Here is a 256,365-nt window from a genome sequence, read left to right on the forward strand (position 1 = left end):
AGTCTCTCCCAAGCCGAGACTCGAACCTACGACAACTGGCTTGTTAGGCTAGCATCGTACCTCGAGACCAGCTGGGAGGCTTTTATTATTAACTTAAAATTTAACTTTTTATTAATAAACTTTATTTTAAATCTCATTTTTGCTAAGGATTTTTTCCTTTCCCGGTTCCCGGGAAATGAGATTTTTCATTCCCGTTTCCCGGGAAACCTATTCTCGGGAATATTGCAAACCCTAGATAGGTATGTGCTAAACTGTTATCAAAATTAGTCGTAAGAGGGAACGTGGTAATAAAGTCAAAGAGCACCACTCATATTAAAAATCATGTAAACTTTTAAATGTGTTCCGCGCGAGATACTATCACCAAACTTCCACTAAACGAAAGGCTCTGGACTCAGGAAAGATTTGGTAAAGGTTCCATTTGCATGTATTTGCATGCAAGTCGATGACAAGCGGCTAAAGATGCTTACTTTTTCGCTTGAATTTTATGTTTTCTGCGTAGTTTCTTAGAAGGGTTGTGGTACATTCAGCTCAAATTATTAATTTGTTCTCAAACATTTGTCTATATTTGAATTTTCATATTTGGTGTTGAAATACGGGAGGTTTCTGAGACAATATCAAATTTGTTTGAGGTTTTTCCAATGACAGAAAAGTCAAACTTTGATCGCTTTGAAGGCTCACTTAACACAACCCGATTGAGCTTAAATTTTGCATAGGGACTTTTTTCGAGAAGGCAAAACTTTTGGAAACTGCCACATTTTAAAACTCAATGGTCAAACTTTTCCCTATATTCTATTGGCACCCTATTATGTATGCATGATAATGGAAATACCAGAAAATTGAAGCAAGTTGGATGATGAAAGTCCCAAAAATGGTTGTTATAGTCAAAACACACCTGATTCTGTCGATTTTAGTCTTCAGTTTCCAAGAACAGTATTGCACAAAAATGTATAATCCCGTGCCTTGCCGTTATAGCGCATACTTTTCGGCCATAGGTGTCATAGGGAACTATGTCAAAGTTTTCGTGCTTCGTGTGGCAGCATCTTAATGGATATTTCTATCAACAATAACATTCAAATCGAGCATGTATGTTAGAATAAGCTTCGTCATAAACATACTTCATATAGATCTTCCATTCAGCCTTCACGTTCAACGTCGCTTAAAATGATTAGGCGACATCCGTAACGCAAAATTGAATTACGTTACGCAAAAAATCTCATAAAAATTACGTAACACAGTAGAAGAAATTTCTCAACAAAAAGACGCTCGTCCAGAGATTTTTTGTTACGTAACACTGATCTTCCCTTCCCTAAATGCTAAACTGGTGCGTTTTGTATAGTTTGCTCCTAAATGTAAATTTTAACTGAAGCGATGATAACTGATCTGATAAAAAACATTAGTTTTCACACCTCCTCCCCTCCTCGCAGAAAAAAATACGCACGACTATGTTAAAGAAAAAAAATCAATAATAAAATCACTCGAATCGTCGACGGTTGTGAGGTGGCACGATCCTCACACAATCAACCTAAACTGGTGTGGATTCAATCCTTAACAACCCCAGAGGATTCCTGAGGCAAAAAGTTCTTGGGATCGCGCCTTCCATCGCATGAGGACACTGGTCCGTTAGTCAACGGATCGTTAGTCCTGGGTGTAATCGTCTCCCTAGGCCTCGTTAAATAACGAAATAAATAAAATCACTAGATAATGGTTCACAGTCCTTAGTCCACATATAATCGTAAGTGAAATATTGGATGTCCTCACATAGAGCTCGTATACAAATACCCAGCCGTAGGCTGTGTATTTTTCAGTATTTATATACGAGCTTTACATGAATTTCCCTATTTTTTTTCTCATATCATTTATTTGACACGGCACAAATACAATTTAATGTTTAACGGCGCTAATTATATCTGAAGACTTAAAATCTTAAAGCAATATTTTTATCCTCGCTGCCGACTACGAGCTGAAATTAGGTCTATCTTAAAACTAGGATGTATTTTTCAATCACTGTTTTGTAGTTTGATGATCGTCTGATGCTCTTCGAATGGCCATGAATATGCAGCATGTATGGATTTGTTCTGCTGAGCCACGATGTCATGAGCTGGAAGAGGGGCTTGTAATTCTCGGGTCCTGAAGGTATTGTGCGGGGGCTAGTTGCTGGTTATGGTTCGTTGTTGTTGTTCGCTGGTGTTCAAGTGGCCTATGGTATGTGCCGCTGAGCCGAGATATCACTGAAAGCCTCGGGTTCTCTGGTCCTGGTGAATTCGTGTGGGGTGCAGTTGTTGATTCCAAAACCTCTGCTTAAGGTGCAAACGTGTTCTTGTCGTTTTGTTGGGTGTAGACGGAGGGGAACGGGACTAGACTGGGGCATGGATGGGTTTTAGGAAAATGTATATAAGGGTCATGTAGGGTATGTCACGGCTCGCCAAGACATCACGAGCAGGAACAGCTGGCCGTCTACCTCCGGCCTGAAGGGAAGCTACTAATTTAGACCTGGCGTCACGGTGAACAGGGCATGACCAAACATCGTGCTCTATGTCGTGATAACCTTCACCACAGGCACAGATACCGCTTTCTCCGAGCCCAATACGACGGAGATGCGCATCAAATCTATAGTGATTGGACATAAGCCGAGACATCACGCAAATGAAATCTCGACCTACATCCAACCCCTTGAACCACGGATTCGTCGATACCTTGGGTATAATGGAATGTAACCACCTTCCCAGTTTCCCTCTGATCCAAGAATTTTGCCAACTGATGATCGTATTTTGACGTACAAATGCAAAAAATTCATTAAAAGCAATTGGTCTTTCATAAATTTCACCGTTTGTAGCGCCCACCTTAGCCAAAGAGTCCGCTTTCTCATTGCCCGGTATCGAGCAGTGAGAAGGGACCCACGCTAAGGTAATCTGAGTAGATTTTTCGGATAATGCACTCAGATGTTCCCGTATTTTCCCCAGGAAATACGGAGAGTGCTTAACATCTTTCATCGATCGGAGAGCCTCAATGGAACTGAGACTGTCCGTAAAGATGAAATAATGGTCCGTGGGCATTTTTTCGATAACCCCTAGGGTGTACTGAATTGTAGCTAATTCTGCGACGTAAACAGAAGCAGGATTATCGAGCTTATGGGAGACGGTTAAATTGTTATTGAAAATACCGAAGCCAGTGGACCCATCAAGAAGTGATCCGTCAGTGTAGTACATATTGTCGCAGTTGATGTTTCGATATTTATTGGAGAAAATTTTAGGGATCTGTTGCACGCGTAAATGATCCGGGATTCCACGAGTTTTCTCTATCATGGATGTATCGAAAAACACAGTAGAATCAGAAGTATTTAATAACTTGACACGATTTGGAATACTCGGAGAAGGGTTAATATTTTGTGACATGTGTTTGAAATAAAATGTCATAAAACGGGTTTGAGAATTGAGTTCGATTAACCTTTCAAAATTTTCAATCACAGGACGGTTCAAGACCTCACATTTGATAAGAATACGAGAAGACAGACTCCAGAAGCGGTTTTTCAATGGTAGAACTCCAGCTAAGACCTCCAAACTCATCGTATGGGTCGATTGCATGCAACCTAAGGCGATACGCAAACAACGATATTGTATTCGCTCCAGTTTGATCAAATGTGTGTTTGCTGCGGAGCGGAAGCAGAAACACCCGTACTCAATTACCGACAATATGGTTGTTTGGTAAAGCCTTATAAGGTCTCCCGGGTGTGCTTTCCACAATGATCCGGCTATTGTACGAAGAAAATTCACTCTTTGTTGGCTTTTTTTCATCAGATACCTAATGTGACAACCCCAGGTGCCTTTAGAGTCGAACCAGACACCAAGATACTTGTGTACCAAAACCTGAGAAATCGTTTTACTCATTAATTGTGTTTGAAGCTGAGCAGGTTCATGCTTCCTAGAAAAAACTACTATCTCAGTCTTCTCCGCAGAGAATTCGATTCCTAGCTGTAGAGCCCAAGCAGAAAAATTGTCCAAGGTATCTTGCAATGGTCCTTGCAAATCGGCAGCTTTGGCTCCTGTAACAGAAACCACGCTGTCGTCTGCAAGTTGTCTTATCGTGCATTAATTTGCCAGACATTCGTCGATGTCATTTACATAAAAATTGTAAAGAAGGGGGCTTAAACATGAGCCCTGGGGAAAACCCATGTAGCTGATTCGAAAAGTTGCCAAATCGCCATGCGTAAAATGCATGTGCTTTTCGAACAACAAATTGTGCAAAAAATTGTTCAAAATTGAAGAAAATCCTTGTCGGTGAAGTTTGCCCGAAAGAATGTCAAAAGAAACGGAATCAAAAGCCCCCTTAATGTCCAAGAACGCAGACGCCATTTGTTCTTTGCGAGCATACGCCAGCTGGATATCTGTTGAAAGCAACGCAAGACAATCATTCGTCCCTTTGGCACGGCGGAAACCAAATTGAGTATTTGACAGTAGACCATTTGATTCGACCCAATGATCTAAACGACGGAGTATCATTTTTTCCATCAATTTCCGGATACAGGATAGCATTGCAATCGGCCTATAGGAGTTGTGATCAGAGGCTGGTTTTCCCGGTTTTTGGATGGCGATCGCCCTCACTTGCCTCCAATCCTGCGGTACAATATTTTGCTCCAGGAACTTGGCATTGCCGGGTAGATTCTTCAACAAGTTGAATTTGATTCTATCTAACCCAGGTGCGTTATTGTTACAGGACAGGAGGGCAATTGAAAATTCTGCCATTGTAAAAGGTGATTCTATCGCGTCGTGGCCCGGAGACGCATCGCGAACAAAGTTTTGCGCAGGAACAGAGTCCGGACATACTTTCCTGGCAAAATCAAATATCCACCTTCTTGAAGACTCTTCGCTTTCGTTGACCGTTACGCGATTCCGCATTCTTCGGGCTGTGTTCCAAAGAGAGCTCATCGATGTCTCCCTCGACGTCTCGTTCACTAACCGACGCCAATATTCGCGTTTCTTTGCTTTAGCCAAGCTTTTAAGCTTAGTATCAAGCTCCGAATACCGTATATAGTCGCCAGGTATACCTTTCTTCTGATAGGCCAAAAACGCGTCGGATCTTTGCGTGTAGACATCGGATCACTCTTGGTCCCACCACGGAGTGGGAGGCCGTTCTTTGATCGTTACGCCGGGATATTTCTTCGTTTGGGCTTGCAACGCGGCGTCGAGAATCAAGCCCGCGAAGAGGTTGTATTCTTCAAGTGGTGGATGGTGTTGAATCGACTCGACAGCTTCTGAAACCATTTCCTCGTATAACTTCCAATCAACATTCCGTGTGAGGTCATACGGAAAGTCAATTGGCCGCATGCGAGTTGACCCGTTGGTAATTGAAATAAGAATTGGCAAATGGTCGCTACCGTGAGGATCGAGGATTACCTTCCATGTGCAATCCAACCGTAGCGACGTCGAACATAAAGAGAGATCCGAAGCGCTTGAGCGCGCTGGAGGTTTCGGGACACGTGTCACTTCACCGTTGTTTAGAATAGTCATGTCGAAGTTATCGAAAAGGTTATAAATTAAAGAGGTGCGGTTATCATTAGAAGGGGAACCCCAAGCCACGCCATGAGTGTTAAAGTCTCCCAAAATCAAGCGTGGCGAGGGAAGAAGTTCTATTAAATCAAAGAGCAGCCGTTGCCCAACCTGTGCTCTGGGAGGAATATATATTGAGGCAATACAAAGCTCTTTACCTTGTATTGTCATTTGACATGCGACAGCTTCGATGCCTGGAATCGAGGGGAGGTTAATACGATAGAAAGAATAGCACTTCTTAATCCCTGGAAGTACTCCTCCATATGGGGTGTCTCGATCAAGGCGAATAATATAAAAATCATGGAAGTTTAGATCAGTATTCGAAGTTAGCCAAGTTTCACAAAGGGAAAATGCATCGCATTTGTTTTTATTTATCAAAACTTTAAACGAATCAATTTTTGGTAAAATACTTCTACAATTCCACTGTAAGACAGAGATAGAATCCTTCACATAAGCAGATGAATTAAGCATCGAAGGATACGATCGCTGCAAGGAGGGGCCATTGAGCAGTCAACTGCTTCAAAAATGTTCTAACTGTTGGGAGGAATGCCGTAAGAAATCTTTTATTGGATCGGGTACATTGAAAGTTCCAAAAATCCAGTCCACAATGTCAGAAAATTTCACCAGTCCAGCATTTGATTTTTCAACTGGATGTGCAAAAGGAACAACTGGGGTTTTAGATGTTCCAGGAAGTGCTGGGAACTCCTTCTGGGACTTTAAATTTGCAAGCCCAGGAGGGGTTTGCTTCGGTTTTTCCGCTGCACTTTTAGGTTTGTTTGTACCAATCATTTCACTTTGGGAAATCTTAGGACCTTTTCGGGGAAGTTTAGGAGAGGGAATATTTTTCCTCTTTCTAGACTCCCCAGGATTGGCATAAGATGTTCCCGCTGGTGAATCGTCAGAATCGGTTTCATCAGAGGACAACAGATCAAAGGGGTTCGAAGTAACGGGAGAAGTGGTTACGGTCTTCTTCAGCATGTCAGCGTAGGAACGCTTTGAACGCTCTTTGAGAGACCGTTTTATTTTATCCCTGCGCTGCATGTACACCGCACATGTCGAGAGCTCATGCAGATTTTCTCCGCAGTGAATACACTTTACAGCGTTAACACTGCAAGAATCTTCCGCATGAGTCTCCCCACACTTGCCACAACGTGCCTTATTGCAGCAGTAGGCGGCTGTATGGCCTAACTGCTTGCAATGAGTGCAGTTCATGACGCGGGGAACGTATAGCCTCACAGGGAGACGAACCCGGTGGATCGAGATGTGGCTTGGTAGTGCAGACCCGGCGAACGTAACTCGAAACGAGTCTGACGGAGTGTAAACTTTTTTGTCACCGACGATCGATACCGACCGCAATTGCTTGCAGTCGAGCACCTTCACATCGGGACATGTGTTGTTTTTAAAGCACCCTTCAGCACTTTTCAATATACACTCGACGGACAGACTCGAAGCGGTCACGACAACGTCGATCTCCACATCTCTAGCGGGTCCATAGACACGGTATTCCCGTGTAAAAAGCTTGGAGCAAGCTATATCGTTGGCCTTTTTAAGGTCATTGACCACGACACGGAGCTTGTTCGGCCTGATTTTTAAAATTTCAGTCACAGCTTTAAAGTGTGACGTCAGGTCTTTCGAAATCTGTAGAATGTTTAAAGATTTCGATTTCGGCCCCGCTTTAGGCCTGAGGTAAACTGCCATCGGAAGACTCGATCCATCTGGATACAATCTGAAACGTGGGGGAGCTGAGGAATTAATATTAGGAGAGGGGGCAGGAGGGACAGGGTCGAGAGGATTCGAGGATGGCGGTGCGAGAGGTGGGGGGTCTACATCCATCGCGCTAAACCTAGCGCGCCGATGGGACAGACAAGAAGCACGTACCTTCCTTTCTTTTTCTCCTTCGTGTTGGAGTGCACTGCACTCACCACCAAAACGTTCGACAGCAGGCAGCTACAAAGCGACACAGTAACACAAAGGCGCTTGACCTTGCGATACAGCAATCTAGACAAAAGACACCGGTCAAAAAATGCCGCCACTTGCACACACGTATTGAAATTTATCGGAGCGATTTCGAAGCACAACCGATGCTGATGCGTGTTCGGCACAGAATGAAATTTCCCTATTGTTTACTATTGTTTTGTTGGCAGTAGAAATAATAAATTCCAGAATACGATTTTAAGGTCTCATACAAACGCAAACGGACAAAAAATTTAGTTGGTGTCGTCAAACACAGGTTTTGCAACTTCGCCAGCCACGGTTACTTCTGTTGGTCCACATGGGAAAAAGGCGGAAAGAGCGAACCGTTCCATATTTTTCCAGCCGATCGGTCAGGTTATTGTGCAACAGTAAAATTACACGCGAACGAACGGTGTGGCTGTTCTGGCAGCGGCAGCCAAAATAAGAAGCCATATGAAAACATAACCACAAACAGCATTTCCAGAGGTCCACCAGCCATGCGCGCCCGGTTGTACCCAGTAGCACAGTACAAAGTTAATGAACTGCTATGTTGCTATTTGCTGTTTTCCACCGTAGCGTACCGGGATACGGCTACCCATTTCCACGGTTCGATCAAATTTGCGACGAACAACAAACCAAACGGACTGTGAAATGCAATATGGACCCGAAGTAGCAAGTAAACGTTTTTCGGTTCTTGGTGGCGGTAGGAAGAAACAGTGTGAAATGATTTACATTTTTCTTTGGTTTTTTTTCGCTATTCAATCACGCGCTATGATTTGAGGCGGTAAATGAGAGTCAGCAATTCCTAATTACAGGACCAATGATTGATTTGTTATGGTTGGAGTGTTACTGTTTTGGCTATTGTTTAACTGTTTGGTTAACTTTCACGGATGAATTGGTGAATTATTTTATGCAAATTCGTCTGCGAGAATATTGTGAGTATAGTAACATCGAGAATTTGCATACTTGAAATATCAAAACACAAAATCCTGACGTAGTTTAGGAAACAGCCGAAGTTTACTGTGAAACTTTTTTCCAGCTTTATTCAAAACGACAAGTATCGAAAAGAAAGCAAGTAAGGTTTCATTTATTCTTGTTCAACAGCATTCCAACGAAAAGGAATTCGCTGTATCTATTTTAAATTCGCTTTTAATCATCCCATTCAATATTTTTCAATGAAGCGCTATATTCCGATTGTTCGAACAACCTAGATCAAGTCATTAGAAGCGGCACTAGATCATCGCAGTACCTACCCGGGCGTTTGTAGCTGAGTGGTTGGCGCGGTGCAGACATGATGCATATAGTGGTAACTGTCTTGTTTTTCTTCGCACGCCTTCTTTCTCCGCAGTTATTTGCGAGTCCCGCGCGTATAGGTACATTCTGCTGGCTTCTGCGGGCGCGCAATGCACAGACATCCCGTGGTTGCTGGCGCAGGTTTCAAGTTCATTCCGTGTTTGGAACTCGCTCGAGACGGTCGCGTATCGCATCACGGTATTCCCGCCCGAAACGGATTTTGGCGTGATTTACTTGGTTCGGTAATTTGATTTTGTGTCGAAAAGTGTAACTCAGTGTCGGTTGTGATCCGCTGGAAGTACACAGACGCGATTAGTCTTAAGTGTTGAAACTGCTTTGGATCTGGGACAGACTGTTGCTGGCAGGTGCACTGGAGTTTTACCTGATTAAGATAGTAGCTCGGAGTGGAAGAAAGTGCTTCTGCGCGGTGACTGTTTTGGTTTTGTTTTGTTTCACGAGACACATAAAAGTGGTATTATTTCGGTCTTTCGGAGTGCGTTCGCAGTCGGAATGCTGGATAGCTTGGGAGCTTTGCTGAAATTTGTGAACTGAACTAAGTGCAGGATATGCTTTGGTAGATCGATTATATGTAACGACTAGCAGACTAAATAGGTTTACGCTTTTGTTCGCTGAAAATTGTATCGGACAAGTTGGTGGGAAGCGGCCGGGAAAACTGCACTGATGCCACTGCCGAACAGGTTGCGCGTAGAAAGTAAACCTGCTTTAGCACACACGTTGCTCTAAATCGATAGAAAAACGAGTCGAATAATGAATAAAGTAGGTGCCCGGTGCAATCATCATCTAGAGGGGCGGTACACTAATTGCTTTCACTGGCAATAGAGTGATTTTGTTGCGAAGATCGTATTTTTAGTACGGTTTCGTCAATCAAGGGCACACTTAGGTGGTAAAAAATGATGTTTTGACAGCCGGACCCATGCTGAGAGCAATACTGTGGTCAAACAAACAGTTCAATCAAGACGGTCTTCTTTTTTTCTGCTTATTATCGATTATTATTTTGTTGGCCCAACTGATCGGTTACAGGAAGTAAATTAATACGCTTTCAAATAATTTATCGACAAACAACATCCGATAACAATCAATCTTCAATTTGAACTCTTTTCCTGCATTTTAGTCAAACCGAGGGAAGCAAAAACAACTTAATGAACATCAAAACATTAATTGTAACCATTTCTCATGACAATTCACTTGTTGGGACTAGAAAATTTTGTCGAATTTTTCGTAAATATATTTCATCACTAATTATTCGTTAATTGTTTTATAAAAAACTTTTGCACCGTTAAAACAACTTGTTGGTTTCCATGAAATACTTTGTTCTGACATGCAACTACATCCTAACTTTTTTAATTGGGGTACATATATCTTTTAAGTGAAAATGAATTTGTCACGAATGTTACATCAGAGTTCAAACGATAATAACTGGTTAAACAAATAAAGGATTGCAATTATCTAAACGTCATTGGATAAATAAAATGTAGAACAATTTTTTGACATAATAGTAGTCATCATTGATTTACTTCTTAACAATGACAATCTTTTTCAGTGGAAGAAAATTCTCTAGCTTGTTTATACCTCAAGAAGGTGCATCTGCTGTGAAAATTTCATCAAATTCGATGCAATGTTTTTAAATTTATGTCTGTTTAAAACAATTTTGATCTAAATTTCAAATGACAATAACAACTTGAAAACTTACTCAAATTCAATAAAAATTGGAAAATCAACTTTCCGAGTGAAACTTTTGATGTTTTTAATACTTATTTGAAAAAAATAGACATCACGATTTTTAGTGATCCGTTTTACGAATTCTGACCCATATTTCAATTAAAAATGAAATTTTCTTTTATTATTTTGGTAAAAATTATCCTCTCAAAAAGTTTACTGATAGATGAAAGTAAGTCAATAAATTGGATTTGGAATTATTTCATAGCTGTACAGAACATAATAGAAAATTACACTAGTTGACAAGAAGAAAAAGAAAATTGCTCTATGGCTCAAACTGGAAAAAGATTATAGCTTTTTAACCATTTTTGTGAATTGTGGTACACCTAGAAAATTCAGAAGTGCATCAAAAGACCACAAAGTAATTGTTCGCCGGACTCGTCACTTCTACGTTTGCTTACGGGGAAACTAATTTAAGCCTCTGAAGAAGGTTGCTAGGGGCACCAGCAGGAATGGTTAGAAAGCTATGATCTTTCATTTTTTTCCAGTTGAGCTCCATGGCAAAACCTGTGTTAGCCAGTTTAATTCACAAACCTTGCAAATTTTTTAAATTTGTGATCTAGAAAACTTTTAAATCAGTTTGAAATTAATATTGTTGATAAACATAATTTTCATCCCTGAACACATAATTCAAATTGAAATTTTTGGACTGTCTAAAAGAGATTTTGTTCATAGCCATTTGCTTCCAATATCCTAAAAAAAGAATTTTGTATCAAACGATTACATTCTTTTCGATTTGAATGGAATTTTCAGTATGTCTTAGGTGTAAAAAAATTGCGCTGAGCTATGATAGTTCAATTTTTTTTTGGAAAGAGTTAAAGTCATGTGAAAAGTAAGGATAGTACTGGTGCCCTAGAGCTCAAATTGGAAAAAAATGAAACATTATAGCTTTTAAACCATTCCTGTGAATTTTGGCGCCTCTAGCATTGATAAATTTTCTAGAGACTCAAATGAGTTTTCCCGTGGGTAAAAGTGTGAGCGATGACATCGGCGACCAATTACACGACGATTTTTTAAGGTACCGTCTGCCAGGGTGAGATTGTGCCAAAAAAGGACACGTTTTTGTTTCTTAGCTTGTAATGCACACATTTAGGCAATAAGTTTGATCCAAATCACGTCAATGCACACTTAAATGTTTAGATAACGACTGCCGCAAATATGATCAAGTCACAATAAACTCAAAATTTTGCTAAAATTGAATGAACTATGGCCTAATCTTACCCCTTCTATGGGGTGAGATTGTGCCAAAAACAAAAATTTGAATTTATTACCTGTTTAATTAACATTAGTGTATCTACGAATAATTCGCATGAATAACATGATAAAACAGTAAGTATAGGGACGACCATAAACAACATGGACTATTAAGGGGCTGTAGGGGGTTGACCAGAAATTACGTTTCATATGAATTATAGAAAAATGTATGACTGGATCAAATTAATATCTTGAGTAACCAGTTATGAGAACGTGGCTCATGGACAGTCTCTAAACACATAGTGGCGTCTCAGGTAGCTTAGAAAGGGAAAACGTTAGGACATAAAACCTGAGAAGACTTGTCGTTTCAATTATTATGTGTCTTTGACCACTGTATATTCCATTGGAGATCTCAAAACTGCTGGAAATGGGTACGTTCCCTCCTTCCTTGCTTTAAAAGTCATCAGTTTATATAGAATAGGTATTAAAAATTTTGTTACATTCCATAAGTAATTTCAGTCATTGTAAATTTCCATCTAATAGTTGTTAGCTTACTGTTCTCAAGCATTTAGTCATTATTTCAAATAATACCATAGCTAGACAACATACCCTATGTAAACAATGCAAGTGTTTTGGTGTATACTGATATAATTTTGTCGTGAATGTGAATTCCGCACACTGTACTGTTCATTATAGCTTGGCACAATCTCACCCCAAAAGGGCTCGAAAAGAGTACAGTTTGGAAAAACATTTTGTTCTGAGCCATCACAGGTTTAGTGCATAATATTTCCTCAACACATTGGAGACGACATCCTAACTTACCATCTGAGCAGTAACTTGATGTAATTTCTTGATCGGGTTGGTTTGCATGGGACATTTTTTGGTAACGTTATTTGCGCGTATTTTTCAGCCTGTACTTTGGAACATTATTTAAGTAAAACAGTTCACTAATATTATCTATATTCTATTTCAAGTTGTGAATAAATATGTCATGTTTCATACAGTATTGGGTTTGAGGCATTAGGTTCTAGAAATCTCAAGTAATTTAACATACAAACATTTCCCGTTTTGGCTCAATCTCACCCCGGCAGACGGTACTTCTACATTTATTCATTTATTAGGGATACCGATATTCACAGGAATGGTCAAAAAGCTATGATTATCTTAGGTCAACTTTTTTGAGCTTTGGGGTAATTTTTTTCACTTTTAGCCTTCGTCGAAAGGAGTATCAATTACTTTCAATTTGCAATCAAAAGATTTCAAATCGGTCGAACGACTCAAAGGTTACAAATTTTTAAAAAAAGATTGTATATTTTTGCCCAACCCTAATTCAAAAAGGAGCATCCTGAGGACCAAATAAAAAAATACGGCCTTAAAGTTTTTCGAAAAATAACAAGTTTACTAATGTTGAGCATGATCTGAACAAAAAAAAACTGTGAACAACATTCCGGCTATCAGAATGAGTTGAGCATCCCAAAAGACCTGTAGGTTTTTTCCGACTTTTGTTCAGAGTCACTGTGGGATGGGACAATTTCTGTAGAATATGTCGGCTGAAAAAGGACTTCCCATGTGAGCGTTCCTATGCAAGTTTCAGTGACTTTGGTAGTATGAGACCGAGCGTTGTCATACTGTAGACTCACTTTTCGAGCTTCTGCTCGTATTGTAGCCATTTCGCGTTTAATCGCATTAATTAATTAATTAATTAAATTGATACCATTCTTTAGTGATCGTTTTGTTCGATTTCAACTGCTCATAGAAAATAACACCGACTTGGTCCTACCAAATACACAGCGACAGCATTACCTTATCAGCGTGTAGATTTAGCCGAGCTGATGAGGTAAAAGAATGATCGAGCAGTCCCCATGACTTTTTTTCTCAAAGTTTCTGTAGTGAATTCATTTTCTAAGACCGTCACAATGCAATGAAGAAAACCCTTCCTTTTTGCCACTGGAGCAGTTGTTCACACGGGAAGTTCCTTGCTTTTCAATCATTCCCAAAGCATGCAATGGCTTGAGAATGGCTGAGCGGGTAACTCCTAATACTAAAACAAGCTGTTCCTGCATTTGGCTTGAATCATCATTAACCCATTCCCGTCGGAGAGAAATAAAATTTTACTTCGAAAAATGATCTTCAAACTGTTATTATTAAGCACTCACATGCACAATTGACACAACCTGTAGATTGTTCGGTTCTCTACCCGTTCAATATATCAAGTATATTCGATAAGCTGTAGTCCAAGTTTAGATGTGTGATGCCATACGGCATTACTCGCAGGGAATGGGTCAAACAATTCCTCTAATTCAGCGTCTCCGAAGGCTATTGGCTTTCTTTTACGCGGACAGTCGTCAACATCGAAATATTACCGTGTTTAAAGCGACGGAATCAATCACGACACGTTGTTTCAACGAAAGCAGCATTTCCGTAATCCTATTTAAACTCTCGATGCGGTTCAGCCGCTATTTTTTATTGAAACTAGAAAAGAAACACATCCCGCAATCATTGATAGGCGATGAACATTCGATCTTTTTAAGCGTGTGAATCAACTTCGTCTCCCTGTCGATTGTGACAATTATCGTACGATACCAGTCCGAGCGGATGAATTTGGAGATCCGTTGAGATAATTTGTCCACGCTCAGAAATTGAATTTTCCAATAGCTCTACAAACCGATGACTCACTCTTCGCTTATCGAAGCGAAGTTTGAATTCAAAAGAGAAGAATCACGAGACGATAATTATCGGAAGAGAGAAATGATTGCGATAAGTTGAACAATTATCCCCCTTTCTATTTGTGTTGCAGGTGTTAACAGTAAAATAGATAATAAAAATTTTCATCATTTAACAAAATGTTGCTTGCTATTGTCATAGAACAACTCTATGTACCTTTGCTAGTCAGTTTTATTTGCATCGAAGATTTGTTCACTGATGGTTGACCGATGTCGAAAAAATTGGGATTAAACATGCAAAAATTTGCAAACATTTTGGGAAAAAATGCATGTGCCAATTTAAATAGATTTGAAAAAAAATTGCAAGATAAGGAAAAATAGCAACAATTATTTTCAAATTTTAAGAAAGCGTCCACGGACTCTCAAAATCTGTATTTCACAGACGAATCTTTGAATCTGGTATCTCTGATTTTTACTGCCTTTTGGTTGGTTGACGATTCAATTTTATTATTAATATTTTTATCGGCAAACTCGCACTCGCAAGATGATTCAATCCATAGATTTTCATTTTACGGCTCGATCGGATCAGAAGACGATAATAAATGACCGATTGGAGCAGATAAGAAAATCGAAACAGTGTATGAGCAAGCGAAGATTAACTCGCATACAGCTAACAGGCTATGAAGTTCATGGAGTATTCTTTCGATGATTTATTTGACACATCAATTCTCTTCTCGAGAGACGATACAAAACATCGCGTATTATGCCTACGCCTGATCAGAATGCAATAGGGTTTTCCATGAGAATTCTATGCTACGATTTCGACATCCTTGCCTCCAGCAAATGACGATTATTTAGCACAAAATCACTTGCCATATATATTTTCTGCAGACAAAAAAGGCCGTGTCTATAGAAGACACAAAAAATACTCCATACGGTCGATGTCTGTAGAAAACACAGAAAATATTCACGAATCTCAAAAAAAAAAATCGCTGCACTTACCAGCATTGGAAACAAACGAGTATCTTGTAGCTTTTACTACTAAAAGGCACGCGTTGAAAATGCAAGTGATTGTTTATATGCTAGAAGAGCTTTCAGAAGATTACTGAATATCACAAATAAAAAGATTTCGATAGCTCCCGCTACAAAGCTTCGCGCGATGTTTTAGTGCATTTTTAATTGTACATATTTTCTGCAAAAAAAATTGGTCTTTCAAAAAAAATGCCACAACGATTTCAATCCAACCCCTCTTTCCCTCTTGTCACAAAACGATCATACATCTCGAACACCCATTAATTCTACGACATTTAAGTATGCTGGAGGCACCTAATTTCACAAGAATGGTTAAAAAGTTATAATCTTTTTGGGGCAACTATTTTGCGCTTTAGGGTAGCATATTTTTCGCTTTTGTCGACCAAGAAAGTTGATTTTCATTGAAAATTGATATTTAATTCAATAAGTGGGTAATTATTTGAGTTTTAAGGTTAAATTGAATATTATTTAAGTTTTAAACTCTAACACAAATAGTATATAACAAGGTTGTATATTCAAAATTATCAATACGTCTTATTTGTTGGATTGAACCTTTATGCACAGACCTACAGATATATGACTATGAACATATTTTCAATAGAATCATCGTTCAGATGATACCAGTACATTACGTTATCAACACTAGCACCATTTGCTACCGCGTTTGCGCCGCGTCATGTATTTCGACATCAGCGCTAGCGTACGTGCATGTGTCAAAGTGAGAACTACAAAATATGTATGTGAGATTGCATGACAGCGCTCCAGACGGTGTTGTCGCCCGATCACTGTAATTCGAATTAGGTTCCAGTGTTACGTCTGTTAGTCTGTGCTTTATTTTTTTTTGTTTCCGAGCTGTTTGCTCAAACAGTAAAATCATCACTTAACAAGCTGAAGGCGCATAATGCTGTTGAACCGTTTTACGCAAAATTAATATTAAGCAGAGACTGTTAGTGTCAGTAGGATCGTACCGCTAGCCCCGCAATTGTCCTGTACACTTAACAGTTGGCTGCGAAGTCTGTGTATAATAAACACAAGGTCGAGTTCCAAATTCGGAATGTAGCACCAAGGCCCGGGTAATAGTAGCAGAAAGTTCCTGGAATTAAAAGCAGAAAAAATATCTCTTCAAGATTAGAGTATGACACAGCACTTGCGTTGAAAAAAGGGGAAATGTTTTTGCAAGATTTACCTAAGAAGGAAATAGTCATTTATTCGAGCTTTTTTATTGAAACATAAAGAAAATATAATATTGTCAGTACTTTCAATTGTAATGTCATGTGGCAAGAGGTATAACAACATTTATATCTCGAAAGCGAAAGAAAAACTTCAACAAAGCTTCTAAAACTTTATAAATCTTCTTTTTCATTTATGCAAACATTCTTTCATTGAATCAATAATATCATTACCCATTTTAATGGAGCTACATACAATAAGTCCGAATAGGGTTAAATATTTAGCATTACAGTGCGTTAGAAAACTCTACTTTCAACGACGAAGTATCAATTTTCTCGTGTTAATAATTAACAACACAAAAAACCTTCCCCATAAAACACTGAATGCAATTCGGCTCATAAAAAGATACGAGCATCAATGAATCAATTAATTGAACCTTATACACTGTCGTCTTTCACTCTTCTAGCAGGCCAAAAACGGCCTACTTATTTTAACGTCAATCATTAAGGGGTGCCGCCGAAGCTTGATCTGATCAATCGGAACTAGGTTTCTGCTTTCAGCACGATCACTAACCTGAATCGACGGCCGACGGACGGTTCGCCGGTATGCAGCGAGTTTACGACGTTTAATCGCTCGATGGTACTGATTTTCGCGAAAAGATCTGCTAACAGGCGGCCCGGACTCGTGAGCCACCCGGCTACAACACAGCCGTGGAAAATTGAGTGTAAACTCTTCTGTGATCGTGAAATGCCCTTGCTATGGGGCAGCGAAAAACCAGTTCGCCCGTTGTGCGGAAAAATTGATGCCAAGCCGGGTATGACTGCAATTGTGTCGCCCCGGCTGGTGGTGTGGAGGCTACCTCGATCGAGGTGTGGGATAACGGGAGGTGGCGGCATGACTGTTTTCACTAATAATTCTCTTCAAATGTCGCGTGATTCAAATGCGGAGGGTTTCTGATGAATTGATTGACTCATTTTTCGGTGTGTTTTTGTTGTTGCTGCCGTAACGAAGAGTAGATTGTTTAGAAAGTGTCTTCAAAGCAGTCTCTACACAGTGATGAACACTTGACGGTTGCCGAAATCAAGATCAATCTTTGAAGGTCGATGTGCTTACAGTGCGTACTGTGTGCGGTGAAATATGAAATGTTTTTTTTTTTGAAGGGAAAGTAACTAAATGTACATCTTGATTTCTCGTTTTTAGATAGTGAGTGATGAAAACCTTTCCGCTTTTATAATTGCATTTAAACAAACGCTTTGAGTTACTTTACCTACAAATGGCGTACGTTTAAAAAGGAGTGTGGGTTCTTCATTAAAGTGGTCCTAATAACCACTTCATATCAATCGACTATTTTCTTGTCATTTATTACTCTTCTGTTTTTACTACCGTTTTCTTCTATGGATGCTGAAGTTGAAAGTGAGAAGCACATTGTGCGATGGTTTTTGTTGATGCTGCTCGAGCATTGTTTATTCGCTGATGGTTAAAACAGTATACGAGGCTGGTTGGTATGTAATCTTGAGCCTGAGAAGTATGAATTTTCAAGTGTCGTGAAATATATACTTTTTGCATACGATCGCGGGAAATTGCCGTTTCTCGGTGGTGTGCGAAGTTTAACCTCATCAGAGTACAATTGAGTTTTAAGTCGGCGTGTGATTGATCGGTGAGGTTTTTTTATACGCCCACTGTGAGCCGGTGAACTTTAATAGGTAAACAAACTCTGAAGTGAGGGATGTCATGCTAATTCAACCAACCGTTTGTTGCACTCCTGTAGATTTCGGTGGAACTTTCAGAGTTCGATGGCATTGTGGATTCGAGAAATTATTTTTGTACACTGAAGAACTTAGAATCCCAAAGGAATCTTCGATTGGCTGACACTAAGGCACCTTCATTGGCATGGAGTTTTTGAAGCAATGAAATCAAAATTTTGTTCAAACTTTCGTTCTTGTATACATCTTGATTGATAGCCAAACCACTGGGCTCGAACCATGATTTCGACGAAAAGAATGAAGTCCTGTTTTGTCCAATACTTTGGCCGGCCTTCCACTGCCTTCGAAGGGAGCTTGAGCAATGCTTCTTGTTTCAACATCATTTTGAACAGAACTCAGCATGCATAAACAAAACAAAAAATTAAAAGGTAACATCATTGAAACTTTACTCTAAAAATATCATTAAACACAAATTTTATACTCTGAAAAATTTGTTTAAAAGTCCATAAAGTAATTGATTTTCTCGATTTTATCAGGTTGATTGTTAACCCAAATAAGAACAAAAATTCTAAACAAAAGTGGAAGATTGATAAACGAAACAACAGATGCAAGACAACAACCAAGATCCACAAAAAATCAAAACAATGGTCACAGTGGTCCAAATCTTACTAAAAAACTAACTTACTAACTAACTGTTAGTTGTAACGCTAAACTTTGTGGATTTTCTATTGAATTCAAATTATTTCGGAGGCCATTAAGTTCAAGCCAAAAATAACTTGTGTCTCTGATATTGTGTTGATTATCTCTGATATTCATTAATTATTTCTTCAAGTTTTGTTTTCTGGCTTTTCTTCATGTTTTTCAGTCTTTATGTAACTCGAAGAAACTGCCCATTCATAAAGATTAAGAAGAGAATTATATTTTTGAGCACGCCATTCGCCATGATCTAGCTATGATTCAAAATAAAAAAGTTATTCAACCATTAACGGTTTTTCAAGGGTTAGTTTAGTTTCAAATTACTCAGCCGTACGCAAAAATACGCAGAAAACTTTATCTGTTCTGAAAGCACTTTTACTTTTAAAATAATATAAAACCATTTGTCTAATAAAGTCTTTTCGAATGTTTCAATGAAAAAAATTTTTTGCATGGAAATTCTAACTTTATCTAATAACTTTGTTATTTCTAAATATATCGTTTTACAATCTTCAGCAAAAATAGAAATCCAATAAAATCGCGTAATTTTTTAGAAGGTCATAAAAATATAGAAAATCATGGTAAAGAGTTAGAATGAAAAATATGAATTTTTGGTCAAAGTTCAACATATTACGTCATCTATAGTCAATCAAAAGTCGTATTAAAAATATATACGAAATATAAGAGTAGAAATAGAAACTATGTAACTGAATTTTTCTCTTCTTAATGATGTGAAGCGATTCTGCTAAGACGCTCGTATTTTTTCCAATTTTTCCGAGTTATTTAAACTTTTTTCGTCTTTTTTCTCCCGCGACTCAACAGAGAATTTTTTAAAAATTATCAACAGTTTATATAAACCTTCCCTACAACAGTCGCTTATAAGAATTCCAGAAGCTTTATAAACTCTACAAGGAAATTTGAAACAACCGCTGAAGAAGACAGCAAAGATGAAAATTAACTGTGACTAAAAATTCATATTTTTTATTATAACTCTTTCCCAAGTTTTTCTATATTTTAATGACCTTCTAAAAAATTACGCGATTTTATTGGATTTATATTTTTGCTGGAGATTGTGAAACGGTATATTTGGAAATAACAAAGTTATTTGATAAAGTTAGAATTTTCATGCAAAAGTTTTTTTTCATTGAAACAATCGAAAAGACTCTATTAGACAAATGATTTTATATTCTATTTGAAGTAGAATAGACATGCTTTCAGAACATCAAAAATTATCTGCGTATTTTTGCGTACGGCTGAGTAATTTGAAATTAAACTAACCCTTGAAAAACCGTTAATGGTTGGATAACTTTTTTTATTTTGAATCATAGCTAGATCAAATGTTCAGCAAAAATGTGTATTTCTGTTTGGCTAATAATTTTGTAGAAGGTATAAAATATGTTGAAAATCCAGGAAAAAAGTTATATTTAAAGTTATGATTTGAGTGAACTTTGCATGTAAAACTTTTTATATCTTTTTAACATAAGAGATAGGAATCCAACACCTTCGACAAAGTTGCTAGTAAAACCATTTTCCACAACTTTTTCGAAGACACTAGCTGTCTATCTCACTGTCCTGAAAAAATAAATTTTCCATATCACTTCTAGGTGAATTAATCACTAAATCGTACATTCTAAAAGAAATACAATAAAATACATAGAAACTTTTCCGAATAAAGTATATCACTAAAATCAAATTTGGAGACGCTATTAATTTTTCGCACGAAATCAGCAAAATAAAACACTGTGCATTGCTTTACTCCAGCCCATTGTAGACTGGTCGACTCTTCTATTTTGTAAAGTCGCGTAACTAGATGCAAAGGACGTGTTATCGAAAGTTCCCTCAATATCAAGAGAAGCGCAGACCGTTGTCTCTTTGTATGTTAGTGATTTCTCGATCTGCGTCACTAATCAGTGTAGAGCAGATTCTCGTCTCGTCCCTGACGGATTGGTCTCAATAACCATCTTTACCGGGCTGTCGTCCGACATCCTTACGACATGCCAAGCCCACCGCAACCTGCCAATCTTAGCAGTGTGGATGGCTCCCCAAGCAGCCCCTGCAGTTCCTGGTTCATTCGCCTTTCCCATGTTCACCGAAGATGGTACGCAACACCTCCGCTCGAAGACCGCAAGGGCGCGTTGGTCCTCCACAAGCATAGTCCACATCTCAGGCCCGTAGACTACCGGTCTGATTAGCGTTTTGTAGATGGTTGATATAGTGCGGCGAGGAATTCTACTCGATCGGAGCTTCCTCCGAAAACCAAAATATGACTTGAACTCGAGGTGGGAGGTTAGCACTGTCTTCTCGTGAACCCCTTCCCTTCTTTTCATGTACTTCCTCTACGATGCATTGATGACCAGTTCAATCCGTTGGGCTTCGGCCTTTAGTCCGATGTACGTATCCGACATCTTCACAAAGGTTCGAGCCACAATATCTATATCGTCAGCGAAGCCAAGCCGACTTTTGGAATGTCTTGCTACTCGTGTTAATCCCCGCCCTTCTAATGCCACCTTCCAGGGCAACAGTGGGCACAAGAGGCCATCACCTTGCCTTAAAACTTTTCAGGTTTTGAAGGGGCTCGAGAGCAGTGGTGGGCACCATTCCGCTAATTCGCTAATTCGCTAATTAGCGACGCTAAAATTCAGTTAGCGATTTAGCGATTTCGCCAATTTTTGAGCTGGTTAGCGAAACTGTTAGCGTCGCTAAAATTTTGGCCTTCGAAACGCTAATCGCTAATTCGCTAAATTTTGTAGAGAAGCGACAATAGAAATATTTAGAAAAACTGTGAATTGCTGATGGCGTACGTAAATTGCTTCGAAAGATGAACATACTTTACTGCGAAAGTTACTTTTGTCAGTTTTTTTACCCTAGAATGGAGTTCCAGTTATCGTACAAGCCACAGGAGCATTTTGAAGAACAAGCACAAGGTCTAGATTGAATTTTCGGCACACCAAGAACTTTGGTAAATTGCAATGCGCTTGAAATTATGACAACTTTGGTTTTACTTTGTTCGATTCAGATAACAATTGAATTTTTATGAAAACATTCCTAAGAGTATCTATTTTCAATGCAAGCTAATTAACTTTTGTTATTCTTGTTTTTACAAAATTAAATATGAGTACCGTTTCGTGAACCTCTTACTGTAAATAGCTTTAAAAAGTAATTGTTTTCGTTTGTTTAACCAAAACAGATCAAAGTGGTCCAAATCTTACAAAACACTCGTATAATATAGCGATATGACTATTTACATATTAAAAAGTTAGCGATTGGCGATTAGCGAAAGTTCCGCTAATGTGGGTTTAGCGTTTAGCGTTTAGCGATTATCGAGCTTAATTTTCCGGTTAGCGACTTAGCGATTAGCGTCGCTAAATTTTCGGTTAGCGGTGCCCACCACTGATGACTATATTCGTTGTTACTTATTTTCTAACATGTTTTGTGTGTTACTTGGAATAGTCCATATCTCAGGCCCGTAGACTACCGGTCTGATTAGCGTTTTGTAGATGGTTGATATAGTGCGGCGAGGAATTCTACTCGATCGGAGCTTCCTCCGAAAACCAAAGTATGAAGTTCTCTGCTAGTATCGTTGTCGGCAGTTCCGGCAGTGAGCCGTACCACCTCGATTTCATCACCACCAACTTGAACTCGAGGTGGGAGGTTAGCACTGTCTTCTCGTGAACCCCTTCCCTTCTTTTCATGTACTTCCTCTACGATGCATTGATGACCAGTTCAATCCGTTGGGCTTCGGCCTCTAGTCCGATGTACGTATCCGACATCTTCACAAAGGTTCGAGCCACAATATCTATATCGTCAGCGAAGCCAAGCCGACTTTTGGAATATCTTGCCACTCGTGTTAATCCCGGCTCTTCTAATGCCACCTTCCAGGGCAACAGTGAGCACAAGAGGCCATCACCTTGCCTTAAAACTCTTCGGGTTTTGAAGGGGCTCGAGAGCAGTGGTGGGCACCATTCCGCTAATTCGCTAATTAGCGACGCTAAAATTCAGTTAGCGATTTCGCTAATATTTGAGCAGGTTAGCGATACTGTTAGTTGTTGTTAACTGTTGTATCGCTAATTCGCTAAATTTTGTAGAGAAGCGACAATAGAAATATTTAGGAAAACTGTGAATTGCTGATGGCGTACGTAAATTGCTTCGAAAGATGAACATACTTTACTGCGAAAGTTACTTTTGTCAGTTTTTTTACCCTAGAATGGAGTTCCAGTTATCGTACAAGCCACAGGAGCATTTTGAAAAACAAGCACAAGGTCTAGATTGAATTTTCGGCACACCAAGAACTTTGGTAAATTGCAATGCGCTTGAAATTATGACAACTTTGGTTTTACTTTTTCGATTCAGATAACAATTGAATTTTTAGGAAAACATTCCTAAGAGTATCTTTTTTAAATGCAAGCTAATTAACTTTTGTTATTCTTGTTTTTACAAAATCAAATATGAGTACCGTTTCGTGAACCTCTTACTGTAAATAGCTTTAAAAAGTAATTGTTTTCGTTTGTTTAACCAAAACAGATCAAAGTGGTCCAAATCTTACAAAACACGAGCAATAAATATAGCGATATGACTATTTACATATTAAAAAGTTAGCGATTAGCGAAAGTTCCGCTAATGTGGGTTTAGCGTTTAGCGTTCAGCGATTATCGAGCTTAATTTTCCGGTTAGCGACTTAGCGATTAGCGTCGCTAAATTTTCGGTTAGCGGTGCCCACCACTGCTCGAGAGTGCTTCCGATACTTGAACTACACACATCACTCGATCCATCGTCGCTTTGACCAACCGCGTTAGTTTGTTCGCAAATCCGTATTCGTGCATAACTTGCCGAACCGCGAATATCTGATCCGTAGTGGCGCGGGCACTCATGAATCCCGCTTGGTAGTGCCCCACGAACTGCTTCGCAAATAATGATAGTCGACAGCAGAGTATTTGGGAGAGTACCTTGTAGGCGGCGTTCAGCAGAGTGATTGCCCGGTAATTGCAGTACTCCAGTTTGTCGCCCTTTTTGTAGATGGGGCATACAATACCTACTCCTCCGGTACTCGTTCTTCCTCCCAAATCTTAACAATGATCCAGTGCATGGCTCTAACCAGTGTTTCTCAACCGTATTTCAACAGCTCGCTGGGGAATTGGTCTACTCCAGCAGCTTTTTTGTTTTTCAGCCGGCCAATCTCCTCCTCCACCTCCAGAAGATCGGGGGCTGAAATTCTATTGTCATCTGTTCGTGCACCAAGATCGATAGCCATACCGCCCTCGCACTCTACTGCATCGCCGTTTAGATGCTCGTCGAAGTGCTGCTTCCACCTTTCGATCACTTGACACTCGTCTGTAAGGAGGTTTCCGTCTGAGCTCCTGCGTATTTCGGCTTGCGGCACGGGAGCTGTTCAGCTTCTCGTAGAACTTCCGTGTGTCGTTAGCTTGGTACAGCACTTTCATCGCTACGCGATCTCGGTCCTCTTGCTAGCGCTTCTTGCTTCGGAGGACTGAGTATTGGCTGTTCCGTGGCTGTCGGTATCATTCGTACGGTGTTGCAGCATTCTCACCCGTGCTGCGTTCTTCTCTTCGACTAACTGTTTGCACTCGCCGTCAAACCAGTCATTTCTGTGATTCGGAGCTCTTGTACCTAGTAGCGCCACAGCAGTGCTACCTATGGCGGATCGGATGCTCCCCCAGCCATCTTCAAGAGTAGCTGTGTCCAGCTGCTTTTCCGTAGGTACGCTTGGGGACCATCGTGCCAGCTCTGTTTACTTGTGTGTTGAGTCCCACGCTGACACCAGGACGTTGAACAGCCGCTTCTCACATAAAGATCAGACGCTGTTTTGAGCCGCACCATCTTGGTGAACAGACACTCGGGTTGGCGAAGCATTTCCTCTCCCGCCAATGATCGCGACGCACCTTCTCACTAAGCTATTGTCAGATGACAACATTGCCCAGGCAACAACAACCAGTTGTGTCCAAGTTTCAACAGGCAGTCTAGTGTAATCATATGACTTGTGGAGGTGTGAAATAGGAACTTGTGAAGGCCGGAGCTATGTTTGACGCTCGTTCCAGGTTGTCAACTCACCATTAGAAGCTTCTGCAGCTCAGCGTTATATTTTGCGAGGGATGCTCTATAGCAGTTGTTTCCAACCAGGGGTCCGCGGCCGGCGAGGGGGCCGCGAAATTCTTAGTAAATTTGACGAGTAACTAAAATCTGTTTTCACATATCTCTGTGAAAACATTTTTTCAATTCTTCTGCGTATCAGGACCAAGACGTGAAACAAATTAGACTTGAAGGACGATATGAAACTGAAAGACGCAGCCTCGTATTGCAAAACCTATACATGAAATTCTTTTGGGAGACAGCGAAGCTTTTTGTGTTTGGTAAAAGGGGCCGCGTAGCCAAAAAGGTTGGGAACCACTGCTCTATAGGCTTCCCAGTTAGACGTAATTTTGGCCCTGTTGAACAAGCGTCTAGCTTCCCAACGAAGGTTGCTAAGACTTTCGTTCCACCAGGGCATATCACGGCAGACTGCCCGTTTTGGTAATGCTCAGTTTAACTGGAACAGTTCAACTGGAGTTCGAATATTTTTGTGACAGGATGTTCTCGAGATGACCAAATGGTCCCTCCTTAAAAAATCTCAATTGGTTTTCTTTGGATTCCTGAAGCGTTCTACTCTCAAACGGGTACCCTTGGCGTCAAATTTAATGTGTCTATAGTCTAATAAACTGGGTTCATCTGAGACATGCCAGTTTTTGACTTTAGGGCTTTGCGGAGGCAAATACCATCTCTTGTGTGCCGTCACTTACACTTACGCTTACTCCTCTTACGATTTTTCGGCGGAACCTTTTTCGCTATGGTGGGAGTGCATCGTGCAGGTGGTAGCGGGGCACTCCCTGAGGAAGTCTCCGAACATACGTTTTTTGTCTTTGCACAACAGCTTTTCGCGTCTGTGTTAGAGGACTTTCTGCTAACCTGTCGCATGCCTGCTTTGTCGTACAGTACTTGTAGTTCAGCAGGGAGCTCTGTCCCGCTATGTGGCTAGCAGGCTGTTGGTCCAGCTCCATCATAAGTTCGACAGTGTTTCCAGTAACGCTGCGATGGCATTCTCGCCATGCACGTGTGAAGAAACCGTCGATCTGATTTTGGAGTAAACGAAGGATTCTCTCATTTGTGGTGCGCAAGTACATTATGAATTTTTGGTCCTTCGACAGATCCTTGATGCGAGGGACACGAAGGTGTGCTCCCTCCCACGGTTTGAGAGAAGACATCGTAGTCTCCAGCCATCTGACTGTGCGTTGTCGACATAATCAAGTTGTAGGATACCGTTATTTAGTCGGCAATTCCTAAACATGGACTTGCTGGCAGGTAATTCCTGGTCCGCAATGCAGTCCAGAATGGCGTCGCGAATAGTTTTTAACTGTCCAGCGGTAAGTAGAAATGAAGTGATCGAGAGGCTTGTGGCCTCCAGCATTTCTCTATAGGATACCCCTGACGTTTGTCGCGGTGCAGATGGCTTCTCGCGTGCCAGGTCTCGAGGCTTTTTGCTCATAGTGCTCTTGACGCATGTGTTTGGCGAAGCCGTCTCAGTCAACCGCTATCTCTTGTTTGCGACCTGACGTGAGCGGTCAGTGACCCAGGCTTTGCAGTTTTTTCAAACGCCGCCGTTGCGATTGGAGGTGCCGTTTGACAGCAGCATGAGGTGACTTAGGCTTCCTCTTGTCATTCGACTGTGTCCCCGATTCGGGAAGACTGTCCGTCGGGCTCTCCTTTTTCCCGCTGGGCGGTAGCTTAACGCAGAATGTTACAATACTGAAGGGCGTCAGGTATTCCACAGCTTCCATTTGTATCTCTCGGCACGGGTCGCATTACACCTTAGCCGTTAGCCGTTAGGGTTTATCCATTGATTTTTTACGAAACAGCCATGGTTGAAAGCTTTTACAATCATCCTCCTTTCCAGGGGCATTGAACCCTCCAATTCTCAATGATAAAAGTCTATTCGTACAGGCCAAACTAAACTGAAGAGAACCGTCACAGGCGGAGTTAATCTAAATCAGGTATCCGGATAATTCCAATGATAGAGAACAACGTTTTTCTACAAAATTGCTTGAAATTAACGGGGCTCATTTCAGAACAATTTTGTTTTCTGTCTATAAATATTTAAAAGTTAGACACTTGATTTCATGGAAAACACTTGACATTTGATTTCATGGTCACATCAATTTTTGATAATTTTTAAATAAGCGCTTCATCATATGAGCAAGATCGCGCCAAATGACCTATGGTCGAATATCGACCATTTTTGAATCGAATGAAACTTTGCACACGTATTTGGCTTAGCAAACTGAGCATTTTTCACAGGTGGAGAGATTTTTCACACCCATGAGTTACATTCTAAAAGGGCGTATGCCTTTTGGTATAGGTTTTAATCGAAGCATTGTAGCCAAGAAACCGTTGGTTGTATAGAAAAACTGTCTGAGAATGAGTTGTAGCGAATCGAAAATGAATCATAAAAAAAATATACACTGTACAAAAAAAAATTTTTTTTTGACCAAACAAAATTAAAAATAAACATTAAATTTCAATTTTCAAAAAATAGAAAATTTTTTTTTTATTTTTTTTTTAAAGAAACTTGACGTTAATACGCAACTTTAAAAAAAAGTCCAGGATGGAGAAATAAAAATAATTTTTTATGATAGATTAATTTTTTGATGAAAATTCTTATTCAAACATTTTTCAAAATATTTGTATTCTGATGATTTTAAAAGATGCAGAGAGGCATTTTGAATCAAAAAAGCTCTTGGTAGTAAACATTCTAAAGGCATTGGTTTTTATAATTATTTAGGAAAATACACGTTTTTCTTAATTTGTCCATGGTTCTCCAGCAAAAACCATACGTTCATTGAAATGCTTGATCAAAAATATGCAATTCATTCTTTGACAACAAAACGATTGGATTAATAACTCAAGCGCTAAACCTTAGCCTACATACACGTTCCCCCTTGCCGAATGTTTTATAAAAAACCTAAATTAATCCACCTAGCGGTCAGACCCAGCCTTTCTCAAGCAAACTTTTATTTGTTTAAATAGATTTACATAAACGCTTCAATCCTTACTTTACTTTACTTTTTTGGCTAACGGACCGTTCACCGGTCTAGGGCCGAACGAATTAGAGATGTCCAGCTCCAACGCTTCAATCCAATAAATGTATATTCACTCTTCAGGTTCTAAAATATTGATGTTGTAATCTATACATATAAAAATGTAGTCCGGTCTGTCTGTCTGCTTGATTCATATAGGGTCGAAAACTACCGAACCGATCGACATAAAAAATTTGTATGTGGTGGTTTTTGGTCCCGATAAAGGTTCCTATGATAGTTTGAGACCTTTCCCTCTTCTGGAAAGGAGGGGTCCTATACAAATGAAACATACATTTCTGCACAACTCAAACCAAGCAAATGAAACCGAATTTGGCATGTGGATGTTTTAAAGGGTAATAAATAGTCCATAATGGTTCGACGCCCCTCCCTCTTATGGAAGCACATGTTTCTGCACAAATTTCTGCACATCTCGCGAACTAATCAATTAAATGTAACCATATTTGGCAGGTGAATGTTCTTAGTGGTAACAAATATGTTCCATAATCGGCCTCAGGCAACATATTGGATTGTAAGCTTGCAAATTCCGGTTTCTGAAAAACAGCGAAAAATGGCCGATTTCCACCCAATATAATGATATCCGGATAAAGAAAGATACACAGTAGCTAAATTCGACCATTTACCATTTTGAATTCTAAGATGCCGACTTGCGGTTTCGGAAAAACAGCGACAAACGACCAAATACCACCCAATATGAGTATTTTCGGAATCGTTATGATGCACTGGAGCAACAAATCGACTTCAGACACCATTATGAATTGTAGGATGGCAACTTGTGGTTTTTGGAAAACAGCCAAAAAATGGCCGATTTCCGTCTAACATCTAGGATCTAGAATGATACACAGCAGCTGAAATCGACCACAGACACCGTATTGGATTATACGTTGGCGACTTCCGGTTCCTGGGAAACAGCGGAAAATGATCGAATTACATCCAATATGGGTGTTTCTTCAACCAGAATGACGCTCAAAGGCCAGAAATTATCTTGTATACCATTTTGAAATCCAAGATGGCGACTTCCAGTTTGTGAAAAACAGCCTAAAATAACTATGTACCATCCAATATAAGTATCTTTGGAACCAGAATGATGCAATGAGCTAACAATTGACCTCAGGCACCATTTTGAATCGCTAAATGGCAACTTATAGGAAACAGTCGAAAATGACCAAATAATACTCAACATGGATATTTCCGTAATCGAGATGATGCATAGAAACCAAACATGACCCTTGACACCATTTTGGATTTAAAGACGACCACTGTTAGTTTTTGGAAAACAACCAAAATAACTAAATACCGAATACCACCCAATATGAATATACTCAGAATAAGAGCGATGTACAGAAGCCAAAGAGAGATGACTCGTTCGTATGACACTAGTTATGTTCAAATAAGTCATGTAATCTTTGAAATAATATACTTTCGTTGTTTTATTCACAATTTAATACATAACGGTGGCTAAAGTTCAATTATAATCAAATGAAATGGGAACGTACAGGGCAGCCAAACTTTGAAACCACGTGTTCAATCATAATTCATCAGTTAACCCTTAACTAGCCCGCTCATCTGATAATAATATTGATCAAATCTGTTGTGTAGTTTCTGAGATAATGAAGTTTCGTGATTTTCACATTTTGGTACTTTACAGACGAAGTTACAGTCCGATTACAGTAAAATTCAATAGGGTGTTACAAGGCAGCTAGACTTATTAGTTGACACTAATTTTGTGGAAATCGGGTCAGCCATCTCTGAGAACAGTGAGTGAGTTCAAGTAGTCTTCGGAATATGTTCCTTTTCATAGCTGGATTTCATATTTTTAAACACAACAGGCAAAGTAATAGTCTGATTGCAAAACAAATCAATAGGATCTTATGGGGCAACTAGGCCTTCCATTTGACACTGATTTTATGAAAATCGGTTCAGTCATCTCTGAGAAACATGAGTGAGATTAAGCAGTCTTCAAAACACGTTTCTTGTCATAACTTTTGAACCACAAGTTCAATCTTTATGAAATTCAAAAATTAAGGGTATTTCAGGTAGCCCGTTTATTTGAAATCAATTTTGTTCAAATCGGTTGTGTAGTTTTTGAGATAGTGATGTTTCATGATTTTTACATTTTGATACATAACCTCTAAACTAAAAATCCGATTACAATGAAATTTGATAGGGTCTTATGGGACAACGAGACCTTTCATTTGCAATTAATTTCATGAGAATCGGTCCAGCCGTCTCTGAGAAAAGTGAGTGAGAATAAAAATCTGCACATACACACACACATACACACACACACACACACACATACAGAAAATGCTCAGCTCGTCGAGCTGAGTCGAGTGATATATGCCATTCGGCCCTTTGGAGCACTTTTATACTTTCGGTTTTGCAAGTGATTGCTATACCTTTCTAGGAGAAAGGCAAAAAATATGTTTGTCGTGCAACACTACCTACTTGTTTACTAATAATAACTGTTTGTAAAGTACGCAACCAATAACTACTGGGTTACCTATAATATCTGTTTTTGTATATAAATACGATTGCACTACTCCAGATGTGTTAGTAACAGTTTGCATTTGGTCGATTAAATTTTCGCGTATTTCCAGGTGATTTGAAATGATTTTGCTCATATACAACAACTTTGTAAAAAAAAGTTTTTCTTTAGATTATTGTTATAGAGCTCTAGATCCAAACTTCCCCCTTAATCCAGAGTTAGCAATATTAGGTCGTCTTTGGGCGTTTTTAGAGCTTTCCAGAGAGTCGTTATCTTAGATTGGCAAATCATGTTCTAGTCTCAAGATGTCAACTTGCTGCCTCCGGACATAACCAATGACCATTATCAATTATATCCCTTCTCTCTTTATGATCAGCTTTTTTGTACCGGATACACGTATGCTAGGTTTGGTGAAAATCGATTCAGGCATTTCAGAGCTACGGTGGAACATTGATGTGATTTGGAATTTTCTCCTGCAAATTTTGATTGATTAGGAAAATAGAATCGAAATCACAGCGCCTTAAAAATGTTCAGCATGTTAATGCTTTGAAATCGATTAACTCAAGGTTTTTCTAGAAATGATTTAGTTATTTAAACTCAACTCAAAACTCATTTCACGGAAGAATGCCAGAATTGCTCTTGTCACCTTTACGAAATCAAGACAATTGAACGGTGTTTGAATAAAATAACGTTTTAAAATACACTTTCGTAGTAAGGCTTGTTTGTGAGTTGAGGTAATTTATGCACGTCATCAGCAATTCCTATTTCCCCCCTCTGCAAATTCAGAGCATTATCAAATAGCGTTACGAACGCTGCTAACAGTTCCACTAACCAACTCATAAATTAACGAGATCGTTTATTCTATAACAGAAAATTAGCGGTACTAACTGGCGAATTAACTGAGTGCCGCTCACATTTTAGAGCACAGTATTTAAAATGTTATTGACAACTTTTCCCCCCAAAATGTTCAATATTCTTATAATCCAGAGTATGCAAGAAGCCATCTAACTTACAAAGTTCCACTGCTGATAGAGTGCCGCCATGTCCGCAGACGAGCTTGCATGACGATCAATTGTTCATGAGTTTCCAAACGGAATTTCTCTTTTTAATATCTTTACACAAGTACAACAAGCTCCATTTATCTCGTACACTTCCACCTTCAATTTCAATCGGAAGCTCAGTATTGGCATTCTCAGCAGAAACCGAAAGTGTGTCCCGTGCTCTGAAAGTGCCTCCCGCAACAACAAGCAGCAAATCCACAACGGTTGTAATTGAGGTTATGCTCGCAACCGTACACCTTTCTCTACGTGAATTGTAACGGGCAACGGCGCGCTCGCGACCAGTTTCGATTCGCAACGCAACTAGTTACGGTGCAAGATGCGAAGAAAAGAAGTGCAACGGCAGCGAATGAAAAAAAAAACCTATGGCAGAACCGGCAATGGAAATGCAGTTCAAACAACCGGTAGGTCCAGCCGGAGAACACATGCATGCGTACGCTTATGGGTGTTCAGTCTGCACATTTCTGTGGGTTTTCCTCCCGCTGTGAAAACACACCTGTCGTCAGCTAATTTTCCTCCATCTTGCGGTAATGCTGTACTGCGGGGAGTCGCGACAAACTAGCTTCCCGTAGCATGCCAACTTTCTCGCAGTTGCGCATATTATTTGCATTATGGTCGTAGCAATTAAATCCGATAGGGTGATGTGGCATACCGTCATTGATGAGCCACGAAGAGGCATCGGACGATCGCAAAACACGGTGGTGAAAAAAGCGCGAAAACCTAATTTGCCCAGTTTGATTTGGTGTAAGAAAGCATTGTCTGTCGAGTGAAGTTTTCGTCGTTCTGTTTGACGCTAATTGACTTATAATTGATTGTAGCGTTGAACGAAACTGACAAGAGAAATCAGATTTTGGTCATTAGGTTGTACATTTTTTTCAACGTAGAAAAGTTGCATACTTGGTTGAAATTGGTTAAATAAACATTCATCAGAAGAAAACGTAACATTATCGATGTAGCAGCTTCTTTCGTGAAGGGCCAAAAAGCTGCCAATGATCACTGATTGATTTATTCCTTCAACCAGGGAGTGTTTCCCCTGGCCGGGTAGCGTGAGCTATTACGCAATTAGCAACCCTACGATTAAAACTGCTGCACAGTGGCGCAATTACAGGCCATAGACTCCGAATGGAGCAATTTGCAAATAGCGTATGAAGTTTAATTTTCGTAATCCGGCTTTGCCAGCCGGCGAATTGCGATTATGCACGACCCAGTTTTTCGGGCAAGAAACAGAAGGAAATCGAGCCTCATCTCTGCTGCCGGCGGGAAACTCCCGTTGGCCTTCGGCCAGGCAGTAATTATAGTCTGTTCAAATCTGTTGCACTGCAGCAGTTGCGAATCCGAAAAAAAACAGGTACTAAACAGTAGTGTAGTTTAAATCAATAACCCAAGTAAAAGGTGTTTTTTTTTTCTTCTAAACATTCGTATCCATTATTGCTAATCGATCGTCCACCGCGGTCCCGCTGGTTGACGACTGTGGCGCACTGATTGACGTTATTCGTAGCCTCCGAACTCGCTTCCTGCCAGTTGAAGTAAAAGCCAAAATAGCGCTCTGACAGCGAACAACCCGAGAGACCGCCATTAGGCGCAATTATCACAGCAACTGGAGCCTATAATACATGGAAAGAACTTTTGTGCTTGCGGTGAATTGTTTTTTTTTGCGTACTGCTCCCTTACGTTCGTGAACCTACAAAAGAACCAAAACAGAGAAGGAACTCATTTCCCCCCTCCCCCAGATTGGGTGGAAAACCAGACAGTATGTTATCTGCTAATATTTGTGTTTCTTTTCCGTCCCCGTTGCTCTGCGGGTATTGTGTTTGTTTGAACAGCTGAAACGAAGAGCTACAGCCAAGCCAGCAAATAATCTTTTATATTTAGTTGATGAGCAAGTGACAGGAGAGCGGCGTTTATTCCAGCGTGCATGCTGATAGTGAAACTGAAAATGAAACTGTTTAGCAACAGGTTTGCGGCGCGAAGATGCACTCAACTTATGGCGGTTGCCTTCGTAATGGTAAGTGAAAAGTTTAGCATTGTAGTTCTATATTGGGAGGTGTAATTTCATTTTATTTCTCCGGGTTAGGCTGGGAGACTTCGATGCCTGTAGTAGTGAGGAACCTCGATTCGCCTGACAATTGGTAGGATGATGTTATATTCCATAGCGTGTTTGATACGGAGCCCCTCGATTTCCCTCTGACTGGTTTTGAGACGAATATTGATTACTTTTCCTCTAATAGAAAATGAATTAATTGTGAACAAATAATGGCGAACTTAAGAAATACGTCATTTTCGAACCAAATAATTATATCAAATAATTAAATGTCATATTTTAAAGTTGAAGTTTTCAAGGCTGTAACCGACCGATTAGTCTAAAATAAATTTTTCCTAATATTTATCACGATTTTAGTAAATATTAATGACCCTATCACGATCAACAAATGATTTTCCAGCAGCCATAAAAAACTCTATTTCCGATACTGAACCCAATGACGATGCGAAAAGTGATGCTTTATCCGTTAGGTACCTACTAGCATTTAAATTTTTTAACCTACTTTGTAATGCTGAATACAATTGCATGCATTTGACTACAATGGAGTCCTTCTTTTCAAGTCCACCGGCGATCAATGTCGATCATTGAGATCACTTAATTCGAACCCAGTGGCGTAGCGTGACCGGGTGACACTTCGGGGCGGGAAATTTGGGTGTCACTCTCACCAGGTTGCTGTGATATCATCTTGTAACTAAAAATGGGGTCCTACACCCAACGCAAACGGGGAATATTTTATTACTTTTGGGCAATTTTTTATTACTTTTTGTGTCTTATGACTGCGCATTATACACAAAAAGTAACAAACAAAAAGTAATAAAAATTATGTCGGCCACACGCTTGTATGTGTTTCTGCAGGAGAACATACAGCCAAGCACCGCAATGCATGTGTTGGCAAGACTTCACTCGCTGCATTTGTATTGATGCAACGATCTGGTTCATTTTTGTCTCCCTTCATCAACACATAATCAGAATCTCAACCGTCAACCTCAAATGTCCAATTAGAAACACTTTCGTTTCGTCCCCCAGTGTTTACTTGAAATGGAAATATGTAATACTGTCTGACCAGAGTTGCCAAAGTTGCGAATATTGTTCTGGATGGGCACGAGTTTTGTATATTCAAACAGGTCCAAATGAGTTTCCATGAACCAATGATTATGTGCTGTAAATAGCTTGCAAGAAAGCGAATGTTTTTTTTTTCTCTAACGCAGTTTACAGATCGTGATGTCATTTTAAGGCGCATTTCAAGTCTTTGAAATCATCAACGTTTGCATACTCTATGACGGGGAAAATGTTGCTTGGCAGCTCTTGTCATATTTTTTCGCTACTCCGTATGCATACAACAAGCGAACTAATACACGCCCACCGGATGAATTGGAGATTGAAAAAACTTGTAACATGTGCAACTTATGCGACGGTGTGTGATTTTTTTTTGACTTGAGGTGGAAAGGGAGCATTTTTCGACAGAAAAAACGTTGCATGTGGTTGAAACGACCATTATTAGATAGTCGTACTCTCATAACATGTGCTAAATATATGACAGTATGTGTTGTTACTTGACTGGGGAAGAATTTTGTTGCTTTTTAAGTAATGGATTTGTTACCTAAAAGGTAATTTTGCGCTATTGCTTCTAAAGTAATAAGGAAAAGTTTTGCGTGTAAAGTTTTAAACGGCTTTCAGATTTTTATATATCAGCTGGAAAAGTGAAATTTTTTGAGCAAAACGTGATTTTAAAAAAATGTTTATCGTTTTCCTTCGATTTTTAAATGAAGGATAAAAAACTGCTCGAAATGCCTTAAATGACAGTTCTCTCATATACCCTACATGGGCGAAACGTCATCTAAGACCTTTCGAGCAGTTTTTCTATTTTTCATTTTAAAATCGAAGGAAAACGATTAACATTTTTTAAAAATCACGTTTTGCTCAGAAAACGCGGCTTTTTCAAATGATATATAAAAACTGGTATAGCTTTAGGACCCAATTGTGAGAGCTAGCACGTCCGTTTTCAATTGGGTTGTTTAGCTATTCACGGATTTCTGATTTTTATATATCAGCTAAAAGAGTGTAATTTTCTGAGCAAAACGTGATGTTTTTAAATTTTATATCATTGTCCTCCGATTTTTAAATGAAGAATAAAAATCGCTCTAAATCGCTACAATGACAGTTGGTATATGGGCGAACTGTCATTGTAGCGATTTCGAGCAGATGTCAAGCAGTTTAGAATCGTGATTTAAAAACTGATGGACAACGTTAGAAAATTTTTGAAAATCAAGGTTTGCTTAGAAAAAGCAACTCTTTTAGATGATATGAAAAACTGATACAGCTAAACAACCAAATTGCACTTAATCTATCAATTTTTGAAAAATTGGTTGAGATTATACTCTTAGGAGCAAATTTATATAATTTTCGAAGGTTTCACCGCGACCTCCACCTAATTGATAATTATTCCCACGGATGTCACGCTTTTGAAGGTGACACGTATGAAAATTTCCCTCACGGGTGTGACCCCCTAGAGGGTGACACTGGGGGCGGACCGCCCCCCCGCACCCCCCCCCCCCCCTACGCCAGTGCTCGAACCGCAGGAAGAAACTTTGAGGGGAAAAACGTCACTCGTCAGCATGATGTTAGGCAGCTGAAGGAGAATTGGGGTCTAAACATTATTTTCGAACATGCATGACAGTATCGCTCTCACAAACGCAAAAAATATAAACAAAATATATGAACGATAACGGCAGAAATAGAATACTTTACTGCGTAGTTTTCATTGTAAATTTCTTTGATTTCAAAGCTAAACATACACAGAAAAAAATTCTGAATATTACACGTCACGTAAAATATTCTCTTACCACGGTTTTGTTTGAAAATTACGTGCAATATCATTTAATTTTGTATGGAATGTTTTGAAATTTTCTATCATAAGCGAGGTAATTCTTTACATGCGATTCAACATAAAGTTTTCTTACTGTGTACACTTTCAGTGTCAATCATCCTTATTACTTAATAAATCCTTTCACATTAACATTCAATTTGTATTCAATTGGAGCTCTGGTCCATACTGGATCGGGCGTGCACAAATCTGTATCTGTATCTCCGATCATTGTCCACGCCCTTAGAGAACACCCAATCTAATTAGCGTTTTGTAGAGATTGCACACAAACTCGTCGACTATGTTGATTACGTGTGTGGGAGTTCGTATGCATGGCATTTCTGGAGGATCTGCCGTATGGTAAAGATTCGGATCGTCATAGACCGTCCTTCCACGGTGCCGGCCTGATGGCTGTCCAAAAATCTGTTAGCTAGCAGTGAGAGTTAGCGGAAGATGATTTGGGAAAGCACTTTGTAGGCTGCATTCAGGACGGTGATAGCAATTTGGTGCCTTTCTAAGAGATAGTGTTTATAATCTCATTTTTCCATTCCTCCGGTAGTGGTTCTGTATCCCAAATTCTTGCAATCAGCCGGTGCAAAAAGGTGGCCAGCTTTTTCGGGCCCATCTTTATAAGCTCCGCTCCGAGGCTATCCTTCCGTTTTTCAGCTGCTTGATGGCATCCTTAACTTAGGCTAACGTTGGGACTGGCATATCTTCTACATTTGTCGCACGGAGGAGATCGCTTTCTCTGCCACCATGGTCCTCTGCATGGGCGCCTTTTAGGTGTTCGTCGAAGTGCTGCTTCCACCTTGCGGTCATCTCAGGATGGTCCATCTGAATACTACCATCTATATCCCGGCACATTTCAGCTCGCGCCACAAAGCCTTTGCGGGATGCGTTGAGTTACTGGTAGAACTTTGCGTTCTCTGAAAATGATGCAGCTGTTCCAGCTCTGCATACTCCTCCTACTCCAAACAGCGCTTTTTCATCCGGAATTTTTTTCATCTGGGGCATCTGTTTCTGTCTGTGTCTTTCTAGATTCTGATGAGTGACACTACGCACCTTAGCCGCCCGCGCAGCGTACTCTTCATCCACAACCCTCCTACATTCGTCGTCGAGTCACTTTTTTCGTTGTGTTCGTCCCACATGCCCGATGACGTTCTCCGCTACGCTGTTGATGGCTGTTTTGATGTTTTGTTCTAAAAGTCCTCGGAAGGAAGTTCCTCCGCTGGTCCTCTTCCGGCAGCGCAATTTCGTGCGAAAACTCGAAGTTTTCGGCGAAGTTAGACTATTTGAGTCGTGCGAGATCTAAGCGAGTGGGCGTCGATACCGAATTTTGTTTACAACGGAGAATTTTGGGCACATCTTAACCATCACCAGGTAGTGGTCCGTGTCGTAGTTAGCACTCCTGTGTGTTTCTGTCTGAATTGATGACCTTCAGGTGTATTTGTGTAGAAAATTGTGCTGGAAGCATACTGCACGCTGCACACGGCCTTGTTCTTGGAGGCGGCAAAGTTGATAAGTCTTAGACCCATTTCGTTGGCCAGCTGGTGCGCGCTGAACCTTCCAATCACCGGTTTGTATTTCTCCCCATGGCCAACCTGAGCGTTGAAATCCTCGATGACGATCTTGATATCATGTTATGGGCAGTGGTCGTATTCACGCTTCAACTGGGCGTAGAATTCATGCTTCTGCTTGTCGTCTTCGGTACTTCCGAGGTGCAATTTTATGATGCTGATGTTGAAGAACCGGCCTTTGATTCTCAACCTGCACCTTCGAGGGCTGATTGGTCACCACCCAATCACTCGTTTCTGCATCTCGCCCATCACTATAAAAGCTGTTCCCAGCTCATGTGTCTTGCCGCAGCTCTGGTAGAAGGCATGACCATCCTGGAGCGTACGTACCATGGAGCCACCTGAATTTCTATACTCCGATGAGCACTTGTGTGCTCCCTTGGAAATTGACAGACCGGCAGTTCCACGTCCCAAGTTAGGTCCACGGGGGATGCAATTCTCTCCGTCACCAGAACGGCTGAGGTTGCAATCCAACGCAAAAGAAGGGGCATTCGTTACTGCGCGATCGTCACGCTCGACGTGAAGAACGCGTTTAACAGTGCCAGCTGGGACTCCATAGCCTTAGCGCTACAGAGTCTCAGAGTGCCGACGCCGCTGTACAAGATTCTGGGTAACTACTTTCAGAATCGAGTGCTAGTGTATAACACAAACGAGGGTCAGAAAAGCGTCCCAGTTACCGCAGGTGTACCGCAAGGTTCCGTCCTGGGTCCGGTACTGTGGAATGCCATGTAAGACGGCGTGTTAAAACTAACACTCCCTCCAGGGGTGGTGATCGTGGGCGTCGCCGACGACATAACTCTTGAGGTCTATGGCGAGTCAATTAGAGAGGTAGAGTTGAAGGCCGCGCTATCCATACGCGTAGTGGAAGACTGGATGCACTCCAGGAAACTGGAGCTAGCGCACCATAAGACTGAAGTTATTGTTGTAAATAACAGAAAGTTGGAGCAGGAGGCATCGATCAGTGCTGGTGCATGCACTATCGCCACAAAACGCTCCCTGAGGCTTCTGGGGGTTATGATCGACGACAAGCTCACGTTCGGGAGCCACGTCGATTATACCTGCAAGAAAGCTTCCATGGCTGTGGCGGCGCTATCTCGCATGATGGCAAACAGCTCGGCGGTCCGTAGCAGCAGGCGCCAAGTCCTTGCTAGCGTGACTACGTCTATACTCAGGTATGGAGGACCAGTGTGGTCCAAGGTATTGAGTACCTCGTGCCATCGCGGCAAACTCGAGAGTACGTACAGGCTATTGTGCCTAAGGGTCGCGTGCGCAAACCGAACAGTGTCGTATGAGGCGGTTTGCGTCTTGGCTGGCATGGTGCCCATCAGCATCATCGTCAAAGAGGATGTAGAGTGCTTCGACCAACGCGACACGAGGGGTATACGCAACACCATACGGTCATCTTCAATGGCCAGGTGACAGCGGGAGTGGTCCAACACTACGAAAGGTAGATGGACACACCGACTCATTCCAGAGTTAGCATGCTGGATTTATAGGCGCCATGGGGAAGTAACCTTCCATCTGACACAGATCCTGTTAGGCCATGGCTGCTTTAGGCAGTACCTACATAGGTTCGGGTACGCCGAGTCCCCTATGTGCCCCGCATGTGTTCTTCACATGTCCGCGTTTCGAGCGGATAAGGTACGAAATGCTGGAAATAAGTGGGACGGACACCACGCCAGAGAACATCGTGCGTAGGATATGCAAGAATAGGGAAATCTGGGATGCGGTCATCGAGGCTACATCGCAGATCGTTAGTATTCTGCAGGGCACCAATCGACGGGAAACCATCGATGTGCCCCAGTTAGTTAACGGTTAACTAACTGGCCTGTATGGGCTGCTCTGCTACCCATAGAGGTAAGTGCAAAAAGCACGACTGGCCCTCTCCCTGAAGTAATGCCTAACGGCGGTCCCGGGGAGACCAAGGGCTTTAGCTGTTCAGCTTAAGGTTGCTCAGCATGAGTAAAAGCAGACGTCCCGAGTTTCCAATCGTTAGTCCGTTTTCATCGTGTGGGTCTGTGCTGATTGTTCCAGTCCGAATGCCTGCGTATCTCGTGCATTACTTGTGACCTGCACACCAACCCCCTGTTTCGGCCGCTCCTAACCTGGAGGACAGACGCAGTTTTGAGCCGCTCCTAACATGGAGGATAGACGCTCGAAAACTCTGAGGAGCCCTTCTTCCTTGTCAGCATACGACGAAATTCCCATCTTCTCTTGATTTCTTGTATCCCAGCTTGCACCGCGTGGAGGTTGGGATGGGAGTAGCTGGATAAGGGGCTGAGGACCATATGTGGGGTTTATTTTAGTCATGTAGGTGCACTTGGTATCGATGGTACGCCTCACCCAGCCGTTAACCTGGCCTGTAAATTTGTTCTAAACGCATACTACAAAAATATAGGAATACAGAAATTTTTCGTATTTTTCACATTGATTATCTTTCAAAATAATCGGTTCCTAACATTAAAAACTTGGCTGGTATTTACCATACTTATATATTATCAGGTTAAATCGAACATTCAAATGTAAAACATTTATTACATTTATTACAACGCAATCTACTTTCTTACCAAGGTACTCCCCTCATTTGATATATGCTTAAGAGACACATGATGGTCTCTAGGTACGATGCTGGCCTAACAAACCAGTCGTCGTAGGTTAGAGCCTCGGATCGGGAGAGACTGTTAGTGTCAGTAGGATCGTAACGCTAACCCTCCAATCCCCAATTGTCCTGTACACTAAACAGTCGGCTGCGAAGTCTGTGTATAAATAAACAGAAGGCCAAGTTCCGAATCGAAATGTAGCACCCCAAGGCATCTATCCTTGTGAGAAAGAGCACAACAGTTTACAGTTTACAGTTCCGATTTCGCTTTGGTGATTTTTCTAAGCTATTCAGATACACACGTAGTAGCGAAACTCATCTCAAGCAAGTGCGTCACTTTGCCCACCGATACGAGAGCAGTTTTTTTTTGCAGTGAAAGATATTATCCTAAAAAAACAATATCGCACGCTTAGCCTTGGAGCTAATAGCGGTCTCGATCAACTAGATTAGTTGAGAGAACTCGTTATCGATATTGTTTTTGGTACATTTTGCATGTGTAGGATAAGTACAACGATACACCGTGCCCCAGTGCTGAGTTGAGAAAATTTCAAGCTCGAAAAGATCCTCGACTCGATCGGGAATCGAATCCGATATCACAACCGTGTGGGAGAGCTAGCCGACCGACATCGCTAACCACAGAGTCACGGGGACCACATAAAGAGATATTATCCTACACGCTAGTGATTCTCTGAGAAGAATTGACAAGCCTGCTTTCATTAATCGTAAGGATAGGCGCCAACTTCGGGGGAGGGCAAGGCACTTTTTGACCCCTTCCCCAAAATTTTTCCCGAGGGACAACGTATCGTTTTGCTCCCTGAATAATTCTAGAAAGTTGGGGTCTCTTTTTTAGTTTTTTTGGAAAGTTTAATTTGTTACTTTCAAACTTCACAGCCCACACACCATTTTGCAAAATTGTGGTCAAGACAATGCATTTCTAAAATCAGGCAAATAAGATTTTTTGGAAGTTCTTTTGCCCCTCAATAAGTCCATGAAGTCGGCGCCAATAATCGTAAGCGTTTGAAGTGCTCACGTTATTTGCTATGGGATTAAAATGTTAAAATGGGATTATTCGAAGGTGACAACCGGTTCTTTAGGGAGCAAATGGTAATCAAAAATCGTAAGTGTCCTTGATCTATTCCGTGAAAGTTAAAATATCTGAATGGGATAAGGTTGAAATGTATTTTTGGTTGAATAACAATGATTATGCTCCCCGCGTCGAACACTCGACAGAAACGGACGTGCAAAGTGGTCGTTCTATTACAATCCGGTCCGTGTGTACGAATAGCCAAACAAAAGAGTGTATTATTCGCGCTAAAGGCCAACTAGATTGTGAGTTGTGTCGATACGTTCTGTACCCGGCTCACAACTTTGGCTGTATTGGTGCAAAATACCAGCTGCAGTTTTGATCTGTGCACCGTGAATAGATCTTTTTAATCCAAGCCCATCAGTTGACAGTCGAGTCCGTGTCGCTGTGCTGAGTGATCTCACACCCGGCTCACTGCTGGTGGCTGTATTGGTGCTGCTGTACTGGTGCTGCTGGCTGCTTTGGGTGCAGCTTCGAACGATCGGACAACCACTGCTGGAAAGAAGAAGTAAAGAGGTACGTGTTCTTGTCGGCGCTAGTGCGCTAGTGCGCTACATTTAGCGCAATGGATATAGATCCCTCGCCTCCCGTGCCACCATCCCCGAACCCCCCTGACCCTGACCCTTCAGTTACCCCCTCCCCTGTTCATTCTCCAGTCCCCCCTCGCCCCAGGCTTTACCCGGACGGATCTCAACAGGGCAGCTATACTGTTTATTTTCGTCCAAAGGCAGGAGTGAATTCAAAGCGTTTAAACATACTGCAAATTGCTAAAGACCTGACGAAGGGGTACAAGGCCGTGACCGAAATTTCCAAGGTCCGACCTAACAAGCTCCGTGTCGTGGTCAGTGATCTGGCACAGGCCAATGCTATCGCTTGCTCTGAGCTCTTCACACGCGAGTATCGCGTTTACATACCCGCACGAGACGTGGAGATCGACGGTGTCATAACCGATTCGAGTCTGTCTGTCGAGTGTATCCTAAAAAGCGCAACCGGTTGCTTCAAAAATACCGAAACACAGGCGAAGATTTTGGATTGTAAGCAATTGCGGTCCATGTCTCTCGTCGGCGGTAAAAAAGTTTACACTCCGTCAGACTCGTTTCGCGTTACGTTTGCCGGATCTGCACTCCCTAGCCACGTCTCGATCGACCGGGTTCGTCTGCCTGTGCGATTGTATGTACCCCGTGTTATGAATTGCACCAATTGCAAGCAGTTAGGCCACACAGCCGCCTACTGCTGCAATAAGGCACGATGTAGCAAGTGTGGGGAGACTCATGCGGAAGATTCTTGCAGTGTTAATGCTGAAAAATGTATTCACTGTGGGGAAAACCAGCATGAGCTCTCCACATGCCCGGTGTACATGCAGCGCAGAGATAAAATCAAGCGGTCACTTAAGGAGCGTTCAAAGCGTTCTTACGCTGAGATGCTGAAGAAGACCGTGACCACTTCTACCATAACATCGAACCCCTTTGATCTGTTGCCCTCTGATGAAACCGATTCTGACGATTCATCAGCGGGAACATCTTATGCCAATCCTGGGGAGTCTAGGAAGAGGAAAAATGTTTCTTCTCCTAAGCTTCCCCGTAAAGGTCCTAAGATTTCCCAAAGTGTAATGAAAAGTACGAACAAACCAAACAGTGCTGCGGAAAAACCGAAGCAAACTCCTCCTGGGCTTGCAAATTTAAAGTCCCAGAAGGAGTTCCCAGCACTGCCAGGAACATCTAAAACCCCAGTTGTTCCTTTTGCACATCCAGTTGATGAAACAAACTCTGGATTAGTGAAATTTTCTGACATTGTGGACTGGATTTTTGAAAATTTCAATGTACCCGATCCAATTAAAATTTTTCTTACAGCATTCCTCCCAACAGTTAGATCATTTTTGAAGCAGTTGACTGCCCAATGGCCCCTCCTTGCAGCGATTGTATCCTTCGATGCCTAATTCAACTGCGTATATGAAGGATTCTATCTCTGTCTTACAGTGGAATTGTAGAAGTATTTTACTAAAAATTGATTCGTTTAAAGTTTTGATAAATAAAAACAAATGCGATGCATTTTCCCTTTGTGAAACTTGGCTTACTTCAAATATTGATCTCAACTTCCATGATTTTAATATTATTCGCCTTGATCGAGACACCCCATATGGAGAAGTACTTTTAGGGATTAAAAAGTGCTATTCTTTCTATCGTATTAACCTCCCCCCCCTAGTTGTCGCATGTCAAATGACAATACAAGGTAAAGAGCTTTGTATTGCCTCAATATATATTCCTCCCAGAGCACAGGTTGGGCAACGACTGCTCTTTGATTTAATAGAACTTCTTCCCTCGCCACGTTTGATTTTGGGAGACTTCAACTCTCATGGCGTGGCTTGGGGTTCCCCATACAATGATAACCGCTCCTCTTTAATCTATAACCTTTGCGATGACTTCGACATGACTATTTTAAACAACGGTGAAATGACACGTATCCCGAAACCTCCAGCGCGCCCAAACGCTTTGGATCTATCCTTATGTTCGACGTCGCTACGGTTGGATTGCACATGGAAGGTAATCCTTGATCCTCACGGTAGCGACCATTTGCCTATTCTTATTTCAATTAATAACGGGTCAACTCGCATGCGACCAATTGACATTCCGTATGACCTCACACGGAATGTCGATTGGAAGTTATACGAGGAAATGATTTCAAAAGCGGTCGAGTCGATTCAACATCATCCACCACTTGAAGAATACAACCTCCTCGCGGGCTTGATTCTCGACGCCGCGTTGCAAGCCCAAACAAAGAAATATCCCGGCGTAACGATCAAAGAACGGCCTCCCACTCCGTGGTGGGACCAAGAGTGCTCCGATGTCTACACGCAAAGATCCGACGCGTATCTGACCTTCCGGGATACAGACGATGCCGACGACTTTAAACGTTATTCGGAGCTTGATACCAAGATTGCAATGCTATCCTGTATCCGGAAATTGATGGAAAAAATGATACTCCGTCGTTTAGACCATTGGGTCGAATCAAATGGTCTACTATCAGATACTCAATTTGGCTTCCGCCGTGCCAAAGGGACGAATGATTGTCTTGCGTTGCTTTCAACAGATATTCAGCTGGCGTATGCTCGCAAAGAACAAATGGCGTCTGTGTTCTTGGACATTAAGGGGGCTTTTGATTCCGTTTCTATTGACATTCTTTCGGGTAAACTTCACCGACAAGGATTTTCTCCAATTTTGAACAATTTTTTGCACAATTTGTTGTCCGAAAAGCACATGCATTTTACGCACGGCGATTTGGCAACTTTTCGCATTAGCTACATGGGTCTTCCCCAGGGCTCATGTTTAAGCCCCCTTCTTTACAACTTTTATGTAAATGACATCGACGAATGTCTGGCAAACTCATGCACGATAAGACAACTTGCAGACGACAGTGTAATCTCTGTTACAGGAGCCAAAGCTGCCGATTTGCAAGGACCATTGCAAGATACCTTGGACAATTTGTCTGCTTGGGCTTTACAGCTAGGTATCGAATTCTCTCCGGAGAAGACTGAGATAGTAGTTTTTTCTAGGAAGCATGAACCTGCTCAGCTTCAAACACAATTAATGGGTAAAACGATTTCTCAGGTTTTGGTACACAAATATCTTGGTGTCTGGTTCGACTCTAAAGGCACCTGGGGTTGTCACGTGAGGTATCTGATGAAAAAATGTCAACAAAGAGTGAATTTTCTTCGTACAATAACCGGACAATGGTGGGGAGCCCACCCAGGAGACCTTATAAGGCTTTACCAAACAACGATATTGTCTGTTATTGAATACGGGTGTTTCTGCTTCCGCTCCGCAGCAAACACACATTTGATCAAACTGGAGCGAATACAATATCGTTGTTTGCGTATCGCCTTAGGTTGCATGCAGTCGACCCATACGATGAGTTTGGAGGTCTTAGCTGGAGTACTACCATTGAAAAACCGCTTCTGGAGCCTGTCTTCTCGTATTCTTATCAAATGTGAGGTCTTAAACCGTCCCGTGATTGAAAATTTTGAAAGGTTAATCGAACTTAATTCTCAAACCCGTTTTATGACATTGTATTTCAATCACATGTCCCAAAATATTAACCCTTCTTCGAATATTCCAAATCGTGTCGACTTATCAAATACTTCTGATTCTACTGTGTTTTTCGATACATCCATGATAGAAGAAACTCGTGGAATCCCGGATCATTTACGCGTGCAGCAGATCCCCAAAATTTTTTCCAATAAATATCGAAACATCAACTGCGACAATATGTACTACACTGACGGATCACTTCTTGATGGGTCCACTGGCTTCGGTATCTTCAATAACAATTTAACCGTCTCCCATAAGCTCGATAATCCTGCTTCTGTTTACGTCGCAGAATTAGCTGCAATTCAGTACACCCTAGGGATTATCGAAAAAATGCCCACGGACCATTATTTCATCTTTACGGACAGTCTCAGTTCCATTGAGGCTCTCCGATCGATGAAAGATGTTAAGCACTCTCCGTATTTCCTGGGGAAAATACGGGAACATCTGAGTGCTTTATCCGAAAAATCTACTCAGATTACCTTAGCGTGGGTCCCTTCTCACTGCTCGATACCGGGTAATGAGAAAGCGGACTTTTTGGCTAAGGTGGACGCAACAAACGGTGATATTTATGAAAGACCAATTGCCTTTAATGAATTTTTCGCATTTGTACGTCAGAATACGATCATCAGTTGGCAAAATTCTTGGACCAAGGGGGAACTGGGAAGGTGGTTACATTCCATAATCCCCAAGGTATCGACGAACCCGTGGTTCAAGGGGTTGGATGTAGGTCGGAATTTCATTTGCGTGATGTCCCGGCGTATGTCCAATCACTATAGATTTGACGCGCATCTCCGTCGTGTTGGGCTCGGGGAGAGAGGTATCTGTGCCTGTGGTGAAGGTTATCACGACATAGAGCACGTTGTTTGGTCATGCCCTGTACACCGTGACGCCAGGTCTAGATTAGTAGCTTCCCTGCAGGCCGAAGGTAGGCAGCCGGCTGTTCCTGTTCGTGATGTCTTGGCGAGCCGTGACCTATCCTACATGTCCCTTATATACGTTTTCCTGAAATCCATCCACGCCCCAGTTTAGTCCTATCCCCTTCCACCTACATCCAACCAAACGACAAGAACACGTTAAGACCCCGGATCCGGAAACAGCAACTAGACCCGCACGATACTCTCAGGCCCCGAGGGAGACAACCCAATATGCCAGTCCGTAATATCTTGGCCCAGCAGCGGAACATATTCAATATGCTGCTTACCTATGGCGATGGAAAACCATCAAACAACAAATCAGTGCTTTTCATGCAAAACATTCTAGCTTAAGTTAGATTTAGTTTCAGCTCGTAGTCGGCAGCGAGGATAAAAAATTTGCTTTTAGTTATTAAGATACTTTAGAAAGTAAGCTACCAGATATAATTGGCGCCGTTAAACATTGAATTGTATTTGTGCCGTGTCAAATAAACTATAGATGAGGAAAAAAAAAATGATTATGCTAAGTTTCAAATAAAGTGAATTGTTCATGTAAACAACAAAACTACAATTCAAGACGAGATAAGTTATATTCAGTTTCTAATTGAATCAAAAACAGTAGAGTGAATCAAGCTAAACCCGGCTGACAATACATACGAACGTACGAAGCTATTGAATATCATATGTATTATTCTATCAAACATGCCGTTGAAACAGTTTTTTTCCGAAATCTTTTCAATGTAAAGTTAGTGAAATTGTTTAATATTGGCTGTTGCCAGGAGTTTTTAGACGCACATTGAAGGTCGTCGTAACGACTGTTCTATCAAAACGAACTTTTTTTTGAAAAATATCGCAGAAGAGAATGACAGCCAAACATTTAGACTGTGAAGTTGCTTCGTTAACAATTTCTTTATTTTGAGGGTCCTTGTGGTTTCTAAGACTGTGATGAGCTCTCGATATAATAGAGTGTTAATTATTAGCACATCTATACACGCTGCCGCAATTGAAAACAAATGGCGTCACGCCTTTGCCGCTGATAATTTAAATTGCGCATACACCTAGTGAAATCCGTTTAATATATTTTAAAACTAGTCTATTTTAAATTATTGAATTACCGACTGAGAAAAAACTAAATTACCCACTCGTTAATAAGAAAAATCCTATCATTAAGATAGTGTCAAGGTCTTAATCGTTCTCGTTGACAGCTTTCCTGTACAATTTACAATCACACTAATCATGCTATTTAATTCACTCAAAATGGCATTGTCTTCTTTGAAACGAACAAATGTGATGCTATCTATCAGTACCTTAGAATCTAAAAATGCATCAAATAATTCACATCAATTGTGCTGTGAACAATAGTGTTCTAGTTTTCTCTAACAAGCTAAAGTGCTACCGTGCCATTCTTGATGCTCCAGCTAACTAGCCAGCGCTAAGTGCATAACCTATAAATCATCTACAACATAATCAGCCTTTTAGCAAACTGAATGATGTCACCTGCGACGTGAGTGGGAACGGTCCTGTTTTTTCTTTCTTTTTCCCTTATGCGCATGTAACCGCGATGCTTTAATGACAAGCTTTAAGCGCTACAACGCTCCGTTTTATTTCCGTTAAGTAAATTGGCAGTGTTTGATAGTCGCACTCTAAGCATCCAACCAACCAACGGCTGAATGTGCATAACGTGCAGTTGCATTCGTACTCGTACAGATTTGTCGAGCGGAAATCCGCCGTGGTGCAGAAATTGCCAACTGCTTTCGGGTTGGTTGATCGATTTCAAGACCTTCGAAGGGCTTACGCAACAGTGGCACTACACTGCACTGCAGCAGCGAACAATGTATTAAATAAGAGCATTTAGCCTAGATAGTAACGTATCGTTTCATGCAGTAGTCAACTATTCACATATCATTGTCTAAACATCTCATAAAAGTTCATTCCCATCGAAGGCTTCTCTGCTTATCCAAACGATCACTGCAATCATGCAATTAAGCAGTAAACATCTAATATCATGGGCAGAAAAATACACTAATTAAAGGAAATCTCAATGCCACGGTCGTAGTTGGTTAGATGGAAAGAACAGCAATTGCAATTCCTTATGCAAAGCCTTATATTTCCCCATTCAGGTGAAACTGATCCAGAGGCACGCAAGGTAACTAGCACAGAAATTTCACTCTCACTAACCGCTAGCGGCATGTACCAGCAGCTTCCACCCCCTCCACCCCTTCCAGATCTGTTTTCATTTGGCCTCCTTCAGCAATCGTTTTTTTCTTTTGGCTAGAGCGCCCACTTGATCCGATGAAGAAGAAAAAATCAATGCATTCGAAGCATGCTCGAGCGAAAGAAAAATCGAACCTCCCATTCCCGATTTCAAAACGAACAGAAGTAGTGTATTCTCAGCTGAAAATCATAATTACAACTCACAGCGGTTCAGCTCCGCCGGTGCGGGCAAACGAGTAAATTTTTTCTCGAAATTGCTGGAGTGGTGCCGTCGATTAATATAGCCCGGTATTCGATACCACCTGAGCGATATAAGATATCGCGTTGCATGTTTTATTAGGTCGAATGCTTCCTTCTCTTCCGATCCGACCAGAACCGGCGAGCTGCGGCTAATTTTTAATTAATGTTTATCTTCGATTGCGAGCCAACAGAGGAACAGAGAGTGCCTAGGTACAGCTAGCTGAAGTTTTTGCTTCTCGTAACAGCATTCGGAACTGTAACGAGCGTCAGCAGTGGGAAGAACGAGAATTAAACGCGAATAGTGCGAACAGTATGCCAGATTAATTTATTATAGCTATTTTGAAAATTGTTGTTCCAGCATGTAATCATGCTTATGATCGCCGGTCGTGTTCTGCGCATTGATTTTGTTTAAACTGCAATTAAATTATATAGGTGTTGGCACAGGAAATTTTCGCAACCCATCTTATCCAGGTTTTTCTCTGGTGCGCTATATTTGTTAATGCAATATTGATAGAATTTTTCACTTAAACTTTTAAATTTACTGTTGAACCGAATTTCACTTCTGCTCGCCATCGAAATGGAGTTTTTTGGAACCGGTAATGAATCGGATAACGCACCTGAAATCCGCTAAAGTACATAGGGGCCATCCACATACCACGTGGACAGATTTTTAACGATTTTGACCCCCCCCCCCCTGGGACAACTGCCCATTGAAAATTACATTAGACAAACCCCCCCCCCCCCAAAGCTGTCCACGTGGTATGTGGATGATGTCACCATATATGTTTTTGAGCGAAATGCGCAACTTTCATGTCGATAATCGATAAGAGACTGCTTCTTGGACAAAATTCCCGAAACAGATTTTTTTCACAATTTTTCATATTTGTTACTGATTCCGCTTTTGAAATGTGCTTTGATACATTGTTTTTTTTTTCTAAAGTTACCGTTGAAATCGTCGTTGTTTGAGTGAATGTTTAACCTTTATTGGATTGAACCATTTTTTCGAGTTGAATTTGATAATTTAAACCTATCAACGTTTACGGTCGACATTTTTTGAAATACATACGAGCAATGAAGAAGAACAAAAATCGAAGTAAAGAGAGTTGAAGTAAACATTGCACCGACATTCAGCAATACATGCAATATTTTAGGATATCGTAACAAAATATAATTTCAAGTGTAATGAAGATTACAACTTTTTACTAGAAATCGATCGCGGAAAACATGCTGTGGATCATAAAGTTACTTACCCGTTCTGCAATTTACAGTTGATGCGAGGCGAAATTCGCGAGTTTACTATTTAAATGTAGTGATTACCGATTGGACCTGCGTTGGGCACACGCAGAAATGTCAACTATTCACAAACCCGGTGTATGAGTAAAAATAGGCCATTCGAATCATTCGATTCCGATGAATAGAAACCGTTTGCGACTTTGTTCACAAAATTTTGAAATATCTATAGTTTTTCTAAATTGAACCAAATTTACCAAAATTGATCACACATTCTTTTAATGAATAGTAACACCTTATGATTTTTCAACCCATTTTCAGCTTTCACAAACTCTAATCGAGCCTAGATTTAGTAGAAACATTGAAATAAGTTTTGATTCGTGTAAAAATTCTGAAAATTTGGAGCTTACGGTATTTTTTTTTTTACTTTCCGGAAACTTCGTACAAATTTATCACTTCCATTAATTTTGAATAAAACATCACAGACATTTACTAGAGATTCAAGAATTTTAGATATTTTTTGACAAATTTTGAGAGAAATTTTGTTCAGTTTCGAAAAAAACGGAATTTCGCCTTACCGATACGATAAGGCTACATCCATAAATTACGTAACCAAGGCCAGTTTGCATTTTTGCATTTTTGTTCTCGATTTCAGCAGATTTTTTCAATTATGACTGAAATATTGAATATTAAGCAGCATTTCCGGTGACAAATTACATTATCATGAACAGAACTGTCATTCGAAGCGAAGCAGATTTGAAATTCGAACGATACTGTGATGATGTGTCTGACAACATTCATGGCGAATTTTTTCAACTTTTCTCGGTGCTCTGATAAATTTTCAATTTTCTTTCTCTTTACTGTTGAGTTTCTCGGAGATTAGTCGCGTGACTTTTCAAAAGGACCTAAGTAACAATGAGAGATTCTCTCCTTTCTCACTTTGATTCATTGATTACACCGTTATTACAAAAGTTTTCAACGACCTCTTGCCACAAATCGAAAGATTACAACATTGCCTAGCTTACTATACAAAAAGTATCATGGAGAAAGCAAAAATAACTTAGTAATTAATCAAAGAGAAAGTAAACAAAGAGAGTCTCTCAATGTTACTTAAGTTCTTTTGAAAAGTTACGCGAGATTTTATGTGATAAATTAAATATTATTGATTGTGTACTTAGATCCGTCTTAAGAAAGGTTGATTTTAGTTGGTACCTAAATGGTAACCGGTTGTGGCTAATCAAGCTGTAGCTCAGGGTCAGAGCATGACAAAACAATTTTTGATTGACAATCGTCAGGCTATAGTGACACTGCTAACCGTCACTTTATATTGAAAATCATTTGTTTGCTTCTCGAGCATTTTATGGGACAAACTACTCGAATACTTTTGAATTGACTTTGATAGCTGAAGGCTCGAAAAGGAAACCCCTTGGCACGCGGCACGCGACAGCGATAAGAGATGCAGATTTTTGTTGATTCGCAAACTTTCATTACTTTATGCAGACTTTTGTCTAAGTCTCCTTATATTTGCGAAGACTTTCTCAAAACGTGTGCAGATTCTTGCAAACTTTTGCCTGCGCGAGTGAAATTTTTTCGAATCACGGATTGAGTTTTTAAGATTTTCCTGGTTTTTCGAGCAGTTGGAAAACCTAAAAACGTAAATTCCAAACAGTAGAAATGATCGCGGGACTTTTTTCAAGTACCACATCTACTACACGGCGATAACGTTTGCATTAAGAAAATTGACTTTTTAGGGATGATTATAATAAAAACTAAGACATATAACGACAGAGTTTGATAAATTTCCCATGAAAGGCTTACTTGAAAAAAAAAGTTCTACTCCCTTGCGAGCGGCCTTCCGGCAGGTAACCGGAACATTCACCATGGCGGACGGAAACAGTATGTTTTTTAATTTTTTCTTCGTTTTATTTATCAATTTCTCCTCAGTGCTCGCGACGAAATTATTTGAGTATATGTTTCGCTTCAGGTTTGCCCAGAAATCCTCTATGGGACGCAGCTGGGGGACGTTGGACGGGTTCGCCGACTTGAGCACCACATCGATATTTAGCCGCTCCATCTCCCTCTTGTGGTCCCCGTGGTTCTGGGGTTAGCGATGTCGGTCGGCTAGCTCTCCCACACGGTTGTGATATCGGGTTCGATTCCCGATCAGGTTGTGAGAGGATCTTTTCGAGCTGGAATTTTTTTTTTTTTTATTTTTTTCGCGTTTTCTCCACATATCCGCTAACCACGCTGGTGGCCTGGGCTCGCTTCCCAACGCCTATATAGGTGCCGATGGTTGTAGGGTAATATGATCTACTCACAACTAACCCAACTGGTCTACTCATTATTTACTAATATTATAAAAAAAACCTAAATTAATCCACCTAGCGGTCAGAGTAAGCCCTATCCAATCTTTTGTTTTTAAAAATAGATTTACATGAACGCTTCAATCTAATAAATATATACTCCTTAGGTTCTAAAATATTGATGTTGTAATTATAAAATATGAAATTTGAAAGAATGTTAGTGCTTAAGAAATAGCGAAATAAAAGAAATGACTCTTAATTTCGAACAATTTATTCGCGAGCGATACCGGGGACATTCAAATAGTACGATACCACATTTAATCTCTGCCATCTCTGAGAAAATCGAGTGAGATTAGGAGACCGTTACATACATACACACACACACACATACACACACATACACACACATACACGCACACCCATACAGAAAATGCTCAGCTCGTTGAACTGAGTCGAGTGATATACGACATTCGGGCCTTTTGAGCACGTTTATACCTTTAGTTTTTGCAGTGATTGCTATACCTTTCTAGGAGAAAGGCAAAAAATGAAATAATAGAAATGACTTTCAATTTCAACTTCAATCCCGAGCAAGGCCGCAAACATTGAAATAGTACAATATCAAATTTAAGCGAGGCCACATATTTTGATCGTAGCTATAGTTTTAAACAGTCTGCGGGTTACGTTTCTTTCTATAACTTTCAAACCACATGTTTAAACATTATGAAATTCATTGTTTAAGGGTTTAAAAGGCTATTATTTTGAATTCAACTATGTTCATAGCTTCTGAGATACAAGAGCGTTTTTCACATTTTGACGCAGCGCCAAAACTAAAAGTTTGATTACATTGAAATTCAATAGCGGCAAATAGACCCTTCTTTTGACACCAAGATAGAAAGAATCGGTCAGACCATCTCTGATAAAAGTGAGTGCGAAAAAAAGTACACACGTACACAGCCATACACAAACATATACACCTATACATGCATACATGCAGAAAATGCTCGATTCGTCGAACTGAGACGAGTAGTATATGACATTCGGCCATTTGGATCACTTGTCTACCTTTTAATTAGCCAGTGATCGTTAGGAGAAAGTCGATATGTTTACTTTCATTATGTGATTTCACATTTTTATGAACAACGGACAAAGTTGCAATCCGATTACAATAAAATTCAATAGCAACCTATAAGGCAACTACGTTATTCAAAATAACGTTATTCAAAAGCTAAGGGTTTTGGAGACAGCCCGATCATTTGAAACCAGTTTTATTGCAATCGGTCATGTGGTTTCTGAGATATTGATGTTTCGTGATTTTTACGTTTTGATACATAACCTCTAAACTAAAAATCCGATTACAATGAAATTCAATAGCAACCTATGGCGCAACTGGACCTTTCATTTGCAATTAATTCTATGAAAATCGGTCCAGCCATCTCTGAGAAAAGTGAGTGAGAAAAAAAAGTTGCACATACACACACACATACACACATACATACATACATACAGAAAATGCTCACCAACTCTCTCAAGGTGAGCAAGGCACCGGGACCGGATGGTATCCCTAACCTGGCAATCAGGCTGGCGATAAAAACGGCCCCCGGGCTGTTCCGAGTAGTCATGCAGAGGTGCCTGGATGACTGTCTCTTTCTGCCGAAGGCTGGGAAACCACCAGGTGACCCATCGGCATATAGGCCTATCTGCCTGCTAGACACGGCGGGCAAGGTGCTTAAGAGGATTATCCTCAACAGACTGGTGAGGTACACAGAGGGTGTAAACGGTCTGGCAAGCAACCAGTTCGGCTTCCGGAAGGGCAGGTCCACGCTGGATGCCATCGCCTCCGTCACCAAGATGGCGGAGATAGCAATCCAGCGCAAGAGAAGGGGAATACGTTATTGCGCAATCGTCACGCTTGACGTGAAGAATGCGTTCAATAGCGCCAGTTGGGACTCCATTGCGCTCGCGCTCAGGAGCATCCAAGTACCGGTGTCGCTGTACAAGATTCTGGAAAATTACTTCCAGAATCGAGTACTGGTTTACAACACAGAGGAGGGTCAGAAGTGCGTTCCAATCACCGCAGGGGTTCCGCAAGGTTCCATCCTGGGTCCGGTGTTGTGGAACGTCATGTATGACGGGGTGTTGAAACTAAAGTTTCCTGTAGGGGTTGTGATAGTCGGCTTTGCAGACGACATAACGCTAGAGGTTTACGGCGAGTCGATCAAAGATGTCGAGTTGACGGCTGCGCATTGCATAAGGAAGGTCGAGGACTGGATGCGCTCTAGGAAACTGGAGCTCGTGCACCATAAGACGGAGGTCACGGTTGTGAACAACCGTAAATCGGAGCAACAGGCGGTGGTCAGAGTCGGAGACTGCACCATCACCTCAAAGCGATCGTTTAAGCTCTTGGGGGTTATGGTCGACGACAAGCTCACGTTCGGAAGTCACGTCGACTATGCCTGTAAGAGGGCCTCATCGGTTATTGCAGCACTATCTCGTATGATGTCCAACAGCTCAGCGGTCTATGGCAGTAAGCGAAGACTTCTTGCCAGCGTGGTTTCGTCCATACTAAGGTATGGTGGGCCAGTATGGTCCAGAGCGCTAGGTACTAACAGTTACCGCGGTAAACTGGAAAGTACCTGCAGGCTCATGTGCCTACGAGTTGTGAGTGCGTATCGTACGGTGTCATACGATGCAATCTGTGTCTTGTCCGGCATGATGCCTATCAGCATCGCCATCAAGGAGGACAGAGAGTGTTACGACCAACGTGACACAAGGGGCATACGAGGCACCAGAAGGTCATTCTCGATGCTCCGTTGGCAGAGGGAATGGTCTAATTCCACAAAGGGCAGATGGACGCACCGACTTATACCGGAGATATACGGCTGGGTCGGGAGGCGACATGGCGAGGTGAACTTCCACCTGACACAGATCCTGTCAGGCCATGGTTGCTTCAGGCAATATCTGCACAGGTTCGGGCACGCTGGGTCCCCCATGTGTCCCGAGTGCGTGGAAGAGGAGGAGACTGCAGAGCATGTCTTCTTCGTATGCCCCCGTTTCGTAAGAGCGCGGAGCAACATGATGGCTATGAGCGGGCCTGGCACAACTCCGGAAAATCTTGTCCGGAGGATGTGCGACGACCCGGACATCTGGAACGCGGCCTGTGCGGCCGCCTCCCAGATTGTCCTGGAGCTACAACGTGTGTGGCGGGTCAATCACCAACACGCCAGTGGTAGCTAACTACCAGTCTCCAGGTAGTTAGCTAGGAGGTTATAAGAGTGAAAAGGGTGCATCACGCACAAAAGCCACTTCCCGACGTAATACTCAACCGTCGTTCCGGGAAGAACAGGGCTGGAGACTGGAGGGGTTTTAGTGGGTCGGGACAGGGATCAGTAGGTGTCTGGGGGAGTGTAACTACCACAGCATCTCTCCCCTAGTCTCATCCCCACACCCTGAGTTCTCTTGTCAGGTGTCTGTTTGCAGATTTCCCCGCCACCTTTGAAAAAAAAAAATGCTCAGTTCGTCGAAAGGGGTCGAGTGGTATATGACATTCGGCCATTGGGACCACTTTTATACCTTTGGTTTTTCCAGTGATTGCTATACCTTTCTAGGAGAAAGGCAAAAAGAAAGCAAATTGAAGCTGTCTACGAAATGGATAGAACACAACGACAGAGAGAAAAACCTGTCTACCGATTAGTTGCCGGTGTCAACACGATACTCTTAAGTAGCTTCGAATAGTCATCGACGGGAACAGGAGAGAAGTTTGAAGCTTGAAAGGGCCGAAAATGCTTGAGGTGGGAGGAAGCGGTTGCAATTACCAGATCATCTTCAGAGTACGGCCTGAGGACTGCAGTGGTAGGAAAGATTCATATGCCCTATCTATAAAAAGGGACATAGACACGACTATAGAAACTATCGATGCATAACCCTTCTCGATTCCGCATACAGAATTTCCTCCTGTATTCTGTTCTAAAGAATGAGGCCGTTGCAAGAAACCTGTGTTGGTCAACATCAGTATGGTTTTCGAATGGGACCATCTACAACGGACCAGATGTTCACTTTGAGACAGATCCTCGATAAGTTTCGAGAACACAACATTCGAGCTGTGGCAGATTATGCTTGAACGTGATTTCCGAACAAAACTGATTAGGCTGATACGTGCGAATTATCATGCGTCAAAACAATGGGCGAAATTTTGGACGCGTTTGTTACGTTGGATGGTCTGAAACAAAGGGATGGGTTCTCGATCTTGCTTTTCAACATAGCTTTGAAAGGTACTTTGCAAAGGTCAGGCGTCATTATGCAGTCTCCATGCTTCTAGGCTTCGCGGTGGCATCAACATTATCGGTGTTAATCGTAGCGCTTTTACGACTCTCAGAATGGAATCGGTGAGAATTGGACTCACTATGAACACTTCCATAATGTAATACATGATGACAAGCACGGTGCGTTATAATCCTGCAGGCGTTGGTCGTGCGGTGGTAGCAGTGGAAAGGAAACTTTTGAAGTAGATGATGAATTTGTCTATCTTGGTACACTCGTTACGAAGGAAGGCCCGGAGTGAAAAAATGGATAGCGACAACGAACAGGGCATGAAATTTGCACTCTACAGGAAACCGATTTCCCCGGTGGCGCTCTACGGACATGAATTGTGAAAGTGGGCGGAGGTCTATTGGCGAGCGCTAGGGGTCTTTGACAACGTAAAAGTTTCTAAAAAGATCCAATCTATAATAAACGTTATGAATAAATAATATTTTTCGCCAACAAATGTTCTCTTTTTTATTGTTGAAAAACTACTTTTAGATAATTATAACAGTAATGTAATAAAAAAGATTGCTACATACTACCCAAATTTTTCCTCATTTTTCAAGAGCAAAAAGGTTCATGAACTCCTAAATTCATTTTCGAACAAGAGCGGTATGACTTTAACTGAATTGACGCTGAATAAAAGCTAATCATTACTGTTTATTTTTTTTTTCTGAGATAATAAATTTATCGGGACTTAGATTACGCTAATAAATAAATAATTAATTAAAAGTGTAAAGGGTGCTTAGGCGTCGTACACAAATTACGTTACGCTAAAAACTTAGGTTTCAGACCCCCTCTCCCCCCTATGTGACGATAAGTAACGTTCGATATGACTCCCCCCCTAAAATTACGTAACGCTGGACAACCTGCACCCCCATCCAAATTTGCAATTTTGAGTAAACATCACAGTTACGTAACGGTCTCAACTACCCCCCCCCCCCCCTTCCCCCTATGTAACAATAAGTAACGCAGACTTGACCCCCCTCCCCCCATTCATGCGTTACGTAATTTGTGTACGACGCCTTACACTTAGAAAGATGCAGAATATTTCAAAAAATAATTTTTATTATGCGCAATTTTGACGCGATACCTAACCTACAATTGCTCCAATCGCTGTTCCACGCGAGCCCATCGTCATGGACTAATAACAATGATGCCCCACATCGAAACCAGTCAGTTAAACTGACCATAAATTGTATCATTGCATAAACGCGGCTGCAGGTATGCAAACTTGTGTCACTAACTGAACATCTTTATTGCTGTAGCGCGATGAGTTTTTAATTCTTTCCATTTGCTCTTCCTGATTGTGTAGCCTGTCACTGGTACCGGGCATGTTTCTGTTTGCGGCTGCTGCTGTTTCAACTCTGCTGTCATAATTTCTCTTTCATTTTCTCCGCCACATTTGTTTGGTTTTATGTTTGGCACAATTATGCTGCGGCCGCTGGACCTGTTTGCATACAACAATGAATATTTAAAACGGTAGTTTCATTTATTTTCGTTTGCTCAAAACCATGAGTGTGCCTGGGCTAGAGGTAAGAGATGCAATCCAGCGAAGCGCAGGAACGAAGCGCAGGAACAGTAACACTTTTGCATATCTGTAAATACTCTGGTTTTATTAAGGGTGCTATTTGAAAATGCATTTGAATATATTAGAGCAGAAGATCGTTAAACTAAGCACAACTTGGAACGGTTTCCAACATTGGAGAAAATTGTTTTTGTGACTCATCATGTTTGTTTCGAAGTTGCAACACATTTTAGCAAACATTGATTCTCATTCCACATTAAGCAATATTTGTTTTCACAGCCGGATTTGTTTTGCAGATGTTACTGTAATTCTATTTCATTTAATTTTATCAATCAGTGTTTGAGATAAGCCTATTAATATTTTTAATCGATCTATGGGCATTGAACAATTCATCAAGTTTTAGTAATTAATTCTACACCTGAAATGAAAAAAAAAAGAAAATACTTTAAATACCGTGCTGGATCGAAATCCGTACACCTAAGCACATGATAATCTTCGACGGTCAATATAAAATCAAGAAATCACATATTGGTTTAAATTGACATGTTTACTTATAGGTCTACTTATATTTTATCACTATTTTCAAGCAAAATGATTAAAATCACTCCGAAACTTGAAAAATCATGTGCAAATAGAGCATGTTTTGAATCGAAATCCGTACACAGTTTTTTGTCTGAATCGAAACCCGTACACTTTTGAATCGAAATCCGCACACACGCGATATAGACTGGATCAAAGTCCATACAACAATAAATCAAAATCCGTATCGTTATGGAAGTACAAAAATGAACATATTTTATTTATGATTTATCTTTAAATTAACGAATAAATATATTTTGAGGATCAATTGGTTCATAAAGTTTCACACGGTTTTCTAATTTTTTATATCAGCTGAAATAGTGCAATTTTCGTAGCGTTTCGTAGTAACCGGAACACCGGAACCTCTCAAAGCTTCCCGGTACGACTTTCCCTTGCGCACCTCAGTCACAGCTCGTTTAAAATTGTTTGCCGTATATTTATACTTGTTTTCTTCCATTATATGCTGAAAACAGGAAGAAAGTTCAACAATATATGCATGATACACACGCTGTACGGATTTCGATTCAAGCGAATAACAAGAATCAAACTCCGTACGGCACAGTTTTTGTTGAATAAATACAATTTACACTATTTACCAGACAATATACAGCTCGAAAATGACAAAGACTTACCTTCTCTATCAATTTCAAAAAGATTCACAGATTAAAACACTTATATCCCACTTGAAAATCGTTTTTTCTGGAGATTCTTAGTTCTTAGTAAATTCTCTAACGATACAACGAAATGACAGCTGAAACCGATACACGATTTATTTTTATTTTTAATATTTTTATTTCATGGCCTACTGGCGCATAGTTTAATTTAACAGAAGGCCAACAGTTCAACGAATATTTACATGTAACTATCCTATGAATTTCCATTTTTATAATGCATAAAACTGAAGAAAAACATCAAGGTGTACGGATTTCGATACTGTACGGGTTTCGATCCAGCACGGTACGCATCCCAGCGAATTTGCCGCAGTGTCAACCAAGCGAGGATTTCTCTGGGAGTTTGAGGTCCTTGGTGTACAAAAAAGTGGACAGCAACTAACTACAAACACTTGATAGGTAAAATCAAGAGATGCATTCAAAAAATCAACGTAAAGGCCGTACACCGGTTATGCTTTGGCATTACCGATTCTTTTCTTAAATGTTCATGATTTTATTTTCGCAATATTGAATCTACATATCTTCATGTGAAATGGATTTGTTTTTCATTAGGTATTTTTTACAGTCGCAGAGAAAAATTGTAAAATTTTAGCCGTCACTCTATATTCTTTAGTGTATAATGAATAGGAACCAACAATACTTGGAGCTTGCAACCGAATTTTACGGTGCATAACAATCCTCTTCAACTCCCAAGAACAAAAGTTCCCAAGAGCAGATCGACTTGAACTGTCCTACAGTACGGTCGCATTTTACCAACAGCTCGAGGCTAAGTCTTAGACTACCGAGAGATATTGAAATTTTGTTTTTCGCTTTCAGCAGGCAATCTTCTTGAAAGACTACCTGTTGAAACACAAAGTAATAAATTTGTTTTTAACGTTAACGAGTGTTTAGTGAATAAATTTGGTTTGAGATATTTCTACTTAAATTCTATAGTGAAGTGAAAGTGTAGTGTAGTTGAAAAATCATGTTCAAATAGAGCATGTTTTGAATCGAAATCCGTACACAGTTTTTTGTCTGAATCGAAACCCGTACACTTTTGAATCGAAATCCACACACACGCGATATAGACTGGATCAAAGTCCATACAACAATAAATCAAAATCCGTATCGTTATGGAAGTACAAAAATGAACATATTTGTGGATTTGTTTTTCATTAGGTATTTTTTACAGTCGCAGACAAAAATTGTAAAATTTTAGCCGTCACTCTATATTTTAGTGTATAATGAATAGGCACCAACAATACTTGGAGCTTGCAACCGAATTTTATGGTGCATAACAATCCTCTTCAACTCCCAAGAACAAAAGTTCCCAAGAGCAGATCGACTTGAACTGTCCTACAGTACGGTCGCATTTTACCAACAGCTCGAGGCTAAGTCTTAGACTAACGAGAGATATTGAAATTTTGTTTTTCGCTTTCAACAGGCAATCTTCTTGAAAGACTACCTGTTGAAACACAAAGTAATAAATTTGTTCTTAACGTTAACGAGTGTTTAGTGAATAAATTTGGTTTGAGATATTTCTACTTAAATTCTATAGTGAAGTGAAAGTGTAGTGAAGTTTTCCAGCTATGCCTGGAAAAAATAAAAAAGCTCGCTTTGATGCGGCTTCAAGGAAACGTGAGGCATCTCCTCCAAGTGACACTGAAATTTCGACTAACAGGTATGATATTCTTTCTTTCGTTGGGGATCAAGGAATTCAAACTTCTCATACTGAGCATAAAGCCGTTATGAAGAAGGTCAAAGTTCCACCTATTGTGGTATTTGTAGCAAATTTTAAAGCATTTCGATCAGAGCTTGCATCGTTTCTGTCGGATGTGAAAGTTAATTTTCAAATTGGCCGCCAAGGCGAAATTCGTATTTTGGCCGAATCTCTTGATGGCCATGAACATCTTTTACAGTATTTAACTGAAAAGATGTATAAATTTTATTCTTGTGATGCCAAAATCGAGAGACCGTTTAAGGCTGTTTTGAAAAGTCTTTCAAATGACCAAACTATTGAGGAAATTAAAGAATGTTTGTCAGAATCACTTGGTTTTGCTCCCAACCAAGTAATTTTGATGAAACGAAAGGCGAATGCCAAAATTAATCAAACTGGAATACACCAGGAAAATTACTTAGTACATTTTGATCGTACCAAAGTAAATAATTTGAAATGTTTGGAAAAAGCACGTGTTTTATTTAACGTGCGAATAAAGTGGGAAAATTTCAAGTGACATGGAGAAATCCATAATCTTACTCAATGTCGGAATTGTCAAGCCTATGGTCATGGAACTCGAAACTGCCATATGGCAGCAAAATGTATGATTTGTGGTGACACTGGTCACACGAAAGATATCTGCCCCGTGAAAGAGACCACTAATAGTTTCAAATGTGTAAATTGTGGGGGAAATCACAAATCTAATTTCTTTAATTGTCCTGTAAGGTCAAAAATTATTGCTTCCAGACAACGTAGGAATTCTAAGCAACCTGTTGTCAATGTGGGTATACAAAAGACTTTCAATACTGTTCAGGCATCACCAGCACTTTCATTAACAGGTGTGCCTGTAGGTAATAATTTAAATTCAGATAACAAATTTCAGACAAAAAATCCTGTTCAGGCAACACCAGGCTGTTCATATGCCAGTGTCCTTACAGGTGATATTTCAAATTCAAACGGTAACAAACCATTCGTGTTTGGTGCTGAAAAGTCAGCCAGTATTGATTTAGATAGTCCAACTCCAGAAAAGATTGAATACCTACAACAATCCATGCTGCAGCTAATGTCCGTTTTGTTGAACTGTAACTCGATGTACGAGGCTGTTCAAGAAGGTAGAAAATTTACAACTAATATTGTTATGAAATTGAAATTCAGCAATGATTTTAAATAATGCTGTAAATTTTCTAAATTGGAATGCTCGCTCTTTAAAAGCGAAAGAAGGTGAATTTTTCAATTTTTTAACAGTCCACGATGTGCATATTGCAGTTGTGACTGAAACGCTTTTAAAGCCAAATATTAAACTAAAAAAGAACCCAAATTACATGGTTCATAGGTTTGATAGAATTGATGTTGCCGGTGGTGGAGTTGCAATAGTTATCCACCGTCGAATAAAACATCGTGTTTTACCCCATCTTGAAACCAAAGTTATCGAGAGTTTGTGAATTGAATTCGAAACAAGTATTGGCATTTTATTTATAGCCGCAGTGTATTTGCCTTTTCAATGCACTGGTGAGCGAAAAAATTATTTCAAGGGAGATTTGCAAAAACTCACAAGAAATAAATCTAAATTTTTAATCATCGGTGATTTTAATGCGAAACATCGATCTTGGAATAATGCTCAAAGCAATTCCAATGGAAAAATTTTGTTTAATGATTGTTCGGCTGGATTTTATTCAATTTTATTTCCAAATGGTCCTACATGTTATTCTTCTATTAGGAATCCATCTACATATGATTTGGTACTAACAAATCAAAGTCATTCATGCAGTGATTTATTAACTCATGCTGACTTTGATTCTGATCATCTTCCCATAACATTTTCTATTTCCCATGAAACTATTTTAAATCCCACTAGATCTGTGTTCAATTATCACAAGACTAATTGGGATATATATTGTTCTACGATCGAAGAAAATTTGAATGATGATTTTATTTTACAAAACAGTGCTGACATTGACAGAGCATTAGATAATTTTAGCAGCTTAATACTCAATGCCCGGAATTTATCAGTTCCTAAGGCTCGAGTGAAATTTAATGAACCAATTATTGACAGTGAACTTCAACTTCTTATACGTTTGAAGAACATACGGAGACGTCAATACCAAAGATCTCGTGATCCTGCTTTGAAAATTATTTTTCAAGAATTACAAAAGGAAATTAAACATAGATTCACTCTCTTGCGAAATGAGAATTTCATGAGAGAAGTTGAACAACTAAAACCTTATTCAAAACTTTTCTGGAAGCTTTCGAAGGTTCTTAAGAAACCTTCGAAGCCAATTCCAGTCCTTAAAGACGGTGATTGCATTTTTCTAACGAATGAACAAAAATCTCAAAGACTTGCTCAGCAGTTTGAGAGTGTTCATAACTTTCAATAGAACGTAGTAAGTTCTATTGAAAATGAAATAAACCAAAAGTATGATCAGATCACCACCCAAGAATTTCTTTCTGAAGAGGTATTGGAAACAAACTTGAATGAGGTGCGAACTATTCTCAAAAAATTCAAAAACATGAAAGCACCAGGAGATGATGGGATTTTCTATATCCTCATCAAAAGACTTCCCGAAAACTCTTTAAATTTCTTGGTAAAAATTTTTAACAGATGCTTTGCACTAGCACATTTTCCTACGAAATGGAAAAATGCCAAAGTCACTCCAATTTTAAAACCCGAAAAGAATCCAGCTGAAGCATCAAGTTATCGACCAATTAGTTTACTTTCCTCTATTAGTAAACTTTTTGAAAGAATAATTCTCAATAGAATGATAACACATATTAATGAGAACTCAATTTTTGCAAATGAGCAGTTTGGTTTTCGCCATGGGTATTCCACTACTCATCAGTTACTTAGAGTAACAAATATGATTCGAACTAATAAATCTGAAGGCTATTCGACTGGAGCAGCTCTACTAGATATAGAAAAGGCATTCGACAGTGTTTGGCATAAAGGTTTAATAGCTAAAATGTCAAATTTCAGTTTTCCGCTTTACCTTACAAAAATGATACAAAGTTATTTAACTGACCACACTCTCCAGGTTAACTATCTAAATGGTAAATCTGATAGATTGCCTGTTAGAGCTGGTTTGCCTCAGGGGAGTATCTTAGGCCCAATCTCATGTAACATTTTTACTTCTGATCTTCCTGATTTACCACCAGGTTGTGAGAAATCTCTGTTTTGTGACGATACAAGCATTTCCGCAAAAGGAAAAAGCCTTCGTGTTATATGCAGTCGGCTACAAAAAAGTTTAGATATATTTTCTTCATACTTGCAGAAATGGAAGATTTCCCCTAATGCTTCTAAAACACAGTTAATTATTTTTCCTCATAAGCCAAGAGCTTAATTTCTCAAACCCACCCATAACCACGTTATTAAGATGAACGGTGGGGTCTTAAAATGGTCTGATCAAGTTAAATACTTAGGGCTAATTTATGATAAGAATCTCACTTTCAAGGAGCACATTGAAAATATCCAGTCAAAGTGCAATAAGTATATCAAATGTTTATATCCTCTTATCAACAGGAATTCTAGACTTTGTCTCAAGAATAAACTGTTAATTTACAAACAAATATTTAGGCCAGCAATGTTATATGCAGTTCCCATCCGGACAAGTTGTTGTACAACCAGGAAGAAGACACTTCAAAGGATTCAGAACAAACTTTTGAAAATGATTTTGAAGCGTCCTCCCTGGTTTAGCACGAACGAGCTACATAGGCTCACTAATGTAGAAACATTAGAAAATATGTCAAGCCAAATTATCTGCAAATTCCGATAAAAATCGTTGCAATCCTCAATTGCAACGATTAGCTCACTTTATAGTCAGTAAGATAGTTTTAAGTTTATTTTAAGTTTCGTTTTATTCCTTTTTTTCTCCTTGACAAGTAGGTTCAATAATTTTTCTTACAATTACATTAACTTAACTGCGAAAGCTAATAACATTCAATAATATAAAAAAGCGTACAAATATATAATAGTGTTGAAATGTCACCATTTGTGGCAGAACACACAATATTAATTCTGAATAGATATTAGTACATAATTAAATCATTACAAACATTCCCCCCCTATTAAAAAAAAAAAAAGTTCCCAAGAAACATTTTTTGGCTAAATATACGTTTTTATAACTAATCTTATTCAGCTGACGGCTGAACATAGGTCGAATAATATATTTCTGAGTGTTTATTCAGCTTTTAATCAGCCGGTTTTGGAGAACTAAATCAGATACTTGTTACATTCGGCTTCTTAAATAGCCGAACAAAGGCTTAATAAGAAATAGCACAGCCATTTGAATAACTGTTATACATGCTGATCGATTCTGTAGAAGCGATTACTAATTCTTTGTACAGCTTGTAGAAAAACTCTTCTACAGCCAACAGTAGCTGGCTTATAGTCTAAATAAGCGCCTATATGGCAATTCCATGGCTAAATTTGTACATTCTGTCTTTCTGAAAAAGTGCTTTTTCAGCTTCGACAGCTACGATAAATATAATTTAAAATATATATTCGTCTTAATAAGACCATTTTTTTATTGTTTAGGCGATTCGAACACATCTAAATCTTTTGATTTTTTGCAGCCAAAAAATGTTTAAAAAATGTTTATGTTTGAGTATCCAGAAGCTTTTATTCAACCAGTTTGTTCAGTTTTTAATGATGTAGTCTAATAGCTATTTTTTGAATTAAAATAGCCGTTAAGCCAACAATCAAATAATGGCGTGGAGTATTTCATAGGTTTTTTCAAACCTTAATTTTTTGCTTGTTCAACTGATAAATCAATCTAAGCGTTGGAGCAATCTTTTCACCTGTATGTAGACTTTATTCAGCTATTTTAAAATTATTAGCTGTTTTATTCAGCCCAATTGTTTACTGGATTAGCAGTCATGTTTTCCAGTTTAATGATGATAGCTGTCACTTTTAAGCTTATTCTTTTCAATCTATCCTCAAGCAGCCAATCAAACAATTGATAATTTTAAAAATTCACTATTTATGACTTACTCTGATGAGGAATTTGTTGGCTTCATTCTGCGCGCCCGTCGGTGATGGTGCGTGAAATTATTCGTTCGCTTTCCCGAGCTCGCATCGCACCCTGTTTCTGGCCGGGTTCTCTCCGAAGCCTGATTTTTTCTATATTGGTTACGTAGCCGGGCGAAAGTGTGTCAATCGGCAGCGCAGCCTCGGTGGCACCCGCCTCCTAGCCCGGAAAATAGGAAAGATGTTTTTCTCCAGCTTAAGCTAGCCCAGTCCCTTTTCTTCGACCCACTCGCAGCTTGGGTGTACCTAACGGGGCGCGTAGCATACAGCACCTACCTATCTAGTAGAAAAAATCTTGACAAACAATTGGAAAAAAATTACGTCAAGTGGTACACTGGTGCGAAAGGTGCGAAGCAATCAAAACAAAACGTTCCAATTGGCAGGTTGCTCCCATATGGTTGATTATGATGGATTCGTAGCCCACGAAGGAGAACAAGAGGTGAAAAAGCGTTGGGTGTCTAGCGCGTATAAAAAAATAACACCCATCGCTGTTAGAAAAACTTTTGCTTTGCTTTCCACCAAACCTTTTCTTACTGCTTAGTATGCTTTCCAAAGTTTAAAATAATATTTAAGCTTTGTTAATTTCAATTAAGAGGTAAGTTCAACATAAGTACGAAAAGTAACGTGACATACATTCATACACATTAGTCGCGGTCTCAAATGGCTTCATATCTTTCGGCTAAAGCATAATACCACCTATCAACAAATCTCCCAAGCCCAGCTAGCCCCACACGTTCCCCACGGTGCAGCATTAGTTAATACCTGACTGGCGGCGGCTTAACAATGTGCTTCTCTCTCCCATTATCGGTTGTTCCCGATTATGCAATTAAGTGGCGATTATTTCGACGCCGATGGCGAGTCTATCTATTGTACGCGAGGTCCGCTTCCGTTAGTAGTGCTTGTTGTCCGGTCTGCCTGACCTTGATCTCCAACAAGAAGAGGTTAGCAGGTGTAGTGCCGCGGAAGAAAACACAACGACCGAAGCGATGTTGTGTTGTGATACAGATCGAAAAAAAAATCACTGTGCGCCGCGCCGGCAGGTGTGAAAATGGTTTGTTTTCCGTCTGGCTCTGTTTCTACCAGACCAGACGCTTATTTTCGGTTTGAAACAACCGGCCAGTGAAGTGACTTTCGCTGCTTCAATTAGGGACGCTTTTGATTCCCAGACGCTTTTGATTCTCGCGGTGTAAGTCGTTTAAGGTGTTCACACTGCTTCAGTTTGGATTACTAAACGATTTTTGTAACCCATAAACCGTGCATAGAATAATCAAAGTTAGCATATAGATTGGGTGTGAAAATTTCTCAGCAATAAGGAGAAAATAGTATATACTGATTTTTTTACCCAAATATTGCACGGTTCTGAATTATGACAAAGTCGTTCGTCATTGTGTTGAGGTAAATTGAAAATTTTGCTTAAGTAATCAAAGCTCTAGAATAAAATGTGAGGTAGGTACTTTTCTGTTCCGGAAAAACAACAAAGTTTTTTTTCTCTGTTGAGATCGATTTTTATCAATCAGAGCTGAGCTGCATGGATTCAAGCAAGTAATTATTGCTTTCCCTAGAATATTATACCTTATTAACAAGAATGCACTCTCTGGGCTGTATAGGAAGAAGAATGGTTCTGCAAACAAATTATTTCACTAGCGGATAGTGCGACGGTCGGTCACATCTTAGTAGCAGCAGCTGTTTTTCGTTCCTGCCAGTGTCGACGAGCACTTGGAGGCCTGGAACAACTTGCGCCAGCGACGGACGATCACATCTTAGCAGCAATTTTCGATCAACGTATCCCAATTTAGATGAAATAAAAACTATCCTTCTCAGGACAACCAAATAATCTATTGAAAGATGCGTACCCTTTTCCTATTGATATTTTTCAGTGAACAACATTGAAAGAGTTGTGGTAATTTTTCTTGGGTAGGCTTGGGGGGCTACATAGGAGTCTACTTCGACGTGGAGAAATCCTACGTCCATCGTAGATTACGAAGTGCATATAACAGGAATTGTTTTTGCACTGATTCTATTCTGTTTACATGTGTTGCAGAAAACGGAGACCATACAATGCTACAGTATTCTAAAAGTGACCTGACATAGGAATTATAAAGTGTTTTTATTGTGTATGGATCTTGGAAATTATAGCAGAAACGTTTTATAAAACTGAGCATGTTACTAGCCTTATTAATAATTGTAGGACTGAGGAACGGTCAAATTTTTTTTCTACAGGTTTTGCCCTGGAATTGCAGCTTGTAGTTCGGATGTTAGTACATGTTAAGTAGCTCTACGTTATTCTTCCGGTTATGGCTTTACATCAGGGTTGATATTTGTTGACACTCTTGAGTGAAAGTGAAAAAAAGTATCCATAAACGTTATTTTTTTACAATCCTTTCAGAGTTCTCCCTTCCTGCTTTTTGCATGGAAGTGAACTGTGAAAACACCTCATTATATTTCATACGATGGAAGCAAGACAACAAAATCAGTTTATCAGTTAACGCAGATTGTCAAGGCATCGGTCAGTGTCAGTGAAAAAGTGTTTCGGTGAGGTTCATTTTGGTTGAGTGGACTGTTTGTTTTTCTTTTTCGCTTTGAAGTGAAGATCATTTGGTTGGATTCGTCGTCAAATTTTATTCCGTAACCGTGAACGATGCGCGCGATCTATTTCATCTGAGTATAACAGCACGTTACTAGGACGAAAATCTAGTGTATTTGAGAGAGTGCTGCGATCATTGGTAGTGAAAATTGAAAGTGATTGGCTGTAAGTTTCGAAGAATTTTGCTGGGGAAAATGACTTTTATCAGCACTGCTTTACATACATCTTTTTATGAAATTTATACTCAAAGAACTGTTCATTTATTTGAAGTCGTCCAAATAACCAGCAAACAAATAGGTTTAAATTACTCGCGCTCAACTCTGTTATAAATGTATTAATTTTTTTTTCTACTGCAGTCAAAAAAAATAGATGTACTCAAAGAAAAACTAATTTATCCTCTTAAAGATACATTGATTATAAACGAAAAAAAATTAATGAACCGGACTTCCGATGAAACTTTTTTATGATACCGAAACAAGAGCGTTGTACGGCCTTCACGTCGACTTTTCAAATACATCTTTTGATTCTACCAATTAACTGTTTGCAGCTCATTGATTTCCAGTTTTTTTGTATCGTGGGAACTTAAAATCCCAAATAAATCTTTGATTGGGTGACTCTGAGCCTGATTCGTTGGGTTGCGTATTTGAGGGTACGAATGGAGTCGAGTGGATGTTCAGAAACTTTTGTATATTTTTGACGATGTTTCATTTGGACAAAACACATAACTTTCATCGGTATGATGTTTTTGAAGATGTGGAATCAAAATTCATCAAAATCAAATTAAGCTCGAACTACGATTTAGACAAGAAGGAAAAAGTCCTCATTTGTCCAGTACTTTGGCCGGTCTTTCACTACCTTTCTGGCGGATTATTGTTAAGTTTTGCAGGAAATTATACACAGTAGAAATCGGAAGATTTCGCCTTCAAAATGGGTTTCCCATCATTGTTTGCTAAATTTTTGTGCAGTTCATTTTGAACCGTTGAAACTGTACTTTGCGCTTTTGGTTTCGACGCCATTTTGAACAAAACAATAAACACTTGAAATAAGAGGAGAGAGAGAGAGAGCTTACATATACATACTATTATTTATCTCTGACCGTTTTAGTTGTGGAGTAAAAGAGCCTCAAGAAAATTCCATAATTTTAGTTGTCAGCCGCCAGTACCTCGCTTTTGACAACTCTCGATAAACATTTCAAAAGGTCCTATCTGCTTTTATCGTTTTTCCGGAGCGTCTTTTTATTTTGGTAATGGTTCAGCTTTAGTAACTTTCCCAAGCGTGATTTTCGTTCAGAAGGCTAGAGTGATCCCTCCACTATCAACTCGTGCAAATAACGTGGCATAAAAGGTGTTTAATGAGTTGTGGTGATTGAATGAAAGTGATCGATCGAAAAATCGATCAAAGCAGATAGGACCTTTTGAAATGTTTCTCTAGAACTCTGATTACGTCAGTTTGAAGTCTTCATGTATTTTATCAACATAAAAATATATTCGGCAACATTTGTGTTGCCAATTCTTTAAAAATCCCAAAAGTGACATAAGCAAAGAGCTTCGCAAATTACGAACAGGCAGCATAGCGATTGCCATTATGGTGTGTAAAAAGCGGCCCTGTAAAAAATATCACGTTGACTTCAAGTGTTTTTGCACTTGATTCAGTTTGTCATGCTACACTGCAAATTAAACTGAATTAGTGTTGATTTTAGAATGATTCACAGTTCAACCACAAACAAACACACGTACCACGAAATTATTTTTGGTGGATCAAAAAAACGGACAATTCAAATGAGTTTTAGTTTTGCGGAATATTCCTTTCGCAGCGGTGGTGGTGCTGTTGTGCTTTTTCCCTTTAAACTATGTTGACAGTTGTCGTGCACCACGCTGTCAAAACATCAGAAAGGCTGAAATTTTAACTTTTGCAGCATAGGGTAACGGGGGTATTTTGGCCCACATGCATATTTTGGCCCACCCGGTAACATTTTACGCATTTTATCTGACAAATTCAATGAATCTTAGAAAACTATGCATGCAACATTCAATAACACACCTAAGAATCATACTACACTATAATTTTCGGCGAAAAACTGGCTCTAGGTAGTGTTATTTTGGAATTAGTTCGTACATATTCAAAGTCATGGCTGAGTCAACCCAAAGTCAAGGGGAAGTGGTAATGCAAGTCAACGTCCGGAAGCTATTGTAACAAATATGTATGTTTTTAAAACAATTCGTTGTTGTAGTAACATTAATAAAATGTCATAGAAACAGAATTGTATACTCTAACATGTTTGAAAAAGTTGAAAAAATGGTTAAACGCATGGCTGAAATATGTTTGCCTCTTTCTGAAGCAAACATATTTTGGCCATGCCGAGTTTTGACATCTCTTTGATTACCGTTCGGCCGTTGCACGTGAACAAAGAAGCAGCTTGTGACAATTTACAGGTAATTACAGCTTAATTTACCACATTTAACGATATGAAATTGGATGAGAACGCCTGTCAAACCGCTATAAGCCAAATCATTTCATTTTTAGATGCCTAAAATTTACAAAAATTCACAGCAGAAGGATGTTCTCCTCAAACCCACTATTTTTTCTCTAAAAATACCGATGATGATCTTAAATATAATTAGTCCGAACTATTTTCATACACGTCTGTAGATATAAAGGTGGGCCAAAGTAAAAATTTGGTGGACCAAAATATGTTTTTAGTACTTCGTAGAAATTTTGATATTTCTAGGACTTTTTTCAATATATTGCATTATTGAACAGTGTATATTAAAATAGAAACTTAGCTTTTAACAATGGTGTAATAGAGTAGGTATTTATGTTGAAAAATTGTGTTTGTTTTTAATGAACTGTACGAACACTTCCCAAAGCTGGCCAAAATACCCCCGTTACCCTATATACAGTAGGTGTCGACAAGGTTGCATATTCAATTTTGGGGTGACAATTCCATTCAATTGGTCGCGTGCCAAGAATTCGCTCCACAAGTACAATTTTGAAACATGATGTATGACGAACTTACAGTCCTTAAATAATGCTACAAGTTTGTCGAAGAAAGCAGTGTTCTATCTCTCATGCCTAAAATGTGAGAGTCCATATTCAGTGGGATATTCAACCAGTATTGGCTGAATTTTGCACTGAATATGCGCTCTCACACTTCAGGTTTAAGAAATAGAGCTTTGCATTATTCAAAAAAACTTGTAGTACTACTTAGGGACTACAAGTTTGTCATACATTGTTTCTCAAAATTGTACTTGTGGAGCGAGCTATTGGCACGCGGCGGAAAAGCACCCAAAAATTGAATATGCAACCGTGGGTGTCGAACAAGTTAGTAGTTTACACAATTTACCGTCAAATTTGGCTATTTTTCCCAAAGTCGACTTAATTTACCTCGCGAAATAAAATTACTTTTATTTTAAAAATTAAAAAAAAATTTACCGTCAATTGGACAGATAAGAGCGATATGATGAATATAGGTGTGGGTGTGCAATATGATGAATAAAGAAAAAAATCATCTAATTTATTATGTGGAAAAGTAAGTGAAAATCAAAGATACTTTTCAATCTAAAATGAGGTAGTATTCGGCTGGTGAAAATAGCCCAAATTATGAAGAAAAAAGTTTTTTCTGTTTGTATATAGTTATGTATATAGTTTATGTTTATGATTTTTTTTTATCTATTAGAAAGGCGATTTTTGAGGTACATTTTGACAAATGGGTATTCAACCTAATTTTGTTACCAACTAAATGTTGTTAAAAGATGAGAAATTTTAAGGAGAAAAACTTCACCATGTTAGTATGGCTTTAAAGTGATTTTAAATTATTCGTGATCTACTGTAAAATGAAAAGTTGAATTTTTATGTGTTCCTAAATTCAAAAGTTTATTTGACGTATCAAAAATCACTTATGGTATCTATCGGAGCTCAATAATAGCCTGACGTTTTTCAATGAAAACGTCGATGATAACTCGAAGAAGAACAACAACAGCCATCAATGACCAGGCAGAACGTGTCCTTGAAGGAGCAGAAGATTATAACGACTGGTTGTAGCAGAAAACCGCAAAAATCAAAATAATTCTGCAAAGGCTCAGGTTGTTGGTTACTTAGCACCTTAGTATTTTTTATTTGTTTTTCTTTTATCAGTACTTGATTAGTCTTACTCTTTTTGCTTTGGATTAAAAAAATAATTTTAGTTGAACTTATACAATAATACTATCTGATACGTCAAATACACATTTGAGTTTTGGAAAACATAAAAACGCAACTTGTTATTCCACAGTAGAACACGAATACCTTTAAATCTGGTTATTTTAAAGCCATACTGTCTTTGGCAAAGTACTATTAAATGTCAAAATGTACCTCGGTAATGTCTGTTCCAAAGGATACAAAAATTTTGAGCAAAATAAATTGACTTTGACCAAACCGAAACAACTTTTTTCCCACATAATTTTGGCCCCAAGAAACGTGCAAAAATGTGAAAGAATCAGGTTTCATGGAAAATTAAATAACTAGGCATGTTTTTGGATTTGTTTTGTTTTGGTTTTCATTTCTACGAATAGTTTCAAAAATTCCGTTCGGCATTGAACTGACGAGATTTTCTAGTGTTTCAACAGAGATGTATTGCCAAGCTTCTCTCACAGCAGTTTCTAGTTCCTGAACTGGTCCATACTACTTATCACCTCAGTATACACGTCGTGTACGGTTCCCCCAAAGAATTTATATCGGGCTTAGGTTGAAATTGTATAAAGGTCTTTCTGTGACGTGGAAAACGTTCCCAAGCTAGAAGTGTTCCGCATCCAAAGTTTTGGCTCAGTTTAACCTAGGATTATATACCACGAAAGATCAAAACAATGATCACAGTGGTACAAATCTTACAAAAAAACCTAGGAATTTTTCCTTGATTTAACTTTAATTTCTTTAGTGATTTGGACTCACTATTTCGGATCTATTTCCTCTCCTCGCAATATCACGATTACTCAAGATTAAGAATGAAAAACGGTGGTTCATTTAAACGAGTTTGCCACACTGTATTCAAAATCAAACAGATTTCAAAAGATCTCTAGGAACCCAAAGATTAAATTCTCTCTATTTCCCCGCTTGATGAAGTAAAATTTGCTTACGTGGAATTTTTTTTCGAGTAAGAATTTTAACGAAACCCTAAAACTAGTATTACACAAAGTCTTATTCACTAGTTGAAGTATTTTTAGCTATCGTTATGTTTAAAGAGCAGTTTGAACTAATACGATTAGTCCCCTGATCCAGATGGACACGGTCTACAATAATAACTAATCACTGAAGAGTGTAGCACGAGTGTATCGAACTCAAATAATCAGTGCAATTGGAACAGATTCATTTTTGAGTATCAACCCAGCTTGAGCGGCAGGAAGGCGCCGGAAGTGCAATCTGAAAAAACAATCCTCAATAAAGATATTGATCTCGTTCCGATGCAATCGGGCGCAGTTTAAGAACCGGCCGCAATTTCGCACAATTAAGCGGGATAGTGGGTCACCCGGATTTGCAACCTCAGCAGCTTCAAAGAACTATTTTTTTCTACCATCATTTCAGCATTACGTTATTATTTAAACGAATTAATTTGGTTTTTCTCTCTCCCTCTATCGCGCTCCTCATAATTATATTCATGTTTTGATCGTTTACTTTGTTTTCCTTTATTGCAGCTTCTTCCACCGGTCAAGGCGCAAGACTACGACGGTAAGCCGCATAGGAAGCCTCTAATTGAGCTTCTAACATTATAATAGCCCAAGAAAATAACGCGTGAAACTTACAACCTGTGTTTTAGGATTATATAATGGGTTTCTAGCTATTAGGTTTATAGTTATGGATTCGTTGCAGGGCACCTAAAGCATTTTTTATTTCTTCTACTTTGTTCTTGCTTCTCCTGCTGGCCTGTTCCAGTGACTGACATTCAGTGTTCGTTTGCGACGCAAGGCTCCAACCTGGGTGACATCATAACGGCCAAGCTGAAGAAACCGATCGGCTTCAAAGGGGCTCCACTGTTCGCGGACGATCGTGCCGTCAACCCGGAGGCCGACTTCGCATGCTCCATCAAGCAGGACCGGAAAGACCCCAGCGAGCTGAGCTACGACCTCAAGATCACCGACTTCTCACGCTGCGGTGTGCTGAAGAGGAATGTAAGAACCGGGTGTAACAGTGCAGTTGCGGGTTATTTTTGAAAACAAACACAGAAAAAACGGTCGACCGTCGAAGACGAAACGAGTTTTGTGGCAGACAGAAACAATTGAAAATATAGTTTAATGGTCGTGGCCCAGATACAAGGGAACTCGCAAGGAGTAAAAAAAAAGGTTCAGAACGTTTTTGAGTAATCACTTCACTAGACGCTTGCGTGCCTTGTAGGTACTTTAAGGGGTGCAAAAAACGCTCTGTCAGAAATAGGCTGTCCGAATAACGTTGCTGTCAAAATGGAACAAAATTCATGGGAAATATAAATTTTTTGCCACTAGTTGAAGAAGGCGCTATATAATTGATCTCAAAATTGAAATTATCAAACTATCCGATGTAAAACATAGAAAACAATTACCCAGAGCAAATCTTTGATGCAAAATTATTCAAAGTAATGCTTGTTAGAACCATATCACTAGTAGTACAAAGTCTTTAAAATTGATAGCAATGTGCTTGTTCAAAACTTCATATTATAAAGCAATTTGCCTCATAATTTTGAATCCGACTTGAATTAAGTGCTCAATTTGTTTAGCATGACCTCAGTTTTGTTTTAAATAATTTAGATATTGGATATTTCTGGGTATTATCTCAATGTAACAAATTGATCTGTTACAGTTCGGTTAGATCAGGTATTTATCAATCAGTAACTAATAGATTTTGATTTTGTTGAATTTTCTACCTAAAAACGACAATACAAGTACGCATGTACTTTCCAGGGTTTCGTCCATGTTCGAATTTGGTTCCCCCAATTCCCGTCGGTGGTGATGCAATCCGACCAGGAACTGATTATCATGTGCAAACCACCGGAGCCAACGGTGATCCAGAATAAGGCGGCGGGGTTCGCCGGAAGTTTGTGAGTGTGAATAAACTTCTACTCTCCCGAGACAAGCGAAATTTTAATTTATTTACTTCTCAACTGCAGCCCACACGGAGCCCGCGTTTCCGGAGTAGTGGAGGAGACTCCCGGCCGGCTCGAGTACGAAGTCGCACTATACAAGGAGGCTCCACCGATCGCTAGGATTGCCGGGATGAAGAATTATTCGACCACCAACCAGCTGGCAGCGATGACGAACAACGAGGTTCCCGTTGACCAGGCGGTTCCGATTGGAACGAAGCTGCAACTGCGCGCACGAATTAGCGCACAAAGTGTGTGGAAATATGTCAAACTGCTGGAGGTAACCGTATCACCAGATCCGGATGATCCTCGCGCTCCGGGATCGGTTTCTTTGGTGCGGGATGGTTGCCGTAACCGGGACTTTGCTTCGATTATTCCGCATCAACCAGCTCGCTATCGGGACAAACCCAACGAAGTTTTCCTGGATTTTGAAGCATTCTTGCTGAGCTCGATGAAGGAACGCAGCACACTGTGGATCCACTCCCAGATTAAGGCCTGCATGGACGCCATGGACTGCCAACCTGACTTCTGTCTGGATCTGTATGAACCAACAAAACGAAAGGGTAAGATGAACTATTTTGGAAATAAAAATTCTAAAGGCTTCACAACTTTTCATAGGTTTAGGAAGGCGTCGCCGTTCTACAGGAGAGGTCGCGTACGGCAATCTTCTATCTATGGTAGGCCATGATCGATTCCGGAGAACCTCTGGCAATCTCAACACGACGGAGTTCACGAAGTTCAATGAAAACATCGAATACACCGTACTGATGCCGGGACAGTACGATGACACGAGGTATCAGGAAGTACCGGATCAGTGCAAAAATTTTGTAATGATATCGGGACTGCTTGCCGGCTTGTTAGCGTTATCTACGATCATTGTGAGTGCATCCACTTTTTTAGTAATCGTCTTAATCTGAAGCATTTATGCATATCATTTTAGACTTGCGGACTGGCTTCTAGGATGCAAGGAAATGGTAAAAAATCCTCGATCGACGAGCTCAACGTGAAAGGCTACTCCGGCCGAGCAATCGTCCAATAAATGAAGGCTGAATGGGATTGTGTTCGAATCGATATTCACATAGCACTTTGGATTTAGAGGTCGTAGTTTTAGAAGTGAACAGCCTGCGTTTAACCGCTCACAGAGGAGCAAGAGCTACAGACAGTGTATATTTAAGAAGCTAGGCGAAACAAATATTTAGAGCGTAAGATAACTAGTTTAGTCAGTACAACTAGCGCTTTGAGAACTGAGCCCAGTTTTTAAGGCTACATATCCTTCTTGGAGTGAATTATACTTGAAAGATGGGCTTACCGGCAGACGTTGCAAGCCGCAATCGGGATTCAGTACGGTAGAACGACACTAATAGATACACAAGGTAGACTGCATTTTTCACTAGTGTATACAAGCGGAAAACGGATCAAAGTAGAGACAGTCAATAGAGTCTGTTGCCTATTTTAGAGAGCATTTAAAATTTAATTTATTTATTGCCCAGCCGCAGGTTGTAAGAATATTTTAACGAAGCGAACTGTATCGGATACATGTACAGGTCAATGTACAGTGATTTTATGAATGAAATATATAGTTGAGTTAATAGATAGAGGAACAAAATTGGGTTTTATTCTTTGTTTATTACACGTCATGCATTGAAAAAATATCAAAAAACATTTATGTAAAATGAATTTTGTTTCCAATTTCCGCAGAGCTCAAATATTCTCTGCAGACGGAGGTCATACTACTCTCTTTACCCTGGCACATTTCGGCTCGCAGTACCAAGCCTCTGCGGAATACGTTGAGTTTCTGGTAGAACTTTAACGTTCTTGGGAATGATTCAGCTGTTTCAGCTCTGCATACTCCTCCTCCTCTAGGCGATGCTTTTTCTCTCAGAAGATTTGGGTTCGCTACATCTTCTTCTGCCGGTGTCTCTCCACATTCTGACGAGTGGCTCAATGCAGCTTAGTTGACCGTGCAGCGTTCTCCCCATCTATCACCCTACTACATTCGTCATAGAACCATTCGTTCTGTTGCGTTCGGTCCACATGACCGCGGCGATTGATGGCTACACTGTTGATAGCTGTTTTGGTGGTGTTTCAACAGTTCTCGAGAGGAGCTACCCCTAGCTTGTTCTCTCTTGGCAGCGCAAATTTGAGCGAATGCACGTAGTTTTCGGCGACGTTAAACTGCTTCAATCGCGCGAGATCTAACCGGGGCGGGCGTCGGTACCGAATGTTGTTAACTGTGGATCTGACGTGGATGATGTCTGAGAAGTGCCGACAATCAATCAGAACGTCAAATCAGAAAAGCAGGTACTACGCACGGCCATGTTCTTGGAGGCGGCAAAGTCGATAAGTCTTAGGCCCATTTCGTTGGTCGAACTTGCGGGATTTTAATACTTCGGAGAGCACTCGTGTCCCCTCTTGGAACTTGAGAGATCGACAGTTCCACGTTCCGAGTTTCCAATCGTTACTCCGGTTTCGTCGCAAGGGTCTGTGCCGATTGTTTCAGTCCGAATTACTTTGTTTCCCGTGCATTACTTGTAAGTGTTTTACGGTGGCAGCTTGTAAGGCCTGCGCACCAACTCCCTCTCTCGCCGGAGGGCCATCGTGCAGAACACTGTTTAGAGTCGACTCGAGTCCCACGTAACCTGTCAGCATACGACCAAGTTCAAACCGGGGTTGGTTGCCCGATCTCCTTTGATTGCTTGTATCCCAGCTGGCACCGCGTGGAGGTCGGGATAGGAATGGCTGGATAAGAGATTTGGACCACATGTAGGGTCTATTTTATCGCTGTAGGTGCACTTGGCACCGATGGTACACATTATCCAGCCGTTTATCAAGGTAATCATTAGTGTAGTCTATAAATGGTTTTTCTTGCCGATCAGGCTGGATTTCAGCGAGTGTGCTCGTTAAGCGCTTTGACCATCGCTGCACTCCGCACACTCTTTTTTTACTTGGTTTCTGCTTGGAGACAACTATGTCAGTTCCCTCGAATCGTTTGATGTACATGTATCTGCTCAAGTTCTGGTGTGACAGCTTTCTTCTAATCTACAACTATGAACATGTGTTAAAACAAATCAAACAAAAACAGTTGATCAACAACCCAAGCAACAATTGAAACATGATAAAACAATAAACTGTAATCAATTGTTGCACTAATAAAATTCTGAAGTTTCAAGAAACATCTTTTGTTACTACAATGAAATTGTAAAGATACAAGTAACATCTAAAGTTGCATCGCTGCTTCAAAAATCTTTGCACCAACAACGTAATTCCCGATGTTGGATTTGTTGTTGAAACGTGGAAACGGCATTTGAAAACCTAACCTTCACTGGATAGACCTAGTGGGCAGAGCATATAGGTTACCAACGTGATGCTTGCGAGATACACGAAACAAACACACAACAACACTCCTAAAAGTTGCTGTCACGTTCTCAAGTCATGTAACGGCAACTTTTGGTCGATCGTTCGCCTTATATTTGTTTCTGAGATGAGATTATGTACTGCGTTGTAACTTTTTGCTGAGGTTCATACTGATGTCCATGTCTTCAAGGCAAGGCGAGCAATTCACATAGGGGAATGTTGCTGTGATGATAAACACTTCTTGAAAATTTTATTATCTATAATTTTACACCATAACCATAAACTTGCGAGAGTTTCTACAGCAAACGACGTAAATAGTAGAAACGTGAAAATTTATATCTGCAGTTGAATCCTCATCAAATTTCTGGAAATAATCAAAGATCAAGCGCTATACAGAAAATCGTCTGGTTTAATACCACGCCATGTAATTGCTATTTCGCCCAAGTTGCTGCTACGATACATCTTCGTTGCTGAAATTTGACCATGCAGCAGTTACCATGGTGTTATCAAATTCCACGCATAAGTTCATACACATTACTGTTTCATTCTTGTAACTTGTGTTAAAACAACGAAGATGTTGCAGTTGGCTCCGCCTCTTGCGCTTTTTTTGTCATTGTAAAAGAAACTGAAATGTAGCTGCAACTTAGTTTCGCATAAGAATTTGTTGCTGTGATGCACAAAATTCATAATCGAAACAAATTTTGCTGCTTGGGAAGGTAGGGTAGAGTTTGCATCTCTCTCCCACTCTGCAAGAACATTCCAAACACAACGGGTACAATTGGGTTGTTTAGCTGTATTCGTTTTTTATATCATCTGAAAGAGCTGCATTTCATAAGCAAAACGTGATTTTTAAAAATTTTCTATCGTTGTCCTTCAGTTTTTAAATCACGAATTAAAACTGCTCGAAATCTGCTCGACATCGCTACAATGACAGTTCGCGATTTAGAGCGATTTTTAATTCTCCATTTAAAAATCGAAGGACAATAATATAAAATTAAAAAAAAATCATGTTTTGCTCAGAAAATTACACTCTTTTAGCTGATGTATAAAAATCAGAAATCCGTGAATAGCTAAACAACCCAATTGGAAAATGTAGCTTAGGGATACGCGGACAAAAGCAGGTTGAGAACCGCTTTTCTGGTAGTTAACAGAGTACATTGTTGTTGTACCAATAATTAATGTTCTGCAAGCATGAACAGTAAAAAACGTGTTTTTTTTTGGGTTACATTTCTAAAATTGAACTGATTTATTTCTCAATAACACATAGCTTAAATAGTAAAAAAGTTCATACAAAATCACTACTTCGTGGTACGCAGTTGAAAAGAGGGTTCTCGAAAAGGTTCTCGAAATTTTGCCCTTTTTACCAAACGGAATCGACGAATTTATTTACCTGGGTACACTAGTGACATGTGACAATGAGGTTAGCCGTGAGATAAAAAGGCGGATAGCAGTTGTAAACAAGGCCTTCTACGGATTGCGTAACCAGCTGAGGTCCCGTAGTCTGCAAACTCATACTAAACTTGCACCCTTCAAAACACTAATTCTTCCCGTGGCCCTCTACGGCCATGAAGCATGGACGTTGAAAGAGGCCGATCGGCGAGCTCTTGGTGTTTTTGAGCGTAGGGTTTTGCGTTCAATCCTTGACGGCAAACTAGAAAATGGTGTTTGGCGCAGGCGCATGAACCATGAAGTGAACAGGTGTACAAATCGGCGGATATAGTCAAGCGGATAAAACACGGCAGGTTGCAGTGGGCTGGGTATGTAGCTAGAATGCCGGAAGAACGACCAGCGAAGACTATATTTAGCAGTATTCCCGATAGAGGTCGTCGACTTCGAGGTAGGCCTCGCACCCGTTGGATGTTTGCTGTCGACGAGGATGCCCGCGAAATGGGTGTTAGGGGAGATTGGAGGATAGCAGCCCAAGACCGAGTGACATAGCGATGTATTCTGGATTCGGCATTGGATCGATAATCGGTCTGTCGCAGTAAAAGTAAAGTGAAGTAAAGTAAGTACCAAACGGAATTTTGACAGATGAGAATGCTTCACAGTAACGATATCTGATGTTAGTGAGTGCATGATTTTTTATTTTTTTTATCGTAAAACACTGGAACTCACTTGTTTACCAAAACGCGACGATCTGGTGTGAGACGGCCAACTAACTGCCGGACTCTTTCAGTACCTGAATAATGTCATTGCTCATTATTCCGCGCTTCACAGCAGTGTCCACACTAAGTGAACTTTGTTTTTTCTCCCGGTTTATGTTTTTTTTTAGCTGTGTACTGTCCATGAGAAGAAATTGATTCAGTGCCTGAACTCTACATGGGATTAAGATAGGAAAATGATTTTTTTTTACTGCATACTGGGCTTTAATGCAGTTGAAAAGAAATTTCTTCTCCTATCTCAATCACATGTGAAATTCAGGTACTGATTCAAGCAATGACTTTTTTTTGAGCAGAAAAAGTCAGGCAGTTCCAAGATGTTTTAGTAAGGGAAAAAACGGAAACCAAGTGGATCCGCGCTTACTAACAACAGATAACTCTACTGTGAAGTATTCTCAGCTGTCAAAATTCCGGTTGGTGAAAAGGACGAAATTTCTTGACCTCCTTTTGTTTTGAACTGTATATCAAGCTTTAGGTGGTAAAAAACAACTGCGACTCTAATAGCGACTTTCTTTATTCCACCAGCTGACTTGAAGTCGCTCGAACTGCTGTCAAAACCCTTCTTTATTCACTTGAATTTGACCTAGAATTGACCTGAAAGCGCCTGCAAAACAGACAGGTTCACACTGTAACTTTTGTCATAGGGTTGTTGATATTTTATCGATATTTGATATTATAGATATTTGCTCGTCACAATATCAATATTTTTGACCGATATTGGCGGATTTGATATTATCGATATTTCGATATTGCGACTCGATATTGCTGTCCGATATTCTCGGTTGCCATCAGGGGAGTGCTACCGGCAAAATTTTGCCTACCGATCATAAATTCATCATGGCATCAAAATTAAATTTAAAATGCTTACACACAATATAAGATATTCATTAAAAGTGCACATTATACTGAAAACAAACGTTATGCAGGGTGACACTAAAAACTCGAAATTAAATTCCCGGTTTTTTCCCGGTTCGTTCAAATATTTTTCCCGGTTATTTGTACTTCAGAATTCTGCATTTTTTCATACAGTTAAGGGTTAAAAAAGCGTGACTGTCGATTCACATCCCATTATCGAATTACATTCTAATATAGTCACTTTTTAAGCATGTTCAGGCTTATTATAATCCAGAGATATTGTTGCAGAAATTCGAAAAATGTGACGGACGTCATCTTTTTCAAGAGGATAACGTTTGCGGTAATAAAAATGGTACCCCGCCACGTCAAAAACGGACATCGTGCGGCACTTTGTAGACGCCTGGTATGCCGTTCCGGCATCTACAATATCTTGACACAATTGGACAACGATCAAAGCATCGGAAGAAAGCCCAGTTCTGGACGGCCAACGACCCTGAACGACAAGAAGCTTCAAAAGATGCTGAAGAGGAAGACCGAGGGAAAAGTGGCTAAATCACTGCGTGCACTTGGTCGGGAGGCTGGTGCATGCGGTAAAACAGTGAAAAAGTTGTTGGAAAACATGGGCATACATGTCAGAAAGCAGCAGTCCCGTCCACTGGTGCTAGTCTCGGAGCTGCAGGCAATGACGCAGCGACAGAGGTTTAAGATGGTCAAGTCGATTTCCCTGGCAAATCGCGATGTGACAGTGGTGATGGACGACGAGACCTATCTAACCCTAGATGACAACGATTAGTAGGGCACTTTGTAATTTACCTCCCCTACGAAGAAAGTGAGCACCGAGGTGAAGTTTATTTCACAGACCAAGTTCCCCAAGAAGGTGCGGCTGTGGCTGACAATCAGCGAGAAAGGGATGTCAAAGTTGCTCTTCTTTTGCTCCGGGCTGGCCGTGAACGAGGAAATTTCCAGTACGAAGTGCCTGCCAGAAGTTGTGTCGTTTATCAAGAAATACCATAAGGGCGAAGACACGGTGTCCTGGCCAGATTTGGCGTCGGCCCACTACTCGAAGCGATCTTTGGAGGAGATGGAGAATTTCTGGGCAAACTTGAAGCGCAAGATCTATTCCAACAATTTTGTCGCGAAAACGGAGGAGGAATTAATAAAAAACACAGAAAAAGCTTGAAAACATGCCTGCACGCAGGTTTTCGTCCGCCATGGCGAATGTTCCGGTTAACTGCCGGAAGGCCGCTCGCAGGGGCGTAGAATTTTTAAAACTTATAAACAACGCATATAATACTCATTGCCGGGGACTCCTAGGCCAAATTAAGTTTGTAGGAACCGTTTCAATATATAAAAGAATTACACTTAAACACATTAGCTTCAAGAGCACGGGCCGTGGCATTCTTCTTTCTGGCTTCTTCATCTTGATCTGAATTCTCCTTCTTCTTTGTCTTCAACAATTCAATATATCGGCTATGTGAAACGCGAGCGTAATAGATTAACGACTTGGTGATATCAATTTCGTCTTCACCACCGGCATCCTGTATTGCATCGTACACCAATCGCTGGATCAAAATCTCCTTAATAAACACGGTCAAGTTAGGACGTTTCTTGCCTAAATCAGCTATCAGATCTCTACAGAAAGTATCAAGGCGTTTTACACTACGGCGGTAGGAAGTCAGCAATGTCTCCGTCGAATGCATACCCAACAGTTGTGAGTATTCTTGGCGAAATCTGTCAACTACAGTTCCCGCGAGATTATCTTCGTGAACCATTTGCTCTAGGCAAAATTCGAGCCGTTTGACTGCTACTTCCGGGGAGCTTACCGTGGTCAAGTTAGTTTCCAAGAGAAAGATGAATAAAAACAAAACTGATATAAGCACTGTGAGAAATGAGTTGAATATACTGGCAGCCGGGGTGAGATTGTGCCATCCAGCCCGTGACCTGTCAGCCATCTCTTCCGGGTCAGAAGACCAGTCTTTTTTGGTCGTTTTCGAGAAAACTTATTCAAGGAATTTTAGTGATCGCCATGAGATAGCTGACAATCTCACCCAGGCTTGTAATATTCAGTGAAATTCCCGGTTTTTGCCCGGCTCCAAACAATTCCAGGTTTTTTCCCGGTTTTCTCGGTTGAGTGGCCACCCTGGTTAAGGCTGGGTTTTCCATTGATAAATATATTTATTCGAAAATAGGTCAATAGAAATTAAAGGACGTTTACTCTATTCCAGCTATTTTAGGGCAAATCAACTAAAAAGTAGGTACCAGAATTGTTGGTATTAGAATCAATAAGTGCTAGATGGAAAATGTAAGCAGTTCGACAGAAATATGGTTGCCATTTTTCTTTTTTTATTGACAGCATGTATAGTGCGAATTTCCAGAAATTTGGGTGTGGAACTTCTCGGGGCAATAACCACCACATTAAACCGATCAAATGCGATGCCTTGGTGTTACATTGGGATGGCAGGATCGATGAATTTCAGTAAAGAATCGGTGTTACATAAGCGATAACATGAATGTTCAGGTAGGATGCTTCAGTAACTGGCTGCTGATTAGTCAATGGATCAGTGACGATTAGGAGACGCGGCTCACGAAACGTCGGTTTAATCTGATTGGAAAATGCACCTTGCGTAAAGCGATTAGCAAACGGCCCGCTGTCCTAGCGGACGAGATGAAATAGCAAACCCTTCGCCGGAATATGCAATACTAAAGCAAGTATTAGACGACGAAAATATTTGCTATTTTTGGTACGATTTTTATTTGCACAAAATAAAATCTGTATTAAAAAATAGCAAATATTTGCTTCGTCTAATACCTGCTTAAGGCATGAAACATGCTGAACACCAACGCGACCGATCGGGTGAGATTCTCGCCGTAGGTTAATGAACAACTCTACTCACGGCTGTTTATTAACCTTCGGCAAGAATCTCGCCCGATCGCTCACGTCGGCGTTCAGTTTGTTTTAGTGATGGGAAACTTATCGATACTTATCGATAATATCGATAAGTGCTTGACATCGATATTATCGTTAACTTTTTGACGTTAACGATAATTATCGATATTATAAGGGTGAGCACAAGTCAGTGCGGCTGGTTACTAGGGGAGACCCAAAAGAAGGAGACCTCACCTACCCTTCCCCAGGAGTTGCTTTTGCCGCTGGGTATTTGTTGCTATTCGACAAGATTTAGCATTGTTGGGGGTAGTGTAAAGGTTCGCCCCGGATGTCACTGAGTTTCTGAGAAATAATGGTAACTAAAAAGGTATTTATAGTTTTAAGTTTCCTATGAACAGATAAATTCTACAACTCAGTACTGGAGAACTTTAGAAAAATATCCAAACTTTTCGCACCATCTCATAAAAAGCAATGACACGAAATTGTAATAAAATGCATTTTCTTTGGCTTGCCAACTCTTATAATATGATGGACATGCATAGCGGCCGTCTATTGGTAATTCTCTGGTAATTGTTTAGTTTAACTTGGAACTGTTTAAGTTTGAAGTATCTGTTACTCAACAAACAATTTTTAGTTCCACTAAAAATCCAAATCAACGAAATTGTTGCGCCAAAAAAAGTATCCTGCTTTATACAGGGGGTGGAAAAAATAATTGAGATAAAAAAAGTTCTCTCGAATTTTAAATGGCCAGAACTTTACGAAAAATGAATCAATTTTGATAACCAGTTTCATTCCACTGGCAAACAGTATTATATTAGTATTACTTGGGAACTTGGTGTGACCATCCTACACCGAAAATGTTTCGGATTTCAAGAGTGTGTGTCAAAGTGTACATTTTTGCAACGCATAGAACGTTTTAGGCAACTAAATTGTCTATCTAAAATACTTCATTTAAAAAAATCTGAGATCACCGATATTTTCTAAAATCATTTTTTGTTTTTAAAATTAAATTTTTTCAGAGCAGGATCTTAAACTCATTTTTTTATATTTTTGAAGTAGGCTGACCAGATTTTCTTGGGATAAAAACGGGACAAACGGGTTCAAAAAACGGTACACATGTTAACATTTATTTTTGAATTTTTTTTCCAACCAAAGCATGCAAACAATTGGGACTGCTTCGATGAACTTACCCCATCCTGAAGAGTGCAATTTTCAGCAATGAGTTCCTGAAATTTGTCACATGATGATCGAAATTTTGACTAACAATTATCATGGTCTCAACTTTCAATCTGACCTTTTTAAATGTTAATCCAGATAAATTTTCAAACGCAAGTTTGCAAAGTTGCTTGGTTTAATAAGACCTACACACCCACAATGTTCGATTGAATTCTGCTAGAGTGCTGCAAGCTCAAAGAAAATTAGTACCCAACAGGGAAAAAACCGCCAAAATCAGCACCCATACTTAATAAATTCATACCTCGATGATTCCTTGGCGAATTTTCAATCTTTAGCTACCAATGAACCTGAAATAAATTTTGATGTATTGACAACATATAAACCTATGTGAAACAGAATGTCAGAAAAAGTTCTACGCGTTGCAAAAATGTACACTTTAGCACACACTCCGGAAATCTGAAACATTTTCCAGTGACCCTTGGTCACGTCCAGTTCTCAAGTTATACTAGGAATCTAGGACAGTTTTCCAGTAAAATGAAACCTGTTTTGTCTGAATTGATTCATTTTTCGTGAAGTTTTGGCCATTTAAAAATTGACAGAATTTTGCCTGCTTCAATTATTTCCCTTATTACAACTTCGGCTTGAAACTACTCCGTAGAAAGCACTCCCGGCGTAAAACTCAAAGACTTTCCAAAACAAACTGTTTAACTCGTCCGGTAGTTTGAATTATCATTCGCAGTATCGTAAGATTTGTCATTCAAGGCCTTAACACAATGGATACGTTGCGGCTGCGCACTGGCGTAGCGTGGTGGGGGCGGCGGGGGCGGTCCGCCCCGGGTGTCACCCTTCAGGGGGTGACACCCATGAGGAAAATTTTCATACGTGTCACCTTCAAAAGGGTGATATCCGTGAGACTAACTATCGATTAGGTGGAGGTCACTGTGAAACCCCGAAAATTAATTTTTACTTAAATTTACTTTTAAGAAAATAATCGCAACCATTTTTTCAAAAATCGGTATATTTAGTTAAATCGAAAACGAACGTGATATCTCTCACAATTTTGGGTAACAAAATGATTTCACTGCAACCTGGCGGGGGTGACACCCATGGGAAATGGGGGGTGCCAAATTTTCCGCCCCGGGTGTCACCCGGTTACGCTACGCCACTGCGGCTGCGTTTGCGGCAATTTGACAGTTAGCCCATACATTTACTGTCAAATTGACGCCAACGCAACGCAAACGTATCCAATCTGTTTGGGCCGTTACTATAACCGCAATAACGTTTGCGGTAAAAAAATGGACAAAAATTGCCGATTTCATGGGTTTCAAAATGGCGTCAAAAACAGACATCGTGCGGCACTTTGTGGACACCGAGTATGCCGGTTCTGGCATCTACAACATTTTGACACTATTGGACAATGATCAGAGCATCGAAAGAAAACCCGGTTCTGGTCGGCCAACGACCCTGAGTGACAAGAAGCTTGCTGATAACCAAAAGGATTCTGAAGAGGAAGACCGAGGGAAAAGTGTCTAAATCGCTGCGTGCACTTGGCCGAGAGGTTGATGCATGCTCTAAAACAGTGAAAAAGTATCTGGAGAACATGGACATGCATACAAGAAGCTGCAGTTCCGACCACTGATCTCGGAGCTGCAGGCAATGACGCAGCGACAGCGGTTGAATAAGATGGTCAAGTCGATTTTCCCGGCGAATCGCGACGTGGCAGTAGTGATGGACGACTAGACCTGTCTCACCCTGGATGGCGACGACTAGCAGGGTTCTTCGTATTTTACCTCCCCCACGAAGGAAGTGAGCACCGAGGTAAAGTTTATTTCACAGACCAAGTTCCCCAAGAAGGTGCGGCTGTGGCTGACAATCAGCGAGAAAGGGATGTCAAAGTTACTCTTCTTTCGCTCCGGGCTGGCCGTGAACGGGGAAATTTATAGTACGAAGTGCCTGACAGACGTTGCGTCGTTCATCACGAAATACCATAAGCGCGAAGACACGGTGTTCTGGCCAGATTTGACGTCGGCCAACTACTCGAAGCGATCGTACGAGGAGATGGAGCGGCTGAATATCGATGTGGTACCGAAGTCGGCGAATCCGCCCAATGTCCCCCACCTGCTTCCCATCGAGAATTTCTGGGACTTGAAGCGCAAGATCTATTCCAACAATTTTGTCGCGAAAACGGAGGAGGAATTAATAAAAAAAAACGAAGAAAGAGCTTAAAAACATGGCTACACGCATGTTTTCGTCCGCCATGGCAAATGTTACGGTTAACTGCCGGAAGGCCGCACGCAAGGACGTAATATTTTTTTGCGAGGAAGCTAACATGATAACCTTGCATGGGAAATTCATCCAACTTATTTATCTGTCATAGTTGTTTTTTCATCACAATCTGAAATAGTTTTTTTTCATCTTCTGAAAAAAAATTTTTCACCGCAAACGTTAGCTGTCAAATTATCGATACTTATCGATAATATCGATAAAACCCCCGGAATTATCGATTGTTATCGATGTACGTTTTGGGCGATATTTCCCATCACTAGTTTGTTTCAGGCCTAACTAAAATCCAAACAAAAAATATATGGAGGAAAATATCGATAAAATATCGATATCGACACGTAATATCGATTTCAATATCGATGCCGCTTTTAATGTCGATAAAACGAATATCGATATTTTATTTTTAATATCGACAACCCTATTTTGTCAGTTTTGCGAGTGGGTTCACCAATACTATTACATCGTATCTGTCAAAACGGTCAAACCACGCGGGGGTTGTTGAAAACAAAAGGAAAATGTCATTTGTCGCTTTGTTCAGTGAAATCATGAAACGCAAACGAGAAATAATTGGTGCAGCAAATAAGTTTGTTATGGAATTAATGGAATCGGATTTAGATTCCGATTCCGAGTTTGAAAGTGCTTTAATCACAATTTTCAGGCGAATTTTGTCATCGAGGTAGTTGAAAAATCGACGGAAAAAATATTTTGACAGCATTATGTTTACATCGCACATAGACCTTTCTATCTGCGGTAGTATTAGTGGTCGATTTCACTAATCCATGTTTTTTGTTGCTTGCAAATAAACAACACGCTGATGGGTAACAGAAAATTTCTTCCTGCCCCGAACTTTTATTCAAGTTATAAGCCAACTTTTAGTTTTATTTCATCTGTTTTTCCACTGAAACAATACAGATAACACTAATGAGCTAAGATATACAAGTCAATCATTTTTGGAAACCGACTATCAGCTGATTTTTTGGTTGAAAACAAATCGATTTTATACGGTCACACGACCAAGGCTCTAGTGGTGAGATCTGGCGTAGAAAGCTCTATTGTCTCACGCACACGAACGCAAGGCTTTAGATCGTAGATCGAAATCGTTTTTTTTTATTCTACCCGGAAGATGGCACGAACCCCGTAGAATAAGGAAATTTGCTATAAGGCTTACTAGAGTAATTCATATTCGTATATCTTCTAAAATCGTTTCCTAGCCCTAACCTTAGTTTGTTGAACAAAGACTGAAATAAAGTTTTACAAAACAATCACTTATTTATGGTATTCCTTTCCTTGATACAATTCCTTTTCTCTCCAATACAAAGATATAAATTTGAATGTACTGCTTTGGTAAGCATTTTCTAACACATTTTTCCTAAAGAGAAAAATAGCTCAGACCTATCGATAGAACACATTGTTCTCTTTAAACGTGAGCTTCATATTTTAGGTCAGAAATCAGCTTTATATCTTATGAGAAATCTACTCCAACCTATACCACGTCATCATTTCTCTTTGTCCTGCAAAATGCCCACGCGACTACCTACAGTTAAAATATTTTTCACGTTATTGTTACGTGAAATTTCCTGTACTTATTCATCTTCTGTCAATTTTCATGATTTATGTGACAAACATAACATCTACGTGAAAATCACATACTATGTTTTATCACGTAGTATCTACGTGAACTTGGCAACGTCAAACAGAATGAACTCTCTGTGCGAAAATATACAAGAATCTAAATGGCGAAGCTGTTGTGTAATTCGGTCTCTGAACATAAAATTGGTTTCATCGATGGCTTGCCAATGAGTGAGATTTAGAAAAACCATAAGAATTCGACATGGAATCTTTAGCTTACAGATTTTGCACAGATTCAGTTCAAAGATCCAGGAGTTACCTGAACATAAACAATAGCAGTTAACAGTAATTTTCGACGGTGAATGTCTTAATATTTGTCAGTTTTTATGTTGTTCAATCCATTTTAGAATTGGATATTTTGCATGCCCGTGCGATTTATCTAGCAACATATTTCGAAAAATTCTGATATCTAATTTCTCCTAAAGAATTTGGGAAACCACAATCGAAATTTATACGTTTTATAAAACGTAGTAGCTACCCGTTAATCAAATGCTTTTCACTTTACCGGTAGTTAAATTCTACGTGAAAATCACATGGAACGCATGTGTTTACTGATTAATATTCACAGGATAAATCATCTCACCAGATCATGATGAACTCAAATGACAATCACGTAAAATCTACGTGAAAATGACAGTGGAAAATATTCACATAACTTTTCCGGTAATTATAACGTGAAGATTATTTTGAGTGTATGATTGTTTATTTAGGCCAACAAAAGGAATGAGAAATAAGGATCGATCGATAACGTCTTTTCCATGTCCTTTACATTCTAATGATTCAAATTCCTCTGTTTCAACTATTCCGCGTGGCGACGGCGGACTGTGGAATGGTTCAATTTTGTGCGCCGTTCGTTCTTTTTTTTAATACCGGTTCATATGGACCCAAGGGGTGACATCTGGCTTCTTACTTTTCTTCCTCATCCACCTCGATAATCCCTGTTGTATTTTTCGTAAGTGATGCCATTCACTCGGAAAATACTTGAATGTTTTTCATGCTTTTTATCACCATTATGCACAATTCCTCCTACAGGCGATAGTTTTACCGTCTGAGGGTTACCGGAGAATCTGCATCTTTAATATACTTAAAATCGAACGGGTAAACCATCAATGATTATGATTCATTCATTGACCCATCTGAATTGTACTTTCCGCTCAAGCAATATGTCTCAACAGGTATGTCCCAAACTTAATCCAGAACGGATTCAAAAGAAGGAATAAGCTCACACTACACTATTTACTCCCGACATTGTGCAGCGGTATGCTGTTCTTATGCTTCAGGCAAAACCGTAATAACTCCTTGCGCAGTTTTGGATCTTTTGGTAATTGATATTAGTGATGACCCAAGTCGGATCTCTTACTACGCCCACATTTGTACTTTTTTTTTATGTTCACTTGAAATTATTTTAGATTATAACAGGTGACATCATTAAAAACACAAATCAAAACAACGAACATTGTTGTTCAGCAACACTGCCAGTAAGCCTGATAATAAATTTTAACGCACTCGGGGTTTTCAATTTCAACCAATCAGCGAGTGGTTCTCAAAGTGGATGCAAATCTATACCCAGTTGTCTCCCCTTAGATATGAACGGCTTGTGAGTACATAGTCACTGTATACTTTACTAGTCTGGCGGACTGGATTTCGGGAACCAGTGTGAACTTTCAAAACGGGAACCAGTCGATAGTGCGTCGATTTTCGCATTTGAAGGATTGTAATCGTGCCGCAAAAAGATACAGAATAAATTAGACTCAATAATTGGACTTTTTGTGACAATTGCTATTTTTTTGAGAATAGTTATTGTGATGAATTAATGATATCACAATAATGTTAAACTTATACATGTGAGAAAATCACAAGGAATATTTTCTTTCGTCGCATCAATACGTGCTCTGTTTATAATTATTTGTTTATTGATAACATTATACTGCCATAGATTTGCTGACCTGTCGCTTTTCACGCTGTACTATTGTACGGGAAATGCTCAATCGAAACAAAATCATATTTTTTATAATTTTCTCTTTCAACGAATAAACGCATTATCAGGTAACTCGCAAAATTTTAGCCATTTCCCTCTAATCTCCGCATTCTTTGGAAACCGGAGTTAACTTGTTTGTTCCTTTGTCCTTCGCCAATTGCTGTTACATTTGTTATAAACGCACTTCATTTTCACATCAAATGTTTACTTTCAAAGAAGTCATATGCAACATGAATTATATCCAGTGGTGTCAGGATTTTAATGTGAAAAAGTGGGTTGCCAGTTGCATGGTTCCCCACTCCGCTAGACTAGAAAAATACAGTGACTATACTTGTGAGTAGTTCACCCACCCTTAGTGAGTAATATCTTACTCAGTTTAGAGGAAGAATGAAAAATCGTGTTGGCACCTTTGCGCACAAGCTAGTCGAGGTTAGCCCTTCGCAGTTTTGTTTGTTTTTTGCTTAACGTCACTTTTGATTCAATTTATTTATGGTCAATGTTTTGAGAAGCTGAATGGTGTGTTTACTTAGTGCATACAATTTTAGTGTCTAATCGTGTATTAAATCCGGATTTAGTACAAAAAATAAGCACCAAGCATTATTTCCAAAAATGCTTGAAAATTGGAAGAGTTGGTGCCGTCTGTGCGCTAACGAGTGCACCGTCTTTAACTTGGATTCGCTGGAAGAATTGAACGAGATCATTTTGAAGCACTTTGATTTCACGGTATTATTTATTATAATTCAGCTATACATAAACTTTTCAATAACCAAAGCGAACATTACAGCTCCAAGAGATCGGGGATGTCTGCCACGGTATCTGCGAGGAATGCTACAATTTCGTTAACAAATTAGATCACTTCAGAGAGCGTTGCTTGCAAACTAGTAAGCTGCTAACGGAACTGCATGCAGCAAACGACGAGAATTTGACTGAAAGTGATGTACAGGATTATAGGTTTCGGTTTTTAAGCGATTCAATAGTTTCACCGGAGAAAGAAATTAATGGTAAAAATAGTATACGGACTAATCCAACCGAATCATCTGTGGCAGCTTCGACCTCGCATCAAATTGCTCACGTTACAAAAGTTGAAGAGCAAGAGCTAGTTGAGCTGGAGATTGAGGAAATATCTTCGCATAAAATAAAAGGTAAGTGCAGTAAATTGACTATGTAAATCTGTTTCCCGTTTAGTACCGGTTGATTGTCCTTCAGATGAAGCTGAGGAACTAGTGGAGTATGACAACGAAACTTTGACGCAGGATGATTTCGGAGATGCCGTTCTTGATGTGGTAATAAGTGAAGACAGCTGTAAATCGGAGGAAGAAACGAAACTCCGGAGATCCAAACGACCGAACGGACGTAGAGTGGAAACTAAGCATGTTGAAAAGACACGATATGAACCAGTTGATAATGCGGAAATCGGGATCGGCTGTGAGTCATGTGATAAAAGCTTTCGCACGCGTTCGCTCTATGTGTACCATCTTCAGTCGAAACATCCCGACTCGAAGGAACTTTCTTTCAGCTGCTCACTTTGTCCAAAGCGGTTTCCTTCAGAGAAGAAAGCTAAAGTGCACGAGTACGTGCATTTACCGAACGAAAAAAAGGTACTGCATCCGTGTGGTTTCTGTGATAAAAAGTAAGTCAAATGCTTATTTGACTTCAACAGATTGAAAATCTTAAGTTATTTCAGATTTAGCAAGCTTGAGAATGTACAAGCGCATATAAAAGCTGTTCATATAGGCGAACGTCCATATATTTGTGAAGAATGTGGCAAGGCCTTTGGAACAAAAGGAACTTTAACGCAGCACCAAATAACTCACAGTGATGAAAAACCTTTTCAATGTGCTTATTGTCCTAAAAAATTCAAAAATCTATCTCGGTTGAAGGTACAAGATTCGCTAAACAGAGAACCTGCTCATCTTTACTAGCTTTTATTGAATTACTTTTAGACACACGAGGATATCCACAATGACACACTCTACGTTTGTCCTCACTGTGGCCTACAGTTGAACACCAAACGTACCTTGAAAATGCATATGGTTGTGCATTCGGACCAAAAGAGGTTTAAGTGTCAGTACTGTGGTAATGAATACAAGCGATCTAAAGCACTAAAAACTCACCTGTTATTACATACTGGGTTGAGGCCGTATCAGTGTCCGTTTTGTGAGAAGACGTTCGCTAACGGTTCCAACTGCAGAAGTCACAAGAAAAAGGCACACCCCAAAGAACTGGCTGCGATGGAAGCTTCAGGCGTGCAAACGCGAACTACTAATATACCTAAGCTACAGCAACTGCAACCAAAGTAGGAGAAATTGATAAAGCCTAAATTGTTGTCGTACTAATGAGTCTTTTACAGGATAGTAGGGGATCATTCGAACACAGTGTCTGATGCGAATAAGCCCACGACGTTGGCCGCTTCGTCCAGCCCAACTCGCGTCGTAATCGAACCTCATCCAGCGGAGAATGTGATATTGCCGCGTAACGTACGACTGGTAACAGCCTATTTTCATTCTCATAGTGAACCGCCTCCGTTGAACATATTAGCAAATAGCACCAAAAGCGAACCACGAATGGATACGGTTACGGTCGGCCATGTAGATTCAGAATCTGCAACAAGCCAGCTGCCGTTGGCCGTTGCGGATGTAGTCACGTTGCCACCGTTACAGTTGATTTCTAGTAATCTCTAGGCTTGTGCTTGTCGCAGTTTTTAAGTGTTTTTGGTTTTCAAAAACATATGAAATAAATGCTTGTGACTGATGATATTTTTTACCATGCTCTATAAAACGACATTTTAAATGTTAGATTTGTTCTATACAAAAATATTTAGTATGTACATAACAGGTAAAGGAAAACACTGCGAGCGAAAATGGCAATACCAATCTAAACTCAAAAAATATTGTTCCAAAACTTGGCAATAAAATGCTCCTTTATGTTTCAGTATTAAGTAATTAAACCGATTAAGGAGATGGTTTTGGTTGAAATTTGCTGAAGAGTAGAAGAGCCGCTCTCACAAAACTACGAAGGATCACCGGTTGGGAAACACTAGATTAGGGGGTTCGCGATATGTTTAGGTAAATAGGATAAATTGTTTCAAAACATTCGAAATTGTTTATAGTACCGTTTTTTTTTTATTTTACTCAATTTGTTAGTCTGTAATAGCGGGGTTTTTCGGCTGCAACTGTTCCAACTTCGGTACGTTGGAAGCCCAAATTTCATGCCCGGAAGCTTCCAGTGCAGCCAGTTCTTCCGGGTGGGCGCTCTTTTTGTGCTGACGACAGTTAGGACCGCTTGCGAATGATTTTTCGCAAAAAGGACATTTGTATGGCCGGTAGCCAGTGTGCAGCATCAAGTGGTTCTTCAGTGTCTTCGAGCGTTTGAACTCGTTGCCACAGTACTGGCATTTGAATCTTTTCTGATCGGAGTGCACAACCATGTGCCGTCTTAGGGTTCGCTTCGTATTCAAACGTAGACCGCACTGCGGGCAGACGTATTGCGTATCAGAATGAGTATCTATATGTATCTTTGAGGAGAGAATTTTTTATTAAACTTAAGTATAATTAACTAATTGCCACAAACCTTCAAAGCCGGCATATTTTTAAATGCTTTCGGGCATTGAGGGCATAGGAAGTGCCGTTCGTCACTGTGAGATGTTTGATGTTCCTTCAGCCATCCTTTAGTAGAGAAATCCTTTCCACATTCCTCGCAAATGTACGGTCGCTCGCCGGCATGAATTGCCTTTATGTGCGTTACAACACTTGTCATTTTACTGAACCTATGAAGAGAAAATTGATTACCGTGTTCTCTAATTTATTACCTTTCTTACTTTTTATCACAAAACCGACAGGGATGAATCATTTTCAGCTCCGGCGGTAAATGGGTTTCTGCGTGCTCCTTTTGTCGCCTAGCTGAAGCAAATCGCTTCGGACAGGAAGCACAAGGAAACAACAGCTCTTCCGATTGAGAATGCTTTGTTTCAAGATGTTGCAAGTAGGCGGATCGATGACGAAATTCACTGTCACATGGTTCACATTTTGGTCGTGGTTTGGGAACTCTTTTCTTCTCCGGCGAGGTTTTTGACTTCGGCCGCGTTTTTCGCTTGTAAGCTTTTGCAGGTTTGTCATCAATCTCAAAATCAGGATTGAAATCCGATACGTCATCCGCTGAATCTTCTTGGGTTGAAAAAGCAGGAGATAATCGGCCTTCTGATGATTCATTATCGGATAAGCGATCGATTTTTGAATCACTGGAAACTCTACTTTTTTCTGTAAAATCAAACGGTAACTAATTCGAAATAAATTAAAATATATTGTAATAGCATACTTTTTCTCTTTATCACGTCAAGTTTTACTTCATCTTTAGCTGTAAAGATAAATTCAGTGTCTTCCTCTGGAGCGCTTGTGCCAAGGCACGCATCGGCAGCCCAGGCAACAGTTTCAGGGAAAACGTCTTCCTCTTTAACCATAGGTTCCGTGGAATCTTCCAAAAACCGAAATCGCGTTTCCCCAAGTTTAATCTCAGATAAGTCAGTGTCTTTCATTGAGTACAGTTCCAGAAGCATTCTATGTGTTTGTTGATAGCGTTTCCGGAAGCTGTCCAGCTTATAAACAAAACTATAGCATTCATTGCAAACGCTACTAGCCGCATTTGATATTTCCTGTAACTATTTTCAAAATAGTTTAAAACAAACCACCAATACTGCTAAAATGTTGATGTGTACCGAAAAGTTAAGATGTCTCACTATAATTTTATTCAGCTCATCGAGAGACTCTAAATTCCAGCTAGTTTGTTCGCTGGCACACAATCTACACCAATTTATCCAACTGTTTTCCATTTTGGATACACTATTTCATACTACATTTAGTATTATAGAATAGCAATACAGTAGACATAAGATAGTTCATGCAAAAATTTTCAATACATATTTACTAAAAGTAGCGTCTGACGTTTAAAATCAATATTTAAAAATAATAATGCCAAACAGAGCTAACCTCACCGTCCGCTGGCAGGGATGCCAAATGGATTCGAAACATATTGGTCACTTGAATCACTACCTGTTAAAAATTTTTGACAGATACATTTCTACGCATGTATCAACTAAATCGGGTACGTGTGTGATCGACCTACTAATCAACTAATTTCGTCGAATCGGATATGTTGACTGATTTCTTCACCTAATAAATCGAAAAAGTAAATTGGTTACCGTAGGGTGCAGATTTAGTCGTTTGATTAATCAGTCATTATTTCTTTACCTTATCACGTGTCATTGTGAACGATCAATCAATCCTCAGGCGGAATTGATTCTCGTGGTGTTTACATAAATGAGTGGCTTTACAAAAGAAGATTGGTTGCGAGAGGTGATAGTTGATGAAGTTGTATGCAGTTTTCATACCGCAGATGAAATTCGCAAGCCTAACCTCTTTAAACACATAATAAGTAAGTTGCTTTGGTATTACAGTGAGTGTATTTTCAAAATCTTACTAGGGTATCGATCGTCTTCGGCAGTGGTTTTCTTCGGCCCCCTTTTGCATAAGATTGCTGCAGAAAAACTTCTTCGACGTTCGATACCCTATTTAAATTTTTCGGACAACATGACTTTTGTAACGGATAAGCAATTCACGGCGCTGATGAATCAGGCAAAGGCAAGAGCGTACTCGCAGCGACGCAGGAACGCGAAGAAAAAGAAGCCGGAAACTGCAAAACATGCCTCAGCCAGACAAAGCTTGGTCGTTGATGAACCTTCCAACGTAAATGCACGTAGAGTGGATGCGGCCATGGCTTTGACTGATCAGCAAGATTCAACATATTCTGAGAATGAAATTGAATCTCCAGCTTTTTCTCCCTTAAGAACAAATTAATAAAGAACTAAGAGAAATAAATTTAAATGCTGAATATTTATTAAATTTTTTTTTAAGATTACCGATTAATCGTCCTATTTAGTTTGATTGGATTAGTTTAGTTTCCCAACTTATCAACCGATGAAGTCTGGTTTCGTAGGATGTAGAAATTAATGTTGCAATTAATAAACCTATTTCGTTTGGTTCAACCAATATTTTCGCTAAACTAATCTACCTATTACGTCTGGTTTCGTATACAGGTTTAACGAAATCCGTTTACTGATCAACCGAATTAGTTGGTTCACGTCGACCGATTTCATATACTGATGAATCGGTGAAGCCCCCTGTTAAACTCCCATAAGCGTTGTTGCAACAATCAGTTAATTCGTCGGAATCAAAATCGGGCAATTGGGTCCTAAAGCTATACCGGTTTTTATATATCATTTAAAAAAGCCGCGTTTTCTGAGCAAAACGTGATTTTTAAAAAACGTTTATCGTTTTCCTTCGATTTTTAAATGAAGAATAAAAAAACTGCTCGAAAGGTCTAAGATGACGTTTCGCCCATGTACGGTATATGAGAGAACTGTCATTTAAGGCATTTCGAGCAGATTTTCATCCTTCATTTAAAAATCAAAGGAAAATGATAAACATTTTTTTAAAATCACGTTTTGCTCAGAAAATTGTACTCTTCCAGCTGATATATAAAAATCTGAAAACCGTTTAAAACTTTAGGACCCCATTGTGCCTACGATAGGGGGAAGAGTAGGTGGGACTTTTTATTGGGTAATTCACTCTGTACTGTGTAGTCAGCCTATACACCAGAGAGACGCCGAAACACTCACCGTTAAGGCAACTGTCAACATCAAAACGGGCGATCTGTATAATTTTGCATTGCCGTTATCCGTTTTGATGTTGACAGTTACCTTAACGGTGAGCGTCTTGTCATTTCTCTAATATACATGTTCCCTAGTACTGTGGTAATGGTGCACTCAGAACCCGGTGGCATTAGGGAACTTGAAAGCTTGAAAACAGCAACAAAAACAAACGTACAAGCGAAAAAAAAGCGTACTGGCTTCACTTATGTTGTACGTAAACGTCAGTGATGCCACCGGGTTGTATTTTTCACGTTATTGTTACGTGGAAATTCCTATACAGTGATGATTCGCTCGTTGGATGTTCGTTAGTTGGAGGTTCATTAATTGGGTGTTCGCTAGTTGGGCTGTCACCCAACTAAAAAGCACTCTAATGTCAGAATTCAACGTCTTTCAAATGCATTTCAGGGGTCCGAAAAGTGAAAAGAAATATTACTAAAATAAAATTATATCATTAATGGTTGTAAAAAGTTTGTAAACATGTTTAGTTATTACGTTTAATCCATTCAGCACTAATAAGTTTGTTTCTCAGCGCTATTAACTGGACACTTCATGCAGATCATCTCTGCCATAATCAATTGCGTAATTTGAAAAGTACATGTTATAAATTTACAACATTTTGTGTGTAATTTAGAGGTTAACTGTTCGGTTGTTTGTTCTTTTATTTCTTCAACGCCTTCACGGGAATTATCCAGCGTAGCGATCCTCCATTATTTAGGCAAGAAGCAGAGTGATGTGCTTGCCCTTTAAATTTTACTTCTCGTTGGATTTTTTGTATGAAAAAGTATTGACCAAATAGATAAAATATTTACTACAGCAGCAAGACAGATGAGCAAAGTTCATTTTCTTTGGCATAGTTTTACCGCAATGAAATTAGGAAATTTTCCAAAGCAGGAAGAAAACAAACAATCGGTGCTCCCCTTTGAAAAATTTGCCCAGTTGTCAGTTCATCCAACTAACGAACACGATTCGCTAGTTGGGTGGCAGTTGTGTTTCAACCAACGAATTTCGGCTGTACTTGTTAGTTTCCTGTCATTTTGCATGATTTATGTGACAAACATAACATCTACCTGAAAATCACATACCATGGTTTATCACGTACTTGGCAACCCAAGTATGATGACAGTTCTACAAGGTATGCTACATTTTTGTCTATCCACGCACACAAACAAATCTCGTTATGAAAAATTTCGCGTTTTGTATGGAACTCGGAACATTTTTGGAAATTTCTCGTTTTATGTTGTTTTATATTTGATTTTTTTGGTTGGAGAGTGAATCTTCAGTTGAAACACACTAGAAATTGATATTAATTTAGATTTAGTGTGAAAAATTGCGACAATATGTCGAAATAAAATATATAAAAATGCTATATTTCTAATAGTTGGAGCATAATCTTAGTCATTGTCATAGCTCATGACTTTTGTTACTGTATGAAACATAAGCGACTCTATTTAGAAGCGCTATTAGAGTACAAGAAAATAACGAAAAGTGAAAAAAGGTTACCGGCAAATTGATGAAAAACAGCATATTTTACCTAAACCTCAGCATGTTTATGTATTCCCCACAAAAAAAAAACATGTTTCAACATCATTTCTATAACTTTTCAGGAAAGTATGTTTTATAAGTTTAGTTTAAAATGCAAAATCATTTCAAATTTCATACAAAATTGGAAAAAGTTCATAACGATCACTAATACTAATGCATCGACGTGAATAGCATACCTTGTAGAACTGTCATCATACTTGACAACGTCAAACAGGATGTATCGCGTGAATTCTCTGTGCGAACATATTCAGAAATCAAAATGGCGAAGCTGTTGTCTGATTGTCAGAATATAGAACAGAATTATATCGATTTTTGAGCCTACAACTCTGCTTCAGTTCAGCGGTGGAGGAGTTACCTAAGCACAAACAGCTGCGCCGGCGAATGTCGTAATATTTACCAGTTTTTAGGCCGTTTTATTCATTTATGAATTGAGAAGTTTACATGCCCGAGCGATTTATCACGCAACATATATCGATAATTTCTGAAAATGATTTCCTATTTCTTTTGAATTCGAAAAATAATTGACAATGATACGTTCCATAAAACGTTATAGCTGTCAAATGCTCAAATTGTTTTTTTCAAGGGGGAATTTGTTAGTAGCTTAAGTATTTATGATGAATATTAGTAAGTAATGAGTATGTGTGTCCAATCACAAATGGTGACTTCTCAACACTGTTAAAAATTTGTAATTTTAATTGTTAGGATTTGTTTGCTTTCGCAATTGGAACTTATCGTTCGTAGGGATTTAAACCTACTTGTCAGAAAAGGGGAAGTAAACTTAAAACTAACTTAATTGCTAACTTATTGGCTATAAAGAGAGCTTATCGTAGCAATTGAGGATTGCAACGATTTTTGTCGAAAACTGTTAATAATTTTATTTGACATAGCCATTATGAGTGGTGCTTATTGCGGGTGTCATTTCACGGTGAAATATATTTCACTCTCACGCTCACTTCACTTTTTGAGACTTATTCCCGATTCCTCCTCAAGTGAGGTGACAAAAATCACCTCCGTGGAGTGAGGTTGACAGTGAAGTGAAAATGAGAATAGGACAAGTGAAATGAGATTGTTTCCCAGCTCCAACACCAAGATTGGGATTTTTTCAAAGTGGACCTAGATGACTAATTCCCCCAACTTTGAGCCAAATCCGTGAAGGTCGTGTCCAAGTAGTATGGGGTCATCCACAAATTACGTATGGGTTTAGGGGGAGAGGGGGGGTATCCAAATTTCTTACGAATGCTTACGAAGGGGGATTCTAGAGAATCAATCCTACTCAAGATTGAAAAATTAAAAAAAAAACTGAAAAAAAAGTTTACAGAACTAAAAAAGATAAAATTAGTTGAATCATTTATCCCTGCGATCTTAACAGTTGAACCTTGGGAAAGCAGTAAATTCGCCGTCGCTGGGTGATTGCGTGCTTTACTTCATTTCTACTTAATTTTGAATTTTGTTTGCATTGGTGTTTATTACGGAAGTCACTTCAAGGTGAAATCAGAGTGAAGTGAACAAAACCCTGTTACGGGACTCACGTACGTGAGATAAACGTCGCAAAGTGACATCTGCTGCGGAATCTGGGTTATTATGAGTGTCATATCAGTGAAGTGAGAACGGAAAAAGCGACGTTTCGCGTGGAATTATTTCACGACCATTTTGAACGGTGGAATGATTCCACGAAGATGCCATAAGTTTTAAAGTTGATTGATTTGTGATCTAATGGTAAATATTGGATTTATTCTTCAGTAACGAAACGAATCAGAATTTGATCCGTGCCGAAAGCGGTAAAATTTTCATTTTTTTGCCCGATGAAAAAAAAGCAAACTAGGGGAGGAGTACCAGTTATGGCAATACCTAAAAAATGTACCAGTTATGGCATGAACCAGTTATGGCCTATGGAGTTTAAATGGAGTATTGCCATAACTGGTACCATTGCGTTTATGCGATATAGCCATAACTGGTGCACTTGCCATAACTGGCTCACCTACCCTAGTTCAAGAAATTTTCGATACCGAAAAGAACATTTTTTTTGATGCCGAATGTCTTAGAAATGCAGAACACGTCAAGATCTGGTGTTATCTAAAAAAAACGAAAAAAAAACGACTTTCTGGGACTTAGAGATTTTTGAGCTGGGAAACAATTTCATTTCACTTGTCCTATTCTCAATTTCACTTCACTGTCAATCTCACTCCACGGAGGTGATTTTTGTCACCTCACTTGAGGAGGAATCGGGAATAGGTCTCAAAAAGTGAAGTGAGCGTGAGAGTGAAATATATTTCACCGTGAAGTGACTCCCGTAATAAGCACCATTAACATAGTGGTGCTTATTACGGGAGTCACTTCACGGTGAAATATATTTCACTCTCACGCTCACTTCACTTTTTCAGACCTATTCCCGATTCCACCTCAAGTGAGGTGACAAAAATCACCTCCGTGGAGTGAGATTGACAGTGAAGTGAAATTGAGAATAGGACAAGTGAAATGAGATTGTTTCACAGCTCAAAAATGTCTAAGTCCCAGAGTCGTTTTTTCTCGTTTTTTTAGATAACACCAGATCTTGGAGTCACTTCACGGTGAAATCAGAGTGAAGTGAACAAAATCCTATTACGGGACTCACGTAAGTGAGAAAAACGTCGCAAAGTGACATCTGCTGCGGAATCTGGGTTATTATTAGTGTCATATCAGTGAAGTGAGAACGGAAAAAGCGACGTTTCGCGTGGAATTATTTCACGGACATTTTGAACGGTGAAATGATTCCACGAAGATGCCATAAGTTTTAAAGTTGATTGATTTGTAATCTAATGGTAAATGTTGGATTTATTCTTCAGTAACGAAACGTATCAGAATTTGATCCGTGCCTTAAAGCGGTAAAATTTTCATTTTTTTGCCCGATGAAAAAAATTCAAACTAGTTCAGGAAATTTTCGATACCGAAAAAAACATTTTTTGATGCCGAATGTTTTAGAAATGCAGAACACGTCAAGATCTGGTGTTATCTAAAAAAAACGAAAAAAACGACTTTCTGGGACTTAGAGATTTTTGAGCTGGGAAACAATTTCATTTCACTCGTCCTATTCTCAATTTCACTTCACTGTCAATCTCACTCCACGGAGGTGATTTTTGTCACCTCACTTGAGGTGGAATCAGGAGTAGGTCTAAAAAAGTGAAGTGAGCGTGAGAGTGAAATATATTTCACCGTGAAGTGACTCCCGTAATAAGCACCCTAGTTTGCATTTTTTTCATCGGGCAAAAAAATGAAAAATTGACCGCTTTAAGGCATGAATCAAACTCTGATTCGCTTCGTTACTGAAGAATAAATCCAATATTTACCATTAGATCACAAATCAATCAACTTTAAGACTTATGGTCGTGAAATAATTCCACGCGAAACGTCGCTTTTTCCGTTCTCACTTCACTGATATGATACTCATAATAACCCAGATTCCACGGCAGATGTCACTTCGGGACGTTTTTCTCACTTACGTGAGTCCCGTAATAGGATTTTGTTCACTTCACTCTGATTTCATCGTGAAGTGATTTCCGGAATAAGCACCAGTATTAACTGTATTAACTTGTTTTGATTTAACCTCTACGAATATGCTATGTGTAAAAAATGTTTTACCTTCTAAAAAATGTTTTTCCCTAAAAAGACAATCTTACGTAAGATTCGCGGGAGAGAGGGGTAATGCAAAATCTTACTAAGCCTTATTATGGGGGGAGGGGGAGTCGAAAATTTCGAAAAAAGTCCTTACATAATTAATGGATGACGCCTATGGACACTTTGTGTGGAACGACCCAGAGAGCTGTTCGTTACAATACTTACATTGCTGCATTCGAGAGTGATCGCAAATTCTTCTAGTGATGAAGCTTGTGCTTCCAATGATCCGGACACCTAAAAAATGTAATAAAACACTCACAAAGCACTGTTCTTCTTCATTTCATAACTATGGGATATGGTTTATAAATTCACGGATTCATAACATCATTATTCTCCATTTATGTAAAAATCGCGTACCTACTTTGCGCTTCACTCCATCCATTAGTGGTTAAAGTCCCTCCAAAAGAAATCAATCAATCAATCCATCCATTAGCTTTACGCAGTCTTGGCTTTGTACCACTCTATTGGCATAGTGAATGACGCCAAATTTGGCCAAAACAAAGGATTGAAGTCATTGCTCTTCAGAAAATTGTTTTCGTGGAGACTCCTTCTGGTAAATTTCCTTATTGATTGTGCCTGTGCACAGTGTTTTATTTTGCTGATTTCGTGCGAAAAATTAATAGCGTCCTTAAATTTGATTTTAGTGATATACTTTATTCGGAAAAGTTTTTATGTTTTTTATTGTGTTTCTTTTAAAATGTACGATTTAGTGATTAATTCACCTAGAAGTGATATGGAAAATTTATTTTTTCAGGACAGTGAGATAGACAGCTAGTGTCTTGAGAAAAGTTGTGGCAAATGGTTTCACTAGCAACTTTGTCGAAAGTGTCGGTTTTCTATCTCTTATGTTAAAAAAGATATTAAAAGTTTTATATGCAAAGTTCACCCAAATCATAATTTTAAATATAACTTTTTTCCTGGATTTTCTACATATTTTATATCTCCGCAAAATTATGAACCAAACAGAAATACACCTTTTTGCTAAACATTTGATCTAGCTATGGTTCAAAATAAAAAAGTTACTCAACCTTTAACGGTTTTTCAAGGGTTAGTTTAACTTCAAATTACTCAGTCGTACGCAAAAATACGCAGATAACTTTGTGATTTTCTAAAAGCATGTCTATTCTACTTACAAAAGAATATAAAATCATTTGTCTAATAGTCTTTTCGATTGTTTCAATGAAAAAATCTTTTGCATGAAAATTCTGACTTAAACAAATAAAATTGTTATTTCTAAATATGGCGTTTTACAATATTCAGCAAAAATATAAATCCAATAAAATCGCGTAATTTTCTAGAAGGTCATGAAAATATAGAAAATCATGGGAAAAAGTTATAATGAAAAAATATGAATTTTTAGTCACAGTTGACTGTCGTCTTTACTGTCTTCTTCATCGATTGTTTTAAATTTCGTTGTAGAGTTTATGAAGCTTACGGAATTCTTATGAGCGACTGTTTTTATAAATAAACTGTTGATAATTATTAACATCGGGTTTTTTTTTCGGGGTTTTAATTATTAAAAAATTCTCGGTTAAGTCGCGAGAGAAAAAAGACAAACAAAGTTTAAATAACTCGAAAAAATTAGAAAAAAATTTCGAGCGTCTTAGCAGAATCGCTTCACATCATTAAGAAGAGAAAGATATTATAATATTGAAGCTTTCGGCTGCTACTGTGTAGACACAGCCCGTTTATTAACACAATTGTATCCTTGGTTCTTGTATCTACCGTCGAGCGTGCATAAAGTACTTTTGCACGGATCGGCGGTTAGCGAACACTTTTTGATCCTTATTGGACAGCTGTCGGAGGAACCACAAGAGGCAAAAAATAAAGAGTGGAAACGGTAAACATTCACTCAAGTTCTTAATCCATTCGGTGATTTATTTTTTAATTAACAGATATCGGGAATACCACACCCGAAAAAAATCTAGAAAGAGTGCGAATGAGGATCTCATGCACTGGTTGCTGGTTTCTTCGGATCCAATGGTGACGGAAGCTCGAAGTTGGCCAAAACTTAATACGGAAGAGTTGTCAGAAGATGCTAAAACTCTTCTCGTTCAATTCGAACAAAACAGTGGAGAAGAAAACGAAGAATAAACTGAAAAAATTCGATTTTTGATTCACTTTAGATGATGTCATGCGTTGAACTTTGACCAAAAATTTATATTTTTTGTTATAACTCTTTCCCATGATTTTCTATATTTTTATGACCTTCTAGAAAATTATGCGATTTTATTGGATTTATATTTTTGCTGAATATTGTAAAACGCTATATTTAGAAATAACAAAGATATTTGATAAAGTCAGAATTTTCATGCAAAAGATTTTTTTCATTGAAACAATCGAAAAGACTCTATTAGACAAATGATTTTATATTCTTTTGGAAGTAGAATAGACATGCTTTTAGAAAATCACAAAGTTATCTGCGTATTTTTGCGTACGGCTCAGTAATTTGAAGTTAAACTAACCCTTGAAAAACCGCTAAAGGTTGAGTAACTTTTTTATTTTGAACCATAGCTAGATCAAATGTTTAGCAAAAAGGTTCATTTCTGTTTGGTTAATAATTTTGCAGAAGGTATAAAATATGTAGAAAATCCAGGAAAAAAGTTATATTTAAAATTATGATTTGGGTGAACTTTGCATATAAAACTTTTAATATCTTTTTAACATAAGAGATAGAAAACCGACACTTTCGACAAAGTTGCTAGTGAAACCATTTGCCACAACTTTTCTGAAGACCCTAGCTGTCTATCTCACTGTCCTGAAAAAATAAATTTCCCATATCACTTCTAGGTGAATTAATCACTAAATCGTACATTTTAAAAGAAGCACAATAAAAAACATAAAAACTTTTCCGAATAAAATATATCACTAAAATTAAATTTGAAGGTGCTATTAATTTTTCGCACGAAATCAGCAAAATAAAACACTGTGCTGTGATAATAAAAGATTAGCTTTTTCTGCCACAGGTAGAAACTACTTGCCATACATGATATTTCTTGGGCGGTAGCTAACCACGCTAGTAGCCTGGGTTCGAATCCCAACGCCGACACAGGTATCGATGGTTGTGGGGTAGCGTGATCCACTCACAATCAACCAAACTACTATAGATTTAACCCTAGCCGACACCGGGAGATTGTCTGAAGCGAAAAATCTCTGGGATCACGCCTTCCATCGCATGAGAAAGTAAAGCCGTTGGCGCCGGTGATTGCTACAACAATAGTAACGGAACAAGACTGACGGAAATTAGGCGAAAATCTTGGGGATTTAACCATCTTTTTTGTCTAGAAACACACTTTGGTATTATATCTGGCCATTGCAATGTAAAAAGCCAATCCTGGAGTAAATTGTTTGAAGTCGTCCACCACGTATATATCACATCGTCAATTACGACGCATGAAAATTTCGTCAAAAAAATCGCAATATGTACAATTTGTGGTCTCCGTGGCTCTGTGGTTAGCGATGTCGGTCGGCTAGCTCTCCCACACGGTTGTGATATCGGGTTCGATTCCCGATCGAGTCGAGGATCTTTTCGAGCTGAAAATTCTCTCATCTAAAATCTAGTTGATCGAGACTGCTATTAGCCCCAAGGCTAAGCGTGCGATATTGTTTTTATGTACAATTTTCGAGCACGTGTTTTGTTTTGAAAAAAGTCGCACATAGCTCGAATATTGCAAGAGTTACATTGATTTGGAGGTGTCCAGATTATTGCGGATACAAACCTTAGACACTAATATTACAATAGGCTATCTTCTATTAATGTTAATAACTTTTATTCACCAGTAGGTGTTTATTAGTGTTGATCTCAGGAAAGAATGTGGTGGCCCTGAACAGTTTCAAACGGCAACTAGGGTCGATTTACACAGGGGGCTCTTGTGGCTGTCAAACTCCATTCACTTTTCATTTACCACTCATTGATTCTGGACCAGCGATTCTGGTACCCACTTTTCGGTTAAAACCGTTGAAATAGAATTAACGTCCCATGATTGTTCATTAACTTATTCTCAAAAAAATATGTTTATAGATGTGAAAAATCAAGACTCAACGTTTGTTTTCAATACAATGTGCACTTTCAATGATTAAGATATTTTGTGTAAGCATTTTGAATGAAATTTCGACACCATGATGAATTCATGATCGGTAGGCCAAATTTTGACGTTTATACTCCCCTGGATTTACAGCGTATCAATATCATCCCGGATTCGAAAATACTTAGGGTATCGAACGTCTCCGTCAGTGGTTTTCTTCAGCCCCCTTTTGCATAAGATTGCAGCAGAAAAACTGCCGAAGAAAACCACTGACGAAGACGTTCGATACCCTATATAATCCTGTATTTGGCCATCTTTGGTCTCCCAGGTGGTCTCGAGGTACGATACTACGATAGGTACGATAGACTGTTAGTGTCAGTAGGATCATAGCGCTAGCCCCGCTATTGTTCTGTGTGCTGCGAAGTCTGTGTGAATAAACAGAATCCCAAATCGGAATGTAGCACCAAGATCTTGCTTTGCTTTAAACGGGGGGAGGGGGGGGGGGGGGTTAAGTCGGGGAAACTCGGCCATCTCTAGTGTATTGGAGAAGAGGAAAAAATAAACTGGAGCGAGAACAGAAAAACATCGGCGCTTCTTTTTCATGTAACCTTGTCCCAGTCTTATAGATATACAGTAGATTATAGAATGTACCCCAGTATAAAATACAACGACGTTGTCCAACGTCAAACATCAAGTTTGTTTACTCCATCTCTCTCCTATGTAACATGAAATAATGCAATACTTGACCCTCAAAAAAAATCCGTAATGTAGTGAATGTACAAATTTCAGTTTTCAGATTGTATAACAATTCCTCGAAAACTATTCCCCAGAAAATAAAACGCCGAAGCTTTGTCCCTAGAAAACAAAATCCCAGAATATACCAATAACCAGCAAACTGCTACCCAGAAAGTACTAATCCCCAGAAAGTTATTATCCGTAATGAAACAATGCTCAGAAAACTATTTCCCAGAAAATACCGTTTTCCAGAGAACTGTTATCCTAAAACTAAGAAATATGCATTTTTATTTTTTAACATGGAAAATCTGCTAAAATTGAGTTTTTGAGTAGAGGTTCGTTCGTTTTCCTGGGTTGATGCAACATCCACTAGTATATATTAAACGAGCGAAAGGGAACCCGGTTACAATTCCGGAGCTTGTTGAGTATACGTTTGCATTGGCGTGCACACCGGAAACTGTAGCGCCTTTGTAATCATGGCGACATGAATCCTTTTCTTCCAGAAGTCAACAAGAGATATCAGAAGAGTTTTCTTTTCTGTTTAACAGTCATACTAGCCTAGTCATACTGGAAGTCTTTCATAGAGAGATATGGTTGAACAGGCTGGTAGAGCATGGTATTTAATTGCTGTGTCGATATTCTCTTCCTAAACCTTGAAAATCGAAGACTGGGGCACGCAAACTCTCAACAGCTTGTACCGAATCCGCAGCAGGTTTCCAAGGTTTTGAGTCTTTAGTCCAGTGGTTTTCAACCTTCTTCAGTTCATGCACCCCCTTTTGATAATTTCTACAAGCTTTTCCCCCCCTATGGGCACCATGAAAGAAAAGCTGTAGTAATTAAAAAATATAAGGCTTTTTAAACTTTAATTTTGACCAGGTTTCAAGCAGGAGCAGGAGAACACCAATACACGGGCATACAATTCAGCATCTCTTGTGAAGGTGTGTGTGACGATTTATCGTTAACAAGCACATTTGAAAAAAAAAATGAAAAAAATGTCGCACCACCGTCAATCACAAAAGCTCATTACATGTGAAATTTTTCCACTCGCAATTCCCCCCCTGCAACGGTTAAATTCCCCCCTAGGGGGGAATTCCCCCCCAGTTGAAAACCGCTGCTTTAGTCGATAGATCAATGTAGGTAAGGGAAGTCGGCAAATTAGATCCGTAACTTCGGGATAAGGATTGGCTTTGAAGACTGGGATGACTCGGGTTACGAGGCTGCCGGGTCGCGGGTCTGCGCGTGCTCCCAGTTCGTGCGGGTGTCGCGCCGTGGACCTGCCGGCGCTTCTGCCTCAACGCACTCCGGGGCGTTCGGCCGTGTGGTGGTGTGGGCGGTCCGTTCATTCGCTCGCGCGGGCGTGCGGTGTGCTCGCTCGCTCGCCCGTCGCGCCCGAGTTCATACGCTTCCCGGCTTGGGCTGCAGTCATCGATAAACAGCCAATTCAGAACTGGCACGGCTGAGGGAATCCGACTATGTAAACAAAGTGGCGAAATACCGATCGTTAATAGTGTTGTTTTGCAAAAACCTAAAGCTTGATATGTTGAAGCAAGGTTTCGCTACCGTTTTTAATTTAGCCTGTGTCTCTGGAAGGGTACTTACCCCACCGTTTCCCTCGATAAATCCGGAACAAATGTCTCCTACTGTCCCAAAAACTATGATACATTTGTGATCCTTTGAAAAGGGTTCGATCAAATTCGGTTTAGATCTTGCAGAATAGCAGGTAAAAGAATTTTCATATTTTCGGCTCTGGAGGGGTCAGATACGCAAGTGTTAGTTAAAAATGTCAAATAATTTGGAATGTTAACAATATAATAACTGAATACTAATGTTTTTTTTTCTGGTTACGATGATGTTGGAGAATAGTTTTCTGGGCATTGGTGCATTCTGGAAAACGGTTTTCTGGTAACTAGTACTTTCAGGGGTTTAGAATTCTGGTAAAAAGTATATTCTGGGATTTGGTATTCTGGAGAATGGTTCATTCTGGGGAAAATCCTTCGACACTTTATTATATTAAAGTCGGACAACCTCATTTTCATTTTCATTTTGCGGTAGATGGTGGGTCAGTTGAAGCCGAGTCTGTCCAACCCCGATATTTAAGGAAGGATAGAGGCTGAATTGTAGTGAATGTACAAATTGAAGACAAATTTTAGTCCACTGATGATGGTTGTATGTAGCAACTGAAATACGTATCTGCACGGACTTGTAATATTTTTTTTTTAATATTTACTTCTCATGTTTAGTAGAGTTTAATGAGAACATATAATCCTTCTTTTTCTGATTTCTTATATCATTCTACTAATAGCGAATTTCTTTATTCCACCAGCTCACCTCGTTTTGACCTGGAAGCGCACTAACTGCTGTCAAAACCCTTTTTTTATTCGCTCGATTTTGACCCAGTTTTGACCTGCCGTGCTGCCCGAAGCGCACTGTAAAATTTGTCAGCTTCAACCCACCACCGCACGTGCTAAGTTCGTAAACAATTATCTAGCATCTCTTTATTACTTGCGTCTTAAATGGCGATGACGTTTCATTATTCCTCGGCAGTTTTGCCCGCACACAGTGTAATAAAGAAATTCGCTATAAGACGTTCAATAAAATATTCTCAAACTTTTTTCTATGAAAACTACGAAATATGAACTAAACATTGTTCAGAGAAATAAAAACAAAAGAAAAATTGTTTTTTTTTGAAAGAAAAAGTTATTATCTACAACTTTGCCGGAGACACTATTTTGTTATCATCAACACGTGCTCGCGACATTCGTATCAAGACACAAACAAGACTGGACAAATATTTTTCGGGCGTTTTAGTCTCTTTAGCTTGTGAAACGATATTTTTTCCCTATATAATTAATGAATACTGGAAAGATCGCTTGAGCGGAATTCTAAATCACAGACATTTTTGTTCGCCTTTTTGATGCACTCTTTATTTGCCTTTTTTGTATTCACGCGTTTTGTTGTGACTGCTCGCAAGCAAGCTGATTTTTTCGTTTTGTTTTCATTTTTATAGGTAAATGACTTTTTTTAAATATTTACTGTTCTACCTTTCCGTGCTATTTGCTAGTTCGGTTCAGCATACAAGCACCTGGAGGTTGGCTTTACACTGCTCTGTCCGGTTAGGTTGTAATGGGGGGTTCCGGTTTAAAACAGTTTGCTTTTCAGCGTTTTATCTTATTTTTGAGTCTTATATGGGTTTTGTTTTCTCTAGTGTTCGTTTTCGCTATTTTCGTATGTTAAAAATGGCTGCACTGTATTTTCGTGTTATACTGACGATGACTTGATTAGACTTTATCATTATAACTACACGAGAGTAAATTCTTTGCTGATCCAACTGAGACGATTGACTATGATGATTGATTAGAGAGGTTTTCACTTTCCTTTGTTTTATTTTACCATTTCCTACGCGGTTTTATTTTCGGTTTATTCCTGTTACAAATTCACAAAAATAAATTTAAAGCACAATAAACAAAATTACAGAAGCATTCTATTCTGCGCCATTTTTATTGTTTAGACAAATAAACAATGAAGATCATTTTCATTTCCTGTTGTCTATTTCTTGCATCAATGGCATGATTAAGTGTACGTATCTCAGTGGATTATTCCATTAAATTATTTTTTATGTAATTACATAGCAATTCGTTCGATATCCTTTTGTCTCATTTTATTAATGTACAAAATAGAAATTAATGCTTACTTGGTAGGAGTGCTCTCTAACAGAGACGACTATATCCAGCGTTTGTTTTTAATCGGTAGCCTCGTACGATTCGATCGTCTCGCTACGACACAGCTCGCCTTCCGGGATAATGGAAGTTCTAGTGGAGGTTAGGGACTGTCGATGCATCGTCGCCTTCATTGTGGCGACATCACTGTCATCGTAGTTCAATGTGGGTTCAGGGTCGTACTGATCATCGTCCCCTGCTGCTCTACTGGCCGCTTCCAGCGCTTCGAGCTCTTCGTCCTGCTGCTCGCAAGCCTCCTCAGCATCATCCAAACTGGCAAAAAGCGCCGCATCTAAGCTATTTACACTGATTCCGGACGTTTCCATGATAACTGGCATAGTAACCAGTAGTGCTTCCGAATCTGCTACTTTCCACCCACGATCGTAACCTGCAGAACGATGATGAAGATTTGATAAAATGGAGCATATTAGTACTAAGATTTAATGTTACTGATTAAACATAGATTCATATATAACTTCAACAAATTGTATACTTCATTGTGCATCATAGAAATATAGAACAAATTATGTTAACAATGCTTTTATTTAGAGCCGTGTTTATTTCTTTTCTTCTTTTCGACGTACGGTTTAAAATCTTTATAGGGACCAGTAATATGTAATTCACAGTTTATTCTATTGTCGCTTCTACATTATATAAAAAACAGTAAACGCTGAAATATCATGCAACCGATCTACGATAAAACCTGTTGTTTTTGCTAAAACTCATAGATAACGCAGAAAATCAACGAAAATACACAAATCAAATCCAGAGCCCAAACAAAAAGACACATAACGAAGGTGAACAAAAATTCGAACAGTAATGAAAAGAATTGCAATTTTAAAAAAAATATAAATATATTCGCGTATATTTTTATTGCATGTCTTTCTTTTGCGTCTATCCTTTTTCACTGTCTCGTTGCAGTTGCTGTATTTCATTGTATCAAACAGAAGTATTTATGCTTCTCTTACAATGCATTCTCTGCTCACTCTGATATGCACAGTTGTTCTAAACTATTGCCAATAAGATACGTTAAGCTTATTCTCACACAAAACTTTCGGTCGCGTTCAGTAATCAGGGACTTCTATATGATTCTGGTTTTGCGCAATAGCAGCTGAATAAATAAGTTTTTCTTTTCGCAATAAAGAAACTACAGCTACAAATGCCCGTAGCGTTGCACCACCCAACCGACATCATCGTATTAGCATGTGGGTTAAACTCCATGGTTAAATTGTGGATATATGATCGTTATACCGTTCGGTATTGTGCTGCATGTTCTCAATCACTGGTTTTGGGTGCGCAGCATCACAGCGTGAGTAGGTTACCTAGCAGGTATTAGCATGGACTATGTGCTGTTTTTTTGTGAATATGCGGGGCAGGAGTTGTTGAGCCAAGTCAGTTAGAACACAACTGGAATAATCATACAGGAACACAGAAACCGATAAAAATAAAACATAAACAAAGTACAAAGAGGGATCAGATGCTCAACGGACATTGACAACGAATATTATAAAAAAAATAAACATGACCCAAGATACACGAACAAACTACGTGAGAAGACAACAGAGTCATTATGTGGGGTAGAAGAAGTAAGGGTTACTAACTGGCCGAATTTACAGGAACATGATGGTGGAGGTGATTGCTGGCGGAGGACGACGTAACCGAGTCCGACCCGGATATGCCACTGCTGCAGCCCCCATCGGAGGACACCAAGCGCTCACCGGCCTGGGCTGCGGCCGATTGCATTTTTGCTGCCGCCCCTAGTAGTTGTTGCTGTTTGTTTCGCAGTGTATCCTCTATCATGGTGGCTAGCTTCTCACGATCCGTCTGAAAGAGGGGATTCAGAACGAAGGAGATTTTACCACACAGTAACCAGAGTTAGCGCCGATCAACCTACCTCATGAATAAACCCAAGGTGTACCAGTTCATGGGAAAGCGCGACGGCTGAATCATCCGGTGAAATAGGACATGTTAACTGTCGGTTCATCTTATCCTCCATTCTTAATAGTATTGTCATCTGTAAAGTAGATTCAGAAAATAGAACCGTTATTGTTTCACAGATACGAGAAGCTTTACTGTTGGATTATAACTGATAAAATTAGTAATTCGCAGATGGTATATTTTTCAAGTGTTATTTTCGATTACACCATAAACTCAATTATTACTTTTCATTTAATTTATAATTATAAATAATATTTCGGTCGGGATGATAGAAGCAACGATAGCATTCATTGAAATTTTATCAATATCAAAACGCTTCACCTCATGATACCGTAACGTATTTCAATTGCGAAAAGTATGAAAGTCCCATTTTGAAAAAAATAGATCGTCATACCATTTGTTTAATTTCCGCGAAACTTGTTTCATTTTTCTTCGAGAAGAACAATTTGAAATGTGGGTTTTGAAACATACATTTTTTTAATAATAATGCTTTGAAAGGAAGTTCCACGGATTTTCGCCGGTTCGATGTTGAACAAAATAATTTCGGTTGGGCAAATATTAAAATTTGCTAATGCTCCATGAATAATCGAGTGTTGCGGTTTCACAGCACCTCAATTAGAGTAAGCTGCTTAATTTGAATGAACCTCTACGAGGCAGCGATATAGCATCACTTATTGAGCGTCGCGAAAAATAGCTCAGAAAGGCAGGTAAGACAGGTAAGTAATACTTACAAATAATTCACAATTTTCTTCTCGCGGCTTAACACTACATATCATATTCACAACTCTCCTAGTTTCAATATCTAACGGCTCTGGCGTGGCGGATTTCACCGATTCTGCAGTCTCGGGCGATATTGCTCGCGGTCGGGAAGCGGGTGGTTTTTGTGCCGAAAAGGCAGTCAGTGGATAAATGCCATATCTGAAGCGAGTGAAAAAAAAAGTTTAGTATCGATCCAAAATGACGGTCAGAATGCACAGAGTTACTTACTTTACATCTTCTACAAACTTCTCCAGCTTTTCCGTTCCGGTGACATCACCCAGATGGAACTCGATTTGTCGCACCTCGGCGTACACGATGTCCGATTTGTTCAGCTTCTGCAGCATCTCGTCGTAGTTCGCTGCAATTTTGTTTATGTTTTTTTTTCGGAATCGGCAAGGTATGATGGCACGTGTAGAAGAAACGCGATGGCAACGATTGATAAGCGCACTCGCCCCGGTCACCGACAGGTTTGTGTGTGAACAAGGATCGGCATAACAGCAGTTGATCGAGTGTGTGCAGTAAGATTCAATTTTCCGATCAACAGAGGAAAGGAAACATCAAAGTGCGTAGATAGATAGGGAGAAAAAGTACAGTAAAGCGATTAATATTGATGAAGGTAATATGAGCGTTATTATTGCTCATGTTTGTAATTCCTACTTTTACGGAACTGGTAATTATAAACAAGGTGACATGTATTTCCTAGTTGTTGGTTCTAAATGGCAGTTGTAATTGTTACTAATTGTTCTATGTAGTTTCTGGTTCATTAATATTTTTCATTAATTTCTCTTGATATATCAATTCATGGTTAATGAAATCATAAAAATAGTTTTAATTGTAGGGGTACGGGGGGTAAGCCCGGCTTCCTAAGGAAAATGATTCTTTAGTAGCACTTGATGGCAAATATTGTTATATTTCTTTCACAGAATCATTGCCCAGGTTGTTTTCTGCAAGATATGAAAGCTTTCAGTACTTTCAAACTGTTGTTTTACAAGGAATAGTGAAATTTTGAAACCAAGATAAAAACGACGTTTAGCAACCAGTGCGGGTGAAACCGGCACCCCTTGGGGGTAACACCGGCACCTAAGTTTATTCATAAATTTACTTGAATTAACTGACCCAATTTGAATCCGGAAACCGCCAAATGAGAGATCTTACATTTCTGTATGTTACTGTTGAATTTGGTTGTTGTCGATTAGCTGGTTCTGGGGAGATTGCCGGAACAAGTTCCGGTAAACATTATGTATAAACAATGAAAGAAATTGATACTCGTCAAGCCTATCATGTGGCAGTTTAAATCATATAATTAATTAGTTTAATCGAAGCCAGGATCTTATTGACCAAACTGGAACATATTCCAAATACCATCGGGAAAGCGGTCAGTTCTGTGACTTGATTCAGTACATTTGACACCTCTAATAACCCTTGGAATCATTCATAAATCACAGAAGTACTTGAGCGCATGGTTCTGAGTCAATTAATTAATTTATTTAGCAGCGAGACATCGTTAATAGATGAGAAATATGTGTCAGTAACATCCAACTAGCCTCAGACCATGTCGGGCTTACCCCACTCACTGGGTGACGGTGTTACCCCGACAGCACACATTTTTTTAAAAAGAGTATTTCTACAAATTTATCGCTTCAATTTATCTCAGATCGAATTCCTGTGGTTGCTAACAACACAGGCAATAAATTGTAGAGCAACGAAAAATCATTTTAGTCTTTTCAAATGAATAAAAGCTTAAGTTCCACTCACGAAAAATTGTGTTTGTCTATTATTTTGACGTTTGACGTTTCACGGTGGCTTCGATGTATCTTAAAATATCTAAAATATTAAATACCAACACTTCACATATTCCAAAACACAGTTAATTAGCGTTTTCTAGTTAAATCCTAGGGGTGACGGTCTTACCCTCAGTGCCGGGCTTACCCTCAGTACCCCTACATTCTAGAATGTAATTCTTAGTTTAGTAAAGCGGGCAATGTATGTAGTTTTGCGAGGCGAAAATGAACGGGAATAGAAGCTGTGACTATAGGCTTAGAAATTTTTTTCCCTCGTCCAGACGAGACTCGAACTCGCAATCTCCGTTGTCTCCGGCAAGGTGTTTTAGCCACGGACACAACGCAGATTGCGGGTTCGAGTCCCGTCTGAACGAGGGAAAATTTTTTCTAAGCCTATAGTCACACCTTCTATTCCCGTTCATTTTCGCCTCGCAAAACTACATACATTGCCCGCTTTACTAAACTTAGATTGTAAGTCAAATGACAAAAATAAAATAAGCTCGTAAAATGGAATTCTTGTCAACTCACATGAGGTGTTTACAAGACAGTGGGCGGCAAGCAGCTTTAGCGGATGCACCTCGAACAGCAGCGGGTGAAATAGTAATTCCCTAGCGGTAGGCCTTTTGGCAGGGTCATGACTGAGGCACTTGATGATGAAGTCTTTCTGCTGGGCATCTTCAAGACTTTCGACAGTGCGTTTGATTTGCTCTTCTGTGACTAGCGTACCCGAATCTCCGTTTCCTTGGATTTCCAGTGCCGCCATCTCCAGCGCGCAAATGCCAAACGAGTAGATATCGATGGCGGTCGTAGATGCGGCTGCTGTTGAACAAGTATGTATTAGAAAAGAAAAAAAAAGTGCACTCTTTCTAACATTTGCTTTAATTGGAGGAAGTTTAGACAAAGTGAGTAACATAACTTACGTCCATACTCTGGAGCTAAAAAATGCATATTTTTCATATTTTCCCTACACGTTTTTACATGATGATGAATGGCATCTGGAGCTACACTACCAATTTTAACTAGACCATTATGTTGAATAAATATTGTATCACAGGTTAAGTTGCCGTGAATTACTGGCGGCGAACAGGAATGCAAATAACTGCAGAAAAACGATGTCAAACAGTAAAAAGAAGAAAGAAGTCAGATGAGGGCAGAAGGTATGTCGCACAGTGGCAATAAGAATGGCCTGGATTCGATTGTACGCTATGAAATAATCTACTACTCGTAATAGTATTCAGGCCAGACTCTATTCCACTGTGTGACTGGTTATGGTGTAGGAATTCACCTAAGTGCTGATAAAATTTGAGTACACCACCGCTTCCATGCTTGCAGTGGTAGTTTCTTAACGTTCTTCTTGGTACGCTTGAGAAACTGCTTCAGAGAACCAGAGGACATGTATTCCGTTATGAATATTACCTGTAAGATACACAACCGGTAAACGGATTTGGAGATTTACTAAATATTAAGTGACAAGCTTACCCTAGGTTTATCGTTATGGGTATCCGTCCAATAACGATGAAACTTGACTATATTTGGATGCTCTAACTGAGTTAGGTTTTCGAATACTAATTGTATTTTTTCTTCTTGAGATTTGAAATTCTTCCTCTCGGAAAACTGTACTTCGTTCCAGACAACTTCGACACCTTCCTCGGTGTCCATCGCCAGATGTGCACAATCGATGCCAGGAACATCTCGTTGTTCGACCTGCAATGGGAAAATGGAAAAAAGTTGATTAGTTTTGAAGAAAGATGTCATTATCTAATCATGGATTTGCTTGCTAAGAGGAGTTTTGTGGATAAATCTCGATGAACTGCTATTTAAATTCAAAAATATGTTTTAAGTTATTTTTAATATAGAATAAGGTATTCGCGAATTTTTCAATAAAAAAAATAATTCTATGGATATTGCTAATTACTCAATCAAACTAAAGTACTAAGTTTTTGCGTCGAATACGAATAAATGGGGTCGCATGATTATCTGTAAACAATTGGTGTAAATTCAAATCACATAAATTCCTTTTTATTGAAAGATATTCTCTTATGTCATAACATTTGAAAGCAGAGCATAAATTACAATTTGTGTTGCTTTTTGCGCCTCATCGGCAGTCACAACCAATTTGATAAAATGTTTCTTTTGAATGAGCTCGTTTTTTCAATCAATTTTAAATACAAAAGGTTTGAGTGGGAGAGGGTAGTAATGAGAAATCTCACTAAGGGAAGAGTGTAGGTCGAAAATACCGCAAAAATGCTTAGGTAATATGTGGATGACACTTTAGTAAGTTAGTCAAATATATTTTGATTGACGCTGGAAAAGCTGAATGCGAAATAAATGAAAACATGGAGTGAAAAGAGCAGTCTTGATAGATATGTTTAAATTATAATCATTATAAAGCGTTCAGCGCAATTCTTTGATGAAAAAAGGTTGATCCATCACAAAGATTCCACAGGAAATTGGAATCGTTATGCAAAACTGGCGAAACCGCATTTTTCCTCTTTACAGAGGAATTCAATAAACTACGTTTAGTGAGCATAATCAGTGCCTTAGAATATCAATGTTTATTCATGAGTAGATGAACTGAATTAATCTCAGTGTCAGTACATTTATTCTCTGATGCAACTCAGTAACCTATGTTCATTGCGACGATGCGTGAATATCGTTTCTCATATTCAATGACAGAACAGTGGAATGAATATCAAAGGCCTCGTAATGATATTCAAAGCAGCTTCGGTGATTATCAATCCAAGTAGTACAAATCTGTTCAGACGCTGTACACTGCCCAGTACAGTATAAATGGTCGAATAAGGTTAATTTTGATTTTCACTATTTTGATATGATATTCATTTTTGACGATCAAAATATCAACACGAGTGTTAAAGTTTATCTTGTCGGTGTTCATCGGTTGTTTGGTATCATGAGTATCAACGGTCGCATGAGTAGTATGATTATCAATATAAAGACGGCTGAAAATCGCTGCTTTCGAATATCATGACAGTGAATATTCTCAGCACTGAGCATAATTGCTACTTACGATGTGTACCAGCGCAGATTACCGTTTTCAACTCTCTTTTTTTATTAGGATGCCTTTACTCAGTCACCCACTTTCTCCATGCTATGTTACTCAAAGAAATGTGAATATTCTTTTCAGGAGAAGCTCGGCACAGTAACTCAACCCGTTACATCAGCAGTCGCGCTACGTTTGATGTGCCTGCGTTCTACAAAGGGGGTGAATCTGTTGTATGGAAAACCTTTAGAGTGGTTGAAGAATGTTGACAGTTAGGAGCATGTTTGCAGATTTTAATTTAATGCAAGAGTTAGGTGGTTTAAAAGCTAAATAGGTAAAATTCGCCGACTTTATGACTGACTCAAATTTTTGGTAATTTTCCCCGGGTATTTTTTAAGTTAATATTTCTTAACAGTTGCTGCTCTACACTTCTACACTGAGTGTAGTACAGTCTACTTGTAACTGGGCCAAAAAAATCCACTAAATTCAGACATGCACCTCAACAGCTTGGCTGCGGAGACAGCTCCTTTCTTCCCCTCACCGATTTTGGCAGCGGGGAAAATGATCCATATCAATCATTGGCGCCACAGTATGCAGGAACGACCGAATGAGAAAAAAAATGTCCGCGCTGAAAGAGCTGTTTCTGTGAAGATCGTCTATTGAGCTTTTTTTAGTTTGTTATCTTCTTGCACGGTAGCGAACTGAACGTCCCGTTACATTTTCCGGCGGTAGTAATTAGAGCAAATAATGGACGGTCTGAATTTTGTGGCAGCATTGCACGAATGGCTGTCAAAAGAAGATTAGTTATAAAGTGCATCCTAGTGCCAAATGTCTATTTTCTCGGTGTCACGGGGTAATGCCTTCGAGGGGATCTTGAATAATAGCTATGTTTACTACTGTCATTAAGTCGTTTTCCCAATCATGTAGTAGTAAAATAGTAAACAAAAGCAGGGCGAAGTAAAACAATATGTGGGGCAATATAAGAGTAATTCGGTGTAGTGTCATTGGTAATTTGAAACCAGACCAGATCAGAGTACGAAATATATATACGAAAGGTTATTGTGTGAATTTTGAAAATTACGCAAGTTACCTTTGCATGAACTTGAGCAGGTATAAAGCTAAAATCATTAATTGATTAGAAAGAGCTTCATGATAAACCGGTGGATATGGATTTAAATGTTAGTAGCCAGTCGGAGTCAAAAAAAAAAAAGACTTAAGGATCGTTCTCAGGTTTCCTATAAACCGTTGCTTCATGCAGAATACTACAATACTGTCTCTTGGTGAATTAAGTCCGTCCAAACGTAACTATACCGATCAAAGGAACGTAGTTATAACTTGCTCGAAAGTGAGTTGTAACACGCAATATTGGCAGGCGGAACGACATTGCTTTTTGCGCATCTTAACAGATGAAACATTAATGTTAATTCAATGCTGGGAAATGCACTCCCTCAGACACCTATTCGGCCTGCCCCAGAGCCACTAAAACTCACTCAGTCTCCAGCCCTGGTCTTCCCGGAATGATGGATGAATATTATATCAGGAAATGGCTTTTTTGCTTGAAGCCTCCTAGCTAACTACCTGCAGACTGGCAGTTAGCTACCACTGACGTGTTGGTGGTTGACCCACTAAATACGTTGTAGCTCAAATACGATCTGCGAGGCGGTCACACATTTCTGCACGTCCTCCGGACTAGGTTATCCGGGATAGTGCCTGGCCCACTTATTACCATCATGTCGCTCCTCACACGTACAAAATTAGGGCATACGAAAAAGACATGCTCAGCGGTTTTCTCCACAGCTACGCAAAGGAGACACACGGGTGAGCATGAGCACGCATGATCCAGTCTGTGTAGATATTGTCTGAAGCAACCATGGCCTGGTAGGATTTGTAATAGGTGGAAGTTCACCTCACCATTGTGCCTCCCGACGCAACTGGATACCTCTGGAATAAGTCGGTGCGTCCATTCACCCTTCGTGGATATGGACCATTCCTGCTGCCATCGGAACATCGAGGATGACCTTCTGGTCATCGACACTGCTGTCAGGATAGTCGAAGCATTCTCTGTTCTACTTGATATCAATGCTGACAGACATCATATCGGACAAGACGCACATTACGTGGGATGATACTGTACGATATGCACTCGCAACCATCAGGCACAAGAGCCTGTAGGTACTTTCCAGTGTACCACAATAGATCTTAAAACCTAGAGCATTGGACTACACCTGCTCACCATACCTAAGTATGGACGCTGGCAAGAAATTATCGCTTGCCGCCATACACCGCTTAGCTACTCGACATCATACGAGGTAGTGCTGCAATAGTCGATGAGACCCTCTTGCATGCATAGTTGATGTGGTTTCCAAACATGAGTTTATTGTCGACCCTGGGGCTTCAAAGATAGCTTTCAGGTAATGGTGCAGTCTCCGGCTCTGACCATTGCCTATTGCTTTGATTTACGGTTGAACACAGCCGTTACCTCTGTCCTATAGTACGCTGGAGCTAGTTTTTTGCCTATACCTTCGGTCTTCGGTCGACTCGCGGCATCTTGTGTTATGCCGTCCGCAAAGCCGACGATAAAAATTTCTACAGGGAACTTGAGTTTGAACACATCGCCATACATGACATTCCACAACACCGGACCCGAGATAGAATCTTGTGGAACTTCAACGGTGATTGAGATGCACTATTGACCCTCCTCCGTGTTTTGAACTAGCACTTATGGAAGTAGTTTTCCAAAACCTTGTACAACGCCACCGATACAGGGTTAACGCTAAGGAGTGCTACCAGCGCACAGTGGTCCAATGAGGCAAAAAGTGGAACTTAATTCCATAGCGCCTTTCAACTTCATCATAGCTTAATAGTATCTTCAGAGCAATTGTTTGTATGAATGACCCGCATAATTGCAAATTGTCAAAAAATATGAAAAGTTTACTATACTAAAACTAAAAAAATTAACTTTTTTGTGTTAAGAGATAGAAGAATATTTTATTCAGCAAAGTTGTAGAAAATTCAAAAATATGAAACTTTGTTGAACAAATGAAAATCCTATCTCTTTTCGGTACAAAGTTATAAAGTACACTACATGGAACTTATTTAAAAGTTAGTTTTTTGTACTTAACTTTTGTTAGTTGCATTTTACACGAAAGTGTAGTTCGGAGGAATTATTAGGACACACAAAACACACATTTTTGCCGAAGACCATATATCTCCAGGACTTTTCCTTACAAAGTAACATCATATTTTAGCTTATTTTTTCGATAACTTCAAGAACGTATAGGTTAAAAAGGGGCAAGTGGAATCATGATGTCAATATTTTTCCTTGAAGTTAAGCTGAAGTACTATAAACTTCTTTAAGTTCCATTTGTCCCAATCCACTCATTTTAGAGTACGGCGAGCATATGTTACAGTAGGTTTTCATATATTAAATATATTAACTTTTTTGTGTTAAGAGATAGAGGAATGGTTTATTCGGCAAATTTTTAGAACATACAAAAATATGAAACTTTGTTGAACAAACAAAATTTCTATCTTCATTGGGAACAGAGTTACAGAGTATTTCATGTAAAAGTTACTTAAAAGTTAGTTTTTTGTACTTAACTTTTGTTAGTTACATTTTACAAGAAAACGTTGTTCTAAAGAAGCATTTGGGCATACAAAACACACGTTTTTGTTGAAGGTCACACATCTCCAGGACTTAGCCTTACAAAGATATAGTACATTTCAGCATATTTTTTCGATAACTTTAAGAACGTATAAAGGAAAAAGGGGCAAGTGGAATCATGATGTCAATTCTTTTTCTCAAAGTTTGGCTCAAATGCTCAAAACTACTATAAGTTACATCCGTCCCAATCCACCTAATCTTTATTCTATACGTTGTTGAAGTTATCGAAAAAATATGCTGGAATGTGCTATAACTTTGTAAGGAAAAGTTCTGGAGATGTGTGGCCTTCAACAAAAACGTGTGTTTTGTATGCTCAAATGCTTCTTTAGAACAACGTTTTCTTGTAAAATGTAACTAACAAAAGTTAAATATAAAAAACTAACTTTTAAGTAACTTTTACATGAAATACTCTGTAACTCTGTTCCCAATAAAGATAGAAATTTTGTTTGTTCAACAAAGTTTCATATTTTTGTATTTTCTAAAAATTTGCCGAATAAACCATTCCTCTATCTCTTAACACAAAAAAGTTAATATATTTAATATATGAAAACCTACTGTAACATATGCTCGCCGTACTATGATTCCACTTGCCCCTTTTTAACCTATACGTTCTTGAAGTTATCGAAAAAATAAGCTAAAATATTATATAACTTTGTAAGGAAAAGTCCTGAAGATATATGGTCTTCGGCAAAAATGTGAGTTTTATGTGTCGTAACAATTCCTCCGAACAATACTTTCGTGTAGAATGCAACTAACAAAAGTTAAGTACAAAAAACTAACTTTTAAATAAGTTCCATGTAGTGTACTTTATAACTTTGTACCGAAAAGAGATAGGATTTTCATTTGTTCAACAAAGTTTCATGTTTTTGAATTTTCTACAACTTTGCTCAATGAACTATTCTTCTATCTCTTAACACAAAAAAGTTAATTTTTTAATATTTAGTATAGTAAACTTTCCATATTTTTTGTTAATTTGCAATTATGCGGGTCATTCATACAAACAATTGCTCCGAAGACACTATTAAGCTAGGATGAAGTTGAAAGGCGCTATGGAATTAAGTTCCACTTTTTGCCTTATTGGACCACTGTGCAGCGCCGTCTTAGTGACGCAGAGAACAGCATCCAGCGTAGATCTACTCTACCGGAAGCCAAACTGGCCAGACCGTTCACACCTTCCGTGTAATTCACCAGTCTGTCGAGGATAATCCAGTAGAGTCCAGTAGAGAGATAGGCCTAAATACCGATGGGTCCTCTGGAGGTTTTCAAGCCTTCGGTAATAGGAGCAGTCTATGTCAACCTCTCCAAAAAGAGACAGTCGTTCAGATATTCCTGCATGACTGCCTTGAACAGACCGGGGCCACTTTTATGGACATCTTGATGGCCAGGTTCGGCACACCATACGATCCTGGTGTCTTGCTTGACCGCGAAGGTCCGCTATCGCATCAGTCCACCAGTAAACCGGTGGCTTTTCAGTCTAAGGCATGGTGGCGTCACACGCCCGCGACAGTGTGGCAACTAATTGGTCAACAGTCGGCCGGGCTGCCCTTCTCGTGCTCTTTTCTCATTGCCTCTTTGAATGCTTCGGCATCGAAATGCGATGACTTCCACCCGCGGACGGTCGGACTGTTGGCTTTACTCGTCGCTTGCCGCCTCATGTTACAGTCTACATTATAGCGGTCCAACTGATGGTCGCTGTTAGTGTAGTTATCGTCTACCCTCTAGTTCATGATCGGTTCAAGGCTGGAGAACGTCAAGTCGATGATCGGTTCTGCATCAAATATGAGTTGAGCTTTGCCAAAATTTAAGCATTTAACTGATATCTTATTATATCGAAAGGTTTCTGATCGTTTTTAGAGGAAAATATTTATAAATATTTATTTTCTTGAGCGTCCAACATTTCTGTGATCTTGCTCCACCAATAACCTAGTTCGTTGCGCGCCTCTACGTCTTATACCGGCAGGACTCGAAACGAACACCATTTTTGCGAGATTGCCTTTCGGCATTCTTAAAACATGTACCGCACATTGTACCATTCCAACTTCAGTGACGCAGAGTCGAGCAAGTTCATTCATTCTTCGCCTCCATACGCCATCCTCACATACTCCGCCGAAGATTGTCCTAAGCACACGTCATTCGGAAAAGGCTAGTGCTCGAGAGTTCTTTTCGAGCATTGTCCATGTCTCGTGCCCGTAGAGGACTACCGATCTCATGAGCGTCTTGTACATGGTGCACTTGGTACGGGGGCGAAGTTTGTCAGACCTCAAGGTCTTGTGGAGTTCGTAATAGGCACGACTTCCAGCTACAATACGTCGGCGGATTTCTCAGTCGCAGTTGTTGTCTGACGTTACCAATGATCCGAGGTAAACAAATTCGTCAACCACCTTGAACTTATCTCCGTCGATCACTACGCTACTGCCTATGCGAGCCCTATGGCACTTGGTTCCCTCTGCTAGCAGATACTTGCTCTTTGACATATTCACCTTCAATGAAACCTTTTCTGCTTCACGTTTCAGCTTGGTGTAGTGTTCAACAACCGCCTGGAACGTCCTTCCGACAAGGGTCATGTCCTCAGCGAAGCAGATGAACTGCCTGGATTTATTGATGATCGTGCCCCGCATGTGAAAGGCCGCACGTTTCATAACACCTTAAAGCGCAATGTTGAACAGGAGGCAGGAAAGACCGCCACCTTGTCGAAGTCCCTTGCATGAATTGTTTGGCACTCCTCGTCGAATCAGCCGTTATGTCGATTCCTCTCGACGAATCGAATTTACAAGTTTGATTAAGCTATCGTAAAATTAAAAAAAAAAACAAAATTTTCATGATCATCATTCAAAAATAACAATAAAATTTTCATGAAAATCATTGTTTTTTTTTCAAAAATATTAAATTGTTTTGACTATTCAGGCTGTTTTTTTCTAAAGCTGCTAGAACAACATTTTAAAAAAAATATATTTTATAGAAAATGCATATAATTTATTAAAACTACCTGAGTATGGAAACATCTAAATGTATCAAAAGGTTTCTGATTGATTTGCGAGGAAAACATAAAAAAAACGAAGCTTTGCATGTATATAGAATGTATAGAATTACATTTATAGAATATATAGAATTACATTTTCGAAAAATTTTGAGAAATTAATAAAATTATCATTAAAACCAGGTTTTTCTAGAGCAGTTATTGAGCATTGAGATCTACCCCCCCCCCCCCCCCTCGTGGACAAATGCCAATATAAATTCTTTTTTTTTGTAAGGACCGTGGACATAACATAACCCCCCCCCCCCGTGGTATGTTAACGGCCCCTTTGTACTTCCAGCTTTTGTTTTTGATATAATGACAATATAGTAGACTAGGAAGCGGGGGCCTAGTGTGGTTGGTAACGTCTCCGCCAACCACGCTCGACGCCTGGGTTCGAATCCCACCGCTGACATAGGTGTCGATGGTTGTGAGGTGGCGTGATCCACTCACAACCAACCCAACTGGTCTAGATTCAATCCTAGCCGATACCGGAAGATTTTCTGAGGCGAAAAATCTCTGGGATCACGCCTTCCATCGCATGAGGAAGTAAAGCCGTTGGCGCTGGTCCGTTAATAAACGGGTCGTGAGTTAGGGTCCTGGGTGTGGAGTCGCCTCCCTGGGCGTCGGTGATTGGCCACAACAGTGGCGGAACTAGACCGACGGAAAATAAGCGAGAATAAAAAAAAAAGTAGACTAGGAAATTTTGAAATCCGCTTTTAAAAACGGTGTAAATTTCGAAATCCGCGCAAAATATCTAGGGTATCGAACGTCTTCGTCAGTGGGTTTCTTCGGCTCCTTTGCATAAGATTGCTGCAGAAAAACTGCCGAAGAAAACCACTGACGAAGACGTTGGATACCCAACTAACTTTAAAAAATTCGCGTTAAAAGCGAAACGAAAAGGTATCTATTAATCTGTTTCCACAGCAAATAGAACGATAATGGGTAATATCTTCTGAATTCTGTGAATTTCCACCACTATTTCGATTGAGACGATGAAATAATTCAACTGAAGGAGTCAATTAGAATATAACTAAACGAGATTTTTTTCTCATTACGCTCTTTTTGAGGCGGCTATTTTTGGCATGGCTACAGTCAGTAGCAGAAAACACCCGTTCAATAGCATATCACGTCAAATTATGAGTTTTCAGATAGATGTCGGTTGAAAAGCTAAGCACGGGCTACCAGCAGGTAATGCTAGAGTGCGACATTGGAATCAAGCTGAGCATCTAACTTTCGGGTCGAGGTTTGTTGACTTAAATCTGCATAGTAAATATTTGCCTCTTTGAAAGCAAGTAAAGCATGAAGTGAGCCGTTGGATGCTAAATCATGCACCGTTTTAACGCTAATCAACTGTGCAGGGACCGCTCAGGTTCAGATACACTCGAGTACGTCTCTAATTAGCAAAACAGTTCCTAATTGCCACGGCGGTGGTTAAAATTAACTGACACGACTAGAATCTATCTGTTTGGTGCTGTGACATTTTGCGACAGGTATGAGTTCGAACCATAGAGATCCAGGTTGAAAGTAGTTCTTTAGCAATCAATCTGTCGATTTCATCTTGAATCAATTTTCTCAAATTGAATTGTACTGTTGTGTGAAAATTTATCGAAAATAAAATATTGATGCATCGTATAACAGCTTAGACTTCATAGCCCGGCAGTACATACATCAAGTTTGTGCTATCACCTGCACTGAAATAATTTTACAGTGACCACTGCTTTGCATTCAAAGCCAATTAAATAATTAAAACATCCGGCGCCGATTAAGTGACTACAACATCATAAAAGTGTCGCTGGCAGCTGTTAACTGAAATTAACTTCCAGCAGCGTTTATTAAATTAAATGCACTATGCTCTAGTTCAGCTTCCGGCACACTCCAATAAACTACCTCCGAGTAGTGTTTGCTTAAAACGAAACGTTCATGGCCGCACAAAATATCCAATAGTAGAATCAACTTATTTGATTCAAAACATTGTTATTGAAGTCGCTGTAACAAGTTTCAAAATGATCATAACATTAGTCTCGATGCCATGTTTAGTACACCGAAGTTAGAGTGCATGTTTGTTTATACATTTAACAAACAGTATTTTCCGTCCAATACGCTTGACGATTCACTTTCGTTACAGTTACAGAACACTGTGATCAAATAAATTGAATGTAGTACATAGTTTAATATAACTTGTTTGTATGAGTTTGTGCCGTTGCAACCTACCAACTTGTAAGTGACACAAATTTATCAAACAAAAATTACTTTCGACCAGCACAAATTATGACCATTTCTATGCGTTTCGCGATCGCGTTCTCAGTGCACGTTTTAATTAGTGCGAACTTCGAACCGACCGCTCGTCGCGAGATAGTATTTATCATCTAGCGCCAATTCGCTTGATTTAGTTACAGTTTTGTAAGCGGTTGTTGCCTGATAGACGAAAGAAGCTCAGCAGCCGGACACTGAAGTGTACTAAGCAATAAACCTGCCCCGTTGAATTCACTTGAGATCTACGAGTTACCCTTTACCGTAGAATACTACCTTTAATGTGGCCTATAAATAACAAGAAGAATAACTATTTTTATAGTGTCGGTCAAGTGAAACAAATAACTCCTTGACTGTTTTTCGCCACGGAAACTGCAAACATTATAGGCCATGTGTGTGTGTGTGTATTTTGGATTTGCGATGTAATTGTTTTAAACCTATCAGGGACAGCTGTGGGGAACACGAAATTATGACTTTTGGTTTTCGTTCTGGGAAGATTTGTCGTTTGCCAGCTGCACCGTCGAATAGCGAACTGTTTGGAATTCTCTTGGAAAAGATGCTCTGTTTTAGTTTCGGACAGCACAGTTAGCATTTAATGGAATTGCGCGTTCTGGAAATTAGAAGGTGACTCCACTAATACCGGAAAGCGTGGGAGCAATTTATTATGTGCAGAACAAAACAGAGAAATCAGAGTTTTTCCAATTCAGTACATTACGTGTTAGTTATTCTTCATTTTCCGAATAATAATGAGCTTCTTCGAACAAATTTATACGACTCAAAAAAAAGTACAGGGGTTTGGCTATGAGTTATATAAAATTTATAATTTTAAATTAACAGTTTCATTTAAAGGGTAGCAAACAACATTAGCTACAAAGGCTGTACACAACCTTACGGGTCAGTAGCGAAACGCTATATACCATTAGGGTGGGGAAAAATGATCGATTTTCCAGAACCAAGCTTTTTTGGTTCCTTTTGAGGCCCCAAACAACCCTAAACTTACCGAAAGTTGATTGGTTTTGTCTCCGCTTGGCGCATTGCATTTCAAATTTGTATGGAAATTTATATGAGAAAACTTACTTTTTTACATTTACCTTTCTAGAGAGCTCAATAATACTCTAATAATGCACTACATTATGTTAAAGTATAGTATTTTAGATGCCTAACAACTTTGCCGAGGACACTGAAGAGCTAGGATGTCCATAAGAAGTGCTATAGCTGTTTAAAGTTGAGTGTGTCGATTTAAATGCAGAAAATCTTGTTTTCTGCCAACATTCCATATGTACCGGTGTCAGCAGGATTCCCATAAGAAGTAACCTGTCGTAACGAGTTTATACACTCAGCTGTATCAAGCAAACAAATTTAGTTCAACATTCTAGGCGTTGGTAGAATCTAAAACAAGTTTCAGAGGTCACTTCTGATGGAAATTTGACTGATGCCGGTACACTGGCAGTGTTGGCAGAGAAAATGATTTGCAACATAAATTTCGACATACTCAACTTTGAACAGCTCTAGTATTTTTTTGGGACACCCTAGGTCTTTGGTGTCTTCGGCCAAGTTGTTAGGCATCAAAAACACCTACCATTTGAAGTCATTAAACCTTTGGTTTGAGCCACTTTGAGCTCTTTAGAATGGAAAATGCAAAAAAGTTGGTTTTTCCATACAAATCTCCATATAAATTTGAAATGCAATGCGCCAAGCGGAGACAAAACCAATCGACTTCCGATAACTTTAGGATTGTTAAGGGCCCCAAAAAGAACAAAAAAACTTGGTTCTGGCCTTGTGCTATCAACTTTCGTTTTTTCCATAAAACGATTTCCCACTTTAATATACCATCGATAATGTATAATTATACGAGTTGCTGGATTTGGCCTTTGCACCATGATGGTGGTCCCAAACTATCTTTTCAATACACACGATAGCAAATGAAATTTACTACAGAGGCTACATACATCCGTATGGGTCAACAGAACAATCCGAAATCATGCACTCAAAATAACGTATCCAACCTTGAAGCGAAGATGTTCCGTTATTCAAGTAATCTTCGTTTACGTTCAATGTTCGCATCTTTTCAATGTTGTTTAACTGCAATATTGTAGCTTTACAAGCATAACAGTGTTGAGCAGAAGTTGTATTTGTTAAGGAAGTGTCGCATTTTCATCAATCATTGTAAAAAATAATAAGAATAAAACAATGACAACACGTTTTATTGTCAATTTTTAATGATAAATTTTGTGTCTTTTGCTTTAACCTTTACAAGCTAATATCGATATCGCAAATTTTCAATAATGGAGTATTCTGGTTTTGATTAAATTGAATCCTACATAAAGTTTAAAGTTTAAAAAATTATAATAATTCAGCTATCGCATTTCTCACTAAAGCGACAGTTTGCGCAGTTTTGCGCTACAGCGCACAGTATGCATTTGAAATCTTACGTTTTCACCTAAATTTTGGATGGCAAACCGCAGCAACAAAACTTTTAAGCAGCTATTCTACAAAAAACAGTTTTTTCATTATTTTTTAATTTCAGGCCTACTATGATCAAATTTTACAATATCTAATGAAACAGATTTGTTTTGCATAGTATTCCAAACAACTTTTCCTTTGACGCCAAGAAAAATCAAGCTATCATTGAAGCTGCAGAGCGTTCAAAGTACTCTTTTTAAAAAATTATGCCAAAAAACGTTTTTTTTTGTGTCAGCTGTTACATATTCTTCAATATTCTTTCATTACTGCTATAATATTCAAGTGCTTAAATCCAAAATTCGAGTGCAATATCATTAAATCTGATTTTTTTGATCACTTTTCAAAGCTTGACATACTGACGTTTTTTGACATAATTTTTAAAAATCAAATTAGTCCAAATCGATGTTTCAGGTCAGCAATATCAATTAAACAGCAAAACTATTTATAGAAAGGATGACCGAAGATGCTTAAGAGAAGAGTAGTTGAATAAATAAAGGTAATTATTATAATTCAAATGCCCAAGCACATTTTACTCGCATAAATATTAGAGAAAATACGAAACATGATAAATTCAATCATCTTCTTATTTCCCTAGATCCAGGAGTCGACACTTATTTTGGAAAGAAAAAAATTCCAGATGAAGCATTATTTCTATTGAAGAAAATAATTGTTGAACCAGGGAAAGCTGAATCTGATCACAATTCAAAAAATGAAGAAACAGAAGAGGAAGATGATGATGATGCAAAAAAAGATGATGATTGTTTTGATTTGTAATCTTGTTTTAATTTTTATTAAAAAATTATTCATATTATAGCAAAATTTTGTTAATTTGAAGACTCGTTCAAAAACTACGTAATCTTTTTCAGTGAGGAGGATGCCCAGTGGCGTTGCTTGTGGTTAGAAATAATATGATTCTGTTTCATAAAAAGTAAGGAAAAAAATCCAAAAAATCATTAAAAATTGAATCACGTGCTTTATGGACGGCTCTAAATAAAAAATGGATGCCAGATTCGTGTTCAGCATCCCAAAATTATCCAAATACCATGTTTTTGTCGCATTCATCGGAACTTTTTTTGCTTGGCCAGCCTTTGTATGATGTCGCCCCACTGTGCGGAGGCGTGGAACTTCTCGGGGCAATAACCACCACATTAAACCGATCAAATGCGGTGCCTTGGTGTTGCATTGGGATAGCAATATCGATGAATTTTAGTTTAAAGCGATAACAGGAATGTTCACGTAGGATACTTCAGTAACTGGCTGGTAATCGGTCAATGGATCAGTGGCGATTGGGAGACGTGGCACACAAAACGACGCACACTGTTTCCAAAGCTGCAATATTGCCTTCAGGAAAATTAATCCATTAATTATTTTCCATTTCATAGAAGTTATAATTTTGTGTTTAATCCATTTAACAGTGAGAAGCGACTTTTAATTTTTTCATTTTTGCATATAAAAATTCACTTTGCTCGGCAAACTTGTTGCACATTTTATAAGGATCTATTTAAATGGACTTTTGTGGAGTTTTCTACAGATTGACACTAAAAATCATTTTTTTCAATAAAACATTTAGCAGTGATTTTCTACAATTTTTAAATATTCTACTTTGTTGTTTGCTATCACAAAACAAACAATTTCATCGAAGAAAGTTTATTTTTGTGTCTCATATTTTATCGGTTAGTGACGATTTTTATTTAAACAATGCACTAATTTACTAACAGATATTTTTAAAATCTGCAAATATCTACAGTTTAAACCTTTTCTATATTTAAATATAAGTAAAACATCATTTAATCCAGATATAGGAATTTGTCTCTCGCTGTCTCCTGTGCAGATATTTGTAAATAAATAAGTGCATTATTTTAATAAAAATCATGAATAACTAAATAAACTTGAATGATAAAAATAAATTTTATTCGGTAAACTTGTGTGTTTTATGATAGTTAACAACATTGTAGAACATTAAAATTTTTTAGAAAATCACTATAAAAAGTTATATTGAAAAAATGGTTTTTAGGGGCATTCTAGAGAAAACTTCACAATAGTTCATTTAAATTAGCAGATACAAGTATAGTGTCTTCGACAAAGTTGTTTCTTACAAAATGTGCTAAAACTTTACTCAGCAAAGCCCATTTTTATATGCAAAAATGAGAAAAATAAAAACTCATTTCTCACATTTAGGTAGATTAATCACAAAATTCTAACTTCTAAAAAATGGAGAACATATAATAGAACAACTTTACTGAAGAAACTACGACTCCAGGATCATTATTTTTTGAGTTAAGAGTAATTAATGTAAATTAGCGCATTAATCTAGTAAAAATCGTCAGCAATCAAAAATATACGTAAGATAGAAATAAACTTTCTTCGAAGATATTGTTTGCTTCGTTGTAGCAAACAATTGAGTAGAACATTCAAAAATTGTAGAAAATCACAATAAAAAGTAAAATAGCAAAAAAAGATTTTTAGTAGTAATCTATAGAAAACCTCACAAAAGTCCATTTAAATAGATAGATAGAAGTATGATGCATGGGCGTAGCCAGAATTTCGAATAGGGGGGGCAAGCTCTTCAAAATTTTAGAAGTAAAAAAATGGTACACTTAGGTCGCTTTTCACGCGGGTTTTTACGCGGCTTTTTTTACGTGGATCCCAGAATTTACGCGGTTTTTTACGCGGATTCCGAAATTTACGCCATTTTTACGCGGATTCCGGAATTTACGCGTTTTTTACGTTTTTTTTTAGTGTGTTTTGAAAAATAGAAATAAATACTAGTCTTTAGTGATTGTTACATCAAGGCAACCAGTGGAAAGTTGTCCTTGACATCAGAGTGGAAAATTTGATTATTCTTTGTCCAACCTCGAATATAAATAGATGTTCTTTACTAAAAACTTTTAAGTTCATTTTAAACTTTGGACATATTATTTTGGCGACGAGGATCTCAAGAATCCACGAACATGGCAGAAGATAGAGTTGATCAGCAGCCGCAACCGGGAATTCGAGATATGATTCACAAGATGGCCCTAATTTTACAGCGGATAGCGGTCCAGCAGCAGCGTCAGTATCAAACCTCGGAGCAGATTTTGGAGTCCCTCTCTTCGAACATCATCGAGTTTGTCTTCGACGAAGAAAACGGAGTTACGTTTGGATGTTGTTGTTTAACCGCTACCAGCACTTCTTCGAGAACGATGCAGGCCAGCTGAATGATGCGGCGAAGGTACAGTCTTCGGGTATCAAACGTCAAACGTTCCGGAAGCGGTTCATGTGACTTTTCACGATTGTTGTTGACCATCTGCCGATGAACACTCAGCAAGCAGAGAGCACTCAACCGCTGTTCAAATATTGTTGTGCTGAACGAGCGTTCAATCGTGCATGTTTCCATGGTAGAGCAAGTGAAATTTTAACTGCTTTCTCAGTCGCAGGGAAGAAAGAACGGGCTTTAGTTAGAAGGTCTATAAGATCCAACTCTTACAAGTTCTTACGGTCTGCTCTCATGCTGCTGCAATGTTAATATCAAACTTCCACTTCTTCAACAAAATTGTCAACTTCATAAAAAATTACGAAATTTTCGGTTTTGCGCTTGAACTCTTCCAACGAAATGCGTATTACGTTAGCGGGATGCAGCAAGGACAACGCGTAGGCAGGTGCACTATCTTCATCGAACCGTGTTTCCAGTGAGGTTACAAGAGAATCAAGGTAAGGAATTATCACAGCTCGGTTCCAATACTCCGAGCTAGTTTATGCATGCGGATTTACCCGGCACTTTTGTCGCTGCAATATCCTTGGTGGATCAACTGAAAATCCTGTGCAATTCCACGCAACATAGCGCAAGCATTTCAATCAATTATTTTTGATCTGGCTGATACTTTACACAGATGTTTCTATGGGCTAAAGATGTCGTTTTGTGCTATTAGAGTTATTGAAAACAAAATTCTGCACCAATGTCAACATTGGGGGGGGGGGCAACGCCCCCCCCCTGGCCCCCTCTGGCTACGCCTATGGTATGATGTCTTCCACAAAGTTGTTTCTTTTAAAATTTGCTACAACTGTGCTGAGCAAAATGGATTTATATATTCCAAAATGAGAAAAGTAAAATTTGTTTCTCACTGTTGAGTGGATTAATCATGGAATTGCTATAACATGGAGAATAATTAATGGAACAACTTTGCTGAACACGTTACGGCTCTATAATCAATGTTTTTAGGTCCAAATAATTTCGATCACGTTTTTGCAGCTTTGGAAACAGTGTGCGCCGGTTTAATCTGATTGGTAAAGTCAACTAGCGTAAAGCGATCGACACGCCATCCGAACGGACGACTAACTGAGGGACAAACAAAAAAATATGGGCAAATATCGATCAAATAATGATGTTCACAAGCATTACTGATTTGGATAGCGATGTTGTTTTCGATATCGATGAGGCAATTATCGATGTTCTATTTCAAATATTAACAACCCTATCTGTTATACGAAAAAGAATAAATTTCTGCATGCTCTGTTATACGTGACTACTGAGAGTTTAACTTCCGGTAGGCGTGTCATTGTGGAGTAGAGCGAATCAAACAACAACAAATTGATTCTGAAGTCAAATCGTTTGTTTACTTTAGCGTCAATTGTGCTTGGTAAAGCATTGTTTTAGCTCTGATTGGCCGAAACATGCGTTCAACAAGGCTCTACATTTTTCAATAGTAAAGAGTGATTTTTTAAGAGTTTGGTTTTTCTTTAAAAAACGCTTAAAAATTACAACACTGTATGAAATCTTAATTTAAGCCGATAAATTGGTTTATGCCATTTACTTTTTATACATAATTTCATTCAAATGTTGGCCACGGCTACGTTTTAAATGGTACGTTTTAAGTCTAATTTTGGGTCTCCTTTTCGAGCATTTCGGCTGGTATCTCGCGAATAACGCGTGTAATGTTGTCTTCAAAGGCTGGAATTGTTATTGGCTTATCCGCATAGACGAGAGACTTAACGTAGCCCCACAAAAAATAATCTAGCGGTGTTAAATCGCATGATCTAGGCGGCCAATTCACCGGTCCATTTCGTGAAATGAATTGCTCACCGAACTCATTCCGCAATATGTCCATTGATTCGCGCGATGTGTGGCACGTTGCTCCGTCTTGCTGAAACCATATGTCAACAAGACCCAGCTCTTTCATTTCCGGCAAAAAAAAATCAGAAATCATCGCACGATAGCGAGCGCCATTGACCGTAAAGTTGCGATTTTGATCATCTTTGAAGAAGTACGGACCAATGATGCCTCCAGCGTGTAAATCGCACCAAACCGTGCATTTTTCTGGGTACATTGGCGATTCTTGTATTGCCTCTGGTTGCTCTTCGATCCAAATACGGTAATTTTGCTCATTAACATACCCATTTAACCACAATTTGAACACAATTTTGCGCGAAAAACATTTTTCACTGGCGCAAGTCTGTTCATGGTGAAATGGCAAACCAAACTGAGTACATTAGACTTTGACAGCTGTCAGAATTCTCGCGTGAACTGTCAAATCTGAATACACGAAAAACCAAATAGCGAAAAAATCACCCTTTATAATAGCTAGCATCACCAAATCAAAATTTTTTGCAGCCTGGTGGACGTATCGCTAATTTTCCAATCGATTGCTGTAAGAATGTATAAAATCTGTTGGAAACTGAGCATACGAAAGTGGACGTGGATGTTTTCGTTTTTTCGATTTGTACCCCTATGTTTGTTGCCGCATAACGCAATTCTACGTCAAAAAGAACCATAAACATTGATCTGTTTTAATTTTTTGGTATAAATAAAGTATATCACTTCTACGGTGACACCCTGTAGAATGTAGAATCCGCACGAGCAAAATCATCAGATATCGTAATCACAGAACTTTGTTCAAAAAAATTCATTGTCTTGATAAAGACGGTTCAGTTTTCCAATAATATGTATGACGATAGGAGCTTTAGAGGTTAAAGAATATTCAGAAAAAAAAACTAGTATTTGCAAACTCCAAAGCAGCATCATTGTAAAAGCTTCGCTCTGTTCGTCCAAAACTAACGATTGCCATTATGAAACAAGCACGCTGCCAAAAGCACGCTCGTGATTTGTTGAATTTCACCCATCATCCGCAAATTTATTTAAAAAAAAAGAAAACAACGTCAATCGTTATGTCACAAAGTTGATGATCATTTTTGATACCGATCAATTATTGGTTTTCGAAACTCGTTTAGTAATAAGTTCGGACGTATTTGTAAACGGCAGCTTCTAATTACTTCTCTCACAGTATACCACCCTACTAAACTAATAAATAGTCTTACGTCAAAAATCCTTCACTTTCCGCCCCCCCACCATTAGAATTGTGCAACGCGATTAGTAGAAAAGTAATAGTCAACACAGAAAGTTGTTGCGACACTACAGTTTTTAGAATGGTTTTATAGTCACACATTAACACCATCGACCACTACTGTCGTAAAGTTGTATTTTTCTGTCAGAGCATCAATAGATATAGTGTATTGAGAAATTTACGGTGACTGGCGCTGAGTTATTTATTTTTCAGCGGAAGCTCAAAGCGCTGGGTCTGGCGCCATCGGTAAGTATGATATTGCTACTAGCAATTTAGATTTACGTGCTACGGTTAATAATATCTATTATTGTTGCAACGTTTGTGAGTAAGCAAACAGGTAGATGCACATATGCGTGGTGTGATTATATCAGAACTGAAGAATAGTGAGCTGATGTTATACAAGCAGATAGATGTATTGTTGTTTTTTATATATTACGAGAGAGTGCGGTGAGAAATTCTGGTTTGCTCAATAAAAATTTACGTTGAAATTATTCTCCAACAACTTTTTTTTAAACCTAACTTGATTCTTTGGCAAAAAATCGGAAGATTTTTCCTTTTAAAATTATCTACCGGGAAATTTTTTGCCAAGATTTATGCAGTTGCAGTAGGGATGTTACGGATATCCGCATCCGCAAATCCGAAACATCCGCATGCAAATTGACATCCGCATTCGCATCCGCATCATACCATGCGGATATTAGAACAATATCGCTATAAAGTTTTGTAGAAAAATTTTCCTTGGTGTATTTACTGCTCGCTTAAATAATTTTTGCACTGGGGAGCGTCATGGCCATGTGGAATGAGCAAAATAAAACACAAGGGATGTTACGGATATCCGCATCCGCATCCGCATCCGCGAATGCGTAACGTCCGCATGAAAATTGACATCCGCATCTACATCTGCATCCGTAATCATATAACCGCAGATATCTGAAAAATCACATCCGTAACATCCCTGGTTAGAACTGTACACTGTACTCGCGCAATGCTTCTTGTTTCGGCGCCTTTATGAACAGAACTGAGCATGAATAAATAAAACAAAAAAATACTGGCATAAAGAGTAGAGAGAGCTTACATATACATACTCTCATTTCTTTCTGAGCATGTTTGTTGTGGTGTAAGAAAACCTAAACCAAAATCCAAAACTTTTGCTATCTCCTGACAAATTTAGATTTTTTACCGAAGAACTGGTATTTTTTGGGGTCTCCATACGAACGAGGACAGACTAATTACCGAGCTGCTTACTAAAAACTTATTTGTTGGAAACTTAGACGTTTCCTTAGTTCGGCAAGGATATAAGTGTGGATGTTGTTTAAAGTAAACGGATATTCTCAGTTGAAAATATGTTACTTTGGTTTTGATTTGAAAGAATAATTGAATCATTTTTTGAATTTCCTTTCGAAAATATTTTTTGAAAATATTTTTTTGGTTTTTGCCAACGTAAAGTTTATCACAACGACAGCATACAATTCAATAAATTTCAGCCATGAACCCAATTTTAGTAGTGTATTTTTACTAATGTATGCAGTAGAGGCAAGTAATTTGTATAGTATGTCTCTCAGAGCATTGCGAAGTTTTTTTTTCAACTTTTTTTTGCTGTCGCCTTATTGATTTATACATACCGACAATGCCATTCATTATCTGACCTGCCTTCTCCGTCACCGATATTTCACGTGATAATTTCCGCATTTGCAGAAAATAGAAATTATCTTCGTTGTCACATTCGCATTTTTGATTAGATGATTATGCAACCGAATTGGCATTCGACCGAGTGTAGGTGTATCCCGCTGAAATCAGGCCTACGGGACACGCTTTGCATTTGTGTATGCAGTTGTCAAAGATAGGCTAACATGGCTACGGGACGCCGCAGCGTCATATGCGTGTACTCTGGAGAAAATTGAATTGTTGCCAAGTCGAAATTTCGTCAAGTGATTGCGCTTGTAAGCGAACCGCAAACCGGGAAAGTCAGCTGATGGTATTGTAGTTTGTCTCAGCAACTGTCATGGTTTTATGCAATATAAAACGCTTTAGCGACCAGAGCTGAATGAATATTTATGTTTTATCATATTGACAATTTATTGATCATCGCTCGTTGATTTTACAATTCGGATTTAACGAAGCTTTGAAGAAAAAAAAAATAAAAAGCTGAAAATAAAAAAATAAAAAATAAAAAAGTGCTAAAGTTAAATCAAACCATGAGTGTTGTAGAATCAATGAATTAGAGAGAATGGTTCATTACAACACGACCTATTTTGAAACAAACCAATGATATAGATGAACTTATTGAACGCCGCGAAAATAGCTCGGAATAACCGCACATCGTGAGGCAACCTTATTAACAGTTGTTTCATCAGTAATTGTGCACAATCAATCTGATTATTTTCGCTTATAAACTCTTATTATACAGAAATGTATAGCAACTTTACCTTACAATAATGATGGGACTTTCATGCCATGTACTAGTTAGAAAGGCACAAACTTCAAGTATGCCTGATCTTGTTTTTTTTTTTTGTAATTTTAACGGTATACAAAATACCGTCGAAGAGTAAGCCAAAACGGATCGGTTATCGGCAGTATCGACATGTGAGAATCGGATCTCTCAACGGTTGCTAGCATAGACTGACGGATCAGAATCATTTTTTTCGCAGCGCAAGGTCAAATCGTTAACAATCTCGCGCAAGTAGCAGAATAAACAAAAACAAATTAGCAAAAAAATTTGCGCTGTTTGAAGGTTGTCAAATAACACTCGTGGAAATCTATGTTTAGAAACACCGCGCAACTGCACCATGTGATAACACCGGGACGAGTTGAGTGACTGGCATTCTATTGACGTTAGTGTCATATGAACGAGAAGATTTTCGTTTCCCTAAAAATAAATCCGATAACAGTGCGGTGAGATCTTGGCAACACCTGCTTCGACGGCCGGAAAGTGATGAGCGGAAGGGAAATAAACTTTACGGCTCACAAACATGGGAATCGTTATATTTTGAAATTTTGAATCAAAGCATATTTTTTGAATCGAATCTATGTAAATCTAATATTTTCGAAAAATTCAAAACAATCTATAAAATTATGAAAACCTGTTTTTTTAAAGCACATAATCTACAGTAGTTTATTGCTTGAAAATGCTATTTTTGATCATTGTTCTACTTACTATATTCTTTACCCATTCTCGGCGGAGAGAAATCAGCTTTTACCTCAGAAAATGACCTTCAAAATCGTATTACTCAGCAACTACATGCACAATTCTCTAACCGTATTGAATAGTTTCGTTGTTCAAAACTGCAAGTATAATTGTTGAGCTAAACTTGAAATTTACAAACAAATATTTAGACCAGCAATATTATATGCAGTCCCCATCTGACAAGTTGTTGTACAACCAGAAAGAAGATGCTTCTGAAAATGATATTGAAGCATCCTCGCTGGTTTAGCACGAATGAACTACACAAGCGTACTAATGTGGAAACATTAGAAAATATGTCAAACAATATTATCAGTAAGTTCCGACAAAAATCATTGCAATCCTCAATTACAACGATTAGCTCACTTTATAGTCGATGAGATAGAAGTAAGATTAGGTTAAGGTTTAATTTCAAATTCATTTATTTTTTCTGACGAGTAGGTTTACAATTTTCCTACAATTATATTCACTTAACTGCGGAAGCAATTACTATCTTTTTATGAAATAAAATTTTAAAAAGTATATGTAATAGTCTTGATATGTCACCGTTTGTGGCAGAACACACAATTTAAATTCTGAATAAATATTAGTAAATAATTTATTCATCACAAAACATCCCCCCTATTAAAAAAAGAGAGATTTGAATTAGCAGTAACCAGTTACTTTTAACTAGATCAATTGATAATTATATCGAGAACAATGTTAAAGACAATGTTCTAATTTTGACAAGTTTAGTATTTGAGAAAATTTAGAACTCTATTTAGTTTAACATACGCCTTTGTGTTTTTAGAATGTTTGACCTTAGTTTTGGGCGCGCTATGATCATTGTGCCCAGTATGATAATTCAAATACAACAGTTTAAACAATGGATGCGAGACGTAATAGTTGGATGTTCAAGTGTATCCCTTGGTGGCCTTCGGTCCGCGTTATTTTTACTTTAGCAATACACTTCGAGGCATGGACGTAGTCAGGATTTAAAAAAAGGGGAGGGCAAGCTTTTCAAAACTTGAGCTTGAGCTTAAGCAACCGCACATTTCGTATTTGCTTCTCCGTGATGGATCAGAGCTAGTGAAGTTGCACAAAAAACAAAGATGACTAATTTGGGATTATTTTCCCTCTTGAATGGACAACAATTCAGTAGATTTCGATAACGGCGCCGACTACTTCGTTAGGGAACGAAACCAACTCCAACTCAACCTTGCCATTAATGTCGCACAGGAAGAATATAATCGTAAAATCAAAAATGAAGTCAAATCATGCCCAAAAATTTTTTTCTACTATGTAACCACGAAACTGAAAAGTAGTAATTTTCCGTCACGAAAACATTTTGATGGAAATGCAGGCGAGAACTCATCCGAAATTTGTAATTTGCAAATTTCTGAGCATGAGCATGAGCATGATTGACCGCCCGCGGTTGCTACTCCGTTATTGACAGATCAGCTGTAATTACACAGAGAACCAACGGATGATGCTTGGGACTAACATTCATCCTCAATGTGTAAAAACTGGAGACTTTAATCTTTATATCAGGCAATACCAACGCCGGCCGCATCCGAATGCAGGTCAAAGAAGGAGTGTGTATAGGAATATGTTGACGTGATACTCGCTTCGTTGGAAGCCGAGAACACCTCTGCACTTCCACGAGAAATAACTGGGAGGTTGGAGAAAAGGGTAGGGTTTGCAGCAGGTTTCATTTTGGTAAACGATGCGCTGAATTCGAGTACCGGGTTCATTAAAACCTTTATCGCGCCTATAATTTCATAATAACCTCCGCGAAAGTTTGGGTGGGTGCTGAATTCTGCGGCGCCAGATCTCTACTTTTGGATACCCTCAGGGCCCGAGGAATACAGCCCTATGTGCCAGTTCGTGATATTCTCGCTCAGCGAAACTTGCCATACATGCTACATGTTTATAGCTACTTGAAGAGCATCAAGGTGCTAATTTAACAGCGAAACAAAAAAAAACCATATTAGTTTTAGTATTAGATATAGTTTCAGCTCGTAGTCGGCAGCGAGGGTAAAGAATTTGCCTTTAGCTTATAAGATATTTTAGACCATAAGGCATTAGATTTAATTGGCTCCGTAAAACATTAATTTGTATTGTGCCGTGTCAAATAAATGTTGTGTGAACAAAAAAAAAACCTCAGCGAAAATTATTACGCGATCATAACTCATTCTGTTTGATATACCACCGTAAGAACAAGCGCACGCGAGGATTTCGGAATTAAGACATACTAAAATATTCGAACATTTCCTTATCGAATCATTATGCCTCTACTGAAAAGAATCTTCCATTGATTTATCTCAGCCGACTACACAATGTTACGAAAGCTACGAAAGTTCTATCCACGTTAACGTCTCGCCTTTTCTTTTGTTTTCTCGGTGAGGTTATACCGAAAACTACATCGCGTTGATAATCTATCTGTAGAAAACACGAACTCATGAAGGTATCGACGTGAAGTTTCTAGACATTCGGTCATCTGGACATCTGGCTTTCTGCTTAACAGATCGACTAACGACGTTCGTCTGTTCTCAAAAAACGATTTTCTGATTTGAGACCAATTCATGCACGACCGCTCTATTCCTACCTACGGAAGTGGACGCGTGGGAGCGGTGTTTCATGTCGATTCTCTTTTATTTGTCTACACAAGAGTCGCCTATTAAATACAAAAATTGGCAAAGTTCCATGCATCCAAAGCCACAAAAATTAAGAAAATGTAGGTACATACACGTTTGCCAAAACGTAGTTCCAAATTTGCGGACAATACGCCAAACTAGCCATAATTAAGAAATAGTATTTAAAACGATTACTCAAAAGCTAGAAAAATCGAGAAATAGAGCACAAGATTCTGGTCAGCAGTAAAACTTACATTTCAAACTCTTATAAACCACAACAATAGATGCAAACAGCTCTTATAAATGAAGCCACGTAAAGCCAGACCGCGCACAATCATGATAAGTGGCTGGATCGACTCATTACTATGACAAGCAACGACTATCTTTTTTTAGAAACCGCTTTCTTTGTGAGTGGTGCGCGTGAAATCCATCCACCACCTGAATCATTCTAATATTTTCCTGATTAAAATCTCTCTCTTCCCCTCGAAAAAGAAGACACACTTCGACATACGCGGACTTTGAAAGGAATACATCACGTAATAATCAGATCAATCGCGATATTTATCGACCGAGCTAAAGTTATTCATGTGGGTTGGTATTCCGTAAAAGTGAAATAAAAAAAAACAGCAGATCTGGAATCGCTGGTATTCTCGAATGACTGATCTATGCCACACTAATATTAAAAGAAGCAAACTTCGTTGCTATGTTGTCCGTTCTCAAGTGGGAAAAGGAGAGGCTGCATTAGTTCCTCTTTCACTGCCGTCACCTAAATAATACAGTCTTCTCGTTCTTGAATAGCCATGGCGTAAGATTTGGATAATAAATATGATCTTATTGGAAAAACGCTAGCATCCGATACGTTGGAAATTAAGCAGTTATGGGTTTCGCGAGGTCGATAGAATTATAATAAAACATGTACAATATTATATGATATCTAAGTAAATAGAGGATGATAAAATCTCCTTTGGTGGGGGAGAAAACTAGCATTTTTCTGTACTGTGTAAGATACAGTTTTACTTATCTGTCGTTTTCGCCGCCATTGCATCTTGCTGCCTTGTACCTGGTTAAAATAGTATAACATTTTCTACACTTTATTGCAAAGCTTTAGTAAGTACTTCAACTTGCTGAGTAAACTACACCACTAATCCTCACTTTGACCACAATTATTTTCCTTAACTCGCTCTGCAACTCATTGAAAATTAGTTTTAAATATTTCAAACACGCACGGTTAAAGAAAAAACACCGTTTCGCTCAGCAGTGCACCCAGAGTCTCGAAATTTGTAATTTGCAAATTTCTTCCAGGAAGTTTACACTATATTCTCCGAATAAGATCGCGACCGTGACTTCTTCGCGTTCATCCCCGAAATATTCAATCATGTATCTGTCAATCAACAATCAACACGAAGTCTTAAACGCATTTAAAAGCTTAGACGCGTCAAAAGAGCCTGGACCTGGCGGAATTGCTCCCATGTTCTTGAAGAATCTTTCTCAAGAACTCACAGTTCCATTAATACGTCTTTTTAATTTATCTCTGAAAAATGGGAAATTCCCCGAAACATGGAAATGTTCTTATTTAGCGCCCATTTTTAAATCTGGCGCGAAATCTGACGTTCGTAATTATCGTGGAATTGCCATTATCTCTTGCATTCCAAATCTTTTTGAATTACTTGTAAATGAAAAAAATGTTCAGCAAGTAAAAACCCATATCACTAGTAAACAGCCTGGCTTCTTTAAAAGTCGTTCAACGACATCAAATCTTTAGGAGTTTGTAACTATTATTCTCAACGCAATGATAGGCACGTAAAAGCCCTGTCACTGACTTTAGTAAAGCATTTGACCGAATCGACATACCATTATTACTCTTTAAACTGAAAAAAAAACTGGGTTGGCGCCTCAACTTCTGAGTTGACTCCATTCATATCTAACAAATCGCAAACAAATAGTGCGCTTACAAAACAAACTTTTCAAAACTCATTTCAGTCACCTCTGGGGTGCCCCAGGGTTCGCATTTGGGTCCACCTCTTTTCATTTCGTATGTGAATGACATTTCTCTCATACTTAAAAAAATAAACGGCACGTGTTCCCGATGTTCGATCGAGCTGAAATTTGGCATGGTGACTCTACTCGAGAAGGCGAAACTCTTAGGCCCTACCGATAAAGGATATTCGAAAGTTGATTTTCTTCTATTTATTCCATTGGCTCATAGCTCTAAATTTTCTAAGACCCAGAAAGTTGATTTTTAAGAGAAAAAAAATTTCGAGTCAACACCAAATCTAGAATCATGCATTTCTGAAACATATGGCACCAAAAAAAAAATCGATATCGACAATTTAATGTACCACTACCTGTGCTTTTTTTCATCGATATTTTTCATGAAACTTTCCCGATGTCCGATCGAGCTAAAATTTGGCATGGGGACTCTATAGGAGAAGACGAAACTTTTGAGTCCTACCGCTAAACGATATTTGAAAAATCGATTTTTATTGGCACTCTAATTGCATGCTCCTCAATCTGCTAACACTTAAACAACGCCGCGAATTCGCAATGCTATTTTTCGTCAATGACATTATTTCAAATCGTATAGACTCATCTGCATTACTATCACAACTCAGCTTCTATACCCCCCTTACGGCATCTTAGAACAAGAAAACTTTTTTCAGAAAAACAGTGCAGAACTAATTATGTAAAAAATGGTCCCATAAATCCAATGATGCGTTAGTATAACCTACACTGTGAAACCATTGGTATAACAATGTCAAAAGAACAAATTAAAAACTGTCTGAAATACACTAGAAAAAAAAGTTTAGCACGTAAGAAGAACATTGTAAAACACTATAAGTAACAACTGTAATGAAATATTGTATGTAGTCTTTCTTTGCTTGACGAAATAAATAAATTACCAAGAAAAAAAAGTGTTACCATCGTTGCTGCCAGCGAACGAGTTTACCTCTGCATCTCCAATGGCTATAACGGAAAGGAAGGTTACTTTGTCACCGTGCTGAGTTACGAATTTTTATACTTTTACTCTTCCCTCTGCACTTTTATATATAGACTTTACTGCTGTTTTTATCGAGCCCTAGCATAGAATAGAGTTACATAAAGAATAGAATAGAATAGAGTTACATAAAGTTCCCTCTGGCATCGAATGGTCTGATTCTACTAAGATTCGAAGTCATAACTAATTACATGTCAAAACGAACTCTGCAACCTAGAGGCTACGAACAAAGGAGTGATACAGGAGACATTTTCAAAGGCGTATATAAAAATTGACTAATTTATAGTTGAAGGAACCATAAACATCAAAGCTACAAATCTGTTTAAAATCGAACTTGATTTTCAACGGTTTTTTTCCCAACAAGTTAGTCCCATCCTCATTGGAATAATCGGATTCATTGTGAAATAAATGAAACACGAAGATTATTTGAAGCGTTGCCAACACATACCAATGGTGCTTATTACGGGAGTCACTTCACGTTGAAATATATTTCACTCTCACGCTCACTTCACTTTTTTAGACCTATTCCCGATTCCACCTCAAGTGAGGTGACAAAAATCACCTCCGTGGAGTGAGATTGACAGTGAAGTGAAATTGAGAATAGGACAAGTGAAATGAGATTGTTTCCCAGCTCAAAAATGTTCAAGTCCCAGAAAATCGTTTTTTCCCGTTTTTTTAGATAACACCAGATCTTGACATGTTCTGCATTTCTAAGACATTCGGCATCAAAAAAAATGTTTTTTTCGGTATCGAAAATTTCCTGAACTAGTTTGCATTTTTTTCATCGGGCAAAAAAATGAAAAATTAACCGCTTTAAGGCACGGATCAAACTCTGATTCGATTTAGTTACTGAAGAATAAATCCAAAATTTACCATTAGATCACAAATCAATCAACTTTAAGACTAATGGCAGCTTCGTGGAATCATTTCATCGTTCAAAATGGTCGTGAAATAATTCCACGCGACACGTCGCTTTTTCCGTTCTCACTTCACTGATATGACACTCATAATAACCCAGATTCCACGGCAGATGTCACTTCGCGACGTGTTTCTCACTTACGTGAGTCCCGTAATAGGATTTTGTTCACTTCACTCTGATTTCACCGTGAAGTGACTCCCGTAATAAGCAACAATATCACACATCAAACTAAGGTGAATTTACCGGAATAAAAATTAAAGTAACATGCAAAAAAGGAATCGGATATGAATCATAATACAATACCAAATCAAGTTATTTGAAACACGCCATCCCTTGCTTTTACTTTCTTAAAAACTCCTTATTACGATGGCGGTTTTTTTTGTTCACAAAATAAAAAAAAACGGCAAACTAATTGTGATGGAGAAACCTATCTCCGCAATTGATTTGACCTCTTTCCCGCTGGCAGTAAATATTGTTGTTGCGGTTTCGGGTTCATATTAGTGCTGTTATGTTGCGTAATGGTGCTTTTGGCGGCGGTGGTGTGACGTGGTGGATGTTATACGTAATTTCCCAGCACATGTTTTCGTTTTTTGTCGTTACTGCTGAGCTGCTGCTGCTCACGCCTGACGTCGACCAGCATTATATTATGCCTAGTTGCAAAGCGACCCGGCGTCGGAAAGCATTATAGTGATAAATGCGTATGAAGAAGCAAATTGCTTTCGCATTTGATTGCATGTCTAGTTGAAAGAGTAATCGCAGAAAAAGGAAGATTACTGTACCGTCAGAAAGGGCGCAGCTTTACGATTGGACTGCTATCATAACTTTTAATTATTCCATTTTTTTACAATACCCATAGATTATTATTAAATTAGTAGCTATAAAAATAAGTACATATTAAAATGTGATTAGTTGTGAGAATTCTAGTAGAACTTAATGTTTATACCGAAAAAATGCTGAGATGTCTAGTAACTAGCGTTCCGATTGAAAGACTAGTACAAAAAATTAGAAGACGATTAGAAAAAAGCCCTCTCTCACTATTTGTTTGTATGCTTATTGATAATTTTGCTTAGAGTATTTTTGTTGTGAAGGAACTAGAACTTTATAGCCATCAAAGCAAAGGAATAATCTGAAAGATAATGTAAAGAATTGGATCATTTGTAAACTATGCATGAACCATTTATTAATATGTATACCCCGTCAATATTTATGTTCGATCTTCAAATGCAACAACATTGTCATTCCGCGTCGAACACTCGACAGAAACGGACGTGCAAAGTGGTCGTTCTATTACAATTCGGTCCGTGTGTACGAATAGCCAAACAAAAGAGTGTATTATTCGCGCTAAAGGCCAACTAGATTGTGAGTTGTGTCGCTACGTTCTGTACCCGGCTCGCAACTTTGGCTGTATTGGTGCAAAATACCAGCTGCAGTTTCGATCTGTGCACAGTGAATAGATCTTTCTAATTCAAGGCCATCAGTTGACAGTCGAGTCGTGTCGCTGTGCTGAGTGATCTCACACCCGGCTCACTGCTGGTGGCTGTATTGGTGCTGCTGTACTGGTGCTGCTGGCTGCAGCTTCGAACGATCGGACAACAACTGCTGGAAGGAAGAAGTAAATAGGTACGTGTTCTTGTCGGCGCTAGTGCGCTACATTTAGCGCGATGGATAAAGATCCCTCGCCTCCCGTGCCACCATCCCCGAACCCCCCTGACCCTGACCCTTCTGTTACCCCCTCCCCTGTTCATTCTCCAGTCCCCCCTCGCCCCAGGCTTTACCCGGACGGATCTCAACAGGGCAGCTATACTGTTTATTTTCGTCCAAAGCCAGGAGTGAATTCAAAGCGATTAAACATACTGCAAATTTCTAAAGACCTGACGAAGGGGTACAAGGCCGTGACCGAAATTTCCAAGGTCCGACCTAACAAGCTCCGTGTCGTGGTCAGTGATCTGGCACAGGCCAATGCTATCGCTTGCTCTGAGCTCTTCACACGCGAGTATCGCGTTTACATACCCGCACGAGACGTGGAGATCGACGGTGTCATAACCGAGTCGAGTCTGTCTGTCGAGTGTATCCTAAAAAGCGCAACCGGTTGCTTCAAAAATACTGAAACACAGGCGAAGATTTTGGATTGTAAGCAATTGCGGTCCATGTCTCTCGTCGGCGGTAAAAAAGTTTACACTCCGTCAGACTCGTTTCGCGTTACGTTTGCCGGATCTGCACTCCCTAGCCACGTCTCGATCGACCGGGTTCGTCTGCCTGTGCGATTGTATGTACCCCGTGTTATGAATTGCAGCAATTGCAAGCAGTTAGCAATCCAATGTAGCAAGTGTGGGGAGACTCATGCGGAAGATTCTTGCAGTGTTAATGCTGAAAAATGTATTCACTGTGGGGAAAACCAGCATGAGCTCTCCACATGCCCGGTGTACATGCAGCGCAGAGATAAAATCAAGCGGTCACTTAAGGAGCGTTCAAAGCGTTCTTATGCTGAGATGCTGAAGAAGACCGTGACAACTTCTACCATAACATCGAACCCCTTTGATCTGTTGTCCTCTGATGAAACCGATTCTGTCGATTCATCAGCGGGAACATCTTATGCCAATCCTGGGGAGTCTAGGAAGAGGAAAAATGTTTCTTCTCCTAAACTTCCTCGTAAAGGTCCTAAGATTTCCCAAAGTGTAATGAAAAGTACGAACAAACCAAACAGTGCTGCGGAAAAACCGAAGCAAACTCCTCCTGGGCTTGCAAATTTAAAGTCCCAGAAGGAGTTCCCAGCACTGCCAGGAACATCTAAAACCCCAGTTGTCCCTTTTGCACATCCAGTTGATGAAACAAACTCTGGATTAGTGAAATTTTCTGACATTGTGGACTGGATTTTTGAAAATTTCAATGTACCCGATCCAATTAAATTTTTTTTTACAGCATTCCTTCCAACAGTTGGATCATTTTTGAAGCAATTGACTGCCCAATGGCCCCTCCTTGCAGCGATTGTATCCTTCGATGCCTAATTCAACTGCGTATATGAAGGATTCTATCTCTGTCTTACAGTGGAATTGTGGAAGTATTTTACCAAAAATTGATTCGTTTAAAGTTTTGATAAATAAAAACAAATGCGAAGCATTTTACCTTTGTGAAACTTGGCTTACTTCAAATATTGATCTCAACTTCCATGATTTTAATATTATTCGCCTTGATCGAGACACCCCATATGGAGGTGTACTTCTAGGGATTAAGAAGTGCTATTCTTTCTATCGTATTAACCTCCCCTCGATTCCAGGCATCGAAATTGTCGCATGTCAAATGACAGTACAAGGTAAAGAGCTTTGTATTGCCTCAATATATATTCCTCCCAGAGCACAGGTTGGGCAACGGCTGCTCTTTGATTTAATAGATCTTCTTCCCTCGCCACGTTTGATTTTGGGAGACTTCAACTCTCATGGTGTGGCTTGGGGTTCTCCTTACAATGATAACCGCTCCTCTTTAATCTATAACCTTTGCGATGACTTCGACATGACTATTTTAAACAATGGTGAAATGACACGTATCCCGAAACCCCCGGCGCGCCCAAGCGCTTTGGATCTATCCTTATGTTCGACGTCGCTACGGTTGGATTGCACATGGAAGGTAATCCTCGATCCTCACGGTAGCGACCATCTGCCTATTTTTATTTCAATTACAAACGGGTCAACTCGCATGCGACCAATTGACATTCCGTATGACCTCACACGGAATGTCGATTGGAAGTTATACGAGGAAATGATTTCAAAAGCGGTCGAGTCGATTAAACATCATCCACCACTTGAAGAATACAACCTCCTCGCGGGCTTGTTTCTCGACGCCGCGTTGCAAGCCCAAACGAAGAAATATCCCGGCGTAACGATCAAAGAACGGCCTCCCACTCCGTGGTGGGACCAAGAGTGCTCCGATGTCTACACGCAAAGATCCGACGCGTTTTTGGCCTTCCAGAAGGGAGGTATACCTGGCGACTATATACGGTATTCGGAGCTTGATACCAAGCTTAAAAGTTTGGCTAAAGCAAAGAAACGCGGATATTGGCGTCGGTTCGTGAACGAGACGTCGAGGGAGACATCGATGAGCACTCTTTGGAACACAGCCCGAAGAATACGGAATCGCCTAACGGTCAACGAGAGCGAGAAGTCTTCAAGTCGGTGGATATTTGATTTAGCCAGGAAAGTAAGTCCAGACTCTGTTCCTGAGCAAAACATTGTTCGCGATGCGTCTCCGGGCCACGACGCGATAGAATCACCTTTTACGATGGCAGAATTTTCAGTTGCCCTCCTGTCCTGTAACAATAACGCGCCTGGGTTAGATAGAATCAAATTCAACTTGTTGAAGAATCTACCCGGCAATGCCAAGAGGCGCTTGTTGAACTTGTTCAATAAGTTCCTGGAGCAAAACTTTGTACCGCAGGATTGGAGGCAAGTGAAGGTGATCGCCATCCAAAAACCAGGGAAACCAGCTTCTGATCACAACTGTTATAGGCCGATTGCAATGCTATCCTGTATCCGGAAATTGATGGAAAAAATGATACTCCGTCGTTTAGACCATTGGGTCGAATCAAATGGTCTACTATCAGATACTCAATTTGGCTTCCGCCGTGCCAAAGGGACGAATGATTGTCTTGCGTTGCTTTCAACAGATATTCAGCTGGCGTATGCTCGCAAAGAACAAATGGCGTCTGCGTTCTTGGACATTAAGGGGGCTTTTGATTCCGTTTCTATTGACATTCTTTCGGGTAAACTTCACCGACAAGGATTTTCTCCAATTTTGAACAATTTTTTGCACAATTTGTTGTCCGAAAAGCACATGCATTTTACGCACGGCGATTTGGCAACTTTTCGCATTAGCTACATGGGTCTTCCCCACGGCTCATGTTTAAGCCCCCTTCTTTACAACTTTTATGTAAATGACATCGACGAATGTCTGGCAAATTCATGCACGATAAGACAACTTGCAGACGACAGTGTAATCTCTGTTACAGGAGCCAAAGCTGCCGATTTGCAAGGACCATTGTAAGATACCTTGGGCAATTGTCTGCTTGGGCTTTACAGCTAGATATCGAATTCTCTCCGGAGAAGACTGAGATAGTAGTTTTTCCAAGGAAGCATGAACCTGCTCAGCTTCAAAAACAATTAATGGGTAAAACGATTTCTCAGGTTTTGGTACACAAATATTTTGGTGCCTGGTTCGACTCTAAAGGCACCTGGGGTTGTCACGTGAGGTATCTGATGAAAAAATGTCAACAAAGAGTGAATTTTCTTCGTACAATAACTGGACAATGGTGGGGAGCCCACCCAGGAGACCTTATAAGGCTTTACCAAACAACGATACTGTCTGTTATTGAGTACGGGTGTTTCTGCTTCCGCTCCGCAGCAAACACACATTTGATCAAACTGGAGCGAATACAATATCGTTGTTTGCGTATCGCCTTGGGTTGCATGCAATCGACCCATACGATGAGTTTGGAGATCTTAGCTGGAGTACTACCATTGAAAAACCGCTTCTTGAGCCTGTCTTCTCGTATTCTAATCAAATGTGAGGTCTTGAACCGTCCCGTGATTGAAAATTTTGAAAGGTTAATCGAACTTAATTCTCAAACCCGGTTTATGACATTGTATTTCAATCACATGTCCCAAAATATTAACCCTTCTTCGAATATTCCAAATCGTGTCGACTTATCAAATACTTCTGATTCTACTGTGTTTTTCGATACATCCATGATAGAAGAAACTCGTGGAATCCCGGATCATTTACGCGTGCAGCATATCCCTAAAAAATTTTCCAATAAATATCGAAACATCAACTGCGACAATATGTACTACACTGACGGATCACTTCTTAATGGGTCCACTGGTTTCGGTATTTTCAATAACAATTTAACCGTCTCCCATAAGCTCGATAATCCTGCTTCTGTTTACGTCGCAGAATTAGCTGCAATTCAGTACACCCTAGGGATTATCGAAAAAATGCCCACGGACCATTATTTCATCTTTACGGACAGTCTCAGTTCCATTGAGGCTCTCCGATCGATGAAAGATGTTAAGCACTCTCCGTATTTCCTGGGGAAAATACGGGAACATCTGAGTGCTTTATCCGAAAAATCTACTCAGATTACCTTAGCGTGGGTCCCTTCTCACTGCTCGATACAGGATAATGAGAAAGCGGACTCTTTGGCTAAGGTGGGCGCAACAAACGGTGATATTTATGAAAAACCAATTGCCTTTAATGAATTTTTCGCATTTGTACGTCAGAATACGATCATCAGTTGGCAAAATTCTTGGACCAAGGGGGAACTGGGGAGGTGGTTACATTCCATAATCCCCAAGGTATCGACGAACCCGTGGTTCAAGGGGTTGGATGTAGGTCGGGATTTCATTTGCGTGATGTCCCGGCTTTTGTCCAATCACTATAGATTTGACGCGCATCTCCGTCGTGTTGGGCTCGGGGAGAGTGGTATCTGTGCCTGTTGTGAAGGTTATCACGACATAGAGCATGTGGTTTGGTCATGCCCTGTACACCGTGACGCCAGGTCTAAATTAATAGCTTCCCTGCAGGCCGAAAGTAGGCAGCCGGCTGTTCCTGTTCGTGATGTCTTGGCGAGCCGTGACCTATCCTACATGTCCCTTATATACGTTTTCCTGAAATCCATCCACGCCCCAGTTTAGTCCTACCCCCTTCCGCCTGCATCCAGCCTAACGACAAGAACACGTTAAGACCCCGGATCCGGAAACAGCAATCAGACCCGCACGATACTCTCAAGGCCCGAGGGAGACAACCCAATATGCCAGTCCGTAATATCTTGGCCCAGCAGCGGAACATATTCAATATGCTGCTTACCTATGGCGATGGAAAACCATCAAACAACAAATCAGTGCTTTTAATGCAAAACATTCTAGCTTTAAGTTAGATTTAGTTTCAGTTCGTAGTCGGCAGCGAGGATAAAAAATTTGCTTTTAGTTATTAAGATACTTTAGAAAGTAAGCTACCAGATATAATTGGCGCCGTTAAACATTGAATTGTATTTGTGCCGTGTCAAATAAACTATAGATGAAGAAAAAAAAAAACATGGAAATTGTGCTGAATTGCGAATCTCTTACTCGGAGATAAATAATCGCAACGCTAAAATTCAAAAAGCGCGGCGTAGTAATAAAAGTGAAGAATACTATTAACACTCCAGTGGTCATAACAACTGCGGAACTGCGTTGTACGGTTCTAGTATTTACAATTTCCGGTGATCAACCCGACAGTTTAGTACTCGCTTATCAAATCAGACTGTGTTCCACTATCATACAAAAGCGAGGCAGAGGGTAGAAGAACGCATTTGTGCTTCAGAAGGCGTAATTAGTGTCTGAACGGTAATATTGGTTCTCGCTGATAATAATTAGCATTAACTGATTTTCATGTTCTACTGATAGCGTAACGACGACACCTTCAGTGTGTACCTTTGTGTGAGAAAGCATGCATAGATATTTCAAAAAATGGCACGTAAATTTCAAAATATGGCTTGAAACCATAACTCGAGCGTCGTACCCTCGAAAGGGACGCGACCGTCGCGCCGCAGCAAACTTGAACCTCATCGTTTAGCTGGCGAATCGGGGGGATTTGCAATATTAGCCTAACAACAAACCGGGGAAAACGGTTCTGTTTGTTTGTCTAGCGCCACCCAGATGCGGGTAATTGTTTTTATTGTTTTCGAAGCGGTTGTTCTGGGATGTAATTCATCTACAGTCTCGCACAAACCGAGCAGACCTCCAACGGCAAGACAGCACAGGAGATCGGTACCGAGTGCGCCAATATACACGATGCGTAATAAAAATTCCTAGAGAGCTTGACTCGCGACGAGCGTAGTAAGATGTTGGCAGTTAAAGGTTGTTTTTGTTCAACTATTGAGGAATTCGTGTAATCTAACACTGTAGATATCTAGATGGGTTTTGCTTCGCTGACTTGGCAAAGCTTTATATTGCTTTAGTTTTTCTCTCTCTGCTGCGTTACCGATGTAAAGGTGCGTTAATCATCTTGAAATAGGAAGCGTAACTATCAACGTACACTATATTACCGGCGCAAGTGGATATTTATTATGATAAGTTACACATGTACTGCTGCTTTTTTAACTATTCACAATGAGTAGATTTTTGATTTTGGTACGTAGCCATGTGTACTATGCCAAGTATTTTTGATTTATTCACTATAAGAGTCTATCTATCTGCTTGTATTGCTTCTATTATATTCGAAATCTAATTATTGGGACAAAAACTTTTCTGTACATTTATTTAAATCTGCTTGCTTTTAGACTACGATCAGTGCTGCAAACCTTAACTGTCATGAAAAGATTTTCATTTGAAATTGAAATCTTTGAATTTCAACTTCCAACGAACGAACTGAGAATGAAAGAGACTTTCAGCTCCAATCAGTTGACAGTGATAGTAGCATTTCTGTGATTTCGCTTATGCTGTGTTGCTTTAGCGATGTTTATGCGGTGGAGAATGTAGATGCTTATATAGTTCATCGACTTCATGAAATGAATTTGCTCAAATCAAAAAATTTCGACATTAAATCAGACAACTCATTTCTTTCAATGACCGGACTTTCATTGAAAATTGAAACCGCTGACGCTGAAGGTCGTTTCAACTTGAGACAATGGAAATGCAGCTTTTGTCACTTTCGTTTGCAGTGTCGGAAAATTTGCAGCACTGACTACGATAGAGTTGAATATACTTTCATCTATTAAAAGATAAAACCAAATGTATAACCTTAAAAAATTTGACAACAAATGTTGTTGTTAGATATTTATAGATAAGTATTTCAAAAGGTCCAAAAGCCCAACCCACTAACAAAAACTCTCTTCCGTAGTCTTTGTATGGATGCAGAGGAATACTCGGTCTCTGACAAAGCAAGGGCTATATTCTAACTATCCTTGCTTATTGTAGGTTTCGCGCGGCACTGGCATAACTCGAAATTCATAGTTTCAAAAGAAACGGAATTGAAAAATTAGTGTTCAAAATTACCTCTACCTTACCACATCCACAAAAACTATGTACAAGTTAAAAAATTTTATATATAATAGTGTTGGAACGTCACCATTTGCGGCAGAACACACAATATTAATTCTGAATATTAGTACATATTATTAGTACATACATAAATCATTACAAACATTATCCCCCTATTAAAAAAAAATCAAAAAAAAAATCAAAAAAAATAAGTTAAAAATTTTTTTTTCTTCCTCGGTGCATGTTATTAATTTGAATTCCAAAGACACATCAGCTTATAACTCAGGTTTTTTTTTGTAATTTTGAAACAAGTTTTGTGAAATAAAAACCTAATCGTGTTTGAGGTGTGCCGGTGGTACATGAAACCAATCTGACTGTAAGGACGTGGCCGGCGTCGTTATTGGTCTATAAAAAATCGGGCCATTGAATGATGCACAGCGAGAAGGAATTTTAACTCCCAGTCGTTCTTTCAGTTGATTCATTGTGCATATTGAGTGGCTCAAATCCATCACGGAGTAGCAATCGTTGATATGTACAGTCAGAACTAAGCTAAGCTAAGCTATTTCACTTTAAAAGCAATAAGCTGTGCCTTCATTTAGTGTAGTAATATTTACAATTTTCTGCTTCACTGTGTTTACGTAGACGCGTTGTTGCCGTCTTATAGACAGCATGCACTGCGTACTAGATCAATGCTTGGAACACAGTGGGAGTATTTGGGGCCGGGAAAAGTTATTATGCTGGTTTAGACCCCTCCCCTCTCTGAAAAGGACTGCTCCCATGCATATGAAACACAAATTTCTTCATAGCACAAGAACTAGTCAAGCAAATAGAACCAAATTTGGCGAATGGAGTTTTTTGAAAAGAAGAAATATTTCTATGGTGGTTTGACACCACTCTTTTCTCTGGAGCGAGGGGTCCCATACAAATCATCAAATAAAACGGAACCAAATTTAACATGAAGAGGTTTTAGAAGGCAAGACATGTATTCATGGTGGTTTGATACGCCTCCCTTCTCATCAAGAGACGGCTTTCATACTAATGAAACACAAATTTCTGCATAACACAAGAACTAATCAAGCAAATGAAACCGAATTTGGCAAATGGAGATTTTTGGAAACAATAAATATTTCTATAGTCGTTCGACACCCCTCCCTTTTCTGGAAGAAACGGGTCCCATACAAATAAAACACTGCTTAACTCGAAAACTAATCAAGTGAATGGAACCAAATTTGACATGAAGAGGGTCTAGAGGGCGAGACAGGTCTTCATGATACCCCTCCCTCCTCTGAACGAGAGGGCTCCCGTACAAATGAAACACAAATTTTTGCATGATACAAGAACTAATCAAGCGAATGGAACCTAATTTGGCATATGGAGCTTTTCCATGGTGGTTCGACACTCCTGCCTGCTTCTGGAAAAAAGGGGCCTTATACAAATAAAACATAAATTTCTGCGTATCTCGAGTACCAATTAAGCAAATGAAACCAAATTTGGCACGAAGAAATTTTTGGGAGCAAGAAAAATGTTTATGGTGGTACGTCACCCCATCCTTCTCTGGAAGAGAGGGTCCCATATAAATGAAACTAGAGTTATGCATAACTCAACAACTAATCAGGTAAATGGAACCAAATTTAGCGCAAGAAAGTTTCTGGAAGCAAGAAATATTTTCATAGTGGTTTGACATTCCTCCCTTCTCTGGAAGGGAGGGGTCATATACAAATAAAACACAAGTTTCTGCATAATTCGAGGACCCATCAAGCAAATGGAACCAAGCTTGACATATCGAAAATTCATGTGGTAGTTCGAGAAGAGAAAGGGTAGGCAAATGGAACCAAATTTGGAACGTCAGGATTTCGGATTACAAGGAATGTTTCTATGGTAATTTGACGCCGCTCTGTACTCTGGAAGAAAGAGGGGGGGGGGGAGAGGGGAGAGGTTTCTACACAAATGAAACACATATTTCAACCAATATTTCCGGAAAACAGCTTAAAACGATCGAAATGATGCATAGAAGCCAATCAACCGCAGAGACCATTTTGAAGATGGCGACTTCCAGTTTCTGGAGAAAAGGCCAAAATGGACGAATACCACCCTATTTTGTATTTCCAGAACCAGATTGATATGCAGAGGCCAGAAATCAACTCCGCATGCCATTTTGTACCCCAAGATGGAGCCTTCTGTTCTCTGGAAAACAGTCAAAAATGTCGGATACCACCTAATATACATATTTCCGTAATAGGGATGATGTACAGAGGCCTTAAATCAACTCCGGGCACCATTATGAATTCTAAGATGGCAATTTCCGGTTTCTGGAAAACAGCACAAAATGACCGAGTATCACTCAATTGGGTATTTCAATAGAGGTCTTCACGTCGAGCTTGTAGATAAATACCCAGCCGTAAATTGAGTATCTTCGATTACTCGTCAATGGAAGTGGGTTTTTTACGACTAGGTATTTGTATACAAGCTCGACATGAATATCCATAATAATGTTTAAGTTGACTCCACATGTAAATTTAAATCCAAGATGATGACTTTCGATTTCTGAAAACAGCCTAAAATTACTGAATATCAACCAATATTTCCATAATCGGTAATTTGAATCTTTTTGGAGCCACCATATTATTTTCAGATAGTTAATTTATTATTAGTGTTAGATAAGATTTATCGACTAAAACATATTGATGCAAAAAGTCTACGAATGAAAGATAATTTCAAAACGAATTTCGTGGAATCAACATACTATATGATAAATCAGTAGATTGTAAGAATAATCATGGACTAACCATCTAACAGACAACAGCGTTGTTAAACTCGCTCGCAAAAAGCATGCGATACTCCAAGTGGCGTTCTCGCCGCTACCAAAATCTCACACTAAAGATACTCCTGTCGTACTGTTTCTCGTTCTCTTTTACTTTTTTCTTTTCACACTACCGAGCGTTGATGCTTGCGAGTTTTCTCACACACACTCTCGCTCGTGTACTTTCCCACTCGCGAGTACCTCCCTTTCTCGCGAGCACAACCAGCGGAGGTGATTGTTAAGACCGTCAAGACGCATTATGACGATACGGAGTGACAAGGCACGACGAAGCGGGGTGGCAAAAAGAATATTTCGACGAGTAGGCAGGGATGCCACATATACAGATTTATCAGTACTTATACAGATTTTTTGTGTATTTTTCATACAGATATCTGTATATACAAATTACAGATTTTCTAGAAATAGTACAGAACTATACAGTTTTTTTTTGGTTTTCATGAAGTCGCGAAATAAATTTTTCGATATAGTTGAAAATCGAAAATGAACTCAAATGCTATTGAGCGTGTTGGAGTTCTCATTATATTTCTATGTTACGCGTAAACGTGTGCATAAATGAGTCAATGAACAAACTATGTTGCGTTTTTTTCTTCTAAGGGATATGTTGAGTAAATATGCAGATTTTTATACAGATTGAAATATCACCAAGGAGATTTCCTGAGATTCGAAATACAGATAAAAATGTGGCATCACTGCGAGTAGGTGTTCCGATACCCTACACGTTCAAGCATGCGATTCTATATAGATTCATCACCCCACTTTCGGCTGTCGGTGCACGATGCAAAACTGCTTGGCATCAGTTCAGCGATTGACAAACCGCATGCGTGAGTCGGTGAACGAAGCATTTTCGTTTTCGGGCACATTTTTTCAAGCACTCCTAGTCAAGTACTCTTATTCGAGTACTCGCGTACTCGGCGTGAGTAAAAAGATAGAAGAGAATTTGCGAGCGGTTGTATGCTGGCTGCTGCTCTGGCAAGTGCGTGAATAATAAAGAGTGTCTCGAAGGTGTGTGCGAACGACTGGAGAAGCGTAGCACACATCTGATTCTCAAGCAGAAAGGAGTGGATATGTTATGCTTCTCGCTCGTTTAGCAACGCTGACAGACAATGCTCAGAAACCTGAACCAACCAAAACTCTGGAATGGGACAAGACTGGTAGTGCATTTAAAAATGAGGAACCATATGAGGAACGATGTGAGCTAATTAACCGGAAACCATTGGCAGTAAGAAGAAAACTATTTCAGGGTCTTTTTGTATTTGGTTTACTTGGGGAAATCGACTGCAGCTCTCTGTTAAGTTCTGTATGTATAACCGTTCCTCGAAGGCAGCTACGAAATCACACGCTGCTGTGGCTGCATACCCATCGTACTAAATAACTACGCATATAACGCACCTACAAATATGTGCTGTCGAGTTTTCAACGAAGTTTGTCACGTCTTTGATTTTAACATTAGTAAAAGTGCTTATTAAATTAAAACCAATGTATTACAAGTAACGATATTTTAAGCACAATTCAAGATATACAAGATATTCTTATTCCGATAACACCAATCGTTTTAAACGCGCTTTTGAGTATGAATGTATCCCATATCAGATTCGTCATGCATCTGCAGACTATGAACAAATCGTAAGGACAATCTTTGGAAGTATGTGGAGTCAATTAAGCTTTCCCATGCTATCGATGTGTAAAATTATTAAAATGAAGAGAAAAAAAATGACGGAACGAAGTTTGCCGGGTTAGCTAGTTAAGAATAGAAACATTGATTGGGCATATATACTTTCGTCTGTGACCAAAACTGGTTTCTGTCAACACGTGCTGGCACAGGATGCAAATTCCGTAAAATCATATGAAGTTTCAATTATCAAATACATAATGTAATTATTGTGTGTGACTTGTGATTCACCTTAATGCTTATAGTTTCGACATCCGTGTATACAATACCCCACTCGTCATCTTTCTGATGATAACATTCCAGAAACAAGTTCTCCGGTAGTCTGGTAGGGACAAATCACATGCGACCATAAATAATTACTCTGAAACGTTACACAGAATCTCACCACAAAAGTAAGTCTACATTCATAGAGAGCACAGTAAATCCCGATTTTGTCGTTCCGTTTTCAGTCCGTTGGGGATAGACGATCGGGACGATGACGCGCTTGCGAAATTACCCGTAGGTGTCGCAAGTGTGGTGGATTAATGATTTATGAAGTCCAACACTGCGTCCCCGCTGCATGCATGTGTCATCACTGGAATGTCTCCAGGCTGCCCGTGAGCTGGGCTTCTAGATCAAGTGTATGATAGCTTTCAAGTAGGAATTACTTCCAGAATAATTTATTATTCGCAGTTTTTTTTTCAAGGCGATAAAGCATTCGCCGCAATACTGATCCACAATGATCAGCTATTTTGCAATTGGTATAAATGTTGAGCATCATCGAGATAAATTCATATTCGAGAATGAATAAGTTTTATGGACAAGCTTTTGCGTTAGGACTCAAATTGGTCTTTCATTTTCACAAACAATCTAAAATCTAAAATATTGGGTCCGGGAACATCAAGTATGTATAATCATAGGTTTGAACTACTTGCTCCACTTCGCTGCAGGCGACATGTACTTGTGGAATTCTTTCACCATTAACATCACGATGAACACGATTATGGCAATGATGAATCATCACACGACTGATTTACGTGAGTTGGTTCCATTTCTCTGGGACAATTGTTGCTGGCTACTGAACGGTGCGCGTTTGTTGCAACTTTGTTTTCGACCGGCTAAAGGGCGGAGTTACAGTAGCATGCTAGAAAGATGACACATTGCCAATTAATCTTTTGCCCACTAACATGCTGTAAAATGTGTGAAACGAACCACCTTTTAGCTAGGCCTAGCATAGAAAGCGAAAGCGAATACCAGACTCACATCAGACGTGAGTCGTACTAGAGCGAGGTTGAGAGAAGGTGCGAATGCATTCTTAGGTTATTTTAAGCATGTCGCATTCTGCGTCACTCCCGCCTTGCCAGACGATTGACACCCCAGAGGGTAAACGGTGCGTGAAGTCGGTCTGTCACTGCGTATGAAAGTGAACAGATCTCTTCTGGGTAGCTTTCAGAAGTTTGTCACGCAGCGGTGGTTTTGGCTGTTACAACTTAGAGAGACTCAATTTGTTAATAAGTGTACTAATTATTTCGGAGTCTAATGCGTTTGAAAATTCGAAGTCCGCCATTTGTGGCTCCTACACAGTTGCACCTTAAGTTGAAACGGTATTGAAGCCACAAACAGCCAACTTCGAGCCACCACTTTGAATTTTCAGAAACACAAGACTCAAAAATAAATACATAATGCAATCACTGTTAAAACGCTATTTAATGAATGCTTAACCGCAGCAAACATAAAATAGCGTTTTCACAAGTGACGCATCAACTGTTACCGAGTCTTGTGCTTCTGAAAATTCGAACAAATGGCTCGAAGTCGGCCATTTGTGGATTTAATACCGTTTGTCCTTAATGTTTTAACGTTATTGTGATTATTCATTAACATAACAAGCATTAGCTGCAGTTTAAATTATTATTATATTCTTATATAAAATATACCTAAGCTATATCTTAAACGATGACATTTTCAAGACAGCTCTCAACTATAAAATACTCTCTCTGGTCGTGCTCTTGACTTGTCCCATTCAATGTGCTGGAGCAGCATCGCGATGTAATTTTGTCATATTCTATTAGATACACTTCATAAACGCTGACATGAAGCCGCAACCATTGCAGCAGTTAATTTATATAATGCTTTTCATCGATTTATCTTCTACAATGCACTTGCTGACACTCGCCATAACCAGCAAGTACATATGTAAGTTTGAAGGAAATGATAAAGATGTGAGATGATGGCATTGTTTATTCAAGTAGTTTCAGCGTGCTGACGAAATATCATTTTAGGGAAGCAGAATTTAAGTTATTTTTTTCAATTGTATCTATCCAAAATTCCATACCAGAGATCGGTTGTGGTAAATTATATTTCATTTGGAATCAATGGTGCAACATGTAACAACTCATTTGTGGTCTTTAATAATCTCTTAAGGAACAAGTCGTTCTTAGGCATCCTACTTGAGCGTCAACGTTTAAAAGTGCATTTCGAAAGATTTAACCGAGCATTTTACTAAAATAATTCCTGAATCCGTATTATTAATAATCCAACAAATTTTGTAGAAAATAGATTTGCTGGATGCGAGAGTCTCCGCGATTGTTTTCTGAATATTTATTACATGTCTTCAATCCCAAACCCTTTTTATGACGCGCTTTTACTGAATTCAATTCAACTGCTAGCGTACCTTTGTACGTACCTTCCACACTGTATACAATATCATCTCCAACATTCATATCGCAACTCTTGGTTGTAAACATAACAGATGCTCGGTGTAAACCGAGGTTCAATCGGTTGTTGATTGCTGCGGAAAGTGTGGGTGAATTACGAAAAAAAATACCGGAGTCAGAAACGTAACGTTACATGGCGCTAGAGAGGGATTAGCGTTAGCAGGCGAAAAGGATCATATTTCCACCATTTCTCCCGAGCGAGGACTACGGTCGTCTGGCTTGTTCTATGCGCTTGACAGAAGATAAACAAATGACGCGACTAAAGGCAAGGCCAACTGGTAGTGAAAGGAATAGTTTCATTGTGTACAATGTGGAGTTGTTGGAGAAGGTTGGTTTTACTTGGTGGCGCGAGAAGGTCGCCGCCTCTACTGGCAGACATATAACGCGTCTGGAGGAATCAATAAACAAACTGCTAGGCCGTATGCCATATATTATACCATCTACAACATTTATTCGAAAAAAGGATAAGTTTGTTTAGCTAATGGTTCTTGTTGTTCATTCTCGAAAGTTTTTTTTTTTGCATAGACGTTTTTTTTTGAAATATAAACCTTTGTTTTTATTTGCTGCGCATTCAATATCGAATTCAATACTAGCCTTTACTTATACGCAAAGTGAAGAAAAAAACAGCTCAGTGTTCTCAGGAAAGGATTCACTTTGCACTCCTTTCAATTGTTTGCCATTTCGGTGGGAGATCAATGGCGCATCTAGTTTCAAGGCTCTTTGAGGATGCAATGCTTTTCAAATAGTGTTCTTGTGGCTTCGGTGGGAACCATTTCAATGATGATGATTTGTCCAAAAACTACTTGTTCTTTTGTACGCTGTAGTACGAGAATTTGAAGCTTTTCGTATTAGAAATTCGAAAATAAAATTTTTTTTAATAACATATTAGATGCGCAACTAAGTTCTTGCTACTTGTCAATAGATGGCACCAGTGTTTAAGGTTGGTAAATGAACCACGTTAACACGTTAGTGGTTTTATTGTGGCGTCATATGTTTTTAGTTGTGTGAAAATGTCTCGTTTTCATGTGATATGGAAAGGTTGCTTCAAATGAAACAATGTACATACCGTGATTGTTTCCGTTGCTTTAAATGTTATGTGCTTGATAAAAAACCACTCTTACACCCGGTTACCCACAAATTGATTTTTTTGTAATTTTGACAATTTTCATCCGATTCCAATAGTTTTAGTACTAAAAGATTCAGCAACTCATCTAGTTTGAAATCAGTGTCAGCGATGCCCCGAAAAAAAATTCCTGATTTCCGGAAATCCGCTTTTCCGGGGGTATTATCCGGAACTGAGGAATTTTATGAATATTTGACAGTATTGTTGGTACAATTACAACTGATACCTCATATGAGTATTTTCAGCACCGGGATGATGTCCAGAGACCTGAAAATGACCTTAGTAGTCATTTTGAATGTTAACATGGCGAATTCCTCGAAGAGAACCGAAAATGACCAAATACCATCGAATATGGATATTTTCGGAATCGGGATGGCGTCCGGAGACCAGAAATCAACTCCAGACGTTGTTTTGACGGTGACTTCCGGTTTCAAGCAAACAGCTCAAATTGACCACAAATCTTCTCATATAAGTAGTTTTGAAGTCAAAACGATGTACAGGGCTAGGGAACGTCCGCAGAGGCCATTTTCAAATCCAAAATGGTGACTTCTGGATTCTGAATAAGTACCAAATTATGCCGAATGTGAGTATTTTCGGAATCGGGATGATCTCCAGAAACTTAAAAACGATCACAGAAGTCGTATTCAATTCAAAAATTACGACTATTGGCTTCTGGAAGAGAACCCAAAATGACCGAATACCATTGAATATGGGTATTTTCGGATTCGGGATGATCAAAGACTGGCAATCAATTTCATACGCCATTTTGAAATTCAAGGTGGTGACTTCCAGTTCGTCTGTTGTCGTTTTGAGATCTCTGGACATCATCCTGATTCCGAAAGTGTTTATATTTGGTGGCATTTGGTCAATTTTAGCTATTCTTTAGAAACCGGAAGTCACCATCTTGAATTTCAAAATGGCGTCTGGAGTTGATTTTCGGTTTCTGGACGTCATCTCGATTCCGGAAATACCCATATTCGATGGTATTCGGTTATTTTTGGTTCTCATACAGAAACCGGATGTCACCATTCTGGATTTAAAAGTGGCCTATGCGATCGTTTTCAGGTCTCTGAAAATCGTTTGATTTCGAAACTACTCATATGAGGACATTTTTGATCAATTTAAGCTATCTTCCAGAAATCGGAAATCACTGACTAAAATTTCAAAATGGGTTCCGGTCCTTGGGTATCACCCCGATTCCGGAAATACCTATATTCGATGATATATGGTCAATTTCAAGATTCTATTTGCGTAGTAAGCTAGAATAATAATTAGGACTTAGTTATTAATCGAAGATAAGCTAACAAAAAGAGCCTCTCAATGTTACTTAGGTCCTTTTGAAAAGTTACGCGAGAATTGAGCTGTTGAGAGCAAAAGTGGTACATGTGCCATTAAGTAAACTTTTCAGGAGACGCGATAAACGAAAACACTCGAATAGAAAATTATTTTCAACAATTTTTTCCAACATAACTGCACTAAATCATTGCTGGAAAGCTTTCTAAAGGCATAACGAGTTCTGGTTGAGAAACTTACACAAACTTCAATAGAAAAACATGTACCACTTTTGTTCTATGGGAAAAATAATGACAACCAGAAAACGTTGAGAGCAAAAATGGTACATGTCCAGTCTAAGCGTGAAGGATGCATTATAGGTCTCTAATCTAAGGACATAGAACATTCATGTCTTCAGCAAAGTTGTCCAAGTGATTGAGTACTATAGAATGATGATATGTTTGTTAAGGAATTCTGTCTCTTCGTGGCGTTAGTGTATATGTATTTGGTAACAGCATACGAGTTGATACTGAAACAGGTAAAATGCTTTCTGTTACAAAATAGTCACGGGTACACTGGCGCCACGTAGTGAGAAAATTCCAAAGCAGACATCTTCATCTAAAAGTACTCCATCACTTGACAAACTTTGCTGAAGACATGATTGTTCTATATCCTAAGATCCTCGACTTACAATGCATCTAACACGCACAGACTGGACATGTACCACTTTGGCTCTCAACGAAATGGTGATTATGTTAATTATCAGAAATTGTGTTGGCTATAACTTTGGTTTAGGTTATCAGATCTCGGGTTTTCTTGGATATTCTAGTACATTATTGCGTTCTGCATCTTACCTTACCAAACAGTCCCAAGCCGTGGTGTGGCCTTTGCTGTTCGTAAGAGTCGTCTCCATTCCACTCGGTCCATGGCTGCAGTTCGCCAGCTCTGCAGTCTGCGTAGGGTCCGAAGGTCGTCTTCCACCTGATCGATCCACCTTGCCCGCTGTGCACCTCTCCGTCTCGTCCCTGACGGATTGGTTTCAAGAACCATCTTTACCGGGTTGTCGTCTGACATCCTTACAACATGCTCAGCCCACCGCAACCTGCCTATTTTAGCGGTGTCAACGATAGATGGCTCCCCAAGCAGCTCCTGCAGTTCGTGGTTCATTCGCCTTCTCCACACTCCGTTTTCCATCTGCAGTCCACCGAAGATGGTACGCAACACCTTCCGCTCGAAGACCGCAAGGGCGCGTTGGTCCTCCACAAGCATAGTCCATGTCTCATGCCCGTAGAGGACTACCGGTCTGATCAGCGTCTTGTAGATGGTTAACTTGGTGCGGCGACGAATTCTACTCGATCGGAGCGTCCTCCGGAGACCAAAGTATGCACGATCCTCTCGTGAACCCCTTCCTTTCATGTACTTCGTCTTCGATGCATTGATGACCAGTCCAATACGTTTGGCTTCAGCCTTTAGTCCGATGTACGTATCCGCCATCTTCACAAAGGTCCGAGCCACAATGTCAATATCGTCGGCGAAACCAAACAGTTGAACCGACTTTTGGAATATCGTGCCACTCGTGTTAATCCCCGCTCTTCTAATGACACCTTCCAGGGCAATGTTAAATAGTAGGCACGAGAGCCCATCACCTTGCCTTAGACCTCTTCGGGTTTCGAAGGGGCTCGAGAGTGCCCCCGAAACTCGAACTACACACATCACTCGATCCATCGTCGCTTTGAACGACCGCGTCAGTTTGTCCGGAAATCCGTAGTCGTGCATAATTTGCCATAGTTTGTCCCGATCGATTGTGTCGTACGCCGATTTAAAATCGATGAACAAATGATGTGTGGGCACGTTATGTTCGCGGCATTTCTGCATAACCTGCCGAACCGCGAATATCTGATCCGTGGTGGCGCGGGCACCCATAAATCCCGCCTGGTAGTGCCCCACGAACTGCTTCGCAAATGGTGATAGTCGACGGCAAAGTATTTGGGAGAGTACTTTGTAGGCGGCGTTCAACAGAGTGATTGCCCGGTAATTGCAGCACTCCAGTTTGTCGCCCTTTTTGTAGATGGGACACACAATACCCTCCATCCACTCCTCCGGTACTCGTTCTTCCTCCTAAACCTTGACAATGACCCAGTGCACGGCTCTAGCCAGTGTTTCTCCACCGTATTTTAATAGCTCGCTGGGAAGTTGGTCCACTCCAGCAGCTTTATTGTTTTTCAGCCGACCAATCTCCTCCTCCACCTCCAGAAGATCGGGGGCTGGAATTCTGATGTCTTCTGCTCGTGCACCAAGATCAATTGCCATACCGTCCTCGCGCTCTACTGCATCGCCGTTTAGATGCTCGTCGAAGTGCTGCCTCCACCTTTCGATCACCTCACACTCGTCTGTTAGGAGGTTGCCGTCCTAGCTCCTGCGTATATCGGCTTGCGGCACAAAGCCTTTGCGGGAGCTGTTCAGCTTCTCGTAGAACTTCCGAGTGTCGTTAGCTTGGTACAGCTCTTCCATCGCTACGCGATCTCGGTACTCTTGCTGGCGCTTCTTCCTTCGGAGGACTGAGTTTTGGCTGTTCCGTGCCTGTCGGTATCGTTCCACGTTCGCTCTCGTACGGTGTTGCAGCATTCTCGGCCGTGCTGCATTCTTCTCCTCGACTAACCGTTTGCATTCGCCGTCAAACCAGTCATTTCTATGATTCGGGGCCCTTGTACCTAGTAGCGCTACTGTAGTGTTACCTATGGCGGATCGGATGCTCCTCCAGCCATCTGCGATGCGTTCTGCATCAATTTATGCAAATAACCCAAAAAGTGTAAAAAATGGCACATGTACCACTTTTGCTCTCAACGGCTCAATTGATTGTTGAGGATCCGTGCCAAACGCAGGAGCAGCTTGCGAGTTACCCGCGTTACCATGTTTTGGGAATGTTTAAACAAAATGAACTTGGATTCCTCATGAAAAGCGTTGTTTTTTCGCCTGTGAACTGCTACTACAGCGACAAACAAAGAAAAGATTTTGTTTTCGTCGCATCGTGACGGGTAATAGACAATGGATTTTTTACAATAACCCGAGGGAATAAAAAACATGGAGACTGTCTGGTCATGCTTCTTCGTCGTCGTACGCGCTGCCATGGTTATGCTGCATATTTGTGAAGACCCGGTCGGTATTATTTCTAGATAAACATTTCAAAAGGTCCTATCTGCCTTTATCGTTTTTCCGGAGTGTCCTTTCATTTTGGTAATGGTTCAACTTTAATGACTCTCCCAAGCGTGGTTTTCGTTCAGAAGGTTAGAGAGATCCCTCCGCTATCAACTGGTGCAAATAACTTGTCATAAAAGGTGTTCAATATGTTGTGGTGATTGAATTAAAGTGATCGATCAAAAAATCAATCAAAGCAGATAGGACCTTTTGAAATGTTTCTCTTGATTTATTATGAGCTGTTGAAACCGAACGAAACCATCACTGGAAACGGTATCGACTTCAATTGTTACTTTTATGTCGAGTACTGCGTGAAAATCGGCTTCAATCCAAGCAGTCACAAAAAAGTGATACTACTGCATGACGACCCATACGGCCTCATACTGTCAAAGTCGTCAAAGTTCCCATATATTGCAGCGTACGATTATCACTACATAAAATTACATTTTTTTTAAAACATGGTCGAATAGATGACGCACAATATGAATAAAATCACCTTCCAGCTGGTCTTGAGGTACGATGCTGGCCTAACAAGCTAGTCGTCGTAGGTTCGAGTCCCGGCTCGGGAGAGACTGTTGGTGTCAGAATGATCGTGCCGAATATGAGTATTTCCGGAATCGGGATGATATCCAGAGACCTAAAAACGACCACAGAAGTCATCTTCAATTAAAAAATGGCGACCGAATACCATTGAATATGGGTATTTTCGGATTCGGGATAATGCCCAGAGATCGGAAATCAATTTATTTTACAATTTTACTGGTTCGACTGATTCTATCGTAAAATTATGACCGAGGCATTCGGTAATAAACAGATGATAAAGCGTTTCATTAAGCAAACCAACCACAAGCTGCGGATACGGTATTTTCATAATTGTAACCATATTTATAGGCCGGTTTGGTTTCTTCGGCTGGGCCGCCCACTGCCATAATAATCAGTGACCTTCAGAGGTCGGAACAAACTGGAAGATAAATAACAAGTTAACCAAAGCCGCAACTAAATCGGTCCCCGCTTGCAACCATTAGGCTAGGCTTTATTGCAAATGATATCAAGAGATAAAATTCCAGAGGAAATGTCAACTGGCATTGGCTCGCTCCTCGGCATATATCAGTGACCTGTTATCTTTGCAAAAGGCAGAGGATTTCTGCTGCAGCGTGGGTGTGAAATATTACAGCGATAGCAGATGTAGTCAGTTCTCTCGTTTTTTATTTTCGCTTACAGATATCAATTTGGTTTTATTAAACTATGAAAATCTCATTTTAGCAGGGAAATTGAGCTACTTATTGTAGCTCTTAAAATATCACCTAATATATTGATAATACTATTTTGTTCAAGTGAAACACACAGCGGCAGCATCAGTTTCAGTACGTGCTGTTAAAAACTCACCGCTAATTAGGTGCTGCATTGAAAAATCACTCCTCTTCGTACAGTAAACAAGCCAAGCAATCAACAACGGAATAGTAAATAAATAACACATATCTGTTTCGTTCGCATGAAATGTGCGCATCGTGAGGTGCGAAATCATGCAATAAATTGCAATTGGCCCATGTGCAGCTGCACATTTTTCCGAATTTCGTTCCATAGTTACCGGGTAGTGCTTATTGTTAAACAATCTTATTAAGGGAAAATTGCATGGACTCAATCAACCTGATTTTCCGAAAGCGCCAGCCGCTTTAATTTCGCAAGAAAACTTGACAGTAACAACAACATCGCAAGCTCCCTCTGCACTAGCAGACCCATAAATAGCTAGCGGGTAAACACGAGCGGCTGCCTGTTCCTCTCGGCGTGGCAACAGAAGAAAGCAGAATTTAAGGTCAATTTAATTAATATTATTCTCATCTGCCGGTATTTGCCACAACAGCTGCCACATGCGACATATCCGCTTTATCTCCACCGCGCGCCGAGTTGCATCGAGTCAGTTTGACGTTATTACGAAGTTGGCAGTGAGCAACTCGGCTTATACAGATCAGAGTCAGGTGTCAGCGCGTGGATGTTAACAGTCCGATACATAGCAGGTTGTATTAAATTGCTGCAAAATAATCCAACTGGATCGGCTACATTAATTGGTTTGAGCGTTGATTTTGCTATAGATTTATTGCACAGTTGACCAACAACACTATCGAATGGTTGCAGTTTAAAAATATAACGAAACACTTATATTTGAGGAAAGAGTTTAAAATGTTCTGGTAATCTTATTTTCAAGTGACGAGAATCGGAAAGATTCTGCAACAATCAACCCATCCACTGACGCCTGTAAACTGATCAGGTTGTACAAGAAACATAACACCTTACCTCTTCTTTTCGTTTCAGCCATCTTCCGCACGGACTTTCCTCTAGAATTTCACTTTCATCCTCTGAATCCTCACCGCTCTCTCTAGGGGATTTGTTGTGCTCGGTATCGTTATTACTGGAACGGCTACCCGGCATGGCAGAATTGCGGCTACTGGGTGAAAATTAGTCGGTCGGACCTCGGCCGAGCGTCGAGGATATTTTAATTAGTATCTGGAAAAGGGGAAAGAGATACATGAAGGAATTGTTAGAAGAAAAATAAAATGGAAACTTGGCACCGGTTCAGAGGCGACTGGCACCAAGCAGATGTAACAATTTACCGGATACTCAAGTGTTGTAATTGTAATCTCGGCAAGGACGTGACTTGTCTTTTAGAGCTGCTTTTTGCTGAGCGACTTGCGGGGTTTTTATGTTACCACACATTGTTTCGTGCAGCTTGATTGGATTTGATAAGTTCAATAAAAGAAAAGAACACCGTTTTTTTCGTTTACTATCTTCATCGCCGCTTACGTGATAAGTAACCATCAAAGATAACTAGAACAAGATACCTAACTTCCATATTTTTCATACATTTTGAACACGACCGATTTCCGACGGTTAGTGCTGCCATCTGATAACTTAAATTCTCATAAAATTGTTACTATGAGCAAAACCGATTCATCGTGTATAGTCCGTCATCGATCGTTGAGCTGTTCAAGATTGTATATGAAAAAGGTGTAGCAGTTTGGTCAGCTCGACGCTTAAGATAACATGCAGATTGATGATATTGTCATTTTTTGCACTTAATACTATTGCCATATTTTTGCACTTCAAAGTAGGGTAAGGAACGGCTTAAGCAGTAGCGCCTATTTTAATCAGTCGCAGAAAACAGGCCTCAGACTCCTGCTCTTTGATGAATATCGACAATTTCAATGATGGAATCGAAGACTTTGATTATCTAGCTATCTTACGAATATAAAAAATACCGTTAATCACAAAGAAATCTGTGAACAAACAGCATTTGAAACAAATCGACCTTTATTGCACCCATTCAGGAGCCACTTCGGGTTCTGCAAAAAAAAACGCCTGCAAAACAGATGGAAACTGCTTAAAATAGGTTCGGGGTGATTGGAATAGTGTCCCTCGATTGGTAACTCTAATTGATTATTGTTAAAGTTTGCTAACTTAGTTTTACAATCTGAGAACAAGTTCTGACAGAGAAAACGATAAAGAACAGATTGATATACTACTGTTTGAATTTCATCCAACACATTTCGAGTACTTCGTCTGAATACACAGGTGGTTCCTAAAGCTGCTTAGAATATGTTCCCTACCCTACGAAAGGAAAGTGTGAAATTGACTGTCAGAGTGGGGGTTTATATTGAGGGGTTATACTTATTCTGTATGCCTGAAGGGCACTGGGTACTGAAATGCCACTGCGATATTCTTGCTGATTGTCTTTTGTGGCGGGCCCCGATTGCTGTGCACAGGTTACGGATTGCTCGTACTCATTGATGGAGTAGAACTGTTTTGTTGTAAACCTGTACTCCAATTAGGTACAACATAGTTGATGAAACTAATGACCTGCTTGGGATTGGAGCTCCATACTTGGTATGGAGTTAAAAGGTAACTTCCTAAGAAGTTGTACCTAGAGGAAGCAAGAGCTTCGCAAGAGCAAAGCAAATGCTCTGAACTCTTTGGTTCAGATTTGCAGAATCGGCAGGTGTCGTTCAACACTACGCCGATTTTCTTTAAATGATAAAAAGCGGGACAGTGTCCGGTGAGGAGTCCCGTGATTATTCGTAGGTCACTACGATTTAGACTAAGTAGCTTTCTGGCGGTTCCAGGGTTCGGATAGATAAACTGTTTAGCTTGTCTACAACCCTGTGCCGGTTGCTATTGGGATACTATTTCTAGCCCTTCCCAAGTTAGTAGTTCGCTTTTGATAGCGGAAATTGACGTACCCAGAAACGGCTCGGGGCCAATGAACCGCTGAGCTGATCCCTGTCTTGCTAGGTAGTCAGCGTGTTCATTACCCTCGACTCCGCAGTGTCCGGGCACCCAAAACAGAAAAACTGAATTCTGTCGGGAAAGTTCCCGTAGAGTTTCAATGCATACCCAAACAAGTTTGGAAACGCATTTGACGGACTTAAGTGCTAGTAGTGCTGCTTGACTGTCCGAGAATATACCGATTTTCGCATGTCTGTAGTTGCGGAGCAGACATATTTTTGCGCAGATATATATGGCATATACCTCTGCTTGAAAAACGGTGGGCCATTTTCCCAGGGAAAACGTTTCCCTGATACCGAGTCCGTATATACCAGATCCCGTTAGGGATCCCATTTTCGAGCCGTCCGTATATAAACTGACGATGCCAGGTGAAAGATTAGGCCCTCCATTGTTCCACATAGAGCGGTTTGTTTCAATCACTCTATATGGAATATCCATGTTGGTCCTAACGTCCATCCAGTCGGAGACTGTGGTTAATAGCGCAGTTAGCTTGAACTCCCTAAGTATGCGAAGGTGGCCGATTTGGTCCCCTTCAAGTATAGTTTTCCACCATTGCAACCTTAGAGCGCCAAGCTCTGCTTCCTTTTTCACATGAAGATGTAGAGGTAGTAGGCAAAGCATAGCTTCCATGGCTGCAGTTGGAGTTGTTCGCATAGCGCTGGTAACCGAAAGACATGCAAGTCTTTGAACTTTTTTTGGGTTTGGCTTGCGCAGTCACTTCGTTCACCTTAGGCCACCACACTAGGGCAGCATAGGTGATTCTTGGTCGGGCAATGGTCTTGTAAGACCAGAGTGCCAAGTCTGGTTTCAGTCCCCAAGTCTTACCGAACAGAGTTCTGCAGGCCCAGATCGCTGAGATCGCTTTCTTAGCGGCATGATCCAGTTGTGCAGACCAGTTCAGTTTCTTGTCCAGAATAATTCCGAGATATTTGACTTCATTGCTGAAGCCCAGTCTAACTCCATTCAGTATTGGAGGAGTGATGTAGATCGTCCTTCGTCTGCCGAATGGAATTAGGTCTGTTTTAAAGGGGTTTATGTTTAGACCCTCCTGTAAACACCACTGGTTATACTTATTTTCAGGTCCCATTCTACCAAAACTTAAAGTTTGATATGTCGCAAGCCAGGGTTTAGAACCATTGTGCATATGGTCAGGTTCACCGGGGTACCCGAGTATTAGGCATTTCTGATGGTACGCGTAATTTCAAATGATGCGCCGATAATTCTTGATTCTTCCGGACAGTTTCATGTTTGAGAACTAAACATTCGTCCACATTACACTAAGGACGATTTTCACGCGTTTTTTTACGCGGCTTTTTTTACGCGGATTCCGGAATTTACGCGGTATTTTTTTTTAACGCGGATTTCGGTTTCCCTTCACTCGGAATGCAGAATTAACGCTGGTTTTTTACGCTGATTCCGGAATTTACGCGGTTTTTTACGCGGATTCGGGAATTTACGTCGTTTTTTTTACGCGGCACGTATCCCCCGCGTAAAAAACGACTTTAGTGTATTATCATTTTTCGGATGGCAGCACCGTGTACAGTCGTCCTCATGGATACTGAAAAAATTGTTACACCTTTCAGCAGTCATGTCTTGGCCTTGTCGTCAGTTGATTTTGACGTTAAGTATACATCATATTAACAGTGTATAAATTAGTTCGACTTTTGCTCACGCGCAGCGACAATCATGTCCGATGAATTCTGCAAGAGTCAGGTATCTTGTTCTAGTCATCTTTGTAACCATACAAAAGTATCGATTTTGATCTGTTATTTTTTGGGCTGGATAAGCATAGCCAGACACAAAAATAATGCGACCATGATAGTTGATGATATAATATGAAATATCGGCCACTGCAGTCGCATGCATAAGTGGGATGTGGGGACTTATAACTGTCATTAGTAGTTACCGTTTTAATATTATCCTGGCAACAACTCACGTCAGAGCTGGAGTTCTTTGAGTGCCCATTTCGATGAATTAAAATTACTACTTGCGTTTTGCTGTTAACGCAGTGAATTCAACACTTTTTTCGTAGATTTTGCCGTTACAATTCACTCGTGATAATCTCCGTACAAAGGTAATAGGAGCAAAATTTTATCAAACGGCAAAAACAAATTAAAGCGAATATATATAAAGTTGATAGTCTATTAACAAGTAACTGAAAAGCAATACGGAATGAATCACGAATGATGACAAAGTAAATAAACTCAATAATATTGATGAAAAGTATCAATATTAAAAGTACAAATCTGTATATTAAGAGTACAAAATTTCATTGAATATGGGTACCTTTATTGTATAATGTGAATAAAAATTAAGCGAATAAAAAATATTGATTTAAATGCAAAAATATAAGACGATTTTCAGCAAACAAGACGTACAATAATCAAAAAAAAAATTTGGACCAAATAATTTATAAAGATTGACAAAACATTTAATTAAAAATATTATTCCTAATTAAATTGAACCACCTATTGAGAAAACATCGTAAAGACCTAAAATGCCTGATCCGGTTGGAGACAATCAATACGGATGAAAAACTCTAAAACATGGTGTGTGAAAATTCGTGAGCTTAATTATTTTCTGACGTTTTGTGACTGTGACTGTATTGCCTTTTATTAGTTTTAATTTTCGCATTCTTTTAGAATGTTATAGTATTAAAAATTTTAATAATATTTGCTTTCAACATGAAGTTGCCATGACTTCAATTTTATGGGATATGCAATGATCTTTGACAGCAGTAGCACCTTAAAATTAGTTTTTTGGACTTTTCCATACCTCATCCACATTATATTATATGGAAATGTCCAGCAAAGCAAGCATGTAAATCTCATCGTTTTTTTTCTGTGTAGACTCATCACTTCATATTATTGTCAGTATCACTATTGAAGTAAGTGATACGCTCATCATTCATATCCGTGCTTGTGTGTAAGCTTTTTAACTTTCCGTTTCAAGCTTACTGCTTTACTGTACCGAGCCTCTGTCTATCCTAACAATATCGCCTAGTTACAATTCCCTGGAGAGAACTTTCATACGTTACTCACACCAGGTTTTTTATAATAGGGACTTATTTTTGTTAGAGTCTACACGGGTACTGTCGAAGTCAGATTGAAGGAAGGGTACGTGGTGGGAAGCCTGAGAATAAACCATGCTAAAGTCCTTTGACAACAAAAATGGCCTGATTCTACTAAGATTCGAACCCACGGCTACCCGCTTAGCAAAGCGGACTCTGTAACCTTGCGGCTACGGAGCTCCCCTACTATGATCGTTAAGTTGATAAAGAACCTTTTTCAAAATATTATTACTGACCTAACTGCAAACCGCTGCACTTTCAGTTTCTGTGCATGGTCATGGGCGTAGCCAGGATGTGAATTAGGAGGTTGTCAAGCTTTTCAAAAAACATGTAATTTTAAAATGCCGTAAATGTAAAAATAATAAAAATAGCCAAAATATGGACTGACCCACAATTGTGTACCGTAAAATGTAACATTACTACTTTAGAGATCTTTATCAATTTACTTTTCTACCGTGAAGGCATCTTAAGTTAACTTAAGTAGAACAATGGACAGTAAACATTATTTGTTATGCAGCCCGTACACAATCGTACGTGTCAGCAGGCAGACACTAAATGAAAATAATCACACTGCAAAAATGCTCATATATCAACTGTACTGTTAGGCTACTGTAACTGAATCCAATGGTGGTGCCATTGCTTGCCGTATGTTTGCAATTGATTAGACTGCCTTACTGATAGCTGTGTTAGGAATATAAGCCATCCCAAGTAACAATCTAAATGCTTCAAAGACTTAGGATTGTTTTGTTTTTGTTTTATATCGACTTCAATTGAAGTCATTAATTATATGTTGGTTTTATTTGATAGCCATAAAATATGATCCGTAAGTATCATTTACAGCCATCCTATGCCAACCGTTATACACATGAAGTTGTATGATAGTCCCTCTGATGATAAAATAAAACTAAAAACCTGCAGACTATAACTGTGGATGAAATAAAACTTGATGATCGTAACTTAGTCAAATTAATACCATGACTGGCTTACTTGGTTTAATATATGCTATATTTTGATCAAATTAAGAGAATGAGTTATGATCAAGAATTTAGAGTGCGTTCGAGGGTTTATCCGAAAACAATATGTCGCCTTGAATGAAATAATGCAACATTATGAAATTCAATCCTTTTTCAGCATTTTATTTTACAATACCACCGATACCACAGAGCCGTTTTGAAATCGCATGATGAATAAAGTCATATATTTACCAAAATATGACAAATCATGGCATTTATTTAATTATCACATTAGTTCAGAGGAATTAAATTTTGATTAAATATTTATTTTCTACAAAATGACGGCGGCGCGCAGTAATTTTGATAAAATTTGTGACTGGTTTCACCATAAATATTTCACGGCATGTGTTTTTACATGCACGAAAACGATTTGAATGATTATAATATTTAATCATTATAGAGAGAAAACTCACACGTTTCTGTTCTCACGACACTGTCGGAATATAAGGTTTTTTTTTTTATTCTCGCTTATTTTTCGTCGGTCTAGTTCCGCCACTGTTGTGGCCAATCACCGACGCCCAGGGAGGCGACTCCACACCCAGGACCCTAACTCACGACCCGTTTATTAACGGACCGGCGCCAACGTCTTTACTTCCTCATGCGATGGAAGGCGTGATCCCAGAGATTTTTCGCCTCAGAAAATCTCCCGGTGTCGGCTAGGATTGAATCTAGACCAGTTGGGTTGGTTGTGAGTGGATCACGCCACCTCACAACCATCGACACCTATGTCGGCGGTGGGATTCGAACCCAGGCGTCGAGCGTGGTTGGCGGAGACGTTACCAACCACACTAGGCCCCCGCTCGGAATATAAGGTTGTCATTGAGAAAAGATAGCCAAGATAAGATTTATTGCTTGACATTAAATTTGGAGAATATATCTTAGTTAAAATTTCCAGGTCATTTTATGGTGAACAAATCGGCCTGTTGAAAACATCTGGTCCTATGGTAGAGCGCATATGAAGTTTTGATGACTTCAATAAAGATGGGCCAACTAGCCATGACACATGTTTATAGCTGTTGTTAGTGGGTTGTTATATGCGTGGTCGGCATTGAAGGTTTTATGGTTTGGTTGTAACTAGCGCTAGAAAACTTAGATATAACCTATTTTGTTACTTGGGATTATTATTGAAGAAAAACCTAATTCTACGTCAAAAACAAGATTGAAAACATTGAATACTAATAAGTAACTATGAAATAATGATAGACGAAAACTGGTAAACAAAAAATAATAATAATATCAAACAATAAAAAAACATTCAAAAAGCGTAGAGCATTGCGTCCATATTAAACTTGGCGTAGGCCAATGTACAGCAATAAGCAGGTCTGTACCACTAACCCACTGAGGTGACGTGTCTAATTTCCAGAAGTCTACAGCTCATTTTGTTTAAGAGGTTTAAATTGAAATTATTTTAATTGAAGCGAACAATTCTGGTCTGTTAACTCAACGTTACGACGAATTTCCGTCTCTCCAGAATAGCAATTAGAATCGGTAGCTAATTGCATCATTCCTGCTCGAATGTTTGTGCGAGGAAACGAATACTGTTGAAAGGTTAACTTTGTTTACCGCAAGTAAATAAAGTGGCACGCTTTAGTGCTGTTGTATTAGCAAACTATGAAAATTTTATTTTACATACATGCTCAGGGTAGTAGCAGAGCAACGATTGGTAAAGTTTGTTTTAATTCTTTCATTAGTCGAACTCGGATGAAAATCCGATGGTTGCACTAGAAAATAGAAGGACATATTATACATTTCAGAACACAGAAAATTGTAAGCTAGGAGAAATTTTATTTTGTTCCATATTTGAAGATTCTTGAGCATAAACAAGATCGTTCAGTGAACTCTAATGGTTGTTATCTTTTTCATAGATTACAATGAGCGAAAACGCTCAGTACAAGATGATTTACAGTGCAGCAGGAAAAGTAGTTTCAGCCGACACCACACAAAGACTGTTTATACACACCAATCATCTAAACGTGTTATCTTTGTAGAAACTAACGATATGGAAATTGAACATTGTACTGAAATAGTCGGAGACTTTGTAGTAGGTTTACGACTTTTTACTATCAAGTTTGTTAACAGTCGTACTGGTCAGAGTTAGCATTATCAAAACATGAATAATTCGCTAGAACTTTCAGTCTGTGCTCGTTGTTACATATGGGGATAACAGACCTTTTCTTCACACCCCACTGGTGAGTCACCGATTGGCGTTCCAAGGTGGGAGCGCCCAGCCAAAGTTGCTGTTCGCATTTTGTCCCAAAAGGTGGCCGGCATGTGTCATCATCATCGTCTGGTTGCTACCCTACAGTAGTATATTGTTCATCGTTCGGTTTTAGTACCGCATTCTTCAGACGGCCAACCAGAGGAGAACTTTTCGCAGCTGGTCCTGCATTACATTAAGTGATTCACCAGTTATTGCTGGAAGTGAATGCAGCACGAAAACACACTCAAAGTTGATGTGCGACATCAACGTCTGGAAGTACTGTTATGTGATGCACATATTTCTGGGCTTCGTGATCAGCTATTTTCGTTTTTTAGCGGAAACATATATTGGCTGCGGTTGGAAACATTGACATATCGTGAAAACGGAAGGCAATAACTATGAGACTTGGAAAAGATCGCTTGTATAACATAATTAGATCATATTATTGCTGTTAGTTATGCAAGTTTGAAGATGAAAACTGAGAAATGCGGCCACCTAATATATTTTTTGTTCATCCTTTGTCAATTGCCGGTTAATTCGTGATTGGGGTTTTATGTGCGAAAACCAGTTCTCATAATAATTCCGGTTACAAAGCAGGAAATCTAAGCTTGAAAAAAAATTCTCAAAGTAATTATAATTCATGTAAGGGGATAAAATTCAATTATTGAACGTGTTTTGGCTACAAGAAACAAAGTATTACAAATCACCATTTACACCGTCAGGCGCAATCAAACTCACGTCTACCATAAATTACCGTCCATTAAATATCCACGAAATACTATCGAATATCAGTTGACATCGATCCCACTAATAGAAATTACTCAAACGGGTTTGAGCCATTTAGCTGGTGTGTGCCCTCGGACGGTGGTTTTGTGTATATATACGTCCACCCATTTATCAGAGCGAGCAGAGAACTGAATTGACCTTGACTTACAATTTCCGGTGATTAATGATAGAAGTTCGTGACCGCAACAGTCTGTCTGTCGGATCTAAACAGGCGGTTTTCGCACACATGTACGCACGATCACACAGCGGGTGACGCAGATAGGGGGGCGTTTTCGCTGTTTTTCGTTGAAATATGGTAACAAAGTGGGTTTTTATAAATGGCACATAGGTTGTTTAAGAAAAAAAGGTTACATGAAACTTTGTCCATTCTTCTTTAATTGGTTGAATTGGTTTTTTATACTAGAGTACATAAAAGTAAAAGATCTGTTTTGTTAGGCTGCTTTTTATCCCACCGTATCTGGTAGTACACATTTTGGTGACTGAGAGTTTTGAAAGCTTGGGTTCTGTTGAAAACAGCTAACATTTATGAAGGAGAATTACCGTATTGAGTGAGATAAGTTAGTTTGATTTACAGTCTCAGTTCTGGAAACTTGTCGACATTATTATCACCCCCTTTCAGCAAGTTGTAGTTAAAAGTTGAAGACAGAATACGAAATGGGGGGAGAGCACGCAACAGGCTCTTTGAGTTATGACTGAAACACTGAAGTTCTGAATCGAAACCAAGTTTAGTAAAACATACGATACATTTTTGATTTGAATCCCCAGAACTATTATTCGTGATAGGATTTCATTATGATTGTGTTGTTTCCCTTTTATTTTAAATACTATTGTTATTGTGCAGTTTGTGGAGTTTTTTTGTGAATTAAGGACTCAATTCGCGATGTGTGAATCAAGGACTCAATTCGCGTTTTGATATTTCACAACAAATAGTTCAGACAATTCACAACATTTCAGAAAAAAACTGAAGATCTCCAGAACCACTTCTAAAAATTAACCACTTTACGGTATTCCAAGATTTTCCGGAGGACCACAAAAGTTGAACTTGGGTCATATTTCTACCCAATAACTTTTCAGAGACATTCATGTGTTATCTCTTGAATTGACCCCAGTATACGAGTTGACCCCGAAATAGGTGAATTTCCTTTTGTTAAAAGATACCTACAGATACACAAGCGCGAAGTAGTGAGAAAATTCCTAAACGAACAGATCTTTATCTGAAAATAATCAATCACTTCAACAACTTCGCTAAATATATGAATGTTCTTTACCTTAATATTACATTGCTGTATGATTTTTTCAAGATAGCGCTCTTTATTGTCCGTTGGTAAGGAGTTCTTTAATAATTTTTCTTTTCATTTCGTTTCCATGTTTGTGGTGGTTGTTTTCGCTTCCAAAGGCACATGCTTACTAGCCGGTGAATCGAGAAGGGTTCTAACACCTGAGCTGTCAAAAAGCGTGCGGTTTGTTTTTTGTGCGCATTGATCATAATCAATTCTTTATGCGTTTGTTTATAGAAATAAGTGTCATTTTCTCTACATACATTGGCAAACGTGTGTAACCGAGTAGGATTGTTTTTGTTTCCCTCAAACTGTAAATCGTCGCATTTAGTTGTTGCGATTTTTTGCCATATTTTGCCGATAACGTTTGTGTTTTGCCGATAACGTTTGTGGGCTTTAGGCTTTGGTAAGAGAGATGAACGTATGGATGATGTGTTTGGATGAATTTATGCGGTGAATGGTTGTAGAAGGTCTCCCAACATAACGAACACATTCACATTCGTGTTTCGAAGCTCTTCATTTATATTTTTTGCAGCTTCTACGTTAAAAATTCGAAAATTTCAGCTCTAGTAAACCAAAATCATCTTTATATGTCCCAATACTTCTCAATGTATTTTCAGGGTTGTTACAGAAACCTTAATTTTGAATCCGCAAAATCCGCGCCACGGGTTTTTGGATCCGCGCCGTAAAAACTAAATCCGCGCCGAAAAAAAACTAATAAAAACTCATGATTCAACATGATAAAATTAATACCATCTTTAAAATGTCATGCTGATATGTATAACTTTTTTGTATTCAGCCTCAAACGCAGGACAGTTGACTTACTGCGGCCATGTTTAGAATTGATGCTGACCAAAAATGTTGTTTGGAAATTCTTATATACAAATGTAAAATGCCCGTAGCACTGATTTTTTCTCTCACGATTTTCTCTCGTTGAAAAGAGTATGATTATGACGAGTAAAATTCCTGTGAGACATAAGTTAGACATAAAAAGTGAGAATTAAGTGACTTAAAATGTGAGATTTGGAAAGTGATGGATAACCATTTAATCCCGTATATTGTCGGAACATTCAATAAGTAATTAATAATCTTCGTGAGCTGCAAACGATAGCAAGTTTAATAAAATTTGCAAAAAAATTTGTTGAAAATAATTCAACAGGACGCGATAGGTTTTAGCTAGAAAAAAAGGTTATTAATACGATTAAGTATATGTACCTCACGTATAGCGCCAAACTCGAAAAAGTAGAAACAATCGAAAAAGTAGAAAAATCCCTCAACTCGAATTCAGGTCTAACTGTTTGTGTTTTTACTTTTCTTTTTTCGACTCTAAGCAAAGTCATGTCCCACCTGCTGAACTATATTTTTCGTAGTTTCTACAATCATATTTTCAGTTAGTTTAATTTTCTATCTTCATTACTATATTTACTCCTTAAAATTAAAATTATAACTGTGTTGGAAATTCATAAAACGTTGAGACCTGTCGAAACATTTTTTGTTTTGAAAAGTTTCGATCATGGGACCAAATAAATGTTTGATAAATTCTCTAAAATCCGTAAAATAAATTCAACCGGCACTCTGGATAATCAATTTGAAAAGAATATTATTTAAAACAATCGGTGTAAAACGCGACTTTTCCTGGAAATCCGCATGATAAACCAAGGAAATTCCGAAATTCGCATTAAAAAAAGACGTGAAAAACCAAACCAAAAACTGTGTGAAAAGCAATTTTAGTACATTTCTAAACGAAAGCTTGACTGTTTCGATAAAAGCTCCTTTTATAAAACAGTATACAACACTTCCTAACAAAATCGTCTTAAAAATTCTAAGATAAATCAAAAATTGTATTGCCAAAATAGGTTTTCAATGATATCAATTTTAGATCGTTATAATTTGGAAAAAAAGAATAATAATTAAAAAATAAATAATTTTCTTTTTTAATCCAATGTATATATTTTCCAGATCTAGGAATCAGTTTGCTACAACTCGTACTTTGGCAACATTAGTATAAACATGCAGGAGGATGATTTTCCTGATGTGAAGCCTAATTTCCCGCGTTTCCCGTCTTTTTTCCGGTGATTTGAAATTCCCGTCTTTTTCCCGCTTTTCCCGGTAGAGTGGCCACCCTGATTATTAATGTACGTAAACATTTTTGTAAACAAAGCTTCAAACGACGATTTGATGCAACTGCTAAGTAGGCGTCTCAAGGTACGATGCTGGCCTAACAAGCCAGTTGTCGTAGGCTCGAGTCTCGGCACGGGAAAGACTGTTAGTGTCAGTAGGATCGTAACGCTAGCCCCGCAATTGTCCTGTACACTTAACAGTCGGCTGCGAAGTCTGCGTATAATAAACAGAAGGTCAAGTTCCGAATCGGATTGTAGCACCAAGGCTTTGCTTTGCTTTGCGTTGGTAGCTTTGTTCACTTTTGTACCTAAACAAACAGTTTGAAATTAACAAAAAATAAAACATCAACAATATTGGATATTTGCATTTTGAACAAATTTGAGATTTTCAAATAGAGAAGTTGTTGTTAGAAAAACTTTTTTTTCTTAGGAGTGACCATTAGGGTGGGACAAAAAATAAATGTTAGCTCCCATGCACTTTTCGTGTTCCTTATGGGTCCCATAACAACTGTGTAACTTTTCAGATCGATCGATGAAACGCCCGATTTGCGCCCGATTTTTAATGTTTCCATAAGATTTTATATGGGAAAATCCACTTTTTAAATACTTATTCTCTAGAAATGTCAAGTTGGCTCTTAAAAAAATATCAATACATGATATTAGTAGGAAATTTTCCTGGGAAAAACTCTTCTGAAGACCGTAAGGCGCTACGATGCTTGTAGAAACAGCTATTCACCCCAAACTGATTGAATGTCTGACGGACGGCTCACCATTGAAATTTTCCAGCAACACTGCTACAGCATGCTGCTATTGCAAACTTGCTTAAGTATGAGAAATAATTTCGCGTGGAATTAATTTTCAAAGTGTGATTTTTGCTCATAGTATCTTCGGGGAAGCCTCCAAGATAAATTTAAGCGATATCATTTCTCATCACATGGTTGAATTTGGAACAGCAGCATGCTGCAGCAGTATTGCTAGTAAAATTCAATGGTGAGCCCTTCGTCAGATATTCATTCAGTCTGGGGTGAATATCTTTTTTCACAAGCAAGGCGCCTTGCGGTCTTCAGAAAAGTTTTTCCCAGGAAAATTTCCTATAAATATCATGTATTGATATTTTTTTAAAAGCCAACTGGACATCTTTATAGAGAAAGTTTTGAAAAAGTGATTTTTCCCATATAAAATCGTATGAAAGCTTTAAAAATCGGGCGCAAATCGGGCGTTTCACCGATCGATCTGAAAAGTTACACAGTTGTTATAGGACCCATAAGGAACACGAAAAGTGCATGGGAGCGAGAAAAAAAAACACTATCTCTTTTTTCCTATTAGACCGTGCCCCAGTCTAGTGACCTTGTTCAGAAGAGTCTCAATCAATTAGTGCGTCTTGAACTGTCCTACAGATCAGACGTTTTTCCGGTTGCTTGTGGACTGGTCTTTGACTGCCTATAGCTTCAAAGTTTGTGTTTTGTCAGTGTGTCTTTTAAAGATTACCTGAAAGTTATTTCCCATCAGTCTTTCTCAAGACTACCTACTTTTGAATTTAACATTTGTTTTAACTTTTTTCGTATCACCTGAAATGGCTGGACGGAAAAAGAAACCTCGCATCGCTGCGGGGAGGAAAAGAGAGGCATCTCTTTCTGACACATCGAGTGTCTGTAGTGACAATCCTTTTGATATTTTGCCTGAGCAAGAAGCTGGTGAAATGGAAGTTATTAATAACGGAACTATACAAAATATAAAATCTTTAAAAAAGGAGAAAGTTCCACCTATTGTGGTAACTATTTCTTCTGAATTTAATATATTCAAAAAGGAACTTTCAACGTTTGTTTCTGACGTTAAAGTTACCTATCAAATTGGCCGTAGAGGTGAATGCCGCTTATTAGCCGACTCAGTAAAGGGTCGTGATCGTCTTGTTCAGTATTTAACTGACAAGATGTACAAATTTTTTACATATGACACCAAGAACGCCAAGCCGTTCAAGGTTGTCTTGAAAGGTCTCACCAACGATCAAACCGTTGATGAGATCAAACTTACTTTAACAGAATTACTTGGCATAGCCCCTACCCAAGTAATTCTAATGAAACAAAAATCACGAGGCGAAAACAGTCAGAGAACTGGAATTTCCCTTGTTAATTATTTAATTCATTTTAACCGCAATGAGGTTAACAACTTAAAATTTTTTGAAAAAGCACATGCTTTGTATAATGTGCGTGTAAAGTGGGAAATTTATAGGAAGTATGGCGGAGGTGAAAAGCATATCACCCAATGCCGTACTTGCCAACGTTATGGCCATGGTTCCAAATTCTGTAACATGGACCAAAAATGTCTTAATTGTGGAGACTCTTCTCACAAAAAGGACACATGTCCTGTGAAAGAGAGTAAAAATTTTCGCTGTGCGAATTGTAACAGCAACCATATGTCAAATTTTTATCAATGCCCAGTCCGTTTAGCAATTGTTAAGGCAAGGCAAGGTAAACAAAATTCAATTTCTCAATTAAAACCAACTTCAAAACAAAATTCTCCAAGCGTACCAGTGACGCATAGTTTACCTACTCCTTTGCATACCCGTTTAACTTATGCACAGGTTACAGGTAGTTCGAACATTATACCGCCTAGTGTTGGTAGTTCGAAAATGACCGTTAATATGGGTAAGCAAAACACGCTAGAAAATAATTGTACACCTATTACTTCAGCTAATATTGCTGCCGAAAATATTTTTTCTAATGTCAACTACCTGGGGCCTATTACGGCAGGTAAACTTTCTTTTTTGCAACAGGCAATGTTCGATCTTATGAACGCCATGTTGCAGGCAAAATCAATGTTTGAAGCCATTCAAATAGGCACAAATTTTACTATTAAAATTGTTTCTAATTTAAAATTTAGCAATGATTTTAAATAAAACAATTAAAATATTAAATTGGAATGCTCGCTCATTGAAGGCCAATGAGAATGAGCTTTTTAACTTTTTAACAGTAAATAATGTGCATATTGCAATTATTACTGAAACATTTTTGAAACCTAACATAAAATTAAAATATGATCCCAATTACGTGGTTCATAGATATGATAGGATTCAGGGTTCCGGCGGTGGAGTTGCAATTGTTATTCATCGCCGAATAAACATCGTGCTCTTCCCCATTTTGAGACGAAAGTTATTGAAACTTTGGGAATTGAAGTTCAAACTGAACTTGGGATTTTATTTATTGCCGCAGCATATTTACCATTTCAATGCACACGCGAGCTCAAAAATTATTTTAAAGGTGATTTACAAAAACTCACCAGAAATCGTTCGAAATTTTTCATAATCGGCGATTTTAACGCTAAACATCGTTCATGGAATAATTCTCAAAGTAATTCCAATGGCAAAATTTTATTCAACGATTGTTCTTCAGGATACTATTCTATTTTGTCTCCGAATAGTCCTACATGCTTTTCTTCTGTAAGAAACCCTTCAACAATTGATTTGGTGCTTACAGATCAAAGTCATGTATGTAGTGATTTGATCACACATGCTGACTTTGATTCTGATCATCTTCCAATAACTTTTTCTTTATCACATGAATCAGTTTTAAACCCTATGAGCTCTGTTTTTAATTATAACAAAGCTAATTGGGAAAGATACAAAAATTATATTGAGAGAAATTTCAATAATGAGCTTGATTTGCAGAACGAAGTGAATATTGATTCCGCTTTGGACGCATTAAAATGTGCAATTGTTGATGCCAGGAATTATTCTGTTCCAAAGGCTCAAGTGAAATTTGATTCACCAATAATTGACGAAAATCTTCAACTTCTAATTCGTTTGAAAAATGTCCGCAGACGTCAATATCAACGTTCTCGTGACCCTGTTTTTAAAACTATTTATAAAGATTTACAGAAAGAGATTAAACATAGATTTACTCTTCTGAGAAATCAAAATTTTGAGACTAAAGTTGAAAAATTGAAACCATATTCAAAACCATTTTGGAAGCTGTCGAAGATTCTTAAGAAACCTTCAAAGCCTATTCCAGTTTTAAAAGATGGTGAACGTTTTCTTGTATCCAATGAACAAAAGGCTCAAAGACTTGCTCAGCAGTTTGAGAGTGTTCATAACTCAAATTTGAATTTTGTGAGTCCAATTGAAAATGAAGTCACACGTCAATTTGATTTAATTTCTTCCCAGAATTTTTTACCTGCAGAAATAATTGAAACTAACTTGAATGAGATTAAATCAATTATTAAAAATTTCAAAAATATGAAAGCGCCTGGTGACGATGGAATCTTTAATATACTAATCAAACATCTCCCTGAGAGCACAATGGAATTTTTAGTAAAAATTTTCAATTGCTGCTTCAAAATTGCATATTTTCCCAAATTATGGAAAAATGCAAAAATTACTCCCATTTTAAAACCGGATAAAAACCCAGCTGAAGTTTCAAGTTATCGACCAATCAGTTTGCTTTCTTCAATAAGTAAACTGTTTGAGAGAATTATTCTTAACAGAATGATGTCACACATCAACGAAAATTCAATTTTTGCAAATGAACAGTTTGGATTTCGCCATGGGCATTCCACAACTCATCAATTGCTCAGAGTTACTAATATGATACGAGCTAACAAATCTGAAGGTTATTCCACTGGAGCTGCTCTTTTAGACATAGAAAAAGCATTCGACAGTGTTTGGCATAAAGGTTTGATTGCGAAATTGCAAACTTTTAATTTTCCAATTTTCCTAATCAAAATTTTAAAAAATTATCTTACTGATCGAACTCTGCAGGTTGTCTATCAGAATTCAAAATCTGATAGATTTCCTGTCAGAGCAGGTGTGCCTCAAGGTTCAGTCTTGGGTCCAGTCCTGTACAACATATTCACTTCAGATCTTCCTGATTTGCCTCCAGGATGCACAAAGTCATTGTTCTGCGATGACACAAGCATTTCCGTAAAAGGAAAAAGTCTTCGTGTCATATGCAGTCGATTGCAGAAAAGTTTAGATATTTTTTCTTCCTACTTGCAAAAGTGGAAAATCTCTCCCAATGCTTCTAAAACTCAAATGATAATTTTTCCGCATAAGCCTAGGGCTTCTTTCCTCAAGCCAAACAACAATCACGTTGTCAAGATGAATGGGGTTATTTTAAGTTGGTCCGACAAGGTTAAGTACTTGGGACTAATTTATGATAAAAAACTTATTTTCAAAGAGCACATTGAGAGTATACAAGCCAAGTGCATCAAATATACGAGATGTTTATATCCTCTCATTAACAGGAATTCTAAACTTTGTTTAAAGAACAAACTTTTGATTTACAAACAAATTTTTAGACCAGCAATGCTTTATGCTGTACCGATCTGGTCAAGTTGCTGTTCAACAAGGAAGAAAACGCTTCAAAGGATTCAGAATAAAATTCTGAAAATGATTTTGAAGCGTCCTCCTTGGTTTGGTACACTCGAATTCATAGACTTACTGGTGTTGAACCATTAGAAGCTATGTCAAATAAAATTATTAACAATTTTCGACAAAAATCGTTGCAATCCTCAATTGCTACGATAAGCTCTCTTTATAGCCAATAAGTTAGCAATTAAGTTAGTTGTAAGTTTACTTCCCCTTTTCTGACAAGTAGGTTTAAATCCCTACGAATGATAAGTCCTAATTGCGAAAGCAAACAAATCCTAACAATTAAAATTACAAATTTCTAACAGTGTTGAGAAGTCACCATTTGTGATTGGACACACATACTCATTATTTACTAATATTTATCATAAATACTTAAGCTACTAACAAATCCCCCCTTAAAAAAAAAAAAAAAAAAAAAAAGAGTCTCAATCAATAATCAATGAATTTCAGACGGTTTTCTATACGCCAGCCCTTGACAACTTTTCTCTAATTCTTGTCATTACTGACGTCGATGAACCGCATGTGATTTCAGAACTTGTTAAAAAGTAACATATACGGTTATGGGTATTTCCGAAATCAGGATGACCTGAAGTAGACCCTAGACGTCGCTTTGAAATCCAAGGTGGCAAATTCCGGTTCATGAAAATCAACCGCAAATGGCCAAATACCACCCAATATGAGTATTTTCGGAGCCGGGATGACATTCATAGGCCGTAAATCGACCACAGTTGCCATTTTGAATCTATTCAGGACCACCACATAACATCCAAAGAATTATGTTATTAGTGAAGCCCCAATAGAATCTTTTCGGGAAGGACCATTTTGGGGGCACGTAAGGGTGTTTTATTGTCGAGCACATAACGGTTACGATAAAATTTTGTTTTTGTAGTATCTCAATTATTTATTTTTCTGAATATTTTAAATGGAAATTCAGACATCTTTCTAAAAGTCATTCTTTGACGACCTTTTTCTCTTGTCATTATTTAGATATATCGATTTACAAAAAAAAAACTTCAGTCCTCCTTAAATGTAAGTCTGGATAATTTTTAAAAAATAGTATTAAAAAATAGGATGTCAACCAAAATGGTAATTTTAAGAAACCATATTCAAAATGTTCACCTGCCCGAAAAAACACCTAGTGAAAAATCGGAACCTAAGTGGGGTTGGCTGCATGAAATAACGGTTTTCGAAAATTTTTGGTGTCAGATAGCTTATAAATAAATGAAACGTCAAGATCTGGTATTATCAGAAAATAATCATGATTTTTATGATTTTTCGGATTTCTCAAGGTCTAACTTTGTTTTGCGTCACCCCGTTTTGAATCCAACTGACCTGAAATTTCGCACAGGGTGTTTTTCGGGCAGGTAAACATTTTGTATAGGGTTTTTTCCTAAATTTTTTGATTACTTTTTTCAAAGGTAGATCTACCTCTACAAACCTATTAGAATTTGTGAACTTTTCTTTGGGGGCGATGGACAGGAATAACTCCATTGAAACTTTATACACTGACTTTAGTGAGGCGTTCGATAGAGTTGATATTCGGCTGTTGCTTTTTGAGCTTAAACGTATGGGATTAAGAGCGACACTGCTAACATGGATCGAATCGTACCTGACGAATAGAACGCGGTTTGTTCGTTTTAAAGGTAAAACTTCGACGGCAATTAAAGTCACTTCTGGTGTTCCACAGGGTTCCCACTTGGGTCCTTTATTATTTATGTTTGTTGACGATGTCAATCTTGTATTGAAATGCGCCAAAGTACTCATCTATGCAGACGACATGAAATTGTGCATGGAGATACGTAACAGCGTAGATCTGCAACATTTTCAGGATGAAATCAACGTTTTCTTCAATTAGTGTACCAAAAGCCTACTGGATCTTAATATTAAAAAATGCAACATTATATCCTACTCGAAAAAACACACCAATCATGATTTCAGTTTCACTTTAGGAAACCAGTTGATTCAAAGGAGTTACAAGTTTAGGGACCTAGGCGTAATACTCAAAACTAACATTTGTGGAACACTATAATACAATGATCAATAAAGCTTTCAGTATGTTAGGATTCATCAAAAGGTTCAGCTACAATTTTGAGGACCCCTATACCATTAAAACACTTTATGTTTCGTGTGTAAGATCTGTTCTCGAATATGGTAGTATAGCTTGGAGCCCATATCTACCCACACATGTAGCAAGAATAAAATCAGTTCAAAAACAGTTTTTGTTGTATGCACTCAGGAAGCTAGGTTGGAGCTTTCTGATCCTCCCATCATATGAATCACGGTGCATGCTAATTAACATTGAAACGCTTGTAAAACGAAGAGAAATCGCTAAGGTCTCTTTTATCAACGATATAATCTCTCATCGTGTCAAATCAGAAAACCTACTAGAAAACACAAACTTTTATGTACCCTCACGCATACTTAGAACCAGAAGTTTGTTTCAAGTGGCTCCTCAACGAAGAATGTATGCAACTAATAGACCTATGAACCAAATGATGAACACATATAATCAATATTGTGTACACATTGACGTAACTATGTCCAGGGCAGCAATAAGAAAAACTTTGAACAGAAGACAAAATTAACAATTTTATCATATATGTAAGTAAACTGTATGTAGTCTACCATGATTGACGAAATAAATAAATCATACAAGTGATTTGCACCCTACTACAACAAAACAAAACAATATCGCACGCTTAGCCTTGGAGCTAATAGCGGTCTCGATCAACTAGATTAGTTGAGAGAATTCCTTATCGATATTAATTTTGGCACATTTTGTATGTGTAGGATAAGTACAACGATACACCGTGCCCCAGTGCTGAGTCGAGAAAATTTCCAGCTCGAAAAGATCCTCGACCCGATCGGGAATCGAACCCGATATCACAACCGTGTGGGAGAGCTAGCCGACCGACATCGCAAACCACGGAGCCACGGGGACCACCCTACTACACACCCACCATATTTCATTGAACTCTGAAAGGGTGCTGCCAGCCCATCAGTCGATATCCTGATTTTTAGGTAATTGAAAGCAAGGTTGCAAGGCTTGCCGCAAAATCCGCGTCATGGAGTAGTAAAAACGCGCCAAATCCGAAAAAAACGCAAAATCCGCAAAAAAAAAAACGAAATCCGCGCCGACTGTAACAACCCTGTATTTTATAATTCTTTTTTTATATATCTCACATTATATGTACATGATTATATCTATATTATTACATTAATCCAATTGATAGTCATATCATTTATCAAACCAACCCACAACGAAAACTCCCTTCGGTATTGTTATTGGTATATAAAAATCGGGTCATTGAATGATGCACTGTGAGGAGGACTCCCAGTCGTTCTTTTAGATGATTAGTTATGCATCTCGAGTAACTCGGACCCATACGGAGTAGCAACCGTTGATATGTACAGTCAAATGTAGGCTTAGCTTTGCTAAGCTAATGCATGTCGCCTCTTCATTTAGATGTCCTTCGAGCCAAATTTTTTTTGCGGTGTAAATTTTTTATGAGGCATCATCAGGTTCCTAGAATTCAAACAATTTTTCTGTACAACTAATGGCTTCAGAGTTTTAAATAAGGCTATGCCAAAATACAATCGCCATTTCAAATTACTCTTGTTAATTCTAAAAATCGCAAGTTGTTTGTTACATTACTTGTATTGAATTTAAAATTTTGTGCAAAAGAGGAGTTATAGTGCTACCGAAATTCAATTTGCATATAAAAATACGACATTTCTGAACAGCAATAAAAAAAACACTATGCAGCGCTAACAAGTTTCAACAGCACCTACCACTGATGCTGCCGCTATCGTACAAAGACAGCTTTTTACTAAGGGAAGAGCCGCTGCACCCACTGCTGAGGCTGTTACCACCATGGCTGATAAAAATCATCTACACCACCGGATTTCTGATGTCCCTTAAGCTGGAAGTACAAAGTCAGCAGAACAAAGAGTTAATAGCATGAAAATTTAGTGCTCATTCGATGCTCATTTAATGCCATATCGCCGAATTTAATGCTCCATCATTTTTTTGAAAAATGTATTTGTTTGCTAGCTTAAGAAAATAGCTAGCAGACACTATACGAAAATAGCATTTTTAGTCACAAAACGGTTCTATAACGGTCAAAAACATTTAATACTCATTTAATGCTCTTATAAAAACCTGATTTTCATGATAATTTTATAGATTTTGTATAAAATTTTCAAAAATATGACATTATATGAATAGCTTCAATTTTTTCAAACATTTTCTTCTGAAAACAATCAGAATCCTTTTGATACGATTAGATACCAATTAAATGCTCCCATATGCGAGCAGTTTCAATAACTTAGGTGCATTTTTCATTAAATATATTTTTTTAAAATATTGTTCTGCTAGCTTAAGAAAAAAGTTAGCAGAACATTGGCCAGAAACAGCATTTTCAAGCAATAAACTGTTGTAGAATGGTCAAAATAATTTAATGCTCATTAAATGCCGTTGAAATAACCTGATCTTCATGATGATTTTATTGATTTTGTATAAATTTTTCAAAAATATGATATATGAATAGCTTCAATTTTTTCGAACATTTTCCTCTGAAAACATTCAGAATTTTTTTGATACGATTAGATACCAATTAAATGCTCCCATATGCGAGCAGTTTCAATAACTTAGGTGCATTTTTCATTAAATATATTTTTTTCAAAAATATTGTTCTGCCAGCTTAAGAAAAAAATTAGCAGAACATTGGCCAGAAACAGCATTTTCAAGTAAAAAACTGTTGTAGAATGGTCAAAATAATTTAATGCTCATGAAATGCTCTTGAAATAACCTGATCTTCATGATGATTTTATTGATTTTGTATAAATTTTTCAAAAATATGATAATATATGAATAGCATCAAATTTTTCGAACATTTTCCTCTGAAAACAATCAGAATTCTTTTGATACGATTAGATAACAATTAAATGCTCTTATATGCGAGCAGTTTCAATAACTTAGGTGAATTTTTCATCAAATATATTTTTTTCAAAAATATTGTTCTGCTAGCTTGAGAAAAAAGTTAGCAGAACATTGGCCAGATACACCATTTTCAAGCAATAAACTGTTGTAGAATGGTCAAAATAGTTTAATGCTCATTAAATGCTCTTGAAAAAACCTGATTTTCATGATAATTTCATTGATGTTGCATAAATGTTTCAATAATATTATAATAATATGATAATACATGAATAGCTTCAATTTTTTCGAACATTTTCCTCTGAAAACAATCAGAATCCTTTTGATATGATTAGATACCAATTAAATGCTCCCATATGCGAGCAGTTTCAATAACTTAGGTGCATTTTTCATCAAATATATTTTTTCAAAAATATTGTTCTGCTAGCTTAAGAAAAAAGTTAGCAGAACATTGGCCAGAAACAGCAGTTTTAAGCAATAAACTGTTGTAGAATGGTCAAAATAATTTAATTCTCATTTAATGCTCTTGAAAAAACATGATTTTCATGATAATTTCGTTGATTTTGTATAAATTTTTTAAAAATATGATAGGGTGATTGATCGTGGTTCACACTATGCAAAACCTGATCCTGGTTCGTACTATTAACTAAATCATCGATAAACCATTGAATAGTCAAAGATTTTTAACTAAAAAAAATTTTAAAGCTGCTGCTATTTGTTAACAACCCATACCTTTGATTTTTTCCTAAAGGAAACTACTTCAACTAACCCTGACAGCCGAGCTAATGAAAGATGTAAATTCGGCTGCCAATGTCTTCACCGAAGCAGTCTGTTTAAAGTTCTCTACAGTATTTTGTCTCGTGATGTAAAACTTCAAATCAAGTTTAAAAAGTCGATCCATCTATATTTTACCAGTACTGAAACTTTTATTATAGAAAAAAGTCTCCGATTGTGTTTTTTCTTTAATAATACACTATTAGTTTTTTCATCCTGATTCGCGCTGCAAATGTTCGTGGTTCGTCCCAATAGTTTCACCGAATCACCGCTAGGGGCAATGCGTATTATTTATTTTTAACCTGAGAGTTTCAGTCAACCGCTCTGGAAAAACATCGCGAAAAATCTAAACAAACAGACGGACTTTTCTATAAAACACAGGAATTGGATAAAAAAAAATTTAACTAACAAGGCAAGTTAACATTGATTTTCTGGCCATTAAAATAAATAAGTCCTTCTAATAATGAAACTGGCCAGAAAGTCGTCCTACGAAACTCCTCCAGAAAATTATTAGTGGGGATATTTGGCAGGAGGAACAAAACTAAATGTGAAAAAAGAAGAATAAAATCATATTAAACACCACCATGAATAAAATAATTAAAAGCATCCCACTTCTTAATAGCGGTATTGCTAATAATAGAAACGCGGGTAAAGCAGACACCCGGGCATATCTCACGATAGATCAAGGATTCGGCGCAGTGAGGAAGTCCGTATAGAAAAAAGTGTGAAACTCTCAAAGTAATTTCCCTTTTAAAAAAATGACTGAATTCATATTGTTCGAAATAATCTGAATACTAATGATGTACAAGTTTCTTCCACACTGATAAGTAGATATATTGAGAATATAACTGTATTTGACACAAAAGTACGTTTATATTACGTGTATTCCGTCAATTTCCAATGCAGAACTTCTATTTTTTATTAGAACGAACCAAGATCATAAATGACGCGAACCACGATCAACATGGCACGAACCAGGATCAAAATTTCGCTTGCATTAAAACTCATACCAATGATATTTACTAGACATCAGGTGTTATTGAAGGCAACTAATTTAATCGTCTATAGTTGCTCTTTCTATTCAATCAAAATTTTAGTTGAAAAGTATTGCAATTTTAGGAAAATTTTCATTCATTCCTAGGGTGCCATTAAAAACAATGAGACAAACGCGAACCACGATCAATCTTCCTAATATATGAATAGCTTCAATTTTTTCGAACATTTTCCTCTGAAAACAATCAGAATCCTTTTGATACGATTAGATACCAATTAAATGCTCCCACATGCGAGCAGTTTCAATAACTTAGGTGCATTTTTCATTAAATATATTTTTTTCAAAAATATTGTTCTGCTAGCTTAAGAAAAAAGTTAGCAGACCATTGGCCAGGAACAGCATTTTTAAGCAATAAACTGTTGTAGAATGGTCATAATAATTTAATGCTCATTAAATGCTCTTGAAAAAAACTGATTTTTATGATAATTTTATTGATTTTGTATAAATTTTTCAATAATATTATAATAATATGATTATACATAAACAGCTTCAATTTTTTCAAACATTTTCCTCTGAAAACAATCAGAATCCTTTTGATACGATTAGATACCAATTGAATGCTCCCATATGCGAGCAGTTTCAATAACTTAGGTGCATTTTTCATTAAATATATTTTTTTCAAAAATATTGTTCTGCTAGCTTAAGAAAAAAGTTAGCAGAACATTGGCCAGAAACAGCATTTTTAGGCAATAAACTGTTGTAGAATGGTCAAAATAATTTAATGCTCATTAAATGCTCTTGAAAAATCTGATTTTCATGATAATTTCATTGATGTTGCATAAATTTTTCTATAATATTATAATAATATGATTATACATGAATAGCTTCAATTTTTTCAAACATTTTCCTCTGAAAACAATCAGAATCCTTTTGATACGATTAGATACCAATTAAATGCTCCCATATGCGAGCAGTTTCAATAACTTAGGTGCATTTTTCATTAAATATATTTTTTTCAAAAATATTGTTCTGCTAGCTTAAGAAAAAAGTTAGCAGAACATTGGCCAGAAACAGCATTTTTAAACAATAAACTGTTGTAGAATGGTCATAATAATTTAATGCTCATTAAATGCTTTTGAAAAAACCTGATTTTTATGATAATTTTATTGATTTTGTCTAAATTTTTCAACAATATTATAATAATATGATTATACATGAATAGCTTCAATTTTTTCAAACATTTTCCTCTGAAAACAATCAGAATCCTTTTGATACGATTAGATACCAATTAAATGCTCCCATTTACAAGCAGGTTTAATAACTTAAAAAATCAAATTAAAATTAAATTTAAAAAATGTAATTTAATTTATTGAGATTTGTTTCAATTAGGACTTATCATTCGTAGGGAGTTAAACCTACTTATCAAAAAAAAAAAAAAATAAATAATATAAACTGACAACTAACTCAATTCAAAACTTATTGACTAAAAAGAGAGCTCATCGTAGCAATTGAGGATTGCAACGATTGTTGTCGAAAATTGTTAATAATTTTATTTGACATAGCTTCATGTTTCAACACCAGTAAGTCTATGTTATTCGAGTGTACCAAACCAAAACGCTTCAAAATCATTTTCAGAATTTTATTCCGAACCTGTTATCTGTGCAAAAGAGTAAAAAAATGGGCGGTACAGCGGTACAGCTTGGAGAATTTTGTTTTGATTGTGAAATTGAACTTTGTTTACCTTGCCGTGCCTTAACAATTGCTAGACGGACTGGGCATCAATAAAAATTTGACATATGGTTGCCGTTACAATTCGTACAGCGAAAATTTTTACTCTCTTTCACAGGACATATAGCCTTTTTGTGAGAAGAGTCTCCACAAATGAGGCATTTTTGGTCCAAGTTACAGATTTTTGAACCATGGCCATAACGTTGGAAAATTCGCAATTGGGCTTTTCTCCTCCCCCAAACTTTCTATATAACTCCCACTTTACCTGAACATTATGGATGGCATGTGGTTTGTCAAAAAATTTCAAATTTTTAACCTCAGTGCGGTTAGTAAAGCAAAGCCTGGGTGCTACATTCCGATTCGGAAACTGACATTCTGTTTACTATACAAAGACTTCGCAGCCGACTGTTTTAGTGGTGCGGGGCTAGCGCTACGATCCTACAGACACTAACAGTCTCTCCCAAACCGAGACTCAAACTTACGACGACTGGCTTGTTAGGCTTTCATCGTACGACGAGACCATCTGGGAGATAAATCCGGTTAAAATGAATTAAATAATTAACAAGGGAAATTCCAGCTCTCTGACCTTTCTCGCCTTATGATTTTCGTTTCATTAGATATGCCAATTAATTCTGTTGGGGTAAGTTTGATGATCGGTGGTTGAGCGGTGATGATGATCTCATCAACGGTTCGATCGCTGGTGAGACCTTTCAAGACAACCTCGACCGGCTTGGCGTTCTTGATGTCATAGGTTAAAAATTTGTATATCTTATCAGTTTAATACTGAACAAGACGATTATGGCCTTTAATTGACTCAGCTAATAAGCATTCGCCGCTAATAAGTATAAGCAGTTGATCAAACAAGTGATCAAATAGTACCCAACAAATCGAAAAAAGGGACCAACAGTTGTTAGAAAATAGCCAGAGAAGTTATTGCTATTGAAAAGGATACAGAATAAGGGATTGGGCGATCTACAGGGAAAGATCAATCTTCAGGATCGATTCAGCTGAGCGGTCCCAGATCGATCCATCTAAAAAATCGGAGCTGCAGGATCGATCTCTGTTGAAACGATCTTTCAAAGCATTTTTTTTTTTTTTGAGGCGCTGTGAAATTCACTGGACCAAGCGCCATTTTTTTTAATTGAGTTAAGTATTAACACCAGTGTAGGGGTATTGGGGGTAAGCCCGGCCCCCTAAGGAAAATGATTCTTTAGTAGCACTTGATGGCGAATATTGTTGAATTTTTTTTCACAGAATCATTGCTTAGATTGTTTTCTACAAGATATGAAGGTTTTCAGTACTTTCAAACTGTTATTTTACAAGTAATAGTGAAGTTTTGAAACTAAGATAAAAATGACGTTTAGCAATCAGTGCGGGTGAAACCGGCTCCCCTTGGGGGTAACACCGGCACCTAAGTTTGTTCATGAATTAACTCGAATTAACTGAACTAATTTTAATTCGGAAAACACCGAATGAGAGATCTTACATTTCTGTATGTTACTGTTGAATTTTGTTGTTATCGGTTAACTGGTTCTGGGCAGATTACCGGAACAAGTTCCAGTGAACGTTATGTATAAACAATGAAAGAATTTGATACTCGGCAAGCCTATCATGTGGCACTCTAAATCATATTATTAACTAGTTTCATTGAAACCAGGATCACATTGACCACACCGGAGCATATTTCAAATACCACCGGAAAAGCCGTCAGTTTTGTGACTTGATTCAGTACATTTGGCACCTCTTATAACCCTTGGAATCATTCATAAATCACAGAAGAGCTTGAGTGCATGGTTCTAAGTCGAATAATTAATTTATTTATCAGCGAGATATCGGTAATAGATGAGAAATATGTGTCAGTAACATCCAACTAGCCTCAGACCATGTCGGGCTTACCCCACTCACTGGGTGACGGTGTTACCCCGACAGCACACATTTTTAAAAAAAAGAGTATTTCTACAAATTTATCGCTTCAATTTACCTCAGATCGAATTCCTGTGATTGCTAACAATACAGACAATAAATTGCAGAGCAACGAAAAATTATTTTAGTCTTTTCAAATGAATAAAAGCTTAAGTTCCACTCACAAAAAATTACATCCGTTTACGCATCAGCTGCAGTAGCGTATGTTTTGTCTATTATTTTGACGTTTGACGTTTCACGGTGGCTTCGATGAGTCTTAAAATATCTAAAATATTAAATACCAACACTTCACATATTCCAAAACACAGTTAATTAGCGTTTTCTAGTAAAATCCTAGGGGTGACGGTCTTACCCTCAGTGCCGGGCTTACCCCCAGTACCCCTACGTGAGAATGAATAATCTATCATACATGAAGAACAGAAATCATTTAAATAGTTCATAATGTTATGGCCTCACCTCCAGTCACTGACGGACGAGCAAAATGTTGTATTAGAAAATGCGAGTGAAACATGTTTGATGACAGCTGAGTCGAACAGTTTCGCAGACCAGCTTGTCCAAATCCAGCCATCTGCAATATCAAAATTGGTCAGGCGAGTAACTCGCCGCTCGCCTCGTTTTCTGTAATAAGCCCCAATTACAAAAAATCTTTAGAACATTGAACACCGATGACTCGAAATCATGTTTTTGGAGATTGGTTCGATCTGGTTGTACTCCGATCATTTCATTATTGCTAGTCCATCACCAGTTGCATTATGGGCAGGAATGAAATGAACTATATGGAGGCATGATGATGTCATAATCGCACGCAACCATTCAAAAGCCGCTAAGACAATATTAGAAATGGTACACGATACCTGACAATCACTCAAAATTGCATAAAAAAAAGTTCTGCACGCTGAAAAATAATTTTTTTAAAAGATCGAAAAAAAACAAAAAATAAACGATCTTTCTAACTTTTTCAGGTCAACAGAATTGATCTGAAAATCAAAAAACAGGATGGAAATCATATTTTTATCTTATTATCGAAAATTTAGAAAAAATCAATAAAATTATCATTTAATGAAAAATGCACCTAAGTTATTGAAACTGCTCGCATATGGAAGCATTCAATTGGTATCTAATCGTATCAAAAGGTTTCTGATTGTTTTCAGAGGGAAATGTTTGAAGAAAATTGAAGCTATTCATGTATTATCATATTATTATAATATTATTGAAAAGTTTATACAACATCAATGAAATTATCATAAAATCAGATTTTTCAAGAGCATTTAATGAGCATTAAATTATTTCGACCATTCTACAACAGTTTATTGCTTGAAAATGCTGTTTCTGGCCAATGTTCTGCTAACTTTTTTCTTAAGCTAGCAGAACAATATTTTAAAAAAAAAATATATTTAATGAAAAATGCACCTAAGTTATTGAAACTGCTCGCATATGGGAGCATTCAATTGGTATCTAATCGTATCAAAAGGATTCTGATTGTTTTCAGAGGAAAATGTTTGAAAAAATTGAAGTACCATTTCTAATATTGTCTTAGCGGCTTTTGAATGGTTGCGTGCGATTATGACATCATCATGCCTCCATATAGTTCATTTCATTCCTGCCCATAATGCAACTGGTGATGGACTAGCAATAATGAAATGATCGGAGTACAACCAGATCGAACCAATCTCCAAAAACATGATTTCGAGTCATCGGTGTTCAATGTTCTAAAGATTTTTTGTAATTGGGGCTTATTACAGAAAACGAGGCGAGCGGCGAGTTACTCGCCTGACCAATTTTGATATTGCAGATGGCTGGATTTGGACAAGCTGGTCTGCGAAACTGTTCGACTCAGCTGTCATCAAACATGTTTCACTCGCATTTTCTAATACAACATTTTGCTCGTCCGTCAGTGACTGGAGGTGAGGCCATAACATTATGAACTATTTAAATGATTTCTGTTCTTCATGTATGATAGATTATTCATTCTCACGTAGGGGTACTGGGGGTAAGCCCGGCACTGAGGGTAAGACCGTCACCCCTAGGATTTTACTAGAAAACGCTAATTAACTGTGTTTTGGAATATGTGAAGTGTTGGTATTTAATATTTTACATATTTTAAGACTCATCGAAGCCACCGTGAAACGTCAAACGTCAAAATAATAGACAAAACATACGCTACTGCAGCTGATGCGTAAACGGATGTAATTTTTTGTGAGTGGAACTTAAGCTTTTATTCATTTGAAAAGACTAAAATAATTTTTCGTTGCTCTGCAATTTATTGTCTGTATTGTTAGCAATCACAGGAATTCGATCTGAGGTAAATTGAAGCGATAAATTTGTAGAAATACTCTTTTTTTTTAAAATGTGTGCTGTCGGGGTAACACCGTCACCCAGTGAGTGGGGTAAGCCCGACATGGTCTGAGGCTAGTTGGATGTTACTGACACATATTTCTCATCTATTACCGATATCTCGCTGATAAATAAATTAATTATTCGACTTAGAACCATGCACTCAAGCTCTTCTGTGATTTATGAATGATTCCAAGGGTTATAAGAGGTGCCAAATGTACTGAATCAAGTCACAAAACTGACGGCTTTTCCGGTGGTATTTGAAATATGCTCCGGTGTGGTCAATGTGATCCTGGTTTCAATGAAACTAGTTAATAATATGATTTAGAGTGCCACATGATAGGCTTGCCGAGTATCAAATTCTTTCATTGTTTATACATAACGTTCACTGGAACTTGTTCCGGTAATCTGCCCAGAACCAGTTAACCGATAACAACAAAATTCAACAGTAACATACAGAAATGTAAGATCTCTCATTCGGTGTTTTCCGAATTAAAATTAGTTCAGTTAATTCGAGTTAATTCATGAACAAACTTAGGTGCCGGTGTTACCCCCAAGGGGAGCCGGTTTCACCCGCACTGATTGCTAAACGTCATTTTTATCTTAGTTTCAAAACTTCACTATTACTTGTAAAATAACAGTTTGAAAGTACTGAAAACCTTCATATCTTGTAGAAAACAATCTAAGCAATGATTCTGTGAAAAAAAATTCAACAATATTCGCCATCAAGTGCTACTAAAGAATCATTTTCCTTAGGGGGCCGGGCTTACCCCCAATACCCCTACACTGGTGTTAATACTTAACTCAATTAAAAAAAATGGCGCTTGGTCCAGTGAATTTCACAGCGCCTCAAAAAAAAAATGCTTTGAAAGATCGTTTCAACAGAGATCGATCCTGCAGCTCCGATTTTTTAGATGGATCGATCTGGGACCGCTCAGCTGAATCGATCCTGAAGATTGATCTTTCCCTGTAGATCGCCCAATCCCTTATTCTGTATCCTTTTCAATAGCAATAACTTCTCTGGCTATTTTCTAACAACTGTTGGTCCCTTTTTTCGATTTGTTGGGTACTATTTGATCACTTGTTTGATCAACTGCTTATACTTATTAGCGGCGAATGCTTATTAGCTGAGTCAATTAAAGGCCATAATCGTCTTGTTCAGTATTAAACTGATAAGATATACAAATTTTCAACCTATGACATCAAGAACGCCAAGCCGGTCGAGGTTGTCTTGAAAGGTCTCACCAGCGATCGAACCGTTGATGAGATCATCATCACCGCTCAACCACCGATCATCAAACTTACCCCAACAGAATTAATTGGCATATCTAATGAAACGAAAATCATAAGGCGAGAAAGGTCAGAGAGCTGGAATTTCCCTTGTTAATTATTTAATTCATTTTAACCGGATTTATCTCCCAGATGGTCTCGTCGTACGATGAAAGCCTAACAAGCCAGTCGTCGTAAGTTTGAGTCTCGGTTTGGGAGAGACTGTTAGTGTCTGTAGGATCGTAGCGCTAGCCCCGCACCACTAAAACAGTCGGCTGCGAAGTCTTTGTATAGTAAACAGAATGTCAGTTTCCGAATCGGAATGTAGCACCCAGGCTTTGCTTTACTAACCGCACTGAGGTTAAAAATTTGAAATTTTTTGACAAACCACATGCCATCCATAATGTTCAGGTAAAGTGGGAGTTATATAGAAAGTTTGGGGGAGGAGAAAAGCCCAATTGCGAATTTTCCAACGTTATGGCCATGGTTCAAAAATCTGTAACTTGGACCAAAAATGCCTCATTTGTGGAGACTCTTCTCACAAAAAGGCTATATGTCCTGTGAAAGAGAGTAAAAATTTTCGCTGTACGAATTGTAACGGCAACCATATGTCAAATTTTTATTGATGCCCAGTCCGTCTAGCAATTGTTAAGTCACGGCAAGGTAAACAAAGTTCAATTTCACAATCAAAACAAAATTCTCCAAGCTGTACCGCTATACCGCCCATTTTTTTACTCTTTTGCACAGATAACAGGTTCGGAATAAAATTCTGAAAATGATTTTGAAGCGTTTTGGTTTGGTACACTCGAATAACATAGACTTACTGGTGTTGAAACATGAAGCTATGTCAAATAAAATTATTAACAATTTTCGACAACAATCGTTGCAATCCTCAATTGCTACGATGAGCTCTCTTTTTAGTCAATAAGTTTTGAATTGAGTTAGTTGTCAGTTTATATTATTTATTTTTTTTTTTTTGATAAGTAGGTTTAACTCCCTACGAATGATAAGTCCTAATTGAAACAAATCTCAATAAATTAAATTACATTTTTTAAATTTAATTTTAATTTGATTTTTTAAGTTATTAAACCTGCTTGTAAATGGGAGCATTTAATTGGTATCTAATCGTATCAAAAGGATTCTGATTGTTTTCAGAGGAAAATGTTTGAAAAAATTGAAGCTATTCATGTATAATCATATTATTATAATATTGTTGAAAAATTTAGACAAAATCAATAAAATTATCATAAAAATCAGGTTTTTTCAAAAGCATTTAATGAGCATTAAATTATTATGACCATTCTACAACAGTTTATTGTTTAAAAATGCTGTTTCTGGCCAATGTTCTGCTAACTTTTTTCTTAAGCTAGCAGAACAATATTTTTGAAAAAAATATATTTAATGAAAAATGCACCTAAGTTATTGAAACTGCTCGCATATGGGAGAATTTAATTGGTATCTAATCGTATCAAAAGGATTCTGATTGTTTTCAGAGGAAAATGTTTGAAAAAATTGAAGCTATTCATGTATAATCATATTATTATAATATTATAGAAAAATTTATGCAACATCAATGAAATTATCATGAAAATCAGATTTTTCAAGAGCATTTAATGAGCATTAAATTATTTTGACCATTCTACAACAGTTTATTGCTTAAAAATGCTGTTTCTGGCCAATGTTCTGCTAACTTTTTTCTTAAGCTAGCAGAACAATATTTTTGAAAAAAATATATTTAATGAAAAATGCACCTAAGTTATTGAAACTGCTCGCATATGGGAGCATTCAATTGGTATCTAATCGTATCAAAAGGATTCTGATTGTTTTCAGAGGAAAATGTTTGAAAAAATTGAAGTACCATTTCTAATATTGTCTTAGCGGCTTTTGAATGGTTGCGTGCGATTATGACATCATCATGCCTCCATATAGTTCATTTCATTCCTGCCCATAATGCAACTGGTGATGGACTAGCAATAATGAAATGATCGGAGTACAACCAGATCGAACCAATCTCCAAAAACATGATTTCGAGTCATCGGTGTTCAATGTTCTAAAGATTTTTTGTAATTGGGGCTTATTACAGAAAACGAGGCGAGCGGCGAGTTACTCGCCTGACCAATTTTGATATTGCAGATGGCTGGATTTGGACAAGCTGGTCTGCGAAACTGTTCGACTCAGCTGTCATCAAACATGTTTCACTCGCATTTTCTAATACAACATTTTGCTCGTCCGTCAGTGACTGGAGGTGAGGCCATAACATTATGAACTATTTAAATGATTTCTGTTCTTCATGTATGATAGATTATTCATTCTCACGTAGGGGTACTGGGGGTAAGCCCGGCACTGAGGGTAAGACCGTCACCCCTAGGATTTTACTAGAAAACGCTAATTAACTGTGTTTTGGAATATGTGAAGTGTTGGTATTTAATATTTTAGATATTTTAAGACTCATCGAAGCCACCGTGAAACGTCAAACGTCAAAATAATAGACAAAACATACGCTACTGCAGCTGATGCGTAAACGGATGTAATTTTTTGTGAGTGGAACTTAAGCTTTTATTCATTTGAAAAGACTAAAATAATTTTTCGTTGCTCTGCAATTTATTGTCTGTATTGTTAGCAATCACAGGAATCCGATCTGAGGTAAATTGAAGCGATAAATTTGTAGAAATACTCTTTTTTTTAAAAATGTGTGCTGTCGGGGTAACACCGTCACCCAGTGAGTGGGGTAAGCCCGACATGGTCTGAGGCTAGTTGGATGTTACTGACACATATTTCTCATCTATTACCGATATCTCGCTGATAAATAAATTAATTATTCGACTTAGAACCATGCACTCAAGCTCTTCTGTGATTTATGAATGATTCCAAGGGTTATAAGAGGTGCCAAATGTACTGAATCAAGTCACAAAACTGACGGCTTTTCCGGTGGTATTTGAAATATGCTCCGGTGTGGTCAATGTGATCCTGGTTTCAATGAAACTAGTTAATAATATGATTTAGAGTGCCACATGATAGGCTTGCCGAGTATCAAATTCTTTCATTGTTTATACATAACGTTCACTGGAACTTGTTCCGGTAATCTGCCCAGAACCAGTTAACCGATAACAACAAAATTCAACAGTAACATACAGAAATGTAAGATCTCTCATTCGGTGTTTTCCGAATTAAAATTAGTTCAGTTAATTCGAGTTAATTCATGAACAAACTTAGGTGCCGGTGTTACCCCCAAGGGGAGCCGGTTTCACCCGCACTGATTGCTAAACGTCATTTTTATCTTAGTTTCAAAACTTCACTATTACTTGTAAAATAACAGTTTGAAAGTACTGAAAACCTTCATATCTTGTAGAAAACAATCTAAGCAATGATTCTGTGAAAAAAAATTCAACAATATTCGCCATCAAGTGCTACTAAAGAATCATTTTCCTTAGGGGGCCGGGCTTACCCCCAATACCCCTACACTGGTGTTAATACTTAACTCAATTAAAAAAAATGGCGCTTGGTCCAGTGAATTTCACAGCGCCTCAAAAAAAAAAAATGCTTTGAAAGATCGTTTCAACAGAGATCGATCCTGCAGCTCCGATTTTTTAGATGGATCGATCTGGGACCGCTCAGCTGAATCGATCCTGAAGATTGATCTTTCCCTGTAGATCGCCCAATCCCTTATTCTGTATCCTTTTCAATAGCAATAACTTCTCTGGCTATTTTCTAACAACTGTTGGTCCCTTTTTTCGATTTGTTGGGTACTATTTGATCACTTGTTTGATCAACTGCTTATACTTATTAGCGGCGAATGCTTATTAGCTGAGTCAATTAAAGGCCATAATCGTCTTGTTCAGTATTAAACTGATAAGATATACAAATTTTTAACCTATGACATCAAGAACGCCAAGCCGGTCGAGGTTGTCTTGAAAGGTCTCACCAGCGATCGAACCGTTGATGAGATCATCATCACCGCTCAACCACCGATCATCAAACTTACCCCAACAGAATTAATTGGCATATCTAATGAAACGAAAATCATAAGGCGAGAAAGGTCAGAGAGCTGGAATTTCCCTTGTTAATTATTTAATTCATTTTAACCGGATTTATCTCCCAGATGGTCTCGTCGTACGATGAAAGCCTAACAAGCCAGTCGTCGTAAGTTTGAGTCTCGGTTTGGGAGAGACTGTTAGTGTCTGTAGGATCGTAGCGCTAGCCCCGCACCACTAAAACAGTCGGCTGCGAAGTCTTTGTATAGTAAACAGAATGTCAGTTTCCGAATCGGAATGTAGCACCCAGGCTTTGCTTTACTAACCGCACTGAGGTTAAAAATTTGAAATTTTTTGACAAACCACATGCCATCCATAATGTTCAGGTAAAGTGGGAGTTATATAGAAAGTTTGGGGGAGGAGAAAAGCCCAATTGCGAATTTTCCAACGTTATGGCCATGGTTCAAAAATCTGTAACTTGGACCAAAAATGCCTCATTTGTGGAGACTCTTCTCACAAAAAGGCTATATGTCCTGTGAAAGAGAGTAAAAATTTTCGCTGTACGAATTGTAACGGCAACCATATGTCAAATTTTTATTGATGCCCAGTCCGTCTAGCAATTGTTAAGGCACGGCAAGGTAAACAAAGTTCAATTTCACAATCAAAACAAAATTCTCCAAGCTGTACCGCTGTACCGCCCATTTTTTTACTCTTTTGCACAGATAACAGGTTCGGAATAAAATTCTGAAAATGATTTTGAAGCGTTTTGGTTTGGTACACTCGAATAACATAGACTTACTGGTGTTGAAACATGAAGCTATGTCAAATAAAATTATTAACAATTTTCGACAACAATCGTTGCAATCCTCAATTGCTACGATGAGCTCTCTTTTTAGTCAATAAGTTTTGAATTGAGTTAGTTGTCAGTTTATATTATTTATTTTTTTTTTTTTTTTGATAAGTAGGTTTAACTCCCTACGAATGATAAGTCCTAATTGAAACAAATCTCAATAAATTAAATTACATTTTTTAAATTTAATTTTAATTTGATTTTTTAAGTTATTAAACCTGCTTGTAAATGGGAGCATTTAATTGGTATCTAATCGTATCAAAAGGATTCTGATTGTTTTCAGAGGAAAATGTTTGAAAAAATTGAAGCTATTCATGTATAATCATATTATTATAATATTGTTGAAAAATTTAGACAAAATCAATAAAATTATCATAAAAATCAGGTTTTTTCAAAAGCATTTAATGAGCATTAAATTATTATGACCATTCTACAACAGTTTATTGTTTAAAAATGCTGTTTCTGGCCAATGTTCTGCTAACTTTTTTCTTAAGCTAGCAGAACAATATTTTTGAAAAAAATATATTTAATAAAAAATGCACCTAAGTTATTGAAACTGCTCGCATATGGGAGCATTTAATTGGTATCTAATCGTATCAAAAGGATTCTGATTGTTTTCAGAGGAAAATGTTTGAAAAAATTGAAGCTATTCATGTATAATCATATTATTATAATATTATAGAAAAATTTATGCAACATCAATGAAATTATCATGAAAATCAGATTTTTCAAGAGCATTTAATGAGCATTAAATTATTTTGACCATTCTACAACAGTTTATTGCTTAAAAATGCTGTTTCTGGCCAATGTTCTGCTAACTTTTTTCTTAAGCTAGCAGAACAATATTTTTGAAAAAAATATATTTAATGAAAAATGCACCTAAGTTATTGAAACTGCTCGCATATGGGAGCATTCAATTGGTATCTAATCGTATCAAAAGGATTCTGATTGTTTTCAGAGGAAAATGTTTGAAAAAATTGAAGCTGTTTATGTATAATCATATTATTATAATATTATTGAAAAATTTATACAAAATCAATAAAATTATCATAAAAATCAGTTTTTTTCAAGAGCATTTAATGAGCATTAAATTATTATGACCATTCTACAACAGTTTATTGCTTAAAAATGCTGTTCCTGGCCAATGGTCTGCTAACTTTTTTCTTAAGCTAGCAGAACAATATTTTTGAAAAAAATATATTTAATGAAAAATGCACCTAAGTTATTGAAACTGCTCGCATGTGGGAGCATTTAATTGGTATCTAATCGTATCAAAAGGATTCTGATTGTTTTCAGAGGAAAATGTTCGAAAAAATTGAAGCTATTCATATATTAGGAAGATTGATCGTGGTTCGCGTTTGTCTCATTGTTTTTAATGGCACCCTAGGAATGAATGAAAAATTTTCCTAAAATTGCAATACTTTTCAACTAAAATTTTGATTGAATAGAAAGAGCAACTATAGACGATTAAATTAGTTGCCTTTAAAAACACCTGATGTCTAGTAAATATCATTGGTATGAGTTTTAATGCAAGCGAAATTTTGATCCTGGTTCGTGCCATGTTGATCGTGGTTCGCGTCATTTATGATCTTGGTTCGTTCTAATAAAAAATAGAAGTTCTGCATTGGAAATTGACGGAATACACGTAATATAAACGTACTTTTGTGTCAAATACAGTTATATTCTCAATATATCTACTTATCAGTGTGGAAGAAACTTGTACATCATTAGTATTCAGATTATTTCGAACAATATGAATTCAGTCATTTTTTTTAAACGGAAATTACTTTGAGAGTTTCACACTTTTTTCTATACGGACTTCCTCACTGCGCCGAATCCTTGATCTATCGTGAGATATGCCCGGGTGTCTGCTTTACCCGCGTTTCTATTATTAGCAATACCGCTATTAAGAAGTGGGATGCTTTTAATTATTAAAAATGTTAAAAATCTTTGACTATTCAATGGTTTATCGATGATTTAGTTAATAGCACGAACCAGGATCAGGTTTTGCATAGTGTGAACCACGATCAATCACCCTATCATATTTTTAAAAAATTTATACAAAATCAACGAAATTATCATGAAAATCATGTTTTTTCAAGAGCATTAAATGAGAATTAAATTATTTTGACCATTCTACAACAGTTTATTGCTTAAAACTGCTGTTTCTGGCCAATGTTCTGCTAACTTTTTTCTTAAGCTAGCAGAACAATATTTTTGAAAAAATATATTTGATGAAAAATGCACCTAAGTTATTGAAACTGCTCGCATATGGGAGCATTTAATTGGTATCTAATCATATCAAAAGGATTCTGATTGTTTTCAGAGGAAAATGTTCGAAAAAATTGAAGCTATTCATGTATTATCATATTATTATAATATTATTGAAACATTTATGCAACATCAATGAAATTATCATGAAAATCAGGTTTTTTCAAGAGCATTTAATGAGCATTAAACTATTTTGACCATTCTACAACAGTTTATTGCTTGAAAATGGTGTATCTGGCCAATGTTCTGCTAACTTTTTTCTCAAGCTAGCAGAACAATATTTTTGAAAAAAATATATTTGATGAAAAATTCACCTAAGTTATTGAAACTACTCGCATATAAGAGCATTTAATTGTTATCTAATCGTATCAAAAGAATTCTGATTGTTTTCAGAGGAAAATGTTCGAAAAATTTGATGCTATTCATATATTATCATATTTTTGAAAAATTTATACAAAATCAATAAAATCATCATGAAGATCAGGTTATTTCAAGAGCATTTCATGAGCATTAAATTATTTTGACCATTCTACAACAGTTTTTTGCTTGAAAATGCTGTTTCTGGCCAATGTTCTGCTAATTTTTTTCTTAAGCTGGCAGAACAATATTTTTGAAAAAAATATATTTAATGAAAAATGCACCTAAGTTATTGAAACTGCTCGCATATGGGAGCATTTAATTGGTATCTAATCGTATCAAAAAAATTCTGAATGTTTTCAGAGGAAAATGTTCGAAAAAATTGAAGCTATTCATATATCATATTTTTGAAAAATTTATACAAAATCAATAAAATCATCATGAAGATCAGGTTATTTCAACGGCATTTAATGAGCATTAAATTATTTTGACCATTCTACAACAGTTTATTGCTTGAAAATGCTGTTTCTGGCCAATGTTCTGCTAACTTTTTTCTTAAGCTAGCAGAACAATATTTTAAAAAAATATATTTAATGAAAAATGCACCTAAGTTATTGAAACTGCTCGCATATGGGAGCATTTAATTGGTATCTAATCGTATCAAAAGGATTCTGATTGTTTTCAGAAGAAAATGTTTGAAAAAATTGAAGCTATTCATATAATGTCATATTTTTGAAAATTTTATACAAAATCTATAAAATTATCATGAAAATCAGGTTTTTATAAGAGCATTAAATGAGCATTAAATGTTTTTGACCGTTATAGAACCGTTTTGTGACTAAAAATGCTATTTTCGTATAGTGTCTGCTAGCTATTTTCTTAAGCTAGCAAACAAATACATTTTTCAAAAAAATGATGGAGCATTAAATTCGGCGATATGGCATTAAATGAGCATCGAATGAGCACTAAATTTTCATGCTATTAACTCTTTGTTCTGCTGACTTTGTACTTCCAGCTTAAGGGACATGGATTTCTGTATAAATTACAGCCAAGCTTTTTCAATTCTCAGTTCTAATGAACGCAGCGCTCTTTCAAACGCACTAGAATTTCGTCCTGGAAACGAGCTGTCATACTCCGATGAAATAATTCACGCGCATCGTTCAGTTCACAGTCACGGAATAAAGTCTTCAGAAAATCCAACCAAATGATATTCGCCTTTCCGTTGGTGACGCTTGCTGTCGTTATCATAATGAAACGCTAACATTTTTTCGTGGTAGTATATTTCTTATTCATCACTAGCCGCGTAATGCTACTGTACAGTGCACAAACCGAGTTTACAACATTGCAGTTCACACAACGAAACTCGGAGTAATACATTTTCATATCAAATGAATATCAATAATATCTAGTGAATATCAATGGAACACGTTTTGACTGCACCTGACGAATGACTTGGTTTTTTACGAATAATAAAAAAAACAGAAGAAGAAAGTGAAATATTTCCTTGTTATGGTAGAAAAAAGCGCTGACGTTAAGGTAGCTTTTTTCACTTTCATGCAAAAGCGCTGGAATTTTTCAGCTCTAGTTACCACTACTACTGCTATTGGTAACCGCTGCAGCTAACGCTGCTTGTACCCTCTCCAATTAAATAATAAATTTGTCTTCAAATGGACAATTTGTTTTCCAATTTTATATCGAATATAATGCTAATCGCATATCTGTGCTATCCCCGACAATAGGAACAAAGCATTCTTCCAAAACACAGTGGGAAGCTGTTTTCACATTGAAAATTTGTCGTCCCAGATATTTTGATCGCCAGAATCCCAGATCGTTTGTGTGCTGTCAAAATAAGGCCACTTTTCATTGGAGGAAGTCAGAGGCGTCTCGTCCACCTGTTCAAACTGTTCATAGGACAGGTAGACAATCTCAGACAAAAAGTTAACCGTTTCTCATTTTTGGAGTCGATGAAAAATCATCGAAGATAATTTATTTGTAATAGTAATGTTATCCCGAACATGCTTATTATGTTGCCAACTTAGTGTAATCTTATGCGCCGTGAAGAATGTAACCTGATTGGCTAGACTTCGAACCACGCCGTACAACTCACACGCAACGCAACCCACACTTAGTAATGACTACCGTTTGTTCAGGCCTTTCATTTGAACCAAGCGTCGTTCAAACACTTCTCTGTGACAGGGCAAACGCAGTCTGTTATGTTCACCAATACTAATGCAACGCTTGCGTAAAAATGACATTTTTGGTTCAAACTCATTGTTGATCGAAAAGCCGATGGCAATGAGAGAAAACATTCATTATACACCCCCTCTTCAGTGTCTTTTCACCTGTTTCGTTTTGCCTTTCTGTTTCTTCTCTCGAAATCATTGAAATTTGAGAGAGACCATGTGGCCTCATCTCAATCTTCAGAGCTTTCGTAGCAGATTCATTCATTATTTTTCTGGATGTGGTGGTGTTCTTTGGTTTTCATTTAAGACTTTTCATCCATTTTGTTCATTCGAAAACTTAAACGTCGTATAGCCCGTATAGTGCACGTTTGTCTTCTTACGCGCTGCTTACTTTCTAGTTCAAAATTAGAGGATGGTCAAAGGAAACGATTTAACATTGAACTAAAATTCGATAAACAATACTAGGTTCTTTACTCACGTGAAGAGTTTTGAGGAAAAAGATAAAAAACATAATTTCGACTGTCGTTAGAAAAAACCTGCAAAAAAATTACTTTGAAACGCTTCGGCTGGCAGAATGATCTGGCATTGCTTAACACATCTGTGGAAAACAGATTTCCTCTATGAAATGAAGCAGATATCATTATTCTACGAAGAAATTATCGAAAATTAGCGCTCATATTAGACAGTAGGATTCCTTTGCCATGTAGCTAAATAAAATTTGTTCATTTTTTCCACAATACTATTGTTTCGATGTTGCAAAAAATGAATAAACAGGTAGCCCACTTGGCCACGCGTCGCCTCTGGAGGAAGTGCGGGCTGATGTATCTACTACTGATGCTGCCGCTACCGCACAAAGGCAGCTTTTATTAGAGAAAGTGCCGCAGTATCTACCCTCCCAGCTTGTCTCGAGGTACGATGCTGTCCTAACAAGCCAGTTGTCGTAGGTTCGAGTCTCTGCTCGGGAGAGATTGTTAGTGTTAGTAGGATCGTAGCGCTGGCCCCGCAATTGTCCTGTACACTAAACAGTTGGCTGCGAAGTCTGTGTATAATAAACAGAAGTTCCGAATCGGAATGTAGCACAAAGGCTTTGCTTGCCGCAGTATCTACCTATATTAGGGTGCCAGGCAAAATGGTCATCCCGAATTTCAAAAAAAAAAAACCCTATACAAAATGTTCACCTGCTCGAAAAAACACCCTGTGCAAAATTTCAGCTCAATCGGACTTAAAATGGGGTGGCGCAAAGCGATTGAAGTTTGGCTTTTTTGAAAACCGAAAAATCACCCAAGGGGGGGGGGGGGTACGTGAAATTCCGGTTTTCGAATTTTTTTTTGATGCCAAATGACTTAAAAACGCATGAAACGTCGAGAATTGGTGTCATCTGAAAAAATTTTTTTTTGCAAAAATTTGCTCTCTGGGACTTAGTCGTTTTTTCTATTGCGGAAGGCGGAGTTCAAAATGTTTAGAATTTATTTTTTTAAATTGATCACTAGTCTCTCGAAATAGCTTGTATAATGATATACACTATAACTAGCATCGAATACATTATGTTTCATTAGGGTGGTTCATTTTTTCGGCATAGGGTGGTTCATAATATTGTGAAAAAATGAGTATAAAATAAAATAAAGCACTTCGGTTCGTTTGATTGGTGTGACGTTTTCGACAAAGTTGTAGATAATAATTCTGTCTTTTCAAAAAAATTACACTCAAAAAATTATTCATTCAGAAGTCAGAAGAAAGATTAAAAATTAATTATTCAAAAGCGCTCATTTTTTAAAAACTTGATTTTTTTAATAAAACCTACGGAAGATTACCAAAACAATTAAACCAGTCCGATCATATAGAAATTAAAAAAATAAGCTATCATTTTCTGAAAAAAAAATTTGTTTTTGAAAAAAAAATTATTTTCAATTATTTTTTTAAAAGGCATATTTTTTTGGAAGGACAAAATATTATCTACAACTTTGCCGAAGACACTATGCCGTTTCGACTGTAGACATATTTTTAATTTCCAATAGAGCACTCTATGAGGAATCAAGAATATTTCTACAGTCAAAACGGTTTATTTGATTGGCATAGTGTATCTGGCAAAGTTGTAAATAATAACTTCGATCCTCCAAAAAAATGTACCCTGTGAAAAAAAAAATTTAAAATATATAACTTTTTTTCCGATTTCTCCATGGCCTTCGTTGTTCAGGTAAACTTTCAAGGTTTTTATAAAAAAAAATGGTTTCAATTAATTAAACCAATAGCACAAAATGGCATCTTTTGCCTATAAAAACGTCTATGCAAAGTTTCAGCCAATGGGCACGTTCACGTTCTGATGATGTAAACTTGACAGAAAATGTATGGTCGACCTGTCAAAACGACGCAAACAACGAGTCAATTGTGTTGCATATCTGATCCCTAAACTCTCATTATCACTGAATAACATCGATACAGTCTTTTGTCCGATTATATAAGCCAGAGCACTGTGTGTTCATTCAAGTGTTGGCAAAGGACAATATTGTGGTAAATAAAACGAATAAATTGTCTGGTACAACATTCGAAAGACGAGTGCAAGTGTCTTAGAGAGTAGATTTTTCAAACAAAGTAATATAACATATTCCATCAGTTTCCACAGTTTCATTTAAACGTTTAAGACACTTGGAATCGAAAACATTTTTCAAATATTAAAATTCCATGTACCTCCTGAGTGTGATTTTGCAAATGACATGAAAGCATTCAACATTTTCCACGAGACACAATCTTAATTTTGGTTGAGATAATTTTTTTTTGCATAGAGTAGTTTGATACATTTTGTAAATTTGTTCTGTAATTTTTTGCCATTTTACTTATAATTTTTCCAATTCAACATTGCCACTCTCACGGCAATAATATAACAAATATTATATTTTCAGGAATATTTCTATTGGTATTCAGTGAAAAGTGATTTTTTTCATTTTATACTCATTTTTACACAATATTATGAACCACCCTATGTCGAATAAATGAACCACCCTAATGAAACATAATGTATTCGATGCTAGTTATAGTGTATATCATTATACAAGCTATTTCGAGAGACTAGTGATCAATTTCAAAAAATAAATTATAAACATTTGGAACTCCGCCTTCCACAATTGAAAAAACGACTAAGTCCCAGAGAGTAAATTTTTGCAAAAAAATTTTTTTCGGATGACACCAATTCTCGACGTTTCATGCGTTTTTAAGTCATTTGGCATTAAAAAAAATTTTTCGAAAACCGAAATTTCACGTACCCCCCCCCCTTGGGTGATTTTTCGGTTTTCAAAAAAGCCAAACTTCAATCGCTTTGCGCCACCCCATTTGAGGTCCGATTGAGCTGAAATTTTGCACAGGGTGTTTTTTCGAGCAGGTGAACATTTTGTACAGGTTTTTTTTTGAAATTTTCTGGTCACTTTTTTCCATACGATGATTGGCGCCCTAACCTATATCTATATAGTATCTATGTAGGCCAAATAGTACATTCCCGATTTACTAGGTCTAGAATTGTCGACTGTGTTGGGGAAGCAATCATTAAACGACCAATCAGATCAATCCAAATCTATTTCAGCAATTTTCAATAGTATACAGTTATTTGCCTAAATAAAGTTTTACAACTTCCAAGGTTTGATTGGAAGCAGATAACAAGAGCTGTTAAAAAAGCAAAGCCTTGCTGCTACATTCCGTTTCGGAATTCGACCTTCTGTTTTACTATACACAGACTTCGCAGCCGACTGTTAAATGTACAGGACAATTGCGGGGCTAGCGCTACGATCCTACTGACACTAACAGTCTCTTCCGAGCCGGGACTCAAACATACTACGACTGGATTGTTAGGCCAGCATCGTACCCCGAGACCAGCTGGGAGGGTAGATACTGCGGCCCTTTCGCTAACAAAAGCTGCCTTTGTGCGGTAGCGGCAGCTTCAGTAGTAGATACATCAGCCGGCACTTCCTCCAGAGGCGACGCTGTTAGGTGTTGCATATTTCTGAAGGAAAAGAAAATTGGGTACGCTCTGAGGCATGGATATATAATCAAATTTATAACCGTTTAAATGAATAAACGAGAAAATATTCACTCTTCACTCAGGTATTTGGTTTATCCTCAAAAGAACAGTTCGTTGTTTAATTTAATATCAGCTATAATTCTGATCGCATCTTTGCATTATCACTGACTGTGCGAATAAGGCATTCTACTAATAACACAGTGGAAAGCTGTTTTCATACTGAAAATTCGACGGCTCATATATTTGGAATGCCAGTATTCCAGAACGTTAGTGTGGTGTCAAAATAAGGCGACTTTTTATTGGAGGAAGTGCCGGCTAACTACTGATACTGCCCACTACCGCACAAAGGCAGCTTTCCGCTAGAGGAGGTGCCGCAGCACCAGCTGGCCCTGCTACTAACGCTGCTGATACCCGCTGCCACTGCTGCCGACGCTGCTGCTAATATGACTAGTTTAGGTTGAAGTAGGCTCTTGTATAGGCCAAATAGTACATTCCCGAATTACAAGGTCTATAATTCTGTCGACCGTGTTCCCTATGTAGCTGAACTACCTGAGAGACGTAATTCTACGCTCAAAGATTTTCCACCCGTGAGCAAAGTTGTATTCAAACAAAAGATGGATGATATTGGACGATGAGTAATTTGGCATGGATTAGCTCGCTAGTTTTATCTTTTTTTATCATTTAATTTTTCAATTTTTTATATGCCTCTAGATTTTCATAATGTTGTATGAAAATTATACATTAAATATAAAGCGACATTTTTATACAAAAGCGCACACTAAGAACAATGAAAGCGAAAGAATGAGAAAGGCACTTTCACTTGATCCGATGTCTAAGAAATGCAGCATTCTGTAACAATTTGCGTTGCCAATTAACTTTTTGGAATCACACAACAACACAATTCTGGTTCCTAAAACAAAATAAGAATGTAACACAATTCTTCGTTTATCAAAGTTGGTTTCGGCATATGAGCTGCTGACTACCTCAAAAATATTTTTATTACGCATTAACAAAATCTGTTAATATTATCGAAATTCCACGCAAAGCTTATTCTCATACTACGGTAGAACGTCAAAGAGTTCAAGTGGTAACGCTCTATGTTTATATTTATATATTCGCACAGTATAAATTCTAGACCTGTTTAGTTTTGCAACGTGCTGCGCAAATATTGAAAATAACTATAAACTCGCAGGCACATTGCAAAGGCAAACGCAAGTCCATTTGTTTACATGCTGTCATCTTCTCGAAATCCATTATTAACGTTTGTTCCGGACCCTAATATAAATAGCTAGTTTTTGTGCGATGACTTTTCGGAATATTTTTGCTAACTGTTTTTTGCGTTTAGCCAAGAATAATCTGATTAGAAAATTCGATTTGCTTAACATTGTGAATCCTCAATCGTTCGTGTGCTGTTTTTAGACAACAGAATGCCCGAGTCGCAACCGGTGACCTTGCTTTTATCAGTCTCAACTCGGTTAGATCATTCGCTCATGTAGGAGTAAATTTTGTGTTTACGTTTTGCTCACGTGCGTTCGTTGCGCTGAATATCTGCGAGCTTTATGGCGGTTGAAGGTTTTGTCAGCGCGAGAGCGCAAAAAACGGCGTGCAAAATTTGGACTCTAAACAGGAAGTAATCTGTGCGCGGCAAGGTCCCCTGTGCACCGGTCGGACACTCGAGCGCGTGGTTTTGGACGGTTGGTTGCATTTTATCTAGATTTCGCACACCGAACTGAATAGCACCGGCTGTGTTTGCTGACGAGCGGATACGCGTACGTAAACGAAAACCGAGCCTAATTCGGGGATTGTTTAGCGTTGACCGGTTTAGATGCGGTGGTGTTTATTTTGACATGGTGGCAATGAAACAATTTATTGACTTCGAAACTGGAAGGATTGAAACTTGAAAGGATTCCCAGCAGAGAATCAAGCAGTGCACAGCTGTTACGTCTGGTCGCGGTGTTACAAAGCGCATGTCCCACAGGTACATACACTTTAAGTTTTCTCCCAGGCGAAGCGACCCACAGAGATTTGCAGGATACTGGACTGTAGGGATGGGCGATACTAGCATCGATACCAGCGGTATCGATACTAAGGGTCGCGGCATCGAGTATTTTGGCATCGATACTCACCGCGAGAAATGAGTACCGGTTTCGATATTTTCTAAACGACGATTTTTGAAAAGAAATTGTAGGTCTGATACCGATACTATCGAAGCATCGATAATCGATACTCCTTCAACGGATACTCCGATACCTGGTATCGAAGCTCATTGAAGTATCGCGATACCAAAGTATCGATACTTTTGTCAGTATCGCCCATCCCTACTAGACTGGATGCTGGCGCTGCTGGTGGGTGTTTGAACAATTCACCTGAGGCCTACACATGTGCATAAGTGCAATTGCTAGCTAACGATCTGCGTGGGTTTTTACTTTCTGCCTATGCTGTGGGCAAATATGAATGTGTAAATTTGCAATTTCCATGCAACGACGGCAAATGAACGGCACAGTAAGCAAAGCACTGCCGGCCTACGTGAAAATGTTTAGCCGGAGAAGAAATTTATTGTTTCCATGGGTTCCGTTTAACCATGCTTATGTCATGTGTGTGGTTGGACAATAATAAAACAAAACGACGGGAGAAATGTTCGACGTTCAGTTGTCGGCTCAAGTGTGTCGCAATCTGGTTAATGAAGTAGTTAAACAGCTAATTTCAATCAAGTTTTGTTCGACGGTGGTGGTTATAAAGACACACTGTTCCTGCATAATGCTAGTTATGCATATTACCATTTGCAATTCATGTGACGATTGTTTATTCTTTTTGTCACATCTCAGTTATTGTCTTGCCGATCTTAGTTCTGCTTCGGAAATGTTTTAGAGGTGTTTTGGATGCTCAACAATTTCCAGAAGTTGCAAGTAATAAAGCAGGGCTGCTAGAAAGTTTTGAAGAAATTCTGGTACAATGTCAACAATGATAATAACAATAATTTAGCGGGTATTTTTTTGTTGCAAAGCCATTTATCGGTTGGGATTTCTGAGCTTTACAATTCGTCAAAATCGCCTAAAATCTGTCCACGTGGAGTGTGGATGGCCCCTGACTAAATTTCTTTTGTTTATTCTTTAATGGAACAGTCCAACTAAAGTGGAACCAGTTCGATGCATTACAAATTTGTGACAAGAAAATTAGCATCGAAAACGCGTGACGTTCACATCATTTGTGATGTTCAAGGCCAAAGTTTGTTACAAAACCGAACAGCTGCTGAGATTTATGGAAATCACCCGTTTACCGCTGACGTCTATTTTGCATGCAGGTTAGATGTGTGCGTATGAGTGTATGAAAATTTTGCATGTGAATGCTCATTTCAAGATGGCTTGACAAAGTATTTTTTTAATTCTTTTAGCACCAATATTTAGTGGTTAATTTGTGGTTTCGAAATCAAATTTGTGGTAATTTGTGGTTGAGTAATTTCTGAGAAATTTTCAGAAAACTGAGTCAAGCCATCTCTGAAAATGATTTCGCTTCAAATGAATCGGACAACGATGATATATACATCAATCGAAAGCTCTTAATTTGTGGTTCACGAAAATGTAGTTTTTGTAGGCATACTTCAAAATAAAATAATTAGAAAACTATTATTTAAATTTTTGAACATTGTTTACCTCTTGTTGTCAACACCGACCGTACGCGGCGCTGGTAGACCATCAAGATGATTTTTTCTCAGAAAGCTTTCGTGTAGCGATGAGTATGGTGAAACTAGAGATACTCAGAGGGAGAGATATGCGGTGAGCCAAACGAACCGTCAAAATTGGAGCCAAACGAACAAGAAAGGTAACACCACATTGAGAGGTATTGCAATCAGGCACAAAAAAGAACGTGTTCATTTCTATACGATTTTTTGTTCTATTGCCAATGAATGAGTGATTTTTACCCTGAGTTCAACAAACCTTGTGTACAGGTAACAAAATAAGTGAAGGTGTATAAAATTAATCATAAGCATGAAATATATCACCTTTACAGTTTTTGCGAAGCACTTCACTATTCTTAAGGACTTTCACCGTCACCACCGATTATACAAGTCGAATGTTAGTCAACATTGCGCTTTGAGAAGAGATCTGGCACCTCTGACATATGAAACCCAGTTGCCGAATTGGCGATTTTTTTCACCGCGAATCTCTTCCTCTAAGTATTTCTAGGTGAAACAGTATGTAAACAGCAGGGATATGTGCAGATTTGCTGCGAAATGCAAATGTTGATCAATTAGCAGATATTTGTAGTTGACAAGCCTCCGTATGTTTTACGTAAATTTCCTCAAAATAAGTGAAGTTATACGTAGACATGCGAGCGTAATTTTCTCGATCTTCAGTCAAATCATTTCCGGAAATGTAGTTTTGCCGTTTACCGATTGTTTGGAAAAAAAAACCTAAATTAATACACCTAGGGGTGTGATCTGGTCTTTCTCATACAAAATCTATTATATGTTAAAATCTATTAGCACATACGTTCTAACTCTTGGGATGAATTACAGCCTGATAATAATAAAGAACAATTTTTTGTTTCGATAAATATAATAATATTTTGGTAACCAACTACGCAACTGTATTCGACTGTTGGGTATTTTAGAAACCGGAATGTTGCCTGAAGATCGGGAATGGGCCTTAAGCAGGTATTAGACGACGCAAATATTTGCTATTTTTGGTACGATTTTTATTTGCACAAAATAAAATCTGTATTGAAAAATAGCAAATATTTGCTTCGTCTAATACCTGCTTCAGAACTGTAGGGAACGGTTGAAACGCATGGTAAATGCCCAAAGGTGTGAGTCCCGACTAGAATTAAAATTCGATATTTTCTCGTCTCAGGAATATGCTACTACAACTAACCCCTGAATAATAAAACAAAAAAGCTTTCAACGGCAGCGACAACTGTATGTCGTATACAGTAAGGTCGCTTTCTACGCGGTTTTTTTTTACGCGGTTTTTTTTTACGCGGGTTTCTTTCCTCCATTTTTCAAAAACGGTACAAGATATCGACCTCATTTCAATCACGTTTTCCGTTTTAGGCCACGAGTGATCATATATCAGTTTTTGAAAAAATCACAATTTTTGGTTTAAATACTCAAAATTTAAAATACTGAATTTTGGTCTCTAGATTGGCTACTATCATATTCAAACGAGGTTTTAACGTTTTAGGACGGTTTTCTTTGTTATATTTGCAACTCAAAAAAGTCGTTTTTTACACGGACCCATACAAATTTGGAACGCGTCCCTCGCGTAAAAAACGACCTTAGTGTATATGAACGACTGTCGATATGTTCTAGATAACCCACTAGCACTAACATCGGCAGGTGCCAGTACTATGCTCATCCAACGCCGCGTACGGTCGGTGTTGACAACAAGAGGTAAACAATATTCAAAAATTTAAATAATAGTTTTTTACTTATTTCAATATGAACTATGCCTACAAAAACTACATTTTCGTGAACCACAAATTAAGAGCTTTCGATTGATGTATATATCATCGTTGTCCGATTCATTTGAAGCGAAATCATTTTCAGAGATGGCTTGACTCAGTTTTCTGAAAATTTCTCAGAAATTACTCAACCACAAATTACCACAAATTTGATTTCGAAACCACAAATTAACCACTAAATATTGGTGCTAAAAGAATTAAAAAAAAAAAATACTTTGTCAAGCCATCTTGAAATGAGCCATGTGAATATCAAATTTATCCTGCTGATTTATTTGTTTAGTCTGGGACAGAGTGACATGCTTGTTGTTAAGCCAGTTTTATTGTCTTACCACAAGTGGCATGCCACGCAATGAGAGACTTGCTATTTTTGTGATGCGACAGTCCTGCCAAAATCTAACTAAGAAAGGCTTGTTGTACTTTGACGTGACTAGGAATTATGCTTTTTTTTTCAATTTTATGAGTTGAAATTCAGGATGAAATAAGCAGTGGTTTATCATAGAAGTAAGATTTGTCATTGTTTTCTGTGTTGTTGCATGTAATTACTTTATTGAGACTTAGTGACATCATATAGCAAAAATCCACTAACTGAACGTGTGCACGTTTTATCAACATGGTCGATACAAGAAAATTCTGAGAATAGATTCAGTTTTTACTGGCACTTGTTGTCTAATCTTTATAAGCAGTCGATGATGACAGGAAATATTCATTCCGATAAAAAAGATAATATTTTTGCTTTCCTCCCTCTAGCGCAAAATATTATAACCATTAATCCAGCGAAGGGTTTCGCTATCGATTTAACCGTGAGTCATTCATCAGTGGCACCAGCTGATGAATCAACCAAGTCATGCACCATTTTTTGTGTCGTTCCATACAGTTCAAAATTGCGTTTGGCACTACGGACCATTTGTATGCAAAACTGCGAATCGGGGGCCTACATCAATTATAGCCGTTTCCAGGAAGCAGCACAATGAATGCATTCATTTGATCCAAGCTTGCCTCTAACAGTGCTAATTGCGGTGTGACTTCCTTTTGCAATGACAGCAGTGTTGTCTGCTCCTAGGTCGAAAATGGAATGTCGTTAATTTGAAGGAGTTTTTGATTTTGAATGAAAGTAATCCACTGTATGAGTTAATCATTGTCAGTTATTAGATGAAGACGAAAATCATAGAATTCATACATTGATATGGAAAAAAAAGTGTACCTGTGATAATCCACAGTCAATCAAGAAGTGGCTCAAACAGAACGTTGGATAGCAAGCAATGAAATTATTGCACGATTCGCTAAATATAAACCCACTGCCGTTGATTGCCAGCTAGACATCTTCATCCGGATCGTAAACTTCGTTTCATCGCGCAACTTAGTATGCTGACACTTTATTGCGAGAGAGCTGCATGAATGAAGCGTGCGCCCCAAGTCAGCCGAAGAATATTTCCCATCCCACTGGGAAAGACCGACCATCGCTTTGCTTTGCACACCCCTCCAGGACCATGTTTGGCCACTGTTCGACAAATCCTCTCGCACTTGTCGTTTGTCACTCTATCGCTTATTATGAAAGTTTCTACCGTTCCGAAACCTCTCCCATGAACTCTAATCTATACAATTTCGCATCGCTTGTATCAAGTTTCCTTTTAATGGTGCTTCGCGATTTACCACCGTCGGCCTCGAAGTGTGGTTAGGTTAGAGCAGCCGCTTTTTGCTATCTGTGCGAATGTTGTGTTGCGTTTTCGGTTTCTGCCAAATCATCTAATTTTATGCGAATCTTCGAATTTTCGCTTCGCGTTATTTATAGGCTTCTTTCCAGTCCCAGACTCGATTCATCGCTTTTTGTTGCTTTCGCTGGTGTGCAAAATTCGCGCTGTTCGCTGCGTTGTTTTCTTGCTTTCTTCATAGCGGCGAACGTTTTACCGATACACGATCTTCTCCTTTCATCGCATTTGATAATATGGTACCCAATAAAGAGGTTAGAATCTTCGCTGAACGGTGCAAAAAATGAACATTCCCTGGCGAACCAAACACACCACAAGCTCAGAATTGTTGTGATGGGCCGGTCGATCAAGTTCATCCCGTGGCTCGGCAGTGGGGTGCGTTTAGTGAGGTTGCGATAAACTCTATCAATTCGCAATGATTACTGCAGCGAGCGTGTTAGGAAATCATTTTTATTTGGCAATGTTATTTTTGGTCAAATTGAGCTAGCAGAGGTATTATAGCAATGACAGAGAGCATTACAAAACACAACAGCGTTCTTCTGATGAAAATCATTATTACCAATAAATTGATTTTTAATTTCATAGGTATGCATGTAAATCCATGCTATTTGGCTCTTGAATGATCAATTCTTCGCTCTCACCCAAATTTAGCGATTTATATTTGTCATAAGTTGCAGTACAGATTTTGACTACCAACCAACCCTACTTCATCAGTGAGTACGGGTACCTTGTAATGTGTGTACAGCAATCAGGGCCAGCCACAAAAGATAATCAATATGATGGTCGCAGTGGCTCTTCCAGTCCCAATGCCCTTCAGGCATACATAAGAAAAAAAAGTTGCAGTGTTTCAATGTTATATGTTATATATAAGGTATGAGCTAACATGTAAGAACATGACAACACCAAAGTGTCGATAAAACACAAGAACGATACTGTGTTAATGCTTTATCGATATTCTTGCAATAAAATTGATGTGCCAAATGAAGATTAGAAGAAAAATGATAATTACCTAATATAACAGAGAGCAAGTGAAGAATTTCATTAGGATCTGTAACCTATAATCTGATTATTGGTTTGTGTCGAAGGCTTTTGGTTATGGTTTTGGGTTCCAAGTTCTTCAGACAGACATAAAATCATCTGAGTCTTATTTTATCTTACTTAGAATACAATAAACATGAACAGGTAACTTGTTTGCAGATTAGGAACCATTCGAACAAAAGTTCAATAGACTTTTTTATGAAGATTGCCGATACAAATAAAACCCGGAAAAAAGGGGTTCCTGTCGGATGATGGCAAAATATTTTCACTTGATTTCAATCAAATATCGAATATATAGTTGCAAGTTATCGCGATAAAATAGAGCATACCAATTCAAAAGAAAAGAAGGTCAAGAAATTTCGCCCATTTAACCAACCGGAATTTTAACCGCTGAGAATGCTTCACATTAAAATTATCTGATGGCAGAGAGCGTGATTCTACTTGGTTTCCGCTTTTTTCTCTTGTAAGCTAAACCATTTTGGAACTGAGGGACGATCAGATGAGCAAACAATCAACTGCCTGACTGTTTCTGCTTCTGAATAATGCCACTGTTCATTATTCCTCGCCAAAACAAGCTTCACAGCGGTATTCACACCAAGAGAACTGTGTTATCACTTTGGTTTATGATATCTTTTCAGCAGTGTACCATTTATAAGAAATAACATTGCCTGATTCAGAGCCTGAATTTTATACAAACTCTAAAAGAACGCCATAAACTTGCAATGTTATACTATATTGATGATATTATTTTTGGCCGTGTAGAATCTAAAACATTACTTTCGCAATTTATCTCTATGCTTCAAGTCGGAATCTTAAAACACGAAATCTTTTTGAGGAAAAAACATGAGGAAAAAACTATGCAAAACAGCCCAATCACTAGGCGCTATTATAGTCGAATAAAAACGCACCGAACTGTGTTATCACTTTGGTTTATGATATCTTTTCAGCAGTGTACCATTTATAATAAGAAATAACATTGCCTGATTCAGAGCCTGAATTTTATACAAACTCTAAAAGAACGCCATAAACTTGCAATGTTATACTATATTGATGATAATATTTTTGGCCGTGTAGAATCTAAAACATTACTTTCGCAATTTATCTCTATGCTTCAAGTCGGAATCTTAAAACACGAAATCTTTTTGAAGAAAAAACATGAGGAACAAACTATGCAAAACAGCCCAATCACTATGCGCTATTATAGTCGAATAAAAACGCAATTAAGTATTAGGAATAATGTACATCATTGTAATCTATCTGTAATTGAATGTAGTCTACATTAGTTTGACGAAATAAATTAATAAATCTGTTGGTTCTTCCAAGCCGCCGCTAATGACAGCCTTTACAGCGCGAAATCTTTAGTCACAAATCCGAGATCTGTTTTCCGTGTGGGCATGCTTGTCTTTTCTCCTCAGAAATCCTCTAGAGTGCAGGAGAACATCTTGCACTGCGGAAACAACTGCCGTCACACTAAAGAGCAAATCAACACGCTAATGCTAGAAGAGAGCGACAAACGATTTTTATCTGTTGAGCTACCTGAATGCACTGCGGTGAAATCTGAAATCTCTCTCTTGCGAGACGATGAACTAGGGTGTACTTTCTCACACGTGTGGACATCACGCACAATAATTACACTGCAGAGCTATCTGCGGTGCGTTTCACAGTTGGTTTCTTGAGCATGGCAGAAGAGGAAAAGAGATTGGGAGAAAAAAATAGACTGCGTTGCTCGTGCCGCTCGTGCCGGTCGAAATTACTCTGGTGGAATTCGTTCATAGCTACATGAGGACTACATTTTAGCCCGGTAGGTTTTTTCCACCTTCCGGACTACTCGCCAGTGGACACTGTTGTGTATTTCTGCGTTTTCTCTGTAGAGTGATTCACCCCTCTCGTTTCTATCAGATGTGGGGTGAGCTGGAAGTGTGTTTGTCTCTCTGTAAGCTGGTTGAGACACTCAGAGATGCCAGATATTTTTGAAAAATGTCTGCAACTGCTTGAAAAACCAGAAAAATGTGCTCGAAATCTGAAAAAAATCTTTACGTGATCCGAAAAATATTCGCTTGCGCGGGCAAAAGTCTGTTAAAATCTGCACAAATTTTAAGAAAATCTGCGTAGATATAAGGAGCCTCTAAAAAAAATCTGCAGAAACCGTAGAAAAACTGCAAATCAATAAAAATCTGCACACGGATTCCAAAAATCTGCGTTTTCCAGACAAATCTGCACATTTGGTATCCCTGCTTTGGAGTGGAGAAAGAAGCAGTGTGGTGAAAGCATTTGCTACACGCAGGCACATACTGGAAGGGAAGTGCTCGGTGAATTTTTTCTCCTCTCCTTTCACATACTGAGGAGAATGACAAGCATGCGTGTGGGGAATAATATCAACAATGGGAAAATATTTTAAACGGTTTGCTACGTGTTCATCATGGCATCGGCCAAAAAAAAGGGAGAACGTGTGGAGTGCAAGTCCAATATCATCCATGGCAGCCGTAGCCGATCAGTAGGCTGTCAACAGCGCAGGCCAAACTAACAGGGCATACACAAAACGAACAAAACTAGGCTGTCATGTCTGAACGAATAAAATACATGCCCACGAATGAGCTGTCGTGTGCAACACAAAACACCTTCGTTGAATTTGTAAGCTTCAGCTGTTTAGCTGTGAGTTCTCATGAATAGCGGTCTTTTTCCAAAGCCTGCTTGCGCCAAGCGATCTAAGAAAATTGTTTGATGAATTTTACTTGCGATCGAATCGTTTAGATACTGTCATATAAATCTATTTATTATGGTTGAAATAAGAGTACCGTAAACTGGGGTGACTTTGATCACTTTTTTGATTGTATCTCAAATATTTTCAGAATATACTGAAAACAATATTCTTTGATATTTTTGAAATAAGTACTGGCATGCATTGAAAAAGATTCAGTCACTACTTCAAAAGTTTAGCAACAATTTTGCTGTTTTTAAATATGCTCTAATAATTTTACACCAATAATCATTTCGAGCTGACTTTGATCACTTCATTGTTTTGATGAATTTGGAGTAACACTTTGCTACTTTCACTAAATTGAACAGCCTTAAACGACTTAAACGAGTTTATAAATATGGGGGCCATTCACATTCTACGTGAACAGTTCATAATGGCGAATGTCCAAGATTCATACAAAATTTTTAGAATATATAAGAATGATTATTCACTGAGAGAGAAGGTGGTCTTAAATCCAGGGGCGACTCGTCCATAGGTGCAACCTGTGCAATGCACATGGGGACGTCAAGCAAAAAATGAGTGTAAAATCCAAATTCATGCTCTTATTTTCTTATTTTTTAGTTTTATTTTTGAAACACAAAGAGAATAACTTGCTTTTATTCGCGGTTAAAATTGTAATTACTCCAAACTCTGATTTTCAGAATTTCTAGTTGAACAGGTAGGTCCAACAGTCACGAGTCGCCCCTGCTTAAATCGTCAAAAACTAGTCCACGAGGAATATGACTTATGAAATTGACCAAATTTTCATGTTACTTCGCGTCTTGGGTTTTTGTTAAGAAGAAATATGTAATACGCTGTGGAGAAAATTGGGACTCAACATTGCCTTCGAGGAAAAACTTGCAAAAATAACAATAAAATGTATTGTTATAATATTTGTTCATCTTAAGAACTAATCTGGGAACAAAATAAAAACGCTTTACGCATAATGCAACTTGTTGTTTTGAATCTGCTTGAACCGATAGTTTGTATGCAACAAAAATCGCCAAAAATACACTTTATTTTCAAATAATATTTTAGCATGAAAAACACTCTTTAAATAGCAGGAAATGCATGAACAGTAGCAATGCGAACATATATCCACACAATCAGTGAAGATTACGACAAATCCCAAGCACTACGAGCGCTTTTTACCACATTTTCAGGAAAGAGGTATAGTGATCAAAGTCACCCCGGTGATCAAAGTCACCCCAGTTTACGGTAATACAAAACATAAGAACAATAAATTTCAAAAAATGTTTAGTATGTGGTTGCAAAAAAAAAATAAAATAAGACTTGAAACAAAATTCTGTTTCAAAAGCAAAGTCCCATGATTGTTTTAAAATTCCCTGACTTTCCAGGTTTTTTCAGCTAATATCATATTCTCCGATAATCCCAGATTTAACATGTTCGCTTTGCTTGGCTAGCATGTACGATTATACATAAAAGTCCAAGGGATTAAGATCCGGGGAGCTGGGATGTCACAAAGTCTTACCGAGAAAATCAGTCAAATTCTCTCAACACCACGCTTGGACGATATTCGCCGTGTGGACCGGTGCACCGTCCTGTTGAAGGACGTAATGTTCCTTCCCGTAGAGGTCCCGAAGAACTGGGGCTACAACCTTCTCCAGAACATCGGCCTTACAATACGCGGCGTTGATTTTCACGTTTTTTCTCGATGAATACCATTACGAGCTTTCCTCGCCAGAATGTGGAACGTAGGAATGCTGGCTAACACCGGCGCCCACAACTGATCATTTTGGACATCGTGCGGCTGTTGCAAGACAAAGAGTTTCTCATCAGCAAACAACTTTACTAAGACGTCGCAGCACTCTTTCTTCGTGCGCGGTTAACAAACAACAAATGTTAGCAAGTCGACACAATGTGTGTCGGTTAGGCTAAAGCTGACACTAGTACCAATACACAGAATGCACATTGTGCACACCTACGCAAATTAAAGGTTGTATTCAAACTTATTGAACACCCTGGATTTGTCAATTTGATCCTGTAGTTTAGTTGCTGTGGTTGCAAAAATGACAAAAATCTTATTTTAAAAACATTTCTCCAGTGTTTTTAGGCTCAACATAGTCGACATCCGTTTTTTTATTTGCTTTACCAGTTTATTATTTTTTGGTTCATTACTGAAGGGGTTATATACCTTTTTAGTTTTCAAAGAATCGAAAATACTATCGAAAAAATACTATCTTCAAGTACAACTTCTTAAGAACATTTTCTTAAATTTTCATAAAGATCTGAGCAATAGGAAGAAAGTTAGAGCGATCTGAAGTGCGCCTCGTCACAACCATATAAGCTAAACTTGAAACTTTATACGCGTTTATCTCGGAATGGTGTTTCTCAAAAACTGACTTAACTGTGTTTATGGTTGCGGTAAAACTACTGACCCGATTTTGTTCATCTTTTTCCTAAAATGTTTGTTTTTTGATACACGAAGTTTAACTTTGCTGAAAAAATTTTTAATGCAATTTTCAGCACTCAAACCATGTATTTTTCGAAAAAAAAAACTTCCCGTTTGCACTGAGAACAATATATTTATGAAAATGACCGTTTAAATACCCGGCACACTTCTTATCTACTGAAATAATATTAGGTTTTTGATTTCAGTTGATCTGCTGCGTCGCTAACGTAAACACCGCAAACCTTTGCAAAAAAAAACAGCGTGCAAAAAACAGTTATCAGCCGACCTTAGTACATTTGATAATACTTTAAAGTTTAAACATTGAGCATCAAAGTTTTTCTGCTTGTCGATAATGTTAGTTTTTAAAATACTAAATAAACCAGATATCCGTTAAAGTTCTTACATAACCATGAAATGATCAATTTATATGACCCACATAAGTTTTTATCGCATTTTCAATGCTTTTATTTTAAAATTTTAGCAAAAATCATGTAAATTATCTGTAGGGTTCACTGTGGAGGCAGGATTTGAAAACAATGTCCACTTTAGCGGGCCTAGATGTTGCAAAAAATGTAAACGCAAAATAATCTAGGTGATAAGTGAAGAGAAAACTTGATAAAAACGCATTTTAAGGAATTTACACTTCCGATATTACGCCGGTCACGATTAATTAGTGAACAACGAAGATAAAATGAAATACAAATAACTGATAACTTATAACCGTTACAAAAATGTTCAATTCTTGTTATGTACTTTGTGGTTTTTATGGTAACCGTACGCATGAAATAAACGGTTAGGCCGTTTACATACTGGCGCGTTCTGCGTTGCGGAGACGGTTCGCCTTGCCGTGGGTTGATGTACAGCTCTACTTAGCGCTGTACATTAACCAACGGCAAGGCGAATCATCTCCGCAACGCAGAACGCGCCAGTATGTAAACGCCCTTATTGACCATCAGTCACAGCATTGCAGCTGCGAATAGAAATCTGTAGTACTTTGTGATATGGTCGTACCTATGTCTAAACGTAAACAAAACGAGTAAGTTTTATATCCCTTGTATTTCACAAGCACAAATTATCTTTCACTCGTTTTGTTTACGCTCAGACATCTTATAACAAGGTACTCCAGAAATCGTATACCGCTGCAATGATAGACAAGCGGCGCTATACTCCACCTCTACTGTACGGTACTGTTGCTTTTACCATCATGTTTTCTTTCAAGACATCAGCTTTTGTTGGGTTCCAACAGCAGGTTGACAAATTGCTTGAAAAAGAGGTTTGTGTCAGACTTTCCGAAAACCCTTACCTTCAAGACATCAAATTAGTCTGAGTTAATGGAAGCAAACGTAATTGACGGGGAGACTGTATTTTTTTTATACTGATATGGAGAATCACACCGTAAATGGTTGTTGTCCATTCATGTCGTCTGGACTAGGCATGCTCGCATGTGATTAGTTCATTGTTTGAGCAATGAAATAATAATGATAACTAGCGTATTACAAAATTCTCCAACATTTTATCTACCCAACAACATATTGGTTATTGTATCCAACATGTAGGTATGATGTTATTACCGTTTGAAATCTGACGTAACAATTGCCAGTTTCATTTCCAATTTTACAGGATGTACCTCAGTATAGAAGTTCCAGGTCAAAATAACAATATCGTATAACTAGTTGAACGTTCCCGGCGATGCTCGGGATCAAAGGTTTCAAAGATAGATTTTTTTTTTCATATTTCATTGCTGCATTAGCTCAACTCACTTCAAAAACCTCTTCTGAGAACGCACAGAACGGAAATACCCATATTGGATTGTTTTTTGTGATTTTGGGCTGATTTACAGAAACTGGAAGTCACCATTTTGGATTTCAAAATGACGTATGGAGTTCCACTTTCGAAAGTATTGAAAATATCACTTAAGGTTATTTTCCTGAAACCGGAAGTCGCCATTTTTCAATCCACAAAACCTCGTATAAAATAAGAAAATAAAAGATTTTTGATGCTTAAGCTGCCTCCTAATCGATATTCAAACCAATTAATTGTAACCTTTCCTCCAGCTAAATGTCCCAAGAGTTCTAGTTTGGATTAACGTAAAAAAGTAAAAGAGTAAGGCATCGTACACAAATTACGTAACGCATGAAGAGGGGAGGGGGGTTGAGTCTGCGTTACTTATTGTTACGTAGGGGGTGGAGAGGGGGTAGTAGAGACAGTTACGTAACTGTGATGTTTGCTCGAAATTGAAAATTTGATTAGCGTTACGTAATTTTAGGGGGGGGGGGAGTCATGTTGAACGTTACCTATCGTTACATAGGGGGGGAGGGGTCTGAAATCTAGATCTTTAGCGTTACGTAATTTGTGTACGACGCCTAAGGTTAAGAGCTGAATGACCTTCTGGTTAAAAGCTCTCTAATAGAAATCAAATTCAAATTCAAAAGTACAAAAGTAAATCGAATGCCGTAATATGTAACTATTCACAAAATTACGAAAACATCAGAAATGTAAAATGTTTATGCTTGAGACATGGATTATTCTGCAAAAAAAAAATGTAGATGTTGAAAGAACAACGAACATGGTATTGAAAAAAAAAAACACAAATAATTGAATTTTGATTCAGAGGCGAATTGCTCATAAAAAGTCAAAATTTCGTATAATACGTATAAATTTAAAAAAAAGTATTTTCAGGTGATTTTCTGTATTCTGTATGCTGTATGTGGTCCTCGTGGCTCTGTGGTTAGCGATGTCGATTGGCTCCCACACGGTTGTGATATCAGGTTCGATCCCCGATCAGGTCGAAAATCTTTTCGAACTGGAATTATTTTCGGCTCAGCTCTGGGGCACGGTGTATCGTTGTACTTATCCTACAACATGCAAAATGTGCTAAAAACAATATCGATAACGAATTTTCTCAACTAATCTGGTTGATCGAGAACGCTATTAGAAGGCTAGCGCGCAACATTGTTGTGCGGTATACAGAAAATCATCTTAAAACATACATTTTATATTCTAACATAAACAAACATTTTAATAAAAAAAGAATCACATGTCATCGCTTTAAATTTTGATTTAGAGGCAAATTCAGCATAAAAAGTCATAAATTTGCATGTTTCACGTAGTTTTGTAAATAATATCTCAAGTTTTAGTAATCATATACTTTTAATTTTTCCTCAAATGTCTTTCCTGAACGTAAACAAACATTTCAATTAAAAAAGAATCACATGTCATCGCTTTAAATTTTGATTTAGAGGCAATTTCAGCATAAAAAGTCATAAATTTGCATGTTTCACGTAGTTTTGTGAATAATATCTCAAGTTTTAGTAATCAAATACTAATTATTTTTTCTCACATGTCTTTCCTGAACGTTAACAAACATTTTAATGATAAAAGAATCACATGTCATCGCTTTGAAATTAGATTTAGAGGCAAATGCAGCATAAAAAGTCATAATTTCGCAAGTTTTACGTAGTTTTGTGAATAAAATCTCAAGTTTTAGTAATCAGATACTTGTTATTTTTCTTCAAATGTCTTTCCTGAACGTTAACAAACATTTTAATGTAAAAAAAATCACACGTCAACGCTTTAAATTTTGATTTAGAGGCAAATTCAGCATGAAAAGTCAAGCATGAAAAGCAAAAATATTGCTTGTTTCACGTAGTTTTGTGAAAAGAATCTCAAGTTTTAGTAATCAGATACTTTTGATTTTTCCCCAAATGTCATTCCTGAACGTTAACAAACATTTTCATGTGAAAAACGCACATGTCACCGCTTTTTTTTTTATTTAGAACGATTAAAAATGATGGTGGTGACTGTACACCACTGAGACGGAGGCAATAACATCAATAAGATCAAGCGTTACGGAATTCCATTTTTATATAGTAAGAAGATGGCTGCTCTGCTAAACGCACCCTATCCATGGAATCTTGCTCGACATGATATGTTCTGAACCTAACCGGACATTTGTGAAACCTGTGTGGAAAGCAGAATGCACATTTGTGTGTGTGTTTACAGTGCACTCTAGCGCGCAGCCTCGTGTCTCATGTATTTGTCCATTGACGATGACAATTTCCTATACAATTCTCGTCTATAACAGACTAGGCTCATGTTTACTTGTCATTGCCCTAAGAATTATGACTTGAAAAACTGTGTACTCACCCTAGTTCAGCTCCAGTTCTCAAGCACCACTCTTCCATTGAGAGTTCGATTGTATCCAAGCTGAAGTAATCCACCAATACAGCAGATGATAAGAACCACGAATCAAAGTGCAGAACAAGCACACTATCGTACGCACTATACACTAATAATAATGATGGTTATAATTGCCGAAGAGCGCCGCTATGGAGCAATTGGCACACCGCCTATTTCGAGGTTGCTCCCCGCTGATCGCTTCTGGATTACCGTTTTCCTCCACTTAGGCAACACAATTAACCGAAATCAGTACCCACTAAGAACGGAAACATCAACCTTAACGCGTAGAACTTATCGGAATACAATCGGCTCAGATTCGAAATAACAAACCGACACCAATTTTAATCTAGAGAGAATAAAATCGTTTCTCTTTCTTTCGCTCTTCTCTCGTCGGCGTTTGTTTATCACTTGTCGTCACACACACACACACTTGCACCACCCTCCGACGGATGCACTAGCTATTGTTGTTGCTGCTGATATTGCTAACTAAACTCTGCCCTCCACGGCGGCGACGGCGAAGACGATGACGATGACGACGACAGCGATGAAAACCATTCAAATTCTTTCCGTGCTTTTCGCTCTCCCGTGCTGCACTCAGTGTGTCTCAGCACATCGAACTTTTCCTCTGATTCTCTTTTGCTTTTTTCACTGTTGTTGATTCGATTAAATTGTACGGAAATTAATTCACTTAGTATAAAACGAAAGAGAAAGAAACTATGAGCATACAGGGCTGATCATGAAAAGGGTAGCACCGTCAATTATTTTAGCAATCATAGTCTGTTAACTTTGGAGTGTTTTCGCAATTTGCTGAACAAATACTTCAACGCCATTCATAATAATAACTCGACGATTCACAGGGCGTTACGATTTTTATGATCAACACTGTAAATATGTAAAAATAAAAAAGCACACACTGAAATCCAAGGTTAAATCAGCACTTCTGTATTCGCTTCGCTGGTGCTGGCCGGTTGCTGTTGCTGATCCTTTCTGACCAATAAAATGCCATATGGAAACCTAGTCCCGGTTGAGCAGAAGGGAAAAGAGAGAGAGCGCGAATCAGACAGTACATATGCCGAGCGGTCTGTACTGAATTTATAGAGACTACATTCAGTCTTGTGTTGTAACAAAAAAAGGGAAAAAAGTTCTTTACTAGGTTCTTGCCACCCATAATCCATGATCGACTGAAGACATAGGAGGCGGAATCACTATCCTGCTGAAGAAGCGTGCACTAAACTTGTGCTGAGGAGAGAGAGAGGCCGTGGGCTGGATAGACTTGTGAAGTTAAAATTTCATGCGTTGTCGATCAGTACAACCAGAGCTAATCGAACATGATCAAAGGAAAAATATGATCAGCAAGTCACATTTTTCATTCAGGTATTAGTGATGTTAGAATGTTTGCAATTCATTGTTCTGCTTCAATTCAGCCCGCAGTGAGGCCCCATTGATTTAACAAAACTCCTATTTTAAGCGGTGGTTTGATGGAACGACGAGTCGGGAGCAGGAAAGGTTATTGCTTATCCATTTCTTTCTCGTTTTAATTCCATCTCCGACTTCTGGTCGTTTTACGACCCATCAATATCCCAAGATATTTTATAATGTGACGGTCAGTTCATGCTAGCGTCAGTGGAGTCGATGTGCTTCGGAATACAGGATAGAATTTAGTGTTTGTATTTTCTATTTCTTTAAAACGATTTCTACTTTTCAGATGCTATTAATCAATGTATGGTAAAATCATTTCTTAGAAGAATGATAAACTATGGCATCTGAACTATTTCATTTGATTTAAAACTTCGTGGACAGAGAATATAGAACAAAGAGCAGCAGTCCCAACACATTTCCCTGAGGTATGCGGAAATTCTAGAACCTAGATTGTTGCTAAAGTGTCATTGTCTTCTGTACATCATCGCTTCGACATTTTTGTCAGAAATTGGTTAATAACTTGACTTGATCTAGATTGAGAGAGATGAAATCAGATAATTTCTGATATATTCTTTTTGACGAAGTTGTGATCATCGTTATTCTAGTTCGACAATTCTTGTATACTATTTTTTAGCTGACCTACGTATATAATTAGTTAAAATTCTACTGTAGCAATCAAAGTTGCATGTTCTCAAGAGAATATAACAGATGACCTTGACGAATGCCAATGCTACAAGTCTTCTGCATGATACGTTTCAATTGCTATGGAACGCGTAAGGAAATAAGTTTAACGTCACACTGATTTTTCGAGGAAGATCAAACTCTTCAAATGATTGACTCAATTTTACAGAGAAAGAATATCGCTCACCCCATGCTGCTAGCTCTAAAAGGGCTTCCAACATGTGCCAAAGTTTACAGCGAGGCAGATGATAGTGTGTTCGCCGCATGAACTAGCAACCTACTTAGTATGCACCGCAGGCCAATCCAAAACACAACGTTCATTCTCGAGCTGCCTGTTACAGTGGCAGTTAATAGCGACGTCACAAAAGTCGCGCAAAGAACAGGAATAGTGGCATTCCGCGTCTTTCGTCGTCCTACACACTACCAACCATAGGGACGATGAGGAAGACTGTTCTCGCTTTTAGTCTGCATCGTTTCAGTGCCGTCTGCCCAAACCGAAATGTGTCGTTTCAGCTACATGGCAGCAAAGCGCAGTGATTGCAGATAGGCGGATTTTAGAAAAAGAAAAATGTACGCAGGCCGCCTATGCAACAAAGGAGAAGTTATATAATCTAAAAAAACATAGGTGTGACTTGACTACTGACATTTTTCTAGGTTCAAATTATATTTATCTTGAAATAGGAAAAAACGAGAGTTACACAATGAAACTTCGAGTTTTTATTTCATTGTAATTAGTAACGTCTAAAACATCATCGTTCATCAGCTTGTCGAGAATGTTTTGATCTGCCAATTACCAATAATGACATTTTGTGAGTGATAGAAATATGGAATCAGACGTGAAAATTATTTGATTTTAAAACTATTTGTCTGTGAATCGAAGGTTTTTGTTTTGTAAAAAACGAAAAGGAAGATTGAAATTGTACTGTAGGAGATTGTACGTTTTAATACACGCATCGCGAAAATAGAATACGGATATGCAAGTAGCAGAATAGGAATCCTTGATCTATAAACTAAAAGTCCGTTCGCAAGTGCAATTTAGCGAAATATAAAAATGTCTAGGTGACATCGATTAGTCATCGCCAGAAGCTTAGAAAGGCCTGCGTATGTCTTTCTCTTCAAGGAGGCTCATATTGAAGTGGGGGCGGATGTAACGGCCACTTGTTAAAATCAGGAAAGAGCCCAGGCTGCTGCTGGGTTATAGATGCAAATCGACTAAATGTAAACTAGCATACAGCTTTCTGCAGTATTACTCTAGGTTAGATAAAGAAGTTACGTAAGCAGTTGCACGTTTTGTCCAGTGGATAAAAAATCGTTTGAAATAACAAATAACTGTAGGCCACAGCAATGCAGCACGGAATTTCACAGAGCCCGCATGCGTGAGCTATTCAGTTACTTTTCTATAAATTTGTGTTTATTAGGAATTTACTTCTTCGATATTATGTCGGTAACGATTGTTTAGTGAAAATCGAAGATAAAATGAAATAAAAATTACTTATAACTTCTAAACATTGCAAAAATATTACATTTTTGTTGAGTTGCTTATGGTTTTTAAAGTAGCCATATTCATGAGATAAACTTTTAACCGCCATCAATAGCCGCATTGCAATTTTTCCTTGATTGCAATGACAGACCGGCGGCGCTCTGTCCACATGTACTGAATGGTACTGTTGCTTCTACCAGCATGTTTTTTTCAAGACATCAGGTTTTATTAGGTTGTAACAGCAGGTTAACAAATTGTTTAAGAAAGAGGACTGCTTCAAACTCTTTGAAAAACTTTTTCATTCGAGACATCAAATTAGTCTGAGGTTCCTGAGGAAAAAATTTCAATGGAAAAGAAATTCGATTAGAAATAAAACAACGTCGGCTATCCTGAATAAGCCTTTTAAGTTAAAAAAAATCAGTTTTTGCGCTAAAGATCCGTTCAAAAAAGAACCGCGTATCGGTTAAAAATCTTCCCTAATTATTTTTTTAGTTTTTCGACACCTCGATTAAAATATTACCCAACATTTTATCTATCCTTTGACATACTGGTTAATGTTATCTTACATGTGGTTATGCTGTAATCATTGTTTGAAATCTGACGAAACATTTGCCAGTTTTATTTCCAATTTTACAGAATGTACCCCAGTATAGAAAACAAAGACGTAGTTCCACGTTAAAATAATAATTCCACATCGAAAATTTGTTTTTTAGATTTTTCATCAACAAAATTTCCAAACCTTCTTGGCAGCACTGCATACCAAGAGGGAGAATGCTGCTGTTATTTTTTTATGATGCTTCTTTCCTCTTGCTTTTTACAGCTTTCCACACTAGAGCAGCCGACCCGACGTACGTGCGTCTTGTCCATGAACTTGCGTTTGCAGACTATCCTCACACCAACGTCCTTTCGGCGACTATTTCTCGCTTGGAATCCGAACTGTATAGGATTAGGTATTTTGTCAATAAAATCATCCGATACAGCTAGAATCGCACAACTCAGCGAGACGACTAATGTAAAACTCCTTAATTTTCAAAAATAAAGGTGAATCTTGGTTGAATCTTTTCCTTTGAAAATCCTCTCTTTTCCTCCCTCATTCGGGTACGGTTGCCGATGCAAGTAGAAATATCACTCAATTTGGAGCAGGATTTTCACATTGCCCCCATTGCCCATCGAACACACTGCTGCGATTCGCCCTCTCTCTTTTTGGCCTGGTATCAAGGTAGGCAGCACATCACACAGCTCACATCTTCTTGCATCTGTTTTCCACTGAATTGGAGCATCGCCTTTTTCTTTCGAAACGGTCGTACCAAAGCAGTAAATTATCACACAAGACACCTTTCATATGCTTAAAAGGATAGCAAAAGGATCACGGCAGCCGTCACCAGCAGGCAGCGAAATTTAGCCATAAAAAGATATCCTTTAGTACACTAACCCAGCAGACAGCACACGAATGTCGGACAAACTCGGACACTGATACACTTTTTTCTGCTCCCAATTTGCACTGATTACGACGACAACGTAGTTAACTGAAGCGACTGCCACACGGTTTAAAGTGAAACTGACTGAATGACTGGCAACGGCGACGACAACGACTAGTGCGCGGCGGAGTGAAAAAAAGATCAAAGGCTTTTCCGTCTTTTCCTTTCTGCTTACTTGCTGGCTTGTTAGCTTCTTGCATGAAGGCGTGTTTGGAACTGTCAGCAGCAGTGACATTGACAGCGAAGTGTTAGCCATGTGTTAGCGTTAGTGTTTGCAAATGTCAAATTTCATGAACGGAACCCATACACGCTTCTCTGTTTTGACTCGAGAATGAGTAATATTTGTACATATCCATGTTTAATACACGGGAATGGCATTGCTGTCAGCTACCATACACGGTAAGAGTCGAAAACCCATTAATGGGTATTGTTGTACCCATTTTTTTCTGTTATATGCGGCTGTCAAAAAAATGGGTAAATTTAAAAATGTGAAATGGGTAAAATTGTACGCATTAGAACATGTTCTTAGAAAAAAAAAGGTCATTTCTCGACTACTTTGTGATAAGGTCGTATGTCTAAACGTAAACAAAACGAGTGAGAGATGATTTGTGCTTGTGAAGTACTCTCACTCGTTTTGTTGACGTTTAGACATACGACCTTATCACAAAGTAGTCGAGATTTGTTTACCCATTAATGGGTGAAAAAAAACTTCAAGCATCGTTTAAGTTAGCTCTGTCGATTTGTTCGCACGCGTTACTTCAACGATCTGTTTTGTTTATTATTTGTCAACAATTGCCATGCAAGGACTTTAAAAGAGATTCGATACTGCGTCGTTTAAGAAGTTGCAAGGTAAACAGTATGTTATATCAAGTATTGAATTTTACAATGTGAGATTTTTTTATATTAGGTCTAGAATGTTCACTATCCGTATGGTATTGGCTTTGTTGCCTAGTATAGCGAATCTGACAATTGATGATAGCAGATAAAATACTCCTGAATTCGTCAATAAGATTAGTTTTTGCAAATAATTAAAAATAATTAATTTCACTCTCATTTCTTTTCATTTTTTTGAGTGATAATCACAAAATTTTCGTTTATTTAATAATGGGTAAAATTTCACCCATTTCCTTGAGACAATTCGTTTCTCAAAATGAGTGAAATTGTACCCAGTTTTTGACGTTTAATCGCTATACCCGTTAATGGGTAAATCGAGTTTACCCACTAAATGGGTTGGCTCACTTTTTGGCGAAATGGTTGAAAAAGTACCCATTAATGGGTTTTCCTTTCTTACCGTGTAAGGCAATCCACGGATGACGTTTCACTGCTTGTATGTTTGTTATTATTGCTGTTTTTTAAGCTGCAAAACTAAAACACGCCCAAGCTGAAATCTTTTAATGTCGGCAATAATATCAAAAGTGATTTTTTATTGTTAAATTTTGGATTGGCACTCACGATACTGGAGCTACCAATCGCATGACATTTCACAAGTCAGTCTCAGACTGAAATCAGCTTATCGCAACTGTCTTGTGGATTGCCTTATACATTTGACGCGTTACCAACGTCACTGGTACTAGCACCCGAAAAATGGACAGTTCCGGAGTGATTCGCGATTAGGGCTCAACTAACAAAATGTAAACAAATCGTTTTATTACACCATTGGTTTCGAAAAGACTTACAAAGTTCATGGCAAGAATCCTTTCTTTGTATAAATCGATAAAATTATTTAAATCAAGTTTTTACTGAAGGGCGACAAAACAGTTTACCCGAAACAAAAGATACTTTGGAAATTGGCCCTTTTCATTGTTTTCAATCAACGGGCTTATTTGTGAAACATTTCGTAAACAGGCGACAGTAAAGGGCGGATCAACATTATGTTTTCAAAAAACAGGCGCATTTGAAGGGCGCAACTGAGGGAGAAGTACAAACAAGGCGAAATAAAGATGGGCGAATCTCGTTGTCAGAATGCTTTAAGGCTTATTTGATAAGGGTTAGAAGAAAAGCGCAGATTTTATCCATCAATGTACAAATTCAATGTAGTATTGTTAGGAAACTATGAGACAGGAAATTACGATTTGAAAATGTACTTGCAAATTTTCAAACTGATATTCCCCAATGCTTATCTTTTGCCAGTTGCGCCCTTATCGCAAATCTCTCCGGAGTTTACCGTTTTCTTGTGATGATTCGGGTGAAACAGCCGAATATTGGCTGTTATTAATGTTTGCATCATGCAATGTTATGCATATTATTAAAATTCATATGTGATAGTTAGGATATTTAGTTTGTTCTAAGCTAAGGGGCGACATCTGGCTTCTTACTCTTCTTCCTCATCCACCTCGATGATCCCTGTTGTATTTTTCGTAAGTGATGCCATTCACTCGGAAAATACTTGAATGTTTTTCATGCTTTTTATCACCATTATGCACAATTCCTCCTACATGCGATAGTTTTACCGTCTGAGGGTTACCGGAGAATCTGCATCTTTAATATACTTAAATCGAACGTGTCATCCATCAATGATTATGATTCATCCATTGACTCATCTGAATTGTACTTTCCGCAGAAGCAATATACCTCAACAGGTATGTTCCAAACTTAATCCTGAACGGATTCAAAAGTAGAAATAAGCTCATACAACACTATTTACTCCCGACATTGAGCAGTGGTATGCTGTTCTTATGCTTCACGCAAAACCGTAATCACTCCTTGCGCACTTTTGGATCTTTTAGTAATTGATATTAGTGATGATCCAAGTCGGATCTCTTACTATGCCCATATTTGTACTTTTTTTTAATGTTCACTTGAAATTATTTTAGATTATAACAGGTGACATCATTAAAAAAACATAAATCAAAACAACGAACAATGTTGTTCAGCAACACTACCAGCAAGCCTGATAATAAATTTTAACGCACTCGGGGTTTTCAATTTCAACCAATCAGCGAGTGGTTCCCAAAGTGGATGCAAATCTATACCGAGTTGTCTACCCTTAGGTTCTAAGATGAAATGAAGTAAATTTTGCTGGTTTGTTCCCATTATTATTAAACGTTTAACTAACACACTCGAATGAAATGGTCAAGAATATAACCCAACAAACAATTTTTTGCTGTTATTAAGCGGGTTTCGGTTGTATTATAGCTTAAGAAGCCATTGTTCAGCAAAATTGTTCATTGGAAATAGTTAAGAAATTTAGTAAAGCGTTTTACAAGATTGTGGTAGTATTTTTAATAAACCCTGCCATGAAGATTTTAAAGTTCGTTGGTTAGTAGAAATATGTTGCTGAATTTGGCGAAAAATATCACCGAGTTTGATTAGCTGTTAAGAATTTTTACCAAGATAAATAAAGTGTGTGTTTTTAGTGGATATTGTTATTTCTAATATTCTAAACAGTTTCATTAGTTACATCAGTAAATAGGTGCGATTTCTAGTGAGGTGAGGTTTTTAATGTCCAAATTTGCAAATGGACCGCAAACAATAGTTAATGAAGATACACATATCTCCACTCAGAGCTCGGCAAAATTGACAGAACTATGAAGAAGAATAATAAAAGCATTTGATGTACAAAATTTAGACCCTTTTCATTTTTTACCTGCTAAACAGCATTTTCGAACAGAGCCGCCCAACAAACAATTTTGTTGATTCACAGCTTAATAAGCTATTATTTAGTGGATTTCAGTTGAATTATAGCTTAACAAGCCGTTATCCAACAAAATTGGCGGTTTTTTGGCGGTTTTTTGGCGGTTAACTGTGCGGATAGCTGAGTGTTCGTTCAAATATCAAGCCATTACCGAAAATTCAATAAACTTATTATTTAGCATGATAGTTGATCAATATCTTGGTGTCAAATGCTTCTATGAGACTGTGTCTATTTTAGTAAAGACATATAGTTAGAGTTTGCCCAACTATCACTGAAAGCTCCCATCGAACGTGATAAATTCTAAAATTACGATTAAAAAACTTTTGACTGTTTGATTGGAACTTTATTTTATTTACAGATTTACAGAATAATTGGTAAATCGCTCTGTTAAGGGGTAATATCAACCAAATGCTCAAAAAAAAAACAAGGCTGTTTTCATGATTTTTTAGAAAGGATATTATAGATGTAAGCTATATAAATAATATTTCATTGGATAAAGCAACTCTTGGAGAATAGAAAAAAAAAATCATTGCTATTTTTTTACAAAATGGCGGCTGTACAGCGATTGCCGTGAACCGCTTTTTTAAAAGCTCTTCCGCGGCGAGTAGTGGAAGTCCTGCCCGAAGCCACCTATAAGCAAAACAATTTTTTTTCATTATCTACATAAGTGTCGCTAGTGAAGTACACATGATTATATTCTTAGAATTTTTCTTCGCAAAATGGCAACGGTTTGGATAAAAAAATCCTTTTTCGACAAAAAAATAGATTTTCATTGTTTATAACTTTTGTTGTTGTTAATCAATCGCTAAAATCGTGTGTACTTCACTAGATAATCTAATGAAGAAGCTACAGTTAAAATTTCCAGTCAATCGGATGCAAACTTTTTAAGTTCTACTGCTCGCCGATTTTGAAAACATGGTTTTATGAAAAACGCGTTTAAAGTTTCAAAATGCTAAAAATTTCAAGAATTGCAATAATTAAGCCCCTAATATTTTTTTCAGCTATCCCTGTGCCGTAAAATTGTCCTTCCTGGGCTTTATCTTCCTCTTCTTCCTTTTTTAACTGATCTAAGGCCTCTTTCGCGATATCAGACATGCGATGCTCAGCGACTTTGACGCGGTTGGCGTCCGATTCCCCGCAAAACTCAAACTTGCCTCTCGTATTTAAGTACTTTTGAATATAACTCACAGTTAAAAAGTATAGAAAAACTCAAACAAAGAACGTACACAACGAGAACTGCTGATCGATTAAACAAGGGGAAATTGTGAGTAAACATGTGCTGTAGAGACGCTGTAACGGTCGAAACTTGATGCAGCGACCTCTATACTTCAAATTTGAAACACTCTAAATAACGTTTACAAAGCCTCGAAATAAAAAGATAAACGAGCATCGCCAAAATAAACGAAAAATGTTATTTTGGAGCATAAAAGTAGATTTTGATTCTAGGATAGTGTCGTGACTGACTGCATCCATTAAATTGTCAGCCATCCGCCGCCTAGAGAAATCTGCCGATTGGCCTGGCAGAGCGTAGCAATTCCAGAGGTGTCACACGAATGAGCGAGAAGCACGCAGAAAGGCGCGCTTTTATTCAATGAACGCCTCCAAGTACGCGACTAATATCCCACCGCTTGCTGAGATATGTCGATCAATGCTATAGTACTAATCAACTCTTCGAGAAGCTTTGTGCATCTTATATACGTTTTCCTAGATAATAAATGCAGAAGAAGGGGAAGTAGAATTTGGCATCACTGCTTTTAGCCTCTCGCTGTTTGTTTCTGAGCTCGCTTTATTCGGCTTGTTTTCCTTGGGAAATAGTAAAGTTGAATAAACTAGTGATATTCAAAAGTGTATTTCCTGTACCGCAGTGCTTTATACGGAAAAATTAAGCAGGATAAAGTGAAGTGTGCCACAAAAATTGTGATTGCAAGTCTGTACAGTGTAGTGGATTAGAAGCGATCACACATCAGTCGAATGATGAAAATTAATGAAATGATTTTAATTTTAAGGACTAACAATTATACAATAAAATAATTATTTTGCAATTGTTTTAATTTTCAATGAAGACGCTAGTTGATCGCGATATGCTCATCAACTATAAATTTGGACCAATAATGTTCAAAAAATTTTTAAAAACTCAGGTAATCCCAGAACAACAGTCTCCAGCGAAGGGAGGAATGGCAACTTCGGACAGCTTGGAAAGTCCAATTGCACAATCCCAGAGGGCAATACCAAGGGCACCAATGGTGTCTATGGTAAACAGAACTCGAGGCAAACAATATGGAAACCATGTCTTTCCGAAGAGGTAACTCACGCCCCTCGTCAGACTCTGGAAAACCTGCAAACGCTGTCCGTCAATTAAAAAGCCATGCAGACCCGGCTATGAATACGATGAGAACGGGCACACTCACTTTTGGAAACCATTCCAATCATATGGAGCACCTCGTGCCTCTGAATAATGGAAACCAAAACAACAATGCCGAAAAATATTAAATTTATTCAGGTGAACCTTCACCATGCAAAAGGAGCAAGTTGCGTCCTATGCAGAAGGTTCACCCGTGAAAACCTGGACGTAGGTTTAATTCAAGAACCTTGATCCAATAAGAATAAAATACTAGGAATTCCTACACCAAAATGTAAGGTTCTTTATGATTGTACACAAACTACTCCTAGAGCAGCAATTCTTATAAGGGAAAATCTAACATTTGCACCCCTTACAGAATTCATCAGTAGAGACATTGTGGCAATACAATTGGAGGTTCCAACGACCCGAGGAATTACGGAGATCATTGTTGCTTCTGCCTATTTCCCGGGAGACAACAAACAGCTCATCATAGGATGTGACGCGAACGCCCATCACACTGTCTGGGGCAGCAGCAACATCAATGTTAGAGGTGAATGTTTACTTCAATACTTAATTGCACACAACATGAACATCTGTAATCAAAGTAATGATCCAACATTTGTTACAAGAATTATGAAATCATCCAGAAGGCTTTTTAACAAAGCTAAAACTACCGGTAATTGGACAGAGTATAAAAGGTGTCTAACCGAATACAATCGAGAGATTCGTAAATCGAAGAGAAGGGACTGGAAGCTTACATGTGAGCAAGTTGAAAGCTTGCCTGCTGTAGCCAGACTTCACAAGGCCCTCTCTAAAGATCACACCAATGGACTAGGCAGTTTGAAAAATAAAAATGGTCAATTCACAACAGATTCTCAGGAAACACTTAGTGTCATGATGGATACACACTTCCCTGGCTCGACTCATTCGACTTCTGATAACGCACAGGACTTCTACATAGCTCAGCCTAGCTCAATTCATGACAAGACTAGAGCTCAAGGAATAGCCAGTGTTATTTTCACGAGGTCAAGAGTTGAGTGGGCAGTGGATTCTTTCAAGCCCTTTAAATCGCCTGGACCGGATGGGATTTATCCAGTGCTTTTACAAAAGAGTAAGGATATTACAGTCCCCCTTCTGGTAGAGATGTTTAGGGCTAGCATGATACTAAGCTACATTCCTAGTAAATGGCGAGAAGTCCGCGTCATATTTATTCCTAAGGCTGGAAAACGTGACAGGACGAGTCCCAAAGCATACAGACCAATCATTCTAGCGTCTGTCATTTTAAAAATGATGGAAAAAAATCATCAATCTACATATCAAATTATCATATTTGAACAGTAGACCATTGAACAAATTCCAGTTTGCCTACCAAGCAGGTAAATCAACTGAAACAGTACTTCACACGTTGGTTTCAGAACTAGAAAAGTCTTTTGATGCCAAGGAAATCTCACTGGCAGCTTTTCTTGATATTGAGGGAGCATTTGACAACGCCTCTCACGAATCTATAAAGAAAGCTATGATAAATCGGGGTTTTGACATATGCATCTCCAACTGGATACTTGCTATGTTAGACAATCGGTTAATCACAGCCAATTTTGGAAGATCAACTTTAACGACAAAACCAACAAGAGGCTGCCCGCAAGGAGGGGTTTTATCTCCTTTATTGTGGTCTCTGGTAGTCGATGATCTTCTTAACAACTATCCAAACCTAGGTTATGAAGTCATTGGATTTGCTGATGATATTACTATCTTAGTTAGGGGCAAATGTGGGCCTACTATTACTAATAGAATGCAAACTGCCCTAAACTACGCACTCAAATGGTGTCAGCAGGAAGGACTAAATGTTAATCCTTCTAAAACAGTCATTTTCCCATTCACAAAAAAGAGAAAGTATAATATTGCAACTCTAAAGTTGGGAGAAACACAGCTGGAGCTATCCAAGCAAACCAAGTACCTAGGTGTCATGCTTGACCATAAGCTTAACTGGAACGACCATCTGGAGTACGCAATCTCAAAAGCCAACAATGCTTTTTGGGCTTGCAGCAATACATTTGGTAAGAAGTGGGGACTCAAACCAAGGATGATTCATTGGATTTACTCGGCTGTAGTGAGACCCAGAATAACTTATGCCTCATTAGTGTGGTGGCCTAAAACTACACAAACATCAGCTCAGAAAAAGCTGGATAAGCTACAACGTCTGGCATGCCTATTAATAACTGGAGCATTAGCCAGCGCACCATCAAAAGCCTTAGAAGCTCTTTTGTATCTTCTACCTTCGCATCAATATGTGCAACTTGAAGCGGAAAAAGGGGCTCTCAGGCTCAAACGCGTTAAACTTCTTCAGGAAGGGGATCTAGAAGGACACTTACGAATCCTTAAAGATTTTCAACTGAACAACTTAGTAACAATGCATGAAGACTGGATGGAATCCAAGACTAACTTCAATATTCCCTTCAAAGTGATTGAATCCTCTCGCAGCGAATGGGAAGAAGGAGGTCCTAAAACTCGCCCAGGATCACTCTTGTTTTTCACAGATGGCTCTAAAATGGGTGAATCTACTAGTGCTGGGGTTACTGGACCAGGAATTAATATATCAATTCCAATGGGACAGTGGCCCACAGTCTTCCAAGCTGAAATAAATGCTATCCTAACATGCACAAATATTTGTTTAGCTAGAAAATATAGATATGCCAATATCTGTATTTTCTCTGATAGTCAAGCAGCTCTAAATGCACTTAAAGCCTACACATGCCAGTCGAAGTTAGTTTGGGATTGTATTTTATCCCTACGACAACTGACTGTAACAAACGATGTAAATCTATACTGGGTGCCTGGTCACTATGGTATAGAAGGGAATGAAAAAGCCGATCTCTTAGCAAGAATTGGTTCTTCAACTGCTCAGCTCAGCTCAGAGGCTGGGAAGCAATGATCATTGGTGCCAACTGGAGGGCTACTTCCAATGCAAGACAATCTAAACTATTCATTACACCTTGTAATAGAATCACCCGCAACCTCCTCAGTGCAAATAAAGCTGATCTGAGTACGTTGACTGGCCTACTGACTGGACACTGTCCGAGTAGGTATCACCTTAAAAAAATAGGTAAACTGACAGAAGACATATGTCGCTTCTGTAATCTTGAAGTTGAAACTTCGGAACATCTACTGTGCCAATGCGGCGCATTAGTTCAGCAAAGACAGCGTATTTTTGGAAAAGGTGTCCTTACGCCTAACGAGGTATGGAATGCTGAACTAACAAAGGTAATGAACTTTATCAAAGAGGGCATTCCTTCTTGGGGGGAAATGCAAAGTCCTAGGGCGACCGTCACTGATACCCATAGTGATGGAACGAACTGACAGTGCATATATATTAACGCGGAGTATACCACAATATATCTAACTAATGGTAGCAGTGGTCATAAGCTCCTACAAGGGGAAAAAAGAGCCCCGCCCCGAATTGAATTAAATTTACGAATTTTTTTCATAATAAGCAGAGTTGTATTTATTTGAACTCCAACTTTTCGTTTATTGCAGCATTTTGTTTTTTTCTCTCTGAAAACCTGAGCTATCTCCTACAGATAGTTTTAGCATGTTGTAGGCCGAACATAATGACAAGAAAGTTTTTTTTGGGCTCTCTTTCTCTCACTTTTGCCCACCATACCTTTGTATGTGTTTTCTCGTAATTCACGTATGATCCACGCTGTTACATGGTTGTACACTGGCACAATAGTGAACATTCTTATTTGCTGCCATCCATTTGTTAAAACATTTTTAATTTCCTTTTATAATTCCTACACAAACTGTAAAGGAGAACAGTATAAACGCGCACTAAGCAAACAATAACAACACGCGATGTGTGTGTCCTACCGTGATCGAGGTTAAACTCATTATCCTGCGGTGGCTGGTACCTTCCAGGGCTACTGTTCTTTACTGCCCAGCACAAGTTTAATATTCATGAGAAAGTAAGGAAGTAGAAACCTTCAAAGTTTGCCAAGAAATATCTGATTCGGCAAACGATCTGCTCATGTGGCAAAAGGAGTGCACCGTTCGTGACAACCGGGACTGTAGCCGGGGAGATCTACCTCAAGGAGTGTCTGCACACTTAGTTTCCTTTCCCGAACTCAGCAATCTTTTTAACGAGTTCTCAACAGCTGAGCCATCAGCAAACTGTTCAGCAATTTATTTGCTTGACGAGTGCTCGGTAATTTTTCATTCTCGCTGAAACGTCAAACATAGAAGATAGCTCAGTAAAAATTTACGAAGCGTTCATCAGAAATTGCTGCATGATTCGGTATTTACAAAGCTGACTATTCGTCACGAATTACCGAGCGTTCTGTGAATTTACAAAGCTGACGATTCGTCACAAATTACCGAGCATTCTGTAAACGTAAAGTTTTTTCATGGTTACGAGAGAAATATGAACCATTATGAAAGTTGCTATTGCAACTGTTGAATAATTTTAGAAAGGAATTTCGGATTGTTTAGATCGATTATACTGGTGTTCCCAGCACATTCGAGTAAAAACTTGATACGTTTAATGTTATGATGAATACAGGCTTTTTGTTGCAGGCTTCCAGTAAACTGCTCTCCTGTGGTGGAAAAATTTCCATATGCTGAATGAATAGATCGTGTACCTCCACGTCGTTTTCTTGTAGATTTGAAAGTAAGATATTCATTTTATTTTTAAAAATCACACGCGAAACTCTTAAAAACTCAGCTTCGGAACTCTAAATATTTAAAAATGGCGGACATTTGATGACAGATGAAGAAAAATTGCCGAACAGTATAGTAAAAAAACAACAAGAGTTCAGTTAAACAATTGAAGAGTTTTCAGCAACACCTAGGAAGATGCTGACAGATCGTCAAATATTTACTGAACTTTATGAAAGTGCAGAACATACTTTAGTTTACAGAAAACGTCAGTAATGTTTTTTGCTGAGCTCGTCAAGTGCCTTTTGCATAACGGTAATTCGGTAAAAACTTCAACCAACATCAGTTATTTTTGAGAAAATTACAAAATGATCAGTATTTTTTCAAATTTACTGAACATGACCGTAATAAAAATTACTGAACAATTAAAACGAGAATAAGTGCGTACAGAAGCATCTGTTTCCTTTGTAGAAGCCACACGAGGGACCTAAGATCTTCTGGCCGGATCTAGCTACGTACCACTATTCAAATCATGTCCTTGAGTGGTACGAAGCCAACGGGTTCACTTTCGTACCCAAGGACATGAATCTCCCAACGCAACGGGACTAAAGGCCTACGAAAAACTCTGGGCTACTACCGCAGGCAGGTACTGCAAAATCTCAAGGAGGTCAAATCTGAGGAGGAAATGAAGAAAAAATGGGTTTCTATACAGTTAAAGCTGCAGCCCGATGTTATACAAAACCTAATAAGTGGAGTTAGGCGTAAGGTGCGAGAGTAAGGTTATGGCATCAAGTTGAACGCTACACTTAGAACAGCCCCTTCTTTCTTTTATTTTTGCCCGAGACTCTTACCGATCGCCGGGTGGGTTGGTTGGTGATCTTTTTCGCTCGTGCGTAGCGTGCGCATTCACGAATGTCTTCTCCTTGATCATGAGCTTACTTCTCGTCCTTCGGAGGCTTCGGTGCGATACGGATGTTGGTGAAACCGCTGGTAGCGGCTGTGATTTTTCGCATTTATTCACTGAATGCCTTCAAATCGACCACGGGTGAACACTTTCCTGGTATAGAACCCAGTTAAATTTAATGTTTGCCGGCAACTTGTTCATCCACTCTTGCAGGAGAATTGGGTTAGAATGGTGGTAGGTCATTCCTACAGCCTCCATAAGGCGTCGAACACAAATTACGTAACGCCAAAAATCTAGATTTCAGACCCCCTCTTCTCCTATGTAACGATAGGTAACGTTCGACATGACTCCCCCCCCCTAAAATTTCGTAACGCTGATCAGCCTGACCCCCATCCGAAATTTTCAATTGCGAGTAAACATCACAGTTACGTAACTGTCTCTACTACCCCCCCTCCCCCACCCCTCTACGTAACAATAAGTGACGCTGACTTCAGCTCTGCACGCTCTTAGAAATTTAATAGGGCAAGGTATTCAAACGGTAACATTTTTCAGCCACTGAAGGTTTCGTGCTATCACCGATCTCCGGGACCTATCTGTGCTGGACTTTCCATAGTTTTAGAGATTGCGCGTGCCGGCACTTCACACAATTGAATCACTGGATCGCACATCACTAATATTCATTTTCGCACAGGAGAAATGGTACAAATCTCGCAATTTACCCTTTGAAATGCTCACCGTGCTCAATTTCGATCTTAGATGGTTCGAAGCTGCTATCATCCGACTCTATTGTTGGTGGGCCATCACGAGATGATTGAGAAACGCTGCTTGCTGGATCTTGGTAACGTATATAACGGTTGGCTGCGAAGTCTGTGTCGAATAAACAGAAGGTCAAATTCCGAAACGGAATGTAGTAGCTGGGCTTTGACTTTTACCCGCCGTAAAAGGAACGCTACAGGGTAAATGTGATCTATTCGTAGCTACTTTTAAGGATTTTTTCCGAAGTGGTCTGCCTCAACCAATCTCATTCATTTTTTTCCTGAGCACTTCAGAACTGTGTATGCTAGTGCCCGAGTTGAGGGTGTTGACACGTATCTCTACTGCATTTGAACGAGTGGATCTTTTTTTTTATTTCAGGTGGAGGGGAGGTAAATTGCGACCGAACGCCTAAGGTGACCAACCTCAGGGAGTGTGGTTTGAATCAGTGACCGGACCCACCAAAACCCCTCCAGTCTCCAACCCATAATACTCCCCGGGACGACAGCTAAGTATTGCTTCGGGGAGCGGCTTTTATGCTTTGTGCAACCTCCTGGCTCTATCAAGTCTCTTAGCTAATTAGCTAACTAACCTGGAGACTGGCAGTTAGCTAGCACTGGCATGTCGGTGGTCAACCTGTCGCCTGCTTTGCAACTCTAGGACTATTTGAGAGGCAGCTGCACAAACCGCCCTCCAGATGTTCGAGTCTTCACGCATCCTCTGAACTAGATTGTCCGAAGTAATGTCTGGCCCGCTCATAACCATCATGTCGCTCACGGATTATATGTTCGGCAGGTTGGGCGATCATTTCTGGTCTGTGTCTGAGATACTGAAAGTCGGACGTGAGACTCGACTGCCGGAGGCCAAGAACTAGGCTCGTGGCGTGGAAAGAGTCTCCTGATGATACGCTCCAGCATCGCTGGTGATCGCTCTGTGGGCACCATCGCGCCTTTGGTCTTGGCCATTACTTTGGTCTTGGCCATTATGATCCTATAGCCCTCTTGCTTGCCTTAATCGCACTCTTTAGCGCTGATCTTGCAGAACCGAATGCTGCGCGGCGCTCAATCCTCTGTTCGTCTGTTCGCGCACGCTACATCCTCCGTCTTGCACGGAGGTCCGCTATCGCATTGATCCACCAGTAAGCCGGTGGCTTCCCATTCCTAGGTTGGCGGGTTCTAGTCATGGTGGTGTCGCACGCCCGCGATAGTACGGCAACTAGTTAGACAGCAGTCGGGCGGAGCCAACTGCCTCCATTGCACTCTCTTCTCATTGCTTCTTCGAATACTTCGGCATTGAAATGCGATGTCTTCCAGCCGCGGACGGTGTGAGTGTTGGTTCAAACCGCCACTTGCCGCCTCGCGTTGTTTTCTACACTATAGCAAACCGACTGGTGGTCGCTGTTGGTGTAGCCATCATCTACCCTCCAGTTCGTGATCAGTCCTGGGCTGGAGAACGTCACTACGATGATCGACTCCGCACCATTTCTACTAAATGTACATTTGGTCCCAACGTTGGCCAGATCTAAGTTGAGCTTCCAACAGGATTTGACCCCTCTGGTTCGTAGAGCGACTTCCCCACTCAACAGCCCAACAGTTGAAATCACCCGCCACCAACGGCGTTAGGCCCGTTAGACCCATGGATAACTGGTCGACCATTTGAGCGAACCTTTCGGTCGACCAACGTCTGCAGTAGAACACTCCGTTCACCTTGGCAACCGCGTACTCTTCGTTTATGGTGGAAACAACCTCCTGAACGGGAACCTGCCCGTCGTCCATACAGCCGTCATACTGGACTTATCCGCAACCCAGTTACCGTTTCCGGGAGGAATGCGGTAGGGGTCCGATACGATGGCGATGTCCGACAGATACTCAGTGACTGCTTGGTATAGTAGTTGCTGGGCCGCATAGCAGTGGTTCAGGTTCAGTTGCGTTACCTTTATGCCCGTGGTTTCGCAGCCGGCTTACCGGCCGGGTACCTGGGGCCTCCCATAAAGTGTTTGGCGTCCCGTTTTCCAGAACACACCATGCACTCGGAAGACTCCCCGCAATGCTTCGCTTTATGTCCTGCACCACCGCAACGTCTGCATAACTGACTCCTGTCAGGCCCCTTGCAGGTACAGGACTTAAGTCCTCCCTCGAAGCACCGGAAGCAAATGTCCGGTTGTTGGAGTATACCCAGAGGGCATACTGTCCAGCCGACCTTTAGTTTGTCTTCCTTTAGTGCCAGTTCGCATCTGCCGATGAGAGTGGATCTTGGGATTGTCTTAAGGGAGCATACTTAAATTACGTACCTTTTTGCCATGATTTTGACACCCCTTTCACCCTCTTAGCAATTGGTCCCAAAATCTAATCCCCCCGTTCTAAAAAAAAAAAAACCAAAACAAGCTGGACCATTTATAGAAAAAATATTTGGGAAAAATCAACGTGTCTAATTCAATTTATTTATCACTCACACATTTGTGACAGCGGCTTTGAACTAACAAGCTTGCCGTTCCCAAGCAAATAATTTAACCGGTCATAGAGTACGCTTTGCCTGTCTGGGAGGGCTGCACTAAAACCCACCATCTTAAACTTCAGATTGTTCAGAATAAAATATTACGTATGATCCTAAACACCCCTCCTAGGACACGAAACTCTGAGATCCATCGCCTGGCTGGTCTTCAGGTGCTGGAGGAACGGAGAACAACATCGTTGACTAGGTTCAGAGAGTCCTGCGCCAGGTCACCTTACCAGATCATTCGTGAGCTGGTACCTTAGTTTTAAGTTAATTTTAAGTTAGTTATTCGTAGTTGAGTAGGTTATAAAAATTTATTTTCCAATTAAAAACAAGAGCCATAAAGGATGAACTGTAAAATTCTACACGAATAATGTAAATCTATAGAATTAAGTTACCAGCAAACCTCAAAACAAAGATGCAGAACTTTAAAAGGCTAAACAATTATTATGTAAACCATATGAAACCATATAAAAATATAAATAAATATACTTTGAGTTGTAATTCTCCCTACAGAAAGTCACGTGTTAAGAATGCAAGCGATTGTTTATGCGTTAATGCCACATCTATTTCAATCCAACCCCTCTCCCCATGGTCACAGCTTGTCACAAAACAATCATAACCCTCCTTCCCCTATGAATGCTACGTCATTTAAGTATGCTCCCTAAGAAGATCGGAGGAAACCGCCGCGTCGATCGCTTTTGACCCTATTTTAGATCCTATCTGTCTTATCATGCGCTATATGTTAAAATCGGTTCTGCTCAATCTCAGATATTGTCCAATTCTTCTGGAGCGCCCCAAGGAAGTAATCTTAGATTCTTGTTGTTCGTACTTTTTACAATAAAATCAACAATGATCACATCTGATTGCCGATAGATCTACGGATTTGTTTCATTCTTACAGATTTTTACATCTTACGGAGAATTCCGTAGAAATTAGGGAAAATTAGCGGAAATCCGTATAATGTACGGAATTACACGAAAAATCTCTGGCATCTCAGTGAATGATGTCAAAACCTACATGATAATTATGAGCAAATTCTGAGGATGTTGAACTATGTTGAAGAGTGGTATTCCCGTAATTGCATGACTGTTAGCATTTCCAAAAAATAGCCATGTTATGAATACTGCTTCCAGCTTTTTGGATTTTTTGAACGAAGGTGCTTCATTACATAGTCAGGTTTTGTTACGAAAATACCTAAAAACGAAATCCATGCTCCAAATATTCTCGACAGCAGAAAAGGGATTACGCGCAGCATGAGTCAATATCGTTATAATTAAAAACCTAAAAAATGCTAAAAAAAGCTGAAAACTATTGATTTCGTAACAAAATGTTTCCGGTAATCTAATCACTCATTAAGAGGTTGTTTAGTAGGTTGTTTAGCGAGTTAATTTTTTAACTCATTGGAACCATTTTTAGCGAAGTTCAGTTCTTTTCTGGGTAGGCCATTTTGAAGATTCAAGCGTTTCCATTGTCCAAAACCATTATTGTTTCCAACATTTTTTCAAACCTTGGACCACTGTGCGGTGCCAAAGAAAACATGCAACAAGTATTCATGCTGCAGCATAAACACGTTCGGTGTCGTTACGTGAGCGGATAAAGGATGATCTGATTACACGTGACGATGTTGAATGCCCATACAGAGAGAG

General features: G+C 38.7%; 4 protein-coding genes across 12 annotated transcripts; 2 read left to right on the forward strand and 2 right to left on the reverse strand.

Moving 5' to 3' along the window:
- Positions 1–8,904: 8,904 nt before the first annotated feature.
- Positions 8,905–77,866, forward strand: LOC129731861 (uncharacterized). 5 transcript variants are annotated; one of them, XM_055692212.1, is made up of 8 exons: positions 8,905–9,031; positions 33,491–33,672; positions 74,855–74,888; positions 75,093–75,328; positions 76,094–76,230; positions 76,300–76,835; positions 76,891–77,150; positions 77,213–77,866. In XM_055692212.1, the coding sequence occupies exons 2-8, from the start codon at positions 33,583–33,585 to the stop codon at positions 77,309–77,311; spliced, it is 1,392 nt and encodes a 463-aa protein (XP_055548187.1). In that variant the 5' UTR covers positions 8,905–9,031; positions 33,491–33,582; the 3' UTR covers positions 77,312–77,866. The 5 variants fall into 5 exon arrangements, with proteins under 5 accessions (XP_055548187.1, XP_055548189.1, XP_055548190.1 ...); XM_055692214.1 differs by having other exon boundaries at positions 8,914–9,026; XM_055692215.1 differs by having other exon boundaries at positions 8,952–9,031; positions 33,540–33,672.
- A 15,199-nt stretch (positions 77,867–93,065) lies between these two features.
- On the forward strand, positions 93,066–95,347 carry LOC129727399 (zinc finger protein 493-like). 2 transcript variants are annotated; one of them, XM_055685220.1, is made up of 6 exons: positions 93,066–93,316; positions 93,378–93,735; positions 93,800–94,223; positions 94,278–94,473; positions 94,537–94,889; positions 94,944–95,347. In XM_055685220.1, the coding sequence occupies exons 1-6, from the start codon at positions 93,203–93,205 to the stop codon at positions 95,272–95,274; spliced, it is 1,776 nt and encodes a 591-aa protein (XP_055541195.1). In that variant the 5' UTR covers positions 93,066–93,202; the 3' UTR covers positions 95,275–95,347. The 2 variants fall into 2 exon arrangements, with proteins under 2 accessions (XP_055541195.1, XP_055541196.1); XM_055685221.1 differs by having other exon boundaries at positions 94,949–95,116.
- A 345-nt stretch (positions 95,348–95,692) lies between these two features.
- LOC129727400 (zinc finger and BTB domain-containing protein 17-like) lies at positions 95,693–97,573 on the reverse strand. The gene is made up of 5 exons (XM_055685222.1): positions 97,305–97,573; positions 96,908–97,247; positions 96,411–96,849; positions 96,164–96,359; positions 95,693–96,107 (listed from the first exon to the last, which is right to left on the reverse strand). The coding sequence occupies exons 1-5, from the start codon at positions 97,416–97,418 to the stop codon at positions 95,733–95,735; spliced, it is 1,464 nt and encodes a 487-aa protein (XP_055541197.1). The 5' UTR covers positions 97,419–97,573; the 3' UTR covers positions 95,693–95,732.
- A 14,553-nt stretch (positions 97,574–112,126) lies between these two features.
- LOC129729653 (nuclear receptor-binding protein homolog) lies at positions 112,127–240,140 on the reverse strand. Of its 4 annotated transcripts, none has more exons than XM_055688387.1 (12): positions 239,899–240,140; positions 234,854–235,534; positions 171,938–172,147; positions 118,923–119,147; positions 118,729–118,859; positions 118,364–118,542; positions 117,972–118,262; positions 115,891–116,020; positions 115,635–115,821; positions 114,860–114,979; positions 114,567–114,789; positions 112,127–113,353 (listed from the first exon to the last, which is right to left on the reverse strand). In XM_055688387.1, the coding sequence occupies exons 3-12, from the start codon at positions 172,070–172,072 to the stop codon at positions 112,989–112,991; spliced, it is 1,986 nt and encodes a 661-aa protein (XP_055544362.1). In that variant the 5' UTR covers positions 172,073–172,147; positions 234,854–235,534; positions 239,899–240,140; the 3' UTR covers positions 112,127–112,988. The 4 variants fall into 4 exon arrangements, with proteins under 4 accessions (XP_055544362.1, XP_055544363.1, XP_055544361.1 ...); XM_055688388.1 differs by having other exon boundaries at positions 117,972–118,259; positions 234,854–235,573; XM_055688386.1 differs by having other exon boundaries at positions 234,854–235,573.
- Between the last annotated feature and the right edge of the window lie 16,225 nt (positions 240,141–256,365).

Source organism: Wyeomyia smithii, chromosome 3, assembly GCF_029784165.1.
Source record: "Wyeomyia smithii strain HCP4-BCI-WySm-NY-G18 chromosome 3, ASM2978416v1, whole genome shotgun sequence".
Taxonomy (NCBI): Eukaryota; Metazoa; Arthropoda; class Insecta; order Diptera; family Culicidae; genus Wyeomyia; species Wyeomyia smithii.

Bases quoted from the DNA above. Each gene is read 5' to 3' on its own strand.
- LOC129727400 (XM_055685222.1), bottom strand. From the start codon at position 97,418: ATGGAAAACAGTTGGATAAATTGGTGTAGATTGTGTGCCAGCGAACAA. The intron at 97,248-97,304 runs GTACACATCAAC...TTTTGAAAATAG, and splicing joins TGAGACATCTTAACTTTTCG to TTACAGGAAATATCAAATGC. The intron at 96,360-96,410 runs GTAAGAAAGGTA...TTCTCTTCATAG, and splicing joins TGTCGGTTTTGTGATAAAAA to GTTCAGTAAAATGACAAGTG.
- LOC129727399 (XM_055685220.1), top strand. From the start codon at position 93,203: ATGCTTGAAAATTGGAAGAGTTGGTGCCGTCTGTGCGCTAACGAGTGC. The intron at 93,736-93,799 runs GTAAGTGCAGTA...ATTGTCCTTCAG, and splicing joins ATCTTCGCATAAAATAAAAG to ATGAAGCTGAGGAACTAGTG. The intron at 94,224-94,277 runs GTAAGTCAAATG...AAGTTATTTCAG, and splicing joins TGTGGTTTCTGTGATAAAAA to ATTTAGCAAGCTTGAGAATG.
- LOC129729653 (XM_055688387.1), bottom strand. From the start codon at position 172,072: ATGCCGGGTAGCCGTTCCAGTAATAACGATACCGAGCACAACAAATCC. The intron at 119,148-171,937 runs GTAAGGTGTTAT...TTCCCATTGCAG, and splicing joins GGCTGAAACGAAAAGAAGAG to GTCGAACAACGAGATGTTCC. The intron at 114,790-114,859 runs GTAGGTTGATCG...CCCCTCTTTCAG, and splicing joins ACCTTGGGTTTATTCATGAG to ACGGATCGTGAGAAGCTAGC.
- LOC129731861 (XM_055692212.1), top strand. From the start codon at position 33,583: ATGCTGATAGTGAAACTGAAAATGAAACTGTTTAGCAACAGGTTTGCG. The intron at 74,889-75,092 runs GTAAGCCGCATA...GGCCTGTTCCAG, and splicing joins CAAGGCGCAAGACTACGACG to TGACTGACATTCAGTGTTCG. The intron at 77,151-77,212 runs GTGAGTGCATCC...ATATCATTTTAG, and splicing joins TAGCGTTATCTACGATCATT to ACTTGCGGACTGGCTTCTAG.